The 267,955-nt window shown below is 41.6% G+C and overlaps 3 protein-coding genes and 2 pseudogenes across 7 annotated transcripts; 4 read left to right on the plus strand and 1 right to left on the minus strand.

Moving 5' to 3' along the window:
* Window positions 1-25,267: 25,267 nt before the first annotated feature.
* Window positions 25,268-186,428, minus strand: SHLD1 (shieldin complex subunit 1). 5 transcript variants are annotated; one of them, XM_055431992.2, is made up of 3 exons: window positions 186,407-186,428; window positions 128,211-128,392; window positions 25,271-31,477 (listed from the first exon to the last, which is right to left on the minus strand). In XM_055431992.2, the coding sequence occupies exons 2-3, from the start codon at window positions 128,386-128,388 to the stop codon at window positions 31,035-31,037; spliced, it is 621 nt and encodes a 206-aa protein (XP_055287967.1). In that variant the 5' UTR covers window positions 128,389-128,392; window positions 186,407-186,428; the 3' UTR covers window positions 25,271-31,034. The 5 variants fall into 5 exon arrangements, with proteins under 5 accessions (XP_088700101.1, XP_055287967.1, XP_055287965.1 ...); XM_055431990.2 differs by lacking the exon at window positions 186,407-186,428 and adding an exon at window positions 142,956-142,998; XM_055431986.2 differs by lacking the exon at window positions 186,407-186,428 and adding an exon at window positions 130,636-130,863.
* Window positions 63,167-63,721, plus strand: LOC148775413 (COX assembly mitochondrial protein 2 homolog). Its single transcript, XM_088843976.1, has 2 exons — window positions 63,167-63,380; window positions 63,585-63,721. Exons 1-2 carry the CDS (start codon window positions 63,228-63,230, stop codon window positions 63,669-63,671), a joined length of 240 nt encoding a protein of 79 aa, XP_088700102.1. The 5' UTR covers window positions 63,167-63,227; the 3' UTR covers window positions 63,672-63,721.
* LOC129554772 (putative RNA-binding protein 15B) lies at window positions 129,959-139,776 on the plus strand. The gene is given in 4 exon segments (XM_055423880.2): window positions 129,959-130,044; window positions 137,829-138,362; window positions 138,364-139,145; window positions 139,148-139,776. Coding segments are annotated over 4 exon segments (2,031 nt in total).
* On the plus strand, window positions 154,918-155,753 carry LOC148775414 (protein SET pseudogene; annotated as a pseudogene).
* A 52,731-nt stretch (window positions 186,429-239,159) lies between the features above and the next one.
* LOC129560024 (mitochondrial inner membrane protease subunit 1 pseudogene) lies at window positions 239,160-239,648 on the plus strand (annotated as a pseudogene).
* The last annotated feature ends 28,307 nt before the right edge of the window (window positions 239,649-267,955 follow it).

Below are 267,955 nucleotides of genomic sequence, written 5' to 3' on the forward strand. Positions count from 1 at the left end.
CTTAAGAAAGTACAAAGAAATCTTGTAGACATTTGACCCAAGGGGAAAAGTGATGCCTGGGTCCTACAGACTAAAGCAGAAGTCTCAGAGTTCATCAGACCGGAGTCTTGGGCCAGTTCTAGCCTACAGGTCAAAGAGGAGGTAAAAGGAACATCTAAAAGACCCCACTGAATTTATAGCCCAGGAGAGGTTGAAGAAATGTCAGAGCATGAGGGACAGCAGTTACTTCAAGGGAAATGGTTGAGTCACTGAAAAGTGAACTTGAATGCTTCCCACTCCTGAATTCACCCAAAACAGCATGAAATGGACAGACGATATTTCTTCAAAAGCTAAAACAATGGTTTGTTTGCATAACAAGTCAGTGTTTTATTGTGATACTCTGGACACCATGTTAACAGTGGAAATGTAGAGAGAGAAAGAAAACAAAAAGAGTATTTAAGAGACCAAGTGCCATACACACAAATTCCTACCCTCTGGTCTAGGTAAATTCACACATGGGTGTTCCTGGATGCTGCTACATCTTGATTTGAGGGGAAAAGTCACAAAGGAGTAATGAAAGCCCCAGAGAAGGCATCAAAAAAACCAAATCAGTCAATAGCCCCTGAGTCTCTTGTTTCCATAGCCCATTTTCCATTTCTTCCTGCCCCTCTACATGAAAGGGAGGTGCAAAGAGACTTTGGGGAGGCTAGGAGGCAGAGCTTGGGGACCACGTTCTGTCTCCTTGTCATTCTGCTTCAGTTTATGCATCCAGACTATCAGCTTCATCATCGTCCTGTCCCAGGACCTGATAACATCCCACGATTCTATCTCTAAAAGTGAAATGATAATTTGCAAAAATGTGCTATTACAAAGCACTAATGAATGTTAGAAGGCTCCAAATCAAACCAATATTACGCCTGGAGCCATTTCAGAGCAACTTGTCCTAGAGACATCCAAGGGGAGAGAATCCATGAATAGAATGTCAGACACAACCAGAGGTTCTGCAGGGACCCACTCAGTTAAGAGCCTCCTCAGTGTCCCTCAGCTCATACCTATGGGTTGTGGCCCACTTGTTGGGCCAACTCTGCTCTTGCTTTACAAGGAAATAATAACTCCCATGATTATATTCTTGGAGTGGGGGTGGGGCTGCTGAAGTGGACATTTCTGTGAACACTGCAAAGTGGGTGGTGGGAGGGTCTTCCAGAACTCCTGGGGGGGGCACAGGTCTTTTTTATCTCTGTTTCTTGACAGCATTTGATCCAACTTCAATGATTAAGGAGGTGTTGATTTTGGGGTGTGACTTGACTCCCTCTGCTGATCCCAACTATCCACAACTAATATACTTTATCTGCGCCTATGAACTCAGCCTTGCCTTAATCTTAGGACCTCTCTCAACCTCTGTTAGGAGAGATTCACAGAGTTCAGCATCAAGCCATGTTTCTTTCTATGTGGTTGGGCTCAACCTGGAGTCTGACTTTTTGTGACATTTTTATTTCTGACTCAGTTCAGTTCAGTTCAGTCGCTCAGTCGTGTCTGACTCTCCGCGACCCCATGAATCACAGCACGCCAGGCCTCCCTGTCCATCACCAACTCCCGGAGTACACTCAAACTCATGTCCACAGAGTCTGTGATGCCATCCAGCCATCTCATTCTCCGTCGTCCCCTTCTCCTCCCACCCCCAACCTTTCCCAGCATCAGAGTCTTTTCCAGTGAGTCAACTCGTCGCATGAGGTGGCCAAAGTATTGCAGTTTCAGCTTTAGCATCAGTCCCTCCAATGAACATCCAGGATTGATCTCTTTTAGAATGGACTGGTTGGATCTCCTTGCAGTATAAGGGACTCTCAAGAGTCTTCTCCAACACCACAGTTCAAAAGCATCAATTCTTCGGCGATCAGCTTTCTTCACAGTCCAACTCTCACATCCATACATGACCACGGGAAAAACCATAGCCTTGACTAGACGGACCTTGGTTGGCAAAGTAATGTCTCTGCTTTTTAATATGCTATCAAGGTTGGTCATAACTTTCCTTCCAAGGAGCAAGCGTCTTTTAATTTCATGGCTGCACTACTCTGCCACAAGTCTTGGGGTCATCCTCAGCTCCTCTATTCTCTTACTCCACTAGTCGATCTTTAGAAAATCCTGAAGACTCTTGATTGAAAATAAGTAGAGAATCTAACTGCTGGTTTCCAGCTCTAACTACTAATGCTGATGCTACAAATTACCACCATCCCTCAGGTAGATAAATGAATGTCCACCTCACTGCTCTTCCTGCCCCTACTCATGGAACTGAACCCTCAACAATGGCATCTGATGCTATCTCTGGGGTTGATAATGTCAGAATTGAGTTGACTTGTAAGACTCCTAGTTGTTGTATTACCATTACTTAATGCTGCAAACCCTTCCCCCACCAACAAACTCATGAATTGGTTCATCAGAATCTTTATGGTCAGAGAAGGGGAGAATTAAGATTAAATTTTAATTTGAGATTAAATGAACCACTAATTCCAATGTAACAAACATGCTCTGAGCTGCTAATTAGATATAAAGGTATATGTAGATGTAAAAGATGTAGGTTGTGTAGATGCAGGTGCTGATACAGATTATGTGGTTTATGTAGATACTGTAGTTGCTGTCAATGACATAGATATAAATGCATATGTAGATTCTGTAGATATAAATACAGATGTAGATAGATATCAGTTAGAGATGTAGATGTGCATGACATAGCTGTAAACATGGATGTAGGTTAAAATTTTCAACTGTAGCACTATTGATATTTTGGGCTGGATAATTCTTTGCTATGGGGGGCTGTCCTAGATGCCAGGGACCCTCTCTCCCCTACTCTCAAGTTGTGACAATCAATGATGTTTCTGAATGCTGCCAAATGCCTTTTGGGTGCAAGTTGCTGGGGTTGCAAACCAGTGATGTAGACAATGTAGATAATTGATATATGCAAATATGGATGTATCAATAGATGATGATATAAGAGTAGATATAAATTATATAACTAAACATAGATGTAGGTGTTTTTGTGTTTTTTAAAATTTTTATTTGTTTATTTGGCTGTGTCAGGTCTTAATTGTGGCATGTGGGATCTTTGATGCATCATGTGGAGTCTTGTTGTGCAATATTGACTGTCTGGCACATGGGCTCAGTATTTGTGGGGCATGGGCTTAGCTGCCCTGCAGTCATGTGGAATCTTCCCAAACCAGGGATAGAACCCATATCCCCTGAACTGGCAGGCAGATTTTTAACTGCTGGACCACAGGGAAGTCCCTAGGTGACATGTTTGATATGGACTATGTAGACGACATAAATATAAATTTTATGATCTGGACAGGAAAATGTAGATGTTAATGATGCAGATGACATAGATTAGGTATAGGTGATGAGATAGATATCTAGATAGATTAAAATAGAAACGTTTCTCAATTTGAATTTAAGTTCTTTGAAGGTGATATTCATATCTCCAAAAGCAATTTAAAGCTGTTCATTAATGATCTATTGATTGGTTAATCAGTTCTACCACTTCAGAGCCACTAAAGTTCTCTTTAGTATTTCATGTATGCTTTCTATTAAGAAAAATTATCTTCAGGAAAGTTTATGGAAATTTAAAACCCTGAGTTATAAATAAAGGTATGTGGGCAGACAGTAAATACATTTAAAAAATATCCTTCATATATTTTCCCAACATTTTATTATGAAAATTTTCAAACATGCAAAAAACTTGATGCAAATTTACAAGGGCTGTATACTCACCACATTTTACCATTAACATTTTATATATTACCATTAATGCTTACGATGCTTACTTATTTCATGTCTATCCATCTATCCATCACCTATCCATTCATTGCCCCATCTTACTTGTTGATGCATTTCAAGCACATCCTGCACATGTTTTTAATTGATTTCCTAGAAGACTAAATTCCTGAAAGCTGCTTTGACTTCATATAATTACATACTATCATTTTACTTGTGATGGTCATAGGCCACTTGAGAGTTCTGCAGACTAAATCTTTGTAGTATTGGGAAGGTTGTCATAATGTTATTAAAAATTTGAAGCTAAAGGGGATATATGTATATGTATGTATATATGTATATGTATGGCTGAATCCCTTCCACTATTCACCTGAAACTATCACAACACTGTTAATCGCTATCCCCCAATACAAAATTAAAAGTTCAAAAAAAATTGAAGCTGAAACTTAAGCAACGATAAGCCCTGAGCTGACTAAGGAGGAACACTTAGAGATCAGGGAGGCTGTGGCATTTCTCACCCCTCTTTTGGGAGAGTTTTCAGACCAATGGTAAGTAGATTCCTTTCAGGAATGGTTTAGTGTAGTGTTGCCTGAACCGAAGTGAAAGTCTCTCAGTCGTGTCTGATTCTTTGCAACCCCATGAATTCTCCAAGTCAGAATACTGGAGTGGGTAGCCTTTTCCTTCTCCAGGGGATCTTCCCAACCCAGGGATCAAACCTAGATCTCCCGCATTGCAGGCGGATTCTTTACCAGCTGAACTACTGGGGAAATTAAAGAATATTGGAGTAAGTAGCTTATCCCTTCTCCAGGGGACCTTCCTGACTCAGGAATTGAACTGGGGTCTCCTGCCTTGCAGGTGTATTCTTTACCAGCTGAGCTACCAGGGAAGCCCAGTATTGCCTGAAGGCAGAGAAATTTCCCAGATGATCTATTAAGTTCCTTTTCAACAAAGCTAACTGATTCTGAGATCACTGAGTTTTTAATGAAGGTTAATAATCAGGGTAAAAGAGGGAGAAAAAGGATGAAAATTAGAAAGACATCAGACTCAAGCTATCCCTTTATTAATATAAAATCAAATGGCAAGACTCAGATGGCCTTTCAACTCATTCAATAAATCTTGGCAGGATATTCATACACCAGACTACAACTGAGTATATGTTTCTGCTTTTACCACTGTCCCAGCCTTTGTTTCTAGATATTGCCAAGTTGCCAGCTCACCACTGGCTGACTCATAGTTTACACTGATACTATCCATAGTCCTAAAGGAATGTGACCTTTTCCCTTGGAGATGAAAAATACTATATCCCCTCAAGATCACATACCAAAATCATCATGTTTAGCAAATGGTAAATCTCTCCAGAAGATCAAAGCTGGCAGTTGAGTTCCGATCAGTAGCTCAGTCGTGTCTGACTCTTTGAGACCCCCATGGACGGCAGCACACCAGGCTTCCCTGTCCATCACCAAATCACGGAGTTTGCTCAAACTCATGTCCATCGAGTCGGTGATGCCATTTAACCATCTCATCTTCTGTTGTTCCCTTCTCCTCCTGTCTTCAATCTTTGCCAGCATCAGGATCTTTTCCAGTGAGTCAGTTCTTCACATCAGGTGGCCAAATTATTGGAGTTTCAGCTTCAGCATCAGTCCTTCCAATGACTATTCAGGACTGATTTCCTTTAGGACTGACTGGTTTGATTTCCTTGTAATCCAAGGGACTCTCAAGAGTCTTCTCCAACACCACACTTCAAAAGCATCAATTCTTCGGTGCTCAGCTTTCTTTATGGTCCCAACTCTCACATCCATATATGACTACTGGAAAAACCATAGCTATGACTATACGAACCTTTGTCAGCAAAACAATGTCTCTGTTTTTTAATATACAGTCTAGGTTTGTCATAACATTTCTTCCAAGAAGCAAGTGTCTTTTAATTTCATGGCTGCATTCACCATCTGCAGTGATTTTGGAGCCCAAGAAAATGGTCTCTCACTGTTTTCATTGTTTCTCCATCTATTTGCCATGAAGTGATGGGACCAGATGCCATGATCCATGATCTTTGTTTATTGAATGTTGAGTTTTAAGCCAGCTTTTTCACTCTCCTCTTTCACTTTCATCAAGAGCCTCTTTAGTTCTTCATTTTCTGCCATAAGGATGGTGTCATCTACATATCTGAGGTTACCGATATTTCTCCCAGCAATCATGACTCCAGCTTGTGCTTCATCCAGCCCACCATTTTGCATGATGTACTCAGGAAAGAAGTTAAATAAGCAGAGTGACAATATACAGCCTTGACGTATTCCTTTCCCAATTTTGAAGCAGTCCATTGTTCCATGTCTGGTTCTAATTGTTGCTTCTTGACCTGAATACAGATTTCTCAGGAAGCAGGTGAAGTGGTCTGGTATTCCCATCTCTTTAAAAATTTTCCACAGCTTGTTGTGATCAACACAGTTAAAGGCTTTAGGGCAGTCAATGAAGCAGATGTCTTTCTGGAATTCTCTTGCTTTTACTATGATCCAATCGATGTTGGCAATTTGATCTCTGGTTCCTTTGCCTTTTCTAAATCCAACTTGAACATCTGCAAGTTCTCGGTTTATGTACTGTTGAAACCTAGCTTGGAGAATTTTGAGTATTACTTTGCTAGCGTGTGAGATGAGTGTGATTGTGTGGTAGTTTGAACATTCTTTGGCATTGCCTTTTTTAGAGATTGGAATGAAAACTGACCTTTTCTAGTCCTGTGCTGAGTTTTCCAAATTTATTGGCATACTGAATGAAGTACTTTCACATCATTGTCTTTTAGGATTTGAAATAGCTCAACTGGAACTCCATCACCTCCACTAACTTTGTTTGTAGTGATGCTTCCTAAGGCCCACTTGACTTCACACTCTAGGATGTCTGGCTCTAGATGAGTGGTCACACAAAAGCTAATAGGGACCTGTCTAAAATACATTGGCTGTGGACTATGGAGTTTCCAAACACCTAGGCTGTTGCTGAATTGGAAGTGGGAGTGAGTCAGTCAGTGAGACTTATTCAGTTTTTCCAGGGCTGTGGTCAGAGTCTGAGCTACTAACATGTTACCAGGCAGGGCTGAAAGAGGACTAAACCACAGAGTGACCCTGTAACATGGGTGGAGATGCACTGAACAATAAATAGTGAAATAAGTAATCTGTACCAATTAGAAATCTGGTTTGGAGTAGACAGAATATGTGCACCTACTTCAAAGATGTGACTCTTTGAAGATTTACTCTGGGCTGAATGGATGGGGAACAGAAAGTTTATCCATGAGTCTGGAGGATGAGAGAACACAGTGCAGCAGATGCTGAGGCTATCCTGACCGTATCACCCTGGGCCTTGACATTTTGCGCACAGCAGCCTGATTTCCAACTGCCAACATCTGCCTGTTTACCAAAGGTGTTCGTCTGGTGGTTTGAGTTTGCTCTGTTCAGACATGCAGCCGGCCAGAGGTGCTGGAGAATTAGTGCCTTCCCAGCTGCAACCTTCCACCAAACACTGTGGAATTGGTGCTTATATCCCTAACTCCTTGTGCAGGATAACAGGCTTACATTCTGTACTGACCCCAAAAGGTCCCCAATAGGGTTGAATTCCAATTGTCTGTGGTGGCAATTTCCTTAAACATGAGCTTCCTACAGGCTTCTGTCCCTCCCATCTCAGGTCCCTACTTCCCTACTCAGACAAAGTACTTGCACTTGAATTTGTATCTCAGTCTCCATCTAAGGGAACCCAAACTAAGACACACAAGCTGTGGACAAATGCTCTGAAGGTCCCTCTGGCTTTTTTTTTCTCTCTTGTAATCTGTTGGATAAGGATAAAAGGCATATGGAAGTGTCCTGATGGGAGAGACTGAGGGGGAAACTGGGTCTTGTTCTGAAGGCATCAGAACAAGAGGGCAGAGAGAATGAAAAACTCTGAGGGCATCAGAGGGCAGACAAAATGAAAACCACAATCACAGACTACTAATCACACTGATCACATGGACCACAGTCTTGTCTAACTGAATGAAACCATGAGCCATGCCGTGTAGGGCCACCCAAGATGGACAGGTCATGGTGGAGAGTTTTGACAACATATGGTCCACTGGAGAAGGGAATGACAAACCAATTCAGTATTCTTTCCTTGAGAACCCCATGAACAGTATGAAAAGGCAAAAAGATATGACACTGAAAGATGAACACCCCAGGTCAGTAGGTGCCCAAAATGCTACTGGAGAAGAATGGAGAAATTACTCCAGAAAGAATGAAGAGATGGAGCCAAAGTAAAAGCAACACCCATTTGTAGATATGACTGGTGATGGAAGTAAAGTCTGATGCTGTAAAGAACAATATTGCATAGGAACCTGGAATGTTAGGTCCATGAATCAAGGTAAATTGGATGTGGTCAAACAGAAGATGGCAAGAGTGAACATCAACATTTTAGGAATCAGTGAACTAAAATGGACTGGAATGGGCAAATTTAACTCATATGAGCATTATATCTACTACTCTGGGCAAGAATCACTTAGAAGAAATGGAATAGCCATCATAGTCAACAAAAGAGTCCAAAATGCAGTACTTGGATGCAATCTTAAAAATGACAGAATGGTCTCTGTTTGTTTCCAAGGCAAACCATTCAGTATCATATTACTATGATACTGAAGTTTATGCCCCAACCAGTAATGCCAAAGAAGCTGAATGATTCTATGAAGACCTACAAGACCTTCTAGAACTAACACCAAAAAAAGATGCCCTTTTCATTATAGGGAACAAGAATGCAAAAGTAGGAATTCACCAAATACCTGGAATAACAGGCAAATTTGGCTTTGGCGTACAAAATGAAGCAGGGAAAAGGATAACAGAGTTTTGCCAAGAGAATGCACTGGTCATAGCAAACGCCTCTTCCAACAACACATGAGAAGACTCTACACAAGGACATCACCAGATGGTCAATACTGAAATCTGATTGATTATATTCTCTGCAGCTGAAGATGGAGAAACTATATAGTCAGCAAAAACAGGACCGGGAGCTGACTATGGCTCAGATCATGAACTCCTTATTGCCAAACTCAGACTTAAATTGAAGAAAGTAGAGAAAACCACTAGACCATTCAAGTATGACCTAAATCAAAGCCCTTATGATTATACAGTGGGAGTCACAAATAGATTCAAGGGATTAGATCTGATAGACAGAGTGCCTGAAGAACTATGGACAGAGGTTCATGACATTGTGCAGGAGGCAGTGATCAAGACCACTGCCAAGAAAAAGAAATGCGAAAAGGCAAAATGGTTGTCTGAGGAGGCCTTAAAAATAGCTGAGAAAAGAAGAGAAGTGAAAGGCAAAGGAGAAAAGGAAAGATATACCCATTTGAATGGAGAGTTCCAAAGAATAGCAAGGAGAGATAAGAAAGCCTTCCTTAGCAATCAGTGAAAAGAAATAGAGGAAAAAAATAGAATGAAAAAGACTAGAAATCTCTTCAAGAAAATTAGAGATACCAAGGGAATATTTCATGCAGCAATGGGCACAATAAAGGACAGAAATCGTATGGACCTAACAGAAGCAGAAGATATTAAGAAGCGGTGGCAACAACACACAGAAGAACTATACAAAAAAGGTCTTCATGACCCAGATAACCACAATTGTGTGATCACTCACCTAGAGCCAGACATCCTGGAGTGTGAAGTCAAGTGGGCCTTAGGAAGCATCATTACAAACAAAGCTAGTAGAGGTGATGGAATTCCAGTTGAGCTATTTCAAATCCTAAAAGATGATTCTGTGGAAGTGCTGTACTCAATATGCCAGCAAATTTGGAAAACTCAGCAGTGGCCACAGAACTGGAAAAGGTCAGTTTTCATTCCAATCCCAAAGAAAGGCAATGGAAAGAATGTTCAAACTACCACACAATCGCACTCATCTCACATGCTAGCAAAGTAATTCTCCAAGCCAGGTTTTAACGGTACATACCATGAACTTCCAGATGTTCAAGCTGGATTTAGAAAGGCAGAGGAATCAGAGATCAAAATGCCAACATCTGTTGGATCATAGAAAAAGCAAGAGATCCAGAAAAACATCTATTTCTGCTTTATTGACTATGCCAAAACTTTTGACTGTGTGGATCATAACAAACTGTAGAAAATTCTTAGAGTTGGGAATACCAGATCACCTGACCTGCCTCTTGAGAAACCTGTATGCATGTCAGGAAGCAACAGTTAGAACTGGATATGGAACAACACACTGGTTCAAAATTTGGAAAGGAGTACGTCAGGGCTGTATATTGTCACCCTGCTGATTTGACTTATAAGAAGACTATATCATGTGAAATGCTGGACCGGAAGGAACACAGACTGGAATCAAGATTGCCAGGAGAAATATCAATAGCCTCAGATACGCAGATGGCATTACCCTTATGGCAGAAAGCGAAGAAAAGCTAAAGAGTCTCTTGATGAAAGTGAAAGAGAGAGTGAAAAAGTTGGCTTAAAACTCAACATTCAGAAAACGAAGATCAAGGCATCTGGTCCCATCACTTCATGGCAAATAGATGGGGAGACAATGTAAACAGTGACAGACTTTATTTTGCAGGGCTCCAAAATCACTGCAGATGGTGACTCCAGCCATGAAATTAAAAGATGCTTGCTCCTTGGGAGAAAAGCTATGACCAACCAACCTAGACAGCATAATTAAAAAGCAAAGACATTACTTTGCCAACAAAGATCTGTTTAGTCAAAGCTATGGTTTTTCCAGTAGTCATGTATGGACGTGAGAATTGGACCATAAAGCTGAGCGCTGAAGAATTGATATTTTTGAAGTGTGGTGTTGGAGAAGACTCTTGAGAGTCCCTTGGACTATAAGGAGAGCCAACCAGTCAATCCTAAAGGAAATCAGTCCTGAATATTCATTAGAAGGACTGATGCTGGAGCTGAAATTCCAATACTTTGGCCACCTGATGCGAAGAAATGATTCATTGGAAAAGACCATGATGCTGGCAAAGACTGAAGAAGGGAGAAAAAGGTGACAACAGAGGATGAGATGGTTGGATGGCATCACCAACTCGATGGACATGAGGTTTGAGTAGGCTCCGGGAGATGGTGATGGACAGGGAAGCCTGGTGTGCTGCTGTTCATGGGGTCGCAAAATGTCGGGATACGACTGAGCAACTGAAATGAACTATAATCTGTTAAGGCTATCAGAAAGCAGAGAAGACAGGAACTGCCCAGCACTCTCTTCAGCCCAGGAAACTCAAAAACATCTTTTCTTGGTAACAAAAAATTATTTGCCTTTGGGAACAGCTGTCACAGTGTCAGCTCTGGCTTCATATTACTTAACCACACAGTACCACCTCCCATTGCAAATTTAAGAGACATCAAAAATACACTGAGAGATCCATAACAGAATCCGAGCTGTTGCTTTAACAAATCTCCTGTGTTCCAGTTCATCTCTGCCCCAATCTGATATGTAAAAACATGATATGTAGCATATTAATCATTAATGGAATCCTTGTAGAAGTTTGTTTTTTTTATAAAAAGTATATTTTTAATTGAAGTATAGGTAACTTACAATGGTGTGTCAGTTTCAAGTGTACAGCAAAGTGAATCCATTATACATGTATATACATATATTCTTTTCCATTATAAGTTACTATAAGACATTAGGTCCTTGTTGTTTACCTATTTTATATGCAATAGTGTATTTATGTTAATCTCAAGCTCCTCATTTATCTCTCCCCCATTCCATTATCCATAATTTTGTTTTCTATGTCTGTGACTTTATTTATGTTTTGTAAATAAGTGCATTTGTATCATTTTTTTTTAATTCACACATAAGTGATGTCATGATATTTGTCTTTCTCTGTCTGTCTTGCTTAGTATGATAATCTCTAGATCCACCCATGTTGTTGCAAATGGCATTATTTTATTCTTAGCATTTTGAAAAGTAATTGCAGTTTTGAACCATGAATTTTAAGTCTTTATAACTAGGCTCAAAGATGTATTTAATCAAAATAGGAGCCATTACAATCAACACATTTTTGCCAATGAGAAATAAGTTTGTTTATTCTTGTAGCATAGAAATTTGTGCTTCGGGATTCGATGAACTCTTGGAAACATTTTCTGCTTCCTTCTGGTTGTGTAAGCATTTTCCCTGCAAAAAGTTGTTGAGATGCTTGAAGAAGTGGTTGTCAATTGTTGAGAGGTCAGGTGAATATGGCAGGTGAGGCAAAACTTTGTAGCCCAATTTGTTCAATCCTTGAAGGATTCGTTGTGCAACGTGTTGTCACAGAGAAGAATTGGGCCAATTCTGTTGACCAGCGCCAGCTTCAGGAGTTATAGGTTTTGGTGCATCTCATTGATTTGCTGAGCTTGCTTCTCTGATGGAATGGCTTCACCAGGATTCAGAAAACTGTAGTGGATCAGATGGGCAGTAGACTGCCAGCAGTGACCATGACCCCATTTTTGGTGCAAGTTTGTCTTTGGGAAGTGCTTTGACGCTTCTTCTCAGTTCAACCACAGTAATGATAAGCTGGTCATTACTGGTTGTCATGTAAAATCCAGTTTTCTTCACACATCACAATCCAATTGAGAAATGGCTCATGGTTGTTCCATAGAATAAGAGAAATTCAGTTCAGTTCAGTCATTCAGTGTGTCCGACACCCTGCGACTCCATGAACCGCAGCACGCCAGGCCTCCATGTCCATCGCCAGCTCCCGGAGTTTACCCAAACTCATGTCCATTGAGTCGGTGATGCCATCTAACCGTCTCATCCTATGTCGTCCCCTTCTCCTCCTGACATCAATCTTTCCCAACATTAGGGTCTTTTCAAATGTCAAAATAAGAGAAGATAAAACTTCAAAATGACAATTTTTCTGACTTGTGGTTAGTTCACGAGGCACTAACTTGTCGAGCTTATTCACCTTTCCAATTTGCTTCAAATGCCAAACAATCATAGAATAATTGACTTTGAGTCCTTCAGCAACTTCTTGTGTAGCTGTAAGAGAATCAGCTTTGAAGATCCAATTGGTTGGTCGTTATCAGCTTTTGATGGCCAGTCACTGTGCTTCTCATTTTCAAGGTTCTCATCCCCTTTGCAAAACTTGTTGAACCACTACTGCTCTGTATGTTCACTAGCAGTTCCTGGGCCAAATTTGTTGTCGATATTGCAAGTTGTCTCTGCTGCTTTACAACCCATTTTGAACTTGAATAAGTAAATAGCTCGAATTTGATTTTTTTCTACTATCATTTCCCTAGTCTAAAATAAATATAAAGTAAACAACTTCCACGTCTTGGCGATTGTAAATAGTGCTCCTATGAACATTGGGGTACATATACCTTTTTGAACCAAAGTTTTCTCTGGATATATGCCTAGAAGTAAGATTGCAGGATCATAAAACCATTTTTCAGAATTTCAAACAAAAATAGGTCTGTTTCCTACTTTTAACTATTACAAATAAAGCTATGAATATTTGTGTAAAAGTCTCCGTATGCTTTCATTTCTACCTAAGAGTAGAATGGCTGGAAATGGTAGGTGTGCATATGTTTAACTTTAATAAGCTGCCAAACTTTCTAGAAGTTTTAATGTCCTTGTCAGCCACTGTGTTCACATTGAGCATCTGAGTGAATCGGTGGATAAACTGATCTTTGGTTCCGCCCCCTGCCAAGGAGACAATCACTGAACCATTAGGACACAGACTAAAACTGTTTTTCTTTCAGTGAGGTTAAAGTCTTTGCAAAATCAGCACTTAGAATAATGCTGTTTTTCTGGGGATGTAGTCCGTTTTGGGAGGTAGGAAATAGCTCCATATTTTGTAGAAATAAAATAACTATTGTTGTCTATGTCCTTATACTAGAAGAAGTTCAGTTGCAGAGTCAGAGTGTGTGCATGGGTGCTCAGTCACTAAATTGTGTCTGACTCTTTGCAACCCCATGAATTGAGGCCTGCCAAGCTTCTCTGTCCATGGGATTTTCCAGGCAAGAATACCAGAGTCGGTTGCCATTTCCTCCTCCAGGTAAACTTCCTGACCCAAGAATTGAACCTGAGTCTCCTGCATTAGCTGGCAGATTCTTTACCATGGAAACACCTGCGAAGCCCCACCACAAAGATAGAGTGGTCATCTGCTATCATGGGAGGATAATTAGCAACCTAACACTCTTTCCTCTATGATGTGAGTCATATGGTAGAAGCTAGCCAAGCCAGATAGTCCTTTTTCTGATCTCTGTCTGCCAGAGGACAGTCATAGGATCCAGCCCCAGCAAGTCAGACATTCTTACCCTGGATTTTTAATTTAGACTCAGAGATAGCTTAGAATTCTATGGCAGCAGAGGCACTTGGGCTGCTGGCCTCAGCAATGGTGGTGTCCATCAGCCAGAAAGGCAGCAAGGCCAGAGTTGGGGGGCATTCAAATCAAACTGTCCCTGCAGCATGACCTCAGCTGTTTCTCATGCCCAGCCTCTCTCAGATACTGTCTTTAAAATCTGGTTAACCAGCCTTCTGGTCAATTCTGTTAGCCCCCGTTATCCTTCTACTAAAGTTAGCAGGTGTCCACTCCTGTTATGTGCCATCCAGAACCCTGAGGGGCACAGAGAGCAATATCCTCATGTGTGCAGAGTCTCCTCTGTAGGTCAGAGACCTGGCTCTTGTCCAGGGAGCATCTAGATGTCTAGGTAACTAGCAAAGGGGCCTTATCTCCTTCCCTTCAGAGAGCTTGATTGCATAATTGTTGTTTCCTTTCCTGTTCTAAAAGTCTATGACTCTTCATGAAGTGTTGTACAGTGAAAGACTCAAAACTACTTGAATTTCTGCAGCCTTAGTGATAAGGAAAGGGTTTCTGGGCGGAGGTGGGGGAGGTGGGGGACGGAGCCATTACGTGAAGCCCATAGATAGATCTTGTCCAAATCAAATAATCAGAGTATCTCAAGTCCATATTGTGCATAGGTCCCCAAGAGGTGATTGTATCTGGTAAACAATGTTTGCGGCATATCAAGGCCAAGAAAATGAACAGTTCAGTTAATAATGTTCACAGGTGTCTGTTATATGAATGGTCCCATTGGTGACAAAGAATCAGAGATGATAAGACAGGGAGAGTGACTGGCACTTATACATACTCAGTAATCTGAATGATTTTTGTAGCCTGGAGAGTGGGCAATGTGGTCATAATGCATAGATCATGGGGTTTGGTGGAGAGTAGAGACTGTTTTCAAGCTGTTCCCATGGTCACATTCTAAGAGTTTCAGGGAAAACCGATTTGAAACATTATGGATCAGGGAAACTTTCTTAGTTAATCATGAAAGTGAAAATCAGTCAGTCATGTCTCTTCCAACCCCATGGAAAAAGTCCTTGGAATTCTCCATGGAATACTGGAGTGGGTAGCCTTTCCCTTCTCCAGAGGATCTTCCCAACTCAGGGATCAAACCCAGGTCTTTTGTACTGCAGGCAGATTCTTTACCAGCTGAACCATAAGAGAAACCCAAGAATACTGGAGTGGGTAACCTGTCCCTTCTCCAGCAGATCTTCCTGACCCAGGATTCAAACTGGGGTCTCCTGCATTGCAGGCAGACTCTTTACCAACTGAGCTACCAGGGAAGCCATAGTGAATGGGAAACCAATCTATTTGGAGTGGTTCAAAACAGTTCTTAAAGGAAAGGGAGACTATTATAGATTGAAAGAGGCTTAAGAGATATGTCAACCAAAAGCAATGGTAGATCCTTACTTAAATCCTGATTCAACTAAAACTGTAAGAACATGAACTGAGTACTAGATGATATTGAGGAGTTACTGATGATGATATCGTGGGGGTATTAGTGGTATTGTAGTGTGTTTTTTTCTCAAGTCCTTACCATTAGAGATACATACTGAATTTATGTGTGAAATAAAAGAATGTCTTAGATTTGCTTTGAAATACTCTAGCACAGTATTACTGAAAGTCTGGTCTGCAGATCAGTGCTAGTTTTCCAACTGTGTGCTATCAGTTTGTGATAAGTGCAGACATTGACAATGAGCTTTTAGAAACTGTGATATACTGTAGTGGGTTGCCATTTCCTGCTCCAGGGGATCGTCCCAACTCAGGGATCAAACCTATGTCTCCTGTGTCTCCTACATTAGCCAGAGGATTCTTTACCACTAGCACCATATAGGAAGACCAAGAACCTGTGATAACACTTTGCATTGTCATGGCATCCAAGCAGCAATGAGTGGACTTGTCTCGTTGACCAGCGCAGAGCCCAGTTGGATATCGTTGAACTTGCATGATGAACAGCCTGTAGTCCATGATAATTGGAAATTAAACAGAAGGGTTCTTAACCATTGATAGCTTAAGAAGAAATGCTTTAGCACACACGGAGAGGGGTGAGGGTATAGAGTTAGATGAAAAAGAATTGCAAACATCTGGTGACTGTTGATGTTAGGTGAAAGGCATATAGCACAATTCTATTTTTGTGAAAGTTTGAAAATCTACATCATTTGGTTTATTAAAATTATCCCAACATGTTAATTTTAAATACACACATTTTCAAAACATATATTTATATCTAAACATACAGTATGTAAGTATAATACATGTGTATTTTACACACATAAAAATGACACATAATATAAGAAGATACACAGAATTCATAGCTCACATAGCTTACATAACATATGTAGTTTTATTTTATAGAAATCTTAAGTAAACAAACAAATTAATTTGCTGGATGATAAGCTTGGTGAGCTTTTATTATATAACTATAATAAACTGATTATATAATAGACACCTTGAGGCCAAGGATCCCGTGAGATACCATTTCTGTGTCTCCACAGCACTCAACCCAGGGTACTGCAGAGTTAATGGTATCCAATAAACCCTGGCTAACCAGCTAAACTCAGGAATGAATTGTGATGCAGAGTGGTTTAATTCTCCGTGCAATAAGAACATACCACTCAATTCAAGAATCAGTTTCCTGAATCTTCCTTCATGGAGACTTGTCACAGAACACTTGAGACTGAGGGGAACTTGGAGCTTTACAAAATGTCCTCATTTTATAAACAGAAATGAGGGCCAGAGAAGTTCTATGAGCCTTGCTGGACATCTTGCTTCTTAATGGCGAAGCTATTGCCTCCATTGCCTACAATTAGACTGTTCCTTCTGCCATGTTGTTTCTCAGAAGATACAAATCCACCTCCCACCCCATGCTCTTTGCTCCTGGCTTAAAATTATCTGGTTTCAGATGTAGGAAAGAGAAAGTTGTCAAGCTGACTCCACCAGGAGGCTGAACAGATGTAACTACAGAACAAGTCATATCATGATTGGTGTTTACCCAGCACTGCTCTGTGCCTCTGGCCTTCGGGAACTTTTTGTCTCTTGGGGAAGGCAGGTGTACACATATCAAGAGAGAGTGGTTTTGCTGTGTAGGATTAAAGCATAAAGGATTAGCTGGGTACAGCTCTGGGGGCTGGAGAAGGGACAGAATATCTTAGAGGCCATGGAGCTTGGGCATGAGGTCAGAGAAACAAGGAGAAGGCAGACCTCTGGGTTAGAATCACATGGACCTGGGTTTATGCTTCACCCTGTTGATATTAAAGAGCTTATCCTGTGGGGAACAGGATAAGATCCAGTACTGGCTAGATTTAAACAGACTAAGTGTATGAAAGTGTCTGGCAGCAGGGAGAACCACGAAAAGGGCCTGAGGAGATGAAAATGTGGAGCAGGTGATGGCAGAGGGAAGAGAGAGAAAATGCAGGTGTGAGAATTTTGACTTTTAAGTAAAAAAACAAAAAGACACACAAAAAACCCCGCCAACCCTCCCACCCGCTGCCCAAGACTATGTGACATGCCAGGTGCTGTTCTAACACCAGACAAATCTGAACTAATCTGAACATCCTGAATTAGGTATTGTTATTCTTGCTTTACAGATGAAACTGAGACAAGGAAGGTTAAGTCAAATGCCCGAGGATAAACAGTAAAATCAGGATCACACCCAGGCAGTCAGTCTGTCTGCTGGTCTCAGCTCTTCACTACCATTGAATGCTGTAGTGAAGTAAAGGTATTAGAGGTAAAAGTCATGATGAATCCATCCTGACCAAGTGACTTCAGTTCAGTTCAGTTCAGTCGCTCAGTTGTGTCTGACTCTTCGCGACCCCATGAATCACAGCACGCCAGGCCTCCATGTCCATCACCAACTCCCGGAGTTCACTCAAACTCATGTCCACAGAGTCGGTGATGCCATCCAGCCATCTCATTCTCTGTCGTCCCCTTCTCCTCCTGCCCCCAATCCCTCCCAGCATCGAGTCTTCCAGTGAGTCAACTCTTCACATGAGGTGGTCAAAGTATTGGAGTTTCAGCTTTAGCATCAGTCCTTCCAATGAACACCCAGGATTGATCTCCTTTAGAATGGACTGGTTGGATCTCCTTGCAGTCCAAGGGATTCTCAAGAGTCTTCTCCAACACCACAGTTCAAAAGCATCAATTCTTCGGCGATCAGCTTTCTTCACAGTCCAACTCTCACATCCATACATGACCACTGGAAAAACCATAGCCTTGACTAGATGGACCTTTGTTGGCAAAGTAATGTCTCTGCTTTTTAATATGCTATCTAGGTTGGTCATAACTTTCCTTCCAAGGAGCAAGCGTCTTTTAATTTCATGACTTCAATCAGCATCTGAAGTGATTTTGGAGCCCCCCAAAATAAAGTCTGACACTGTTTCCATTGTTTCTCCATCTATTTCCCATGAAGTGATGGGACCAGATGCCATGATCTTAGTTTTCTGAATGTTGAGCTTCAAGCCAACCTTTTCACTCTCCTCTTTCCCTTTCATCAAGAGGCTTTTGAGTTCCTCTTCACTTTCTGCCATAAGGATGGTGTCATCTGCATATCTGAGGTTATTGATATTTCTCCCAGCAATCTTGATTCCAGCTTGTGCTTCTTCCAACCCAGCGTTCCTCATGATGTACTCTGCATATAAGTTAAATAAGCAGGGTGACAATATACAGCCTTGACGTACTCCTTTTCCTATTTGGAACCAGTCTGTTGTTCCATGTTCAGTTCTGACTGTTGCTTCCTGACCTGCATACAGGTTTCTCAAGAGGCAGGTCAGGTGGTGTGGCCCATCTCTTTCAGAATCTTCCACAGGTTATTGTGATCCACACAGTCAAAGGCTTTGGCGTAGTCAATGAAGCAGATGTTAATGCCATTGACAAGTTAGATACATTAAATGAGAATATTAACCTGGGGGAAAACAGATACATATAGCTGGTTTTTTATACATTTCGTTTAAGTTGACAAGGCCACATCTGAGTAAAGTGTCCCATGGGAATTTAGAACTATAGGATAGGAACTTGGGAGAGACGTGGTTGCCAGTTCCTTCCTGTCAGCACTTGGAAAATGTTGTGCCTCTTCATTCTGGCCTCCATGATATCAGATAAGAAATCTGCTATCATTAGAATTGGTTTTGCTTGTTAACTAAGGCATCATTTATCTCTGGTTGCTGTTAACATTTCTTAGTTTTTAGAAGATTAATCATGATGTGTTTGATGAGAATTTTTTAAGATTTATTTTATTTCAGGTTCACTTAGCTCCTGAATCTGTAGGTTTCTGTTTTTCACCATTTATTTCAGCCATCATTTCTTTGAATATCATTTAGTCCAACAGTCTTTCTTGTCTCGTGCTTGGATCCTGATGGTAAAGGAATGAGCTTTTGTTAGAGTGTCTGGCACCAGGGAGAACCATGAAAAGAGCCTAAGGAGCTGAAAGTGTGAAGCAGGTGATGGCAGAGTGAGGAGAGAGAAATGGCAGGTGTGAGAATTTTGACTTTTAAGTAAAAAAATAAATAAATAAAGCAAAAAAACCCCACCACCCCCACCCTTTTTGTTAGAGCTTTTGTTACTGTCCACAGATGTCAGAAAACCAAGAGCTTTTGTTACTGCCCCACAGGTCCCTTCCCCACCCCCAGTCTCTTAGCTGTTTCTCAGATTGAGTGAATTTAATTGAATTGTTCTCAAGTCCAGTGATTCCATCTTTTGTCATCTTCACTCAACCACTAAACCTATCCTGTGAGTTTCTATTTTAGTGGTTGTACTTTTCAGTTCTATAATTTTCATTTAGTTCTTTTTTGGTAATTTCTATTTCTTTGCTGAGGTTTTCTATTTTTTTTCGTTTTTCTAGGGATCTCATAATTGCTCGCTGAAACCATTTTATGGTGACTGCTTTAACATCTTTGCCAGATAATTCCAGCATCTGATTCATCTCACTATTGATGTCAGCTGATTATCTTTTTTCATTCAAGTTTTGATTTTTCTGTTTCTTGGTATGACAAGTGATTTTTAAAATAGCATTCTGGACATTTTGCATATAATGTTAGAAGACCCTTGATCTTATATAAATCTATTTTAGTAGGCACTCTATTAAGTTTTTTTTTAAGGCTTACATTCGTAGGCTATCGTTTCAATGCCAGTTTAGTTTTCTGAGTCCTTGCAATGTTGTTCTAGTCCACTTTGTGCTTCAGGCTCTGCTTAAGCTCCCACTGGTTTACTGCATGTGATATGGGTATGTGTATGGGTAAAGGTGTTTCCCTGGGCTGCTTGATGTCATTAGGCAGATGTAGGGAGATGCCCTGGGTTACCTTCTGCCACTGCATGGAGGTCTGGAGACAGCCTGCTGGCACTACTAGTGCAAGTGTAGGTCCCTGCCTGCCAACCTGGTGTTGGGCAGTGTATGAGCTTGGTTCCTCAGTTTCTCTGTTTCCACTGACGTGGGCAGATTGAGTCCACTGCTGCTGGGGGTCGGGTGGTATGCAATGGGTTGGCCTGCCTGCATTTTGCTTTTGCCACTGCTATGGGTAGCTCAGTTTGCTTCTCTCTGTGACTGCGGGGTGAAGATGTGTTGGAAATTAATTTCTGCTTCTTGATATTGCTTTGAGTGGGTTTGGCCTGCTGTTACCATTGAGTATGTATCTCCTTATTGAGGACCTGCTATGGTTCTCTTTCCCTGGTCCTTTATCCAGAGAGAGCAGGTTTTTCTTCCTTCCTCCTTTCCTTCCCTTTTCCTTTCTTTTCCTTCCTTCTTTCCATCTCTTTCTTGCTTGCTTGATTGCTTTCTCTTGCTTTTTCTTCTTCTATTGCTTTTGTCTTTTTTACCTATTATCTGTTGTTGGTTTCAAGTGCAGGCTGCTGGTACCCAGGATCTATGGAAGATAAAAGAACACCCAGGGAATTCTCCATAGTGTTGTTCCTCAAGTCATGAGGTCCCCAGCCAGTCCACTTTCTTCTTTCCATATTTAAAAGTCTTTAAGAGTATGATTGTCTTTTGAATTCTTTCTGTGACCTTTAGTTGCTTTCAGAGGGGAGGTGCCAGGAAAAAGGAATCTGTATCATCTTCTCCTGGAACTGGAAGTTGCTTCAGGATTTGGGGCAAATGTTTTTAGTTTAAGCCACTGGATTGACTGCTGACTGCTGCTGTAATAAATTACCACAACCTCAGTGGCTTAAAACAAGACAAATATGTTATCTTTTGTTCTGGAGGTCAGAAATCCAATAATGAATCTATAGAGAAAATCAAGGTATTAGCAAAGTTGCCTTCTTTCCAGAGGCTCTGGAGGAGAATTTATTCTTTGCCTTTTCAAAGAATGTTATCTGTGGTCTCCTTCCAGCAATGACATCACTCTGACTTCTGCTTCCATCATCACCTCTCCTTCTCTGACACTCCTTTGTTTGTTACAAAGCTAATGGATGTACTTTTTGATACGGATGCCCCGGCCTCCCAGCTCTTCTTCACAGAAGCCGCGATTGTTGTTTCTTCTGCATGTCTCCAAAGATATTTCAGGCATCCACAAACATTTCTCTTTTGCCTTTGTTTCCCCCATAGAAATAGTAATTGACTACTTATACTCTTTTCCCCAGTTAATAATAGAGTTTGGAGGTATTTCCACATTAGAGTGAAAAGAACTTACTCATTCTTTTTACAGCTGCATATTGGTCCATAATGTGGATAGGCCATAATCCATCTAATGGTCCCTTACAATGGGACATTAGGGGCCCTGCTGGGATTTGAGGGGGTGACTGACAATGGCCTTATTTTCAAGGGAGATAGATGCTATTCACAGTCATGGCTGAGAGGAGCTTCAGCTGAGCATCAGTAGAATCGAGGTCAGATTAGAAAGGGATAATGAACCAGTGAGCACAGAGCAAAAGGGGCCATCTCACAATTTCACTGTGCTCTATAATTTAAAAATGGTTTTCAGGGACATTTTATATTAATATTGAATATTCATTAACTTATGAGAGCCTCACAAAGACTCCGAGACATAACAATCACCTATTATCTATAATTGTCATAGAAGTAAATTCAGGCTCAGCAAGGCTGAGAGACATGCTCAGAGGTGAACAGCAGTAGAGCCATCTCAGGGTCTTCTCTGCTTCCAAATTTCAGCATCTTGTATCTTGGCTATTTCCTGGGTCCCAAAAGGAAGAGAGGAGCTGAACAGAGATGAAATTATTAAATAAAGGGTTTTTGTTGTTGTTGTTGTTTGTGCATGGATATGTGTATGTGTAATTTTTTTTAAGGTAAAGGAAACTTATAAATATGTGATGGAAAACGGAGAGGACATAGAAGAGGGCTGAGGATACAAGACCATGGAGAGAGAATGTGAAAAATCAGGGGAGGGTTAGGCACTGCAACCTAGCTCCCAGGTGTTCCTGAACCAGAGCATCTGAGAACTCCACACTTTATATCCACATGGACCACACACCTTCTAGAGAGCCAGCATGGCAAGCATTAATCAGGATCCCAGGGGCATCCCATTGCAAAGTAACCAGAACACTTTCATAGCTTGAATACACATGAATTACATTCTCATGAAATAATAAAGTATGCTTAAAGCATCTGACATTAAGCTGCAGGTGCTGAAGGAGGCCAAGGGAAAATAACAGCCATGGCAGGATCCTAACTCTTGTGTCTTCCTTGAATGCACCATGCGGTGAGACAGCAGTTGGGGATTCTCTTGGATGGATTTGGAGAATTCTTGCTTCAGCTGCTGGTAAAACCACTTTCTCCAATGCACAGCTTTCAGGTATTTAAGAAAAAAGCAGTGAGAGAATAAGGCTGGTGGGTTGCAAGCAAGTAAACAGGCCTGACTCTGGTCCACAAGCCCATTTGCTGAGAGAATCATTTATCCCAAAGGGGCTGTCATTTGAGTCTCCTTAATACACTGGATCCAAGCAAGAAACTGGGATAGTTGCCATGGAAACAACTGTGCAGTGGTAGCCTAAGCCCATAAGGGACAGTTTGGGTTTTCTGGACTCTGTGTTTTTCTGGAAAGGCCCAAGGACTGATTACCTCCTGCAGGTCTAAAACCATGGCCTGTGGACCAATAACATTCAGAGATATGGCCACAGAGTTCTGTCAGCATGAGCGGAAACTTCTTGACCCTGTTCAGAAGAAATGGTACTGCGATGTGATGATGGAGAAATGTAGTAACTTGGTCTCAGTGGGCCCACTGCATTTCTAAGCCAGACATAATTGTGATATCGGAGCTGGGGAAAGAATCCTGGATTGTTTTGAGGGAAGACACAAGAAGCTGGTGTACAGATTTGGATTCAAGTTATAAAATAATCAGAGATAGAAAAATGTTTAAATATAGAAAACATTCATCTCTTTTTCTGCATCAGAGAATTCATAGTGTGAGAAACTCTTTGAAGATGAAGAATGTGGGAAGGCCTTTAGTTACTCCTCAAACCTTGCTTAACACAGAAGAGTTCATATTGGAGCAAACAGCCAGGACTCCAAGAGGGCAACAGTCATCCCCTGAAGGAGAAGGAGCTCCTGGATGTCAAATTAGGGGAGCTGCCACACTGGATACTAATCCAGGATTTCATCCCTAAACACATTACTGGACCATTTTGAAGAGGTTATTACTGGTATTACTAGTATTTCAGTATGAAGAAAGGGACTGTTGCTGGGCTTTCTATGGTGCTGGCAGCTTAAGTGCTTTTCAGCTACTGCTGTTCTTACAAGAAACTTAAACATGTGAATTCCCTGGTGGTCCAGTGGTTAGGACTCCAAAGTTTCACTTGCCAGTGGCCCAGGTTTGATCCCTGAGTGGGGGGAACCAAGATCCCACAAGCTGGTTATTTAAAAAAAAAAAAAAAAGGAAAAAAATTAAAAATAAAAAAAGAGGGAAATCTTTCATAAACATGAGCAGCTAAGCTAGTACCACTGAAGAGGGTGCACTCTGCATTCCTGACCATGACCTTTCCCTGGCACCTTTCATATCCTAATGGAGAATTAACAGTAAAAGATTGAAAAAAAAGAATCTCTCAGAAACTTTTGAGTATGTAATACAGCATTATTAACTATACTCACTATGCTGTACATTACATCCCCATGACTTAGTTTTTTTTTTCACTTATTATTTAATTGGAGGCTAATTATTTTACAACACTGTATTGGTTTTGCCATACAATGACATGAATCCGCCCCGGGTGTACATGTGTTCCCCATCTTGAACCCCCCCCCGCCCCCACATATCCTCCCTCTGGTTCATCCCAGTACACCAGCCCCGAGCATCCTGTATCATGCATCAAGCCTGGACTGGCAATTCGTTTCACATATGATAATATACATGTTTCAGTGCCATTATCCCAAAGCATCCCACCCTCGCCCTCTCCCACAGAGTCCAAAAGACTGTTCTGTTCATCTGTGCCCATGACTTAGTTTAGAATTGGGCATTTGTAGCTTTTGACCACCTTCACGCATTTCACCCACTGCCTCTGGCAACCATCAGTCTGTTCTTTCTATGGCTTCAGTTTCATTCTTTTTGGAGGGGGATTTAACATATAAGTGAGATTATACAGTACTGGTATTTGCTTCCTCTGATTTCACTTGGTGTGATGCCCTCAAGATCCATCTATGTTGTCACGAATGACAGGATTTCCTTCTTTTTATGACTGAGTAATATTTGATTGTATATATGCCACATTTAAAGAAATCCATTTATTTCTTTATGAACTCTTGTTGATTCCATGTCTTGGCTATTGTGGGTAGTGCTGCATTGAACACTGGGGTGCAGATATATTTCAAGATAGTGTTATTGTTTCCTTTGGATGGATACAGAAGTGGAACTGCTCGGTTACATGGTAGTTCTAGTTTTAATTTTTTGAGGAACCACCTTACTGTTTTCCATGGTGGCTACACTAATTTGTATTTCTGCTAGTAGTACATAGTGTCCCCTTTTTTCCACATCCTTTCCACAGAGAATTGGTAATCACAATTCTTATAGGTGTTAGGTGATATTTGTTGTAGATCTGACTTGCACTTTACGAATGCAAATTGTAATGATGAGTGACAGCTGTAATGTCACTGATGATAGTGATGTTAAGCATCTTTCCCTGTACTTGTTGGCCATTGGCATGTCTTCTTTGGAAAAATGTCTACTCATATCCTCTCCCCATTTTTTAATTGGGTTGTATGTTTGCTTTTCTATTACACTGTATAATGTTTTAAAAATATATATATACTGTGGATTGTAAATCAACTATACTCCAAGAAAAAACAAAAATTAAAGGAAAAACAAAAGGGCTTTCTCTGAATGTAAACTTGCTCATGGAGATTGTGTTCTCTGACAGGGAAAGTGGTTTTCCTCTGTGAAAGAAAGTACAGTCTGAGAGAGTCAACCACTGCAAAGTGACCTGGGGGAAAGGGAACAGAGAGAGAAAATGGAAAAAAAAATGTTTTAAGTCAAAATGCAGACAAAAGCAAATTGGCTTGTCATTTATTTGGAAGTATACAAGGCAGCATACAAATGAAATTGATCATACCTGCTTCATCTTGCTTCCATTCAAGTATTTAAAAGTAAATTACAACCATTATGATATTTTACTGCTGAATTCTTCAGTACACATCTCTAAGCACTAAAGATGTTTTTCTACATTTCATTTTATAAATATAAGTGAGCATCACTGTTTGCCAACCTGGACATGCTAGGCATGGGTGAACAAGATAGAGCTCTCATTCCTTTGGTGGGGGTGGGAGATGGGGAGGTGGGGGGAGACTTAAGCCATGCACTACATGGCACATTGCTACACTCATTTTGTGAAATCAAGCTGTGAAGGTGATGTTCAGTGCTATAGGACTACATGGAAGGTAGCCCCTCCCAGCAGTGGTGGGAGGTGGAGGGAGTATGAAGGCTTCTCTAAGGAAGGCACACTGTGGGTGTGGGTGGAAGGAAGGTTAGCATTTTGGAGCAGGGAGCTGAGAAGGGTAGCTCGGGGTTAGGTATGGGCTCTGGTACTTCTTCCACTATCTGTTAGCTTTCCATGCCTGTTTCCCCATCTGTAAAATGGGGCCAGTAACAGGGGTGTTTGAAATGATGGTTAGCCTTATTAAGGAATTCATGGTCTTACCCAAAAACTGTTGGTTAAGGAGGTGACCAAGTTTAGCAACTGAGAAGTCACTGTGGCTATAGCAAAGGTAAAGCGATGGGAAGGGCAGGACCAGCTGCTAGTCCAAGTGCAATGAGAAGCATGGAAGGGGCATGTGGCAAGTCTGGGTCTATATTTCTAATTTTTCATTACTTACTCAATTGCAAATTGTGATATGTGTTTTCATTCTGGACTATGTCCCCACATCTTTGTTATCACCAGACAGGATTGATCTTTTCAGTTTCTTACCAATCATATCGACTCTAAAATGGCAACACTTTTTAAAAACTGCATTTCTGTGATGACTTACATCAAGCAGCTATTCATACTGACCACTGGGAAAAAAAACCACACAACTCACAATCGTGAGTTGTGTTTTATTCAGGGACCTCACTGAGGACTACAGCCTGGGAAGGTAGCTTCTCAGATAGCTCTGGGAAACTGTTCCAAGAGGTAAGGGAGGAGCCTGGATATACAGGAGTTTCTGCTGAAGAACAAACAAAAAAACATGTAGTTTTGGACTGCACGGAGATCAAACCAGTCAATCCTAAAGAAAACCAACCCTGAATATTCATTGGAAGGAGTGATGCTGAAGCTGAAGCTCCAGTATTTTGGCCACCTGATGTGAAGAGTTGACTCATTGGAAAAGACTCTGGGGCTGGGAAAGATTGAAGGCAAAAGAACAGGGTGACAGAGGGTTAGATGGTTAGATAGCATCACCAACTCAATGGACGTGAATTTGAGCAAACTCCAGGAGATAGTGGAGGACAGAGGAGCCTGGCGTGCTATAGTCCATGGGGTCACAAAGAGTCAGACACGACTTAGTGACTGAACAACAACATGTAATATCTGTGAAAGTATAGATCTGACACAGTAGTTTTATTTTTCTAACATAAATTGAATAGATAACAATGAAAATAAACATTGTCCACCTAGCAGTACCTAAAGTTCTTTTGTATACTACCAGTAGTTTGAGAAACACTGATCTGAGCAAACCATTCTAATTAGTTCTTTGAAAATCTCCACTCAGGGCTAGCTGGTAATATCCGTTGCTTGAGTGGGATGCTGGTTGACCGGTAGGTTCAGTTTGTAAAAATCTTCAAGATGTTCACTTATAAACACTCTTCTGTATGATTAAAACCAATAAAAAATTTAAAAAATAAACTCTGAAAACTTTAAAAAGTATTACTGTATTGTTTTTTGTTAATTACCGGTAATATGATCTATTACATACATACGTCATGCAAAGAAACAGACAAGTAAAGTGAAAAGCAGTTACACAAATATATTAAAAGATGTTTCTCCTCCTTAGAGTTCGGAGGTTGCTGCAAGCAAATCCATCCTCCCATAGACTTCTGAAATGGACCAAAGATGATATCCTAGATAGATAGGCTAAGATGTCAATGAAATGATTTGTAGGGCAGAATTAGACAATGATACCAGAGACCAGAGTCTTAATATCCTTATCTCTTAGTCTATATTAAAGGAAAACAGAGATAAATGGAAAATGCCATCCTAACAGCATGAAGATCAAATTAAGGAGCGAGATTGCAGGGAAACAAATATTTTGTACTGGCCTGTCACAAGCACTTACTCAGATACAAGAAAGCACACACCACACTTTATTTATTTATTTTTTTTACCCTGAAGTGGTTCTGGCTTTTAGACTTCTAAATTCTCTGCTTTCAGAGTTTTACGTTTTTTCTGAACACCCACAGCACTGATATTAATCAAGGTTATAAAGTCACCGATACTAAAATCTTACCACCAAATAGAAGTGGCTACTTCTTAGTATGGAAATTCAAATACCTTATATCTTTTGTCCTTTAAAAACAGTATAAAATAATTTAGTTTCCTTCTGTTGATAGCCATAGAAAGTAATCTCCAATACTTCAGTGACTGAATATGCTAAAAACTACAGCATATTAAAAAGTAGAGACATCACTTTGCTGACAAAGAGTCATAGAGTCAAAGCTATGGTTTTTCTAGTAGTCATGTACGGATGTGAGAGTTGAATCATGAAGAAGGCTAAAAAGTGAAAGTCTGACTCTTTGCAACCCCATGGACTATGCAGTCCATGGAATTCTCCAGGCCAGAATACTGGAGTGGGTAGCCTTTCCCTTCTCCAGGGGATCTTCCCAACCCAGGAATCGAACTGGGGTCTCCTGCATTGCAGGTGGGTTCTTTACCAACTGAGCTATCAGGGAAGCTCTGAAGAAGGCTGAGCGATGACGAACTGATGCTTTGGAATTGTGGTGTTGGAGAAGACTCTTGGACTCCAAGGAGATCAAACCAGTCAATCCTACAGGAAGCCAACTGTGAATATTCATAGGAAGGACTGATACTGAAGCTGAAGCTCCAACTTTGGCCACCTGATGGGAAGAGCCAACTCACTGGAAAAGACCCTGATGTTGGGAAAGATTGATGGCAAAAGGAGAAGAGGGTGACAGAAGGTGAGATGGTTAGATAGCATCACCAACACAATGGACATGAATTTGAACAAACACTGGGAGATAGTGAAGGACAAAGGAGCCTGGTGTGCTGCAGTCCATGGGCTTGCAGAGTCAGACACGACATAGTGGCTGAACAAAAACAACAACAGCAGTCAAGGGCATCTATGGATTAACTTCACATTAAAAAACAATAAAACCAGCAACTTCAAAATTCAACCTGTAGTTTTTCAATTGTAAGTCCTCATGGTTTAACAATTATTGGGGGGCGAGTTGAATAGGAGAAGCCCATGGAGAAAATGCAGACAACTGGTTGTCAGAGGAAGACCTGGAGTCTTGTTTTCTCAAAGGACTCTTCATTTCCTATTTCCTTCCTATTAGGTCTCCTTCCAATGGTGCTGTATTTTGAGGTGGATACTGTTCCCACATTTGTTTCTCCCAGAACTGGAAGCCATAGTGTGTAATTCCAAACTTTTAAAAGGCTTCTCTCTTCAGTCAAGAATCTGCAAGTCATCTGGTTTGAGAAGGCCCCCTCATTCACTGTTTACACACGTAAGCTGATTGATGTGCATATTCTGCTTTCTGGAAACCTATGGAGTCTTATGCTAATTAAATTTCCCCTAGAATTTCTCAAAATCTAATTCCTCAGTGTTGCCGGCTTTTCTCATAGTCCCCCTGTCAAATGATAGAACTCTTTAGTGCAATTTGTTCCAAGGACCTTTGAGGCAGGGGTTAGTACGAGGCTTCTGATTACAATTTCAGGGAGCTCAGTGCTGGGAGAGGTCCTTCTACCAAATGAATCTCAAATAAACCTTAAGGGTGCAGCTGAAAAGCAGAGGACCTACCAGCACAGACTTGCTTGGGCTATTTAAAAGCCATTCCCCTTAAAAAGGAACAAAATAATGCCATTTGCAGCAACATGGACCTAGAGATTGTCATACTGAGTGAAATAAGTCAGAGAAAGACAAATATCATGATATCGCTTATACGTAGAATCTAAAAAAGGGTACAAATGAACTCATCTACAAAACAGAAATAGAGACAGACATAGAGAAGGGTGTGGGAGGAGGGATAAATTAAAAGATTGAGACTGACATGTATACACTACTATATATCAAATAAATAACTAATAAGGACCTACTGTAGAGCACAGAGAACTCTACTCAATATTCTATAATGGCTTATATGGAAAGAGAATTTAAAAAGGAGTGGGTATATGTATATGTGTAACTGCTTCACTTGGGTGTACACTTGAAACTAACACAACACTGTAAATCAACCATACATCAATAAAATTTTTTTAATTAAAAAAATTTTTTTAAATGAAGCTGCTCCTGACCAAGCAAGGGCAGGACAGGGGTGAGGCCCCAGTTGTTCAGAGGATGACAGAGGGTGTGGGAAACAGGCAGGTGGAAGCAAAAATGAGAGGAAGGAGTCCACTTGGGCAAACAATTCCTACTCCTCTTCCACCACAAGCTGACAAGGCTGCATCCATCAATCTAGCATCTCATAAATGAGTTTACATATACTTTGGTGAGTGGTGCACATTTGTTTTTTTCTCACCTCTCACATTTACAATCTGGTGGAGACGAACAGACTTTTTTTTTTTAATTTGCAAATCTTAGCTCTTATTTTAGATGGTTCAAATGTTCCTTCCATACCCAGTGAGTATAAATCAGGAAACTTTGGCGTTGGAGAAGCAAAGGTATGATTAAGATGTGATGCACCTTTTGGAACCATATTTAAATTATTTGGAGACACACGTTCTCAGTCACATGGTCACAGTTTTACAACTTGACTGAATTTTTATATTTGATTCAGCATAAGGCTTTGTACCCTTCAAAAACAATAACTCATCAAGGGACTTGTTTGGCAGTTCAGTGGTTAGGACTCCACACTTCCACTGCAGGGGGCCCAGGTTCTATCCCTAGTCGGTTGGGCAAAAAAAAAAAAAACTCATCAAATGGAAGCCTGTCCTCTTAGGTCAGGTTCTTCCAGAAGCAGACTCTGAGTCAAGGGTTCAGGTATAGATTTATTATGGAAATACTCCCGGGAGACACTAGTAATTGAATGAGAGAAGGAGGGCGGGGAAAGGAAGGAGCCAGGAAAGGGTGAGATAGGGAGACCCCAGCTTTGATCTGACCAGGAGGCGAGCTCTGTACTTGAATCGTGCCTCAGAGCACGTCCTTCCTGGAAAGAAGGAAGGTGGACTTTTGGACTCCCAAACCACTTGGTCACTGGCCTTAAGTCAAAGGAATCGCCTAAAGGCAATAAAACCACCAGACACTGCCGGCTCTCCATTTGGGCTGGACTGGCTCCAGGACCAGGTCACAGATGCCAGCCTTGACCTGCAAAGCACTTAGCTGGGGGCTGGGCACACCAAGCTGGCAAGAGACCTCATGGGTTCTGGGTGATGCACCAATGGTATTGGCCACAGGGATACCCCCTCCTGCCCCCATACACCTGCTCTCACCACCAGGCATCAGTTACTGGTCTTTCATCAAGTTCTGCTGCAAAAGGAAATAAATAATATCTTTTGAAAGTCCTGGGGTCAGCTTTTCATCCTGTAGAGACATACTTCCTTCTCTGAGTGGGTAGAAGTGGGCATCCCTAGAATGTTTCTGTAAGATAGAGCAGCCATTCTGGTTGAAGATGACCCGGGCCATTTGAAAACTGCGGAGGGTGTACTTTTGGTTTTCCTGGTCCTTCAGTTCATTGATTTTCTGAGACAGGCACTGGCAGACAGATGTGGAGAGTGAATTTCCAGAAGCTCGCTGTGGATTGCCAAATACTTCATAGAATTTATCCAGAGATTTCCGAAGTCCATCATCCTCTTCCTTGGTTTCTGGTTGGCCCTTCACAGAAAGGTAAAGCCAGGAGTTCTCAGAGGTCCAGGAATCATTTTGCTCAGCATTTAGGTTACTGCTGTCTGCAAGACAAAACACATTCCAATCCTCAAACACATATTTTAAAATATCAGAAAGCAAGGCAAGAGCAAATGATATTTCTTTTCAGTTAACATACTCACTGTTCCTTGGTCCTGGATGAAGCACAAGCTGGAATCAAGATTGCTGGAAGAAATATCAATAACCACAGACACGCAAATGACACCACCCTTATGGCAGAAAGCAAAGAGCTTCTTGATGAAAGTGAAAAAGGAGAGTGAAAAAGCAGGCTTAAAACTCAACATTCAAAGAATGAAGATCATGGCATCCAGTCCCATCACTTCATGGCAAATAGATGGGGAAACAGTGACAGACTTTATTTTCTTGGGCTACAAAATCACTGCAGATGGTGACTGCAGCCATGAAATTAAAAGATGCTTGCTCCTTGGGAGAAAATCTATGACCAACCTAGACAGCATATTAAAAAGCAGAGACATTACTTTGCTGACAAAGGTCTGTAGAGTCAAAGCTATGGTTTTTCCAGTAGTCATGTATGGATGTGAGAGTTGGACCATAAAGAAAGCTGAGTGCCAAAAAATTGATGATTTTGAACTGTGGTGTTGGAGAAGACTCTTGAGAATCCCTTGGACTGCAAGGAGATCGAACAGCCGATCCTAAAGGAAATCAGTCTTGAATATTCATTGGAGGGACTGATGCTGAAGCTTCAATACTTTGGTCACCTGATGTGAAGAACTGACTCACTGGAAAAGACCCTGATGCTGGGAAACGTTGAAGGCAGTCAGAGATGGGGACGACAGTGGATGAGATGGTTGGATGGCATCGCAGACTCAATGGACATGAGTTTGAGCAAGATCCGGGAGATGGTGATGGACAGGGAAGGCTGGTGTGCTGCAATCCATGGGGTTGCAAAGAGTTGGATATGACTCAGCAACTGAACTGAACTGTTTCTTGGTAACTGGAACACCTGATTTCAGAATCTGTTCCCACTATCTAGGGATTATGCTACTTGTTTCCTCAAAATAAGAATATCTTACTTGGATGCATCAGGCAGGGGTTCTTAACCTGGGAGTCCTTATATAGAAATTCAGGGTGTTTATGAACTAGAGTGGAGGAAAAACCTTATTTTCATTAACCTCTACCTGAAATTAAGAATTTCCTTCCATAAAGAATACAGGCAACAAACTTATTAGCAGCAGCGTCTGTGACTCTGTTACCAACAGATCATAGCTATTTTTATTTCATATTAACGTTTGTTGAAGATGTTTTAAAATATCACTTATGCTTATCACTATGTATGGATCAAACTGTCCCTCCAGAATTTATATGTTGAAGGCCTAATCCCTAATGTGACTGTAATTGGAGATGGGACTTTAAGGTTATTAAGGTTAAATTAAGTCGTAAGGGTGAGGCCGTAATCAGACAGTACCTGAAGGTCTTATAAGAAGAGGAAGAGATCCCTCTTTCTCCCTTTCCCACCCCCTATCCGCCCCCATGTGCAAGAACCAAGGAAAGGACATGTGAGCATGTAAGCACACAATGAAAAGGTGATCTTCTGTAAGCAAGAAGGAACGTCAATGCTGACACCCTGATCTCAGGCTTCCAGCCTCCAGAACTGTAAGAAGATACAACGCATTTCTTTTGTGTGAGCCTCCCAGTTGATGGTACTTTGTTATGGCAGCCTGAGTAGTCGAAGACATACTGCTCTGAAATCACCATAGTTATTACTTCTGATACTAGATCTTATTATATAAGTGTTAATAAAAAGCATTGTATATTGATTACAATATCATATCTTTGTTCTTTAAATGTTTTAATAACTATATTTCAATATTTTTCCTTAGTAATCCTATACATTTTAATTCATGCATTTAAAAACATTATTCTGAGAAGAAGCTGAGAGGCTGCACCAGATGCCAAAGGAATTCATGGCACAAACACAGCAATGATCCCTAACATACAGTTCTGGGCCTTTATACAGTTCAGACATTTTCTTTTCTACTCCCTATAAGAATCCTTTAGACTTTTTACCTCTAAATTAAAGTTACCATTTTTGTGCTTTTTAAAGGAGGGGTAACTAATAAACTAAGTGATTTAATAATAAAGAAGAAACCAGATCTAAAGACAAATCTTAGTTCCTGATCTAACCTGTTCCTCTCTGGACACCCTAATTCTTAACATAGGAATCTTTTAGGTCATTCGAAACAATGTCCCTATTGATGTGTTCTAGAAAAGACTTTATACAAAAAAATTAATTTGCAAGTTGCATCCTTATACAGCTAGCAGTTTTATTCTTTAAAATTTTATACTTTAAATCAAAATATATTTTCCTTTTTTCACTATGATATAAGCTTTCATTTCACACATACCCTACCCTTGCTAACTCAATTAATAGTTATAATAAAAATATATGTACTTGCTAAAGATGAAAAAAGTTGAATGACGCACTAGGTGAAGTTTTAGAAAAGGAGACAGGATTTGATGTTTTGACCTTAGCTTTCCTACCAGGTAGACATGACGTCTTTCTGAGTTTTGGCTTTCTCGTCTATAAAACGAGAGTTTTACTAAATGATCTCTCACAGGGAATGGAGAAGTATAGTCCAAAGCATTAGAGTATACAAAAAGAATGTGGACATAAGTTCTGTGAGACATTTGCAGGGCCACACGTGGACAAGCATTCACTGATTGAACACACATTTAAGAGCAATCTAATGATATCAGTGTAACTCATTACAATTCTCTACAAAATACACAGAGGATGCTGAATACCATGGCCTTCACCTGAGACTCACAGTTCAACTGGACCTCAATTATAAAGAGAAGACATAATTCTAGACATCAAGTAACTGGAAAATAATCACAGGATGTGTGTGTGTGTGTTGTAAATACCCAAAGATGGGATGATATTGACTGGGGACAGTGTGGATACACAGGACAAACACAGTGTTAGGGAAGGATCAGCATGTAGCAGAAATAGTGAGGGGTGCCTCTTTGGAGAAGGTTACATGCAGTCTTATTAGGAAGGAACCAGCAATCAGAGACCGTGGAAACAGAAGGAGGGTTAGTGAACAAGGCCATGTGGCAAGAAGAAGCAGAAACTAAAAAATTCCATGGCTGGTGTCAATTTCCTCCTCTACTAGTTGGCTATATCTTCAGCAGCCTGAGACTCAGCATGGAGGCAAAAGGAGAGAGAATTCACAGAGTGGCCAGACAGATTCCTGGGACAGACAACAGAGGCCATTGCTTTTTAAAGAATTTAGTGGCAGAGATGGTATATCCATTACACTGGATTTTAGCAAGCCTAAAACTATGTCCCAGACCCCTCAATCATAAAAAATAAAATACAATATTTTAAAAAGAAAAAGAAATTTCCTTTGTTGTTGATATACCCAGAACTTCTGCCTAAATTCCCCCCAATAAGTCTCTTACTGAACTGCAGCCTCCTGGATGGGTGGAGGGTGAGGGAGGCAGAAGCTGGCTTCTTTCTGGTCCTGGTGTCAGAGAAACAGCAGGAGAGGACTTCCTAGCCACCCGACTTGGAATGCTAAACACACTTTCCGATAGCAACTTTCTTATCCATATAGGTCAATAGGTTCTACAATGTGGAAGGTGATGTGAATAGACAGAGTGGAAAGTTTGGGGTCATCTAGAGCAGAGTGATTCATAACACAGTTTCCAAAGTCAAGTAGACCCAAATTCAAATCCCTGCTCTGCCAAGTTCAAGTTGTGCAAACACTGAGTAAATTACTTAACATCTCTGAGACTCAGTCTCTTCATGTGAAAAATGGAAATACTACCAGTTATCAGCTCATGATTCTCATGTTGTGAGAATTGACTAAGATAATACATGCAAAGCACTTAACCCACCTTGAAGAACGTCTGATTCCAGGTTGGTGATAGGGAAGTATAAGCCCGGAACATGAATCCACAAAATAATTCAAAGTTTGATGAGAAACAGGCTATTTACAGCTCACAGTACCTCCCCATAAGATACTCATTAGTTAGGAAAAAGAATAACTTTATATATAGTGGAGAAGCAGGGCAAGTATCACCATACACAACAGATCTAAGAGCGACATCAGTAACAGGACAAATCAAAATCATGTGTGACCTGATCGGGTGAACAGGAAGGCCCAGCATCACTTCTCGGATAGTCCTGCCAAAGGTGCAGCACCTGAATCAATTATGACAAAGTGGCAGACAAAACCAAATCAAGAGGAATTCTACAAAATGAATGACCCGTATTCTTCCGAAGTGCCAAGTTCACGAAAACCAAAGAAAGGCTGAGCAACTGTTCCAGACTGAAGGAGACTACAGAGGGACAACTGAATGTAGCATGGGACTTCCTCTGGCTCCTTTTGCAGAGCATTCTTGGGCCCCTTGAATGGGGTCTGGTGATTAGATGGTAGTAATGTGTTATTTTTGGGGGCTCCAAAATCACTGCAGATGCTGACTGCAGCCATGAAATTAAAAGACGCTTACTCCTTGGAAGGAAAGTTATGACCAACCTTGATAGTATATTAAAAAGCAGAGACATTACTTTGCCAACCAAGGTCCGTCTAGTCAAGGCTATGGTTTTTCCCGTGGTCGTGTATGGATGTGAGAGTTGGACTGTGAAGAAAGCTGATCGCCAAAGAATTGATGCTTTTGAACTGTGGTGCTGGAGAAGACTCTTGAGAGTCCCTTGGACTGCAAGGAGATCCAACCAGTCCATTCTAAAGGAGATCAATCCTGGGTGTTCATTGGAAGGACTGATGCTCAAGCTGAAACTGCAATACTTTGGCCACCTCATGCGATGAGTTGACTCACTGGAAAAGACTCTGATGCTAGGAAAGGTTGGAGGCGGGAGGAGAAGGGGACGACAGAGAATGAGATGGCTGGATGGCATCACCGACTCTGTGGACATGAGTTTGAGTGAACTCCGGGAGTTGGTGATAGACAGGGAGGCCTGGCGTGCTGTGGTTCATGGGGTCGCGGAGAGTCGGACACGACTGAGCCACTCAACTAAACTGAACTGAATGTGTTACTGCTATTTTTCTGATTTTCATGGTTTCATTGGACTTTGCAGGTGAATGTCCTTATTTGTAGGAAAATCAGAGGTGGTGGGCAACAAGTTGGCAACTTACTCTCAATTAATGAAAAAAAAACCACTTTTATATCATACTTGCAAATTTCTGTGAGTTTGAGATTGTTTCAAGAAAAAAAAATTAAAACAAACCTCTGAAGGAATAATTGTTAAAATTTCTTTGGGCAGCCTACTATAAAATTAAAACAATCATAAAAGCCTTAGTCCAGGGATTCAAATATAGTTGCCTAACAAATGTACTGCCATCAGAAGGGAAAGGGAGAAGGGAAGGATCCCATCATGGCAGGGCGAGGTGTACCTTTCCACCTTCTTTCCCACAGATGATCTGGTCCTTGGGGTAAAGGCAGGAAGCCAGGGGCTGGGGAGGGTCAATGGGAAGAAGTGGGGAGAGAAGGAGAGCTATGCAGTGACACTCCAAGTAGTAGGGCGTGTACTTATTAAATACTTGGTCAATAACTTGGATATGCAGATTTAAAACTTCTCATCTGTGTTTCATTTTTATGTTTCATTTAATTTTTGAAATTCAGTGTCCATGGAAGAACCTAAAAACCTAGTCCTGTCACCTCTATTTTCAGGCATATGTCAAGCAGTTGGTAACTCATCTTCAAAGAGACCCTCCTTCCCCTTTCCAGAAGAGTAATGACAATATGGACTGAGTTATTTACTACATCAGTTCTTTTGAACACTGCTTCTGGTTCATTTCAGACTTTAATTTCCTTTAAAAGTTTGCTTTACCACTGACTACAAAGTCATCTCTTTAATCATGTGGCTGTGGTGAACTTTTGGATATATTACTTTTTCTTCACCAGTATACAAAGCCAGCCACTTCTTTTCCTGACGTACCTACACACAGACAGAAGATGGATATCTGATAACTTGGTCAGTTCCTGCTCAGTGGAGCATCCTCACAGCTATATTCAAACCCCACCTTATTCTACCTGTTGCTAGAGCTCCGACTTGTAGGGTTCTCAACTGGGGACAGAAATGTCTACTCTAGGGACGGACTGCGGATGCTTTTGTGTCAGTGACTAGAAAGTGCTACTTGCATCTAGTGAGTGGGATCAAGTATGTAAACGTCCTACAACGCAGGGAAGAATCCCATATATCAGAGAATCACCCTTTCCCCAAATCTCAGTAGTGCCCTACACCCCCAGGGAGTGACACCGGCTCAAAGGATTCTGGAAGGAGTGGGAACGGAATGCTGAATCCCACAGAGTTGGAAGAGATTGATTTGCCTTGAGCTCCCCAAGGCATTTTTGCTATTGATACCTGCATAGTGAATGCCCTTCTAGGGGGTCACTTGTTTGTACCATGCATTCCTTACCTCCAAGGCTTTGAGACAGCTTTTTATTTTCTCAGTGAGGGTCCCAATCCTAATAATTCTGGCATTATATAAATTGGGTGGAATTTCCCTTTTTATTTCAATATGCTTTCCATGGTGAATAGATTTCTTTAGGATCTGAAAGAAGAAAGCAGGAAGGATGGGGCTTGACATCACAATGCTTTTGCATGCATTGCTTCCAGGGCAGCTATCTACCAGAAGTAAATTGTTAAATTTTCTTTGACCAAAGAGAGTAGTGATACTATATAGATATTTAAGATTCGTATAGACCTAAAAACTACTTTTATATCTTCAGGAGTTATAGATGCTATTTGAGTTTAGTAATCCAAAACAATCAATTAGCATGAAGCATTTGATATTAATGGTTGTACTCTGAGATTAATGCCATTAGCCTTCAGAAAGTCAGATATTTAATGAGAGTTTCTCCCAGTGAATCTTCCAAGGCTACTACTTCTGTGGTTGATAAATGCACAGTGGTATTTTTATCTCTGTGAAACATTTTAGCCTTCAACTTTTAAGTTTCTTCTAGATGGATTTGATATTTAGAACTTTGCCTCCTCCATGCAGAAGCATCAATAGCCGCCTACTCTGCCTTATTTGTCCAGAGTTTCTTTTACCAGCAACTGCTAATTGGGAGGATCTGTGGCTTCAAGGCTGTACAGAACTGACAGAAATCTAATCTAACACTTAATAAAAATATGGAGAATGATCAGGACTTAAAGAAGGAATATGTGGTTTGTGTAATATCTTATGTTGCTTGGGTGGGGGTGGGGGGAGCTGTCCCTTTCTCAGGGTGCTGCAGGGCACTCCCAGGGGTAGCTCTGTTGCCTCAGTTTGTCTGCTGGAGGCTCCCTGGGTTCCGTGTGGCTCTAAGAAAAAGTCACAGGCATGAGAACAAGGAGAATGGGAGGAGGGGAACACGTCCTGGTGAGGCGTGGTCACTCACCACCCCTGCACACTTTGGATGCACTGACTCATCTCCTTCATGACAGCAGTCAGAGGCCTCCCAAAGTCCCTACATGGGTGACCTACCAATTTTAGTATATCAGGGGCTGTGGCCCAAAGATCGGGGGCACCCCTCTGTTAGGCTGCATTTTCCTGCTCCGAACCTCACTTACTTTTCCTTCCTTTATATCCTCTTCTTTCCTCTCATTCTTGCTGCGTCACTCCATACTTTGTGGAGGAAAAGAGGAGTGAGCAAGATCACTGGATGAACAAGAACAAGTCCTACCTCCAGCCCCACAGACCTCAGGGAAATCAAACCGGTGCTGACACCTCTGCATCCTGACTTCTTTCCTGATCCTTGAGCATATCAAGAATGCTCCCCCCTCAAAACCAGGACTTCCCTGGTGGTCCAGTGGCTAAGACTCCATGCTCCCAATGCAGGGGACCCAGGTTCAATCCCATGTGCTGCAACTAAAGATTCCACAGGCAGCAACAAAGATCCTGCATGCTGCAACTAAGACTGGTGCAGCCAGATAAATAAGTAAATATTTTTTTAAAAAGAAAAGAAGGTTCCCTCTTCAAAATCTTTGCACTTGCTATTCCTCCCCATGGAACATGCTTGTTCCACATATCTGCACAATCGGTTTCCACACCACCATCAGTTCTCTGCTCAGATGTTTGTTACCTTCTCAGTGAGGCCTTCTGCATTAGTGGCCTAGGATGGCCTAGGTTATGCGACATAACAAGCAAATCCCAAATCTCATAAAATGACAAATGATCATTTCTTACTACTTGCACTCTGTCATACTACTAGTGGATCTATATCATCCTTGCCCTTACCCTAGAACCCAGGCCACTACCTCAATATCACTTAGTGACTACAGCAGATGGAACAGAGCACGGTAGGGCAGTCACTGGGAGAGCACTGTCATTTCTGTTCACATATCAATGCCAATGTTAAGTTGTACGGCTGAACCTGATTTCAAAAGAATGAGGAAGAAAAATTCTCCTATAGGGAGAGGAAGAGATTATTCAATTATTCAGTCTGCCACACTTTTCTGGAGCACACTATTTAAAACTGTATTTCTTTCACTTCCTAGATCCTCAGTTCAGTTCAGTCGCTCAGTCGTGTCCGACTCTCCGCGACCCCATGAATCACAGCACGCCAGGCCTCCCTGTCCATCACCAACTCCCGGAGTACACTCAAACTCATGTCCACAGAGTCGGTGATGCCATCCAGCCATCTCATTCTCCGTCGTCCCCTTCTCCTCCCGCCTCCAACCTTTCCCAGCATCAGAGTCTTTTCCAGTGAGTCAACTCGTTGCATGAGGTGGCCAAAGTATTGCAGTTTCAGCTTTAGCATCAGTCCCTCCAATGAACATCCAGGATTGATCTCCTGTAGAATGGACTGGTTGGATCTCCTTGCAGTATAAGGGACTCTCAAGAGTCTTCGCCAACACCACAGTTCAAAAGCATCGATTCTTCGGCGATCAGCTTTCTTCACAGTCCAACTCTCACATCCATACATGACCACAGGAAAAACCATAGCCTTGACTAGACGGACCTTGGTTGGCAAAGTAATGTCTCTGCTTTTTAATATACTATCAAGGTTGGTCATAACTTTCCTTCCAAGGAGCAAGCGTCTTTTAATTTCATGGCTGCAATCAGCATCTGCAGTGATTTTGGAGCCCAAAAAAACAAAGTCTGACACTGTTTCCACTGTTTTTCCATCTATTTCCCATGAAGTGATGGGACCAGATGCCATGATCTTAGTTTTCTGAATGTTGAGCTTCAAGCCAACCTTTTCACTCTCCTCTTTCACTTTCATCAAGAGGCCTTTGAGTTCCTCTTCACTTTCTGCCATAAGGGTGGTGTCATCTGCATATCTGAGGTTATTGATATTTCTCCCGGCAATCTTGATTCCAGCTTGTGCTTCTTCCAGCCCAGCATTCCTCATGATGTACTCTGCATATAAGTTAAATAAGCAGGGTGACAATATACAGCCTTGACGTACACCTTTTCCTATTTGGAACCAGTCTGTTGTTCCATGTCCAGTTCTAACTGTTGCTTCCTGACCTGCATACAGGTTTCTCAAGAGGCAGGTCAGGTGGTCTGGGATTCCCATCTCTTTCAGAATGTTCCACAGTTTATTGTGATCCACACAGTCATAGATCCTAGCTGTCCCTATTTCCCTTGCCTGTCTTAGAGTTTCTATGTAAACCTAACAGCATCTAATAATACATGATTTGTTTGTTTACTGTCGATATTTTCCTACTCAAGGATTTTTGTCACTCTCGTATCACCATGACCAAGTACATGGTAGATACATTTTAAAAGTTTTGATGTTTTGTTTTATTTGATAAGTTTTACTTTCAAATGTGCATGTACATATGTGTATTACTATGGTGACCAGTATTCACCAGGGTGACTGGGATGTTTGCCCGGAATACCTCAGTTTGTGCCTGTTGTCTATATTATTTATTAACAGTATTCTTTTTCACTCTCAAAAGGGCCCTAGATTATGTAATCCACTATATGAACTTATGAATCATGACATATTACACTTATAAACTGATGCTGGAGGAAGGGGCAGATACATCTTGGTCAACAGATATGTCTTGGCGACATTCCACCACACATACCTGGGGGCAAGGCAGGGGAGGGTTGAGTTTTGATGTCAGAAATAATACCAGTCTATGATATAAATAATGTACCTACATATTTTTGTTTGTTTTTACTAAATCTTCTGTGGATTTGTTCTACTGTACTCTAAGAAAATACTCTTTTTCTACCCCTGCTTTTTCACACCTGGTATTTTTCCTACCCACTTGCTGTCTAAGAAATTTTGATTACTGCTCTGCAAGTGAAGGGCTTCAGTTCACTCTACTCTATCAGTAACTTGCTTAGATTCCTCTTTCTGGTTTCATCTGGCTGTTCCCCACCCCTCAAGGAATAGCAACAGCATTGTTATTCCCCATCTCATTAGTAACATAAAATTAATGACCAGAAAAACATAAGCTTAAGCCTCCTTTTGCCTGATGGCTTTTACATTTTAGAATCTGCAAACCGTTTCCTTAAGGGACATAAACCACATACTCATAAGGAAAGGCAAGGAGGTGATGGTATTAGGATATTTAATCCAAATTAACACTTCAAAGGATGGATGGTGTGGTCAGGTGCTTTTGAAAACACAGTCTAGGTCTGTATTTACATCTTTTTGAAAGTAAAACATGGATGAATCACCCAACAGATGCCAAGGGCAGAGAACAGAGTCCTCTAAATGGCAACTGCTGAGAAATAAAATGAATGCTGAAAAAATTTAAAAAATATGTGTCATAGGTGAACAGCCCTAAGAGCAGGTGCCCAGAGCAATTAAAAAAGGTCAATCTCTACTGTCTGATTTATAAACTATCTTACTTTTACCTTGGCGTTTTATATTTTTTCTGAAGAGATTAAATTCTGAAAATTACAGAGAACAATAATATCCAAGTTCACACCATTCCAGATTGACAATTACCTAATGACATATTTGCTTCAAATCTTTTTTTCATATTAAAGAAGAATTAAACAATTCAATTAAAGTTGACATATAAGTAGAAATTCCCACATAGAAACTGATTTCTTCCAGCCCATTTTTATACTTTACATATATAAGTATCCATAAGCAAGATAGAGTGTTGCTTTACGTGTAATGGTCTTTTCAATTTTATTTTCAAGATACAAAGTTTTGCTTTATAGTATTCTAATGTCGGAATATACTGCATTATTTTTCATCCATTCTCTTGCTGAAGGCCATGTAGGTTGTGTCTAATTTTTCACTATCACAAACGTGGCCTCAGTGAGCCCTTGTGTACCTGTGAGACTTTCTCTGGAAATATATCCAGGAGTGGAATTGCTGAGTTGAAGGAAACATGCGTTTTCAATTTCATTAGATCCTGCCAAATCACTTTCCCAAGTGGTTGCAGCATTTACAGTCCCACCAGCGCTGTCTAGCTTTTCCTGTTTCTCCATATCTTTGCCAAACCCTGATACTGTCAGATGCTTCAAGCTCTATCTCCTTATTGGGCTCACATTTCCCTGATTACTCCTATGCTGAGCTGCTTTTCATATGGGTTTCCTTGCTGTAAACTGTCTGTTAATGTTCTTTACCGTTTTTCTTTCAAGTTTTTGTCTCTTTTCTATCTTCTTTTTAATGGCTTATAAAATTATAAAAAAACAATATCTTTACTGACTTTTCTCCAATTAATCTCAAGACCAGATTTTTCCAGACTGAAGGAGATTAAAAAAAAAAAAGTGAGGATGAAAAAAAGACTGCATGAAAAGCCTCAAGTCCTGTTTTTGTTTTAACCGCAAACCTGCTTCCCAAGCAAAACAACTCTCTCAGTGTTAGTTTATCACTACCAAAAAGTGATACTCCATTCAATAAAAAGTCATGATCCAGGGGCCAGGAACACATCCAGCTTATTGAATCTCATTTTCCAGACAAAAAAATTGAGACAGGACCAAGTCTCCAGAGTCATTTGATGAAGGGATTGTCAAATAGAACACACAAAAAACGCTAACAGGCTCATTATTTTTCTTAATTAAAATCATTTTCATATAACTACCATTTGCCACAATGAGGACCACTGATGGTGATGATGGGCCAGGTAGGGCACTCAAGAGTCTCCCTAGATGATTCATAATCAACATTTAGAAACCACAAGCTTAGATACTAGAAATGCTTAACAATTCTCTTCTTTACTATGAGACTGAGGCTTAGCCTGAAGCTTGATTTTAAAACAGCTTGAATTGACTTTTCTTCTTTTCTTGTTCAGTTGCTCAGTCATGTCAGACCCTTTGGAGACTCCAATAGACCCCAGGTGAAGGCTTACCTGTCCTTCACCATCTCCCGGAGCTTGCTCAAACTCACGTCCAATGAGTGGGTGATGCCACCAACCATCTAGCTATCGTCCCCTTCTCCTGCCTTCAATCTTTCCCAGCATCAGGGTCTTTTCCAGTGAGTCAGTTCTTCACATCAAGTGGCCAAAGTATTGGAGCTTCAGCATCAGTCCTTCCAATGAATATTCAGGATTGATTTCCTTTAGGATTGACTGGTTTGATCTCCTCACAGACCAAGAGACTCTCAAGAATCTTCTCCAACACCACAGTTCAAAAGCATCAATTCTTCAGCACTCAGCCTTCTTTATGGTCCAACTCTTACATCCATACATGACTACTGGAAAAACCATAGCTCTGACTCTACAGACCTTTGTCGGCAAAGTAATGCCTCTACTTTTTAATATGCTGTCTAGGTTTGTCATAGCTTTTCTTCCAAGGAGGAAGCTTCTTTTAATTTCATGGCTGTAGTCACCATCTGCAGTGGTTTTGTAGCCCAAGAAAATAAAGTCTGTCACTGTTTCCATTGTTTCCCCATCTATTTGCCATGAAGTGATAGGACTAGATGCTATGATCTTTAGTTTTTGAATGTTGAGTTTTAAGCCAGCTTTTTCACTCTCCTCTTTCACCTTCATCAGGAGGCTCTTTAGTTCCTCTTCACTTTCTGCCATAAGGATGGGGTCATCTGGATATCTGAGGTTATTGATATTTCTCCCAGCAATCTTGATTCCAGCTTGTGCTTCATCCAGCCTGGCATTTCACATGATGTACTCTACATATAAGTTAAATAAGCAGGATGACAATATACAGCCTTGATCTACTCCTTTCCCAATTTGGAACCAGTCTGTTCCATGTCTAGTTCTAACTGTTGCTTCTTGACCTGCATACAGGTTTCTCAGGAGCCAGGTGAGATGGTCTGGTATTCCCATCTCTTCAAGAATTTTCCACAGTTTGTTGTGATCCACACGGTCAAAGGCTTTAACATAGTCAATGGTGCAGGAGTATATGTTTTTCTGGAATTCTCTTGCTTTTTCTCTGATCCAATGGATCATATTTTGTTAAGTAGCAATTAAGTTACTAGAACAGAGAACCTGACCCTTTCACTGTTAGAAAAGCCATGGGGAGTCACCTGGTTCAACTCTCCTCACTTTCTGGATCAGAACATTTTAGCTAGAGCTGGAACAGAACTGTGGCCCCCACAAACATAGAGAACAGACTTGTGGTTGCCAAAGGGAAGGGCTGGTGGGTGAGGGATGGAATGGAAGTCTGAAGTTAGCAGATGCAAACTATTACATATTGCATGGATAACAACAAGGCACAGGGAACTATATTCAATATCTTTTTTTTTGCTGTATTGGGTCTATGTTGCAGCACTCAGGCTTCCCTCGTCGTGGTGTACAGCCTTAGCTGCCCCGTGACATGTGGAATCTTAGTTTCCCAACCAGTGACTGAACCCTCGTCCTCTTCATTGGAAGGCAGATTCTTATCCGCTGGACCACCAGGGAAGTCCCTGTACTCAATATCATGAGATAAATCATTATGGAAAAGAATATTTTAAAAAAAAAAAAATATATATATATATATATATAAGTGTGTGTATAACTGAAACATTTTGCTGTACAATAGAAATTAACACAATATTGTAAACCAACTATACTTCAATTTTCAGTTCAATTCAGTTCAGTTGCTGTCATGTCCGACTCTTTGTGACCCCATGAACCGTAGCATGCCAGGCCTCCCTGTCCATCAACAACTCCTGGAGCCCACCCAAACCCATGTCCATTGAGTTGGTGATGCCATCCAACCATCTCATCCTCTGTTGTCCCCTTCTCCTCCTGTCCTCAATCTTTCCCAGTATCAGGGTCTTTTCAAATGAGTCAGCTCTTTGCATCAGGTGGCCAAAGTATTGGAGTTTCAGCTTCAACATTAGTCCTACTAATGAAGACCCAGGATTGATCTCCTTTAGGATGGACTGGTTGGGTCTCCTTGCAGTCCAAGGGACTCTCAAGAGTCTTCTCCAACACCACAGTTCAAAAGCATCAATTCTTCAGTGATCAGCTTTCTTTAAAGTCCAACTCTCACATTCATACATGACTACTGGAAAAACCATAGCCTTGACTAGACAGAGTTTTGTTGACAAAGTAATGTTTCTGCTTTTTAATATGCTGTCTAATTTGGTCATAACTTTCCTTCCAAGGAGTGTTGTCAAAAAGAAAAAAGAACTATGACCCCTTGACCTCGTCCACATTCTGAGCACCAGGAACCCTGAGATGAGATGACCAGGTGAGGCCAACACACAAGGGGCCTAAGCTTCTTCAGGAACCTTTGGGAATTATGAACTTCAAGGTATCACTTAAAGCAATCGTTTTAAAGTATTTTTCCCCTCCCAAACTATTTTAAAAACCTCATTTACATGGGAATTTTCAGCAAGTATGTTTCATATCCAGGCCTAGCTAGTAAGGAACAATTGTGAACAGAAAGGAAAAGCAAATGATTTGGATTTAGGTTGCTACAGCAACATTACTATTTTGAATACAGTTGTTTATTTCAGCAGAGTTAATTTAAATGTGAGTGGCTAATTAAGATGATGCTTGAAACTTTAACCTTAACCTTCACTGTAAGAAAAAGTAAGCACTTTAAAAATGATGCTTGAAGTGTTGCTGGAGATATACTTAGTAAGAAGATCATGCTCCTCTGCTGGAGAAGCAGAAACCTGATCTGTTTTCTTTGAAGAAGGCAGGCCTACTCACAATCTGTCCAAATGCACAAGTCAGTATTTCCTAATTGTAAGATTTAAAGGGGAACAAAATTCCTACCAAAAGCGAGCCAGTTCCACTGTTGACACCACCAGTAAGACTTTCTGAGACTGACAAGGAAAGTCTGATGTTTCTCTACATACAGCAGTATTTTTGTTAGATGCATGTTTATGTAAAGGACTTCCCTGGTGGCTCAGCAGTCAAGAATCCACCTGCAACACAGGAGACACGAGTTCGATTCCTGGGTTGGGAAGATCCTCTAGAGAAGGAAATGGCAACCCACTCCAGTATTTTTGCCTAGAGAATTCCATGGACAGAGGAACCTAATAAGCTATAGTTGATGGGGTCGCAAAGAGTTGGACATGACTAAACAACAACAAACACTTGTGTAAACATATTTCACCCTACATCAAATCAAAGTCAAGAATATCTATAAAGTGACAGACTGAATTGGAAACAAACAGACCAGACCATATTTCTGTATGTAAATATATCACTGAATGTTTCCTCTTCAAAGTGATCGCCTTAGAGGGCAGGGGTAAGCTCTTAATTTAAAAATGCTGATGCTGTTGAGACCATTTTGGAGTTTCTTTAGAAAATGTCTTTACTTGCTCTGGAAACTTCTTCTGTATGTCCTTATTAGTGGCAAATCTCCATTCTCAGAGGACAGAATTAGCTTTTAGGAAAATGTCAAGAGGCATTAGGAATAAAAACTGATAAATTATGTAGGTGATCATGCAGGGTAATAGGGCTTGGGTTAAAAAACAAGGTTTATCTCCAAAAGGAAACTACTTTTCTTATGTTTCACGTGCTGGTTCTAAAGGCAGTTCCCACAAGGGAACTTCAAAGTTAGTTCTATGCGATGGCAGGCAGTATGGTTTCAGTGCACATATATTTTCACATCTGCTACCTTAAAGGACAGACTAATATGGTTTCAATTTCTGGCTATTGTAAAAGAAAAAAAAAGCTCATCATCAGAAATCTGAATGCTTTTGTCCTGACAGACAAGACACTGGTGAACTTTGTATTTAGAAGACTTGAATTTGAATCCTATCGTGGCCACTTACTGGGTATGTGACCATGGGAAAGTTCCTTAACATCTCTGAATCTCCATGTCCTCATCTGTTAAATAGAAATAACAGATCCTGCCTCACAGGACCATTGTAAGAACTAAATAATCTTTCAGTATAAAACCTAGTGTGGGACTTCCCTGATGGTCCAGTAGTCAAGAATTCACTTGCCAAAGAAGGGGATATGAGTTCAATCCTTAGTCTGGGAAGATTCCACATGCTGTGGGGCTACCACTCTTATGTGCCACAATTACTGAGCCCAAAAGCCGTAGAGCCTGTGCCCTGCAACAAGAGAAGCTACCACAATGAGAAACCTGCCCACTGCAAAAAAGAGTAGACCCCATTTGCCAGAAATAAAGTCCATGCATAGCAACAAAGACCCAGCACAGCCATAAATAAACGAATTTTTAAAAAACCTAGTGTGCCATTAAGTGTCCAACAAATATACACTACTTTATAATTATCACAGTGACAAGAGTAATACCAGCAGCAGAGTTGTTACATGTAAGTATTAAGCTATTTGTCATTTAGCATCTAGGGTTGTGTTTTATTTTTTCAGCCACTCGGTATGTAGAATCTTATTTTCCTGACCACAGATCGAACCCATGCTCCCTGCAATGGACATACAAAGTCTTAATCACTAGACCACCAGGGAAGTCCCAGCATCTAGGATTTTAAAAAATGAATTGTAAATGCTGCTGTAGGTCTTCTCTGCAGTGATAAATGAATATCATAAGCAAAGTCCAGATGAACAAGCATTCATTTTGGGCTAGAAGGAATATCACTTTTATCTACTGCCTTATCCTGGCATCAGAATTAGTGGGATGAATCAGAGGGAACATTGCCCATCTCACAGCAGTAGGACTATGACTACAGAGAGGTCCCAAGTGCATGCTATGCAAAGCAAACACAGTCGCATCGTGGGTGGGAACAGCAGGTGCCTCAGCGTGTGGGCATGTCACTCACAGAAGCTCAGGCTGCTGGCCCCCAAGGTGCTCCAGCCCCAGAGTGTGGGTGGGACTGAAATGACTCAATCTCCAGAGAGTCTCATGGAGCGGGGTGGTTTTGGAAATAGATGGAGATCAAGTGAAGAACTTCAGGGAAAAGTTTATATTAATAAATACATTGAAGAAAGAGAAACAGCCTACTTAAAAAAAAAAAAAAAAGATTGAGAAACTACGGAAGAAATGATCTGGGTTCACAGAATGACCCCCGGCTGACTCAGAAATGTAGTGTGACTTAAATTTTAAAAAGGAAGATGAAACTGGGAAATACAGTGAGAACAATTATAAGAGATATTTCTTAATTTCTTTCTCTTTCCTTCCTTCCCCCACTAACAGCTAAATCTAAGAAGGGCAAAGCTTTGAGTCTTCTCTTCTGTAACAAATAATTTCAGAGAACACAGAAAACTCAGCATAAGTAGGAAAAAAGCCATAAACAAACATTTTTATATAGTATAATATGCAACCTACGCAGAAAATGCTTACAATCAGAAGAGAAAGCCCCAGAAAGCTGAGGCTGACTGAATGACAGAAAATATGGGATGTGGGGGTTTAGGATGTGTTTGTGTACAAAATGTTTCTAACATGGAAACATGAACTCGACAAGGACCAGGAGGGACAAATATGGAACTGAATTTCCACCTTTACAAGGACGTGGCAGATAGTCCCTGTGACCAAACATCTAAAAATGCTGGGTAAAACTTAAAAAAAAAAAATCTCTTATAACGCATGACTGAGTTAGAATAAAATAAAGAAAGTCCTTAGAGACCAAGAGGAAAATAAGAGTGGGCATCCCAAGAGGAAAGTGAGTCCTGAGTAGTGGTACATCAGTTTTAATGTCCACACAGCATTCAGGACACAAAGCCTAGCTCAGAGCAAGATGGGGGCCTGAAAGGAAGCTCACTGCATAAGGGTGAGAGTCCTGTAGCTCCACCCTCAGAGAAAAGATGAACTAGGAAAAAAATATGCCTTGAAAAGGGTTGTAGAAACTTCTCTGGTGGTCCAGTGGTTAAGACTCTGAGCTTCCACTGCAGGGGACATGGGTTCAGTCCCTGGTCAGGGAACTAGGATCCTACATGACATGCAGTGAGGCCAAAATACTTTTTTAAATAAAAAATAAAAATAAAGAAAAGGATTACACTTAAAAAACAAAACAAAACTTGTCTGTCTTGGCTTTGCTCTAAGTGGAGAGAAAAAAAGAACCATCTCGCCAGAGATAAAACCGTGAGCCAGACCTCACATATATATGTGGCCTGAGTTGAGACTATTTTGTAGTCAAAATCCTCTAAGCCAGATATATATTTTAATATGGTTCCAGACTGAAGTGCACTCACATGTTTGGAGAAAGCAAATGCAAATCCTTTTAGAAGACTACTCTCAACTCCAAATCTCAAAAGAAACTTATATAAAGTTCCATGGAATATGAGTTCACAACAAAACAACACTCAAAAAATACATATTGAAACAAGGCACCTTTATTGAGAGGGAATAAACAAAAGAAACAGCACTGGAATGAAACTCATGGAAACAGATTACTGAAAATAGCACAGAATATAAAATAAATATGCTTGTGTCAAAGAAATAAAATAGGGAATAGGAAATTTGACTAAAGAACAAGAGACTGTGAAAAATAAGTAAATTAGAAACAGAAGTTTAAAAGCTTAGAAAAATGTAAAATTATAATAATATTTACTTATACTTCAGTAGCTAGGTAAAAATAGAAGATTAGACACTGCTGGACAGAGAATTACAAAATGGAAATCAGATTTGAAGATATTATTCAGAATTTAGCATGGAGAGACAAAGAGATGGAGAAAGGAGAAAACAAAACAAAAGAAAATTAAGAGATGTGTAAGTCAAAGTGAGATGTTCTAACTGGAATTTCAGAAAAAGACAATAGAGAGAACATAGGAAAGGCAATGCACAGTGAGTTAATGGGTGAGAATATCTTAGAACTGATAAAAGCATGAATTCTCAAATTTAACAATCACAATATTTTGTAAGCAGGATAAATAAAATTCCACTGCTTTCATGCTTGGATTGCTGCTATTGAGACATCAACAGTCAGCTTAATTATCATTCATTTATAAGCAATCTGTCTTTTCTTCATGGCTAGTTTTAGGATTTTTATTTTTGCCTCTGATAATATATTATCTTGTATCTGTTAGGCTCTACATTTTGTTTCCTGAAAATTTCATTCTGTAATTCTAAAGGAGATCAATCCTGGCTGTTCATTGGAAGGACTGATGCTAAAGCTGAAACTCCAATACTTTGGCCACCTCATGCGACAAGTTGACTCACTGGAAAAGAGTCTGATGCTGGGAGGGATTGGGGGTGGGAGGAGACAGGGATGACAGAGAATGAGATGGCTGGATGGCATCACCGACTCAATGGACATGAGTTTGAGTGAACTCCGGGAGTTGGTGATGGACAGGGAGGCCTGGTGTGCTGTGATTCATGGGGTTGCAAAGAGTCGGTCACGACTGAGCGACTGAACTGAACTGAACTGAATGAGTTAATTATGCAAAGTCATTCCACTTCAAAGTTGTTCTATTTGGTTTTATTTAAAAATGTAGATGCTTTTATTGACGATGTTTCGCAGATGTTATTTTCTGTCTCTCTAACCAACTGTTTTCATGTTTTTCAAAAATTACTAACTTGATCTTCCTAAGTCAGCTCCTGCTGCTACTCTAGTGCCCCCAGCATTACAATACTAATTGTATACTGACCTACAGACCAGGCACTCTTTTAGAAAAAAAGGAAAATAATTATTTTTACTTTTCATGATATTCACTCTCTTTGAAGAGATCATATAAAAGAAGCAATATAGCTTAATTTTAAGAAAGTAAATTTTCAGTACTTCCCTGGTGGTCTAGTGGTTAGGAATTTGCTTGCCAATGCAGGGGACGTGAGTCTGATCCCTGGTCAGGGAACTAACATCCGGCACACTGAGGGTCAACTAAGCCCATGTGCCACAACTACTGAGCCTGCCAGCAGCAACTACTGAGGCCTGTGCACCCTGCAGCCTATGCTCTGCAACAAGAGAAGCCACTGCAATGAGAAGCCCAAGCACACACTGCAACTAGAGAGTAGCACTGTTCAACCTAACTAGAGAAGACCTGAGCACAGTGATCATGACCCAGAGCAGCCAAAAATAAATAAATAATCCTTTTTAAAAGAAAGTAAACTTAATTTTAGCTAGCCAATGAATTATGCCAACCATAAGAAGATAGAGTCAAAGGTTATGACTTACAAGTTATTAGTGGTAACATTTACAGCTTTATTGATCTTTTTGTTATCTAAGGTCCTTAAATTTATTCCATTTCACATATAAATGAAATAATTTTCTTCATAAACCTAGGAAGGGGTACCAATTTGTAGGCGACAATGAAGAAGGAAAAAGAGGAAAACAACCTCGTTACACTGGTCATTCTAGACAATTACTTTTTTGACCTCTGAGTGGCAAAATCTCAAATGTATTTGAAACTTTAGCTCCTTTTAAAAGGAGCCCCACAAATCTCATGCACACAATAAATTTTTCATGTACATTTCTGTTTTCCTATACCTTGACCTAGGTAGTAGTTAACTGGGTATATATATATATATTTTTTTTTTCTTTTTACATATGTAAAATCCACCAAGCTGAAACACAAAAGACTCATGTAATTCACTGTATAGAAATTGTACCTCAATTTAAAAAATATTTACACACACACACACACTCCCTGTCTTTCAATAAGTCTTGAATGTGGCACAGACATTAGTTTTTTAAAAAAAGATTCACAGATGATTCTAATGTTTAACATTTAATGTTTGGTTGGGTTCAGCTGCCCCAAGACACCTAGAACGTGTGTTAATTAAAATAGACACCCAGCAAATAATTGTTTCAATAAACATATGAATGAATGAACCAACAAACTAATAAATATCTATGTTATTCATGGTTGTAGGTATGCTATTGATTGAGGTCAGAAAAAGCTCTAAGAATGTCAAAAAGGGGAGGGGAGCATGCCACATGTTTTGGGCTTCCCTGGCGGCTCAGTGGTAAAGAATTCACCTGCAATGCAGGAGATGCAGGTTCGATCCCTTGGTAGGGAAGATTTCCTGGAGAAGGAAATGGCAACCTGCTCCAGTATTCTTGCTGGGAAAATTCCATGGACAAAGGAGCCTAGTGGGCTACAATCCATGGGGTCACAAACAGTCAGATATAACTGAGCAACTAAGCACGCTACATGTTTTAGGCCCGTTAAATGCCTTATCGCTCCTCATTACAACTCTAAAAGGGAAGGTGACTGTTCCTGATCTTTAGTTGCAGTCAACATAAGTCACTTTGGCTACCTTAAACAGAAAAAGAGGTATAACACAGCACATGACATTGTTGGGAGAACTGCAGAGACAGACTCTAAGATGAACTTTTAGGAATTATTCCTCAAATCACTCAGCAGAACTGGGCAGACAAAGGTGGTGCTGAAACCTAAAAAACCAGGAAGCTGCTGCTACAAATGCTGCTCCAAACTCAGTTTCTGCTACAATTTAGAAGTTCTCAATCAGGAAACTGCCTGTTGAGTCAGGAAGCTATTACTGTAGCAGCTGGTTTCAGACCCACGCTGCCGCTGCCATTATCCACACCAGCTAGAAAGGAAATGAAGGCCCAGGCCCCATCTCTCTTCCCACATAATCTAGGCCTAAATTCAGAGGTTTATGGGAATGTATCTGATTAGCAGATCTAACTCCAGAATACTAGCTGAAAGATCTAGAAATGGAAACTTCCAACCCTGTGTAAAGCAAGAGATAATGCTAGGAGGAGGCTGGAATAGGCATTAAGTGGGCTAATTAACAGATAATGAAACTGAAGCACAGAGATTAAGAAACTTAGTCAAAGACACACAGCTAGTAAGTAGCAGGGCCAGGATTCAAACTCAGGAAGTGGAACCAAAGACTAATAAGGCATGGGAGGAGGAGGAAGAAACGTTGCTCAGTTGTGTCTGACTCTTTGCGGCCCCATGGACTATAGCCCTCCAGGCTCCTGTCCATAGGTTTCTTCAGGCAAGAATACTGGAGTGGGTAGCCAATTCCCTTCTTCAGGGGTTCTTCCTGACTCAGGGATCGAACGTGGGTCTCCTGCATTGCAGGCATTCTTTACCACTGAGGCACCTGGGAAGCCTGAGACTAAAGCTGGTGGCATATTCTGTGTTATCTGATACTTTATTTCCACACATTCTTAGCACAATTCAGTTTGTCAGTCTGTCTCTCTGTCTCTCTCTCTCTCCATCTAGTCACCCACCCAGCCATTTCTCTCTCTGAGAATGACCCAGATGGCAGAATAAAAACATTAAACCGTATCCAATATAAATACATCAATAAGTATGGACCAAGGCTGAGAGGAGTGAGAAGGGTCATTTCCAAATCATAGGATGGACATGTTGAAAGTTCCCCACAAAGGAGAGTGTGTCAGCTATTTTTTAAAGATTGTAATTCAGAAAATGCTTCATTTGACGTGACAAGTTATAAATTACAAATCAGTTTGGGAAGGGTAAATATTTGCTGAAGATTAAGTGCATGGCAAAGGTATATCATTAAATCTGAAGTAATTAAAAAGTTCAGTTTGAAGAAAAACATCAATACGGTATACTAACGCATATATATAGAATTTACAAAGATGGTAACCTTAACCCTGTATACGAGACTGCAAAAGAGACATAGGTATATAGAACAGTCTTTGGGACTCTGTGGGAGAGGGTGAAGGTGGGATGATTGGGGAGAACGGCATTGTAGCATGTATATTATCATATGTGAAATGAATCACCAGTCCAGGTTCGACGCATGATACAGGATGCTTGGGGCTGGTGCACGAGGATGACCTGGAGGGAGGATATGGGGAAGAGGGAGGTGGGAGGGGGGTTCAAGAAAGGGAACACATGTACACCCGGGGCGGATTCGTGTCAATGTATGGAAAACCAACCAATATATTAATGTAAGGTAATTTGCCTCCAATAAAATAAATTTTAAAAAAATAAATAAAAAGTTCAGTTTGGTATCATATACGTCCACTCCATCTTTAATGAGCACACAGCCTCAACAACCATGAGCCACAGTCCTATCCATCTCCATGGTAAAGAAAGAAATGATAAATGTCTTCAGTCTGACTTCCAATAAAATGAGCCTGAATTAATTATTCTGTGTGCAAGTGCAAATGGATTGGTTAAACAAATGAGACTACCCGCCAAGGACATCAGCCAGATACTGGACTGAATTCACATTAATCCAACATACATCAGACTGAATCAGTGGCATATGCACAGAAGCAGGGCTCCTTAAAACTTATATTTTAATTCCTAATTTTTATGTTTCTAAAAGTAATATAGGTTCAGAGCTTTTAAAAGTCAGATGAGGCTAAAAGTCTGACAATGAGCAACAATACTTCCTATCTCCTTCACCATCCTCCCCATTGCTGAGTCTACATTCCTATCTGCTGTTCCTTCTGGTTTTTAAAATCTTTTTATGTCTAATGAACACATTCCTATATGATAACTTATCAGTCTTAAGACATTAGTCACACACATGCCCCTGTGCAGAGACTTACCTTCCCCTGTTCTCTAAATACAATTATGCCCAGTTTTAAAATTAAATCAACATTTAGAGTTTTAAGTTATGACAGCTATATAAAGTTGTCACTGCTTTATTGTATGATATGACTGTTTCTGTACTTGCTATTCCTCTTTTACATTTGCTTGCTTTGCTACCCACACTCCCCAAGAGCCTCTCAGGGTAACTTCCACATGTCCACCTGGCAGAACAGCCTCAGCTCCCCAGCCTGCTGAGCTCTTGCCTCTGCAGCTCTCCACCCTCAGGCTCCAGGCCTGCTCCATGGCTGCTGACCCAGGTCTCCCCCTTGTTGCTTTCCTAAATTTTCTGTATTATTTCAATGATGATTTCCTCTACCCCACTGTTTTATTTTTTGCAGATTTCTTCTACTCCATCATTATCGCTTTCTTCTGAGTTCTTTGTTTCTTATTCATCTTGGTTTCTACATTTTATGATGGAGGATTTCCACAAATATCTACTAATCTTTGGCTGTGAGTTCATAATTTAAGGGTGAGGCATTAAAATACGAATTGGAAGCTCTTGCCATGGGTAGGGCTTATAGACTGGTGGACTTCAGGTAGGGTGACTGATGTTCATTTAGGTTTTCCAGAGATGGATCCATTCATCTCCAAAATGGCCATAAGGATGCTGTTTTAGACAGAAAGACCCAGACAGTCCTCTCTGAGGAGATGGCATTTAACTGGGAAGCCCTACATACAATGAGAGAGGAAGTAATGTGAATATCTGGGGCAGATAGGTTTCAGATAGAGGAAATGGCAAATGCAGAGTCCCTGAAACAGAGGCAGGTTTAATTAGCCAGGATGAGGACCAGCCAGGAGGCCCCTGTGGCTAGAGCAGAGGAAGTAATGGGAAGACAGAAAGAACGATATGCATTTATAGCTTATGGAAACAATTTTCACTTAGACTTTGTCAGAGACATTAAAAAGCCTAATATCAAAATATTTAGTTATAGTTTATAAAAATGAATCTGAATCATTTTTACAGGACTTGACATCAGACAAAAAAAGATCACAGTGACTTGCCTTTGTTTGGTTAACCAGGCAAGCTAACAGATATGTGAAATTGTTTATCCCCATTCAACCTTGTGAGGATTATGAAAAATGAGAATCTATACCTCATAAACACTTACACTAGAGACAGTGAATAAGATATGAATCTGTTCACACATCTGAGCTAAATCAAAGGAAGCAGCTCACGTTGTTGAGAAAAATCAAAAGCTTAAAAAAAACTAACCAGTTGCCAAGGCAACAACAACAAAAAACTAGACAGAAAATATATTTTCCATCTTAAGCACTATCACATTCAAAAGCTCAGTATCTTCTGGCCCTGCTTTTGAAGTTTTATTTAACCTTCATTCAGTCATTCCTGGAGATGGGGCAAGAATTGAAAATCCACAGAACCTGAGTCTTGGTCAAAGCCAGGTAGTGGCAATGCACTAGTAAAAAGTATTTTAAGGGAGGGGAATAAACCCTCTGGTTCACAGACTAAGGCATAAGAACTACCTTCTTGAAATTATTCTTTGATTTTTCCTGTATGAAACGATTTTGCAGAGAACTTCCACTTATGAGCTGGACACCAAATGGTTACTGAGAGACTTGAAGGTCAAATAATGTGCTGGAGAATTTCCAGATCCTTCCCCTTGAACTTGTGCAATTTCAAAGGGTGACTCAGAGCTGACATTAAACACCATCTGTGCTTCTCCACCAGACACCCTGCTAAAAGCCCTGCTGTCCACAGGCTGCCAAACTCAGTCTTGACTCTCCCCTCGCCAGCTTTCTCTATCCAGAGGCTCCATTGCTTCTTGGAGTCCCTGTGCTCCATCCTCCATGAAGCCCACACAGGTTCCCAGGCAGGACTGACCCGCCCACCCCACAGCCCCAGGGTCTAGTATACAGCACCCAGTGGTTCTTCCACATCTGCGGAAGGCCTGTGCGTAGCCCTTTTCTTATCTGACTGTGGCTCCCTAGAGAGAGAGACCCTGTCCTAGATATTGTGGTACACATGCCCCACATGAGCCTGGGGAAAATGGTCTTAGTGAATAAATCAGAATGAATTAATATACTGCTCTAGATTTTAATGCTAAAGAACAATCTCAAAACACCATCAAAACAATAAGTGGGAAGAATCTGGTAAGCTGGTGGTGGGGAGAGGGAGGCAACTGTGTCTGACTCCAGCTCAGGCCTTGGCCGGCTATGTCACTAGTTGAACCCCTCTTGTTTTCCAAACTGTGTCTGCAGAATACCACCTGTGTCCAGAGAGAGGGTAGCAGGTGTTCATAAAAAAGGGGCTTAAAGTTCAAGGTGGTGGGGTTAAAAGCATAAGGTAAGTCTTTTTATTTTTTTTAAGGCAAGTCTTTTTACTGTAGACCTTTGTGCAACAGCGTCTTACCTGGAGGATGGAAGGGAGCAGAGCAGGCCAGACACCTGATAAACACCGACTCTCATTCTCTTTATTGTTGCTCTTCTCATCCATCTACATTCTGTAGATTTTTTTCTATAATGACTGTATACTATTTTAGTTAGAAAAACTAGTTTATTAAAATAATTAGTCAAATTAGAATGTAACCTAATTGGATAATGATTCCTTTTCTAAAGTTACACACAATTAGTTTCACTATCAATTTTTTCCCTTAACTTTTAAAGTTGTATACAGGATAGGAGAACCACTCAATCTGGGTGAGGGAAAACACCACCATAAATCTTCCTCCTGGCAGGCAGTTCTGTTCTGGCCTCCAGAGGGCTCCCAATCTGCTTTCCCGAAAACTGAGTACCACCTTCCTGACAATGAGGGCATAAACACCACATGTATGAACTCACCCTTAAGCAGATACCTGCATTCCATGGGTCATAAAGATGAAGGGAATCAAATGTAAACACACGTGAAGTTTTGTCTCCTCAGTGCCAAGAATAGCAGGCACATCTTAGATGAATGGGGTTCCAGGCAAGAGAACAATAGGGCCACTCAGGTCAAGGGTTAGACAAAACAGAAATGATAATGGTGCAAATCCAAACTTTAACCTTTTCCTCTTTCTGTAACTATTTCCACAAGAACTAACTTGTCTATAACGTTGCATGTGTGTGTGTGTGTGTGTGTGTGTGTGTGTATTTCTCTGTCTCTCTCACACACACACCACAGGACCCATATTAGATGGACTCTGTTCAGGACAATCATTTATAATAACAGGGTGAAGCAGAGGCCTAGAGATGATGCGAACGTCATGAGACCCCTCCCCCAAGCAGAGCTGAGCTGAACAAACCATGTTCCCATTAAGTTATTTTAAACGTCAAAAGAAACCGTCTGTCAGAGTTAGAGGCGTGATTTTTCTTACCAATGAACAATCTCATTTAAGTGAGTATAATTTAAATACTTTAAGAATCTAAAGAGAAACTTGGGACAAAACTCAGAGGAATCTGGAGGAAAAAAACTGAAGCAGAAGAGTCTATTTTTAGGACTATTTTAAGAGAAAAAAGAAAGTATAAAACACTGTATCTTGAGAGTCCCTTGGACAGCAAGGAGATCAAACCAGTCAATCCTAAAGGAAATCAACCCTGAATATTCATTGGAAGGACTAGTGCTGAAGCTGAAGCTCCAATACATTGGCCACCTGATGTGAAGAACTGATTCACTGGAAAAGCCCTGATGCTGGGAAAGACTGAGGGCAGGAGGAGAAGGGGGTGATAGAGAATGAGATGGTTGGATGGCACCATTGACTCAATGGACATAAGTTTGAGCAAACTCTGAAAGACAGTGAGGGATAGGGAAGCCTGGTATGCTGCAATCCAGAGGGTTTCAAAAAGTCGGACATGACTGAGAGACTGAACAACAAACAGCACTGTATGGTGTGTACACCCAGGGGAATGACAGATGGGGAATGGGAGCTCCAGGTATGACAGGAGGACAGACCTGTCAGCCACACAGCACAAGGGCAGGGAAGGCGATGACCAACTGGTTCCAGAAACAAAGAACAGCACAGATGGAGACAAGTGCCTAGAAACCTCAACCTGGAGAAGTAGACCTTCTCTAAGATTCTTGAGCAGAGAACTAGGATTAATGGGGTGTTAAGGTCTAAAAGATGTTGAAGTTTAAAAAATCTAAAAGATCTCACCCTGCTTTCAGGATGAGACTTAGAACAATACTATTAAGTATTTTAGTAAGCAGAATGATGCTATCCTGGAAGAACTCTGTGTCTTTTCAGTGATTTGGAGTATAGTGCACCCACCAGCAATGCTGACCTCAAAAATAAAGCAGTGGATAAGAAGAATCTTGAGTTAAATATCACGACATACTCTTCTATGGCCCAGCACTTCATCTAAGCTACTCCTTCACACATGGAGAGTCAAGAAAACCAAAACAGAAACACATGCAGCTTCTACTCTATCCAAGAATCCTTTAGAAATGTAGAGAAGTCTCTCCTAGACTCATTCCTATTATTCTTGCTGCTGCTGCTAAGTCACTTCAGTCGTGTCCGACTCTGTGCAACCCCATAGATGGCAGCCTGCCAGAGTCCCCCGTCCCTGGGATTCTCCAGGCAAGAACACTGGAATGGGTTGCCATTTCCTTCCCCAATGCAGGAAAGTGAAAGTGAAGTCACTCAGTCGTGTCCGACTCTTAGCAACCCCATTGATTGCAGCCCACCAGGCTCCTGCATCCATGGGATTTTCCAGGCAAGAGTACTGGAGTGGGTGGCCATTGCCTTCTCCTCAATAGAGGAGAACAGGAGGACAGGAAACTTGAAAGCAATGCATTAAAAGAAAAGCAAAAGAAGATTATATAACAAAATAGCAAGAGTTTCTTTTATATGTTTTTTATATTTTCCATCTTCTACAGTAAACATGTAAACAAAAAAGTGTTTAAAAAGAGATCAAAGGATTAAAGAAATAAAATTGAGACAACTCAAAGGAAGCAACACAACTGCTGCCACTTAAAAGCAAATGCTTGCTCTGGCTCAGGCATGATCTCTGTTCATCTTCCTACCTCTTCAATGACAACAGTCATTTGTCAAATATTTACTAAGTGTTATTTTTTTTGGCGGTACACCGAGGCATGTGGGATCTTAGTTCCCCAATCAGGGATGGAACCTGGACTCCCTGCAGTGGAAGCACAGTCTTAACCACTAAACAGCCAGAGAATTCCCCTCAAATATTTATTAAATGTGCATCAAATGCCTGACCCTAGGTAGAGAAACAAAAGACACTGGTGGAGCTGTTGTCCTCAACAAACCTGTAGTCAAGAAAGATACAAAAGAAATATAACACCAGAGCACTATAAAATGCTAAACCATGTTCTTTGATGACTGTTGTAATCGGAGCTTACAAGAACAGAGTCAGAGGTGCCATAAAGAACTCACTGAACCAGGACCCCAGACCCAGCTCCTAAAGGAAATGGGGATTTGGATAAACTCCCATGGCTCTCCACAGAATGATTATAGCTAAGGTGAAGTGGTTTCAACCTGGTAGCTCAGTGGTTTCTCTGAATGAATGAGACACACATGTGTCTGAGAGTGGAACTGCTGGGGTACACAGTATACAAATGTTCAGTTTTTAGAAATCCTGAAAGTAGGTGCCATAGAATATATGAGAGTGAAGGGCCTGACTCTGGTTTGGCTTGTTCCTGGCTATAATGATGGGAGTCTTATATCAGGTCCATCCAAATCTGATCTATCACCGAAGATGGTGAGCCCTCAAACCACTCTATTTTCATCTACCTTAAAAATATCATCTTCACAGACATTGCCGACACTTATTTTTTCCTAAAGAAAAGGCTGTTAAAACTAAGAAGAGCAGGAGAAACTGCACTGTTGTTAAAGGCAAATTATATTATAAAGGACAAGCTGTCTAGTAAAACAACCTATAATTACAATTATCTTCAAAATAAATGAAATTATCTGTATAAACCCAACCACTCACTGGTAAATTAATGGAAAAACATGACAATGTTGAGCTTTTAACTGCCTCTGTTGCAAAACCCCCAAACCTAACCTTCAGTTATCAGGCAGAAAAGAGGCAATTAGTTTGCAACAGATGTATCACTAAAAACCTGTTACAGTGGAGCCCCAGAGTTACTAATTCCAAAATTTATGAAGTCCATCTGAGTAATTTTTACAGGTTTTCACTTTAGACAATCATACTTAGATAGTCCCTCCTAACTAATTGCTTTTTATTTTGCTTTTGAGTCTTAAAAAATATTTCCAGTATATATGCTTCATATGAGCTCTATTATATCAAACTCCAAGTTTAATTTCTTTTCATTTTTTTTTCATTATATTAAACCTCAGGAAAATACCAGATGACAAAATTATTGAGTAATGATAGTGCTTAAACAAATTAAGGCTTCCAGGCTGTGGTGCTAACTTGTTTCCAAAAATCAATCTTTTTCAGGTTATCAAACATCACTTGTGACCTTTAAAAAGAACTCCCTGAAGTCATTAATTCATAAGAAAAGCTGGTTAGACTATTACAGTAGTGAATAATGTAAAATGATGCCAATTTTCAATTATAAGACCTGCTAATGATTACTACATATTTTTAGTATTACTGAAAAGGATTGAAATGGTTCAAATAACAATCAAATATATTTTGCTTGGTACCATCAAATGAAACTACAAATAAACACGAAATGAGAAATAGAATAATTTCAGGGAAATAAATTTCCTCCAGTAATCCCTATGAATACTGAAGGAAAAAATAATTTGCTCTTGGTACAAGATCTGCTCCCATTCAAGTAGAAAGGGTGGTTGCTCTACTGATGGGAAAGTGGGGTCATAAGGAAATGACCCCTTAAAGAAGTAAGGAATGACTTGAAGAGTATGGAAAGGAACTTCATGGATCCTTCTGTGACACCTAGAATCCCTACTCTGCTGACCTCCAGAGATTACAACATGCCACAGAGTACTGTGACCAATATGTTTATTCATTCAACAAATATTTGTGAAGGATCAATTATGTACCATACCCTGTCCTACAGCCTGGAGATTCTGTGATGAACGACACGGATAAAGCCCTCATGGAGCTAAAGATCTAGAAGAGGAGGTAAAACAAGGAATAAGTAACTCCACAGATAAATTCTGCTGCTGCTGCTGCTGCAAAGTCGCTTCAGTCGTGTCCGACTCTGTGCGACCCCAAAGACAGCAGCCCACCAGGCTCCCCCGTCCCTGGGATTCTCCAGGCAAGAACACTGGAGTGGGTTGCCATGATAAATTCTAACAAGTGACATATAGGGTGCCACAGAGAATATGACAGCAACTAAATCTGGATACTGTAGGGAGATGGGGTTGGAGATGGACTTGTTATATACGACATGGGATAGTTAACCAGGTGATAAATATACTAAATCCATTATTCATAACTAATGCCACCTGTATCTAGGTGATATTTATTGCATCTTTCCCTTATTCATTTCAATATAACTAATTTTTTGGAGCACTTTTTAAAAAACTTTTTATTTTGTATTGGGGTATAGCCAATTAACAATGGTGGGATAGTTTCAGGTGAATAGCGAAGGGACTCAGCCACACATAGACGTATATCCATTCTCCCCTAAACTCCCCTCCCATCAAGGCTGCCACATAACATTGAGCAGAGTTCCCTGTGAGCTCTTGTTTTTATTTTAACTACTTGGAGGCGCCACAAAGGAAAGCAGAGTTGAGCATGGTGCGGTCTCTCTTCCAAGAGTGGAAAATCAAGTCTACACAGCAAGCAGTCCCATAAACAACCCTGCACACCACAACATGAACTGCACTTGTAATGAGGCTGTGTGGGAATCTAACTGGAGGCAGGGGAAGACTGCAGAGAACAAGAAAGGATACCCAGGCCAGATGCAGTGAAGATGCAGCATTTCTCCAGACCTAGGAGGAAGGAAGAGCACTCCTGAGAAAACGAATGAGCATGGAAAGTTTAAAAATGGTACACAGCGGGGGCGGGCCGAGCGCTGTCAGCAGAGGAGGGCGCCTCGCCTTCGCCACCCGGAGCTGGCCCGGCTCCGGCGTCCAGGCCGCGCGTTTGGAGGCGCAAGTCTTGGCCTGTGAATACCGCTCCCGCTCTCCCGGGGTGGCCGCGAGTCGGGTTGCTCTGCTGTGTTCCATCTCCTTCTAAAGATGCATCCTGACTTATCTCCACACTTGCACACTGAAGAATGCAACGTCTTGATTAACTTACTTAAGGAATGTCACAAAAATCACAGCATTCTGAAATTTTTTGGTCATTGCAATGATCTTGATCGGGAGATGAGGAAATGCTTGAAGAATGAGGTATGTCTTCCCCTAAAGTCAAGAGGAGAAACGAAAGCGTCTTCTGGGGACAGTATTTTGGAACATTGCTGATTTTTTGCATGTACATAAATGAAAGCAACTATCTTAAAATAATCACTGTAACTCCTCTGGATGAATTTTAAGGTTTGAGAAGTTGAATCTGTACAGCAGAAAGAATTGTTGATCAGCTTTTAGCTCTAGCAGTACATGGAAAAGAGGAACAAGAGCAGGGAGCTTGGCAACACAATGCGAAAGAGACTTTTTAATCCTCCAGAGGAATCTGAAAACTAGATCTTATTTTCACTGGATGCCTTGCCTGAGAGAAGACCCAGAGACTCTTGGTTGGTCACTGAAGGAATCCTGTTGCATTTGGTCTCTAAAATCCTTTGACTGGAAAGTGACCCATGAGAAATCAAGCCTTGGAGAAGTATGGAAGCCCTGGATCTGGAATGTTTGTCGGGCAGAGCTGTTTGTATCCTCCCTCCTCTACCAACGCATCTGAGACTTCTGTTTCTTCCCTTTGCCTATGACCTGTTAACATTTGAGTACCTTAACCTTCAATAAAACCATTGATTCTAATAAATAAATAAATAAAAATGGTACACAGGTCATGGCATGTCTTATGGGCAGCCAGCAGACTGGACAAGTGGCAGGGGAGGGGAACAGAGTGCTGGGTATGAGGGCAGAGACAGGAGGGCTTATGGGTGGAGAAATGGGTGTGGGCCAGACAACAAGGCGCCATGACTCAAGGCCATGTGGGAGCTGCAGAGCAGAGGGACCAAGGGCACTATGCGGACATTTTCCACCCACCCTCTGGTCTAGATGCACTCTTTAGCTGGCTCCACCCTGCTCTGCCTCAGGAGGCTGACCACGTGGACTGCACAGATGGGCACTCTTGCCCTCTGCCCTGGGGTTGAGAACCAAAGGGAGGCCTGGCAGGAGATGCAAGGCGAGAGAAAGGTGAAATGGGACCACTTCCCTGGCTCCCTTCCTGGGTGGTTGTCATGGGCTGACCACATCCCTCCTCTAAGCTCACAACTCCTGTCAGGCAGCCCACCTACCACAGCTCTCAGGCCCTGGTCATGCCTCCACTGTGGTTTCCTCACCCTTGCTCAGAGCTTTATTAAGCTTTCCTCAGATTATCTGGTTGGGTTATCTGTTCCTCACCAGGACCTGAACTAGTGCAGTCATGCAGCAAGGAAATTGGAAGGTGACTGAGGAAGGCGTCACAGGCAAATGCAGAGAGGGAGAAGCTTGTGGCAGAAGGAGAGGACCGGGGGATAGAAGGTCATGATGACGGAGACGAGTCGGTGGTCAGGGAGGTGGGATGTCAGACTAGCCCTAGACCACAGCACTTACGTGAACCCTGCCATGTGCCAGGCACGATTCCACAGGCTCTAACAAAGCTCACTTAACTCTCACAACTTCCTAATGAGGCATGCCAAACTAGTAAGTGGTGAAGCTTGGATTTAAATCCAGCCAAGTCTAGTACCAGAGTCATGTTCTCAACCTCTGTGCTAGACTGACTGCTCTGGTTGGCAGAGAAGGACACTTCAGAATTCCAGACCCTGCAGGAGGCAAGACAATGGTGGTAAAAACTCTGAGGAAAGCCATCTGGGTAGACTGCTGAAGTAAGGCTACTGAAGAAAACCTTGCAAATCTATGCGAACTCTGCCTCAGTGACAATGTAGAATCTTGGGCAGAAATCCTAAAAAAATAAAAGATGACCATGTCCCAATAAGTTACAGTCAGTTGGAAATTCCCTGGTTGTCTAGTGGTTAGGATCCTGGGCTTTCACTGCCAAGGGCCCAGGTTCAATCCCTGGTTAGGGAACTGAGATCCTGCAAGCCATGTGGTGTGGCCAAAAAAACAAAACAAAACAAAAACAGTTTTCTCATAAAACCATGTTATGTTTGTAAGAAACCTCACATTATCAAAACACATATCACATAGTTATTTCAATATGGAAAAAGGAGAATTGTGGTTAGAGTTGATTAGATAATTTTTCCTGTAGGACCTTCAACAATTGAGAGTTTAGTTATATTTTATTACCATCTAAAAAGAATAAATTACTTAATCAAACACCAACAGAGAACCAAAAGAGAAACCTGAACAGCACAGAAAAATAACCTGTAGCCAAGTTTACAACCAATGAAGGCAAAGAAAAGCCCTGGACACCAGCTGGCCTTGGGCCTCTCACACAGTGTAGCTGTGTGCCTTGTGCCCTGCGGGCAGCCGCTTCCTTCCTCCAGCCCAGGGGAGCCTCCAATGGCACTCGCATCTCAACCCCTACTGGTCCAGAAAACGAAAAATACAATTTCAATACACTCGGATGAATAATAACCAGTTTGCAGAACAAACTTAGACAGTAAGGAAAATATTAGTCAACAATGTTTGTTTAGGGCTTCCCAGGTTGCCCAGTGGTAAAGAATCCATCTGCCAATGCAGGAGACGTGGGTTCAATCCCTGAGTCAGGAAGATCCCCTGGGGAAGGGAATGGCAACCCACTTCAGTACTCTGGCCTGGGAAATCCCACAGACAGTGGAGCCTGGTGGGCTACAGTTCAAGGGGTTGCAAGAGTCGGACACAACTCAGCACCTAAAACAACAACAACAATTTGTTTGTTTCGAATCTCCTGCAGCAGATAAGGTCATGAAATCAACAGTGCTCTGTGATGTGTAACAGGGAACATCCCGTGACTTCTTTTAAATGGCATGTCACCTTCTTAACTCTATCCTTGCTCAAATAACTTCCACAGCAACCACTTTCCTTTCCTTAGGGAGAAACAGAGGAAGGGAAAACGCTCCCTAACCAGACTTTTTGTTTGCCCGGTGGGTGGTGACATAGTAAGGATGAGTGCAATAACAAGTTCTTAGAAATGTTGCCTGGGGCCTGCAGCCACACGGTGGGTGTCAGACTATAGGTGCTGACTTCACTGATGGGCCTCTCCTTTATTCTGTTCTACCTGAACATCCTTAGGTGGGGTTCCAGGCATACGAAAGATGGTGCTGCAGAGAACGATCCGTTTCTGAGGTTGTTTCCTCTACATTAAGGTAGCTTGCCACGACTGTGTATACACTCAACTTCTTGCAAGAGGAGGCAGTTGGCACATGGCACTGGTTAATCAGTAATGTTCCATATATTCATATTAACAGGACTGGTTAATCAGTAATGTTCCATACATTCATATTAACAGGAGCCAAGAAAACCTACACTACTGTGAATATTTATCCTTTCAGGTTCAACCTGCTAATTTGTTTTAAAGGAGTATACCCTCTCTTTGGGGTATAACGGGAGATTCCATAAAGGACTTTGAGAGGGATATGGTTTAGCTGATTGTATTGCCAATTTTTAAACCTTCCTATTTTCCTGATGCCTCAACACCCCTAAGCACAGACTGCAAGCACCTGCCAGGCAACCAGATGCACAGTGTGACAAGGCTGGTCCCTTCTTGCCCTCCCTTGACTGTGACCAAGTGACATTCAAACACACCAATAAAATCCCTTCACAACTTTCACTTGTGTGGGGACTGTAACTGACCTTGGCGTTCTCAGCTCCTGACCTGCTTGTTGAGTCTGCTCCCTGAGTGCTCCTCTCACATGACCCCCTGCCCAGCCTGCGGGCCTCCCTCCTCTAGCACTGTGAGTATAATAAATACTCTCATTTCATATGCATCTCAGAGTGTGGACATCATTCTTAAGACCCCACAAGGGGCACTGACTCCCCATTTACAACATGCTAGCAATCTGGTGGTTTTGAAAAGGAAGATAAGGCCTCTGATGACCGCAGCAGTTGTGAAAACACACACTTCAATCCACATTGTAGAAAACTGGAGATTTCATCATTAAATTCTTCTATAGGTACATATTCCCTTAAAAATCCAAGTTTGGGAAAGAGATTTTTTTTAGGCTGGATATGGTCAATTTCGGAGAAGGCAATGGCAACCCACTCCAGTACTCTTGCCTGGAAAATCCCATGGACAGAGGAGCCTGGTAGGCTGCAGTCCATGGGGTCACTAAGAGTCGGACACGACTGAGAGACTTCACTTTCACTTTTCACTTTCATGCACTGGAGAAGGAAATGGCAACCCACTGCAATATTCTTGCCTGGAGAATCCCAGGGATGGGGGAGCCTGGTGGGCTGCCATCTATGAGGTCACACAGAGTCGGACATGACTCAAGCGATTTAGCAGCAGCATGGTCAATTTATGGAGAAGGAAATGGCAACCCACTCTAGTATGTTTGCCTGGAAAATCAGATAGACAGAGAAGCCTGGTGGGCTGCAGTCCATGGGGTCACAAAGAGTCAGGCACGACTGAGCAACAAACACACTTGGTCAATTTATATACCAATGTATATAATTTTAACTAAATCTGTTTCTTATGTTTCTAATCTACTTAAAAATATTGAATCCGGATTTCTTTTAATTTCTTTTCAATGACTGGTAATATTTCTCTTTCACAGGTTACCACTTGTTTTCACCTCACTCGATTCCCTAAGCCCTCTCCTTTTCCAAGAAGAAGTTCATTTCACTTAAGTCATGATCATGGGTAAAATTCATGTCAAAATTTCAGTCCACTTTAAACTATATTTGACAGCCACTGTACAGAGCAGCACCTCTAGTTCTCTTGACTAAAGGGCAAAACTAGGTAGTAGATAGCTATAGGCTTTAGATCCTTGTGCAAGATGGTAACTTGGGCTGAATCTTGTAGATTCGACATTGCTGCTGCTTCATTTAGGAAATGACATTTTAGATCAAGGCAAAAAGTAGACACACAAGTTAATAATTCATCCCAGATCTCTACTGCAGTGTTTAAAACATAGTTCTTCAATTATGGTGGAAGATGAATATTAATTCAATCATCACTTAACACAAATTTCTTGAGTAGCTGCTTTGTGTCTGGCATTAATTCTAGATATTGACAATTAAGCAGTGAATAACAGAAATAAAGTGCTTACCCTCATAGAGCTTATGTTCCCCCTAGTAAAACAGAAAATAAATGAGCAAACAGAGACTTTAACTGGAGACCGTGATAAACCCCAGGAAGAAAGATAAAGCAGAGGAAGGGGATAGAGAATGATGTGGATGGGAAGGCCAGGATGGAAGGGGTGAGCCAACAAGGCTCCTGGGAAAGTCATATTTGAGCAGAGATCTGCAGGAAATGAGGGAACAAAACATGTTCCAGTGGAAGAACATTGCAGGCTAAAGGACCTAAAAGTGCAAAATCTCAGAGGTGGGGATGAGCTTGTGTGTGGCTGGTGAGAAGTGGGTAAGGAGGAGGGGATATAGCCAGGCAGGGAGAGGCCAGATCACGTGGGGCCCAGAGGCCAACAGAAGATATTTGGATGACATCCAAAGTGCACTGGAAGCATTTAAGTAGGAGAGTTAAGTGGAAGAACTGACAGTTTAGGAAAAGGTTGTTCTGGGTGCCAATGGAGAGTGCCAGTGGAATCAAGGAGGGCAGGAAAGGGACTGGAGATTAGTTAGGAAGCTACTGCAGAGTCAGTGGAAGATGGCGGCTTGCACGGGTGGAGTGATGGAGGTGGTGAGACGCTGCCACACTTGGAACACATTTGGGAGATAGAGCCTGTGGGACTGCTTGTACTGGACACAGAGGACAGGTTTGAGGACTGAGGAACTGGGTGAAGAGAAGAAAATTAGGTGAGAGGTTGAGCTGTTTGTTCATCTGTTTGAAGGGGATCAAGACTTCTATTTGAACTGAAGTTTGAGGTGCTTATTAAATGGCCATCTAGAGCTACGGATTAGGTAGCTGAGTATATGTGGCTGGGGCTCAGGGAGAGCTGGCACCATAGAAGTTAAAAGACATCATCATGGGATGAGGCAGATGGTGAAGGGGAGAGGCCTGAAGTCTGGGCCTGAGATGCTCCAGGCGTTAGAAGCAGTAAGAAGAGCCAGAACCCAACAAAAGAAGCTGAGAAAAAGCAGCCAATAAGAGGGGAGAAGAAGCAAGAGGAAGGGCTGTCCCAGAAGCCAAGTGAAGAACAGATGTCCAGGAAAGGGATGACCAGCTGCATCAGTCATGCTGTTTGGTTAAACACGATGAGGACTGAGAACTGACCATGGGATCTGAGAGATAAAAGACAACACAAGTCCACAAGAAGAGCAGGGGTGTGGTGTGTGGAGGTAGGGGAGGGGAGGGCTGGTGGGGAGGGGAGGCAAAAGCCAGACTGAGTGGGTTGAAGAGAAATTAGGAGGAATGAAGAGAGTGGGTCAGACAAGCTAGACTCCTCTTTCATAGCCCTTTGCTATAAAGATGAACAGAGAAATGGGGGCAGTAGTTGAGGGCAATAAGGAGTCAAATTAAAGATGAGAGATTTTATGCTGCAAAGAATGAACCAGTCAAGAGGGGAAAATCAAAAATGCAGGAGAGAAGAGATAAGTGGAGGTGTGATGCCCGTGAGCAGGAGAGAGAAGACAGGAATTGCACATGAGTGGAAGGGATAGCCTTAAACAGGAACACAGACAATTAGTCAGTGTAACAGATTAGGGCATCTGGGGACAGAGGCAGGTGGCAGGGAATGAGAAAGTTCTTTTTCTCTTTAAATTTTCTCAGTCAAATGAGAAGCAAGAAGCAAGGCTGCTTTATGATTCATGGGGGGTAATCCATAATAGAGGCCTGAACGAACCAGCTTCCTTTAGACCCGGGCAAACAAGTGGCCTCCGGATGGACCAATGAGGGCGCCAAAGCCCACAGGGCAGCCCAGCTCTCTGGGTGAGAACTGCCGAACCCAATGCTGCGTCTTTCTCTCTTTTTGTTTTAGTTTTTGTGATTGACTCCCATTGTAGAGTTTGTTAACTGAGCTACAGTAAGTTTCAGCAAAACAATATAATGCATAACATTAAATTAATGCTGTTAATTTTTCAATTTTGTTGTTTATTGTTTTGGCTTCATACTTGTATAAGCACAATAAGCCTGAATTTTTTTTTTTTAATGTTAAGCATTCTCACTACATACACGAAACTTAAATTAACTGTGAGGTAGTGAATGTGTTATTTTCATCTTGCTAATCATTTCACAGTGTATATCAAATCATCACACTGTACACTTTAAATATATATATTACTGTCATTTATTTCTCAATAAAGTTGTTAAAAAAAAAAAGCTATGTCCTTTTCTAAGGAGAGGAAACAGCTGGGAGAACCTGACTTAGCAGCCAGAAGAGGGCATAAGAAGGCAAATCTCTGAGGAATCAAAACCAGGCAGAGAAAAGCCCCTAATCCTTCAGCTACACTTAAAAAGTTTAGAAGTCTTTGATGCATTTGCTCTCAGCCTCCCTAGTGAACCCCTCTTACTTACTGAGGGAAATACTAATATTCCAATAAGGAAAGTAGGTAAGGACATTTACAAACAATTTATAGGTGAAAAATGGAACTACCAATTCAGACCAAAAAAACTGTTGCATTTCACCGGTAGAGGTAGAAAGTAGACTGGTGGTTCCCAGGTGGCGGTAAGGGAAATAGGGAGTTAGTGTTTAAAGGGTAGAGTTTCAGTTTGGGAAGAAGAAAAAGTTCTGGATTTGGATGCTGGTGATGACACAAAAGGACACATATTGCCACTTAACTGTGCATTTTATTAATAAAAAATGGTTCATATGGAAAATTTTTATGTTATGTGTATTTTACCAAAAATGAAAAAATACTGCATTTCATTGGCAAAGAAATGCAAATTAAAGCAATGAGACAGAAGTTTGAACCCATACTCTATCTGCAGTAGGCACGGATGGCTGTGGAAGAAGTGGATGTCACCCAGAACGCAGGGAGACCAGCCTCCTTGCAGCTTGCTGGGTGGAGGAAAAGCAATGTCATCTTCCCAGAGGGCTACAGACTCAAATGCTTTGACACTGTAGTTTGCCTGTCAAGAGCCTATTCTAAAGAAAGCATCAGTACCCAGACTGAGAATATGAAACGAAGTGCATACATATGCATTCACTGTATGCTGGTAAGCCAGAAGGGTACCACCAAGGGATGACAACCTGGAGGAGTATCTGGAAGACAAAGCACAGTGGGCAAGACAGAGCACAGAACTCAAGGGTGCCGGGCACCCATTCCCGTCCAGCTGAAAGAAAATGGCATGCAAAACGGAGCTTTCCAGCAGAAATAGGAAATGATCCTGCAATCAGACGCAGGAGGAACTAGAAGGAAAACGTGTGGGGCAGGGAGAAGGAGGAGGTCTCTCTGGATATTATTAAGGGATCAGGACAGTTGACCCAGCTTTTTCATGCTCCTCTTTCACCCTCATCAACAGGCTCTTTAGTTCCTCTTCACTTTCTGTCCTTACAGTGGTGTCACTTGCATATCTGAGGCTGTAGATATTTCTCCCAGCTATCTTGATTCCAGCTTGGGATTTATCCAGCCTGGCATTTCACATGATATACTCTGTATATAAGTTAAACAAGAAAGACGACAATATACAGTCCTGTGCTCCTTTTCCAAATTTGAACCAGTCAGTTAGCTTGAAATTCAACATTAAAAAAATGAAGATCATGGCACCCAGTCTCACTCAGTTCAGTTCAGTTGCTCAGTCATGTCCGACTCTCTGTAACCCCATGGACCGCAGCACACCAGGCTTCCCTGTCCATCACCAACTCCTCGAACTTATTCACGCTCAAGTCCATCGAGTCAGTGATGCCATCAACCATCTCATCCTCTGTCGTCCCCTTCTCCTCCTGACTTCAATCTTTCCCAGCATCAGGGTCTTTCTAATGAGTCAGTTCTGCGCATCAGGTGGCCAAAGAATTGGAGTTTCAGCTTCAACATCAGTCCTTCCAATGAATATTCAGGACTGATCTCCTTTAGAATAGACTGGTTGGATCTCCTTGCAGCCCAAGGGACTCTCAAGAGTCTTCTCCAACACCACAGTTCAAAAGTATCAATTCTTCGATGCTCAGCTTTCTTTATGGTCCAACTCTCACATCCATACATCACTACTGGAAAAACCACAGCTTTGACTAGACAGACCTTTGTAGGCAAAGTAATGTCTTAGCTTTTTAATATGCTGTCAAGGTTGATCAAAGCTTTTCTTCCAAGGAGCAAGCATCTTTTAATTTCATGGCTGCAGTCACTATCTGCAGTGATTTTGGAGCTCCCCAAAATAAAGTCTGTCACTGTTTCCTTTCCATTGTTTCCCCATCTATTTGCCATGAAGTGATTGGACCGGATGCCATGATCTTTTCTGAATGTTGTTTTAAGCCAAATTTTTCACTCTATTACTTTCATCAAGAGGCTCTTTAGTTCTTCGCTTTCTGCCATAAGGGTGGTGTCATGTGCATATCTGAGGTTATTGATATTTCTCCTGGCAATCTTTATTTCAGCTTGTGCTTCATCCAGCCCGGCATTTTGCATGATTGTACTCTGTATGTAAGTTAAATAAGCAGGGTGACAATATGCAGCCTTGATGTACTCCTTTCCCAATTTGGAACCAGTCTGTTGTTCCATGTCCAGTTCCAACTGTTGCTTCTTGACCTACATACAGATTTCTCAAGAGGCAGGTCAGGTGGTCTGGTATTTCCACCTCTTTAAGAATTTTGCACAGCTTCTTGTGATCCACACAGTCAAAGGCTTTGGCGTAGTCAATAAAGCAGATGTGTTTCTGGAACTTTCTTGCTTTTTCAGTGATCCAATGGATGCTGGCAATTTGATCTCTGGTTCCTCTGCTTTTTCTAAATCCAGCTTGAACATCTGGAAGTTCAGGGTTCACATACTATTGAAGCCTGGCTTGGAGAATTTTGAGCATTACTTTGCTACCATGTGAGATGAGTGCAATTGTGCAGTAGTTTGAACATGCTTTGGCATTGCCTTACTTTAGGATCGTAATACAAACTGACCTTTTCCAGTCCTGTGGTCACTGCTGAGTTTTCCAAATTTGCTGGCATATTGAGTGCAGCACTTTAACAGCATCATCTTTTAGGATCCAGTCCCATCACTTCATGGTTCATGTCAATGTATGGCAAAACCAATACAATACTGTAAAGTAATTAGCCTCCAATTAAAATAAATAAATAAATAAAAATAGATGGGGAAAAAGTGGAAATTGTGACAGATTTTATTTTCTTGGGCTCCAAAATCACTGGAGGGTGACTGCAGCCATGAAATTAAGACACTTGCTCCTTGGAAGAAAAGCTATGACAAACCTAGACAGCATATTAAAACACAGAGACATAATTTTGCTGGAAAAGGTCCTTATGGTCAAGGATATTGTTTTTCCAGTAGTCATGTATGGGATGTGAGAGTTGGACCATAAAGAAGGCTGAGCGCCAAAGAATTGATGCTTTCAAATTGTGGTGCTGGAGAAGACTCTTGAGACATGGATAGCAAGAAGATCAAACCAGCCAATCCTAAAGGAAATCAATCCTGAATATTCATTAGGACTGATGCTGAAGCTGAAGCTGAAGCTCCAATGCTTTGGCCACGTGATGGAAAGAGCCAACTCACTGGAAAAGACACTGATGCTAGGAAGATTGAGGGCAGGCAGAGAAGGCGGCGACAGAGGATGAGATGGTTAGATAGCATCAGTGACTCAATGACATGAATTTGAGCAAACTCCAGGAGATAGTGGAGGACAGAGGAGCCTGGTGTGCTGCAGTCCATGGGGTCACAGAGTCAGACGTCACTTAGCAACTGAACGACAACAATGATGACAACACCTGACCCAGTTCTACCCCAACAGACACCATAAACATGTTCCTTCTCAGAGCTGCCATCTCTGATGTGTGTCAGCAGGATGCAACACAAAACACATGGGACACTGATGTGCTCAATGGCATCATCTGTAAGAGTAAAAATATTATTGGTAGCTGGCAAAGATAGCTAATAAATTATAGCATATCTCTATAATTCAATGTTTTTCAGCGATTAAAAATTTATTTTTGAATTTAAATGATATCAGAAAAGGCTCATGTCTAAAGAAATAGAAAACTGCAAAAATTGAATCGGGTCTGTAAAATAATCCACAGTGAAGCTCTGTATAAATGCTGATTTCTCTGATTTTGATAACTGTACTGTAGTTATATAAGAGAATGTCCCTTTTTTAGGAAATACACACTGTACTACAGTATTTATGAGTGAAGGAGCATCATGTCTACATTTATTCTCAAATGATTAACAGAAAAAAAAATATACAGAGAGAATGATGAAGCAAATATGGTAAGAATATTCTCAGTGGGAGAATATGAATGGAAGGTATAATTTTTTCAAAAAGCAAATAACCCAATTTTAAAAAATCCGATGATAAGCACAGATAATTCACAGGAGAATAAAATGTCTAAGAAAATTAAATAGAGTGATGCTCAAACCTTACTAGTAATCAGAGAAATGCACATTAGAACAATGAATTCTTATTTTTCACCCATGTCATCAAGGATGTGGGAACACAGTCACTCTCAGACATTTTTGATACAGTTGTTTGAAGTGTTAGCAGCACTTATGTAACAAATTTGGAAAGGTGCATGCCTTTTGATGCAGTAATTCCACCTTCTAGGCACAGGATGAAAAAAAGCTGCATGCAAAATTATACATAGAGAATGACTCTTATTTGGTTAAAAAAAAAAAAGCTACAAATAAATCACAAAAATGGTAATGATTAAGGATTATCTCCAGGTTTTAAAAAGGAAAAGGGTTTCTTCTCAGTATCATTTTTAAAAAAATACATGAAATATTCAAGCAAGCAGGAAACATACAAAAACGAAATAGCAAACCTTCATGTACCCAGGAACCAGAATTAAGTGATGTGAACAGTTATAAGAAAATAAGTCATTAGATGTGCTTGAAGACCATCCCAACTTCTTTACACCCTTTTCATCCTAGAGTTTCTTCTTTCTAAGCTTTTTTCAAGTTTGTCTGTATTTTACAATGTTAATTTATTACCCTTATAATAAGAACAACCCTTTTGAAAAGCAGCATTGAATGGAAACAGAATGATGAAGCAAATGTGGTAAGAATATTCTCAGTGGGAGAATATGGATGGAGGGTATAATTTTTTTGAAAAGCAAATAAGCACATCATTTGCACGCTGCTCAGAAGTCTGGGGGACTTTGGTAATTCCCTCTGACTATTTGTTACTGGAGAAACCACTGTACTGTCAGGTATCTCCACTTGCATGCCGTAAGACTGGCTACAATAAGTCTCTGAGTGGAAATAAAATGCCACTTAAAAACCAGTAGCTTTCACATTTGAATGCCCAGTAACTTTTCAGTGGTCAATACCTGCTGAACAGCAGTTGCAACATGACTAAACTCAAAAGAAGGCAGGTGCTGATAAATTTTTCTTCTAGCCCAACCACTTTGTAACAATGAGGAATTTAAATTCTAGAGCAAGCATGTGACTTGGCCAATACCAGACCTGGATCTCATATGGAGGAGACTAAAGGAAGGGCTTTACCAGCAGCCTAACACTGGATCCCTATTTCCCTTTGTGGAAAATGAGGGCTAAAAGGCACCATGGCTTTGATGTGTTCCTAGGATGTTCCACTGACAACAGGTTCCCTCCTCAGATTCCCCAGGCCTGGAGCCTGGTCAGAGTCCCCTTCAGTGGACAGACAAGAAAGGGTTTTCCCCTAGTACTGGGTCCCTGGTCTTGCCCAGGTTGAGATTGTTCATCCAGTCCCAAAAGTCTGCGAGTGATCAATCCGTGCCTCTCAAGTGTCAGCTCTTTCACCTGATGGATGATAAGAAACTAGAGAATTGGCCTCATGGCGGGGATTTAGGGACACACACATGTACATGCACATTCACAACCTCTCAGATCTGGATTTTCACTTTGTATCTCTCAAGAAGACAAACAACAGAAGCAGTATATATCAACTCACCTGACCCAACATGATGGACTTTTAAATGAAATTTTGCCTGATAAACAGCCGACATGGTAGCCAAGCCTCCAAGATGACCCCTAAAGGCCCCCATCTCCTGGAGTTCATGAAATTCTGGAATAGCCTCCTCCCATGCTGTAGCAGGGTAGGCCCGTGTGACACACAGAATGTGGTAGAAGTGATTGGTCTGTTGCTTCCAAGATTAGATTACGAAAGGTACTGTGGCTTCTGTTTTGAGCACACTCCACCTCTCTCTCTCTCTCAACTCACTTGGGGGAAGCCACCTGCCATGTCTTGAGGACACTCAGCAGCCCTGTAGAGGGGCCTGGAGAACTGAAAACTCCAGCCAGGAGTCACATGAGTGAATCTTCTTGGAAGCAGATCCTCTAGTGCCAGTCAAGGCTTGACTGCAACCTCATGAGACCCCTTAAGCCGGAAACCCCTAGCTAAGCCACTCCCAGATTTTTGACCCCCAGAAACTGTGAGATAATGAATGTTTGTTGTTTTAAGCTGTTGAATATTGGGGGTAATTTTTTATCACTCCCAAACTGAGTGATAACTCAGGTAACTGAGGTAACTGAACTCACTGTCCCTCCATACTCAGTATGCTACAATGAAGTTTTTACCAAGCTATGTTTTAGAGTTTAAAACAATGTTGGTCACATGCAAACACAGAGAATGGACTTGTGGACTCAACAGTGGGGAAGGAGTTGGGGGTATAAATTGAGAGAGCAGCATTGACATATACACACTACCGTATGTAAGGTAGATAACCAGAGGGAATCTGCTATATAACACAGGGAGCTCAGGTCAGTACTGTGTGATGACCTAGAGGGATGGGATGTGGGAAAAATGGAAGCGAGCCACAAGAGGGAAAGGATATATGTATACTTTTAGCTGATTCATGTTGCTATACAGTAGAAACTAATATGACATTGTAAAGCAATTAAAAATTTTAAAAAATATTGGTCACAGACTTCCACATAATTTTAAAGCCCTTTATTTAACATATCTATAACTGATGGACCCATAATTTCTTATTTTCTTGGTTGACTAAACTCTGATAGTAAAAGATAATCCAAAGGATTACAAATTGCTGCCATACCCAAGCAAACTGTGTCTTTCAAAGTAGGATGGGGAAACTCTATTTTATGAGGCTTTCAGGGTGCTGCCTTCAGCAGGCTGCAGAAATCCTCTGTGTGGCTCTCAGACAGCTTGATTTGGGACAATATATCAGGCTCTTAGGGATGGTCTGGCTGGTTTTGTCATCCCCACTCTCTTTCTTCAGAACACTGTAAATCAAAGGCCCAGGCTAAAGCTTATACATCAAACTCAGAGATGAAAAGAAGACAAGACCAAAGGAGACATACATAAAACCTTCCCTGTGAGACAGCATGACAGCAGGCTAAGAGATCATTTAACATCAGCCTAAAGTAACACGTTCCCATCTTTATTTTATGAACTTTACTTGGACGTCCACAACTGTTCCTTTTTAAACCTACATATGACAAACAATTCTGAGTTTACTGGTAAAAATAACATGATGGGAAAATGTCTTCTAATCTGGACGTTTCAGAAACGGATTTTGTGGGTTTTCTATCACTAAAAGGTAAATTCCACGACAGGAAAGACTGTTTCTAGCTCACACTTCCTCCCCAGGAGCTAGCACAGAGCTTGTTCAATGAATAGTTGGTGAATAAATATACTGAATTTACTTCCATCTCTGGAGGCCTACAGTCAAAAGGTATCAGCTGAGTGCCTATGGGTACAGCATGGTGCCCTTGCATTGCTCCTTAGCCATGAGGGCCATGAAAGTTAACATGGCATAGACCTGAAACTGAAAAAGACTATCAGGCCCCCCATGTGTGTCCACTGGAATTCAGTAGCTCTTTAGGCAAAACAAATGTGTGACTTTCTTAGCAAATTAACTGCTGTTTTAAATATTCTATAGAGTTCTGATGGTGCCTAAAATCAATAAACATTCATCAATAAATACCACATTATAGGTCGTGAAGGCAAAGCAGTTACAAAGGTGAGCATTACAGTTTGAGTTTGAAAATAATGGATAACGGTGAGTATATAGATGATTTTTGTACTTCTAATGTTCTGTATTGTCAAAGTCTCCTACAATTAGCATGTATTGGTTTTAAAAATAAGAAGAAAATAAATGGTATTCCTGTAGGGGCAGAATCAGGTGAAAGGGGAAAAATTACTAGGCAAGTCAACAAAAATTTGTCCGGGAAAGGTACCCTCTGCTGGCGAACCATAACGATGACTAGCACGAACTTTGGAGTCTGCTGTGCCCTGTTCAAATCTCAGCGTGGCTGCAATATTGTTATGGGCAGGTAATTTTGCCTTTGAGCCTCAGTTTCCTCATTGATAATATAGGAATAATAGTGTCTTCTTTAGGTAGAGAATGAAGATTAAATGAGATAATATGTTTAAGGATCTCAGGTCAGCAGTTATTATTTCTATATTGTTACGGGTGACAGTGAGTGACATCTTACACAACTCTTGGGGTTACTATAGCAGCCCCAACTTTCTTTCCTGATACACAGATATAGAGCTCTTCCTACCTCATTCTTCTACCACTTTCTTTTTTTATTGTTTTCTCTTTTCTCCACTGCTTTTGTCTCTGCCAACTGGAACCAGTAATACTCACTGGTGTGCCACTACCAACACTCACTGGTATGCTTAGGTCCACAGGCGGAATCCAGTTTAGTAAGTCACGGCAAGGTCATATGATCCAGGGTTCCTGCCATCCTACCAATTCAGTATGTGATCTCAAGCTTCTTAATCACTCTTGGCAACTCTGTGTCATCTAACCTATAAAGTGGGGACAAGATCTCTGCCTTTACTTAATATGGAAAAATAGTAGAGGAAAAAATCTAAATAACCTCTCACAAAGTTTCATGGCAAATAGATGGGGAAAAGTGGAAACAGTGACAGACTTTATTTTCTTAGGCTCTGAAATCACTGCAGACAGTTAACTGAAGCCATGAAATTAAAAGACACTTGCTCCTTAAAAGAAAAGCTAGACAAACCTAGACAGCATACTAAAAAGCAGAGACATCACTTTGCTGACAAAGATCCATATAGTCAAAGCTAGGTTTTTCCAGTAGTCATGTACAGATGTAAAAGTTGAACATAAAAAAGGCTGAGTGCCAAAGAACTGATGCTCCAAATTGGTGCTGGAGAAGACTCCTGAGAGTGCCTTGGGCTGCAAGGAGCTCAAACCAGTCAATCCAAAAGAAAATCATCCCTGAATATTCACTGGAAGGACAGATGCTAAAGCTGAGACCACCTTATGCAAAAAGCCAACTCACTGGAAAAGATCCTGATTCTGGGAATGGTTGAGGGCAAGAGGAGAAGGGGACAATAGAGGATTCAATGGTTGGATGGCATCATTGACTCAATGGATATGAGTTTGAGTCAACTCTGGGAGATACTGAAGGATGGGGTTGCAAAGAGTCAGACAAGACTGAGCAACTGAACAACAACAAAAACCTCTGGCAATGCTACAATATCTGGTACCAGACTTGCCCTTCTGCTGTAAATAACCAGAAAATAGGACAAAATGTATGGAACAACTCTTCAAATACTGGACACAGGTGGTATAGGATCCCTGAGAAAAGGGAAACAAAACAAGATGCCCTAGGACTGCCCCAGTTTCCTGCCTGGAGGCATTTTCTGGACCACAGTGCAGGAGTGGGATCTAAGCAGAGCCCAATAAGGAGACAGAGTGTAAGGTACTTGGAATTTGTGAGGCTAAGTCCTAGAGAGAAGGGAGTGACACAGGGAAAGAGCTCCAGAGACTGGAACAGGTATTCTTTTTGAATCTTCTACTGAGCACATGATCATGATTCCTTTTGAAGGCAAACCATTTGACATCACAGTAATTCACAGTTTTTGTCCCAACCACTAATGCTCAAGAAGCTGAAGAGTTGAACAGTTCTATGAAAACTTATAAGACCTTGTAAAACAAACAAACAAACAAACAAAAGATGTTCTTTTCATCATAGGGAATTAGAATGCAAAAGTAGGAAGTCAAGAGATACCTGGAATAACAGGCAAGTTTGGCCCTGGAGTACAAAATAAGGCAGGGCAAAGGATAACAGAGTTTTGTCAAGAGAATACACTGATCATAGCAAAAACCCACTTCCAACAACACAAGAGACGACATTACACATGGACATCACAAGGTCAATACTGAAATCAGATTGATTCTATTCTTTGTACCCAAAGATGGAGAAGTTCTATACAGTCAGAAAAACAAGACTGGGAGCTGACTGTGGCTCAGATCATGAACTCCTTATTGAAAACTTCAGGCTTAAATTGAAGAAAGGAGAGAAAATCACTAGGCAATTCAGGTAAGACCTAATTCAAATCCCTTATATTTATATATTGGAGTTGATGAATAGACCCAAGGGATTAGATCTGGCAGACAAGAGTGCCTGAAGAACGATGGACATAGGTTTAAAACACTGTACAGGAAGGAGGCAGTGACCAAAACCATCCCCCAGAAAAAGAAATGCAAAAAGGCAAAGTGGTTGCCTGAGGAGGCCTTAAAAATAGCTAAGAAAAGAAGAGAAGCAAAAGGCAAAGGAGAAAGGGAAAGATATACCCAACTGAATGCAGAGTTCCAGAGAATAGCAAGGAGCGATAAGAAGGCCTCTTTAAATGAAAAATGCAAAGAAACAGAGGAAAACAATAGAATGGAAAAGACTAGAGGTCTCTTCAATAAAATCAGAGATACCAAGGGAACATTTCATGCAAAGATAGGCGTGATAAAGGACAGAAATGGTATGGACCTAACAGAAGCAGAAGATACTAAGAAGAGGTGACAAAAATACACAGAAGAACTATACAAAAAAGATCTTAATGACTGATAACTTGAATGGTGTGCTCACTCACCTAGAGCCAGACATCCTGGAGTGTGAAGTCAAGTGGGCCTTAGGAAACAGCAGGAGGTGATGAAATTCCAGCTGAGCTATTTCAAATCCTAAAAGATGATGCTGTGTAAGTGCTGTACTCAATATGCCAGCAAATTTGGAAAACTCAGCAGTGGCCACAGGACTGGAAAAGGGCAGTTTTCATTCCAATCCCAAAGAAGGGCAATGCCAAAGAATGTTCAAACTACCATACAATTGCATTCATTTCACATGCTAGCAAAGTAATGCTCAAAATCCTTCAAGCTAGGCTTCAATAGTATGTGAACCAAGACATTCCAGATGTACAAGCTGGATTTAGAAAAGGCAGAGGCACCAGAGATCAAATTGCCAGCATCCACTGGATCATAGAAAAAGCAAGGGAATTCCAGAAAAACATCTACTTCTGCTTCATGACTACACTAAAGCCTTTGACTGTGTGGATCACAACAAATTGTGGAAAATTCTTAGAGATGGGAATACCAGATCACCTTACCTGCCTCCTGAGAAATCTGTATGCAGGTCAAGAAGCCACAGTTAGAAAACTAAGATCATGGCATCCAGTCCCATCTGTTCATGACAAACATACAGGGAAAAAGTGGAAACAAGGGCATATTTTATTTTCTTGGGCTTCAAAATCACTGTGGACAGTAACTACAGCCATGAAATTAAAAGACATTCGCTCTTTGGAAGAAAAACTATGACAATCCTAAGTGAAAGTGAAGTCGCTCAGTTGTGTCTGACTCTTTGCGACCCCATGGACTGTAACCTATCAGGCTTCTCCGTCCATGGAATTTTCCAGGCAAGAGTACTGGAGTGGGCTGCCATTTCCTTCTCCATGGGATCTTCCCAACCCAGGGATTGAACCCGGGTCTCCTGCATTGCAGGCAGATGCTTTACTGTCTGAGCCACCAGGGAAGCCCTTATGACAATCCTAAACATTGTATTAAAAAGCAGAGACATCACTTTGCCGACAAAGGTCTGTATAGTCAAAGCTATGGTTTTTTCAGTAGTCACGTATAGAGGTGAGAGTTGGACCATAATGAAAGCTGAGCACCGAAGTTTTGATACTTTTGAATTGTAGTGCTCAAGAAGACTCTCAAGAGTCCTCTGGACAGCAAAAGATCAATCCAGTCAATCCTAAAGGATATCAACCCTGAATATTCATTGGAAAGACTGATACTGAAGCTGAAGCTCCAATGGTTTGCCCACCTGATGTGAAGAGCCAACTCATTGGGAAATACCCTGATTCTGGGAAAGATTGAGGGCAGGAGGGGAAGGGGCATCAGAGGATAAGATTGTTGGATGGCATCACCGACTCAAAGGACATGAGTTTGAGCAAACTCCGGGAGACAGTGAAGAACATGTAAGCCTGGTGTGCTGCTGTCCATGGCATCACAGAGTCAGACAAGACTGAGCAGCTGATCAACAATAACTGAGCACTAAGAGAAAGCAAGAGAGTTTCAGAAAAACATCTATTTCTGCTTCATTGACTATGCCAAAGCCTTTGAATGTGTGGATCACAATAAACTGTGGAACATTCTGAAAGAGATGGGAATCCCAGACCACCTGACCTGCCTCTTGAGAAACCTGTATGCAGGTCAGGAAGCAACAGTTAGAACTGGACATGGAACAACAGACTAGTTCCAAATAGGAAAAGGTGTCCGTCAAGGTTGTATATTGTCACCCTGCTTATTTAACTTATATGCAGAGTACATCATGAGGAACGCTGGGCTGGAAGAAGCACAAGCTGGAATCAAGATTGCTGGGAGAAATATCAATAACCTCAGATATGCAGATGACACTACCCTTATGGCAGAAAGTGAAGAGGAACTCAAAAGCCTCTTGATGAAAGTGAAAGAGGAGAGTGAAAAGGTTGGCTTGAAGCTCAACATTCAGAAAACAAAGATCATGGCATCTGGTCCCATCACTTCATGGGAAATAGATGGAAAAACAGTGGAAACAGTGTCAGACTTCATTTTTTTGGGCTCCAAAATCACTGCAGATGCTGATTGCAGCCATGAAATTAAAAGACGCTTGCTCCTTGGAAGGAAAGTTATGACCAACCTTGATAGTATATTAAAACGCAGAGACATTACTTTGCCAACCAAGGTCCTTCTAGTCAAGGCTATGATTTTTCCCGTGGTCATGTATGGATGTGAGAGTTGGACTGTGAAGAAAGCTGATCGCCGAAGAATTGATGCTTTTGAACTGTGGTGTTGGAGAAGACTCTTGAGAGTCCCTTATACTGCAAAGAGATCCAACCAGTCCATTCTAAAGGAGATCAATCCTGGGTGTTCACTGGAGGGACTGATGCTAAAGCTGAAACTGCAATACTTTGGCCACCTCATGCGGCGAGTTGACTCACTGGAGAAGACTCTGATGCTGGGAAAGGTTGGGGGCGGGAGGAGAAAGGGACGACGGAGAATGAGATGGCTGGATGGCATCACCGACTCTGTGGACATGAGTTTGAGTGTACTCCGGGAGTTGGTGATGGACAGGGAGGCCTGGCATGCTGTGATTCGTGGGGTCGCGGAGAGTTGGACACGACTGAACGACTGAACTGAACTGAACTGAAGTTGTGCACATTTATGGTGAAACTCCATAAAGCCAGACAAAGCCAGGGAAGTTGAGCAGAACAAGTCCAAAACCTTGCACAGGGCTGGAAGACTGCATGTTCTGGCAGCCATAAGGAAGAAAACTTGCTGACCGTTCAGTAGTGATCCAGTAAGGCCACATCTTGGTAATAAGCTAAACTAAGCACTGAGTAAAAGCTACACCAAAATCTCCCTAATGAACTTAAAAACAAGCCTGAAAAACAGCAAGTTGACAAGCAAGTAACTTAACTATCTGCCAAAATGAACTTCAGTACTTTTTAAAGACTGCAAAAAAAAAAAAAAAAAACACATTGATGTCAACAACGTAATATCATGAAGTCCAAGCAGCTAGTAGAACTTAACTAGACGTGAGAAGTAGAAAAATGTGACCTATATCGAGAAGAAAAATCAATCAGTAGAACTAGATCTTGAAAGGACAGAGATGATGGAATGAACAGACAAGAACTTGAAATAGCTATTATAAATATCCTCAAGGTTTTAAAGGAAAACATGAACACTGTGAGTAAAGAAATAGGAAGATCTGTGATAGTTTTGTTTCTTATATATATAATTTTATTTATTTTTGGCTGTACTGGGTCTTCACTGCTGCATGGGCTTTTCTCTAGTTGGCATGAGTGGGGACTATTCTCTCCTTGTGGTGTGAGGGCTTCTCATTGTGGTAGCTTCTCTGGTGGAGCATGGACTCCAAGGCGTGCGGGCTTCAGTAGTTTTGGCTCCCAGGTTCTAAGCGCAGGTTCAGTAGTTGTGGCATACAGACTTAGCTGCTCCGCAGCATGTGAGATCTTCCCAGATCAGGGATTGAACCTGCCGCCCGCACTGGCAGGCGAATTCCTTACCACAGAGCCATGAAGGAATCCCCGTGATAGTTTTAAAACTGGCCCTTTCATACTGTCAAGCATTTCAGTCACAATATTGGATCTTGAATATGATATCATAGAAAAAGTATGAACCAGGAACCAAATCAGAAGAATAAGTTCCAGATCCACTTCTACCATTATCTTGCTATGGCACTCAGGCCCTGACTTGCATTTTCTGGAGTCTGAGATCCTCATCTGTGAACTGAGGATGTGGACCTATGTAATATTAGTTGCTCAATTTTTCTGATTTTAAAGTCACACTGCCTCATGTTTACCCATAGGGAATGGATCCCTGAAGCACAAAAATTCATTCATCCAGCACTTCACTTGAAGCCAATACTTAGGGAATTCCATGGTAGACCAGTGGTTAGGACTCCATACTTTCACTGCCAAGGGTGCAACTTCAATCCCTGGCTAAGATTCCACAAGCTGCATAGCACAGCCAAAATATATGTGTTATTGTTTTTGTCCAATAGCCCGGTTCAATCTGACTCTACAACCCATGGACTGCAATACGCCAGGCCTCCCTGTCCCTCACCATCTCCCGAAGTTTGCCCACGTTCATATCCATTGAATTGGTGATGCTATCCAGCCATCTTATCCTCTGATACCCTCTTCTTCTTCTGCCCTCAATCATTCCCAGCATCAGGAATTTTTCCAGTGAGTCAAAAATATGTATATCAACCATGATCAGTCAGGTTCTGTGTGACAAACCTAGGCACAGAACTTTTCTGTTTCCAAAGAGGAATCCTCAGTGGTTCTTGAATCTATCTGCCCAGGAAATCCTTATTTAAAACCAGAAATTTGTGATTCAAGGAAAATGTATCTTTTTGGTACTATAATAAAGTCACTTAAGAATTTTTTAAAAAATGTAATTAGAGAGCAGAAGTTTCTTTTAAAATATTAATACTTCTATTTGTAGCCAATTCCATGCTCAGACGGTAAAGCGTCTGCCTAAAATGCCAGAGACCTGGGTTTGACCCCTGGGTCCAGAAGATCCTCTGGAAAAGGAAATGGCAACCCACTCCCATACTCTTGCCTGGAAAATCCCATGGATGGAGGAGCGTGGTAGGCTACAGTCCATGGGGTTGCAAAGAGTTGGACACGACTGAGTGACTTCACTTTCTTTCTTTCTTTCCATGACCCAAAACCCATAAGCTTCAAATTCTACTAGTTGTGCCATTTTCTTGTTGTTGTTCAGCTGCCAAGTCATGTCCAACTCTTTGAGACCACATGGACTGCAGCACGCCAGGCTTCCCTGTCCCTCACCATCTCCTGGAGTTTGCCCAAGTTCATGTCCATTGAATGGGTGATGCCATCCAACCATCTTATCCTCTGTTGCCCTGTTCTCCTTCTGCCTTCAGTCTTTCCCAGCAGCAGGGTCTTTTCTAATGTGTCAGCAGTTCGCATCAGGTGGCCAAAGTACTGGAGCTTCAGCTTCAGCATCAGTCCTTCCAAAGAGTAGTCAAGGTTGATTTCCTTTAAGATTAACCGTTTTGATCTATTAGCTTTCCAAGGGACTCTCAAGAATTTTCTCCAGCACCACAGTTTGAAAGCATTAATTCTTCGGCACCCAGCCTTCTTTATGATCCACCTCTCATATCCGTACAAGACTATCAGCTAGATCATAGTCTTAACTATATGGACCTTGGCTGGCAAAGTGATATCTTTCCTTTTCAACACACTGTCTAGGTTTGTCATAGTTTTCCTGCCAAGAAGCAATCGTCTTCTAATTTCATGGCTGCAGTCACCATCCACAGTGATTTCAGAGCCTAAGAAGAGGAAATCTGTCACTGCTTCCACCTTTTCCCCTTCTATTTGCCATGAAGTGATGGGACTGGATGCCATGATCTTAGTTTTAATATTGAGTTTTAAGTGGGCTTTTTCACTCTCTCCCTTAACCCTCATCAAGAGGTTCTTTAGTTCCTCTTCACTTTCTGCCATTAGAGTGGTATCTGTATATCTGAAGTTGTTGATATCTCTCCCGGCAATCTTAATTCTAGCTTGGAACTCATCCAACCCAGCATTTCAAATGATGTGTTCCGTGTGTAAGTTAAATAAACAGACAATAAACAGCCCTGTTGTACTCCTTTCTCAATCCACTGTTCCATACAGGGTTCTAACTGTTGCTTCCTGACCCGCATGCAGGTTTCTCAGGAGACAGGTAAGATGGTCTGGTATTCCCATCTCCTTAAAGAGTTTGTTATGCCATTACTTTTATATAAAAACAAATTCCCAAGTACAGAGAAAGAAGTGCCATAAAGTGAGGAGTGCCACTTATGGCATGCCATGAAGTAAGATAATACTGAGAAGGAATTTTCAATGGTTATAAGGAGGTTTATCCAGGGTCTGTCTTCCAGAGCAGAGGTTAGCAAATTTTTCGCGTAAAAGGCCATAAGGCTGTACAAAACAGGCCTTGGGTCAGATTTGTTCTATAGGCCATAGTCTGCTAACCCTGGTTCTACAGTCTTATTTAGACATCATTGGGCTCTACCTCAGACCTTACTGAATTAGAATCTACATTTTAAAACAGACTGATGACTGATATGGACATTACATTTAGAGAAGAACTGCTCTAAAGACAGTGGTTTTTAAGTTTAGTTGCATATTGGAACTAGATGAGGAGGTTTTAAAAACTCCTGATTCCCCAGGCTGCCCTCCGTACCAATTAAATCAAAGCCTTGGCAGTGGGTCTCAAGCATCAGTAACATCATTAAAGCTTCTTCCCAGGTGATACTAATCATTCTCAGCCAACGCTGAGAATCAAGGCTGAAGAGGCTCACTTAGTACAATCAAATCAACCACCAAGCTCATTTGCTAGCAGACAAAGAAGCCCAATGCCCCACCAGGCCTGCTCCCTGTCAGAGATGAATGTATTCCAGAACTACAGAAATTCCCAAGGAGCATGGATGGTGACAAACAACCTTAGATCAAACTCGATGTCTCCTCCAACCCTCTGGTGCTGTGTAATTAGAAAGAATAATCTTGAAAGTACAGAACTTATTTAAAAGGATGTTACCAATTGCAGCCTCAAAACTTGAACGTTTAGCTAAAAGCAGAAAATTCAATACTCTTTCATGACTTTGGAATTATGTTAAGGAATTAATTCTATAGGGCTGTGTTCAGAAGCATTTAAAATTCAGGAACATTTACCAGGAAATAAACAGATGTTCCTAAATAAACCACCACTGAGTGCTCAGTACTTTTCTTTGAGCTTCCTGGGTCCCACAGATGAGACTTACTTTTTCCAATATTAATAAACAACACCTTTAAAGATGCTTCCTGGATTGATACCCAGGCTGCCATGGATGAGAAGCAGTAATAGGTATTTTGAAAAAAGCCAGTTCAATTCTTGGTATAAAGTTCAAAACAACCATCAGTCCTTTTAATTTGTTTCTTTTTGCTTTGTACTTTGAGGAGATAGTGCTATAAAAATATGACTATTTCTCTAATTGCTATTATCTGATATTTGCATTTTCTCCTCTTCCAAAGAAAAGTATGGAAGAGACTCTTTATCACAGAATTAACTTTACAAGCAAAAAAAAATAAAGCATTAACTTACTTCACTAATGGTAAAATTCTTCCAGCTTCTACACACGCCACATATCAGTGGCCTTTCCTAGCTGTGGTGTTTAAAATGCACCCCCAAGCTGTAAGCCTTTTCTTGATAGCATCAATTGATATAGTACTTATTTCTTTGTTTTATTGTGTATCTATCCCTTCTGTACCCCCTCCAACCAGGACCTTAGTGCTAGAACAAAAGCTCCTTGAAGGCTGGGTCTTTATTTTGCTCACTGTGTATGCCCAGTGCCAAGCGCAGGGCCTGACACATAGCAGACACTCAATAAACATTTCTTGACTGGATGAGTGAACAACACCTACTGCATTTTAAAGAATCCAGTCATCAGGGGTTCAAGTAAACAACCCAATACAATATGGAGAAAACAGAAAAGAACTCAGCATGTTGGTGAGGTATTAACACCTAGGAAGAAAGATATACATTAGCAAAGTTACTTCTCACTAACCTAATGATTTGCTCTATAAAGCAGAGACAAACAGTTTAACTGAACTTGCATCTTGGTATAATCGACTAAAAATATGATTCACAAACTTTACAGAAATGTCTCCACCAGAGAAAATTTAATTGACAGAAAAGAATAGCCAGCTACCCATTCACTTGTTCAAAGATGTTATAATTTTTAAAATGGTAGGAAGGACTCAAATTTTATGCATTGTAACCTCTAAGATATAGTTAGTAATAGGATTTATCACCATTTTCCAGGTGCCTATTATGTATAAGGGGACAGTAGGCAGTGCTTTACCTGCTGTATACATCAAACAGTCCTGAGCAGTGGCCTAGAAACTCATGCTGAGCCATGATGAAATTATCACCAGTTCATGGCTAAGTGAGAAAACTAGTGACTGGAGAAGATGGATCTTTATTTTGGGGTTAGATTTTTCTTCCACTTTGGATATTAAAATATCCTTCTTTTTTTTTTTTCCACAAAATGATGGGAAGTTTGTGGAGTGACTGATACATGCTGTTTTTAAGATCTTTCCTTGGCAAAATAAAGAGATGGCCCAATGTCTGTTGGGCTTCAGAAAAGGAGAAAAAAGGAGGAGGAGGAGAGAGGAAGAGAAACCAAACTACCCAAACACTGCCAAATGTCCGCTGGGGGCAAAAATCACCTCTGGTTGAGAATCACTGGTGTGGAGTGAAAACTTGAGTTATCTAAACAAAAGAGGGAAGATGGATGCATTGTTATAAGACACAAAATTATAGTAAAAGAAAATCTGTCCTGGCCTGGAGCTGGAGCTGCCAAGGGTCATTCTTGGTGGCAGAAAGGCAGTCCATTCAGAAACAAGCTGGACTGTGGCACTGGGGACTCACCTCATGCGAGGTACACAGCTGTTCAAACACAGGCGCTGCTAATCAGACTGACACCTGACGGCAGGGCTTTGCCCACAAAAGGAAAAAGGGATTTAAGTGTGAACTCAGATTGTTCTGAGTTTATTTGCATGAATCTAATTCTAAGGAATCTGTTTAAGGAGAGCATGTCTGTTAATGATATCAAGATTTACTTTAAATAGTAGTTAGTATTCATTTCATGGAATTAAAATGGGTTGCCCATTTTTGTGCAAACATGTTCATTCAGCGCCTTTCTTCTATTTACTCATACATCTAGTTCTTTAGTTTTTAAAAAGCTGTCACTTTAATGACTTATGAACACAGTCTTAGAAAGAAAAATCCACCCCAACATTTCTCACTTCCTTTTATGGGAAATTCTTTCATAGTTCCACCTCTGGAAGAACATTCTAATGATGTATGTGCCACAGCTCTGTATCTGCCACTATGGAAACTCATTAAAAAATGTTACTCCCCGGAGAAGGCAATGGCAAGCCACTCCAGTACTCTTGCCTAGAAAATCTCATGGATGGAGGAGCCTGGTAGGCTGCAGTCCATGGGGTCGCTAAGGGTCGGACACGACTGAGCGACTTCACTTTCACTTTTCACTTTCCACTTTCACACATTGGAGAAGGAAATGGCAACCCACTCCAGTGTTCTTGCCTGGAGAATCCCAGGGACAGGGGAGCCAGGTGGGCTTCTGTCTATGGGGTCACACAGAGTCGGACACGACTGAAGTGACTTAGCAGCAGCAGCAGCAGGACATTTTCTGGGCTGCAGAGAAGTACCAGAGTAGAGTAGCCACGGAAGAAGTGGTTACTTTAAAGAAGAGTGGCTGAACAGCTAACTGACAGCTAACTTCTCACCAGTAACATTTGAATGCAACAGACCATGGAATGAAGATGTTAATATAGCAAGGGAAAATAAGTACCAACACATAATTGTATGCCTTGCAAAAATATCTTTCAAGTAAGAGAGTGCAATATAAGAGAAATTGCAAACAGCAGAACCTCATCAAAGGAATTTCCAAAATTGAAATAAAAGTGATTCCAGATGCCAGAGTTACAGAAAGGAGTATAGAGCAAAGCAAGTGATAAATATGTAAATAAAATAAATGTTAACTGTATAAGATAATAACTGTGTCTTACAGATTAACATTAACACAAACTGAGAGAGAGTACTTAAAGATACTTTTGTGTCTGAAAAGAAGATAATTGATTATTTTTCAGTTTTAAAAGTTATTATTTTTCAGTTTGGAGGATACCCATTTAAAAATAAATGTCTTAATGGGCCACTGGTTAGAATGTAATGTGGTTAAACTATTTTGGAAAGCAGTTTGGCAGTTCTCAAAATGTTAAACAGAGTTATTATATGACCCAGGAATTCTAGGTATATACATGAGAGAAATGACAACATATGTCCACACAAAAACTTGCACATAAATCTTCATTGCAGCATTATGAAAGTGTAAAAAACTCAAATATTCTTTGTCTGATGAATGGATAAATAAAGGTGGTATAGCCATACAATGGAACACTATCAATAGAAAAAGGTGAATTTACTGATAATGCTATGTGAAAACATCATGCTAAATAAAAGAAGCCAGTCACAAAAAAAAAAAAAAATGTTACTCCCTTAAATTCCTTCATGGCATATTAATCTGATGTTCTAAAACAAATATTTTACCATGAAATAACTCCCAGAAAATAGTAAGATCAATCTAACTAAACTGGCTTCTCTAGCCCTTTCACAATCTGTATATGTGTTTCTTATACTTTCTTAAAGGGATCATTTTTTGGTCATTGTATGTGTGTTAGACACTCAGTCATGTCTGACTCTTTTTGTGACACCATGGACTGTAACCCACCAGGATCCTCTGTCCGTACAATTCTCCAGGCAAGAATACTGGAGTGGGTTGCCATTTCATTTTCAAGGGATCCTTCGCAACCCAGGATCAAACCTGGGTCCCATAGGCTTCATTATAAATATTCTCCACTAATATCTACTAAATCACTAATATTTAAAATAGAGAGTGGGGTCTTCCCTGGTGGTACAGTGGATAGAAATCCTCCTGCCTATGCAGGGGACACAGGTTCGATCTGTGATCTGAGAAGATTCCACATGCCAAGTAGCAATGGAACCCATGTACTACAACCACTGCGTCTGCACTCTAGAGCCTGCAAACTGCAAATACTGAGCTTGCAGGCTGTAACTACTGAAGCCTGCATACCCTAAAGCCTGTGCTCCTCAACAAGAGAAACGACCTCAATGAGAAGCCTATGTACCTCAATGAACAGAAAGCCCTCATGCAGCAATGAAGACCGAGTGCAACCAAAAAGTAAAATAGATAAACAAATAATTTTTTAAAATAATAAAATAAAGCATGAGACTTCCCTGATGGCCAGTGGTTAGGACTTTACTTTCCAATGTAGGAGGTGCAGGTTTGATCCAGGGTTAGGGAGTTAAGCATGCCTCATGACCAAAAAACTAAAGCAATTTTTTTTACAAGCAATGTTGTAAAAAAATTCAATAAATACTTTAAAAAATGGTCAACAGAAAAAAAAATCTAAATAAATAAATTAATTAAATAAAGCAATATAGTTCTCAAGATATGATTCAACTAACAAGAGTATTCACCCATCAAATACATTGAATAAGATATGTATGAGGAAACCCATAACAAGACTGTGAGAGTTAAAAAGTGGAGACCACCTAAACATCCAACAACAGACATCACATTATGTAAATTATGGTCCAACCCCACAGTGGAATACTATGCAACACCAAAAATATGAGATCTACGTGTATTAACATGGGAAGTACTTTAATATAGCATTAAGTGAAAAGAGTAAGATACAAAATGGTATGTATAGTAAAATTCTATTTGCATTTCTAAAAAAATAGATATATGAGCTGTTTGTGTATGTGTAATACATGTGGGGTATGTGTATTGTGAATACATATGTATAACTATATGCATGTTAAGTTTATAATTGCAGAGAAAATGTTTAGAAAGATACATAAAAGTTATTTACAATCATCTCTAGGGAGGAATATGGAAGAGACACAGGACTTTCCCTTTCATACCCTTCTGTGCTATTTATTTTAATAACTTTGTAAAAAGGATGACTAAACCTTCATCACTAGTATCATAGTTATGATATTCCAAAGTGGGAACCTCCCTCCAAAGATGAAGGAGTAAGTCTACAAAAAAGACACACTTTGGATTTTCTTTACAGCTCATTGTCTGAAATCCCTAATGGCTTCGAGGGGGCACAAATCCTGCAGCCTGACAAAGGAAGGCCATATGTCTAAAAAGGAAGTCTCCAGGGCACCATTTTTTCAACAGTGTTCAAATAATTTTAGGATATCTGGTTTGCCAAATTGGGAACATTCCACAGAAGTAGGACTCTAAATTATGAAACTGCCTTGAATAATGAAGTATCCTACATATTATTTTCAGAAATACTTTCAGAAGTTGGGCGTTACACTATATTTCTGGATTTTAATTTTTCTAAACCAAAGTGATACCATTGTTCCAATTCTAAATCACAATTCAAGCACAATCAAATGTGGCCAAGAGCTGCTCTTGGCCCAGAGTAGGAAAGGGATACAAAGAAAAGGCTGACCAGAAAGAACAGGCCTGTGGCGCTCCAGCTAAAAGCAGGGCACAATGGCCTAGCATGTGGCTGCTAGCCAGCTGATTTCTAAGCCAGTGTGCTCATGCACACAATGAGGAGTCAAGGTAGAAAATTACAGGTGATGGTTACAGAACCCCCACTTGCCCTCAGGTACTAAAAACAAGTCTTGCAGTGAAGGACACAATGTGCGGCATTCCAGTGGAGAGGACAGCAACAGAGGACTGGCAACCATCACTGCCACTCTGCACCCTCTCCCACCCTCAGATTACTCAGTTTATATTCCCTGGCTGCACAGAAACAAGAACAGGGACACCAATAAGGAATGTTGGTAGCTTAACTGATGAGCATAGCACAGGCAGACAAGATGGCTAGCTAGGAAAGCCAATTCTACCATCACACGGAAGAGACATGGTGATGCTCAGGCTCTCCGTCCATGGCCAGAGGCAGATGCCAGTGACCTCAACAGCTCCAGGGACAACATCATGGGCCTCTGTTCCATTTCCATCAAGATTACCACTTGATTTCTTTTAGCCCTAAACCCAATTCCTTCAGAACTTGGGAAGTAGTTTATCGAAACTCAGTCCTGACTGGTAAGAGTGGAAATAGACACAGGCATTTATGGCAGATAATCTATTTTCTTACAGTTATATAGGAAAATGATCAATGCTCTTCACCATCACAAGATATGGGATATATGGTTAAGGAAAAAAAGACAAGCAAACATCATTTCAATATGGAGGAAGAATGTATAATCCACAACTCTATACATTATGAACCATTGAGCCTAATGCTTAAACAAGAGTTAAAGTGTGGGGTGGGGCTACCATTTGTGACACTTATTGAGTCTCAACCCCACTGATTAGGTATCATTATCCCCATAGAACAGATGAAAAACTGAGGCCCAGAAGTTCTTAACATGCCTAAAGACACCCAGTAAAATGTAATAAAGCCCTTTAAACCCCAACAGCTATCCTTTCTTTCCATTCAATAGAGAAAAGCGGGTTGCCAGGCCCAGCTGTCAGTCCTACCACAGGAGGCTCATCTCTGTCTGATCACAAATTTAGCAGAGAGTTCAAACACTTATATTCCTACTTTGTTGTCTGCCCCAAATGGCCTTTTTCACTATCTTAAGAAATTGAAAAATGTTCCACTTGCAGAAAGGTCAAATTTATTTCAAGAAACTAAAAGGGGGATGGAGCATTGATTGAGGGACAGTGAGCAAGGGAAACACACCCATGTTACTGAAGCTTTGTGACTGTTAGGCCAAGAGCTGGGCACAAGGTATAGCTTTCCTAAGTCTGGCAAGACAATACTATCTTCTGCAAGGGAAAGGGGGCATTTGGAGTTAGTGTTATAAGATTTTTGTTTTTCCCTCAGCTGATCACTGTGGAACACTGCCAGGGTTCCTGTTGCCTGGACTTCACAAGAATTCCTGGGCTGAGCAAAGGCCTTATTCACCACCAACACATAACTCTTTTCAGTAAATAAACTGCCAAGGAGTCAATATATGGCATCTCTTGGGTTGTCTGGTGCTTTTACCCTAACTGCTTTCAAACACTTCAAGTTTTCCAAGTCAACAGGAAACATCTCATGCAAAATTGAATGAGATTCTGCTTCTAAACATAAATTCCTGTTAGATGCACCAGCACATATATTCATGTATCCATGCCAGTAGCAAAATGTCAAGTGCACCGGTCTATAGGGTTAGGGGACAGGCACCTTCATCCAGGCCAATGTCTGCGGCGGAACTCCTGTTAGGCCATCATGAAAATGTCCTTGTACAGTCTCTGCCAGACCAGCTCCAAGATAGCAGAAGATTATACAGGACGTGGCAGACCCTAAACACAAAACTAGCCAGCAGGGACTTTAAAGTCATGTTAAGATAGATTATTCTTTCTGGGAACTATATTAATGTTTTGCATTAATTTTAATGATCAAATCATAGGGACAGGCAGCTTTTGCTTTTGACTGAGAAGGCAGGAGATAGGCTCCCCCCGCCCCCCAAACAGCAAGCCCACTACCACCTCTTCTTGTCATCATTGTTTTATTCCTTTAAACGTTACATTCAAGGCCTAGGTTCCTAGTGGGGATTTTCCCAGCACATATTACACTTGAGGTCCCCCTCCTCCTCCACTGAAACACTTTATATGTGTGTGTGTATGTATGTATATATATATATATATATAAGTACTCTTGCCTAGAAAATCCCATGGATGGAGGAGCCTAGTAGGCTGCAGTCCGTGGGGTCGCTAAGGGTCGGACACGACTGAGCAACTTCACTTTCGCTTTTCACTTTCACACATTGGAGAAGGAAATGGCAACCCACTCCAGTGTTCTTGCCTGGAGAATCCCAGGGACGGGGGAGCCTGGTGGGCTTCCGTCTATGGGGTCACAAAGAGTTGGACACAACTGAAGTGACTTAGCAGCAGCATATACTTACTGTGTGTATGTGTGTGTATATATATATACACACATCTATAAATTCTTTTCCAGATTCTTTTCCATGGTAGGTTATTACAAGACATTGGATATAGTTCCCTGTGCTATACAGTAGCTTCTTGTTGTTTATCAATTTTATACATAGCAGTTTGCATATGTTAACCCCAGATTCCTAATTTATTTCCCCCCTCACCCTTGCTATCCCCTTTGGTAACCATAAGTTTGTTTTCCATGTCTGTGAGTCTTTTGCTTTGTAAATGAGTTCATTTGTATCATTTTTTAGATTCTACATTTAAGTGATATCATAAGATGTTTATCTTTGTCTGACTTACTTCACTTAACTCTAGATAAGCTCCAAGTCCATCCACCTATCTGCAAATGGCATTATTTCATTCTTTTTAATGGCTGAGTAATATCCCTGTGTCTCTCTGCATGTGTGTGTGTATACACACACCACATCTTTCTAAATCTTTCAGATTCTTGAAGGGATCTTCAATCAAACAAGGTGAAGAACAAGTGTCTTCAAGCCTCTCTGGTCTTTAAGAATGTTGTCTTGAAATTCAGCCCCTCTTGAGTAACAAGTGTTGTGGGCTTATTGAGCACATGCTGAGGATATTTATAGGCTTATTGAGTGTATGCTGAGGATGAGAATAAGCCCAGTAAAGTGAGAAGAGAAGGGCAGGGCTGGTGATCAAGCCAGATGGGATTCAAAGCAAAATGTCACCCATTTCCCCTTATCCTGGCCCTGGCTGTGGAGTATGACAGAGAACTTGATGGTGTAAGTATTGGAGGAATGAGAAGCACTGCTGCTTGAGGGAGTCACTTGGGCAGTATTGTGTATGTGGTCATTGACGACCATACACAAAGGTGGTCTGGAGTGTTGGTTAAATAACTTAGCTGGGCCTCAGTTTTCTCAGCTCTAAAATGGAGATGAGGTTTTCCCTGGCAGTCCAGAGGTTAAGACTCTGCACTTCTACTGCAGGGGCACAGGTTCAACCCCTGGTTGGGGAACTAATATCCCACATGCCAGCTGGCCAAAATACACAAATCTCTTAAAATGGGGATGAAAACAGTATCTCTCCCCTAGCTTATTGAAGGATTACCTGAGACAGGGTCAGTTCAGTTCAGTTCAGTCGCTCAGTCGTGTCCGACTCTCCGCGACCCCATGAATCACAGCACGCCAGGCCTCCCTGTCCATCACCAACTCCCGGAGTTCACTCAAACTCATGTCCACAGAGTCAGTGATGCAGAAAACAATAAATGTCAGCTATGGTGATGACTATTTGTAGGTGACTTTATACTCCCTTTGTAATCATTTTTTATGGTGTGACCTTTGCAGTGAGTACTTCCTGAGGGTGAGAGATGTATTATAATGGCTATGTTAATTCTTTAAGAACTTCCAGCTACATGTCTCAAAAGTATATTCTTAACTCTGTTACTTAACTATTTCAGAACTTCTCAAAGAACCAAAGCAAGTTTACCTCTTCCATGTTTTTCTAATATTTTATTTTCTGTAGATATCACATGAAGTCTACAACGATTTGAACATTTCTAGATGCTTTTGAACTGTGGTGCTGGAGAAGACTCTTGAGAGTCCCTTGGACTGCAAGGAGATCCAACCAGTCCATTCTAAAGGAGATCAATCCTGGGTGTTCATTGGAAGGACTGATGCTGAAGCTGAAACTCCAAAACTTTGGCCACCTCATGCGACGAGTTGACTCACTGGAAAAGAGTCTGATGCTGGGAGGGATTGGGGGTGGGAGGAGACGGGGACGACAGAGAATGAGATGGCTGGATGGCATCACCGACTCGATGGACATGAGTTTGAGTGAGCTCCGGGAGTTGGTGATGGACAGGGAGGCCTGGTGTGCTGTGATTCATGGGGTTGCAAAGAGTCGGACACGACTGAGCGACTGAACTAAACTGAACTGAACTGAAGCTCAAAAAAGTGATTTTCCAACCTCTGCCACTGATAACACTTACTGGCTAAAAATGTCTCATATGTATGATGCTTTGAACTTCTTTCAGTGCTTTCATAAGTACTCTTTATTTTATTTATGTGGTTCTTTACTTGTTTATACCCCTACTTTTCCCCATCAAGTTCTGAAGGTGGCTTTAAGGACACACAAAATCACAAAATAGAATAAAATAAAGACAGAGCCAAGAAAGAAAACAAAGAAGAAAGAAGACCATAATCCCTGGGAGTTGGGAAGAAAAAGGCACTGTTCCAACTTCTCAGAAAGGAAACCAGGGCACAGAGCCACTAAATGACGTTTGAAACTTTGTGGGTTAAAAGCGAGAAATATCTGAGACCAAAGCAGTCCTAAAAATGATAACCTGGGAATCTGGAGTATTGGGAAATTAATTCAAAACAAACTAATGTCAAAGAGACCACCATCCAGGTGAGTGAAACTCTGGGGAGAGTCCTGGGAGTTAGATGTGGATGGAGCTTGGAAGGGAGGTAGTGTAGACAGCCATGATCACAGTTGTTGGTAATAACAAAGAGCCGCCGGGCACCATTCTAAGACCTTTCTAACCATCATCTCATTTATACTCACAGTGACTTATGACATATGTACTAGGATTATTCAGATCTTGTAAATGAGGAAAATGAGGCCCAGAAAGACGAAGTAATTTGCCCAGCATCACAGAGTGAGTGAGTTCATGGCGGATTTAAACACAGACAATCTGACCAGAGCCCACTCCCAACCTCCTCTGCCTCCACAGACCCAATGCAGACAGAGGCCACCAACAGGAAGGCTTGGCCTGGAGAACCAGGGACATCCCTTCTCAAAGCTGAGAGGGCAAGAAGAGTAGGCATAGTGGGTGGGTCAAGAAAGTTAAGAGAAATTGAGGACTCGGCTAGGAAAAAGGGGAACTTGGGATCTAAATAGCTGAGAAAAGAAGAGAAGCTAAAAGCAAAGGAGAAAAGGAAACATATACCCATCTGAATGAAGAGTTCCAAAGAATAGCAAGGAGAGATAAGAAAGCCTGCCTCAGTGATCAATGCAAAGAAATAAAGGAAAACAATAGAATGGGAAAGACTAGAGATCTCTTCAAGAAAATTAGAGATACTATTAGGGGAAGCACACTGACTGAAAGTGCCCACCCTGGCCAGGGACCATGGTAACCATCTGCATGAACTGATGGAGGTCCTGGTAAGGAACACAGAACTAATAAGCCACCACCAACCAGAAGAGTTCGGGAAAGTCAAAAGGAGACACCACATGTCTGACCACCTCCCAGAATCCTTCTCTCTGGCATCCATCTTGGTTGAGCAAGGCGTGCACCACCAAGACGGACTCTGAGTCAGAATGATTGGCTAAAGACTATGAGCCATGCTACAGAACAGTTCCCCTGGGTTCTCTTAAACTACTGTTCTCTGCCCGGGCACCCTTTCCCAATAAAATCTCTTGCTTTGTCAGCACATGTGTCTCCTTGGACAATTCATTTCCGAGTGTTAGACAAGAGCTCACTTTTGGGCCCTGGAAGGGGTCCCCCTTCCTGCAATAATACCAAGGAAACATTTCGTGCAAAGATGGGCACAATAAAGGATAGAAATGGTATGGACCTAACAGAAGCAGAAGATATTAAGAATAGGTGGCGAGAATACACAGAACTATACAAAAAAGATCTCAATGACCCAGATAACCATGATGCTGTGATCACTCATCTAGAACCAGACATCCTGGAGTGTGAAGTCAAGTCGGCCTTAGGAAGCATCACTATGAACAAAGCTAGTGGAGGTGATGGAATTCCAGCTGAGCTATTTCAAATCCTAAAAGATGATGCTGTGCAAGTGCTGTTCTCAATACGTCAGCAAATTTGGAAAACTCAGCAGTGGCCACAGGACTGGAAAAGGTCAGTTTTCATTCCAATCCCAAAAAAAGGCAATGCCAAACAATGTTCAAATACCGCACAATTGTACTCATTTCACATGGTAGCAAAGTAATGCTCAAAATTCTCCAAGCGAGGCTTCAACAGTACATGAACAGAGAACTTCCAGATGTACAAGCTGGATTTAGAAAAGGCAGAGGAACCAGAAATCAAATTGCCAGCATCCACTGGATCATAGAAAAAGCAGGAGAGTTCCAGCAAAACATCTACTTCTGCTTCATTAACTACGCCAAAGCCTTTGACTGTGTGGATCACAATAAACTGTGGAAAATTCTGAAAGAAATGGGAATACCAGACCACCTGACCTGCCTCGAGAAATTTGTATGCAGGTCAGGAAGCAACAGTTAGAACTGGAACAACAGACTGGTTCCAAATAGGAAAAGGAGTACATCAAGGCTGTATATTGTCACCCTGCTTATTTAACTTATATGCAGAATATATCATGAGAAACACTGGGCTGGATGAAGCACAGACTGGAATCAAAATCGCTGGGAGAAATATCAATAACCTCAGATATGCAGATGACACCACCATTATGGCAGAAAGTGAAGAGGAACTAAAAAGCCTCTTGATGAAAGTAAAAGAGGAGAGTGAAAAAGCTTGCTTAAAACTCAACATTCAAAAAACTAAGATCATGGTATCTGGTCCTGAGAGAGTAACAGGCAGGAAAGCTGCTGCTGCTGCTGCTGCTGCTGCTGCTAAGTCACTTCAGTTGTGTCCAGGGTCTCCAAATGGAGGAAATAGGCTGCAAGTGTCACATATTTTTAATTTCTCTCTTAAGTAGCAGGAGGAAACAAACTACAAGTGTCAGATTTTTTTCCCTTTTCTATACAAATTTAAAAGGAGGTTTCTTTTAAAATTCTGTGTTGCCATGAAACACAGGGAAACAATGGAAACAGTGACAGACTTTATTTTCTTGGGCTCCAAAATCAGGCAGATGGTGACTGCACCCATGAAATTAAAAGATGCTTGCTCCTTGGAAGAAAAGCTATGACCAACCTAGACAGCATATTAAAAAGCAGAGACATTACTTTGTCGACAAAGGTCCATCTAGTTAAAGCTATAGTTTTTCCAGTAGTCATGTATGGATGTGAGAATTGGACCATAAAGAAAGCTGAGTGCCAAAGAATTGATGCTTTTGAACTGTGGTGTTGGAAAAGACTCTTGAGAGTCCCTTGTGTGGTGACCCAAGGACGAAAGAGCAGATAAAACCAAGGAGGGTCTTGGAATGCAGGAATGGAAAAATCAGACCCTTATTGTCCTTCCCTGTCCCATGTTATAACTATTAATGGAACAGTATAACCTGTCTCCCCTCCTATCCCACAGGGAGAAGATATTTGCCCTACTCTTCCCCCATATCAGCAAATGATCCGCAAGACCCCTATCTCACTCCTTGTACCCTGGGTATAAAAGTGGACTAAGGATCCCTGTTCAATGTCGGTTCTCCCTTGAGCTGGCCCGCTGTTCTAACAGCGTCTCCCACTCTAATAAACTTTATTTCCCTCTCATTCTATCTCGTGTCTGGAAATTCTTCCCCAACTCACGCCCGGACCATGACACCTTGAACTGTAAGGAGATCAAACCAGTCAATCCTAAAGGAAATCAGTCCTGAATATTCATTGGAAGGACCGATGCTGAAGCTCCAATAGTTTGACCACTTGATGCAAAGAACTGACTCATTGGAAAAGATCCTGATGCTGGGAAAGATTGAAGGCAGGAGGAGAAGAGGATGAGAGAATGAGATGGTTGGATGGCATCACCTACTTGATGGACATGAGTTTGAACAAGCTCTAGGAGTTGGTGATGGACAGTGGAGCCTGGAGTGATGCAGTTCATGGGGTCACAAAGAGTCAGACACGACTGAGCAACTGAACTGAACTAAGAATCTAAAGCCCTAGGCTTCAACGCCCTTCATTCGGATCCTGACAGTTGCTGGGTGGGAGAAATTCCTTTAAGTGATTTCACAAGTGGTCAAGACACTGACTTGTTTCTAAAACCAAATTTATCTCTGAGATAGGATAACAGGATGATGATGATAATAAATAACAATGATTGCTTTTTTCCTGTGGTAAATTGAGAGCCATCATTTAATCAATTATTATTTACTGAGCACATACTATCTACCATGCACTGTATCAGGCGCAGTGACTTTGAACACAGGACTTTATAGAGGAGACTTCTTGTCATTTCCATAGCACATGAACTGTGTGTGTCCCCAGGTGGTCCAGTGATTAAGACTCTGCCCTTCCAACGCAGAGGGCACCAGTTCAATCCCCGATCTGGGAACTAAGATCCCACATGCTACACAATACGGACAAAAAAAATTTTTTTCCCCTAAATTTAAAAATAGAACACCCCTACTTCTTCCAGCTCGAGGGCATGGGTGGCTAACACTCTCCCAGGCTATCCCTATTACAAGACTCTAACACACTGCTCTATTTGTGGAACAGGTCCCCTCCTCCTCTGTGTCTTTAGGAGCCACTCTACCTCCACAGTTCCTCCCTGTGCCCACTCTGAGCTGTGGTTTCTTCTTTCCATCAGATCTGCTCTACCTTGGCCTTTTAGGGATCAGTAAAAGGTTGTATATTGTCACCTTGCTTATTTAACTTATATGCAGAGTACATCATGAGGAACGCTGGGCTGGAAGAAGCACAAGCTGGAATCAAAATTGCTGGGAGAAATATCAATAACCTCAGATATGCAGATGACACCACCCTTATGGCAGAAAGTGAAGAGGAACTCAAAAGCCTCTTGATGAAAGTGAAAGAGGAGAGTGAAAAGGTTGGCTTGAAGCTCAACATTCAGAAAACAAAGATCATGGCATCTGGTCCCATCACTTCATGGGAAATAGATGGAAAAACAGTGGAAACAGTGTCAGACTTTATTTTTGGGGGCTCCAAAATCACTGCAGATGCTGATTGCAGCCATGAAATTAAAAGACGCTTGCTCCTTGGAAGGAAAGTTATGACCAACCTTGATAATATATTAAAAAGCAGAGACATTACTTTGCCAACCAAGGTCCGTCTAGTCAAGGCTATGGTTTTTCCCGTGGTCATGTATGGATGTGAGAGTTGGACTGTGAAGAAAGCTGATCGCCGAAGAATCGATGCTTTTGAACTGTGGTGTTGGAGAAGACTCCTGAGAGTCCCTTATACTGCAAGGAGATCCAACCAGTCCATTCTAAAGGAGATCAATCCTGTGTGTTCATTGGAAGGACTGATGCTAAAGCTGAAACTGCAATACTTTGGCCACCTCATGCGACAAGTTGACTCACTGGAAAAGACTCATGCTGGGAAAGATTGGGGGCGGGAGGAGAAGGGGACGACAGAGAATGAGATGGCTGGATGGCATCACCAACTCTGTGGACATGAGTTTGAGTGAACTCCGAGAGTTGGTGAGGGACAGGGAGGCCTGGCGTGCTGTGATTCATGGGGTCGCAGAGAGTCGGACACGACTGAGCGACTGAACTGAACTGAACTGAATGTTTACCCTGTTTTAACATGGCCACTCATCAGCTTCTTCCCTACCCAGTGTACCATTCCTGAATCGAGAGTGGAGCTGACTCCTTCACCCCCTTGAATATGAGCTGGCCTGTGACTGCTTTGACCAATAACACAACACAGGTGAGTCAAGTTTTTGAGAGGACTGAAAGTTTCTGATTTTTCTGTCGTGAAATACTCATTGTTGGGATTCTTCCTATAGGAACTTGGCTGCCATGCTGTGAGAAGCCCAAGCAGCCTGGGCATGGAGAGGCCACATGCAGGTGCTCCAGTCAACAGCCCACCTGAGCTCCCAGTGGATGGCCATCATCAGCTGTCAGTTATCTGGGTAAGCAATCTTGAATATACCAGACCATCCAAGCTCCCATGTAACCGAAGTCCTAGCCAACATTATTTGGAGTATAAGAACCACCTATCTGGATCAAGTCAACCCACAAAACTATGAGAGATAATAAAAAGGTGGTTTCAAACCACTAAGTTTGGGAGGAGCTGGGCAGCAACAAAACCAAAACATGACCTCAGATCCAACTGCCGTTAGTGATAGAGACCAGAAGTGTTACATATACATGTGAGAAGGGCATAAAGTCCAAAGAGTGGCCCAGGAAACAGTGAGTGGAAAAGCCTGTGACAATGGCAGAGTCTAGGACTGCAAGGCTGCTGCTACTGCTGCTAAGTCACTTCAGTCACGTCCGACTCTGTGTGACCCCATAGACGGCAGCCCACCAGGCTCCCCCGTCCCTGGGATTCTCCAGGCAAGAACACTGGAGTGGACTGCCATTTCCTTCTCCAATGTGTGAAAGTGAAAAGTGAAGTCGCTCAGTCATGTCTGACTCGTAGCGACCCCATGGACTGCAGCCTACCAGGTTCCTCCGTCCATGGGATTTTCTAGGCAAGAGTACTGGAGTGGCTTGCCATTGCCTTCTCCGACTGCAAGGCTAGGAGTATGAAATTTTCCAACAATCTCAGAGATGTCAGTGAAATCAAGTAATTGAATGTACATGAGTGGTAAAGTAGAAGGTGACTTGATAAACAAATGTAGACAGGTCTTCAGATACTATTCCCTGGAACGTGCAATTTTACATGATCATCATCATGGCAGAGACTCGCAATAGTGTGTCCAGCATATGTGAACACTGTACTGTGTACTTTATGTACATTATTCTTAATTCTTGAAACAGTCTTGGAAGTATGCTTTTCTATTCCTCCACTCTCTACCTTCCTTCCTGCTTCCTTCTTTTATCAGGAGGGTAGTTTAAAATTTTTTTATCGCATCCTATACTGTCAGATGAAAAAGTTTCCTGCTAATACTTTGAGCAAAAAACCAGAATCCAATCCAGAATTCTGTTTTTGTTTTTCTTCCTAGGTCTCAGTATGCTGAAAGACACTCAATAATCCTTCTTTTCCTGGCTAGTTGTAAACAACTTCAGATTCTCATGCCTGTGGAAGGTTGAGTTAATATTTAAAAAATCATATGTAAGTTTGTGGTCTAATACTGGGAGAGACCAAGTATCTTTCAACTCACCTCCCTTGTTCTAATTCACCATGCAAATGTTTAATGAGTATCTACTCTGTGGGTACACACCATGTTGCCTCCTCACTAGATTAAATCTGGAAACAGATCACAAGTAGGAAGATTCTATCTGGATGGATTTAAACAGCCTCAGGTAGTGGCAAGGGTGGTGGCCACAACTTAGCAGAAGGAAAGACATTTACTTTCTACCATTCTGTAAGGGATAGTCACTCAGTTGTGTCTGATTCTTTGCGACCCCATGCACTGTAGCCCCCAGGCTCCTCTGTCCATGGAATTCTCCAGGCAAGAATACTGGAGTGGGTAGCCATTCTCTTCTCCAGGGGATCTTCCCAACCCAAGGATCGAATCTATTTCTCCTACATTGCAGGCAGATTCTTTGCCGTCTGAGCCACCAGGGAAGACCATTCTATAAAGCTCCTGGATATTCAACACAAGACACAGTATTCAGTCAGAGCATGCACTTATTCAGTGCTTCCTGGATGAATAAAAAGCATTAAATAGACCGTAATATCAATGTGTGGAAATGATGTAAGACAACTGGGTTCACTGTGTAGAATAAGTATGATCAGCTGGTATATTATAGGTCATACTAACTCCACAAAATTAAGTATATTTTTAAAATTCTCATTTATAGCATTATACAGCCAATTCCAAATTTGTTTTTCCCAATTTTGGAATCCTGCTAATTTCTACTTTTGTTCAGGCTGCTACTATCTTGGGATGATTGCAGGGAGTTATCACATAATCCACATCCATCAGTTTCAAGTTTGATAAATAGCACATTTTGATCACTCATTCTCTGAAGGTAGAAATCACGATTAGCCATGGACTTGGCCACAGAGATTAATGATCTTCTCATATTCACAAAATAACTCAAATTCAAATTTAGGAAATTAGCTGAGAGTTTACAGGCAGAGGTAAAGCAGTGGGAAACTACAGGGTACTTCTGAGATGTACCATGAAAGGAAAAACTCAACTGGAATCACTTTAAATCATAACTGAGAAATTACCAATTGCTTATTATAACTATTTCTATACATTTTTACTAATAATATATTAAAATAACTATTACCAACAGAGCAATTTAAAAAAATAATTTAAAACTCCACAGGTAATTTTGAGAGTACTCACATTGAGAAAACTGAGGTCTACTAGTAAAGTTATAAAAAAATTTTCCTCTAAGAGCTGATTAATTTGGTTTAATTTACTGTTCTTTTAAATGTAAAATAACATGGTAATTTCTAACCTATGAGTAATATTTTTAGTATCTCCAGAATGTAATAGATTCAACAGCTAATCTTTTCATAGAAGATCCTGACAAGGGACAGTAAGAAGACATCTGCTCTTTTCTTGAATGAATTTGTTCATTTCTACATGTTCTGTGCAGCCATGAGAGTTATACTGCCTGGTTTTGTTACCTCTTATTTTAAGTTTTATTTAGAACTTTGCATATTTTATTTTCCCAACTGGGCCATCAACCCTTTGTGTATCAGTTCAGTTCAGTTCAGTTGCTCAGTCGTGTCCGACTCTTTGTGACCCCATGAATCACAGCACACCAGGCCTCCCTGTCCATCACCAACTCCCGGAGTTCACTCAAACTCATGTCCATCGAGTCAGTGATGCCATCCAGCCATCTCATTCTCTGTCGTCCCTGTCTCCTCCCACCCCCAATCCCTCCTAGCATCAGACTCTTTTCTAGTGAGTCAACTCGTCGCAAGAGGTAGCCAAAGTATTAGAGTTTCAGCTTTAGCATCAGTCCTTCCAATGAACACCCAGGACTGATCTCCTTTAGAATGGACTGGCTGGATCTCCTTGCAGTCCAAGGGACTCTCAAAGGACTCATCTATTCTGAGTATTTTATATCACTCTCAATCTATAGCATAGAACTTGATACAGAGAAAACAATCTGAAAAACTTCTTCATTTGACTGGTTAGACCTATAAAAACCATGTTAAATAATATATTCTCACAGACTCAGCTCTGCTAAAAGCTACCCCAAATTAAGTGAGAACCTTCATCATGATTATTTGTAAAGGCTACTTAGGAGCATCTGCAAATAACTAATCAAAGCACTCTGCAAATGAGAAGGTATCCACTGACAATCACAACATTAGAAATGAAGAGTTAATATGAGAACAGGATTAGATGATTTGCCTAACAATATGTTCAAAGTTAGTAGAAAACATATATATTAATAGCAAATGCTAGGAAGTAATTCTACAGATACTTTGGGTCAGTGTTAATAACTTCTCTGTAAGGGCTCTGTCTCAGTGCAAATCACGTTTTTGCTCAGTACTGAGTAACATGAAGAAGGACAAGGCTTGGTCTACTCCTGAAAGGAATTCGGTAAAGAAGACATGGGAGTCCAGAAACACCCCGAGAGGTGGTACTGGTTCTAATAGCAGCAGCAGTAATGGCTGCTGCTGCTGCTGCTAAGTCGCTTCAGTTGTGTCCAACTCTGTGTGACCCCATAGACGGCAGCTCACCAGGCTCCCCCGTCCCTGGGATTCTCCAGGCAAGAACAGTGGAGTGGGTTGCCATTTCCTTCTCCAATGCATGAAAGTGAAAAGTGAAGTCGCTGAGTCGTGTCCGACTCTTCACGACCCCATGGACTGCAGCCTACCAGGCTCCTCCATCTATGGGATTCTCCAGGCAAGAACACTGGAGTGGGTTGCCATTTCCTTCTCCAGCAGTAATGGCAGCAAGTCTTATTCAGTGTGATAAGCTCCAGCTGCCTCACTCAATTCTCAGGACAATAGGAAATAGGCAACCATTCTCATTCTACCAGTGAGGAAATCGAACAAAGCAGAGCAACTTGTCCAAGGTCAGAAAGCTAGTAGGTATAAACTGCAAGTCAAAGACAAACTACTTCAGCTCCCAAAATAAAAGAATGAAGAATACAGTCTTCTAAAAAGTCAGGGAAACATTTGAAAGCAGAGGGAAAGGATAAAAGGAAATAAATAGCAATAAGACAACTGGCTCCCATTTGGAATTGCCCCATACCTTTCACCAAAATAAAGATTTCAAAGTAAACAAACAAACAAACAACTATTCCTTAAAAATGCCAGGAGGGACTTCCCTGGCAGTCCAGTGGTTAAGACTCCAGGATTCCACTGCAGGGGACACGGGTTCCATCACTGATAGGGGAACTAAGATCCTGCATGCCATGCAGCAGAGTCAATAAATATAACAATAATACCAGAAGTATCTAATTATATCATCTTAGGAGTGAGAATGATTTTCTAAATATTATACCAAAGTAGAAGCATTGATTGATAAAACTGACTATGTAAGAACCTAAAATCTCTACACACACACAATGTATTTATTTGCAATTATCAGAATTTGGAGGAACAAACAGCCATTAATAGGGAGATAGTTAATGAACTTCCCTGGTGGTACAGAGGTTAAGAATCCCCCTGTCAATGCAGGGGACATGAGTTCAATCCCTGGTCTGGGAATATTCCACAAACTGTGCAGCAACTAAGCCTGCATGCCAGAACTACTGAAGCCCACTTGCCTAGAGCCCATGCAGACAACAAGAGAAGCCACCACAACGAGAAGCCTGTGCACCACGATGAAGCAGCCCCTGCTAGCCACGACTAGAGAAAGCCCTTGTGCAGCAACAAACACCCAGCAGAGCCAGAAATAAATAAATAAATAAATTTTAAAACTGGGAGATAGTTAATATATTATAGGATATCTGCACTCCAAAACACTATGCAGACCTTAAAAGGACTGAGATATTAACATTTAATAATGGCTGTGATAGAATGTGGTATTTTAAAAGACAAGTTGCAGAACAATGTTTTTGTTAGAGATATTTTGGGTAAAAATTGTACATAAACAACTGCTCTAAAATACATATATTCACACACATAGATTTACCCACACTGAGACACATTTATGGGTATACTACCAAAAACCGAATACACACAACACTACTAGTTACCACTAGGACATATAAAGGGGAAGGTGAGACTGTAGAATGTCCCATTTCTACTCCCTTTTGGCCTGCAGTATTTTACTTAAAATATATATATATATATTATTTTCGTCACTTTAGAGAAAACAAACTTTAATCAATACATACATTTAATAATCAACAAAGACATGCAGATGATAACACTCAAATGGCAGGAAGTAAAGAGGAACTAAAAAGCCTCTTGATGAGAGTGAAAGAGGAGAGTGAAAAAGCTGGCTTGAATCTCAACATTCAAAAAACTAAGATCATGGCATTCAATCCCATCACTTCATGGCAAATAGACGAGGAAAAAATGGAAGAAGTGACAGATTTTATTTTCTTGGACTCCAAACTCAAGGCAGATGGTGACTGCAGTCATGAAATTAAAAGATACTTGCTCCTTGGATGGAAAGTTAGGACAAATCTAGACAGCATATTAAAAAAGCAGAGACAAAGTACTTATGCTTCAGTTAAAAATAAATAAATTAAAAGAAAAAGCAGAGACATCACTTTGCAGACAAAGATCTGTATAGTCAAAGCTATGGTTTTTCCAGTAGTAATGTACAGAGTTGGACAATACAGAAGGCTGAGCACTGAAGAATTGGTGCTTTCAAATTGTGTTGTTGGAGAAGACTCTTGAGAGTCCCTTGGACTGCAGGAGATCAAACCAATCAATCCTAAAGGAAATCAACCCTGAATATTCATTGGAAGGATTGATGCTGAAGCTGAAACTCCAATACTTTAGCCACCTGCTGTGAAGAGCCAGCTCATTGGAAAAGACCCTGATGCTGGGAAAGTTTGAAAGCAAAAGAAGAAGAGGGCTACAGAGGATGAGATGGTTAGATAGCATCACTGACTCAATGGACATGAATTTGAGCAAACTCCAGGAGATTGTGGAGGACAGAGCAGCCTGGTGTCCATGGGGTCACAAAGCGTCAGACGCGACTTAGCTATTGAACAACATTAATATTAAAAGGCAAAACTGGAAAAAATAACTGCCCTCCTGATGGATAAAGAACTTTCATAAATTAGTAAGAAAAGATGAAAATTCTAATAGAAAACAATTCATAGAAGAAAAAACATGTCCAAGAAAATGCAGAGAAATGCAAATTAAAACAAGAAATCCTCTAAGGCCATACCACCCTGAACATGCCGATCTCATCTGATCTCGGAAGCTAAGTAGGGTTGGGCATGATTAGTACTTGGATGGGAAAACAAGAAATCATTTTTTGCCAGTGACAAATTATCACAATATTTTAAAACTGTAATATTAATGTTGATATAAGTCTGGAAAAAAAGTGATTTTTTTGGCCCCAAAAGCACTGTGGACAAGTGGTATCAAACTGTTTGTATCCTTCTGCAACTTGGTTTTTTTTTTTTACCTCACCATTAATGACCTGGACTTCCCTGGCAGCTCAGACAGTAAAGAATCTGCCTTCAGTGCAGGAGACCCAAGTTCTATCCCTGGGTCGGGAAGACCCCCTGGAAAGGGAACATTTACTCCACTCCAGTATTCTTGCCTGTAGGATGCCCATGAACACACAAACCTGGCGAGCTACATGACAGAGCAATTAACACTTTCACTTTCAGTGATTAATGTAAGCTGACACTGTGTGTGTAATAATTATACAGGTAGCTCTTGTTCATTCATCTTAACTGCTACATCATATGCAGTTATACATTCACCTTAATTTGTTTATCCATTCTCCCCTGGTAGACACTACTTTGTGTCCATTTTTTTTTCTTCTGTTTTAAGCAATGTTGCAATAAATGTTGCTGTAAATGTATTCTGGAGTGCAGGTGCTGAGATTTTTCTCTTGTGTGTTTACTGAGAAGATTAAACTGAATAGGCGGGGCAAAGACAATGAGCATCTTCACTATGCTCTCCAAGGGCTCATAGAAACTGACCCTACCAACAGTTATAAGAATTTCATTCCTCTGCATCTCCAGCTCTATTAGTAGACATTAACTTCAGCTTAGCGAATGAATGTAAAATGGTATCTAGTTATTGTTTTATTTTGCAATTTCTTGATTACTAGTGGGGCTAATTTATATGTTTGCTGGTCATTTGGGTTTTTTTCTTCTGTGAATTGCATCTTCTTATTTTTTTTTAAAGAGATTTTTATCCCTTTTGTTCTGGAGAACAAACAAGCAATACATACATACATACATATATATATATATAAAATTTATTGTGATACAGCAATTCTTCTTATAGGAATGTAACTAGAAGAATAATTTAAAGGTAATTTAATTTAATATACAAGGGTTTAATAATTAAATTTAAAAATTAAATTGAATAATTTAATATACAAGGGTTTAATCAGAAGGATGTTGAACACAGTTCTTTATAATGGCAAAACATTAGAAACAGTGAAAATAATCAAGGATAGGGAACTGTTTATTTGTATAATGTTTTTAAAAGTTCTTTCAGAGAAATATAAGGCACAAGGAAAAGGTGATCTGACAAGCATTTTAAAAGAAAAAGGATCAGTGTTTCTTGAGATGTCCAACAGGTTTTTTCCTTTGTAAGTTTTACTGAGATAATTAAAGATTCAAATGCAGTGCTAAGAAATATATAGACAGATTTTGTGAATGTTTACCCTCTTTCACCTAACATATTTCAAATGTAGTATATTGACATGGATAAATCTAACCACCTTATTCATAGTTCCCAGTTTTTCTTAAAATGATTTATGTGTATCTACACAATTTTATCACATGCATAAGTTCACATATCCGTTCACAGTCAAGATATAGAATACTTCCCTTACCACAAGGATGCCTTATGTTGCCCTCTATAACCAGGCCCACATCCCTCTGTCTACCCCAACCTCCATGTCATCCACTAATCTGTTCTCCAATTTCTAAAACTAATATTTCAAAAATGTTATATAAATGGAATACAGTTTGGTAGCTGTTTTTCCCACACAGCCTAATTCCCTGGCGATTTACCCAAGCTGTTGGGCATATGGCTAGTTCATTCCTCTTTACTGCAGAGCAGTGTTCCCTGGTGTGAATGCACCACACTTTAACAATCCTCCTGTTGAAGGATATCTGGGTGGTTCAAGTTTTCAGCTATTATGAATAAACCTGCTACGAACATTCCTATATGGGTTTTTGCACAAATCTAAGTTTTCATTTCTTTCAGAATTTTTTAAACATCCAAGAATGCACATGTGGTAACTGCTAAAACACTTGCCAGAGTGGCTGAACCATTTTACATCCCCACCAGCAATGCACGAATGACCCAGTTTCTCTACCTCCTCATCAGCATTTGGTACTATCATTATTTTCTATCTTAGCATTCAGATAGGTATCATTATGGTTTTAATTTATATTTCCCTATGGCAAATGATGTTGAACATATTTGTCACATCAGAGAAATGTCTCTTTTGTCCATTTTCTAATTGGATTTTTTTTTCTGTTGAGTTTTGAGAGGTTTTTTAATGTACTCTAGAGATACTACTCCTTCGTCAGGTATCAGACTTGCAAATACTTTCTCCCTGTGTGTTTCTTATCTTTTCATCCTCTTCATATGGGCTTTCAAAGAGCAAAAGTTTTTAATGGGGTTCAACTCATCATTTTTTTTGGCTATTGTATTTTCACTCCATCATTTACATTTGCTTCTTTTTCTAATTGTTTGCTAAGATTTTCTATTTTTCATTTATTTCCAGAGAACTTGTAATTGATTGTCAAGCGTTTTATGTTGGTTGCTTTAAAGCCCTTGTCATTTAACACCAAATCTGTGATTCATCTCACTGTTGGTGTGTCGCTGTGACTTTTCAGCTCTTGGTATGAGAGGTGATCTGGGGTTGTATCCTGAACGTTTTGTCTGTTATGTTTAAACAATATTTTTTGGAGAAGCCTCCATTTCCTTCTTCAGGGGATCTTCCTGACCAAGGGACTGAACCATGGTCTCCTGCACTGCAGGCAGATTCTTTACTGTGCGAGCCACCAGGGAAGCCCTAGGGAATCTTGGTGCTATTTCAAAATCCTTCATTTTAGCAGACAATCCTTTTCTTTAGGTTCGGCATGCAGGTTCTGGCCTGCTTTCTGTGGGCTGTGATCTGATTTTCAGATGCTGCATTTCATTTTGGTTTGTCTGGTGCTGCTGAGGACACTACAGGTCCCTGCCAGTACTGTCTGAGGGCCTAGCCTGGCCTATGGGGGTGTTCCTTGGCAGGGGGAGATCTCAGGCCCTGTGGCAGGCTTCCCAGGCAGGCTGCTTATGGAGGTAGGGTTCCCCTTTCCAGTGTCCCCTTCTTTACTGCTCTCCAGCTGCTCCAGTGAATGTTGGTGAAGGAGGGGAGTCTCAAGCCCATGAAGATAAAGAGACTTCCCAGGCTGGGTCACTTACAGTGCTAGCAGAACCCTTGTTTATGCCTCCTGTATGCCTAAGTCTGGTTTAGTAGGGGAGGGGCATCTTGTGCCCAGTGGAGGAGAGTGCTTGTCTTGGTTATTACTGTTATGGGTCCCCTATAAATAGCTCCTTGCTGGGAGCTGGGTTTTCCTGATACTTTTGGATGGACAATCAGTCAATTGTGGGGAGAGAAGATCCTATGTGACCCCTTCCGGTTGCCAGATGTAGGTCAGGGTGTGCCAGGCCTGGCACCTTCTCTATGCTGCTCCCTCAGACCTAGGATCCCCAGATCAATTCATCCTCTTCTTACCACTGCAAATGCTCTCCTTTGGTTGTCACTTGCATTTCCAGGGTTTATAATTATACTTAGCAGAGAAAAGCAGGAAGAAATGGATCTACACCATTTTGTCAGATTACAGATTTTTAAAATTTCTTACCTCTTATTGCTCCTATAATTTAATCAGTAAGCCATACTTAAATCTTTTGATTTTATCATTTCAGAAAAAGACACAACTTTTAACTTGGCAAATGTGCAAAACAAAACAAAAAATCAGATAGCATTCTTTATATTTGTATTCTACCCTGTGAATAATCAAAGACATGTGAAAATATGTACTGCTGCTGCTGCTGCTGCTAAGTCGCTTCAGTCGTGTCCGACTCTGTGCAACCCCATAGACGGCAGCCCATGAGGCTCCGCCATCCCTGGGATTCTCCAGGCAAGAACACTGGAGTGGGTTGCCATTTCCTTCTCCAATGCGTGAAAGTGAAAAGTGAAAGTGAAGTCGCTCAGTCGTGTCCGACTAGTAGCGACCCCATGGACTGCAGCCTACAGGCTACTCTGTCCATGGGATTTTCTAGGCAAGAGTACTGGAGTGGCTTGCCATTGCCTTCTCCGAAAAGATGCACTAACTAGGCCTAATTAACAAGTTAGCTTCTTCTCAGTCTTCAAATGAGTAATCTCTAACAACTTTAAGTTTCAAGGTGCAAAAAACTGCAAAGAATGAATTACAAAGGCATGCAAAAGACTGCAAAGAATGACTTACAAAGGTTTACAAAGGCTTAACATATTGGTACTGTGTGTGCATGCTAAGTTGCTCCAGTTGTGTCCAACTCTTTGTGACGCCATGGACTGTAGCCCGCCAGGCTTCTCTGAGGCAAGAACAATGGAGTGGGGTGCCCTCCTCCAGGGGATCCTCCTGACCCAGGAATCAAACCCTGGTCTCTTTATGTCTACCTGCATTGATAAGTAGGTTATTTATATATGGTATATTTAAATTCTTTTCCTCTGCAAGGGTCAGAACATTTTAAAAAAAAGCCACTAGAGGGCAGAAGACTCAAACTCTGCCCCACAGCAAGAGCTTGCTGGGCAAACTGCCAAGCTCCAGAACCAGAGCAGCTGCTTAAACCTTACTGGCTAAAACCATGGGATACTATTTTAACCCATTCTTCCCCAAACTCTACTTCTAAAATGGCACTGGCCATGGATAACTTCCTCATCTTTGTATCTATATTGTGCATAACATGCCCTCAGTTCAGTTCAGTTCAGTCGCTCAGTCGTGTCCGACTCTCTGCGACCCCATGAATCACAACACGCCAGGCCTCCCTGTCCATCACCAACTCCCGGAGTTCACTCAAACTCATGTCCACAGAGTAAGTGATGCCATCCAGCCATCTCATTCTCTGTCGTCCCCTTCTCCTCCTGCCCCCAACCTTTCCCAGCATCAGTCTTTTCCAGTGAGTCTGTTTCCCAAAAAGCTATTTGTAACTAGACATAACACAATTACTGAATATATTGTAGAGAAACACAGCTAAACTTCTTTCCTTTTTTTGTTTTTAGAATTTAAATTTTCTACTCAGTCGTATTATTTTGTAAGCAGGAAAAAACTCACAATACTATAACATACACTTTCTTAAAAAAAGAATGCAGTTTTCTTAAGAAAAGAGCTTTAAAAGGCAGTCGTTAGGAATATCCTTAAAACTGTAATCTCATGTACTACAACTAGATCTTTGCTGAAAAAATATGAAGGAAATAACTCTACTTGAAACATACTTCATGATGGGAAAATGCGGTGATAAATCTCTACTCTCAGTAGCATTACATCTCCTCAAAGATGTTCGTTTCCATGTGGTTTTCTTACCAAAAAATAAAAGGAAAAAAGAAAAATACTGGGGGCTTTAGAGAGAGACCAGTTTGGACTAATCTGTACACTTTGGTTCTTTCTTTTTTTTTTTTTTTTTACCATGCGTGGGGTTTGCAGGATCTTAGTTCTCTGACTAGGGATTGAACCCGAGCCCTCAGCAGTGAAAGCCCAGAATTCTAACCACCAGGGAATTCCTTGAACACATTTCAAATCAGAGTTGGCCAAATCTTCAGGATTTACATGAGAATACATGCTATTTAACATAGACTATTTCTTGTCCTACAGTACCCATATGCTCAATCCCAGCTTAAATTTGACGGTAAAGTTATAAACTGGTGGTCGAGGTACAGTGATACTTAATATCTATTTTAAAATCTTGTCAAATTTCACTTAATGTGTTTTTCATTTATTCAGCCAGCCTCCACTGAGGAGGCCCCACCTACTACGTGCCAGTCACTGCGCTTTAGACCAAGCAGAGAGCTAAACCAGGAACCCAGAGAGGCTAGCATCAGAGTCCCAGGAATGAATTAAAGCACACTTATCCTTAACAGTTATGTTCCAATAAGCTGTGTTCTTACAACTCTGAGCATATTAGCAAAACCCAGCTCTACCAAAATCTCCAAGGAGCTTATGGGTCAGGAAAGAAAGGGCAGTCACTCGGCAAAACATATATATATATTTGATTTACAGCTTCAAAGGGCAAAGAGCCAAGAATATGAAGTATTCCATGGCCAGATAAGAAAATTTTTCTGGACAGACAGAGCTATCAAGAGTTCCATATATCCCAGCAAAGTTAAAAATCCCAGCTTCGTTTTCCTTCAGTTTTAACATAACAAGGTAGATCTATCCTTGTGTAAGAAATTTATTCAAAAAGTCAGTGCTTTCTCTTCAATTGGTCTACAGATAGTTAGAGCTTCTTCAACAATGGAAAGATGAGAGGCTGACAGGGGAACTCAGCGGGCAGTGGACACAATGCTGGTCAACAAACCTGAGTCCCTGTGGCCTGAGAGAGTGCTGAGACTGCTGTGAAGATACTTAGAGTTAGCAGAAAGAGGCTCACACAGACTCTGCAAAAGACGTAACTGCAAATATTTAAGACAAAATTCCATCCGTCCGTCTGTCCATCCGGTCGCTCAGTCGTGTCCGACTCTTTGCGACCCTGTGGACTCTAGCCTACCAGGCTTCTCCGTCCATGGGATTCTCCAGGAAATAATACTGGAATGGGTTACCGTTTCCTTCTCCAGGGGATCTTCCCGACCCAGGGATCGAACCTGGGTCTCACGCATTGGAGGCAGATGCTTTAACCTCTGAGCCACCAGGGAAGCCCTACTTAGTAGTTATTCACACCTTGATGTTGGCATTTCTTTAAAGCTCTGCCTTAAAGTCAATGTGACCCAGACTTGAGTCTCAGTTTAAAGGCAGAGGAGCCAGAGATCAAATTGCCAACATCCTCTGGATCATTGAAAAAGTAAGAGAATTCCAGAAAAACATCTACTTCTGCTTTACTGACTATACCAAAGCCTTTGACTGTGTGGATCACAATAAACTGTGGAAAATTCTGAAAGAGATGGGAATACCAGACCACCAGACCTGCCTCTTAAGAAATCTGTATGCAGGTCAGGAAGCAACAGTTAGAACTGAACATGGAACAACAGACTGGTTCCAAATAGGAAAAGGAGTACGTCAAGGCTGTATATTGTCACCCTGCTATTTAACTTATATGCAGAGTACATCATGAGAAACGCTGGGCTAGATGAAGCACAAGCTGGAATCAAGATTGCCAGGAGAAATATCAATAACCTCAGATATGCAGATGACATCACCCTTACGGCAGAAAGTGAGGAAGAACTAAAAAACCTCTTGATGAAAGTGAAAGAGGAGAGTGAAACAGTTGGCTTAAAGCTCAACATTCAGAAAACTAAGATCATGGCATCCGGTCCCATCACTTCATGGCAAATAGATGAGGAAACAATGGAAAGAGTGGCTGACTTCATTTTGGGGGGCTCCAAAATCACTGGAGATGGTGACTGCAGCCATGAAATTAAAAGACATGTTACTCCTTCGCAGGAAAGTTATGACCAGCCTAGACAGCATATTAAAAAGCAGAGACATTACTTTGCCAACAAAGGTCCACCCAGTCAAAGCTATGGTTTTTCCAATAGTCATATATGGATGTGAGAGTTGGATTATAAAGAAAGCTGAGTGCCGAAGAATTGATGCTTTTGAACTGTGTTGGAGAAGACTCTTGAGAGTCCCTTGGACTGCAAGGAGATCCAACCAGTCCATCCAAAAGGAGATCAGTCCTGAGTGTTCACTGGAAAGACTGATGTTGAAGCTGAAACTCCAATACTTTGGCCACCTGATGCAAAGAGCTGACTCTTTTGAAAAGACCCTAATGCTGGGAAAGATTGAAGGCGGGAGAAGAAGGGGACGACAGTGGATAAGATGGTTGAATAGCATCACCGACACAATGGACATGAGTTTGCGTAAACTCTGGGAGTTGGTGATGGTCAGGGAAGCCTGGTGTGCTGCAGTCCATGGAGTTGTAAAGAGTCAGATACAACTGAACTGAACTTTCCATATTTTGGGGGATAACATATTAATATGTTACATACTGACCTTTCTATGGCTCTGTTTTCTTATAGGTAACATAGAGATCGTAACAATTTCTATTTCTTGGGGTAGTTCTGAGAATCAGAAGGAACCAAGCATGTAAAATGCATAGCACAGTGCCTAGAATGCAAGTGTAAATAAATGATAAACTACAGATCTTCCTGTCTCCTTTTAATTGTATACAGTCCTCTCTGTCCGACAAATACATGATGATGAACGCAACTAGTGATAGTGTACGTTCGTTTCCACTGAGTTGTTTCCTGAAACTGAAAGAAGACACAGCTGAGTGACAAGTCATGAATGAACATTCACTTGGAAAAGCCCCTGAAGAGAGCTATGCGTCAGACCATGGGGACACTTATGTATGGCTGAACTGAAGATATAAATACATCTCTTAACAGGATCTTTTTTAAAACTGTAACTGCAGGCAGAGTGCACAGAAGTAAACAAATCTCTTCTCCCCCTGCAAATGTCCTTGACACTCAAAAGTAAGGATGATGAGAGATGGCACAGATCATAAACAGCATTCTTGAGCCTTAAAAATAATTCTATTAATACTCAATTATCATTTCTACTGACTGCTTAGCATCTACAAGTTAGCAAGTTAAAATACAAAACTATATCTTTTTATTTAAAAAAAAAAAGGATAGAAAAGTCAGTTAGAAGTAGCTTCTACAAGGGTCACCAAGGAAATAGGAGTTGCCCGGTCACTATGTGACTTTGGGTGACTTTCTTCATTATCCTGGGGTTCAAGTTCCCCTTACAGAAAACAAGACAACGAGGAGAGCTTGGTGGGTTTGTTTCTCTTTTTTTATATATTTATTTTTATTTATTTATTTGGCTGCACTGGGTCTTAGTAGTGGCATGCAGGATCTTCAGTCTTCATTGTGGCCTGCAGTATCTTTAGATGCAGCATGTAAATTCTTAGCTGCATCCTGTGGGATCTAATCCCCTGATCAAAACTGGGCCCCCGACATTGGGAGCTCGGAGTCTTAGCCACTGAACCACCGGGAACTCCCAAGCTTTGTGATTTTTAAACCTTTTGTTGGTCCTGGCATCCTTTCTTCCAATGAATGAATATGTGGAAGCTGATACGGATGAGCAGGAGTGGAGAGTCCAGGGCCCCTCTAAGCTCACTACTGTCTCCAGTCCTGACCTGTAGCTCCCAAAGGGCTGCCTGGAGCACAGTTTGGGTAATCTGGCTCATAAGCTGAACCATTCTCTAACTCTGTGGCGCTTAATCATGTACACTTATGGTTTATCCTTCACTCTCCGGGCCACACAATTAGGACACACTGCTGCCTTCCAACAGGGGGAAGAAGTTCAAAACCCATTTAGAACTTGAATATTAAGCATAGATGGCTGAATCTGCATAACTAAATCCAGGAAGTGGTAACAAATGCAGAGATGCATTGCCATGAAGAATACTCAAACCTTCCAAATAAAACCCATCAACTTGACATGTGATAGAAGTTTCAGATTGTGCTCTATGATTTCTCAGAGAACTGGTTCATCAGTCTTCTTCCTTCCCTTCCTGACTGTATCTTAGATCCAATTTAGAGGATGCTGAGCCATCAGCCACTAGGTTGGGTCCTATTTAATGCAGCTATAAAGAAAATCTCTTTAACATTATATCCATGTCTGAAACATACCCTGACTCCTGTTTAAAATGATAATACCACATCCAGAATTCTATAATTACTATGTAAATTCTATTTTGAGATTTTAAATTTAAGAGCTTCTAATTTCTTATGGAAATAAAATTTGCAAAAATCACAAATGGATTTTGCACACAGGAAAAAGATACATTTATCTACTCTTAATAAAAGTCCTTGGATGAAATGCCTAACCACACAGGATATAAAATGGCCTTTGAAGATTGGGATGTTGACAGATTCCAAAAGAAGAAGAAGCAGCAGCAAACCACTATTTATTTAAATTTATAGCCACTCATTAGCAGGGCCTTTAATCATCAAAGACACTGTGTTTAATATTCAACTTGCTGTATACACTCAACCAATTTCCCCAGCAACTACTCTTGGAAGTTCAAGTTGAGGAAAGGACGGAAGTTTCCCACATCCACACTGCAACGTCAAAGCAACAAATGCAGAGAGCTTTGCATTAGAATGCATTGTGGGTGCTCTCCAGGACAAAGGTTTGCGAGGGCCCTGATGACACAGGCCACATGAGCTACCCAGAGTTTATCAAGCTAGAGTGGTAAACACAAGACTGTCTCCAGGAAGTCTTTGTGACCTTGAGTTTGAGAGGTTAGAGGACTATTTGCCATTAGATTTGGGCTTCCATCCTGTTTATTGTATGCTTTCTTTGAGCCCAGTAACAAAAGACAAAGGAAACATGTATCTGAGAGGCAAGGAGCTCAAGTCCATCAACTGACTGACAGGTTCAATTCATTAATCTCTGGAGCGGACTGGTGCTGACTAGGGACACAAGAGTACACTTGAGGAGAGGAACAACGCAGCCGAGGCACTAAGGCCTGACTTAGCATAAAAACAGGCCTGACAGGAAAGGCAGACTTGTGTTAATGAGTAGTTAGGCACCAGCAGGGGCCTGTAGACAGCTGGTTTGTTCCTGCACAGCCTTGCCAGTCGTTAAAATACTGTAATACTGCTGAATTGGTTGTTAAATATTTTGAACAAATATTGCAGACATCAGATTACACAGCCCTGAAAAGGAGGAACATAAGCCTTGAGAGGAACTGGCAGGAAAGTGGACCATGACATCTCAAGGGGACTTCAATAGAGGACATGAAGGAAACAGTATTTCAGGAGGACCTTCTTGACACGTGGGTCTTCTGCCTGATCTCCCCAGGAAGTGCCGAGGGAGGGCGTTTTGTAATCCTGTGCCTGGTGGAGGTGACAAGTTGTTGTTTGCTCCCAGCATTTCATGGGAAGTGGCTCATTGGTCACTTCATGATTGACAATCTCTATTTAGACAGAGCCTGGCCTCACTTGCCTTAGATACGCAGATGGAAACAACCAAGGCTTTGAGATTTTTCTGACTAATACTCTAATACTAATTTTTCTGACTAATACTTCTTGGAAATCTATCTCAGTCCTTTGCCACCAGCCTCCTGCCCCAGGGCACAGGCAATGAAATGGCAGCTGAGCATAAAGAGATAAGGGCAGAGGACGATCCCTCCAGGTTTGCTCCAGCACGTGAGCAGGAGCAGTGCGGGTGCAAGTCACGGCCCAGGAATGAGGAAGAGTCTTGTGTGAGGTGAGGTGGGAGGAGGGAGAGCAGGGCCTCCTCCAGAAGCCGGGTCGGTGACAGGCCCCCAGCAAAGGCAGCTGCACAGGGACACAGGGTCCTTACAGAAGGAGCCAAGCTGGAGCCACACAAGCACAGCCCACAAGGACAGTGAGCGAGTCGCAGGGTGGGTGCACAATGCAGGTGACCCTGGTGACTGTAACTGGAAATCTTTGCCCGTTCACCAGTCCCTGGAAGAAGTTTTCTAACAACACACAGAAACAAAATGCAAACCAAGAATGAAGTCAGCTTGGGAAGTGGATGTGCTGAGGAGCTGTGACAGGATGACCACCATAAGGACACTCACAGCTACTGGCATGCAGATGGGCCAAGGTCTGACAAACTGTGGGTCCAGAGGTACTGGGCCAACACATGGACCAGAGTCTCCAGAGGGCTGTGGAACCACAACCAGCAAGAACATGCAGCAAAGGGAGGAAAAAGATTCAATTTATCAGTAGAAAATGCACAGCTCAGGTCAGAGCAGAGCCCATCAGGCTGGGCACTTGAAGCAGTGGCTCTCCCAGAGGTTGGGGCTGTCCACCTCATGTTCATGGCCTGGTAACAGCCAGACCACCAGTGACAACCTAAGTTTACTTTGTAGAAAATCTTCTCACAATAGGCCTCTCTGGAATGTTTACAACAAAATAACCAGCATTCCATGTAAGCATCCCTCAGTGATGTTAGAATGAAGTCCTTCTGTGGGGGATAAACCTGAGCATAAACCCTTTAGCATAAACTATCAGATGCAGGCTGTTAAACAACCAGATGGTTGCCTCCCACTGGACCCCAGCCTACTGTCCCCCATTTCTTGTAGGCAAGACTCCAGCTTCCATGACTTTCCTTGACTTTCAGAGATCAGATGTGAACTTTCTCAAAGGAGGAGCAGCCAAGAGACCACCTGAGGCAAGATTAAAGGGACCAGGGAAGCTCATCAAGATTAGGAGACCTGAGACACTACACACTCCCTGATCTTGTCAGCAACCAAACACTGAAATATTGTTATAAAGTGAAGTGAAGTCTCTCATTTGTGTCTGACTCTTTGCGACCAGTGGACTGTAGCCCACCAGGCTCCTCCATACATGGGATTCTCCAGGCAAGAATACTGGAATGGGTTGCCATTCCCTTCTCCAGGGGATCTTCCTGACCCAGGGATTCTCTACCACTAAGTCACCTGGGAAGCCTAAGTCCTGTTAAGTATGGATTAAGTTCTGAGTCAGATAAGAAGCTACCAAGGACTAACATAATATGATTTACATGTAGGAGGATAGACTAGATGTGGGAAAAGCTAGTTAGGAGATTTAACAATTACCCAGAAGGCAGATGACAGTAGCAGGGACCAAAGTGTAGCAGTGGAGATGACAAAAAAATGTTTAGTCTAGATTTAACCTGAAGGCGAATTGACAGGATTTGCTGATGGACTGGATATGAGATTAAAGAGAAAGAAAGAAGTTGAGGATGACTCCTAGGATTCTGCCTAGGAAGCACTTTTTTGAGGTGACAGAGTCTCAAAGAACAAGTACATATATGTGTACATGAAGGGGTAGAGGAATCAGGAATTTGGTTTAGGGTATGTATTGTGGCTCAGCAGGTAAAGAATCCATCTGCAATGCAGGAGGCCTGGGTTCGATCCCAGGGTTGGGAAGATCCCATGGAGAAGGGAAAGCCTGGAGAATTCCATGGACTGTATAGTCCAAGGATTCGCAAAGAGTTAGACACGACTGAGCAACTTTCACTTCACTTCATGTCAAATTTGGAAACTCTAATAGAAATCTAAGTGATGAGGTCAAGTATATAGTTAGTATAAATGTCAAGCCAGAGATCCAAGCTGGAGAGAGAAATCTGGGACTCAGCAGGGCACTGAGGGCATTTAAGGCCCTGACATTGGATAAAATCACTCAGGAAGTGTGTGATGACAGAGCAAAGAGCTGACGACTCAGCCCCAGGCTCTCCAACACTAAAGGGCTGGAGAGGAAGGAATCAGGCAAAAGAGACTAAAAACAAATAGACAAGTAAGAAGATGCTGCTTCCCTGAAAGCCCAATGAAGAAAGAATTCAAGAAGGGAAAAAAGTCAATGCTGCTGACAGATCAAGAAGGAGAAGGCTTAGGAACTTCCCTGGTGATCCAGTGACTAAGAATGCATACTCCGAATGCAAGCGGTATAGGTTTGATCACTGATCAGGGAACTAGATCCCACATGCTGCAACTAAGGGTCCCATGTGCCAGCAACTAAGACCTGGCGCAGCCAAATAAACATTAAAAAAAGAAGAAGAAGAAGGCTTTTGATCTAACAATGACCTTGACAAGAGCTATTTCCATGGAGTGATGGAGCCAGAAGCCAGGCTGGAGGGTTTTAGGAGAAGCAAGGAAAAGAGGAACTGGAAACAGCACGTGTAGATGACTCTTTTGAGGGTTTTTCTGTAGCAGAGAACAGAGGAATGAGACTATAACTAGAGGGGGATTTGGGGTCTAGGGTGGGTATTTTGTGAAGATGGGAGCTATTAAAGCATGTCTGTACAATCACGAGAATGACCAGTAGAGAAGAAACCAATGATGCCGGAGATTACCAGAAGTGCCGACACCGAGCAGACGAAAGTAGACAAAAAGAGAAGAATAGGCAGGGATGGGTCTCAGAAACAGAAACAAGAGAGAAGAGGGAAGGAAGCTGATGGGTGTGGGGTTGTGAGGGTGTGCTCATTCTCTTTTGAGAGCTTCTGTTTTCTTAATGAAATAGGAAACCAAGAGCAGCTGAGAGAAAGGTTGAAGGAGGTAATGGGGATTTGCAAAGAGAGGAGAAAATACTACACAGTGACCCAGGAGGGTGAACAAGTTGGAGAAAAATTGTGTGATGGATGGGCAACAAGGAGGCTCCACTTGAGGTGGGAGGTAATGAATTTAAATGGAACTTATCATGAAGATGTAGAGAAAAGGGAACCCTTATATGTTGTTGATGAGAATGTAAATTGGTGCAGCCACTGATGTGTGGAGTTTAGCCACTCCACACTAAAACTATGGAGTTTTGTCAAAAAACTAAAGCAAACTGTCATCTGACCCAAAAATTCCACTCCTGGGTATATATCTGAAAAAAACAAAATCAGTAATTTGAGAAGATATATGTACTCCAATATTCACAGCAGCACTACTTATAATTGTTAAGATATGGAAGCAACTTAAGTGTCCATCAACAGACGAATGAAAAAAGAAGATGGAGTATGTATATACAATGGAATACGACTCAGCCATAAACAAGGACAAAATTTTGCCATTTGCAACAACATGAATGGACTTGGGGAGTATCAGGCTAAGTTAAACATCAGACCACTTATATACATCGCATTTAAAAAATAAAACAAACTATAAGTATAACAAAAAAACAGACACACAGATACAGAGAACAAATTAGTGGTTACTGGTGGGAAGAAGAGGAGGAGGAGGGGTAAGATGCAAAGAGGATTAAGTGGTACACGTTATTATGCACAAAATAAATACACTATAAGGATATACCATATAATGGGGAATATCACCAGTATCTTATAACAGCGGTAAATGGAGTATAACCTTTCAAAATTTTGAATCACTATGTTGTGCACTTGTAACTTATATAATATTGAATGTCAACTAAACTTCGAATTATTTTAAAAAAAGGAGTTTCGTCACCATGGCGGTGTGTTAAGAGGCCCAGGAGCTAAACGCATGAAGAGCTGGGTTTCCAAAGCCCACCATGTGCCAGGCATTATGCCTCATTCACTTTGATCTCATTATGGCCGCCCCATGGCAAGGTAGGCATTACTATCTCTATTTTACAAATGAAGGAACCTACACAGAGAGGCCAAACGATGTTCCCAAACCACAGAAAAAAGCAGAACCAGAATTCACAGCAGGCAGTCTAATGCAGCACCACCACCACCCATGCTATGCAAAACAGTTGTCTCAGATTTGAGTACTCCTTTCCATTGTCAGACCTTTATAACGGCTTCCAAAATAATATTTTTTCCATGAAATGTCTAGATTTTAAATCCAATATAAACCTTTCAATGGTCACCTCAATTCAAAGTAGTTAACAGTTGTTCTCTTTGGGATGAGAAGTAATGCAGAGGCAGCAGGATGGGAGGGAAAGAGGAAAGGTTAAATGAACTACAATTCTGAGCCTAGAAGAAAAAGGATAAGAAATAAGTTAGTACTTGCTTAGAACTAAAGGAGGCTGACTGATCCTGATTACTATGTCCTAAAAATCAGAATAGATCTTCAAAAAATGGTGTTGGGAAAACTGGACAGTTACATGTAAAAGAATGAAATTAGAACACTTCCTAACACCACACACAAAGATAAACTCAAAATGGATTAAAGACCTGAATGTAAGACCAGAAACTATAAAACTCTTAGAGGAAAACATAGGCAGAACACTCGATGACATAAATCAAAGCAAGATCCTCTAGGATCCACATCCTAGAGTAACAGAAATAAAAACAAAAGTAAACAAGTGGGACCTGATTAAACTTAAAAACTTTTGCACTGCCAAAGAAACTATAAGCAAGGTGAAAAGACAACCCTCAGAATGGGAGGAAATAATAGCAAATGAAACAACTGACAAAGGATTAATCTTCAAAATATACAAGCAGCTCATACAACTCAATACCAGAAAAACAAACAACCCAATCAAAAAGTGGGGAAAAAACCTAAACATACATTTCTCCAAAGAAGACATACAGATGGCTAACAAACACATAAAAAGATGCTCAACATTGCCCATTATTAGAGAAATGCAAATCAAAACTACAATGAGATATCACCTCATACCAGTCAGAATGGCCCTCATCAAAAAGTCTACAAACAACAAATGCTGGAGAGGGTGTGGAGAAAAGAGAATGTTCTTGCACTGTTGATGGGAATGTAAATTTATATAGCCACTATGGATGATGTATGGAGATTTCTTAAAAAACCAGGAATAAAACCACCATAGGACCCAGAAATCCCACTCCTAGGCATATACCCTGAGGAAACCAAAATTGAAAGAGACACATGTATCCCATTGTTCATTGCTGCACTATTTTCAATAGCTAGAACATGGAAGCAACCTAGATGGCCATTGATATACACAATCAGCCATAAAAAGGAACCCATTTAAGTCAGTTCTAATGAGGTGGATAAACCTAGAACCTATAATACAGAGTGAAGTGAGTCATAAAGATAAAGATAAATATCGCATTCTAACACATGTATACAGAATCTAGAAAAATGGTACTGAGGAATTTATTCAGAGGGCAGCAATGGAGAAACGGACATAGAGAATAGACTTACGGACATGGGGAGAGGGGCGGAGAGGGTGAGATGAATGGAAGGAGTAACATGGAAACTTACATTACCATATGTAAAATAGATAGCCAACAGGAATTTGCTGTATGGCTCAACAAACTCAAACAGGCGCTCTGTATTAGCTTAGAGGGGTGGGATGGGGAGGGAGATTCAAAAGGGAGGGGATATATGTACACCTATGGCTGATTCATGTTGAGGTTTGACATAAAACAGCAAAATGCTGTAAAGCAATTATCCTTCAATAAAAAATAAATTAATTTTAAAAAAATCAGAACAGAACCATAAGGGAGTTTAAAAGAATCATTTTTCCCCACAGAATCCTTTTTTTTAATTTTTATTTTTATTGGCGGCTAATTATTTTACAATATTATATTGGTTGGTTTTGCCATACATTGACATGAATCCGCCCCAGGTGTACATGAGTTCCCCCTCCCGAACCCCCCTCCCACTTCCCTCCTCTCCTTATCCTCCCTCTGGGTCATCCCCACATACGAGCCCCGAGCATCCTGTAACATGCATCAACCCTGAACTGGCGATTCGTTTCACATATGATAATATCCATGTTTCAACGCCATTCTCCCAAACCATCCCACCCTCACCCTCTCCCACAGAGTCCCAGAGACTGTTCTATATCCCCACAGAATTCTTAAAGGCAATGACAGGCACACACCTTACTTACTGGCAACGCTGGAGGAATGATGTCGCCAGATGATGAACTCATCACCTTTACGGTCAATATTTTCTTAGTGCCTGAGTGCTCTTTAAAAATACATATTTGGAAATGAATACAATTTTTCACATTAGAAAAAAATACTATTTGGGTTTCTTAATATTAAGAACAGTAATAACAGCACCAGAATAACAGCAACTGACCATCTATGTATGGCAAACACTATGATGGCTCCCTTCTACTGTTTCCTGAGTTAAACCTACTCCACGAGGCAAGCATCCTGACTCCCACTCTGCAGACAGTTCTAGAGCTCAGACGGGCTAAGAAATATGACCCGAGTCACATAACCAGTAAGTGGCAGAACTCTGAATCTGCGAACATCCGGGCCTGGATTAGGCAATAAACAGGGAGGAGACGGGCTTACAACCAGAAATTGTCACTAACTAGGTCAAAGAACTGTCACTAAACTTAAATAATAGACTTTTAAGCAATTCAGCCGGAGAAGGCAATGGCAAGCCACTCCAGTACTCTTGCCTAGAAAATCCCATGGACGGAGGAGCCTGGTAGGCTGCAGTCCATGGGGTCGCTACAAGTCAGACATGACTGAGCGACTTCACTTTCACTTTTCACTTTCACACATTGGAGAAGGAAATGGCAACCCACTCCAGTGTTCTTGCCTAGAGAATCCCAGGGATGGGGGAGCCTGGTGGGCTGCCGTCTCTGGGGTCGCACAGAGTCAGACATGACTGAAGTGACTTAGCAGCAGTAGCAGCAAGCAATTTAGCCAGGGAAACTTACAGAAGGGTTGTTACCTAAATTCAGAGTATACTTCATAAGAGGAACACTAAAGTCTCCATGACACACAACAGGCCCACATGGCTATTTTCTGAAGTTTTTTTCTTTTTATTTTAATTGGAGGCCAATTACTTTACAATATTGTCATTGTTTTTGCCATACACTGACATGAATCAGCCATGGGTGTACATGTGTTCCCCATCTTGAACCCCCCTCCCACTTCCCTCTTTGTGAAATTTTAAAAGAACAAAACAAAACAAAAAAACAATTCTACTCTTTCCCTATTGAACCAAGTGTTCCCTGCCTCTAAATGTATTTGGATGGAGATCAGAAAAAGACTCAAACAAAAGGGCCTCCAGGAAACCACTCCTTGCCCTGGTTTCACCAGGGAGGCTGTCCTTTGAAGTCTCTCCCAACAGTTTCACTTAGATGATTTTCTCTCTAAGACAAGGAATGATTCCTCAGAGATCCACCACTGGAAGGCAGAGAAACAAACTATCACATACATGTATGTCAGGAGTTTTGTGTTTGTTTAATATTCGTTTGCTTTAAACTTTGCTTCTTACCTGGATCCACATCAGAAGAGCAAGGAATAGAACAAGCTTCCTCAGAACTAAAAGCCTCACTGTTGGTCTCCTGGCTGGGTCTCTGCAACACATAATCCCTTATGTCATAAGCTGATGGCAGGTCCAAAGCATTGCTTTCCTCTGTCTGGCTACCTGGAGTGGTCTCCTGGGTTGCCATAGTCCTGCATGAAAAAAATGAGACAATTCAATATAGAAGGCATTGCATGAGAGAAGCCTCCAGTATAGCCATGGCTTAAAGCACCTTAAAGGCCAAACAACAGTAGAATCAGAATAATTTACTTTCCTGTTATTAACAGTTTTCCTTGTCTTCATTTTAGACCCAGTATTTATTCACTATGTCTCTCCATTACGAGAAATAAATAATTCTCAGTACAGAAAGGAGCCATTAATAATTTCAGCTGGAAAATGAACTGCATGTCTGACAAGGATGAAATACTGTGCAGCAGCACAATCCAAGGACTGAATAAATATTTAACAATATGGGAAACTGTCCATGATATATTAAATGGAAAAAAATTTTAAAACTACAGGTAGGGTTTCACCCAGATTTTATAAAATATCGTGTGTGAGATGCGTGTGTATGAAATATACAGACCTATAGCTAGAAAGGGCTTCCCAGGTGGCACTAGTAGTAAAGAACCCACCTTCCAAAGCAGGAGACATAAGAGACTAGAGTTCAACCCCTGGGATGGGAAAATCCCCTGGAGGAGGGCATGGCAACCCACTCCAGTATTCTTGCCTGGAGAATCCCATGAACAGAAGAGCTTGGAGGGCTACAGTCCATAGGATTGCAAAGGAGAGGACATGACTGAAGCAACTTAGCATGCATGTACACACCCACATAGCTAGAAAAAACAAGTCTGGAAGGGTATGAAAAGTGAAAGTGAAAGTGTTAGTAGCTCAGTCATGTCCAACTCTTTCTGACCCCAGGGACTGTAGCCTGCCAGGCTCCTCAGTCCATGGACTTCTCCAGCACACTCCATCTTAATTCCAGTGATAATTAATTCAGTGGCTTAATTACTAGGTAGTGAGATTACAGGTGACTTGCATCTTCTTCTGTAACCTTCAGACAACTGTTAACATGCCAGGCCTCGAGGATACAAAGGTGAGTATGATAGATACTTCCTTTGGGTTGCTACGTTTGGATGACCCAAACACAGAGACAGACAATTCTAACACCATGATAAGGTGGAGAGACACCCAGCGAGGGGCAGTAGGCTTTCTGAAGGAGACTGTCCCCAGGCATGGGGCAGACCATGGCTGGCTCCCAGAGGAACCAGCTTGGGCCACTCCAAGTAGCAGGGGGTGTCGGGAGTGTGAAGTGAGAGTCAAGGACAGTCACGTATTGGTTAACTTGGGAGGGACAAACCTGTGGTTGCAGATAGATAGCCGTGGGAACCTCTGCTCTTCCTTACCAGCTCTAGGAAGGACAGCAAGGCCTGGACTTGTCAACAACTTGGATATACACATCCTCTAGCTGAGCTCTGAAGACCTCAAAGGTGGCTTACTGGGTTCAGCATTTGGACATTTCTTGTTAAAAACTACGTGTCCCTTACCCCACCCTGGTTGATGTCTATCTGAGGGCTGCAAGGCTCTTTGCTAGCCCTGCCCACCTCTCTGTAAAGTAATTATGGGCCTGGGGAGATCATGGACCCTCTGCTACTCTCTGCCTCATCAGCTGTCATCAGTAAACCTTACGAAGGTCAACATTATGCCGTGTGACTGCCATGGGCCATCAAGCACCACGAAGAGAAGACGCATGGACAGATCTGCAGATCTGGCAGCTGAACAGCAACGGATTTGCAGGGCCTAAGTAAGCCCAGTGGCAGGCAATTTCGGAAGCAACAGGAATTCAATCACCTGCTGTGGTCCCAGGGAGGAAGAGCATGTGAATGAGGGCAGGACACTAGCAGTCAAGAGCAGGGGGCAGGTTAAGAACATATTTAGCAGTCAAGAGCAGGGGGCAGGTTAAGAACATATTTAGGAACAGAGATGAGAGTCAAACTTAACAACTAAATGGATAAAGGGGCTAAAGAGGAACCAGGAGTCAACAACGAGTGACAGCTTCAGTGATGGGGCTATATTATCAATTGAGTTACAGCAGACAGGAGAAACATAGGCTTGGGAGGAGGCAGTATTCCAAATTATGGAATACTATCCAGCTGTTAAAATGACAGTCAGAACTTGCAAGATGTATGTCTGAATGACAGAAGCAATTTCAGAATAACATGAACAGTATACTAATATGAGAAGTTAACATTTATTGAGTGCTTACTGGATGCCAGGCCTTGTGCTAAGAGCTTCCTCCACAACAGTCCTATGAGGCAGGTAATCTTATTACATATCACCCTCATTTACAGTCAGATAGTCAGTCCCCAAACATGGGAGAACCAGAGTAACTCACCCAAGGAAACCTGTGTAGAAAGTACCAACCTAGGATGAACCCAGCTCCAAGACCTGCCAGCCTTCTGTGCCTGCAGAGCCTCCTGACTGCAGCCCAAGTTACCACCTGATCAGGCTAAAATAGGGAGGTATAAAAACAAATCAACAAAGAGACATGGCAAGATCATTCTTGTCTGAGGGCACCCAGTCACATGCCATTGTGGGACATTCCTTCAGGCAGACAGTGAGCCAAGACATCAGCTGATTGTTTCTGAAAGGAGTGATCAAGGTTCCCAAAGAGGTAAGAACATCCTGTCTTTGGACAGGTGCTGAATTAGCCTACCAAGCCTGAAGCTTCAGCAAACATATCTGCTGCAGGCATCTGTGGCTCCTCCTTCTGCTCTCATCTTTCCAAACACTGCTCTAGAGGTTTCTGGAAGGGAACAATCAGGTCAGTGAATGACAACCAAGTATCCTGCCTGCCTACAAAGGTGCCTTGGAATCAGCCAAGGGTCTCCTGCATTGCAGGCAGATTTTTAACCAACTGAGCTATCAGGGAAGCCACACATATACAATGTAATACTCTGCCATATAAAAGAATAAATCTTGCCATTTGCAGCAATGTGAATGGACCTAGAGGGCATTATAAAGGAAATGAGTCAGAGAAAGACAAGTACTTTATGATCTCTCTTATACGTAGAATTAAAAAAAGCTTTATATGTATATATATAATGTATTCACATGTGGCTTCCCTGATAGCTCAGTTGGTTTTGGTTTTAGATTAAAAAATTCACTGCCAAGACATATATCACCTCTATTTTCTCACAGGATTTTTACTGTTTTAGGTCTTAAATTCAAGTCTTTAATCCACTTGAGTTAATTTTTGTGTATGGTGGTCCAGTTTTATTCTTTTGCATGTGGCTGCCAATTTTCCCAGCACTATGTATTGAAAAAACTATCCTTTCCCCATTGAATGTGCTTCTCTGCTTCATAGGTTTATTTCTGAACTCTCTATTCTGTTCTACTGACTTACGTGTCTGTTTTTATGCCAATACCATACTGTTTTAATTATTATAGCTTTGTAATATAAATCTTGGACTGCAAGGAGATCCAACCAGTCCATTCTGAAGGAGATCAGTCCTGGGTTTTCATTGGAAGAACTGATGCTAAAGCTGAAACTCCAATACTTTGGCCACCTCATGCGAAGAGTTGACTCACTGGAAAAGACTGATGCTGGGAAGGATTGGGGGCAGGAGGAGAAGGGGATGACAGAGAATGAGATGGCTGGATGGCGTCACCAACTCGATGGACATGAGTTTGAGTGAACTCTGGGAGTTGGTGACAGACAGGGAGGCCTGGCGTGCTGTGATTCATGGGGTCGCAAAGAGTCAGACACGACTGAGCAACTGAACTGAACTGAATATAAATCAGGGAGCATGATACCTGCAGCTTCGTTCTCAAGATTGCTACGGCTATTCAGCATCTTTCATAGCTCCACAAATTTTAGTGTTTTGTTGTTGTTGTTTTATTACTGTGAAAAATGTCACTGGGATTTTGATAGATATTGCATTGAATATGCATATTGTTTGGCGTAGCATGGACATTTTAATATTAATTCTTCCAATCCATGAGCACAGAATATCTTTCCATTTATTTGTGTCTTCTTTAATTTCTTTCATTAATATCTTGTAGTTCTCACTATACATATCTTTCATTTTCTTGGTTAAATTTATTCCTAGGTTAAAAACAAAAAAAATTTAAGAAGAAAATTTATTCCAAGGTATTTTATTCTTGTTGATGCAACTATAAATGGGATTGTAGTCTTAATTTCTCTTTGCAATAGTTCAGTATGTAACAGATTTTTGTGTGTTGATTTTGTATTTCACAACTTTGCTGAATTTGTTTATTAGTTCTAATAGTTTGTTGACGGAGGTTTTAGAGTTTTCCATTCATAATATCATGTCATTTGCAAATAGCAACATTTTTACTTCTTTTACAATTGAGATGCTTTTCACTTCTTTTCTTGCTCTGGCTATAACTTCCAATACTATGTTGAACAGAAGTGGCAAGTGTAGCCATCACTGTCTTGTTCCTGATCTTAGCTGTGGGCTTGTCACACATGGTCTTTGCCTAGATTTCACAATTAACATTTTACTATGATTCTCTTTTTCCAATAATCAGCTATTCAACCCTCTATTACTCTATCAATTCACCTTATTTTTATACATATTTCCATTTAAAAACTGATAATAATGAAAGTTTCTGAGGGGATGCTTAAGATATAATCAGTTTGCATTTTCAAAGGCTCACTCTGTCAGCTGAGTGAAATAGAAATCAGAGGAGAGTAAACATGAAGCAGGGAACACAGCTAGGAAGATCTGCAGGAATGTCCCAAGATGTGCAGGGGCTCTGGAGTTGGAGAGACAGATCTCACTTCTTAGCTGTCATCCTGGGCAAGTCACTTAACGTCAGTTTCCTCATCTATACAAATGGTTGTCATAAGAATTATACAAAATTTATGCACATAAAATACTTAGTATAGACTCTGCACTCAAAAATGGCTAGCTCCAAGAAGTAAAAATAGTAATAATTAAAAAACAAATCTGGATTACAAGAGTTACAGGAATGAGAGCTGCTCACTTCCCAGAAACTACAGCTCACAGAAAACCAACAAAGGCACGAGACACAGACCATTTACTTATGAGTGTGTAAGACTCAAGAAAGTCCACATTATTCCTACAACATGTTGAAAGTGCTTCAGAATTCACACATACTAATTTTCTTATGGTTCTGATTAAATTATATATCCAGTCATTTGTGTGCCTCCTTCATGTGGATTCAGCACGGCTGTGGTGCTGTTATCCCTCTGATAGGAACTCTAACTCGGTGTAAAGCCCCAAAGGTCTGTTACTTATTTTTATTTTATATTGCACTGTATTTTATTTACAGTGTTGTGTTTGTTTCAGGCGCATAGCAAAGTGATACAGTCATATATATATACATATATATATATATATATATGAATTAACAAAAGCAGTTCCCGTCTTTTGATGGGGTGCTCATGGTTTATAACATAAATGGCATTACTTTGAGAGAGGGATAACTTAGGTATGGTATTGGGTTTTTTTTCTTTTTGCAGCTTGAGGCAGTTGTAAAATAACTTAATGTAGCTTTTTACAAGTGTGTATTCTATAGTATTTTTTCATTTGGTGAAATTTTAACTGTTAATGTTTTTGGCATTGTGCTTTGTACCATTTATTAAATAAAAATTTTAAAAAAAGAAATCCAAAAAAAAAAAAAAGAAGCAAATCATAAGCTCCTCTCTTCCCAAGCTATCACCAGCCCAGCTGCCCCTCTATTTTCCATTCTGCAGCCATCTTGCTTCTTTCATTCTTTACCAGTATATTCTATGGTCCACAATCTTATTAATACCCTGATCTTCCCCACCCTGCCCATCCTGTCTTTTCCTCAACTATCTAACTACTGGACATGAGAGTCATAAAACAGGTGAGGGTAGACTGACTCACTCTAAGTATCGGAGTACCCACATATAATAGGCTGTCTGGCCAAATAAATCCTGAGGTGTTTATCTCATAACTTCCTCTCAGTCCCCTGCTTTTTAAAAATATTTATTTATTTGGATGCCCCAGGTTTTAGTTGCAGCATGTGGAATCTAGTTTCCTGACCAGCGATCAAACCCAGGCCCTTTGCATTGGTAGCACAGAACCTTAGCCACTGGACCAAAGGAAAGTCCCTCAACACTTTCATGTTTTCTCTACTCTCCTTTAAATGGACCCTCCCCATCACTCTCACAATGTCCTCATCATTTCAGTAGATCATCTTACTTCCCAACTGACAAGCAAACAGAATCCAGCAGAGGAACTTCATCTCCATCAAAACATAATAAAGGCTCCCATATCTGTGCTCAGTCATGTCCAACTCTGTGCAACCCATGGACTTTCAAGGTTCTTCTGCCCATGGAATTTTTCCAGGCAAGAATACTAGAGCAGGTTGCCATTCCCTTCTCCAGGGAATCTTCCTGATCTAGGGATTGAACCTGGGTCTCCTAAATTGCAGACAGATTCTTTACCATCTGAGCCAAGCTGTCCCTTTGTGGCAAAGGCCAACCACTATACCTGGGCTTTAGATTCAACTCTGTGGACCTTTTCAGAAGCCTTAAGTGATGATAATCCCTTCTCTGTCTTCTCTTTCACTGGCTCTTCACTTATGTTTTTTAAATCGCTCCCATTTTTAATAAAAACTGGTATGTAAAAGAATGTCCTTATTCTTTGGAATGGTACCCAAATATTTTAGTTTTAGAGAAACATGATGTCCGCAACATATTCATATATATTTTTGTTGTTGTTCAGTTAGTCAGACTTGTCTGACTCTTTGCAACCCCATGAACTGCAGCATGCCAGGCTTCCCTGTCATTTACTATCTCCTGGAGTTTGCTCCATGAGTTTATCTCCATGAGTTTGCAAATTCATGTCCACTGAGTCCATAATGCCATCCAACCATCTCATCCTCTGTTGCCCTCTTCTCCTTCTTCCCTCAATCTTTCCCAGCATCAGAGTCTTTTCCAATGAATCGGCTCTTCGCATCGGGTGGCCAAAGTATTGGAGCTTCAGCATCAGTCCTTCCAATGAATATTCAGGGTTCCTTTTCCTTTAGGATTGTCTAGCTTGGTCTCCTTGCTTGATCACCTTTTCCTTTAGGATTGACTGCTTGATCTCCCCCTATCCAAGGGACTCTCAAGAGCCTTACAAATAGCTGAGAAAAGAAGAGAAAGGGAAAAGGCAAAGGATGAAAGAAAAGATATATCCATCTGAATGCAGAGTTCCAAAGAATAGCAAGGAGAGATAAGAAAGCCTTCTTAAGTGAACAATGCAAAGAAATAGAGGAAAGCAACAGAATGGAAAACACTAGCGATCTCTTCAAGAAAGTAAGTGATACCAAGGGAACATTTCATTCAAAGATGGGCAAAATAAAGGACAGAAATGGTAAGGACCTAACAGAAGCAGGAGATATTTAGAAGAGGTAGCAAGAATACACAGAACTATACAAAAAAGATCTTAATGACCCGGATAACCACAATGGTGTGGTCACTCACCTAGAGCCAGATATCCTGAAGGTTCGTGAAGTCAAGTGGGCCTTAAGAAGCATTAATATGAACAAAGTTAGTGGAAGTGATGGAATTCAAGCTGAGCTATTTAAAACCCTAAAAGATTATATTGTTAAAGTGCTGTACTCAATAAGCCAGCACATTTGGAAAACTCAGCAGTGGCCACAGGACTGGAAAAGTCAGCTTTCATTCCAATCCCAAAGAAGAGCAATGCCAAAGAATGTTCAAACTACCCACAATTACATTCATTTTGCATGCTAGCAAGGTAACGCTCAAAATCCTTCAAGCTAGGCTTCAACAATATATGAACTGAGAACCTCCCGATATATGTACATGTATAAGAGTGAGAATGATAAAGTAAATGAGGCAACTGTAGATAACTGATGAATCTGGAAAATATTATCTGAGAGTTCCTTGTATTAGTCTTGCAATTTTCTGAAAGGGTAGAATTATATCAATATGAAAAGTTGTCAAGAAAGTACAGCAAAAAGAAAACCTTTGACACCTGCCTTCCTTACAGCCAATCTCCTCTCACTTCCACAGACTTAGGAGTCTAGAACTGGCTCATTTCCTCATCTCCACCAACTCAATCTCTCCACCATAACTTCTAGAAACTCCTTCTTCTGACATTCTTTCTTTACTTTTCAGGAAGCCACTCATTGGACTGACATCCCATCTCTGCCTGCTCTGTGGTTCATCTTCCATCTCCAACTAGACTTCTTCAAGGATCAGCCCAAGGCTTTCTCCTCTTCTTTACACCTCTGAAACATTAATTACCACTCAGAAATGTCTAGTCTAGTTCCCCAACCTCAGAATCCTTTCTATCAGGTTTTCCAACAAGCCCTGATTCTTCCCACTGCACCTTCTTGTAGATAACTATTCTAAAAAATGGAAGAGGAGGGAACACTTACAAGTTTACTCTACGAGTCCAGTATTATCCTAACACCAAAACTAGACAAAGACATCACAAGAAAACTATAGACCATGTTATGAATACAGACAAAACTAGCAACATATAAAAAGGATTATACTCTGTGATCAAGCAGAACTTGCCCCAGAAATGCAAAGTTACTTTAACGTCTGCAAATCAATGTAATACACTATAATAGAATAAGGGACAAAAACCACAGCAGACACACACACACACAATAATTTGACAAAGTCAAATAAACACTCACTATCAAAACACTCAACAAGCTAGGAATAGAAGGCAACTTCCTCAATGTGATAAAGAGCAATTTTTTTTTTCTGGCCACTCCTTGCAGCACGCACAACTTCCCCTAACCAGGGACCAAACCCATGCACCCTAGCCACTGAACCACCAGGGAAGTCCTAAAGGGCAACTTTTTTTTTTTTTCTAACAGGAATTTTTGAAAAACCTGTAGCTAGCATGGAACTTCATGGTGAAAGACTGAATGCTTTTGCGTTAAGATTGGCAACAATAATAACTGCTTTCATCATTTCTATACAACATTGTACTGAAGGTTTTAGCTGCACAATTAGGCAAGAAAATGAAATAAAAATTTTCCAGATTGGACAGAGAAAAGTAAAACTATTTCTATGAGCAGAAGACATGATCTTATGTACAGAAAGTCCCAATGAATCCACTTAAAAAAAACTAGTAGAATAACTAAACAAGTTAATCAAGGTTGCAGGATACAAGATCAATACAGAAAAATCATTTGTATGTATATACACTAGCAGTAAACAATCTAAAAATGAAATCAGGACTTCCCTGGTGGTCCAGTGGTTAAGAATTTGTCTGCCAATACAGCGATACAGCTTTGATCCCAGGTCCAAGAAGATCCCACATGCCTCGGGGCAACTAAGCCTTTGCACCACAACTACTTAGCCTGTGCTCTAGAGCCACGTTCCACAACAAAAGAAGTCACCGCAACGAGAAGCCCATGCACTGCAACTGGAGACTAGCCCCAACTCGTCGCAACTAGAGAAAGCCCACGTGAAGCAACAAAGACCCAGTGCAGCCAAAGATAAACAAAAATAAATTGGAAGAAAGATAAAAATAAAATAATATAATTTCATTTACAAAAGCACAAAAAGAATAAAATACTGTAGCTCAGTCAGTAAAGAATCTGCCTGCCGCCCCCAGGCCCGACCGCGCCCGCAGACGGGCTCGGCTATCTCCCGCTGCACAGCGGCTACCAGTACAAGCAGCGTTCGCTGCCCCCGGTTGCCGTCCCTCCGCTGCGGGAGCCCGGTGCCCGCCACGCTGCCGCAGCCTTTGCTTTGGATGCGGCCGCGGCCGCCGCCGCCGTAGGCCCGTTCCGGGAGCGGGCCTTGGACTACTACGGGCTGTACGACGACCGCGGACGACCCTACGGCTACCCGGCCGCGTGCGAGGAGGACCTGATGCCCGAGGACGACCAGCGGGCCACGCGCAACCTGTTCATTGGGAATCTGGACCACAGCGTGTCAGAGGTGGAGCTGCGACGGGCTTTCGAGAAGTATGGCATCATTGAGGAGGTGGTCATCAAGAGACCCGCCCGCGGGCAGGGCGGTGCGTATGCCTTCCTCAAGTTCCAGAACCTGGACATGGCCCACCGGGCCAAGGTGGGCATGTCGGGTCGAGTGATAGGCCGCAATCCCATTAAGATAGGGTACGGCACCCACTACGCGCCTCTGGGTGGGTGGCTTGGGACCTAACACCTCACTGGCGGCTCTGGCCCGGGAGTTTGACCGTTTGGGGAGCATTCGGACCATTGATCATGTCAAGGAAGAGAGCTTTGCCTACATCCAGTACGAGAGCTTGGACGCAGCCCAGGCCGCCTGTGCTAAAATGAGGGGCTTTCCCTTGGGGGGTCCGGACCGCAGGCTGCGCGTGGATTTTGCCAAAGCAGAGGAGACTCGGTATCCCCAGCAGTACGAGCCCTCCCTGCTCCCTGTGCACTATGAGCTACTCCCAGACGGGTATACGCGGCGCCGGAACCTGGATGCCGACCTGAGGGTGCGGGACAGGAGCCCTCCGCACCTGCTGTACTCGGATAGAGAGCGGACCTTTTTAGAAGGGGACTGGACCAGCCCCAGTAAAAGCTCTAACCGCCGAAATAGCCTCGAGGGCTACAGTCGGAGTGGTGAGCGCTGGGGAGGAGATGGGGACCGGGGCCTGCCCAAGGCCTGGGAGGACAGGCGGAAGCGCCGGAGTCTCTCCAGTGATCGCGGAAGGGCCACCCACTCCCCTTACGAGGAACGGAGCCGGACCAAGGGTGGTGGGCAGCCTGCGGGTCGAGGCTCCGACCGCACCCCGGAGCGTAGCCGCAAGGAAAACCATTCCAGTGAAGGGACCAAGGAGTCCGGGAGCAACTCCCTCAGCAACAGCCGGCACGGGGCGGAGGAGCGGAGCCACCACCACCATCACGAGGCTCCCGACTCTTCCCACGGGAAGAAGACCCGGAGAGCGAGCGCAATCATCGGACCACCGAGGCCGAGCCCAAGCCTCTAGAAGAGCCAAAACACGAGACCAAGAAGCTCAAGAATCTTTCAGAGTATGCCCAGACACTGCAGCTGGGTTGGAACGGACTTCTGGTGTTGAAAAACAGCTGCTTCCCGACATCTATGCACATCCTAGAGAGGGACCAGGGGGTGATCAGCAGCCTCCTCAAAGACCATACTTCTGGGAGTAAGCTGACCCACCTGAAGATTGCCCAGCGCCTTCGCCTGGGCCAACCCAAGCTCGATGAAGTCACACGACGCATCAAGCAGGGGAGCCCCAGTGGCTACGCAGTGCTCCTGGCCACCCAGGCTACCCCCAGTGGGCCTGGCTCTGAGGGGATGCCCACAGTGGAGCCTGGCCTACACAGGCGGCTTCTCAGGAACCTGGTCTCCTACTTGAAACAGAAGCAGGCTGCAGGAGTGATCAGCCTGCCAGTGGGTGGATTCAAGGGCAGAGACAGCACAGGCATGCTCTATGCCTTCCTGCCCTGTGACTTCTCACAGCAGTACCTCCAGTCAGCGCTGAGGACATTGGGCAAGCTAGAGGAGGAACACATGGTGATAATTATAGTAAGAGACACAGCCTAGCCCAAGCCTGGCTTTTCCAGCCTGTCACTAAAGCAGTTATTTTAAAATCGGACCACCGCTGCCCTGCACCCCCTGGCCCATCTTACACCCTTGATTTGAATTCTCTGCTGGGTTACTCCATTTCATTTGGTAGGGGACCAAACTCCTAACTCCCCACCAAAAACTAAGTTCTTAGGTTTGGGTTGTTTTTTTTTTTTTTAACCATGATAAGGGACTCCTGTCATGTTGGCTTCTAGTGTATGAAATACTGTCTGCTGTGTTCTGTATTTTTTTATTTTTTGACTAACTGTACGGAAAATTGTCAGTAAAGCCTTTGTCAGAGGATGGATTTTTAATCCTGAAAAAAAAAAAAAGAAAAGAATCTGCCTGCAATGGAGGAGACCTCAGTTCTACTCCTGAATTGGGAAGAACCCCTGGAGAAGGAAATGGCAACCCACTCCGGTATTCTTGCCTGGAGAATCCCAGGGACAGGGGAGCCTGGTGGGCTATAGTCCATGAGGTCTCAAGAGTTGGACACAACTTAGCAACTAAACCACCATATATTTAATGAAAAATATGTAAGGCATGTACACTGAAAACTGTTTTAAAATGTTGAAAGAAACTAAAGATCTAAGTGAATGGAAAGACATCCTATGTTCACAGAATAGAACACTTACTATTTTAAAATGACAATATTGCCCAAACTGATGTATGGATCAATACAATTCTTACAAAATCTGTTGACTTTTTTTAAAATTTGTAGATGCTGACAAAACTATTTTAAAAATTCATATGGAAATTCAAGGGGTCCATAAAGCCAAATCTTAAAAACAAAGAACACGAAGTTACAGTATCCATACTTTTCTATTTCAAAACCAACTACAAACAAACCACCAACTACAAGCTTCAGTAATCAAGGCTGTGATATTGAAATATGGACAGTCATAAAGTTCAATGTAATAAAATTGAGAGTTTTGACGTAAAATTTTATATTTATGGTCAACTGATTTTCTCCAGCATCCAAGACAATCCCACAGGACAAAAACAGTCTTTTCAACACTGAAGACAACTGGATATCCATATACAAAAAAAAAGGTAAAATAGCTCAAGTACTTTGGAAAACAGTTTAGCAGTTCCTCAATTGTTAGAGTTACACTTGGATCAGGCAATTCCATTCCTAGGTATCAATATATATGTTCAAGAGAAATAAAAACATGTGTCTACACAAACTGTACACAGATGTTCATGTGTGCATGCATGTTCAGTTGCTTAGTCATATTTGACTCTTTTGAGACCCCATGGACTCCTCTACCCATGGGACTTTCCAAGCAAGAATACTGGAATGAGTTGTTAGTTCCTCCTCCAGGGGATCTGCCCTGCCCAGGGAGCAAACCTGCGTCTCTTAAGTCGACTGCATTGGCAGGCAATTTCTTTACCAACGAGCCACCTCAGAAGCCCCCACAGACGTTCATAGCAGCTTTATTTATAAGAGCTAAAAAGGGGAAACAAGCCAAATATCCATCAACTGGTGAATGGATGAATAAAATGCAGGGGGCACCAGTGGTAACATGTCTTATGGCAGAAAAAAAAGAGGAACTAAAGAGCCTCTTGATGAAGGTGAAAGAGGAGAGTGAAAAAGCTGGCTTAAAGCTCAACATTCAAAAAAAGAAGGTCATGGCATCTGGTCCCATCACTTCATGGCAAATAGATGGGGAAACAATGGAAACAGTGATAGACTTTATTTTCTTGGGCTCCAAAATCACTGTGGAAGGTGACTGCAGCCATGAAATTAAAGTTTCATTCTTCCTTGGAAGAAAAGCTATGACAAACCTAGACAGCATATCAAAAAGTAGAGACATTACTTTGCCAACAAAGGTCCGTCTAGTCAAAGCTATGGTTTTTCCAGTAGTCATGTATGGATGTGAGAGCTGGACCAGAAAGAAGGCTGAGCACCAAAGCATTGATGCTTTTGAACTGTGGTGTTGGAGAAGACACTTGAGAGTTCCTTGGACTGCAAAGAGATCAAACCAGTCAATCCTAAAGGACATCAACCCTGAATATTCATTGGAAGGACTGATGCTGAAGCTAAAGCTCCAATACCTTGGCCACCCGATGCAAACAGCTAACTCATTAGCAAAGACCCTGATGCTGGAAAAGACTGAAGGCAGGAGGAGAAGGGGAGAACAGAGGAGGAGATGGTTGGAAGGTATCGCTGACTCAATGGATATGAGTTTGAGCAAACTCTGGGAGATGGTGAAGGACAGGCAAGCCTGGTGTCCTGTGGTTCACGGGGTTGCAAAGAGTCAGACCCAACTGAGCAACTGAAGGACAACAACTAGTGGTAAAGAACCCGCCTACCAACGCAGGAGATGAAAGAGATGCTGACCAATCCCTGGGTGGGGAAGATCCCCTGGAGAAGGCCATGGCAAACCACTCCAGTATACTTGCCTAGAGAATCCCATTGATAGAGAAGCCTGGTGGGTTATGGGACATAGGGTGGCACTGAAGCAACTTAGCAAGAACACACACATATAAGGAATATTTTTCTGCAGTAAAGGAATTAAGTTCCAATACATGCTAGCACAAGAACAAACTTTTAAAACATTATACTTGGTGAAAGAAGCTACTCAAGAAAGACCACACATTGTATCATGGCATTTATATCAAATATTGCAAACAAACCTATAGAGACAAAAAGCAGACTAGTAATTGCCTCGGACTGGGAGGCCCTTCTGAATAGAGAGTGACTGCTAACTGATACAGGGTTTTTCTTAGAGGTGATGAAACTATTCTAAAATTAGACTGTGATGATGGATGCACAATCCTGGGGGTATATGAAAAACCACTGAATTTCACACTTTAAATAAGCAAATTTTATAATATGTGAATTATAGTTTAGAAAAGTTATTTTTAAAAAAGAACCGAAGCTCATCTAGACACACTGCACGCAAATTCTGGGGCTTCCGCAAAGGGTTGGCAGCAGAGGCCGTGCAAGGTGGGGGTAGGAAGGGTTTGGGAACTTGCCAGGGAAAGCGGCCATAATTTCTCAATTAGGAAAGAACGGTTTCCTAATTGCCTAGAGAATCGCGGAGAGCCCCCTCCCTCCCTTGCTCCCTCCCTCCCTCCTCCCAATCGAAAGCCATCAAGAGTCTGCAGAGAAAACTGGACCAGAAAAGTCGCCAGGTCCCGGTTGCACTCACCACCGGGCAATAGCTGCAGTCTGGAACCGGAAGCGGTTGCGCCACGTTTGTTATGGGAAAAGCGAGGTCTGAAAGGAAGTCACCAGAACCATCTTTACTTAGGGCAGAGAAGAAAAGGGAAAGGCAATTACGGGCATCTTGACTGAGGGCATTGGCCCTGTCGATGATGCGTTCCTGGAATTAGTAGTTTGTTCAATTTCTAGAGGTTTATTGATCAATGTGCTTGAAAGTGAAAGTCGCTCAGTGGTTTCCGACTCTTTGCGACCCCATGGACTATACAGTCCGTGGAATTCTCCAGGCCAGAATACTGAGGTGGATAGCCTTTCCCTTCTCTAGGGGATCCTCCCAACCCAGGGATCAAACCCGATTTCCCGCATTGCAGGGGGATTCTTTACCAGCTGAGCTATAAGGGAAGCCCAAGAATACTGGAGTGGGTAGCCTATCCCTTTTCCAGCGAATCTTCCCGACCCAGGAATCAAACTGAGGTCTTCTGCAATGCAGGCAAGTTTTTCACCAAATGAGCTATCAGGGAAAACTGGTGTGCTTGGTGGACAGGAAATGGCATAGGAAAAATGTTTTAAATGTTTAAAAACCTGAATATCTATGTTAAAAAAAAAAGTGGTGTGAAATTAATAAAAAGAATGTTAATATTTCAACACGTTGCATTCAGGTAGCAGTACACAACTGCCAGAATTGCAGGATCGTGCAAAAGACAAACGAGAGTTATTGTTCCATTCCATTATCTCCTTGAAAGCATTCTGTGCACTCACAGCCTCCTATAGATACCTGCACTGGGATTTGTTGTGTAGCAGCAAAGTCGTGTCCAACTTTTGAGACCCCATGGACTGTAGCTCACCAGGCTCCTTTGTCCATGGGATTTCCCAGGAAAGAATCCTGGAGTGGGTTGCCATTTCCTTCTCCAGGGTATCTTCCTGACCCAGGGATTGAACCCAAGTGGCAGGAGGATTCTTTCCCCTGTATGTTGGGATCAGTTCAGTTCAGTTGCTCAGTCGTGTCCAACTCCTTGCGACCCCATGAATCACAGCACACCAGGCCTCCCTGTCCATCACCAACTCCCGGAGTTCACTCAAACTCATGTCCATCGAGTCAGTGATGCCATCCAGCCATCTCATTCTCTGTCGTCCCCGTCTCCTCCCACCCCCAATCACTCCCAGCATCAGAGTCTTTTCCAGTGAGTCAACTCATCGCATGAGGTGCCCAAAGTATTGGAGTTTCAGCATTAGCATCAGTCCTTCCAATGAACACCCAGGATTGATCTCCTTTAGAATGGACTGGTTGGATCTCCTTGCAGTCCAAGGGACTCTCAAGAGTCTTCTCCAGCACCACAGTTCAAAAGCATCAATTCTTTGGCAATCAGCTTTCTTCACTGTCCAACTCTCATATCCATACATGACCACGGGAAAAACCATAGCCTTGACTAGACGGACCTTGGTTGGCAAAGAAATGTCTCTGCTTTTTAATATACTATCTAGGTTGGTCATAACTTTCCTTCCAAGGAGTAAGCGTCTTTTAATTTCATGGCTGCAATCAGCATCTGCAGTGATTTTGGAGCCCAAAAAAAATAAAGTCTGACTCTGTTTCCACTGTTTTTCCATCTATTTCCCATGAAGTGATGGGACCAGATGCCATGATCTTTGTTTTCTGAATGTTGAGCTTCAAGCCAACCTTTTCACTCTCCTCTTTCACTTTCATCAAGAGGCTTTTGAGTTCCTCTTCACTTTCTGCCATAAGGGTGGTGTCATCTGCATATCTGAGGTTATTGATATTTCTCCCAGCAATCTTGATTCCAGCTTGTGCTTCTTCCAGCCCAGCATTCCTCATGATGTACTCTGTTGGGATAGAACCCTGTAAATTAGGAGTCCTACACTTGTGAAAAATTTAAATAACAGTATCTAATCACTGTCAGATACCTTGAGCTGACCACAAGTAAGCTGGCTGATGTAGTGACCTTTTGAAGGCAAATTTAAAGATACAATTAGAAGTAAAACTAATTGTGAACTTTCCTTCACATTCAGACAAATCTAACACAGCAACTATAAATTTTATTTTTACTTCCAGCTTTGTACTTTGATAATCAGTGTACAATTTTGATTTTCACATTTTTCTGTGTAATATAGCTCATAAAAACCACTCTTCCAAAGTAGTATGATAGAGTGTGATTAGAGAAAACCTGGAATGCTCAAACCCCTTCATGAATATGTATGTACCCTTAACTTAAAAATTCCTTAATTCCTCCCCTCTCCATTTTAGAAATGATAAACTCAAATATAATTGAATGAAATTAATTATCTGATTATGCAACCATTAAAAATGATTTTAAAAATAACAAAAGGAAATTCTGAATCATGCACTGCATTGTCATTTTTCATGTCTCTTTAGTCTCCTTTAACCTCTGTTTCTCTGTACACAGATGTTTGTACATCTTCTTTGTATTCTTGGCATTGACTTTTTTTAATTTATTTTTTGACTGTGCTGGGTCTTCATCGCTGCATGTGGACTTTCTCTAGTTGTGGAGATCGGGAGCTACTCTTTAGTTGCAATGTACAGGCTTCTCACTGTGGAGACTTCTCTTGTTGCACAGCACAGACTCTAAGCATGCTGGCTTCAGTAGCTGCAGTTTGCTGTCTCTAGAGTGTAGGCTCCGGAGAAGGCAATGGCACCCCACTCCAGTACTCTTGTCTGGAAAATCCCATGGACGAAGGAGCCTGGTAGGCTGCAGTCCATGGGGTCGCTAAGAGTCGGATACGACTGAGCAACTTCACTTTCACTTTTCACTTGCATGCATTGGAGAAGGAAATGGCAACCCACTCCAGTGTTCTTGCCTGGAGAATCCCAGGGACTGCGGAGCCTGGTGGCTGCCGTCTACGGGGTTGCACAGTCAGACACGACTGAAGCAACTTAGCAGCAGCAGAGTGTAGGCTCAGTAGTTGTGGCCCAAGTGCTTAGTCTTCTCTACATTGTAACGTGGACTCTTAACCACTGGATCACCCGAGAAGCCCAGCATTGACATTTTTGAAGAGTACAGGTCAGGTCAATTGTGTTGTACACTGTCCCTCAATCTGAGTTTGTCTGATGCTGCCACCCTGTTCTCAATGGTGCTGAACATTGCTGATCACGCCCATCCTCTGGAAAGTCCTTGTCTCTGAGTTCCCCTGATAACCCCTTCTCCCAGTTTTCCTCTTTCCTCTCTCAATCATCTAAATCTCCTTTACAAACTCTTTCTCTTCAGTGGAACCTCTCTCAGGGTTCTTGAATCTCCTTTTTTCTCTCCTGTGCAGATGACTCGCAAACCTCTAAGCCAGTCTTGTTCTGAGATTCAAGTTAACATTTTCTCCAGCACCTTTATCTCAACCTCCAACACCTCCCAAACAACCTGCTTTTGTTAACCGAACATTGGATTTGTCTTTTGGTGGGTATCAAACCAAAAGATACAACCAAGCCAAAAATAAGAAGGAAGGATTGATTACTTTCACTGAATTAGGAGAACACCTGGCTGCTGCTGCTGCTGCTAAGTCACTTCAGTCGTGTCCGACTCTGTGCGATCCCATAGATGGCAGCCCACCAGGCTCCCCCATCCCTGGGATTCTCCAGGCAAGAACACTGGAGTGGGTTGCCATTTCCTTCTCCAATGCATGAAAGTGAAAATTGAAAGTGAAGTCGCTCAGTCGTGTCTGACTCGTAGCGACCCCATGGACTGCAGCCTACCAGGCTCCTCTATCCATGGAATTTTCCAGGCAAGAGTACCGGAGTGGGGTGCCATTGCCTTCTCCAGGAGAATACCTGGGGCCTTTCCCAAAGTAGTGTCTCCCTGAACAGCAAAATTAAGGAATTTTTAGGTTAAGGGTACATAAGTATTCATGAAGGGGTTTGAGCAGAGGAGAATTCAACATAGAATTGAGGAGAAGGTCCCAAGTTGCTTTTTTAAAAAATATTTATTTATTCAGCTGCCCCAGGTCTTAGTTGCAGCATGTGGGACCTAGTTCCCTGCTCAGAGATGGAACCTGGGCCCCTTGCACTGGGAGCACAGAGTCTTAGCCACTGGATCACCAGGAAGTCCCCCAAATTTTCATTGATTGTGACATCAGGAAGGTCAGTAAAAAGCAATATCTTCATCCATTAGTTTCCAATAGATCTGGTGGTTGAGTGCTGGGGCAGAGAGGTAAATTCTGCAAAATAGCTCAAGGAATTTGCTTTAGGTTAATTTTTAACATTGAAACAGATCTAAGGGTCTTTACAACAGATTTATTATCTTTGTTATTGTTACCTTTCTTGACTGGTAATAATCATTTGTTCCTGCATTCTGTTGTCCCCTTAAGATCATTAATTTTTGAGGCTTGTTCAAGGGTAAGCTTTCATCCAGACTTAGATCACAAAATGGCTTAAGCCAAAAGTGGCTTTTCTTGTGTTAAGAAAGCCCTGTTCGGGTACCGTAACCCACTCCAGTGTTCTTGCCTGGAGAATCCCATGGACGGAGGGGCCTGATGGGCTACAGTCTATGGGGTTGCAAAGAGTCAGACACAACTAAGCAACTAACACACACACACACACACCCTATCTGCTCATACTCCCACACCAGAGTCTCCTGTTTCAGTGAGTCAAACCATTTAGTTGCCAATGACAGAAAATTCTTCTCCTTCTTTGTCAACATGTTTCATATCCATCAGGAACCAAAGCATCTTGCAGATTCTTTCTCTTAAAGATCTTTTGACTAGATCTTAATTCTCTTCATTCTCACTGCAACTTTCTCAGTACAGCTCACCTGTATGGTGGTAGCGTTAGTCAGTCAGTCCTATCCTACTCTTTTTGATCCCGTGGACACTAGCCCACCAGACTCCTCAGTCCATGGAATTCTCCAGGCAAGAATACTGGAGTGGGTAGCCATTCCCTTCTCCAGGGGATTTTCCCAACCCAGGCATCAAACCCAGGTCTCCCGAATCACAGGCAGGTTCTTTACCATCTTAGTCACCAGGGAAGTATCCACTACTTGTATGACAGAAGTTTCCATCTCCCCTGAAGCTTGTTTTCTTTTTTGTTTTTTCTCTTTTTTGCTGTACTGCACAGCACAAGTCCTAACCACAGGACTGCCAGGGAATTCTCCAGATTTTTGCTTTTCTTTTTTAAACAATATCTATTTATTTCTGGCTGTGCTGGATCTTTGTTGCTACTCATGGGGTTTCTCTAGTTGTGGCAAGCAGGGGATATTCTCTAGTTGCGGTGTGTAGGCTTCTCATTGCAGTGGCTTCTGTTGTTGCAGAGCATGTTGCCCACTCTAGCAAGTGGGCTTACTTGTGGCAAGTAGTTGTGGCACTTAGGCTCAGTAGTTGTGGCGCAAAGGGCTTAGTTTGCCCTGTGGCACATGGGATCTTCTCCAACCAGGGATCAAACCTGTGCCCCTTGCATTGGCAGGCAGATTCTTCTTAACCACTGGACCAGGGAAGCCCAGAGTTTTCTTTTTAAAAGCCCACTTTTTTTCTTTTAATCACCTCACTCTCTTCCCCTCAGGCTAACACTCAAACTTCTTAACCAGACTTAGAGGATTCCTTACCTCCTGTTGGTGGTGGTGGTTTAGTCACTAAGTCATGTCCAACTCATTGCGACTCCATGGACTGTAGCCCACCAGCTCCTCTGTCCATGGGGTTTCCTAGCTAAGAAGTGGGTTGCCATTTCCTTCTCTAGGGGATCTTCTCGACCCAGGATTGAACTCAGGTCTCTTGCACTGCAGGTGGTCTCCTGCTTGGCTGCTGCTGCTGCTGCTAAGTCACTTCAGTCGTGTCCGACTCTGTGTGACCCCATAGATGGAAGCCCACCAGGCTCCCCCATCCCTGGGATTCTCCAGGCAAGAACACTGGAGTGGGTTGCCATTTCCTTCTCCAATGTGTGAAAGTGAAAAGTGAAAGTGAATTCGCTCAGTCGTGTCCGACCCTTAGCAACCCCACGGACTGCAGCCTCCCAGGCTCCTCCATCCATGGGATTTTCTAGGTGAGAGTACTGGAGTGGCTTGCCATTGCCTTCTCTGCTCCTGCTTGGCAGGTGGATTCTTTTCTGACTCAGCCATCTGGGAAGTCTTACCTCCCATTACTGTCCCCCAACCCTCAGCCTACACACTATTTTCTTTTCCTTAAATACTCTATGCTTGCTCTCTCTTGTTCGTCAGTCTCCAAGTCCTGTCTGACTTTTTGTGACTCCATGGACGCCACTCCTGCCTCTGAGCTTTTTATATCCATGCAGTTTCCTCCTTGGGAACACTCTTCTCTCCTTTTGTCTCTGTCACACTTCCGAGTTCAAAAGGAGAAAGGGGCGACAGAGGATGAGATGGCATCACCGACTCAATGGACATGAGTTTGAGCAAACTCCAGGAGATAGTGAAGAACCGGCAAACCTGGCATGCTGCAGTCCATGGGGTCACAAAGAGTCGGACATGATTTAGTGACTGAACAAAAGCAACAATGTTTCTGAGTTCAGCTTTAGGAAATTCTTTCAGGAAATCTTCTCTGACTTGTCAAATGTGAGTTTGTTATCCCTCTCAGGAAAGCCCACTTTCCTCCATTTACCCTCATGTTTCGCTCACTAGACTATAAGTGCCTTGAGGACAAGTGCAATACTACCGTGTCTATTTCATACTTTTGTCCAGACCGCCGCCTAATGACTCACATGTAAGTGCTCGAGAAAGTGCTGTTGTATACAGGAATAACTGAGTCTTTTCTGGGGTCTCCTCCATTCCCCTCCCCACACCACCCCCACTCAACCCTTACCTCCTCCAAGAAGTCTAAAAAACATGACTTCTCTCTGACCTTTTATCAGTAAAACAACACTTAGAGCCTCTTGTCACTGTCACTCTTTCCCTGAAAAACAAGTTTGTTTGGTTATAAGCGAACTCTTATTTATTGCTACTCTCTAGTTGCAGTGCTGGAGAATCCCAGGGACAGTGGAGCCTGGTCGGCTGCCATCTATGGGGTCGCACAGAGTCGGACACGACTGAAGCAACTTAGCAGCAGAGGCAGCAGCAGTTGCAGTGTGTAGGCTTCTCATTGCAGTGGTGGAGCACAGGCTGGGCACATGGGCTTCAGTAATTGTGGCACACAGGCTTAGTTGTTCCAAGGCATGTGGGATCTCAGTTCCCAGACAAGGATCAAACCCATGTCCCCTGCATCGGCAGATGTATTGTTTAATCTACTGCACCACCAAGGAAGTTCAAGATTCTAATGGGAGTGATTTCCTGGAGCAAATTTCTGAAGTCTGGAGTGACTTTCTTTGCCATATAGCATGGCTGAGGCCATCTTTTCTTATCACTTTCAGTTGGTCAGTGCACAGGAAATTAAAACTAATCAAAGTCATCATCAAAACAAAATAGTTACTAATTGAGACCTAAGGTCTACACAGGTAGCAAAATAATTTACTGCATTGCAAAAGGGCCAAAAGAGAAAGTTGTTTTGCCATTGACTGAATAATGACTGGGTAAATTGATTTATGTCACAGTCTGATGAAACTCTTATATTTCATAGTTGATTTTTCTGCCATCAGCTAAGCTACTTCAGCCAAATCTCTTTCAGCAGAAAGTCTTTCAAAGTAGAATAATATTATTTGCAATGACCTTATCTCTCCCTGTCATTCTGAACCTTGATCTAATAGTTCTTCCTTCTGGGGATTTAGCTTTAAGCTAGAGCTCATCTTGCCCTGGAGAAAGAAGAAAGGAAACCTTACTTCAAGGGTTAAGTAATTGATGAAATTCAAGGTATCTTACTGTTTTTCAGTCATGCAATGTTATAAAGCCATAACTAAGCAGTAAGTTGATAACCAAGAAAAGACTATCAGATAGATAATTCCCTGACTAGATTGGAAGATCCATAAAGGTGGAGGTATGGGTTTTATTTTCCAGTGAATACCCAGCACCAGACAATGTGTCACTCAGTACCTTTTTGGAAAGGTTATATAATGAACATAAACTTGGACCTTAAGATCTAAAAATCAATATTGGCACAATAATAGGCAAATGGTAAAGACTTTAAAAATACTGCTTGTTGGCCATTCCATGATACTAACAGAAAGCATCTATTTTTGGCACCTTGAGCCTATGAAAGCTTAGTGAATGACATGTGGTTTCATGATGAGGTGGACAGATATGACTGACCTAAGGCCTAGAGCGATAGGCACCTAAATGTGCAGTCAGGAGATGGCTTCAATCTTAACTCTCTTACTCATCAGTTCTATGACTGTAGCCATTAACCTCTATGAGCCTTAATTTTCCCATTTCTAAAAAGGGAACAATAAATGCTTTCCAGGACTATTAAAAAAAAAAACTGCTTGATAGGGTAACTGACTAGCTGATGGCCAACAATTCTAAATTCACTTTTCTCTCAAATTAATGGTTTGAGCAATACCAGTATAACCAAGCCAAGGTTCATGTGTGGAGCAAAAAGCCAAACTCTGAAAGTGAGTGTTTGTAGCAAATTAAGGGTTTATTTGCAGCACACAAAGCAAGCGAGTGAGAAATAAACCTCAGATCCACGCCATCTTAGTCTCTGAGTTGGGAATGTTTTAAGGGGAAGAAGACAGAAATTTATATTAATCGTAGTCTTGTGATATTTTTGAGACATTTCTTAATTGTAGTTTCAGGAGTCAGGATGTCTCTGATTTAAGATTCTCTGGCCAGGTCATCCGTAGCTTGGGGGTCTACGAGCTCATTTTGCCCTGGAGAAACAACCTGAGTTTGTACGTTAATGATTATGTCTATTATAGCAATTTTAGTACATTAATAATGTTAGTCACAATAGCGAGTTTAGTCATCTGACTCCGGTTGATTAGGATCAGTTGCCACAGGACTGAGGTCAGAAGGGACAAGAAAGGGAATGAGATCAGAGAAAATAAGCAAGGGAATAAAGTTGTGAATAGATTACTCATAGGCTTGGAAAGGGAACTTGTCTTTAGGGGGTCTCAGTCTTACCAGAATGAATGCTTTTCGTGTCAGCAGAAAACAAATGCAACTTGGAGAAACTGATATGTTTCTGAATACTAAGGAAATAATTTGACCCTTACACATTTATTGGAATGTAAGGCCTCAAGACTGCTGCTTCTTCTTTTTTTCCCCCCACATTGTGCAGTTTGTGGGATCTTAGTTACCTGACCGGGGATTGAAACTAGGTTCTTGGCAGTGAAAGCATTATGCCCTAACCACTGGACCCCAAGGAATTCCTGGTAAATGTGATGCCTCAGGTCTTATAAGGAACTACTTACAAGGCTTAGAAATCAGCAGATACAATATGGTAATGATTTGTATATGCTTAAATTCTGCCAAAGAATGATTAAAGGAAGTGAATACGTATTTTACTTGGAAACTTCAGAAAACATATAGTATATTCTAATTACTATTGCTGCAACAATAAATTACCCCTAAACTTAGAGGTGTAGGGAAGCAGAATTTGTCACTCCAAAACATGTCTCTGGCATATTAATTATTTTAATTGGTTATTTTCTAGAAAACAGTAGACTTGGGAAAACTCTGAAAACCAAGTAGGAGTTAACCCTTTTTAAAGAAATACTTAAGTCTAGAAACTCTTATCAATCGAAAAGGCACTGACTTAAATCTGCACAACAACCTTACCCTCATTTGCTGTGCTTTTCCTGTGACTTTCCATAACTGACTCACCTTACCTCAACACTCTCTTTAGTCTTTAGCTGAGGGTGGTATTTAAGGTGAAAGTTTGGGCTGTTTTGGTGAATTACTCAGTTTTCCTGGGTTTCCCCCATGTACACATTATTACACTTTTCTTTGATTTCCTCTTGTTATTCTGTCTCATGTCAGTTCAATTCTAGACCAGCCAGAAGAAAGAACCTAGAAAGAAAGAGGGACATGTCTTCCTCCCCTACAGAGGCTTATTATCCCTTAGGGTTCCCGTGGGCCAGTTATCTGGCGTGTGCTAAGTTGCTTCAGTTGTGTCTGACTCTTTGTGGCTCTGAGGACCATCGCTCACCAGGCTCCTCTGTCCATGGGATTCTCCAGGCAAGAATACTGGAGTGGGTTGCAGTGGAGTGATTAAACGCAATCGTGTCCATACTGACTTCTCCACAGAGTTGTGTGTGTATGCTCATAGCAAAGAACCAATCTTAGCTCAGTTTATTAAAAAAAAAAAAAAAACTGCCTGCAGGGCTTCCTTGGTGGCTCAGTGATAAAGAATCCATTTGCCATTACAGGAGACATGGGTTCGATCCCTGATCCAGGAAGATCCCACATGCTGCAGAACAACTAAGCTCATGTTCTACCACTATTGAGCCTGTGCTCTAAAGCCTGGGAGCCACAACTACTGTATCCCACACAGCTAGAGCCGGTATTCCACAATGAGAGAAGCCACCACAATGAGAAGCCCTTGCAGCGCGACTAGAGAGTAACCTTCAAAGCAACAAAGACCCAGCACAGACATAAATAAATAAACAAACAAACAAGATATATATATATATACACACATATATTTGTGTGTGTATATATATATAAAGAATCCAGATCTAACACCAAGAAGAATTTTTTAAAAAACTGCCTACAGGCTGGATTTTGCCCATAAACCCTGATTTGCTGGTCCCCGCTCTAGACACAATCCAAGAGACCAAGATAGAAGCTGCTACCTCTTTAAAGGCCTAGCCTGTGAAGTTGCACACTGTCCTTTCCACTGTATTCTATTAGAATACATAATCACTTATGGCTTGATTTCATTGTGGGAGGGGAATTACAGAAGGGTTTGAAGACTGCTAAAGGCAAGGATCATCTGAGGCTATCCTGAAGGCTGACCCACAAAAATGTCTGAGGATGAGACTTCCCAGGTGATCTAGTAGTTAAGACTTCACCCTGCCAATGCAGGGGGCACGAGTTTAATCTGTGGTCAGGGAGCTAAGATCTCACATGCTGCCATGGCATGGCCAAAAGATTTTTTAAAAAGTCCGTGGAGGACTTCCCTGGTGGTCCAGTGGATGAGAATCCACCTGCCAATGAAAGAGACACAGGTTTGGTCCCTGGTCTGGGAAGATTCCACAATGCCAGAACAACTGAGCCCATGTGCCACAACTACTGAGCCCATGACCGACAACCACTGAAGCCCATGTGTCTAGAACGTGTGTTCGAGACAAGCGAAGCCACTGCAGTGAGAAGCCCGTGCACCACAACTAAAGAGTAGCCCCCACTTGCTTCAACTGGAGAAAGTCCTTGTGCAATAATGAAGACCCAGCACAGCCAAAAATAACTGAAGTCTGAGGTGCATATATTTGATGGAGTCTCCAAATGATTTTGTTATTTTCTTTGACAATGACCGTCTGACATAAGGAGATACCAGACCACACAGAGAGTTGTGCTTACCATAAAATATAAAATAATCTGCTCCTTATTGCTTGGTATTCTTCTAAATTATTCCTGAAAAAGTCTAGAAAGTAGCAAAAAATAGAAATGACTAGATAGTGAATGGAAACTATAATTTTAAAAAAATTTTATTTGGCCACACTCATCAGTATGTAGAACCTTAATTCCACAACGAGGGATAGAACCCACAGCCCCTGCAGTGGAAGCACCAAGTCTTAGTAACTGGACCACCAGGGAAGTACTGAGACTATAATTTTCTACCTTCAAAAACCCCACAACTCCTAACAAAATTATTTTGAAATAGGAGGCATTAAATGAATGTTTGTTGAATTAAAAAGTATACATTTCTTTCCACAAAATAGCTCTTATTTTTTTTTAATTCTACCCAATTACTTTGTACTCTGCAAGTCAAATATTAAAGATTATTTAACTATTTTTTCAGCCAGTTATACTGACTTTATACATATACAATATGATTTTTTTTTAAGCAAAAAGAAAAATGTAGGAAAAAGCGTGTCTTAAAAAAATAGAAATAGGATTTAAGTGACTCCAAGTGCCAGAACTCAGCTGAGCTCTAACTACCTGGGAAGGAGTTAGCCAGACATGGCGGTGGGAGTGGAGAGACCGAAGAATGTTACAGGCTGAGCGAAGAAACTGAAGAAAGCCAGGCCGACTCCTGCCTCCAGGCCAGACGAGGCATCTGCTTCTTCAAACTTGCCGAAGGAAGAAAAAGAACAGCAAGAAGCAATTGAACATATTGATGAAGTACAAAATGAAATAGACAGACTTAATGAACAAGCCAGTGAGGAGATTTTGAAAGTAGAACAGAAATATAACAAACTCCGCCAACCATTTTTTCAGAAGAGGTCAGAATTGATCGCCAAAATCCCAAATTTTTGGGTAACAACATTTGTTAACCATCCACAAGTGTCTGCACTGCTTGGGGAGGAGGATGAAGAGGCGCTGCATTATTTGACAAGAGTTGAAGTGACAGAATTTGAAGACATTAAATCAGGTTACAGAATAGATTTTTATTTTGATGAAAACCCTTACTTCGAAAATAAAATTCTCTCCAAAGAATTTCATCTGAATGAGAGTGGTGATCCATCTTCAAAGTCCACTGAAATCAAATGGAAGTCTGGAAAGGTGCAGATGAGTTAGGAGAGGTCATCAAAGATGATATTTGGCCAAATCCGTTACAGTACTACTTGGTTCCTGACATGGATGATGAGGAAGGGGAAGGAGAAGAGGATGATGACGATGATGAAGAGGAAGAAGGATTGGAAGATATTGATGAAGAAGGGGATGAGGATGAAGGTGAAGAAGATGAAGATGATGATGAGGGGGAGGAAGGAGAGGAAGATGAAGGAGAAGATGACTAATGGAACACTGATGGATTCCAACCTTTTTTAATTTTCTCCAGTCCCTGGGAGCAAGTTGCAGTCTTTTTTTTTTTTTTTCCTCCTCTTGTGCTCAGTCGCCCTGTTTTTGAGGTCTCTTTTCTCCTTTATACCATGGTTCACAATTTATTTGTGGGGGGATATACCTTCAGCAGAATTCAGTGGGAAAAGAATCTCTACCCCTTTCTGTTCCAAATTCATTTTTATCCCTTCCTGTTTCAACAAAAACTATGGAATCAACACCACCATGCTCTGTGGGAAAAAAAGAAAAACCTTCTGCTCCCTTAGCTCTGCTGGAAGCTGGAGGGTGCTAGGCCCCTGTGTAGTAGTGCATAGAATTCTAGCTTTTTTCCTCCTTTCTCTGTATATTGGGCTCAGAGATTACACTGTGTCTCTATGTGAATATGGACAGTTAGCATTTACCAACATGTATCTGTCTACTTTCTCTTGTTTAAAAAAAGAAAAAAAAAACTTAAAAAAATGGGGTTATAGAAGGTCAGCAAAGGGTGGGTTTGAGATGTTTGGGTGGGTTAAGTGGGCATTTTGACAACATGGCTTCTCCTTTGGCATGTTTAATTGTGATGTTTAACGGACATCCTTGCAGTTTAAGATGACACTTTTAAAATAAAATTCTCTCCTAATGAAAAAAAAAATAGAAATACATCATTGTCAAAATATAATGTCACTCATTATTTTTCTTTCTAAATATCCACTTGACTTTTTGACTCTTGAGAGTTCCTTGGACTGCATGGAGATCAAACCAGTCAATCCTAAAGGAAATCAATCCTGAATATTCATTGGAAGGACTGATGCTGAAGCTGAAGCTCCAGTACTTTGGCAATCTGATGGGAGGAACTGACTCATTTGAAAAGATCCTGATTCTGGGAAAGATTGAAGGCAAGAAGAGAAGGAGATGGCAGAGGATGAGATGGTTGGATGGCATCACCAACTCAATGGACGTGAGTTTGAGGAAGCTCCAGGAGTTGGCGATGGACAGGAAGCCTGGCGAGCTGCTGTCCATGGGAGAGCAAAGAGTCGGACATGACTGAGTGATTGAACTAAACTGAACTGACTTTTTGACAAATATTTTTGAGTGATGTTTTCAACAGTAGATCTCAGTTCCCAGACGTGAGCAAGTATACAGAGGTCTTGGTGGACCTTTCCAAGAACTACTGGGGGACTTCCCTGGTGGTTCAGTGGTTAAGAATCCACCTTGCAATGCTGGGGGCATGGGTTCAATCCCTGGTTGGGGAAATGGAATCTCTCGTGCCACAGTGCAACTAAGCTCATGCACCACAACTACTGGGCCCACATGCTACATCTACAGAATCTGTGTGCAATGAAAGATCCCACATGATGCAATGAAGATTCCTGAGTGCTGCAACTAACATCCAGTGCAGCCCCCAAAATAAATATTAAAAAAAAAAAAAGAACTAGTGGCTTTAGGTGGCTTTATTAGTAACTTTTGAGTCTCCTAAGAGATAAGGTAAAACCACTTTCTTGCACGCCATGATGGTTAAGTCACAGGTTCAACTACATTAAGCACCAAATAACTGACCTCCTTCCTCCCAACACCATGACCTATAGGAATCCTGTGGGGTGGAATTCAGAGACTTGTGCAAAGTGTGTAGGTGGCCTCAAGCCTGCATTTCTCATTCTTAGCTGGAGGTAACATTCCCTACATCACCCAAAAGCATATCAGTCATTTGCTCTCTTCCAGTAAAAAATAAAATACACTCACATTAATGGATCACAGAGTTTTAGTTTGAAACTTGTCAACCCAAGTTCGTATGCCCAATGGACACACAGGGTACCAAATGAAGTGAACCATCAGAGTTCAGAGCAGAAAGATGTTTAATGCAAGGGCCAAGCAAGGAGTATAGACTGATTGTGCTCAAAAGACCTGAACTCCCTGATTTGGGGAGTTTGGGGAGAAGAGTTTTTAAAAACAAAATTTAGGAGCACGGGAAGATGGCGGAGGAATAGGACGGGGCGGCCACTTTCCCCCCAACAAAATCAACAAAAGAACATTTGAACGCTGAGTAAATCCCTCAAAAAAACTTCTGAATACCAGCAGAGGACATCAGGCACTCAGAAAAGCAGCCCATAGTCGTTGAAAGGAGGTAGGAAATAGATAAAAAGATAAAAAGAGAGACAAAAGAGGGAGGGACGGAGCTCCCTCCTGGGAAGGGAGGCTTAAAAAAAAAAAAGAGAGAGAGAGAGAGAGAGAAGTTTCCAAACACCTGGAAACACGGGAGAGTGGAACCTCAGAGGGCCGCATAACTGGGAGACAAAAGACATAAATAATTAAAACTCACAGACTAAATGCCCAGAGGAAACTCTCAGCAGAGAAGTGGCGCAGAGGCCCGCGCCCCTCACTAGCAGGAGGGGGCTGGGCAGGGAGGCGCCAGCAGCTGCGCTTAGAGGGAGAATGGCTGTGTACTTAGAGGGAGAACCGGCGGCGGCGCTTAGAAGGAGAACCGGCGGCGGCGCTTAGAGGGAGAACCGGCGGCGGCGCTTAGAGGGAGAACCGGAGGCAGTGCTTAGAGGGAAAATGGCTGTGCGCTTGGAGGGAGAACTGGCGGCTGTGCTTAGACGGAGAACCGGCGGCTGCGATTAGAGGGAGAGCCGGCGCCCGCGCTTAGAGGGAGAACTGGCGCCCGCACTTAGAGGGAGAACCGGCGGCTGCGCTTGGGGGGAGAACCGGCGCCCGCGCTTAGAGGGAGAACCGGCGGCTGCGCCTAGAGGGAGAACCGGCGGCTGCTCTTAGAGGGAGAACCGGCGGCTGCGCTTAGAGGGAGAACCGGGCTTGGGCGCCCCAGGGCAGACTGAGGGCTCGAACTTGGGATACCAGAGCAGAGGTTGCAGCTGAAGGGTGAGAGGGCTGGAAAAAGCCTGTGAAACAGCCCCAAGCCAGCCCCGCCCACAGAACTGGGCGCTGAGTGGAGCCAGCCAGCAGCGGGTGGCCCTTCCCCCAGCCCCCACCGACGCGGGTGGGGAGGGCAGCCAGCGCTGGGGCGGGGGCAGCCGCGGCCCCAGAGAGGCTTTCCGTGCCAAGCTGCAGGCGGGCTTCCATACTGGCCAGGACTTCTTGGGTTCGGGCCGGTTGATATCCGCCTGAGAAACTGTGCTGGTTGAACCCCCAGAAAACTGAGCGGCAGGGACCGGGAAGGCGATAAGTCGCAGCGACCGCACTCGCCAAACACCTGGTCACCTGAGCTGCTAGGACTGGGGAAGGCACAAAATGCAGGCCCAGCCAAGTCTGCACCTTTGTCGAGTACCCGAGGACCTGAACCTGAGCCACTCAGACCTGGGAAGTGCATGCAACCCAGCACCACCCGCGGACAGCTTGCAGCAGAGCAAACTAAAGCCTAAGCAGCATAAACAGGGAAAGCACACACGCCTCGAGGGGGAGCATTCCCAGTGTAGCCGAGACACCGTGAGCACTCCCCACAGATGCCAGGGATATTTGTTAGCTGTTCCTCCCTCCCTATAGCAGGACTGAATAGGAGAGGCGGGGGCGGGGGGGGGGAAGTGTCCACCACCGCATCCTGGTGTCAGGACGGGAATTAGACACTGAGGAGAACAGAAAACAGAAGAGGGAGAAGCCTTGAGCCTCCTGCAAGAATAAGACTGAAAACCAGAGGCAGAGGCTTAAGGCCAAATCCTGAGAACACCAGAGATCTCCGGTTCCAGAGAACATTAATTGATAGGTACTCATCAAATGCCTCCATACATACACTGAAACCAGGCACCACCCAAGGGTCAACAAGTTTCAGTGAAAGACATACTACGCAAGCTATCCAGCAACACAGGAGAATAGCACTGAGCTTCAATATACAGGCTGCCCAAAGCCACCCCAAACCCACTGACATCTCAAACTCATTACTGGACACTTCATTGCACTCCAGAGAGAAGAAATGCAGCTCCACCCACCAGAACATCTACTCAAGCTTCCCTAAGCAGGGAACCTTGACAAGTCACCCATCCAACCCCACACACAACGAGGTAACTACATAATAAAGAGAACTCCACAGACTGTCAGAAGACGGAAAGGCCACCCCGAACACAGCAATATAAGCAGGATGAAGAGGCAGAGAAATACCCAACAAGTAAAAGAACAGGATAAATGCCCACCAACACAAACAAAAGAGGAAGATATAGGGAACCTACTCGATAAAGAATTTCGAATTTTAATTGTGAAAATGATTCAAAATCTGGAAAGCAAAATGGAGTTACAGATAAATAAACTGGAGAAAAGGATTGAGAAGATGGAAGAAATGTTCAATAAGGAATTAGAGGAAATAAAAAAGAGTCAATATACAATGAATAATACAATAGATGAGATCAGAAATACTCTCGAGGGCACAAAGAGTAGAATAACGGAGGCAGAAGACAGGATAAGCGAGCTAGAAGATAGAATTGTAGAAATAAATGAAACAGAGTCGGAAAAAGAAAAAAGAATTTTAAAAATGAGGATAATATTAGAGACATATGGGACAATATTAAACGCCCCAACATTCGAATCATAGGAGTCCCAGAAGAAGAAGACAAAAAGAAAGACTATGAGAGAATACTTGAGGAGATAATAGTTGAAAATTTCCCTAAAATGGGGAAGGAAATAATCACCCAAGTCCAAGAAACACAAAGAGTCCCTAACAGGATAAACCCAAGGCGAAATACCCCAAGGCACATATTAATCAAATTAACAAAGATCAAACACAAAGAAAAAATATTAAAAGCAGCAAGGGAAAAACAACAAATAACACACAAGGGGATCTCCATAAGGATAACAGCTGATCTTTCAGCAGAAACTCTACAGGCCAGGAGGGAATGGCAAGACATACTTAAAGTGATGAAAGAAAATAACCTACAGCCCAGATTACTGTACCCAGCAAGGATCTCATTCAAATATGAAGGAGAAATCAAAAGCTTTACAGACAAGCAAAAGCTGAGAGAATTCAGCATCACCAAACCAGCTCTCCAACAAATACTAAAGGATCTTCTCTAGACTGGAAACACAGAAAGGGTATATAAACTTGAACCCAAAACAATAATGAAAATGGCAACGGGATCATACTTATCAATAATCACCTTAAATGTAAATGGGTTGAATGCCCCAACCAAAAGACAAAGGCTGGCTGAATGGATACAAAAACAAGACCCCCATGTATGTTGTCTACAAGACACCCACCTCAAATCGAGGGACACATACAGACTGAAAGTGAAGGGCTGGAAAAAGATATTCCATGCAAATAGAGACCAAAAGAAAGCAGGAGTAGCAATACTCATATCAGATGAAATTGATTTTAAAACAAAGGCTGTGAAAAGAGACAAAGAAGGAAACTACATAATGATCAAAGGATCAATCCAAGAAGAAGATATAACAATTATAAATATTTATGCACCCAACATAGGAACACTGCAATACGTAAGACAATTACTAACAAGTATGAAAGGGGAAATTAACAATAACACAATAATAGTGGGAGACTTTAATACCCCACTTACATCTATGGATAGATCAACTAAACAGAAAATTAACAAGGAAACACAAACTTTAAATGATACAATAGACCAGTTAGACCTAATAGATATCTATAGGACATTTCACCCCAAAACAATGAATTTCACCTTTTTCTCAAGTGCACACGGAACCTTTTCCAGGATAGATCACATCCTGGGCCATAAATCTAGCCTTGGTAAATTCAAAAAAATTTAAATCATTCCAAGCATCTTTTCAGACCACAATGCAGTAAGATTAGATCTCAATTACGGGAGAAAAACTATTAAAAATTCCAACATATGGAGGCTGAACAACACACTGCTGAATAATGAACAAATCATAGAAGAAATCAAAAGAGAAAACAAAATATGCATAGAAATGAATGAAAATGAAAACACAACAACCCAAAACCTCTGGGACACTGTAAAAGCAGTGCTAAGGGGGAAGTTCATAGCAATACAGGCACACCTCAAGAAACAAGAAAAAAAGTCAACTAAATAACCTAACTCTACATCTAAAGAAACTAGAAAAGGAAGAAATGGAGAACCCCAGGGTTAGCAGAAGGAAAGAAATCATAAAAATTAGGGCAGAGATAAATGCAAAAGAAACAAAAGAGACCATAGCAAAAATCAACAAAGCGAAAAGCTGGTTCTTTGAGAAGGTAAATAAAATTGACAAACCACTATCCAGACTCATCAAGAAAGAAAGGGAGAAGAACCAAATCAATAAAATTAGAAATGAAAAGGGAGAGATCACAACTGACAACACAGAAATACAAAGGATTATTAGAGAATACTATCAGCAATTATATGGCAATAAAATGAATAACCTGGAAGAAATGGACAAATTCCTAGAAAAGTACACCTTGCCAAAACTGAACCAGGAAGAAATAGAAAATCTGAACAGACCCATCACAAGCACGGAAATAGAGGAAGTAATCGGAAAGCTTCCAGCAAACAAAAGCCCAGGTCCAGACGGCTTCACAGCTGAATTCTACCAAAAATTTAGTGAAGAGCTAACACCTATTCTACTCAAACTCTTCCAGAAAATTGCTGAGGAAGGAAAACTTCCAAACTCATTCTATGAGGCCACCATCACCCTAATCCCAAAACCTGGTAAAGATCCCACAAAAAAAGAAAACTACAGGCCAATATCACTGATGAACATAGATGCAAAAATCCTTAACAAAATTCTAGCAATCAGAATCCAACAACACATTAAGAAGATCATACATCATGACCAAGTGGGCTTTATCCCAGGAATGCAAGGATTCTTCAATATCCACAAATCAATCAACGTAATACACCACATTAACAAACTGAAAAATAAAAATCATATGATTATCTCAATAGATGCAGAGAAAGCCTTTGACAAAATACAACATCCATTTATGATAAAAACTCTCCAGAAAGTGGGAATAGAAGGGACATATCTCAACATAATAAAGGCTATATACGACAAACCCACAGCAAACATTATCCTCAACGGTGAAAAACTGAAAGCATTTCCCCTTAAGTCAGGAACAAGACAAGGGCGCCCACTCTCACCACTACTATTCAACATAGTTCTGGAAGTTTTGGCTACAGCAATCAGAGCAGAAAAAGACATAAAAGGAATACAAATTGGAAAAGAAGAAGTAAAACTTTCACTGTTCGCTGATGACATGATCCTCTACACAGAAAACCCTAAAGATTCTACCAGAAAACTACTAGAGCTAATCAATGAATACAGTAAAGTTGCAGGATATAAAATCAACACACAGAAATCCCTTGCATTCCTATACACTAATAATGAGAAAATAGAAAGAGAAATTAAGGAAACTATTCCATTCACTGTTGCAACGAAAAGAATTAAATACTTAGGAATATATCTACCTAAGGAAACAAAAGACTTGTACATAGAAAACTATAAAACACTAGTGAAAGTAATCAAAGAGGACACTAATAGATGGAGAAATATACCGTGTTAGTGGATTGGAAGAATAAATATTGTGAAAATGAGTATACTACCCAAAGTACTTTATACATTCAATGCAATCCCTATCAAGCTACCAACAATATTTTTCACAGAACTAGAACAAATAATCTCACAATTTGTATGGAAATACAAAAAACCTCGAATAGCCAAAGCAATCTTGAAGAAGAAAAATGGAACCGGAGGAATTAACCTGCCAGACTTCAGGCTCTACTACAAAGCCACAGTCATCAAAACAGTATGGTACTGGCATAAAGACAGAAATATAGATCAATGGAACAAAATAGAAAGCCCACAGATAAACCCACGCACCTATGGACACCCTATCTTCGACAAAGGAGGCAAGAATATAAAATGGACAAAAGACAGTCTCTTTAACAAGTGGTGCTGGGAAACCTGGTCAGCCACTTGTAAAAGAATGAAACTAGAACACTTCCTAACACCATACACCAAAATAAACTCAAAATGGATTAAAGATCTAAATGTAAGACCAGATACTATAAAACTCCTAGAGGAGAATGTAGACAAAACACTCTCTGACATAAATCACAGCAGGATCCTCCAAGACCCACCTCCCAGAATATTGGAAATAAAAGCAAAAATAAACAAATGGGACCTAATTAAAATCAAAAGCTTCTGCACAGCAAAAGAAACTCTAAGCAAGGTGAAAAGACAGCCTGCAGAATGGGAGAAAATAATAGCAAATGAAGCAACTGATAAAGGATTAATCTCCAAATTATACAAGCAGCTCCTGCAGCTCAATTCCAGAAAACTAAGTGACCCAATCAAAAAATGGGCCAAAGAGCTAAACAGACATTTCTCCAAAGAAGACATAAAGATGGCTAACAAACACATGAAAAAATGCTCAACATCCCTCATAATCAGAGAAATGCAAATCAAAACCACAATGAGATACCATTTCATACCAGTCAGAATGGCTGCTATCCAAAAGTCTACATGCAATAAATGCTGGAGAGGGTGTGGAGAAAAGGGAACCCTCTTACACTGTTGGTGGGAATGCAAACTAGTACAGCCACTATGGAGAACAGTGTGGAGATTCCTCAAAAAACTGGAAATAGAACTGCCATATGATCCAGCAATCGCACTCCTGGGCATACACACTGAGGAAACCAGAATTGAAAGAGACACATGTACTCCAATGTTCACTGCAGCACTGTTTATAATAGCCAGGACATGGAAGCAACCTAGATGTCCATCTGCAGATGAATGGATAAGAAAGCTTTGGTACATATACACAATGGAGTATTTTTCAGCCATCAAAAAGAATGCATTTGAATCAGTTTTAATGAGGTGGATAAAATTGGAGGCAATTATACAGAGTGAAGTAAGCCAGAAAGAAAAACATCAATACAGTATACTAATGCATATATATGGAATTTAGAAAGATGGTAACCTGAACCCTGTATATGAGACTGCAAAAGAGACATAGGCATATAGAACAGTCTTTGGGACTCTGTGGGAGAGGGTGAAGGTGGGATGATTGGGGAGAACGGCATTGTAGCAGGTATATTATCATAAGTGACCAGTCCAGGTTCGACGCATGATACAGGATGCTTGGGGCTGGTGCACAGGGATGACATGGAGGGAGGATATGGGGAGGAGGGAGGTGGGAGGGGGGTTCGGGAGGGAGAGAACATGTACACCCAGGGGGATTCATGTCAATGTATGGCAAAACCAACCAATATATTAATGTAAGGTAATTTGCCTCCAATAAAATAAATTAAAAAAAAAATTTAGGGTATGGCGAGGAAATAAGGTAGATTCTCAGACTCTTTTGCTCAGCTTGAAATTACCATCCTCCACTTTGGTGGGAGCCTTAGTTCCTGTAGAACTAAGATTGCATCAGATTGTTCTGTATATCCATTGAGGAGAACCTAGGACTCTGCTTTTTTTTCTCTTTTCTTTTTTTTAAATTTTTTTTTATTTTTTAATTAAAGGCTAGTTGCTTTACCGAATTTTGTTGTTTTCTGTCAAACCTCAACATGGATCAGCCATAGGTATACATATATCCCCTCCCTTTTGAAGCTCCCTCCCATTTTCCTCCCCATCCCACCCCTCTAGGTTGATACAGAGCCCCTGTTTGAGTTTCCTGAGACATACAGCAAATTCCTATTGGCTCTCTATTTTACATATGGTAATGTAACTTTCCACGTTACTCTTTCATACATCTCACCCTCTCCTCCCCTCTTTCCATGTCCATATGTCTATTTACTATGTCTGTTTCTCCATTGCTGCCCTGTAAATAAATTCTTCAGTACCATTTTTCTAGATTCTGTATATATGCATTAGAATCCGATATTTATCATTCTATTTCTGACTCACTTCACTCTGTATAATAGGTTCTGGGTTCACCTACCTCATGAGAACTGACTTAAATGGGTTCCTTTTTATGGCTGAGTAATATTCCATTGTGTATATCTACCACAACTTCTTTATCCATTCACCTGTCAATGGACGTGGCCTCTGCTTTTTTGATGCACTATTTTTTCTTGACTACTTTTTCTTTGTTTCCATATTCCCTCACTACCCTAACTCGTAACTGTTTAAATCTGCTCTTTGGAACTCAGGGAAGATCTAGGAAGCTGAGGTGTTTTTCCTACAAATAAAAAGTGGGGAACACAGAGAGGCTTTTGTACCTGGGAAGGTCCTGCAGGGCTCAACTTGGTTTCAAGATCATGTCCCCTAAAGCTAAATTCTATTACCAAGCTTGTGATTAATCTCTTTATCCCAAACGTTATTCCCTTTCTTGTCCTTTCTGAACCTCAACCCTGTGGCAACTGAACACTAACCAGAGTCAGATGACTAAAATCGCCATTGTCAATAACATTATTAATGTACTAAAATTGCTATAATAGGTAAGATCATTAACATACAAACAGGTTATTTCTCCAGGGCATAGACACCCCCCCCCCAACCCCCATGGTCTGAGAATTATAAACTGGGAACATCCTGACTCCTAAAACTGTGATTAAAAAATGTGACAGAAACATCAAACACAGTGATTTAACCCCGGCCTTTTTGTTCTTCTTATAAAGAAATCCCTAAATCAGAGACAAAGATGAGGTGGATCTGAGGTTTACCTCCCACTCCCTTGCTTGGCTTCCTGCAGTCAGTGCTGTACTTTCCTTCACCACAACCCTTGTCAGTAGGTTGACTTTGCTGTGAGTTGGGCAAGTGGACCTGAGTTCAGTATGGTAACAACGTATGTTCCAAAAGTTCTCTGTGCTTAATTGCTCAGTTGTGTCTGACTCTGTGACCTCGTAGACTGTAGCCTGCCAGGCTCCTCTGTCCATGAGGATTCTCCAGGCAAGAATACTGGAGTGGGTTGCCATGCCCTTCTCCAGGGGATCTTCCCAAACCAGGGATTGAACCCAGGTCTCCTGCATTGCAAGCGGATTCTTTACTGTCTGAGCCACCAGGGAAGCCCAAGATGGTAATAGTCACTTCATTAACCACTGAAACGTTCTCTGGAGTTGTGTAAGTCTTCATTTTCCAGTCCTGGGAAGTGTATTTCTAAGTGCTAAACACTGAGAGAGAAGATCTTCCTAAGCGTTATATAAACCTCGGAAGGTGTGAGGAAAAGAGTGAGGATTTGACTACATAGAAGCATGAAAGGCACTCTTAAAACATATTGGAACAAACAAAAAAATCAGACAAGGAGTTAATATCCATATTATATAAAGAGGTGGCTCCATGGGAGGAAGGATGTCCATGGTTAGTTGTTAGATGTAGAAGCAAAGTTCTAAGGCAGTTACATGAATGTCCATAGAAAATTGCAGTCAATATGGCAGGTATCTCTGAGAAATATCTCTAGGAAGCAGGCTAAGATGAGGCTGAGTAAAGAGTGAATAGTATCAATTTTACTTTATAAACATCCATATTTTTTTAGATATTTGTTTACAACAAGCACAAAGTACTTTTGTAATTCAATACAACTGAGAAGACACTTGAGAGTCCCTGGGACTGCAAGGAGATCCAACCAGTCCATTCTAAAGGAGATCAGTCCTGGGTGTTCATTAGAAGGACTGATGCTAAAGCTGAAACTCCAATACTTTGGCCACCTCATGCGAAGCGTTGACTCATTGGAAAAGACTCTGATGCTGGGAGGGATTGGGGGCAGGAGGAGAAGGGGACAACAGAGGATGAGATGGCTGGATGGCATCACTGACTCAATGGAGGTGGGTTTGAGTGAACTCTGGGAGTTGGTGAGGGACAAGGAGGCCTGGCGTGCTGTGATTCATGGGGTTGCTAAGAATTGGACACGACTGAGCTACTGAACTGAACTGATAATGTGTTAATAATAGCCAAGTTTGGTAGAGAATTCTTAGAGTATTAATGAAATGGATTTCCTCATTTAGTCTTTATAACAGTGCTGTGAGTAAGGTATTATTATTATGCCCTTTGTATATATGAGGAAACCAAGGCACAGAAAATGTAAGTAACTTGTGACAGAGCTTGTAAGTAGATGGCTAAAAAGACGTTAAAATATATAAACAGCAAAGAATGCGATTCACTATCCTAAAAGGAACCAGAGTTACTATTATCTGCCTTAGAGAATAATTTAAAAGTAAGTTTTAATTAAACAAAATTGAACTGGAGCACACTGAACTCAAAAGTTATTTTTTAAAAGCATTATTAAAATGCTAAAGCAGATATAGTCCTGTATTGGCTATCTGTGACACAGATCCTTTGTGTGTTTTAGAAACGTCCTGGCATGTGCTATATAAAACCCCCCATCAGAGTGCTTCATTGCTAACATGGTCTGTTTAAAGGACAAGAGAGAAAAAATCACTAACCAAGCATAAATGAGAAGTGTGTAATTACAAAGAGTAAATTCTCCAAATCAATTGATGTTGAAAATAAAAATGTAAACACATTCTTTTTATTGGGTTTATTATCTTAAATTAGTTCCCTCCTTTGTTGTGAGAGGCATGGTGCTCAATTCATGTGTCAGCAAATTGAGTGCTGACTCCAAGAGTCAGCAATCCCACAGCTCCTGATGATCGTGTTCTATAAAAAGGAGGTAATAAAACCCATCTTCCCCAAGGGCCTCAACGCAATGTGGGAAAAACACTCTCCCTTTGCTTTCAAAGCAGTTGTCATGGCTCCCACCTTGTTTTCTGAGAGAAGATCTTACCCACTGTCTGCTGCTAACATCCAGTTATAAATACCCATTATCAGGAAGTTCTTGGAGCAGACTGAAATCTACTGCCTCCAAAGAAGACAGTGAGCCAGGTGTTCCTGAAGTTTCAAAGGGCAGAGCCAACCTCTTAGGTGAAATGGGAGGCTACCTATTAGGTCATATCTTTTGTCATGCTTTGTAGGTGAAGTTCCAACATTTGAAATACCTTTGAATCCTGTGGAGTTCCACCTTCAGAATGAAAATACCCTCCCATCAACTCTCCACATGGGGCCCATGGGCAGTCAGTTCCAAGTTGAATCATTGGGAATAATGCCCACAAGGCCCAAGGTCCAGAGGTGTGAAGGGCCTGCCCAGGAGAGAAACACAGACCATCTTGCCTTGGGTCACACTAGGATCCCATGGGCTCTAGACGTTCTAGGTCAGTGTGTCCCAGCATAAACAAGGTCAGGCTGACAAGCTACTTTCCAACCACATGGAAACCTCCAACTTTGACTGACTTCCCTCTGAAGTCACCTCCCTCCCCACCTGGGAACAACAGTTCCCCAGCAAATAATCACCAAGCAAAGCCGACTGTGACTAACGGCATCCTTCCCCTTCTAGTCTGAGGCCCTGGAGAAACACAGAGCTGGGCTTGGGCAGTGCTTAGATGCAGGCACAAGCTTTCCAGACAGGACACTTGGTGACTTTTCCTTCCTCTGAACCGAAAGACTGGCTTTTTGTTTTTTTCTTTTTTTACAAGTCATCTATCAGTCTTTATTTATTATTATTTTTCTTTGGCTGTGCTGGGTCTTCATTTCTGATGTGTGGGCTTCTCATTGTGATGGCTTCTCTTCCTGAGGAGCACAGTCTCCAGGGCACACAGCCTTCATTAGTTGTGACTTGTAGGCTCTAGTGCACTGGCTCAGTAGCTGTGGCACACGGGCTTAGTTTCTCTGAGGCATGTGGAATCTTTCTGGACCAGGAATTGAGCCTGTGTCCCCTGAACTGGCAGGCAGAATCTCAACCATTGGACCACAGGGAAATTCTGGTTTTTTCTTTTAAATTATATTGTCACTACAGACTTCCTAATCCTTTCTACAGAGAATGAGTCAATATTCTGCTCTGATTAAGGATCTTTAGGGGACTTCCTTGGTGGTCCAGAGACTAAGACTCTTTTCTCCCAATGCAGGGGGCCTGAATTCAATCCCTGGTCTGGGAACTAGATCCCTTATGCTGCAACTAGATTCTTTCATGCCTCAAGGCATATCAAAGATTCCCACATGCAGCAACTAAGACTCAGCACAGCCAAATAAGTAAATAAAACTAGATTTTTTAAAAAAATCATTAAGTCCACAACAAGCATGCCTTTCCCCTCTGTAAAAGAACTCACTGCGTCCACATTCTTTCTCTGGGCACGTAGCCTGTCATCATTTAAGTTCCAGCACTGCCAAACTAAAGGCCATTCCCCCCAGTCTGGGTGGGAAGAGATTTTCATAACAGACGAATATTCAGTTCAGTTCAGTTCAGTTCAGTTCAGTCGCTCAGTCGTGTCCGACTCTTTGCGACCCCATGAACCACAGCACACCAGGCCTCCCTGTCCATCACCAACTCCCAGAGTTCACTCAAACTCATGTCCATCGAGTTGGTGATGCCATCCAGCCATCTCATTCTCTGTCGTCCCCGTCTCCTCCTACCCCCAATCCCTCCTAGCATCAGACTCTTTTCCAGTGAGTCAACTCGTCGCATGAGGTGGCCAAAGTATTGGAGTTTCAGCTTTAGCATCAGTCCTTCCAATGAACACCCAGGATTGATCTCCTTTAGAATGGACATTAATGAACATTTAATCTATAGAGTGCCTGGGACTGGGGGGACAAGAAGGTGGGAACTAGCAAATTGCGGATGTTTAGATGTCTACTGTCCCACAATCAACCAGCCAGCTGAGAGGCAGACACACCTCTCATATCAGCCCTTTCAGAAAATCATCTCAGACATTAATATTAATAGCAATAGGAAGCATTAGGACTTTGAGTTCTGAACAAAGGTTTACTCACTCAGCCATGTCACAAAAGGCAGCAAGAGTCTGTTCAGATTGGAAAGTGATAAGATAAACTAATTGCTAGCCTTCTTCTAACAGTTGTCCCTAATGTTCCTCCCAGAAGCTTCTGAGTTTCTCTGCCTCTCTCTGTGGCTGACACCACTCACCTGTTTTACTTGACAAACAATGAATTAGACATAATATCTTTTGTGTAAGCTAACTGCTTCCTGTTGACTGGGCCTTCTTTTCCTCCCTCCTTCTGGATCTCCAAGAAAAAAAGGTCCTCTTTTTTTTTTTTTTTTTGGCCTCAGGATCTTGGTTCTCCAACCAGGGATTGAACCCAGCCCCAGCAGTTAAAGGACCGAGTCCTAAGCACTTGTCTGCCAGGGAATCCTCCCAAAAAAGTTTTCACAAAGGTGGAGTTGAATTGGAAAGAACTTCTTTCCCCCAGGAGACAATAGAAAGTCAAATAACTCAGTTTTCAGGGACTGCCAGGGAAAGTCACTCATGGAGCACAATGGCTGCTTTGTAAATTCACCATCACGAACAGCACTCAGCCCAAGGGTCTGGTCTTGCCTCACATTTCTCTGGTGAGTGAAGGCTCCTCCCTTTCATTTCATATATCTCTCCTCTTCCTCTCAGCTGCTAACTCGCTTCCTAATCCTATTAAACATAGAACCCCATCAAGATCCAGGCCACCAGCTCCTCTTTCCCTCCATTTAACAAGGAAGTTGCTGACTGTCCCTTGTCTGTCTTTGCCTGGTCCTCTCTCCTCAGGTTCATAAGTTGTCACCCTAGTGATCTTCCCTTTCTCCCCTTTCCCTTTCTCGGATCAGTTTGCTCCCTCTCGACTGGTCCTTTACATCTATATCTATGTGTCCATTCTTTTACCTGTGATATACATAATACATGTTGCAAACATTTTCTCCAAGTTTGTCACTGGCCTTTGTTTATGATGTTTTTTGTTTGTTTGCTTGTGTATTGTTTTTAGCCAGGCAAAAGTTTAGTTTTTAAAAAATGATCACATTTACAATCTTTTCTTTTATTGCATCTAGATTGCAAGTTAGAAATACATTTCTCTACCCTCAAAATATGAAGGAATTTACGCACTTTTTTTCTGGAACTTGTATGCTTTTCTTTTTACATTTAGATATCCAGTCCATTTGGAATTTATTCTTGTATATAATGAAATGTGGATCCAATTTTTATAATTTCCACACAACTATTTAGGCATCCTAAAATGATTTATTAAAAAGATATTTTAATATCTTTGTATTAAAAAGACTTGAGAGACTTGAGATGCCCCCCTTGTGTGTGTGTGTTCAGTGGCTCAGTGATATCTGACTCTTTGCAGCCCAATGGACGGTAGCCCTCCTCTGTCCATGGAATTTTTCAGGCAAGAGTACTGGTGCAGGTTGCCATTTCCTACTCCAGGGAATCTTCCCAACCCAGGGATCAAACACTTGTCTCTTGCATCTCCTGCATTGGCAGGCAGATTCTTTACCACTAGTGCCACCTGGGAAGCCCAAGATGCTCCTTTATCATATTCTAAAATCTCCATGTGTATTTGAGCCTATTTATAAATTTTGTTTGCTATATAAATGGGCTGAATATACAGACTATTCATGTGTCTCCCATAAAAGCAAAGCAAAACCAACCAATCCTCAGTCTTATATTCTTTTCTAGCTTTTCCCTCAGCTCTCCCTCCCCTTCACAAACTTTTAAAAAGAATTTTCCATACTCTGTTTCCATTTTCTTGCCATTTACTCCTCAGTTCCCTCCAAATCTGGCTTTCACTCTCATCATTCCATAAAAACATTTGAGCTTGAGTCATTGCCATGATGCAAAATTCCATGGGGAGTTTTCAAGCCTCATTTTATTTGACACTGTTGAACACTCTTTCTTTGAAGCACTCTCCTGATTGACTTTCAGTCCTCAACCAGCTGTTGATTTTCCAGTTTCTTTTGCAGCTTTTGTGCTACCCTCTCTGGCCATTCAGAACTGATGAATCAAAAGAACTCACTTCTTACCCCTTTCTACATACTCTCTCTAGGTGATCTCCTTCCTGCCACAGCTCCAGTTCTAACCAACCCACAGACACCTATCTCCCCAGTTTTCACTTGTAAGTGGATCCCAACACATTTCTCCAACTCCCTTTATGACATTTCGACTTGGATATTTCAAAGACATAGCAAAGTCATGGAGAAAGATCCATTTCATCTTACTCTTATCTTCAAATATGGTTTATTTTCTCCCTATCTCACTGAGAAATATCAGCATCTGTCAGGTGAAGAAACCCAGCTGTCATCCTTGACATCTCTTTTCTTACATTCCAGATCTGAACCATTGCCAAGTCTCCCTAAAGACTTCTCCTATCTGTTTCTTCCCACAGCAGGTCTTACTCTGGGTTATCCTTAACTCAGAGATGAATTCCTACCATAGCCACCAAACTGGGCTCCCTGCTTCTGACTTTTACCTCTATCCCCTGTATTTCACTCTTCATTCAACAGTCAGAGAAATCTGTTTGAAATCACTTCACTTGCTTTCCATTGTCCTTAATATAAGCCAAAATTGCAACACAGTTTGGCCCCTCGTTACCTCTCTTGTCTCCCCTTACATCACATTGCCTTCCTTTTGCTCCCTGAGTGCCACTGAGCAAGCTGACTTCCTGTGCCTCTCTTGTTTTCCTCTATTGAGGGGCCTTGCCTTTTCCAGGTCACCCCTTGCCTCTCTTCCCCAGCCCAGATCCTTCCATGCTCCCCTGAACTGGAATCAATGCTCCCATTATATCCTCTCTGGGTACCATGCACCTTTTCTTGGAAATATTTTAATCATAGTTAGCATACATGGGAGATTTATGTTTAATACCTGTAAGGACAGGACCACATCAGTCATTTGTTTCCAGTTTATCCTAACGTGTATCTCTGGGCCTGACATGCAGTAAATAAATGAACAAACTTATACTCTAATTCTTTCAAAGATTTTATTTTCTACACTTTAAAATTTTTAATTGGAAATTCCCTGGTGGTTCAGTGGTTAGGACTCAGTGCTTTCACTGTGATCCCACAAGTTGTATGGCATGGCCAAAAACAAACAAACAACAATAACAACAACAAACTTTTAAATAAGATTTTGTTTTCCAAGATGTTTATAGAAAACAAGGGATGGCAGCCGAGTGTGGAATCTGATATTATGGCTAGGATGTTGGGAATCAGAAAACTTGAGTTCTAATTCCAATCTAACAAACTTCTATGGTGAATTGGGGGAAAAAAATTTTAATACTGCATACTTCTCCAAAGCATGCAGAATATGGCTCCCTTGCTTTTATCTTCATTATGTTAATTGCTTTTATATTCCTCTCTCCTACTGGATTGTCAGATTCTTAATGGTATGCCTCATGTTTTACTGATTTTTGTGTCTCCATGGTGTCCATCACTTCAGTGCACATAGAAGATGCTCAATCAATGTTGGATAATTTAATTAATAAAATGTAACATAGGATGGCATGATTATTAATAGCACTGTGAAAATAATGCAGAACTACTTTGGCCACCTCATGCGAAGAGTTGATTCACTGGAAAAGACTCTGATGCTGGGAGGGATTGGGGGCAGGAGGAGAAGGGGATGACAGAGAATGAGATGGCTGGATGGCATCACCAACTCGATGGACATGAGTTTGAGTGAACTCTGGGAGTTGGTGATGGACAGGGAGGCCTGGCGTGCTGTGATTCATGGGGTTGCAAAGAGTCGGACACAACTGAGCGACTGAACTGAACTGAACTGAAAGATAGTTGAGGAAGAATCAAGGAAATTTCCATTATAATTTAATCAGAAGTAAAATATAAGCAGAACTGCCCCCAATATGATAAGCTGATTGGAAAGAGATTTGAACAAGCAGAGTTGATGTCAGGTCAAACCATGAGTATGTGTTCAAAAAATACATTCAGTTCAGTGAACTCCCAGAGTTCACTCAAACTCATGTCCATCAAATCGGTGATGCCATCCAGCCATCTCATTCTCTGTCGTCCCTGTCTCCTCCCACCCCCAATCCCTCCTAGCATCAGACTCTTTTCCAGTGAGTCAACTCGTCGCATGAGGTGGCCAAAGTATTGGAGCTTCAGCTTTAGCATCAGTCCTTCCAATGAACACCCAGGATTGATCTCCTTTAGAATGGATGGAAGCTTAAACAGGAAGTTGAGGAAAACAGAGGCATATGGAATTGACAGCATATCAATGTAGGTGAGAATCTCCAAGAAAGCAGTGAGTATGGACAATGTAGAATTAGCTTCAGTTATATATAATAGAAAATTTATTTAGAAGATTTTTCTTCATGCAAATGAAGTCCAGAGGCACTGGTACAGTGCTGATATACTGGCTCTGTGATTGCCTGGGACCAAAATTCCTTCTATCTTACTGCTTTGCCATCTAAACATACAGGCCTCCCCCTCACTATCCAAAATAGTTCTTGGGTACAAGCCATTGTCTCTGCATTCCAGCCAGGGAGAAACAGGAAGAGAGAAAGATAGCAATGCTGAATCCTTTAAGGACAGTTGTGTGCATGTGTGCTAAGCCACCATGTATTTCATTAGTCATATAGCCATATCTAGTTGCAAAGGAAGCTTGGAAATGTAATCTTAGAAATCCACATGCTCAGTCTAAAAGTTAGGGAAAAGAAATAAAGGGGGTCAAAAAACAGTCTCTGCCCTGGCATGTAATCAGAGGAACTAAAAGAGGAGTTTGTATTGCAGGGAATGAAATTATGAGAAACTTCATGGATTGAATAAATGTTCACATTTCTGTTCCCTACACACTGACTGCCAAGTGCTATACAGCTGCACAAGTAGTGACCAAATAAATGATCATGGAGACTTACGTGGATCTCAGCATCCCCGTTAATCCCACACTGAAACCTGATCAACACCCTCCTTCACTCTAATAGAAGCTATTCCAGACCTTCACCAATCTTTTAACTGTTCTCCCGCCTCTCTGACCTTTGTCAACCTAGAATAAACGAACATGGGTACCTCAGTTTTCCACCCCCATATCTACAGCCTTATCTCTATCATTCACCCCCAAAACACTTATCCTCTAGGTTTTTTGTTTGTTTTCTTTCTTTCTTTATTTTATCGTGCCCTTTCTTCTGGTCAAGAAAATTCCTGCCCCTCAAGAACTTCTCTCTTTATTGCAAAGATCTTGAGATGGAGAGGTTATCTTGGATTATCTTGGTGGAACCAATGTAATCACAAGGTCCTTATAAGGGGGAGGTAGGAGAGTCAGAGGAGACAGAAACAGAGGCGAGAGAGACAGAGTTGAAGATGCTACTCTGCTGGCTTTGGAGATGGAAGAAGGGGTTACAAACCAAAAAATGCAAGCAGCTCCTTGAAGCTGAAAAAGGTGAAGAAAGAGATTCTTTCCTAGAGCTTCTAGAAGGAATTCCATCCTGCTGACCCATTTTAGACTTTTGACATCCAAAACTGAAAGTTGCTAAGTTTCTGTTATCTTAAACTACTAAATTTGTGGTAACTTGTTAAACGGCAGTTGATGCAAAAAAACCACTGTGGTTGTTTGTTTCAGAAACAAGACTTTTGGTAAAAACAATTGGGGAAAAAATTCTTTCTACAAATATTTACAGATTGAAATTAGATCAACATGATAGGAGTTTAAATGAAGACTTGGACAGTGACTTCTGGTAGCAACACATGAAGATATGGAAAAGAACAATCTGAGATTACTGTTGGAAAACCAATTTTCCTTCTGCTTAGGTCATAGCCACTCACATTGAGTATAACATAAATATACCACATTTGACATGTGAACTGGTTAAGCTTGTTGTGACAAGCCTGAACTGCATTTATGTAAATCAAAATAAGCTTTAAATTTGTCCAGGAGTTTATTGACATTTCTGACCCTAGGTTTATGATGAATACCAAGTTTCAATAGACTATTCAAATCTGAGTAATACTGTGAAAATGGGCATGCCAAATGCTACAATTCCCTACAACTAAAATATTGAATAATTTAATTTTTCATAATCTGTGTTGGGGTATATGAATAACAAGATTCTATTGAGAAATGTCTGAATCACATCTTTCATTTGCTCTTCAGATTGACTTGCCATCCTGCTCCACCCTGCTCTATGCCCTGGGATGCTGGCCTAACATAGACTGATTTCATAGGATTCCTGTGCTTTCTTGCCTTCTGGCTTGGGAGTTGCAAATGAAGCTTATGGTCAAAGGAAGTAAGAAAGGTGAAGAGGTGTTCTTCCAGCTTCCTCCCAAATCATCTAGTTCTTATTTACAACAGATTTTTACTTCTTGATTCAGAGTCTGCTTCTGGGGAAATCTTAGGTTTTCCTAAGACAGCATGGTATCAGGGAACTGTCCTCATCTTCAGGGTGGGTCCCGATAATTGTACTTATACTACTACTCATAGCTAGCTGGACCCAAGCTGCACCCATCAGATTCTCTTTCCTGGTAAACTGGTTTTGGAAAAGAAAGGATGTTGGTCAGTGTCTACAGGAGGCTGGGGTGCCTGCATGTGAACTCAGGAGTTTCACAAAGTCATAGTTTAACAAGTGGATAGAAGAAGCAGAGAAAGGCAGAGTGTAGGGTGGCGTGGGAGGCCAGGAGAGACACAGAGAAGAAAACACACCTGAGAATCAGAGAGAAGAGATGCTTTCTGTTCCAGGCTCCTTTCCTTCCTAAAGCCTTCCTTTATCCACATCCAGATCCTGATCGGTAAATTATGCTGATACAGGTGTGATACAGGCATAATTTCCACTTTGTGTCTTAAGTTAGCTCAGTAACTTCTTTTTTTTTTCCTTCTTCTTTTGGCCATATTGCGCAGCATGCAGGATCTTAATTCCCCGACCAAGGATTGAACCCACATCCCCTGCCTAAATTGCTAGCACAGAGTTTTAACCACTGGACTGCCAGGGAAGTCCCTAGCTCAAGTAACTTCTGTACATACTCATACATAATCAAGTAACTTCTATACTTCTATACATACTACAAAGAGTCAGTTAATCCAGAAATCTATATAAAATTACACCCACACTCTCAGTGAACCAGAAAGTTCTGCTCCACTACACAGCCTGTTAGAATTTTCTGAAAGCACAATGATTGTTAATCTCCCCACAGGTGAGTGAACAAGTCTTCAGCTACCCTCAGGCATTCACAAAACCTGACCTGAAGACCTGGCTGTTACATAGAGCAATATGTTTGTGGTCCAAGACAAGCTAGAATGGAACAATTTATTCCCTAATTACTCTCACTGGAGCAGCGCCAAACTGCCCCAGATTTAGTGATATGTGGCAGGAGGAGGAAGTTGGGAGAGGTCAAACAAGCATAAGCAGGAACAGACTGACACCAATTCTGCAAGTCTCCAGCTCTCACCTGCTGCCTGCCAGGGTTCTGAATCCTCAGCCTCTCTATCTGTACTTTTGGGCTACCTGTGTTTGGACGTCACAGGCAGCCCTCCGTATGATGCTCTTTTGGGGGAGCAGCAGTACTCTGTTCAAAATGTATCTTCTTTCTAGCAGCCTATCATAGTTCCTAAAAGTTTTCTTATTGACTTGTGCTTTGGTTAAGATATTATTTCCAGAATATCATGCTAAAGTATGGATATTCTGTAAAAGTACAGAAAAAAGACTGAAAATATAGTCAATACTGATTGCGCTCTGCCATTCTGGGTAGACCATGGAGCAGCTCAATGACCCCAGGCTTTGTGACCAAGATCCTCACTGCCACTCCATCCCCCATCCACACAGATCTGTCCCACTGAGGTCCTGCCACCTCTCGGGAAATCTTGCATGGGCAGGGCCTAGCTCTATCTCCTCTTCTTCTCCCAATGAGAGAATGGAGTTGAATGTGGTCAGAGTGGGGAAATCCAACCTCATCCTCCACCTTATCCTGGAAAAAGAAAACCTCTTTTGGGAATTCCCCGGTGGTCCAATGGTTAAGACCCTACACTTCCACTGCAGGGCACATAGGCTCAATCCCTGGTGGGAGAACTAAGATACCATATGCTGTGCAGTACAACCAAAACAAAACAGAAATAAACAAAACAACAACAAAAACCTCTTTCTCTTCCCTCTCTGGGGCAATCTATATAATGCTGCAGTGGACCACCTCTACTAAACTAGAGTTGGAGACTGGGGAATGTCTTCAACCCCTATGTTCCTGGCCAAAGGAACCTGGAAGCGTGTTGTTGCTGTTCAGGTAGGGAGGCAGCGGAAGATTTCTTTTCATACTTTTTGGTGATCAGGAAAAGGATTGCACAAAAGAAAAAAGCATTAAAGTGTTTTAAACTTGTTTGGAATTAGATTCATTCATTTGTTGAACAAGGATCTGTTAAGTGCCTACTCTAGGCATTGGTAATACAAGAAACAGGCTCCTGCTTTTGTGAAACTTAGATACTAAAGGAGATGGATATCGATCAAACAGTCACACCAAGGTAGTGTTTCCAACTATAAGCAATTTTGCCTTCAAGCAGACATCTGGGAATGTCTGGAGACACTTTTGTCACAACTGGAGGAGCTGCTCCTGGCATCCAGTGACTAGAGGCTAGGAATGCTGTTGAACATCCCCTAATACAAGGAGCAACCTCTCCATAGTAAAGAATTATCTGGCTCAAAACATGAGTTGAAGCAATGATGAGAAACCCTGTACTAAGGCAGTTGTTTTCAAAGTGTGGTCCCTGACAGGCAGCATCAGCATCACCCGAAAACTTGTTAGAAATGCAAATTCTTAAGCCCTACCCTAAATCTACTGAATCAGAAATTCTGGGGTAGAAGCCACCATTATGTGCTTTAAGGAGCCCTTCCAAGGAGTCTGATGCACACTGTTTGAGAAACACTGAATTAAGGAATGAGAGAATCTGTCATCACAAAATGAGGCAAATTTTGTGATGGAAATAGGAAAAGGAAAAGAACTCTGGACCAGTACAACTCAAAAAGTGGTTTACCCACTACTGGCAGCATTAGCGTCATCAGAGAGCTTATTAGAAATACAAAGCCATGGGCCTCAGCCTAGACCCACTGAATCATGGGGAGATATGTAGGGGCTAAATTAAGAAAATCACTGGAGGCCATTCTAAGTAACTAAGACTTTACATGAGGGAAATTGGGGATCTCTGAAAAATTCAAATTCAGGCAATAAACATGAATATTTTGGAGAAAAAGATTAGAGGTGAGGAGGCCAGTTGGGAGGTTAATGTGGTGGCTCCATGGGCATGTGAACCAAGGCAGAGGCAGCTGGGATAGAATGAAGTACATGAGAGAAAGCCTCAGGAGGCAGAGTGCAGAGGATGTGATAGCTGATTGGATTAGGGCATGGCGGTGTGTCAGGAATTCTTTTGATTGCACGTAACAAAAATTCTCAAGATAGAATGGCTTTCCAAAAGGAGAGTTTATTCTTCTTTTATAACAAGTCTACACTAAAGCCACTGCTACCTTTGGTTTAGTGATTTAACAATACCAAGGTTGTGTCCCTGTGGTTCTCTTGGTCTTTCCTTAACATGTGTTACCTCATGGTCACAAGATGGTTGCTGCCTCTCCAGATATCTTGTCTGTGTTCGGGGACAGAAGGAGGAAATAAGAAAGACAGAGTTTATTCCTTTTAACAAAAAAGCAAGAGTTTTTGCAAAACTACTTGCAGATTTCTATGTATTGGAGTGTTAAAAAGTGTTTATCATCAACATCTTCATAACAGAGAAAGTTTGGGGAAATTGGTATTAAGCTCTGCAACCTATAGTATCTATATGGGAGAAAGTGAGGTAGGAGACAGTAGGCCTTTGGGCCAGACACCTGGTGGTCGTCAAGTGGAGTAAAACTGAGCCTTATTCTTACCCAGTGACTCCAAGGACAAAGCTAGTAGCAGAAGCTGAGCCCTGCTAAAGCAAAGAGATAAGGTGCCCACTCTTGAGGTCAAAGAAGACTTTCCTGTCTGCACATGCACAGGAAGGATTCTTGGCAGTCAAAAATGAAGGGGGCTCCCACCACATAATAAGTATGGACTTGTACCCATAGGTCATTACAGTGAGATCCATCTTAGCAAAAAGTTATGCATGCATCTTAGGGAGGATCCATGGACCAGTCAGGTGTGAAGAAAAAAACAACTGGCCAAGGGTAAACAAAGACCCAGAAGGACTGTCCTACGTAAGTGATTTACATCACCTCTGTACTATACTCTTCCCCACCCAGGAGGCCCGCGCTCCTCTCAGGATGTGTGTCTCTGCCTAGTGTCTGACTTACAGAACCCTTCCTCACCAGAGAGGAGGTCCATACCCTTTCTCTCTGGGTATATATCTCTGACCTGCTTCTGAGCCGAATAAACTGTTTTCCTGTGTGCTCTTCCATACATTGTGCTGTCTCTAATAATAAACTTTGTACCTGTTTTTGAAGCTTTAACCTCCTTGAAATATTCTTGCTTTCAAACAGGGGCAAGAACCAGGGCCACTTTGCTTCTAGCCTCTAGCCCCTGGTAGTCTAGTGGCTAGGACTCTTGGTTTTCATCCAGGTTCCGTTCCGTCGCTCAGTCGTGTCCGACTCTTTGCAACCGCGTGGACTGTAGCCTACTAGGCTTCTCCGTCCATGGGATTCTCCAGGCAAGAATACTGGAGTGGGTTACCGTTTCCTTCTCCAGGGGATCTTCCCGACCCAGGGATCGAACCCAGGTCTCCCGCATCGGAGGCAGACGCTTTAACCTCTGAGCCACCAGGGTTATCCAGGTTTAATTCCTGGGTAAAGCCTGGTAGGCTGCAGTCTGTGGGGTCGCTATGGGTCGGACACGACTGAGCGACTTCACTTTCACTTTTCACTTTCACACATTGGAGAAGGAAATGGCAACCCACTCCAGTGTTCTTGCCTGGAGAGTCCCAGGGATGGGGGAGCCTGGTGGGCTTCCGTCTATGGGGTCACACAGAGTCGGACACGACTGAAGTGACTTAGCAGCAGCAGCAGCAAGGAACTAAGATCTGTCTTCAGAAAGATCTCCCCACTCACTGCTCTCCCTCTGTAATCAAAAGGATTAGACTAGAATGACTCTGGCTTGAGTGAATGGAGGGACACTGGCACCATTCCCTAGCCTAAGCAAGACATGAGAAGGAACAAATTTGGAATGAGAAGAATCAATTCTGCAGATTTCCTTTGCCAGGTAAGAACACATATTCAGAGGTCTCAGGGATAAAGAGATAGATATCTTTGAGGGTCATAATTCCACCTACCACATTGTTATTTATCAAGGAAATAACTTTGATATTACAATTTATAAACATTCCAAACTAATTAAGGAGGAAGGGACTTCCCTGGTGGTCCAGTGGTTAACAGTCCACCTGCCAATTCAGGGGACATGAGTTTGATCCCTGGTCTGGGAGGATTTTATATGACTTGGAGAAACAAAGCCTGTGTGCCACAGCTACTGAGCCCACACTCTAGAGCCCATGGGCTGCAACGACTGAACCCGAGTTCTGCAGCTACTGAAGCCTGCACCCCCTAGAGTCTGTGTACGACGACTGGAGAGTAGTCCCTGCTCACTGCAATTAGAGAAAGCCTGCTTGCAGCAACAAAGATCCAGCATGGCCAAAATAAATAGATAAATAAAAAGAAGAGCTCTATCGCTCTAAATTTTCAAGTGATTGTAGGAATCCCTTTGGTGTTTGCATCTACCAGCTGAAATTTACAGAGAAGGCAGTGGTCTGAGAAAGCACTGGCTGCCTCCCAGCAACTTACCAGAAGTGCTTCTCCTTTTGGAGTTGAGAATAAATTTGGAATAGAGTTGGTGCCAGAGAAAGTAGGAAAAGAAAGCGGAGAAAGAGACATTGGGGCAGAAAACACTCTTTCAGCCAGATGCAGAGAACAGTTGCATTGAGCCCCTAAACAGGTAGAAAATTTGCCTCTGGGAGCGAAAAAAAGAATGTTAAGCATTCAGTTCAATTCAGTTGCTTAGTTGTGTCTGACTCTTTGTGACCCCATGGATGGCAGCACGCAAGGCCTCCCTGTCCATCACCAACTCCCAGAGCCTACTCAAACCCATGTCCATTGCGTCAGTGATGCCATCCAACCATCTCATCCTCTGTCGTCCCCTTCTCCTCCTGCCTTCAATCTTTCCCAGCATCAGGGTTTTTTTCCAGTGAGTCGGTTTTTCTCATCAGGTGGCCAAAGCATTGGCGCTTCAGCTTCATCCTCAGTCCTTCCAATGAATAGGCATTAGTGCTGCATTTAACCCAAGGATTCATTTGTTGTGCGGGACTGATTCCCCAGAGATATTTCCTGCTTCAGTGATTGTTGACTTTGCCAAATTTTGTCTATCCGTAGCTTCTCCCTGAATCTGCTGTTGATCTGACCAAGTTTCCCCATCCCATTCATTCCAACTCCTCTCAGTTTAGATTTAATATAGTCCCAGGTTTAAAAGAGGACTTATTAATTATTATCAAAGTTTGTGTGCTGTGCTTAGTCACTCATCATGTCCGACTCTTTGTGACCACATGGACTGAAGCCTGCCAGGGGGAATCTCCAGGCAAGAATACTGGAGTGTGTTGCCATGCCCTACTCCAGGGGATCTTCCCAACCCAGAGACCAAATCCAGGTCTCCTGCACTGCAGAATTCTTTATCGTCTGAGCCACCAGAGTACTTACCAGTCATTCTCCCTTTCCCTACCTTGGCTCTTTGCAAATAAAAGGTTGTATTTTTCCCTTCACCAGTCTACAGGTAAAAGGATATTAATTATTTTAGTTTAAACTAAGCAAATAGATTCAAAGGCCAGAGATATTTTTAGTCTCTATACGACCATACGAGAAAACTTAGAATGTATTTTATGCCCAATATGGCACCTTGTATTTTCCAAAGATGGTCACAATTAATGGCTCCCTTCTCCCTGATTCTTACAAGGTAACTGATACTCCTCCCCTTAAGAAGTGCAGCCTGTCTTCCCTGCCCTTCAATCTGAGTGAGCACGTGACTGTGGTAGAATTGATGCTATGTGTGGCATTTAAGGCTTGACCATAAAAGATAGCCCAGCTCTGCCCAGATTCTCTTGGGATATGCATGCTTAGAATCCAGCCTCCTTGCTATGAGGAAGCCCAGAGCCATGGACAGACCACATGTTGGTGTCCCAGCCCCAGCCCAGACCAGCTGAGGTCTCAGCCAACAAGCACTGCCAGATATGTGAGTAAGCAAACTTTCAGATAATGTTATCCTCAAATTAAGTCACTCCCTGATGTTTGAATCTTCCCAGATGAGGTCCTAAGCACTACGGAGCAGAGACAAGATATCCTTCTGTGCTCTTTCTGAATTCCTGATCCCTGGGATCCACAATTATAATAAAATGGTGGTTCCGTTCCGTTCTGTTCTGTTCCATTGCTCAGTCGTGTCCGACTCTATGCGACCCCGTGGACTGTAGCCTACCAGGCTTCTCCGTCCATGGGATTCTCCAGGCAAGAATACTGGAGTGGGTTACCGTTTCTATTAAGCTTAGAGCAGTCTGTGTTGCAGTAATAGTTACTGGAACACTCAGATTAGACACAAATGTAGAAAGATACATTCTTGCCAGCAAACACAAACACAATAACCTTAACAAGATGCCCAAATTTTACCATTTTCCCAACAGTTTATTTCTTAAAAATAACAAATGTCTCAACTTCATTAATCTAATCCAGGCTGGGCTTTCCTTCTTCCTCCAATGCAATTCATCTTTTCCAAGAAATTGATGTGGCTGGAGCTCAATGCTGTAGAGATTTCATGAAATCTCATAGAACCCAGAAACAAATCTTATTTAAAAGAATACACTTAGTTTTTTTATTAAAAATTATTTTTGTAAAATGTGGTTAATAAGGCAACAAAGCATGAAAGAAACTCCTTTTGAGGGGGGTGTTGAAGGGGAGAGGGAAGGAACAAGACGATAAATGCTGAGAGTGAGGTTGCAAATGATAATAACTATTCAGTAGAAAAAAATAGCTTTCCCCATCCTTAGAATGCTGGTGATTACAGATCTGTTGAAACAGAGCCCCTTTCTGAAATAATTTTTTGATCCATTTTGCTAGGTTAAATCTCCCTTCCACTGTCCACCCTTGAAAAATATCTGTAGACTCTGAGTTCAGCAAGTAATTGTTTTCTGATAAAGTGTTTTGTGGGCTTCCCTGGTGGCACATTGGTAAAGAATCCACCAGCCCATGCAGGAGACTTGGATTCAGTCCCTTGCGGGGGGAAGATTCCCTAGAGTAGAAAATGGTTTGTGAGGTTAGTTATATGGAGGAAGCCGTTCATTCTTTCATTCAATAAATATCTGTGTTGACTCTATCCCTGGGAGGGATGATGAGGGCAGATGGTGGCTGAGATGGACATTTGGGGTGAGGCAGATGGATGATTTGATCAACCTTAAACAAAGAATGTAATTTAATTAAGTGTTTCAATGCTAATAATGCTAAGGAATTTCCTTATTTCTTAGAATCATTTAAACTTACCTGTGTTCTTTGAAATTCTTTTAAAGAATGTGAAGTAGAGAATTGGGTTACTTAATAAGGTCTCTTGAATAATTATATTAGATGCTTTTTAATGATATTCTTTTTAATATCAACTACTTATTCTTTTGAATGTGACTGCTTTTTTGATGGATAGCTCAAGAAAGCAAAGGCTGGCTTATGTGTGTGGGTTGATGGATACAGATTGCGATTTCATAACAGTTTTTAATGCTTGACTTCACTCAAAAATTCAGCTTATGAACAGAAGAGCCTGAGACAGCTGATGATGGAAATCCTCTGACGTTCCCTAAACCACAGTACTGACACTGCCACCTCTTCCCTGCAGCCTCACACCGCAGAGAGCCATCTGCAAACATGCTGAGTACTGGTTCACCACACTTCTCTCCCTGAGCTGCTAGTGCTGATGCTATTTTAGCAAGACAAAGGTGATGGATGGTCTTTTTGATGATGCCTAGGAACACCAAAAGCTGTCCTTATGACACACCAGCGTTTCTAAGAAAGCTTCAGATTGTATCTCGTTGCTTCTATCCCAAGCAGTGGTCAGAATTGCAGGAATATTAACTGATTGAGTCCATGTGACAATTATAAAGGATAAAGTATATTATTGCATCTCATTTAAAGATAAGGAAGCTGAAGCACAGATAGGTTAAGTAACTTGTCCGAGATTGCAGTGAACGGAAAAGTCAGGATTGGAACCCTAAACTCTGGCTCCAGAGTCCAAGTTCTTAGTCATTACACAATGATGCTATTAAGAGTTCATGTCCTTCTTTATTTAAAAACAAAAGCATACCCCTAAACAAAAATTCTAAGAGGCCAAATTGCTGATGCATTTGGTCTTTCTTCTAGATTCATCCATCCAGTAATTGATAGGAACAACACTTCTAACCTTTTGCAGTTATTTTTACACAAAGAACATTCTAAAACATACAGTTTTGGAGAGTCCACTTTTGGAAAGGATACATTTATGACTAGCAGATAGCAGGATCTGATTTGCAGTGAAACAGTCAGTTTTCAGAAGCTGCCAGGGCTTCTGAAACAAAACCTGGGACAATGTTCATAATGGAAATGTGCAGAGGCCAGGAAATGGCTGAACAATTTCTCATGATCATCTGAGGCAAACTGCAAGGACTCAACCAGTCATTTACACATATGCTCTCATTCCATCGTATCTCTATAACTTTTATACCCCCATCTTTGTGGCAGTACATTTATTGCTAAGGCCAACTGGAAGTTTCAAAATAATTATAGAGAATTCAGTTTGTTTATATTAATAACACTAGCTGCCTTGTCTGTGGCATTCCCCTTGAAAATCTCCACCATCATCCCACTCCCCCAACCCCCACACCCACAAAACACACACACTCACACTTTCTCTCTCATACACACACAATGATTTATTGAGGAAAAAACAGTCTTGATGTACTGTAACTTTTCCCATCAAGAGACAGTTTTTTTGTGACTTGATTCTGAACCTAGCTATTTAACTTTCTTTGTCCAATGTTACCTGGCATATAGGATGCAAACAGAGGCTTGAAAACTACATCGCAGTGGAGCTTACCTCTGGTGCTGGAAGCCTCTTCTGCCATCCAGTAAACAAGCCCAGGCTACCTTGCTGTGTGATGAATAACATATGGCAAAGTCATCCAGTCACCCCAGCTGATATCAAAACAAGTACCAGACATGTGAGTGAACTGCCTTCCCCTGCTCCTCCTTCCACCCACAAACCAATCAGCCTACCAACCAGCAGACAATTGAGTGAGGCCACCCTAGAGTATCCAAGCTCAACTTAGCAGGCCCAGAAAGACAAAATGTTCATTTGACTAACAGAACTGTGAGCAAATAAAATGGATGCTGTTTGGGAATGATTTATAAAATAGCAAAAGTTAACTGATACCCATCTTTACCTATTCACATGGCTATTTGGGAACCTGCTTTTCCTTAGAAGAGGGAATTAGACTCTACATTTTGATGATAAGTAGCAAAGGAATTGAAGCCATTTAACCCATTATTATTGAGAGTCCCTTGGACTGCAAGGAGATCCAACCAGTCCATTCTAGAGGAGATCAACCCTGGGTGTTCATTGGAAGGACTGATGCTAAAACTGAAACTCCAATACTTTGGCCACCTCATGCGACGAGTTGACTCACTGGAAAAGACTTCTGATGCTGGGAAGGATTGGGGGTGGGAGGAGAAGGGGACGACAGAGAATGAGATGGCTGGATGACATCACCAGCTTGATGGACATGAGTCTGAGTGAACTCCGGGAGTTGGTGATGGACAGGGAGGCCTGGCGTGCTGTGATTCATGGGGTCGCAAAGAGTCGGACATGACTGAGCGACTGAACTGAACTGAACTGATAACTTTCTGATTTTAACAGATGCTATTTAAATTACAGCTTCAAGTTGTATGGTATTTGGAGATTCAAGGTAAAGAAAACCTAAATTTAAAGAACGTTAATGACCAATAAAAATTCCCCCTCAGCCTCATATTTCCATGATCTATGGATTTTATTCTAGACTGGTTTGAAAAGGTCTTTAACAGATCTTCTGTTAGCTATAACTTTCCCCTCAAAGTGCATTGTTCGTGTACTTGTATATCTAAGGTTGGACTACTTCACTAGTCTAGGAAGTTTGAGAAAGCAAGTGCCATGTCCCACTGCCACACAGTGTCTCCCTGTCACCTGATAAATGTTCCTTAAATGTTTCTTGAGTGAATGAATGCATTAATTCTTAATCAAAAGTGATTTTTCCCCAAGGGGGACAATGGGAAGGTTTGGAGACATTTTTGGTTTTCACAACTGGATGGGGTGTGACTATTGGCATCTTGCGGTTAGAGGCCAGGGGTGCTGATAAACATCCTACAATGCACAGGACAGCTCCCCACAACAAACAATCATCTGGCTCAAAATATCAGTACTGCTGAGTTTAAGAAACCCTGGATGAACGAATAACAGTGAATGAATAGGATATGAAACTGACTGTTGTCATAGCCTAGTCTATTTGAAGTCTACCCAATCCATAGATTCCCAGTCTTGTATGCATTATCCGAGTTGATTACCCCTAGTTTCTAGCTGATGACATTGGTGCCACAATGAGAGAAGAGCTGGTACTAGAAGCCTTTACTGGCCGGCCACCTTCTTCAGGGGTCCTCACTGTCCTCATTCTGCCCCAGCCTCAGAGTGTTACTTTAAATTGGATGTGGTCATTCACCTAGAGCCTGACATCTTGGAGTCTGAAGTCAAGTGGACCTTAGGAAGCATTACTACAAATGAAGCTAATGGAGGTGATGCAATTCCAGCTGACTATTTAAAATCCTAAAAGATGATGCTGTTGAAGTGCTGCACTCAAAATGCCAGCAGATTTGGAAAACTCAGCAGTGGTCACAGGACTGCAAAAGGTCAGTTTTCATTCCAATCCCAAGGAAGGGCAGTGCCAAAGAATGTACAAAATACCATACAGTTTTGTTCAATTTGCATGCTAGTAAGCTTATGCTCAAAATCCTTCAATGTAGGCTTTAGCAATATGTGTACTAAGAAATTCCAGATGTATAAACTGTGTTTATACACAGAGGAAAAGGCAGAGGAACTAGAGATCAAATTGCCAACTTTTGTTAGATCATAGAGAAAGCAAGGGAATTCAAAAAACATCTGCTTCATTGACTACACTAAAGCCTTTGACTGTGAGGATCACAGCAAACTGGAAAATCCTTGAAGAGATAGGCATACCAGACCACCTTACCTGCCTCCTGAGAAACCTGTATGCAGGTCAAGAAGAAACAGTCAGAACCTTACATGGAACAACAGATTGGTTCAAAATTGGGAAAGGACTACAAGGCTGTATGTACAATGTATTGTCACCCTGTTTGTTTAACTTATATGTAGAGTACAACATGGAAATTCCAGGCTGGATGAATCCAAAGCTGGAATTAAGATTACCAAGAGAAATATCAACAATCTCAGATATGCAGATGATGTCACTCTAGTGGCAGGATGTGAAGAGGAACTAAAGAACAAGAACCTCTTGATGAGGGTGAAAGAGGAGAGTGAAAAAGCTGGCTTAAAACTCAACATTCGGGGGCTTCCCTGGTGGCTCAGTGGTAAAGAATCTTCCTGCCAATGCAGGAGACACAGGTTCGATCCCTGATCTGGGAAGATCCCATGTGCTGTGGGGCAACTCAGTGCATTTCCCACAATGACTGAGCCCACGTGCTCTAGAGCCTGTGCTCCTCAAGAAAAGAAGCCACTGCCATGAAAAGCCCATGCACTGCAACTAGAGAAAAGCCCACACAGCAGTGAAGACCCAGCATAGCCAAAAACAAATAAATACAACTGTAAATAAAAATAATAAAGTGCGGTATGATTTTAAAAAAAAAGAATTAGCCATCTCTGGATTAGAAAGTATTTTTAAAAAACAACAAAAATTCAGCATTCAAAAAACTAAGACCATGGCATCTTGTCACATTACTTCATGGCAAATAGATGGGGAAAAAGTGGAAACAGCAACAGATTTTTATCTTCTTGGGCTCCAAAGTTATTGCTCTTGTTGACTGAAGCCATGAAATTAAAGACACTTGCTCCTGGAAAAAAAAAAACTATGACTAACTTAAACAGTGTATTGAAAAGCAGAGACATCACTTTGCCAACAAAAGTCCATATAGTCAAAGCTATGGTTTTTCTAGTAGTAATGTATGGATGTGAGAATAGGACCATAAAGAAGGCTGAGTGCTAAAGAACTGAAGCCTTAAAATTCTGATGCTGGAGAAGACTCTTGAGAGTCCCTTGGACTGCAAGGAGATCAAACTGGTCAATCCTAAAGAAAATCAACCCTGAATTTTCATTGGAAGAACTGATGCTGAGGCTGAAGCTTCAATACTTTGGTTACCTGATGCACGCAGTTGACTCATTGGGAAAGACCCTGTTGCTAGGAAAGATTGAGGGCAGGAGGAGAAGGGTGCAGCAGAGGATGAGATGCTTGGATGGCATCACCAACTCAATGGACATGAATTTGAGCACTCTGGGAGATGGGGAAGGACAGGGAAGCCTGGCGTGCTGCAGTCCACGGGGTCACAAAGAGTCGGACATGACTGAGCTACTGAACAACAAGGACACATATCTTACATTTGCTCCTCCAGGTCCAGTCTCAACCTTTCTCCATTCTGCTCTATGCCCTAGAAGGTGGGCCTTTTTGGACTGCTTCAGTGAGCCCTTTCCCTCTGGCTTCACCTTAAATTCATCCAAGAAGGGAAATACCAGAATGGATTCCTCCCTGGGGGTTGCTGTAGATTGGCTGCATCCTTCTGCTGAAAGCCAGAGCTTCTCAAGGAGTCTGTTGCTCTCTAACTATAATGGCTACTGCCTGTTGACCCTTCAGGCCTAAGGCTGTGAGTACCTCCTTACTCTTGCTAGCCTCTCTACACTGCACATCCACTTTTATTTCCCTTGACCGGCCCACATCTTTGTAATAGTTTGTGAAATTTTCCTCAGCTACCCATTTCCTTCTGGGAAATACACTGGGAATTGCAAGATTGCCGTATGCTTTACTTCAAGGAAGACTTTCCACCCATAGAGACCTGCTACCCTATTTCACTTGTTGGTTTTGATCACCTTGGATACCAAAAGTGCCTTAAGCGAGTCAACTGCTTCATGCTCCTCTAATAATGAATAATCTTTGGTGTTTCTCCATCTTGAGTTGAATCTTGAGGTCAATCCCCCTTTCTTTCCTTACTGTACACCATTGCATTTCAACACTTCAGGTCACAGGACTAAATAAAACCAGATCCTTCCCTTTATCCAAGTGCATCATGCTACTGACCCTGGCAAGCACCAGGGACCTGTTCCCTGCTGACTTGTGTTGGCCCTGAACAACCCGTTCTTTCCTCACCCTTTGCCTAGGTCTGAACTCTTGGCACCTGCCTGCTGGCACAAAAGTTGCTGCAGCTTTGCCAGGGATGATTCTCTCTGCCTGCTCCCTTTCCTCTCTCTGAAGTTTATACATATGATGTAATATTTGTTATGCTGCTGCTGCTGCTAAGTCACTTCAGTCGTGTCCGACTCTGTGTGACCCCATAGACGGAAGCCCACCAGGCTCCCCCATCCCTGGGATTCTCCAGGCAAGAACACTGGAGTGGGTTGCCATTTCCTTCTCCAATGTGTGAAAGTGAAAAGTGAAGTCGCTCAGTCGTGTCCAACCCTTAGCGACCCCATGGACTGCAGCCCACCAGGCTCCTCCATCCATGGGATTTTCTAGGCAAGAGTACTGGAGTGGCTTGCCATTGCCTTCTCCGAATATTTGTTATAGTTACTTTCAAATATGCAGTCCTTATAGATTCTTGACATTATCAGATGCTTTCTCTGGCATCTTAATAAATTATTCAGAGTAATCTCAGAAAGAAAAGAAGAAAAGAACTAATTTCTATAGCTACATGTCATATCTTGCTTTAGCAATTATTATTACTACATAAAAAAGTATCTCAACATTCAGCAGTTTAAAACAACCATTTTATTCTGTTTCACAGATTCTGTGGGTCAGGATTTCAGGTGGAGTGGGAGTGATTTGTCTCTGCTCTTCTATGTCTGGAGTCTCAGCTGGGAAGACTTGAAGGCCAGTGATGACAGCTGGACTTGACAACCCCTGAAATCATCTGGAGTTCCAGTCACTCACCTGTCTGACTTTTGGGTCAGGATAATGAAAGATTGGAATTGCCAACTTGAGCGCTTACATGTGGCCTCACTATGTGCTACACGTGATAGCCTCAGCATCCTCAGACTTCTCACATGCTAACCCACGGCTCCAGGAGTGAATGTTCCAGTGAACAAGACAGAAACTGCATAACGTTTTGTGAACCAACCTCAGAAGCCAGATCACATCACTGTTGTTTGCTGTTGGTTGAAGCTATCACAATCCCACCTAGATTCACAGGGGGAGGAATTAGGCTGTCTTCTTGATGAAGGGAGACTTCCCTAGTGGCTCAGACAGTGAAGAACCCACATGCAGTGCAGGAGGTGCAAGAGACCCAGGTTCAATCCCTGGATTGGGAAGATCCCATGGATGAGGAAATGGCAACCCTCTCCATTCCTGTATGATTCAATGGACAGAGGAGCCTGTCGGGATACAGTCCATGGGGAAGCAGAGAGTCGGACATGACAGAGCAACTAACACTTTCACTTTCTTAATAAGGAAGTGGTGAGGTCATGTTGTAGAAAAATAAATGAGATAGAAGATATTGTCCAGCCATCTTTGAAAAGAGCAGTCTATTCTAAAAACCTTCAAAGTAATTATTCTTTTATTTCAACAACTCTGAGAGATAAGTGATGGTTCTCTCATTTTGCAGATGAGGAAACAGAGGCAAATTGGAGAGGAACTTGCCCAAAGGAAGGCAAAAGACAGGAATTGATGCTGATTATTGAATTATGAAGCACTATTTTTAATATACCAGGATCACACACACACACCTATATCATGGATATGGGTTTAAACTAGGATAGTTCATATAAAGCAAAAACATGTATATAATATTGAAATCATATATATTTTTGAGTTTTTTCCCCCTTTAAATATAGTGTTAAAGATCTGGATTTCTATGTTTCCCCTGGCTTCCTATAGAACATTATAGCAATTTGTATTTTCCAAAAATAGTCAGAACCAAATTGCCAGTCCCACATGCTCTTCTTGACCTTGCAACTCTGCTATCAAGCGGTAGATTCTATTTTTCTTCCTCTTGAACCTGGGGGTTTGTAGCTCTTCCAATCAGTTGAGTACAGCAGAAGTTGTGCCACCGTATGACTGCCAAAGCTAGGTCATAAAAACCTGAAGCCTGCTGTGGTTTTGTGGGATGCTTATTCTGAGAAATCCAGCCACCATGCTATGAGAAGCCCAAACTGGCCCAATGCAGACCACATGCATTGGCCAAGTTTGAGGGTACTCCCACCCCCTCTCTGGCTATCACCAATTTATTCCCTGTATCAGTATTTTTGTTTTTGTTTTTAACGATTCTACCTGTAAGTAAGATCATACAGTATTTGTCTTTCTCTAACTCATTTCACTTAGCATAATGCCCTGAAGCTCCATATATGTTGCCAGAAAAGTCAGGATTTTCTTCTTTTCATGGCTGATTCATATTTCACTGTGTGTGTGTGCATTTCTATAACCATTCCTCCATCGATGGACTCTTGAATTGTTTACATGTCTCAGCTATTGTAAATAATGCTGCATTGAACATGGGGTGCCAATATACTTTTGAGTCAGTGTTTTCATTCCCTTTGAATAAGTATCCAAAAGTGTAATTACTGGATCATATGATGTAATTCCATTTTTTAATTTTAGCTTTAATATGTATTTATTTACTTATGGCAGGGGCGGTATGGCAGCAGCAGGTCTTAGCCCAGCACACAAAATCTTTGTTGTGGCATGTGGCTTTCTAGTTGTCATGGTGCTCAGGCTTAGTTGCCCCCAGGGATCAAACCCATGTCCGTTGCATTGACAGCATGGGTTCTTAACCACTGGACTGCCAGGGAAGTCCTCTAGTTTTTATATTTTGAGGAACCTCTACACTGTTTTTCGTAGTGGCTGAATCAATTTACATTCCCACCAACAGTGCAAAAGTGTTCTCTGTTCTTCACATCCTCAAGAACCCCTGTTATCTCTTATCTTTTTGATAATAGCCACTCTAACAAGTGTGAATAATATTTCACTGTGGCTTTTATTTGCATGATGATTAGTGATGTTGAGCATGTTTCCATGTATGACTTTAGACAAATCTCTATTTGGGTCTTCTGCCCATGTTTTAGTTGGGTTGTTTGCTTTTTTGTTATTGAGTTGTATCAGTTCTTTATATATTTTGGATATTAACCTTTTATCAGATATATAATTTTCAAAATGAAAAGACTGCCTTTTCATTTTGTTGATGGTTTCTTTCATTGTGCAGAGGTTTTCTAGTTTCCCTAAATCTTCTTCAGTGATTATCAGACAGAAATATCTAAACAGCAAAGCTGATGAACAGGATAGAAACCAATATCACATTTAACCATCAAGTAATACTCAACGGCTTCTTATCCAAGAGGACCAGGAATATATACAGCATGAGAATTTTTCAAAAGTGATAGTGTATATATAGACAGTTATCCATGGTTATAAGAGGTGAGAAGAATCTGAGACACTGAAACCTAAAGATAACTTATAACGAAACATATTTTTTTAGAGTTTTTGTGGAGTCACTGGAACAGGAATCCTCTCTTCTCTCTCTGAGGAAGAGACCAGATCTGATGGGAGAGATTTGAGGAGCTACGACTGAACTCATTTCCCATAGAAATCAGGATTTCTGATAATGTTATAACATGTTGAAAAGCACAACATTTTCTCACATGGTGTATCTTACTTGGATTATTTATATTCTCTTCCTTAATATGAGAGATGAAAAGAATAAATTTTTCAAGATTTACTTTTGTATTGTTTTTAGTAGGTTCCTTAACATACGGTTAGTACACGCAACAAGAAGCATCATTTTGAGCAAAAGAAGCCAGGCACAAAATTATGCCATACTAAATTTTCTCATTCATATAAAGTTTAAAACAGGCACAATTAATCAATAGTGCCAAAAGTCATAACAGCCTTTGTTGTTATCCTCTAAAATTAATTTTCCAACAATTTTCCAGGGAGAACATATTTTGAAGTTTCAAACTTGGTCTCGTTTCACATGCTTCTTAGTAATTGTCTTCAACTCAGCTCTGAGGATTCTCTGGAGTTCCATGGGAGACTGGAGTCCTGCCTGCAGTCTCTGATGTGCTTGGTGGGTACAGTATTTCCTTGCATGGACTGGCTCCCAGTACTTGCCTCACCTCTTCTCCAGGGCGGACCTATTTCCAAAGTCTCTCAAACACCCACGTACCCCACACTGCAGTAGGAGATACTCTGATCATGAACCAGAATAGAACAGCTGCTACCATAGGACTAGGAATATAGGACAACCTGCAGGCCTGAATAGTGAAGTGAAATCGCTCAGCCGTGTCCGACTCTTTGCGACCCCATGGACAGTAGCCTACCAGGCTACCGTGTCTGTGGGGATTTTCCAGGCAATAATACTGGAGTGGGCTGCTATTTCCTTGCCTGTGGGCATAACTTTAGATTCAATTTGCTGATTATTAGAAACATTGTCTGATTTTGAGTGCTCCCCAAAGCAGACCTTGAGACAAGTTGTTGGGAGCAAGTCATTTATTGAGGGAGTGACTCCAGGAAGCTCAGTACCAGAGGAGGGAGAAAAGGTAGATTAATAAGCAAGTCATAGTTTAGAGCAATTTGGGCTCAATTTGCCCAGGAACCCTCTGTGAAAGGGTGTAAAACATACCTCAGACACATCACTCTGAGGGATGGGGAAGCATGAAGCTGGTATGTGTTGTTATAGACTGAATCTCTGTCTATAGAAATTCAAATAGCTGAGTTAACACAACATTTTAAAGCAATTATACTCCAAAAAAAAAAAAAAGCTGAGTTGAAAAGCTCTAACTCTGGTTGTGGCTGTATTTGGAGATGGGGCCTTTAAGGAAATAATTAAGGTTAAATGAGGTCATAAACATGGGGATTACTAATCCTAGTAGGATTAGTGTCCTTATAAGAAGAGATACCAGAGCTCTTTCTCTCCCTCTCCCTCTGTCCACCCTTGCTGAGGAAAGCCTATGGAGGGACATGGTGAAAAGGCAGCCATCTGCAAATCAGAAAGTGAACCCTCATCAGGAATTGAATTGGCCAGAATCTTGATCTTGGACTTGTATCATCCAGAACTGAAAGAAAATTGATGCCTGTTTTATAAGTCATACACTCTTCTGTTACTATTTTGTTATGACAGCCTGAGGAGACTAAGACCTGGGCTATCTTCCATTCTTAATGGCTGATGGTTGCCCTTGAAGGCGCTGCAATTGGCTTGAGGTGGAAAGTTTCTCCGGAGAAGGCAATAGCACCCCACACCAGTACTCTTGCCTGGAAAATCCCATGGACGGAGGAGCCTGGTAGGCTGCAGTCCATGAGGTCGCGAACAGTCATACACAACCGAGCAACTTCACTTTCACTTTTCACTTTCAAGCATTGGAGAAGGAAATGGCAACCCACTCCAGTGTTCTTGCCTGGAGAATCCCAGGGACGGCGGAGCCTGGTGGGCTGCTGTCTACGGGGTCGCACAGTCTGACACGACTGAAGCAACTTAGCAGCAGCAGCAGAAAGTTTCTAAGCACACACAGAACTTTCCACCTTGGAAGCAAGTGAACTTAAAGGTGAACCATGGGTCTATGCCAAGTCTGGATGTGTCTGCTATACCATTGTTTCCAATCTTTGACTTAAACAACACACTGCTGCATTGACTATTTTTGTACATATGCTATGTTACACATTTTGAAGAATAAACTAGGACTATAAATTTGCTCAGGCTTCCTTCATGGCTCAGTCAGTAAAGAATCTGCCTGCAGTGCGGAAGACCCAGGCTCAATCCCTGGGTCAGGAAGATCCCCTGGAGAAGGAAATGGCAACCCACTCCAGTATTCTTGCCTGGAGAATCCCATGGACAGCAGAGCCCCAACCTGCAGTCTATAGGGTCGCAAGAGTCGGACACGACTTAGTGACTAAACCAACCATAAATTTGCTCATTCAATGGTATGGGCATTATAAATTGCTGTCAGTTCAGTTCAGTCGCTCAGTTGTGTCCAACTTTTTGCAACCCCATGGACTGCAACACGCCAGGCCTCCCTGTCCATCACCAACTTCCAGAGTTTACTCAAACTCATGTCCATTGAGTTGGTGATGCCATCCAACCATCTTATCCTCTGTCGTACCCATCTCCTCCTGCCTTCAATCTTTCCCAGCATCAGGGTCTTTTCAAAAGAGTCAGTTCTTCACCTCAGGTGGCCAAAATAATGGAGCTTCAGCTTCAGCATCAGTCCTTCCAATGAATATTCGGGACTGATTTCCTTTAGGATTGACTAGTTTAATCTCCTTGCAGTCCAAGGGACTCTCAAAAGTCCTCTCCAACACCACAGATCAAAAGCATCAGTTCTTTAGCACTCAGTTTTCTTTATGGTCCAACTCTCACATCCATACACGACTATTGAAAAAACCATAGCTTTGACTAGATGGACCTTTGTTGGCAAAGTGATGTCTCTGCTTTTTCATATGCTACCTAGGTTGGTCATAGTTTTTCTTCCAAGGAGCAAGTGTCTTTTAATTTCATGACTGCAGTCACTGTTCTTAGTGATTTTGGAGCCCAAGAAAATAAAGCCTGTCACTGTTTCCATTGTTTCCCCGTCTATTTACCATGAAGTGATGGGAGCAGATGCCATGATCTTAGTTCCCTGAATGTTGAGTTTTTTCACTCTCTTCTTTCACTTCCATCAAGAAGCTCTAGTTCCTCTTCACTTTCTACCATAAAGGTGGTGTCATCTGCATATCTGAAGTTACTGATATTTCTCCCTGCAATCTTGATTCCAGTTTGTGCTTCCTCCAGCTTGGAATTTTTCATGATGTACTCTGTGTATAAGTTAAATAAGCAGGGTGACAACATACAGCCTTGACGTACTCCTTTCCCAATTTGGAACCTGTCCATTGTTTCATGTCCGGTTCTAGCTGTTGCTTCTTGACCTGAAACAGATTAAAGTCCAGGAAACCACAATGAGGGTGAGATTAGGATGTGATAGTGCATACTGTTGGGTAGCTGGGTTTGTGAGCTCATCCTAATTCCTCCTGCCCTCTCGCAGAAGAGGTAGAATCATAGACAGAGAAAGGTTTTCCTGTGTGCTGTTATAATGTTCCTGTATTCGTATCTTTGCATTGAGTCTACAGTTATTCTACTGGGCTTTATTAAAGACACTATGTTCCTCTAGAAGGGAGAAGAATCATAAAATTCAAGCAGTTGAAAACGTTATTTGCTGTCACCTCTACTACTCCTGCACATAAATCAGAGATGGAGGGAATAACATTGGAGAGAAGCCATAAAGCCACCCTGGCTAGGACTCCCTTCTTTCCTCTAGATGACAGTTCTTCATTGCTGTCTGTAGATTGGAACTCATGTCCCCATATTAACTAAAGGGATTCTATTCAACTTGTGTTCAGAAATATGTGCTGTATGAGTCTGTTTTTAGTGACACAAAAAGAGCAGTAGAGAACCACGGATCACTGGGGCCTTTGGGGAGAGCTCAGACTCCAAATATCTGTAGCATTTCTGAGGCTGTTGTCTGCTTATTCCTGGAAGGCCCTGCAGGGTTGCCAGCCAGAGGTGTACTTTTCCCTCTGTCTTCTCTTCTCTGATGCATGGTCCTTGTTCCACACTGATCGCATTACTAGAGGGTTCTATTTTTATAAACTAACCTTGAATGACTTGGGTTGCCTCGCTAACACAGATCAAATAATTGATTTACTTACAACATGACTTCTGCTTTATCTGCCTCATCAATGAGGGAGACTGTCAAAAGAACACCTGGAGCATATGGTGAGAAAGCTAAAAAGCCCCCTCTGTTTTCAGGAAAGGCAGCTACATGGTATCCTGTGCACAACAGATGCCTGAGCTCCTAAAATCTGCATGTTCTGTAATTTAAAATAACTGTACTGAGCTGATTCCAGGAAAATATCATCTGATGCAGAGAAAGGAACAAGCTCTTCTTGCAGCTCAACCACAGAAGACAAGAGTATCTCTAATTCCCACGCCTTCTGGAGCGTCCCTCAGCAGCTGCAGGACAGTTGGCCTCAAAGCCATTCCCTCTTTTTTTTGTCTTTTCCCCACCTTCGCCATCCCCTGACATCCCTGTTTTTCTAGACAAAAGTTCTGATATTTAAGTTTAAGGATCCCTGTGAAACTATAGCTAGAGAAGAGGTGGCAAGGTGACTTATTCAACAACATTTCCTGCATTGTTCCCTTTTCCCAAACAAGTCCTTTAAAATTTTTCTAGTGAGGAAAAGATTTAGTCCCAAACTCTTCATTCAAGATGAAGTCAACAATTTTTAGAAAAGTTGCGCAAGATTTTTTTTACTTAATTCAGGATAAAGTTAGATTTGTTCATCTTTTCTGAGCATAACTTATTGAATGAATTACAGTGTGCGAATCACTTTTGTGATTAAAAGATTTTGTTCTTAAAAGAAGTTAAGAGTTTGGCCATGTCATGTGGCATTGACTATATGTCCCTTTGTCGTCACCCTCTGATACTGCTATTACCAAATTGTTAACAACAGTAATTTGATTCAACCATACTCTGAATAAAGTCTGTATTATAATTTTGTAATAAATTCTGTACAACTAACTACACATGGTATCAATAATATAATATTTAGTGTTATAGGTAATACAATATGGGCTTCCCAGGTGGCTCTAGTGGTAAAGAACCCACCTGCCAATGCAGGAAACATAAGAGACACATTCAGGTTTGATCCCTGGGTCGGGAAGATCCACTGGAGTAGGGCATGCAGCTCACTCCAGTATGCTTGCCTGGAGAATTCCATGGACAGAGGAGCCTGGTGGTCTACAGTCCATGGGGTCACAAAGAGTTGGACATGACTGAAGCAACTAAGCACACACGCACATAATACAAGACAAAGTTATGGTAGATTCAGTGCCCATAGGTTATAAGCCAGTAATTAAAGAGAAATGTAGAATTAAGGAATGAAGGAGAGAAAAAACTAATAATGTGTCAATTTCTTAAACCTTCGTATTTTTTAGCCTTCTTGAAATGGTGCAGGAGGCGGTTAATCAACCAAGTTAGTGCTGAATAAAGCCAAGGCAGATCATTCTGCAGGCTTTCCAGCAAGGATTCAACGACTGTAACATCATCTTTGTTTCACTGATCAGGTAACTGATAGGTTAAGCTGATCATCTAAGGTTCTACACTGTGAGTCAGTTACAAAACCAGCATTTGAACCAAGCAGCACCTGACACTCAGTGGGATGTGCCAGTTAGATCTTCTGTGAATCAGCAGCTTTGCAGTATTCTGAATGTGACCCTTCTTTTTCTCATATTCTGAATATTAATGTAACCCTTTGTTTTTCAAAAGTTTCTTCTCCAGAGAATAAAGAGTTTGAATACAGAATAAGCATATAAATCCCACAAGGCAAGGTTTTTCCTGAAGGAACAGCTCTTAGGAATGGAAAGACTTCAGTAAAATCAGTCTTGACCTCCCAACGTGACTTTTTGTCCTGATGAAATCAGATTTACAGTTATGTCAGTTTTAGCCCTTCAGGGCTGAAATAAAGAGAAAGATTTTGAGAGAGAAATAGCCCATTGGTTTCTCTTTTTTCTCCCATAGGGCAGGAGTTTATGGACTGAAAGCCACATTCTAGGAGAGCTACCTTTTAGTGGAGACTTAAAGGAAATTTTCCTCCCAGGGGTCCACATCCTGATGTGTCCTACCCTAGGCACATGTACGTATTGAGAAAGTACATGTGTACATATTTTTGTAAGCCAGTTCCTTGCAGTATATCCTGCAGATGAATTAAAGTAGATTAAAAAATAACACAAATCCAGGTACTTCCACCTAGCCCATGACCCTGTGTGTGACATCCACCGGTACTCAGGGTGCAACAGGTTGCTGCAGCCTGAGACACAAGACACCTCAACTTCATAGGATGACAGATGACTGAGTTGCAGCCTTCCTCCCAACCCTGAGAATCTTCTCTTCTTTCAAATCGAGAACTTGAAAAGAGACAACTTATAGCTTGGTTGTCTCTTGGGTCAATCATCTCCCTCAGATACTGTGAGCAACAAGCCAGTTAAGAGAAGCAACATAAACTTTACAATTAGAGCAAGGTTCAAATCTTGCCCCTGTCACTTAGTATTAAGGGACTTTGGGCAAATTACTTAATTGTTCCAGTGTCCTGGTTTGGGTTCATTGGAAGCAGATTCCAAGTCCAAAATTCAAGTGCAAGTAGTTTATTTGGCTGATGATCCAGGAAATACTAACAGGGGAGGGGAGAAAATTATATCAGAAAGGGAAGGCAGACAAAACTGGAGAAGATGTTATTGGAGAGGAAGATATTTTCCTCTGCCTTCTATGTTCTTCTGGCTGGGTAAAGAATTAAATTGACACGAAAGAGATTAACAGGAGAAAATCGAACAAAAGTTTGATAACGTTTTTACATAGGAGAGACACAGAAAAACCAAAATGGCTGAAGCCCTCACCTTAAATACCATCTTCAGCCAAAGACAAAAAAGGATGTTTAGGCAGTGGGTTGGGCCTTCAAAGGGGAGGAAGGCAATTCATGGAGATGAAAAAGCAAACGTTTGGTAAATAAACATTTGCTGGGCCAGGCAGAGACAATGGACAGAGTGGACTCTGATCTCAAAGCCCTGTTCCCCCACAACACCCTGTCCGTATTCTTTGCAGAGATCTCCAGAGATAGCTCTAGTCCCAGAATAAGCCCTCTGTCAAAAATTTTTCAAGGCAATTAGAGAGAAAGTTTCTTCTCACGTCTTTTGAGCCATGTTGATTGTTTTCAGTTTTAAATAATCCCACACCAAAGAGACACTTTAGGGTGGCAAGTTGTGCTCACCTACAATGTTTTATCAACACATCACCACTTGAGACAACTGGAGCTTGACTTCACTGGGGACTCTGAGAGACCATGCAGGACACACACCTAAGAGTTTACCCAATCACAAGGCAAAGGGATTGGGTCTTTATCAGGCATTGACTGAGGGCTGCCTGGGAGCCAGGGGAACATTGATTCCTTGGCACTTGTGTTCCGTCCCCCTCCTTCCACATGGAAAGACAGACGCTGGCAGCCAGAGAACACCCTTGGGAAGGTAATGTAAGTGTGGGCAGTTGGAACTCTGCCACAGATAAGTGTGAAGGGATGTGGGCAGAGCACACAGCATCTACTACACCCAGCTGTGTTTCCTGTCTCTAAAACCCACCAGGGCCCACACATAGCATGCTTTAAGCCATGGAAGCCACTATCACTACAGCCAGAATCGAGTGGGGAAGCTGAGGGAAGGTGTGGTAAACTGAGTAAGCCCCTCTCCCAAGACGTTTACATCCTAGTCCTCAGGACCTGTGAGTATGTTACATTACATGGAAAAAAGGGACTTCACAGATGTGATTAAATTAAGAATCTTGAAATGGAAAGATTATCCTTCATTATCCAAGTGGGTCCAGTGTCATCAAAAGGGTCTTTGTAAGAGGGAAGCAGGGGGTTAGAATCAGAAAGGAGGTGTGATGATGGGAACAAAAGTTCAAGTGATACGGGGCCTTGAGTCAAGGAATGCAGGCAGTCTGTAGAACTTGTGAAAGGCAAAGAAATGTGAGCTCCCCTAGGACCTCCAGAGGAGAGGAATGCAGCCCTGCTGACCCATTTTAATTAAGCAAGGAGGCATTATACAGGCTGCCTCTCATACTTTAGCACCCTACCTAAGCAGACCAAAACTTAATGGCTATAAATGACTCCTGGTTAAGAAATCAAAATCTAAGGACAACGTATCCAGCCAGCCAGCTAATCTTTCCCAACTAAGGCAATCACTTAAGCTCAACTAACCAAATCATCTCCTTGCTTTACTTTCACCTTTTCTCTGTGAAAGTCTTTCTCTGAGCCCCTGTCATGGCAGCGCCCCAACCACTTCCGGTTTGGTGCTAATTCGAATTTATTCTTGCTCAAATAAACTCTTAAAATTTCTAACAGGCCTCAGTTTATCTTTTAACAATTCTGACATGCAGCACTCTAAGATAATAAGTTTTTGTTGTTGTTAGCCACCAAACTGGTGGTAATCTGTCACAGCAACCATAGGAGACTTATTATAGAAGGACACACGAGGGATAAACATAGCTAACACATAATATTTCCTATGAGCAGACACTAAGCCCTTGAAGTTTAACTTCTTTAATCCTTGAAACAACTGTAGGTATATTTAACACATGGACTTTAACTCATTTTACCATATTGAATGTCCTTTTATACCTCTTCTTTTCTATAGCTTAATGATAAAAACCTTTAACTTTATCATTATGGTTTCCTGAGGCATACAACCAATTCTCCTCTGGAAAAACATCCGATGGCAAAACCTTCTGCTCCCTGCCAACAAAAGAGTGAAGGCTGATACAGTTCCACTTGATGCAAGTGGAATAAAAATTGGCCCAAACTCCTTTAAATCCCCCTGATTACAGGTGAATGTATTTTCCCTTTGCAGTTTGCTCTGGCTTGGTAGAGTCATTTAATTATTCAGAGGAAGGCTCCACAGTATTTTTACAGTAGAAATTGCAACTTAGACAAAAATCTACTTCCATTGTCTCCAATAATGAAGTTTCCAGGCTGAAGAAATAGAAATGTCAGTAATGTGACATCCCTGGAATCCATTCTCTGTTCTGAAAGGAAAGCTAGAGTTGAGTTTTAGATTGTTGAAGAATGAAGATCCTCCACTAAAGCTGCATCACCAGGAAAATCCACCAGAGACTCTAGGTCAATGAACATATTGATGTGGTAAAATTACCATGACAATAACAATGAAACTTTTTTCATTCTGGGAAACTTCTTGGAGTTTGGAGAAAGAATCTCTATTTAGTTGCCAATCAGTATGCTGTTATATTAATATCTCTTTCTCTCCCACTTTGTGGTTCACCTGTTTCCAAATAATGCTAACCATAAGGGGGAAAGACAACTGTACTAATACTTCATTAAGAAAGAAAGAATGATGACTTATTATCAGGAAAGTCATTTAGCCGAGACTTTTAGAAAGATAAGCAGCACCATAAAGAGGGAAGCAAAGGTTTATTTAACTTTGGGTTTTATGGAAGATTCAGGGTCTTAATGCATCGGTTTCCTACCTGTTACTTTATCTATCTTCCTTTTTTGGCTGTAAATTCCTCAGGACAAGCCACCAGCCTTATTTATCTTTGTTTCTCCAAATCCCAGGCAGTTCCGGACACAAAGGTGTTTACTGAATGGAATAAGTTGACTGACTGTATACATTCATACATGAGTACATAGAAGTTCAGATTGTAGCTGAGTGCCCAGTGCAGAGCTTGGCAGAGAGCTTAGTAATCACTTATGAAATATCAATTTGACAAGTTAAGCTGTGAAACCCAACAGCCCCTCCTCCAGGACTCTCAGAATAGCCTTGCCCTACTTTGGTAAATTCACTAGCCCACATGTTACTGAACTCCTCCATTCTGGTTCCCCAAGTAGCAAAGCCAATCTGGGTGTTATGGTGAAGGAAAGCACAGAGTTTATTTGCAGGATACCAAGCAAGGGAGTAGGAAACAAGGCTCAGATGCACACTAATGTGGTCTTTGAGTTGCTGCTGCTGCTGCTGCTAAGTCGCTTCAGTCGTATCCGACTCTGTGCAACCCCATAGACGGCAGCCCAGCAGGCTCCCTGTCCCTGGGATTCTCCAGGCAAGAACACTGGAGTGGGTTGCCATTTCCTTCTCCAATGCATGAAAGTGAAAAGTGAAAGTGAAGGTGCTCAGTTATGTCCAACTCTTCGAGACCCCATGGACTGTAGCCTACCAGGCTCCTCCATCCATGGGATTTTCCAGGCCAGAGTACTGGAGTGGGTTGCCATTGAGTTCAGTTCAGTCCAGTTCAGTCGCTCAGTCATGTCTGACTCTTCGTGACCCCATGAATCACAGCACGTCAGGCCTCCCTGTCCATCACCAACTCCCGGAGTTCACTCAAACTCAGGTCCACAGAGTCGGTGATGCCATCCAGCCATCTCATTCTCGGTCGTCCCCTTCTCCTCCCGCCCCCAACCTTTCCAAGCATCAGAGTCTTTTCCAGTGAGTCAACTCGTCGCATGAGGTGGCCAAAGTATTGCAGCTTCAGCTTTAGCATCAGTCCTTCCAATGAACACCCAGGATTGATCTCCCTTAGAATGGACTGGTTGGATCTCCTTTCAGTCCAAGGGACTCTCAAGAGTCTTCTCCAACACCACAATTCAAAAGTATCAATTCTTCGGTGATCAGCTTTGGAGGCAGTTAAAAAGGAAGAAACAAAGAGGCTAGGATTAATAATTTTCTTGTGACATTTCTTAATCAAGATTTGGGAGTCAGGATATCTCTGGCTTTCAATTCTCAGGCCAAGTGGTCAGCCAAGGCTCGGGGGTCCATTAACTCACCTTGCCCTAGAGAAAAATGAGTTTGTATGTTAATGATTGGTGTCTATAATAGCAATTTTAGTACATTAAATATGTTATTGACAATAGAAATTTTAGTCATCTGACTGGTTTATTAGTATCCAGTTAATATAGGATTGAGGTTAGAAGGGACAAAGAGCGAACACAGTTTGGGGTAGAGAGATTAATCATAAACTCATGGAACAATGAGTTTCCCAATGAAACCAGTCCCACTGATTTCATTGGGAAAGGATTGGTTTCATTGGGAAAGGAGTGCGTCAAAGCTGTATATTGTCACCTGCTTATTTAACTTATTTGCAGAGTACGTCATGAAAAATGCTGGGCTCAATGAAACACAAGTTGGAATCAAGATTGTGGGGAGAAATAACAATAACCTCAGATATCCAGAAGGCACCACCCTCATGGCAGAAAGTGAAGAGGAACTAAAGAGCCTTTTAATGAAGGTGAAAGAGGAGTGTGAAAAAGCTGGCTTAAAACTCAACATTCGAAAAATGAAGATCATGGCATCTGATCCTATCACTTCATAACAAATAGATGGGGAAACAATGGAAACAGTAATAGACTTATTTTCTTGGGCTCCAAAAGCACTGGAGATGGTGACTACAGCCATGAAATTAAAAGATGCTTTATCCTTGGAAGGAAAGCTATGACAAACCAGATAACATATTAAAAGGCAGAGACATTAATTTGCCAACAAAGGACTGTATAGTCAAAGCTATGGTTTTTCTAGTAGTCATGTACAAATGCGAGAGTTGGACCATAAAGAAGGCAGAGCACCAAAGAATTGATTTTGGTGTTGGAGAAGACTCATGAGAATCCCTTGGACTGCAAGGAGATCAAATTAGTCAATCCTAAAGGAAATCAGTCCTGAATATTCATTGGAAGGACTGATGCTGAAGCTGAAGCTTTGGCCACCTGAAGAGTGGTGAAAGAAGAGCCAACTCATTAGAAAAGACCCTGATGCTGGGAAAGACTGACGGCAGGAGGAGAAGGGGACGACAGAGGATGAGATGGTTGGATGTCATGATTGACTCAGTGGACGTGAGTCTGAGCAAGCTCTGGGAATTTGTGATGCACAGGGAAACCTGGCATGCTGCAGTCCATGAGGTTTCAAAGAGTCGGTCACGACTGAGCAACTGAACAACCACAAGGGAACTGGACTTTGGTGGGACTTGGTTTCACATGCTTAGTCATTGCAGTGCAATTTAACAACGATTCCCTGTGCTCCAAGGGAGACGTGAAGAATGAGATAGCTATTCAGTTCACAACCTGCACAAAATAGTTTGACTCCAAGCACCAAATGCCTTTGCAGTGGTGTTCTGGCCCACATCATGCATGCTTGCCTTCACAGGTAAACCAGTTGCAGAACAAGTAAAACACTCTCTAAAATGCTCTTAGAACAAGAAATAGAGGCATAAAAAACCAGACAGGTTGTTAAGGAAGAGAGTGTGGTTATGAGGAAATACTACAGGCAAGGGATTAACCTCAAATTGAAAGTGGAAGAGAAAACGTGCTTTCTCCTTAAACCTAGAGTAAGAAAATGTTTTCAAAAACAGAACTACGGAAAAGATTGTACATCTCCAGTTTGGGAAGGTCATAATGGAAAGAGAAGAGGTTTCTTGGGTTTTAAGACCCATGGATCTCTAATATCCTTGGGGCTAGTTCTGAGGTGCTTCTAGATAAGGTCTTGATTTCTCAAGTAACCATGGAGATGCCTCCTGGCTGGGTCACCTTGGGTGAGTTACTTGATCTTTCTATGCCTCCACTTTTGCATCTATATACATCATAGAGTTGTTATGAATTGATATCTGTAAAGGGTTTAGAATGATGCCTACCACACATTAGGTATACTGTAATTATTTATCTGTTATTTGTTGCTGTTGTTGTTAGAACAACTGAGCAAAGTAAAATTTCAGCCAATTGTTAGGCAACATTATCTCACACTTATATCAAATAAGCCAAACAAATAAATTAAAAAGGCAGAACACTAGAAAACTTTCATCATTGGCCTTTTGAAACACTTATACAGATATTATACTACTTATAGTTCAGCTAAATACACTGTAGGGGAGGAAAAACTTCTACTCTCTTACGTTCAGTACCTAGGGACTATGACTTAAACCTGCAAAAACTAGATTACGTGATGAAGAAAAGTTCAACTTGTATGCATACAGGAGCCAACAAAAGAAATGGTTAAAATTAAAGGCTTATATACCTAACAGTAGGGAAAAGGAAGAAACGAGAAATTGCTTCTCTTTAGGGAAGACACATGGATTTTTGGAAGAAGAGATGGGAGATAAGTTTGGGATAATGTTTGTCTGTACAGATATAAGAGGTCTCTCTGTCTTCTTCAAAGCCACAAAACTCCCCTGTCCCACACCAGGGGATTTATGATAACCTCATTTCCCAGACATTGCTGCTTTTAGTTAGATAAGAGAAGCTTGAAGAGGCTTTTTTCTGCATCTGTTTAATCTTAAATGTCTTCAGCTCAAAACCTTTATACTAACTCTGGGGTTCCAAGGGGTACCCAGAACATACATACAGAAAAGTAATGGATACTCAGAATAAGATTTCTTTTTTTTTTTTTTGAGATTATAGTGAACACGGTCACACCACAAGTAAAGTTAGAAGTAAGACAGAAAATGCTTTGAAGCCTTGTTTGGTGATTCAAGATGATTAAAGAAGTTAAGAAGTGAAGTGAAGTCGCTCAGTCGTGTCCAACTCTTTCCGACCCCATGGACTGTAGCCTACAATGCTCCTCCGTCCATGGGATTTTCCAGGCAAGAGTACTGGAGTGGGTTGCCATTAAAGCTGACACCTAATACAAACATAAAGTGTAAATTTAAAATACCAAAAAAAAAAATTCTTTTCAAACTTAAAAAACGTTTTATTGGAGAATAATTGCTTTACAATATTGTACTGGTTTCTGCCATAGATCAACATGAATCAGCCACAGGTATACATAATCCCCTCTCTCTTGAACCTCCCTCCCATCTCCCACTCCATTCCACCCCTCTAGATTGTCACATAGCACTGGGTTGAGCTCCCTGTGTGAGATACATGTACCCCAATGTTCTTGTTGCAGCACTTTTTATAATAATTAGGACATGGAAGCAACCTGGATGTCCAATTACAAATGAATGGATACAGAAATTGTGGTACATATATACAATGGAATATTACTCAGCTTTACAAACTACTTTTAAGGAAAAAAGCAGAGCTTTGGAACTTTCAGTTCTTTTTTCCTCCCTTGTTGCAAATTCATGTTGTGGTTTTGGTTGGGTGACAGATAGCATGTGTCACTATTGGCAGGTGACCCTGCCAATAGTGGTCAGACAGGCAAGAATTTACTCCAAGGTGACGTTGGAGCTGAGCGTGGCCACCCCTAAATATGCCACAATGTACTGAAAATTTTGCATTGAAATTGCTCGAGAAGTAGTCATTGCAATAAGGAAACACTGAACCTTCTCTGTCTCCCTGAAAAGCAGGAAAGAAATCTCATGTGAAAGGTGTGCTCCCTGGATCTAGAGGTAGAAGGACACCCTTATTGTCAGTGATGGGGAATTCAGGGCTGAGAGCCTGTGCAAAAAACCATGTTACTTCTTTAATTACTAAATTACCCAAGCCCAAACTCTGATTTGATTATTCACCAACGAAGTACCCAAAACCTAAGTTTCTCTGTCCTGTCAATTCCTCACAAATTCATTTTTTCTCTGTAGAAAAGTATAAAAACTGCCTGCTGTAGCCACTTCTTAGGTACCATTTCTATGGAAACTTCATGCACATGAATTAAAATGTATTTCTTTTTCTCCTATTAACCTGTCTCATGTTGATTTTGTTATTAATCCACAAGAACTCAAGGAAAGTAGAGGGGTTTGGAAACCTCCTCCTCCCTGACAGTAATCACGTTTAGATACTGAAACACAGGTGGAAAGTGACCAGGTGAGTGGGTCACAGTAGCCTTTCTCTTTTCTCTTTCTCTCTCTCTGTCTCTGACTCTCTCCCAACTTTTCCTTTGTTTTCATCCAGTCATCCTCAATGGGGTCGACTTCATCACCCGGTTGCCATAGTTGCCCCAGCCTCCTTACCTTCATCTCCTTACCGGTCCTTATTGTGGCCACCTTCTACCTTCAGTCCACCTCCTACTCCATTTCCCTCGTTAGCATGCCATTAGCAGGGGTGTCTCATCCTCTGCCTCCTCTACAACTCCTTCTCCTTTCAGTCCTGGGCAGTGACCTTGGAGCTAGTGGTGCACACAGGGAATCCCAGGCAGGTCGGAAACTTTGCCAACAAGAAGCACAAAGTGGTGGCTGTGGAAGCTGGACCTGGAAACGTCTCAAAGTTGGCTTTGCAGAGTGACCAGTCTAATACAACTCTTTCCATAATTGTCAGACCTCATACAAGAATCATTCATTACATCCTTATACGGACTTCTCATTTAAGGGTTTTTATGTTAGGGTTCACCTTTAAGGGTCCAGCCCACAACATCAGCAATGTCCAGTACCCACCCCCATTCTGCCCTCTTAACCCCTTTAGAGATTTTTGTTGTTGTTGTTCAGTTGCTCAGTCATGTCTGACTCCTTGTGACCCCAAGGGCTACAGCATGCTAGGCTTCCCTGTTCTTCACCATCTCCTGGAGTCTGTTTAAAATCATGTCCATTGAGTCAATCATGACATCCAACCATCTCATCCTCTGTCATCCCATTCTCCTCCTGCCTTCAGTCTTTCCCAGCATCAGGGTCTATTCTAATGAACTACTCCACCCTATTTAATGTGAATTACTAATGTTAACATTAATATGAAGATCAAATAAAACCATGTCTGTGACAGTGTCTTGAAGGCTTTAAAACACTCCGCTCATGGACCAGGGTAATTTACTGAAATGCAAATTTGTGTTTCACTTTCCATTTTTAGTCAGTCCTCGGCAATGGCAAGCCACTCCAGTACTCTTGCCTAGAAAATCCCATGGATGGAGGAGCCTGGTAGGCTGCAGTCCATGGGGTCGCTACGAGTCAGACATGACTGAGCGACTTCACTTTCACTTTTCACTTTCACACATTGGGAAAGGAAATGGCAGCCCACTCCAGTGTTCTTGCCTGGAGAATCCCAGGGACAGGGGAGCCTGATGGGCTGCCGTCTATGGGGTCACACAGAGTCGGACACCACTGAAGTGACTTAGCAGCAGCAGCAGCAGCACCTGTAGGTAAAAAGCAGCTCTTCCCATTTCCAGGGAGGGTTGAAGGTTGCTGAAGTTGGGGGTGGGAACGCGAGTGCCTTTGATAGACCAGGGGGGCAGTAGTACAGGGTGACTGTATTGGACAAGCTTTACCTAGATCCCCTCTTCAGAATCTACACAATCATCTCCTCGGCTGTCAGACAACCTCAGCTAACCTTTTCTCCTCATTTTTAGAACACAGACCTTTCAGTACATGGCCCAATAGCATTTCATCTTAAGCTATTTATATCCCCTACCTACATGTCTTAAACTGAAACCTCATAACTAGCCAAGAAGGAAATGTCAGGGACAGTCACTTGTGTCATGGTGATGACTCAGATCTCATTAGTAGGAGATAACCTGGGTGGCACCACTCAATCAAATGGATGCCAGCCAGTCAAAACAGACGCCTGTAAACAAGCTGTACTGGTTTATACTGGCAGCCTTCTACCCTGCAGAAACCTGTGTCACCAACTCTCCATAAAATCTCAGTGATGAGCACTGCCTTTGTTGCTGCTGCTGCTACTGCTGCTAAGTTGCTTCAGTCGTGTCCGACTGCGACCCCACAGACGGCAGCCCATCAGGCTCCCCCGTCCCTGGGATTCTCCAGGCAAGAACACTGGAGTGGGTTGCCATTTCCTTCTCCAATGCATACAAGTGAAAAGTGAAAGTCAAGTCGCTCAGTCGTGTCCAACCCTCAGCGACCCCATGGACTGCAGCCTACCAGGCTCCTCCGTCCATGGGATTTTCCAGGCAAGAGTACTGGAGTGGGATGCCCTTGCCTTCTCCAACTGCCTTTGTTAGGTTACCCCAAGAAGCAAAATTTGAGAGAAAGACATAGGGGCAGGTCATCTATCTGAGAGGTGATTCCTGGAAGCAGAAGTGAATCTAGGAAGGAAAAAAGCCAGCACGAGAATGTTACTGAGCCCATTGCCACTATGGGGAACAGAGGCTCAGCCTCGCTGAGACCTTCTGAAGAAAAAGAGAAAGCACATCAGAAGTGATCCACCAGACAATGGAGGATGTGACCTTTAACCATTGACCCCATTCCCCATTAGATGCACATCATCTCCCATCACTTGAGCTCTGCCTCCTGTCAGATAAATGGTAGCATTAGATTCTCATAGGAACATGATCTCTACTGTGAGCTGTGCGTGCGAGGGATCGAGGTTATGTGCTCCTTATGAGAATCTAAAGCCTGATGATCTGAGGTGGAGCTGAAGAGGTGATGTTAGGATTGGGGAGTGGCTGCAAATATAGATTATCACTGGCAGAGAGGTTTGACTGTACAGAGACCATAGTAAATCAATTGCTTGCAGACTCATAGCAAAACCCTATCAGTGAGTGGCAAGTGATAATTAAGCTGCATCTGTTGGCAGGCTTTACAGTGGCAAGTGAGTTGATGTACTTCAATTATACAGTGGTCTTTAAGTCATAATCCCACACCCATTTTAGTCCTTCTATGGCCTGCCTATTATTTTATTTACTACTTCCATCTGTGCCTCCTTCTCACATTGCACACTTGTCTCAGTCACAGTTTTGGTAAGCCCACAAGCTAACCCTAGCCAAAATGAGTAAAAAACAAATGTCTCTATAGAGCTTCTTTGAAAAATAGGAAAGAATAAGCAGTAGAAGACTCTAAGACTGCCAACAAAAAGAAAGCTGCATTTAAAAGAAAATACGGAGTCTTACTTAAATTATGGGTTCATTGCAACAGGTGATTCATATTCTCCAAGCTTGCTTTGTATAATATGTGGCAACTGGCTATCCAACAAAGCCATGAAACTTTCAAAACCGTTTTGCCTCGTGAAGACTAAGCACCCTGAATTAAAAGATAAGCCTTAGGAGTTTTTCAAAAGAAACAACATGAACATGAGAAACAGAAGCAATTATTGAAGGCCACCACTTCATCAAATGTGTCTGCGCTGAGAGCATCATTCTTAGCAGCTAACAGCAATGTTAAAGCTAAGAAGCCCTTTACTAATGGTGAGGAGTTGATCTTGCCTGCTGCGAAGGACATGCATCATGAGCTTTTAGGAGAGGATGCAGTTCAAAAGGTGGCATATGTTCCTCTTTCAGCTAGCACCATAACTAGATGAATGGACGAAATAGCAGAGAATATTGAGGCACAAGAGTTAGAGAGGATTAATGAGTCACTATGATATGTGATCTGGGCTTCCTAGGTGGTGCAGAACCCTCCTGCCAACGTAGAAGACTCAGGAGACTCAGGTTCAATCTCTGGATGGGGAGGATACCTTGGAGTAGGAAATGGCAACCCACTCCACTGTTCTTTCCTGGAGAATCCCATGGACAGAGGAGCCTGGAGGATTACAATCCATGGAGTAACAAAGAGTTGGATGTGACTAAACATGTATCCACACATGGTATGAGATCCAGGTTGATAAGTTTACCAACGTTGACAAGGCAACAATGCTTGATTTGTGTGATATATTTTTCAGGAGGATGTGCATAAGGATATGTTATGTGCGCTTTTTTTGCCAACCAACACCACAGTTGCAGAACTACTCAAGGCTTTAAATGATTACACATCAGAAAAACTGAATTGGTCAGTTTTAAACACTAGCACTGTACCATACTTGGTCAGTGTTGATTAGCTGACTGTGTCTAAGAGGAGAGTGAACGGGGATCGGGGGAGGGGGATTTTTAACTGACCCTTAACTCACGTCTATTTGTGCAGCTCTGTGAGGAGATGGATGCAGAGCACGCACATCTTCTCATATACAGAAGTAAGATGACTTTCTAAAGGTAGATCACTGGCCAGAGTTTTTGAGTTATGAGAGCCACTCCAGAGATTTCTTTTAGAAAAAGTCATCACTGGCAGCACATTTCAGACACAGAATGGGTCATGAAACTTGTTTACTTGTATGACGATTTCACCCACTCTGTGAACTGACTCTCTCTTCAGGGGAGAAGGACAACTGTGTTCAAGTGGGCAGATAAAGTGGCTGCATTCAAAGCCAAACTGGAATTATAGGGTGACAAGTGAACTTTGGGATTTCTGACATGTTTCAAATATTAGCAGAGGGCCATGACCCAGGGCCTTTTTTTCTCTCAGCTAGTACACGATCACCTATCTCAGCTTTCAAGAGTGTGAGCATTACTTCCCAGCCGCAAAAGACCCCCAAACTGGGAAGGAATGGATCTGTGACCCATTTGTGAATAAGCTGGGTCAATTGACTTTGTCTATGCTAGAAGAGGATCAACTGCTTGAGATTTCAGTTTAAAGTATGTTTGAAACAACTTCAAATTGTTACTAAGTCCAAATTCAGTGTGGAATGTTAAATTCATAAAATAAAATACATAGGGATTCAAAAGAAACCAATTATACTGAAGAACATTTATCAAAACATTTAAAAATTAACAGATGTTTGACGTATATGCTTATTTATTAATGTATTAAATATCAAAATCTAACTTCAGACCTAAATATCAAAATTTTGAAGGAGCAATGAGTCTGCAATCTGGAAATATATGTGTATTTTACCAGTGACAAAGTCACAATTTGTTGCCCCATTCATTATTGAAAGAAAAGGTCAATTTCAGTTAGAAGTTATGAAAAGTTTATGAGCCTCCTGAATTTTATCCTTGAACATCTTAGGAACCATGGACCCCCGGATTCAGAAATCCTTGATTATGGTTCTGTATTCCCCCCTAAATAAATCTGCATTTTTTTTAGATTATTTATTTATTTAACCTTTCATTTAAAACTTTAAAATCCAGACTACAAATGTAACTTACACCTGCTATCCACCTTTTTAGTCTGATGCTCCCACAGTCCCCCTCCCCTGACCCTCATTCACTCTCCTCTTAGACACACTCAGCTAATCAACATTGACCAAGTTGGTACAGTGCTGAGAGCAGACAAAGCACCAAATCCTTTTAATTCCTTTTTTTTCCAATTTTTTTTATTGCAATAAAATACACATAACATAAACTTTACCATCTTAACCATTTTCAGTTCAGTCACTCAGTCATGTCCGACTCTTTGCGACCCCATGAATCACAGCACGCCAGGCCTCCCTGTCCATCACCAACTCCCGGAGTTCACTCAAACTCATGTCCACAGAGTCGGTGATGCCATCCAGCCATCTCATTCTCCGTCGTCCCCTTCTCCTCCCGCCCCCAACCTTTCCCACCATCAGAGTCTTTTCCAGTGAGTCAACTCTTCGCATGAGGTGGCCAAAGTATTGGAGCTTCAGCTTCAGCATCAGTCCTTCCAATGAACACCCAGGATTGGTCTCCTTTAGAATGGACTGGTTGGATCTCCTTGCAGTCCAAGGGACTCTCAAGAGTCTTCTCCAACACCACAGTTCAAAAGCATCAATTCTTCGGCGATCAGCTTTCTTCACAGTCCAGCTCTCACATCCATACATGACCACGGGAAAAACCATAGCTTTGACTAGACGGACCTTTGTTGGCAAAGAATGTCTCTGCTTTTTAATATGCTATCTAGGTTGGTCATGACTTTCCTTCCAAGGAGTAAGCGTCTTTAAATGGTTTAAATGATATTAAGTGTGCTCGTATTATTGTGCAACCATCACAAACCATGCATCTCTATAGCTTTTCAGCTAATAAAACTGAAACTTTGTACCCATTAAAATCATAATTCTCTATTCCTCCTGCCCTCAGGACCTGGCAATCACCATTTCACTTTTGGTCGTGATGATTTTGACTATTTCAGGAACCTCCTATAAATGGAATCATACAGTAATTTTCCTTTTGTGACTGGCTTACTTCACTTGGCATAATAACCTCAATAACCTTTTAAGGCTGAATAATATTCCACTGTGTGTTTATACCATGATTTACTTATCCATTCATCTCCTGGTGGACATTTGGATTGCTTTCAAATGTCCTTTTGGCTATTGTGAATAATACTGCTATCATGTGGGTGTACAAATACTTCTTTCGGACTCTGCTTTCAGTTCTTTGGGGTAAATACTCAGAAATGGAATTGCTGGATATGTGAAATTTATTTTTAATTTTTTAAGAAACTGCCATACTATTTTCCACAATAGCTGGACCATTTTACATTCCCACTAACAGTGCAAAAGTGTTCCAATTATTCCACATCTTCACCAAATCTTGTTAGTTTCTGTTTTGGTATTATAGCCATTGTGATGGACAGGGAAGCCTGGCGTGCTGTGATTCATGGGGTCACAGAGAGTCGGACACGACTGAGCGACTGAACTGAACTGAACTGAACTGGACTGAAATGGGTATGAGGTGATATCTTATTGTGGTTTTGAGTTGCATTTCTCTAATGATAAGTGATGTTGAGCATCTTTTCTTGTGCTTATTGGCCATTCATATTTCTTCTTTGAGACATGTCTATTCAAGTACTTGACCCATTTTGAATTGGACTGTTTTTTTGCTGTTGTTGCTGAATTTTATGAACTCTCTATATATTCTGAATATTAATCCCTTATCAGATACATGATTTGAAAATATTTTGTTCTATTCTGTAGTTTGCCTTTTTACTCTGTTGATATTTTATGCACAAAAGCTTTTAATTTTTATGAAGTACAATTTGTCTATTTTGCTTATGTTACCTTTTGCTTATGTTACCTTTTGCTTATGTTATGGTGTCATATCCAAGAAATTATTATATTTTACGCACAAAAGCTTTTAATTTTTATGAAGTACAATTTGTCTATTTTGCTTATGTTACCTTTTGCTTATGTTATGGTGTCATATCCAAGAAATTATTACCAAACCCAACATCATGAGGACTTTGCCTATGTTTTCTTGGAAGAGTTTTTGTAGTTTTAGCTCTTATGTTTAGATCTTTGACCCATTTTTACATAGGGTGTTAATTTTTATATAAAGAGTGTTACATAAGGGTCCACCATATCATTTTAAAACATTGATTTAATCCTTACAATAACCCAACAAGGTAGATAATATATATACACATTGTACAGATAGCAAGAAGAACAGTGCAGTAACTTGTACAAGAAGACACAGCTAATGAGGAGGTGGAATCAGGATTCAAATCCTTATTTGTCTGACTCTGGACCTGACACCATGACACTCTTTACAACTCCTCTGCTTGTGTTTTGTGCTTCTGTGTGCATACCTCTTCCCAGAACACTTCCTCTGGTCTTTGCCTGGTAAACCTTCTCCCCTTGCAGTAGATGTGATAGATGTCTCCTTGCCCTCATGGGTTCAGTTCATGCCAGCCAGACTTCCACCTGCTGGCATTTTCAATTATTTTGCCTGAGAGTTTCTGGAAGTTGCTGGCACCTGCTCTGCACATACACTTAATAGGCCAGCAGTACCAGGGAACTGATGCCCCAGGAGTAACTCTCAGCCAACAGTGAAGGAAGTTCATCACCCCTGTGCCTTTTTGTCCCTTAAATATGATTTTTCTCAGCAACCCCCAGAAGGATTAAGTTGCATTTGCTTATGATTGTTAGCTTGCTTGATAATTCATTTTTATTGATTTCTTTCCTTTCTGTCTCACTTTGTCACTCCTTTACTGGTATTTCCTGATTATCACCTAAAGAGCTACTTTCTCTCAAATCCTTGTCTCAGGGTTGGAATCTGACCTAAGATGGTGCTCCTTCAAAGCCCACCTCAAATGCCTCCTCCTCCACGATGTCTTCTCTGCTTTCCTCCATAGTTGGTTGACTCCTGCTCTGCCCAATGATTGGGGCACACTCCTTGATGGTCACATTACTCACATTGCAGTAGTCAATTTGCACAGCAGGTGCAGGTTTTCTACTGCTGCTGTGACAAATCACCACAACATTAATAAACAAAAAACCGCCATTTATAATCTCCCAATTCTGTAGGTCAGAAGTCTGGGTACAACATGGCTCAATTGAGTCCTCTGCTCAATGTCTCACAAAGCTACAATCAAAGAGATGGCAGGGCTTCATTTCCTTCTGGAGGGTCTAAGGACAGATCACCTTTCAAGGCCATTTAGGCTATCGGCTGAATTTAGGTTCTGTGATTGTAGGACTGGGCTCTCAGTTTCCTTTCTGATGTCAGGCAAAGGCCAGTCTTTGCTCCTTTAAGACTTCTTGCATTACTTCTTGTGCTTTCCATGTGGCCACCTCCAGCAAAAGCAGGTCAAGTTTTTCTTGTACTTCTAACCTCTCTGACTTTTCCTTCTGCCGCATCTCTCTGATTACTGCTGGAGAAAATTCTCTGTTTGTAATGGTTTGTGTAATTAGATTGGGCCCAGATAATCCAGGATAGCCTCTCTGTTTTAAAGTCTTCATTGGTTCCATCTGGAAAGTCCCTTTCATCATGTAATATAGCATATTTATTGGTTCCAGGTGTTAGGACATGGACATCTTTGGGGGCCATCCTGCCTACCACGAATCTTCCCCACTGTATCAGTTATTAATTTCTTCATAAAGAAACCACCCCAAAATTCAGCAGTTTAAACTAACAACCATTTTAAGTGCTCAGGATTCCACACTGGTGCTGGGCTAAGCTTTGTATTTCTGCTGATGAAGTCCCCAGTGGAATCTAGCTCAACTGCCTATAGCAGGAAGCCATACTTGAAAATTTTCCTGTCTTCTCTTTCTCACACCATCATTTAGGTGTTCTGTGAGCATCTCCTAAAGAAAGGGCTTGGACCCAAGTTTTTATTGTAGGACTGTTAGCATCACAGATTTAGTACTTTCTTTTTTATTCCTATTACTTCTTGGGTTGTCTTCTTAGGGGATTTCAAACTGGTCTCAATCCATCTGTATGTATATTACCTTTGCAAAATGTGTTCTGTTATTATTAAAAATATAACCAGACTCCACTTCTGCCTCACTTGATGGTCAACATTTCATGTCTTCTTATGATCAGAAAGCGGTCTTTCTAACTAGATTTGTCCTGCTCCAGCCATTTGTTGCCTTGCTGTTTGAGAAAAAATGTGCAATAAACTAAATAGACTTCATGTTGAGGTTATAGATTTTCATTTCCTAATTTTCCCTACTACATTCTGTATCTTCCTATTTTTTTCTAAACTCCTGGTCTGAACTTGAAAGCACCGGTTGGTAACCAATTTCCGTTCCTTGATGAAGAAAGGCTTGTTTACATTTAGAGCTTCCTATTATGTTACTTAAGAGGCTAAGAGTCATTTCCTCCTTATGCTGTACGAGCAGTTTATATCCAGCTGCTCCTACACACAACAATAGAACACATACAGAAATCTTAGGATCATAATCCTTCTGCAGAGCCAGATTCTAAACACAGAATGTTCTCAATTATGTGGAATATAAAAAACAAACAGAACCCAAATTTATAGAAAAAGAGATAAGATTTGTGGTTACTGGAGGTGGAGGATGGGGAGTAGGGTAATTGGAAGAAAGTGGTCAAAAAGTACAAATTTCCAGTTCTAAGATAAATAAATACTAGAGAAGTAATATATATAAAATGACAACCATAGTTGACATGCTATATAGTGCATATGAAAGTTGCTAAAGGAATAAATTCTAAAAGTCCTCATCACAAGGGGAAAATATTCAATTTATTCTTCTTTTTCTTTTTTAATCTATATGAGATGATGGAGAATAACTAAATTTTTTTGTGGTAAACGTTTCACAGTACATTTAGGTCAATAATTATGCTGTGCATCTTAAACTTACACAGTGTTGAGTGTCAATTATATCTTGATAAAACTGGAGGGGAAATGAAAATGTTAAGTTTTGAGGGGCCACAACTTACCCTCTGTTTTCAAAGAAAATATCATCGTGTGGTAGAATTATGAGTAATTTACATTTTTTTCTCTTTAATTTTCTATACTTCTCAAAATTTTATAAAGGTCATGTTTTATCTTTTTAGCCAGAGAGAAAAAAAGGGGATTTCTTAAAAATAATTTTTAATTATCCAATCAGTCTCTCTAACACTTAATCTTAAAAAAGATCCTCCTTCAGACTGATTGACCTCCTTCCTGTTAACCTGTGGGCAAAAGGTCACTGAGTGGCTGCTAGGGCTGCTAATTCCTGGAATAACTCTACATCTAGATCTTGTCTTAAAGTGGAAACTCCCAGAAGCTGACTCTGAGTCAGGATTTAGTAGTGGTTTATGTGGGAGGCGATCCCAAGAAATCTCAGTCGGACAGAAAGTAGCCTGCCCAGTTCGTTATCAAGTGGGCTACCAGAGAGGCCTTTGGAAGCTTGGGCAGAACACAACTTGGAGTGTCCCACTGCAGAGAGAGGGAACTGACCTGTTAGCCAGACATCAAGGGCCACTCCCAAACGGGTGGGCGGTTCCTGAGCACTATGGACTATCATGTGAGCCCTGGCAGCAGAGGAAGCCCCAGGCCCCGCCCCCAAAGGAGTCAGTGAGGGCATGCTGGTGGGCAACAGCTTCTGGCACAGGTATAGTAGGAAAGAAATGAAATCGTGAACTTTGATCCCTAACTACCAAAACCACAGCCTGAACTAGCGCCATCACAGGACGCTAAAGTCAACATCTTTGGAAACCTGATTTTGGGTAACACATCACCTTCAAGAAATTCTTTGTGGGAGTCCACACATTAATTCATGTCACTCAATAGCATGTCAGAATTCTTTGACTGAAAGTGACAAAACCCAATTCTGATTGGTATAGACACTAAAGTGGGGGTGAGAGATATTATTTTTTGTAATTCATCAACACAGAGTGAACAGTAGTGTCCTTTGTGATAATTGTCTTGTCCTGAGTTCAATGTCACTGCTGGAGATTATAAGGTATAGGAATGTAAAGAGTGCTCTTCAGCAGGGAGATGCAAATTATAGTAACAATGAACTCTGATTTCTGAGCCTTTAGATTGGCAAAATTTTCAAATCTGAAAATATCAACTGTGGTGAGAGTGGAAAATCAGCAACAGGGCTGTTACACTTTGCCAATGGGAGTGAAAATTGGAATAACTGCAATAGGGAGCAATTTTGCGGTACTTAATAAATTAATGTGTGCATAATGTCAACTCAACAGTTTCCTACTCAGCTATATGTATGACCAAGCAAGGTTTTTGCACATATGGCTCAGGCCATGTGAACTAGAGGGAAACAATAGAATGAGGAAGACTACAGATCTCTTCAAAAAAGTTAGAGATACCAAGGGTATATTTCATGCAAAGATGGGCACAATAAAGGACAGAAACAGCAAGGACTTAATAGAAGCAGAAGAAATTAAGAAAAGGCAGCAAGAATACACAGAAAAACTACACAAAAAAAGGTCTTAATGACCTGGATAACTACAACAGTGTGGTCATTCACCTAGAGCCAGACATCCTGGAGTGTGAAGTCATCCTGGGCCTTAGGAAGCATTACTACAATCAAAGCTAGTGGAGGTGATGGAATTCCAGCTGAGTTATTTCAAATCCTATTTCAAATGATGCTGTGAAAGTGTTACACTTAATATGCCAGCAAATTTGGAAAACTCAGCAATGGCCACAGGGCTGGAAAATGTCAGTTTTCATTCGAATCCCAAAGAAAGGCAATGCCAAAGAATGTTCAAACGGTACTGTGCTCATTTCATATGCTATCAGGGTAACGCTCAAAATTCTTTAAGCTAGGCTTCAACAGTACATGAACTGAGAACTTCCAGAGGTACAAGCTTGATTTAGAAAAGGAAGAAGAACCAGAGATCAAATTGTCAACATCTTCAGGGTCATAGAAAAAGCAAGGGAATTCCAGAAAAGCATCAACTCATGCTTCATTGACTATGTTAAGCCTTTGACTGTGTGGATAACAAGAAACTATGGAAAATTCTTAAACAGATGGGAATACGAGACCACCTCACGTCTCCTGTGAAGCAACAGTTAGAACCTTACATGGAACAGTGGACTGACTCAAAATTGGAAAAGGTTATTTAACATCTATGCACTGTACATCATGCAAAATGCTGGGCTGGATGAATCCCAGTCTGGAAACAAGATTACCAGGAGAAATATCAATAGCCTCAGATATGCAGTTGATACCACTCTAATGGCAGAATACAAAGAGAATCTAAAGAGCCTCTTGATGAGGGTTGAAAGAGGAGAGTGAAAAAAGCTGGCTTGACACCCAACATTAAAAAAATGAAGATCATGGCATCCCAAGATCGTCCCATCACTTCATGGCAAACAGATGGGGAAAAAGTGGAAACAATGACAGACTATTTTCTTGGACTCCAAAATCACTGTAGATGGTGACTATAGCCATGAAATTAAAAGACACTTGCTCCTTGGAAGAAAAGCTATGACAAGCCTAGATAGCTTATTAAAAAGAAGAGACACCACTTTGCCAGCAAAGGTCCATATAATCAAAGCTATGGTTTTTCCAGTAGTCATGTATGGATGTGAGAGTTGGACCATAAAGAAGGCTGAGCTCCAAAGAATTGATGTCTTCAAATTCTGGTGCTGTTGCAGGAATGGGGACCCCTTCCAGGGCCTGAAAGTGGGCTCTTGTCTAACACTCAGAAATGAATTGTCCAAGGAGACACATATGCTGACAAATCAAGAGATTTTATTGGGGAAGTGTGCCAGAAGAGAGAGCAGTAGGGTAACGGAACCCAGCAGAACTGCTCTGCCACATGACTCCCAGTCTCGAGTTTTATGGTGATGGGATTTGTTTCCACACTGTCTTTAGCCAATCATTCTGACTCAGAGTCCTTCCTGGTGGTGCATGCCTTGTTCAACCAAGATGGATGCCAGCAAGAAGGATTCTGGGAGGTGGTTAGCCACGTGGTGTCACCTTTTGACTTTTCCTGAACTCTTCTGGTTGGTAGTTATTAGTTCCCTGTTCCTTACCAGGACTTCCTGTCATAAAACAACTCATGCAAATGGTTACTCTGGTGCCTGGCCAGGGTAGGTGGTTTCAGTCAGTGTGCTTCCCCTAACAGTGCTGGAGAAGACTCTTGAGAGTCCCTTGGACAGCTAGGAGACCAAACCAGTCAATTCTAAAGGAAATCAACCCTGAATATTCACTAGAAGGACTGATGCTGAAACTGAAGCTCCAATACTTTGGCCACCTGATGCGAAAAGCTGACTCATTGTAAAAGACCCTAATGCTGGGAAGGATTCAGGGCAGTAGGAGAAGGCGGTGACTGAGAATGAAATGGTTGGATGGCATCATCGACTTAATGGACAAGAGTTTGAGCAAACTCCAAGAGATAGTGAAGGACAGGGATGCTTTCAGTACTGGCATGCTGCAGTCCATGGGGTTGCAGAGTCAAACAGAACTTAGCAACTGAACAACTGCAATGTGTACATAAACCTCTTCACTATAAAATACTTGTGATAGTCAAGTGATAGACTACTGCAGGGCAATTACAATCAATGTTTGAATTAGAGCTCCATTTTTTTTTTTCAGGAAAGATATCAAAAATATAATGGTGAGGGACTTCCCTGACAATCCTGTGACTGAGACTCCATGCTCCCAGTGCACTCCTAAGACTTTTCATGCCAAAATGAAGATGGAAAATTCTGTGTGCTGCAACTAAGACTTGCCAGAGTAAAATAAGTAACTAAATAAATGACATGCATATTCCATAGACAGAATGCAGTCCATCTCAAAAGGTGACAGTGGCCCCCAAGTATGGCATGATTACTTTTCATGGGCTGAGTAATGGCATATACTAATGAGTGAGATGACTATTTCAACTATTTGGGGTGGGGGCATGGATTTCTAGGAATTGAGCCACATTTTGGCCTTTTATGATTGGCCTCAGAACTGTCATGACACAGGTGAGTGTGTCATTTAGCTAATAGATTATAGTGAGCATATAATGAGACTCAAGGTCTACTCGAAGTCTAATCTTCTGCCATCTTGGGCCTAATCTGCTCTAACCAGTTTTCATTGTATCCTGTGTTTGTCAAAGGCTGTGTCATCCTTTAGATGTTGTGCTCTGCCCCCTTTCCTCCTATTTCAGCCGTATTTGCACTTTTTAAAAGAAAATAAATTTTAAGAAATCACATCAGAAACTATTGTGCAAAAATATTTAATTCAGTATTTTAGAAAGACTTCTAAAAACATTTTATTTTAATAATAAGCTTTAGAGAGTGAAATGCTTCATCATTCAGGATGACACAAGAGTGTCATATGAGTCCCAAGGCACCCGATGGAAAATTCTCTTTCATCTTTGACCCTCTCTTCAGCAGCATTTCTTTCATAAACACAGGATAAATTCTGCACCACAGGATGAGACCACTCCACCTTTTTTGTCTAGAAGTTGTGAGAAAGTGCACAGGTGCAACTTTAAGATACTGAAATGGAACAGGACACTGTGGGGTCCTCTCGGCTACAGATCCTTTCCATATACCTGGTTTCTAGGACTAGGAGATAGTCTTCTCTCAGCCTCTTTGACCTTCCCTGAGTTCCAAAGGGCAGATTCAAATAGCCACTTATCAGGGAAGGGAAGGAACATGGAAACAAGGAGGAGCAGTCAAGAAACAATACTTCAGAGATAAAGTAAAGTATTGCTTCCTCCTCAACAAATATACATAACAATATTTTTTAGTTCTTCTGCAGAAACTAAGGCCCCACCCAGGTAAAGGATGATAACTTCAGGCTGAGCACAAGATTCCTGGAGCACCACCCTGTTACCTCACCTCTAACCAATCAGAAGGAAGTCACACACCCTGTTCGTCCCCAGTTTTGCCTTAAAAACTTATCCCAAAACCTTTGAGGTGTCCAGGGATTTTGAGCATAAGCCATTGTTCTCCTTGCTTGGCCCTGCAATAAACCTTGCTCTGCTCCAAACTCTGATGTTTTGGCTTCTTTGACTTCACTGTGTCTTAGGTGTACAAACCTGTGTTTGGTAACAATATCTGATGAAAGTTACGCAAAATTGGCCCCCAGTCAAGTCTAGAGGGCATCATGGTTGTTAACAGATCATTTGTACCTTCCTATTTCTACAAGGTATTGTTAACCAAGGCCTCTGCACATTTGTTTTCATATTGCTAAGGAAGTTACTTATAAAGCCCTAATAGACACAAAACAGCACTGAAAATTGCACAATTGCTTGACTTCTTTGAGTAAAACACTTGTAAGTCTGTATCTTAGAGCTTAGAGTCAAAGCCTTTATTGCCTTGCTTTAGATACAGCTGTGTGTGTGTGTGTTCATGTGTGAGGCTGCGGCTTTAAGATTTTAAGATATTTTAATAGATTTTTATGGTATTTTCACAAGTTACATTTATTGTTATGAAAAAATAATCAATACAAAGTGTAGAGTTGACAGAAAAAGGCCCTTGGCTGTCTCAGCCACATCCGAGCCCCTCCTTTTTCCAAAAATAAACATTGCTATTTAATGTGGTGTGTTTTCTCCAAACTGTTATCTATGTGAGTATAGACATGTGCACATAGAAATATTATCTTTAATATTAAAGCTTTGATATTGTCAGCTACAAATTGGTGCTTGCCAAGGGCAATTGCCAGGGCTTCCCAGGTGGCGCTAGTGGTAATGAATCTGCCTGCAATGCAGGAGACACCGGAGCCACAGATTCGATCCCTGGGTTGGGAAGGTCCCCTGGAGGAGAACCCCATGGAGAGGAACCTGGCGGGCTATGTGGCAGGCTACAGTCCATAGGGTTGCAAAGAGTTGGACACGACTGAAGCAACTTAGCACACAGGGATGCAAGGGCATTTGCCATCTGCCTCTGTGGAGATTGAATCTATGCTGTTGACTTTTGACACACCCTGAAGGGAGTTCCAGGCGGAGAATGAGGTACTTTGTGCTCCAGGTGGAACAGGTCTTTAGATAGTTAGATTTCATGATCCCAATCCTTGCATCTCCTCACATCTGCAAAAGCACTAAATCCCTTCATGGTGACAGAAGCTCCTCATGACTAGCAGAAACCTTTTAAGTGTTTGATTGCGTTGAACTCCCCCTTCACCAAAATCACACATACTGTCCTTTGCCCACTACCTCTTTGGAGAAGTTTCTCTGAGTTATTTGAAGTGCTATCTCCCAGGCTGCAGTCCTCATTTTTCCCGAAATAAAACTTAACTTGCAACTCTCACATTGTGCTTTTTAGGTGGAAATATCATTCTTGGTCTTCTACCACTTGCTTTTCTCAACTAATAACATATGACAGCTAAGAGTATTGATACATTTCTATGTGAAAGTGAAGTCGCTCAGTCGTGTCCGACTCTTTGTGACTCCATGGACTGGGGCCTACCAGGCTCCTCTGTCCGTGGGATTCTCCAGGCAAGAGTACTGGAGTAGGTTGCCATTTCCTTCTCCAGGAGATCTTCCCAACCCAGGGATCGAACCCGGGTCTCCCTCATTGGAGGCAGACGCTTTACCATCTGAGACACCAGGGAAAGACATTTCTATGAGACAGGCATAATTCAAAATTCTTTACACGCATTGATCTGCTTAATTCTCAAAAAAGGGAGAAAAAAGAAAAGAAAAACACTAGGGCTTCCCTGGTGACTCAGATGGTAAAGAATTTGCCTGAAATGCAGGATACCTGGGTTCAATCCCTGGGTTGAGAAGATCCCCTGGAGGAGGGCATGGAAACCCACTCCAGTATTCTTGCCTGGAGAATCCCCGGGGACAGAGGAGCCTGGCGGGCTATAGTCCATGGGGTCACAGAATTGGAGATGACTGAATAACTAAGCACAGCACAGGAAGCAAATACTATTACTTTTCCCATTTTACAAACGGGAGAGTGGAAGACTGGAATGCTTAGAGTACAGACAGGCAGGAAGGGCCAGCACTATGATTTGAATCCAGGCCAGCTGGTGTTAAAGCCTTCATTGGTAACTGCTTCACCATGTTGCCCTTATCCTTAAGATCTTGTTATGTCACTATGTATAAGGGCTAAGTGTAGTCACTCAGTCCTGTCCGACTCTTTGTGACCCCATGCACTGTAGCCCACCAGGCTCCTCTGTCCATGGGATTCTTTAGGCAAGAATACTGGAGTGGGTTGCCATTTCCTTCTCCAGGGGATCTTCCTGACCCAGGGATTGAACCTGGGTCTTCCGCATCACAGGCAGATGCTTTACCCTCTGAGCCACCAGGGAAGCCCATCATTATGTATAAGTCTTCCTAATTTTTTTAGTTATAGCATGGTTTTCAACAGCATGGATGAATCATAGTTTACACATAGCCATTCTCTCGTGCTGGACATTTGCATTGTTTCCAGTGTTTTATGACTCATGCTATTTCTTGTACATACTCTCTTGTGCATGTGGGTAACTATTTCTCTGGGCTCCGTTCCGTTCCGTTCCGTCGCTCAGTCGTGTCCGACTCTATGCGACCCCGTGGACTGTAGCCTACCAGGCTTCTCCGTCCATGGGATTCTCCAGGCAAGAATACTGGAGTGGGTTACCGTTTCCTTCTCCAGGGGATCTTCCCGACCCAGGGATCGAACCCGGGTCTCCCGCATTGGAGGCAGACGCTTTAACCTCTGAGCCACCAGGGAAGCCCTTCTCTGGGCTAGGTACCTAAAATTGGAATGCAGGGTATGCACACTTAAAGTGTTGATGTGTAACACCAGGTTCTCTTTGGGGAAAGAATTTTCAATAATACCTATCCTCGGAGACAATGGATACTATTTGATTTTTAAATTTTCTAAGAGAATTCACATTCTTACAGACTCCGCTGCTAAGTCACTTCAGTCGTGTCCGACTCTGTGTGACCCCAGAGACAGCAGTCCACCAGGCTCCGCTGTCCCTGGGACTCTCCAGGCAAGAACACTGGAATGGGTTGCCATTTCTAGATGTTACCAATTTTTAAAATGTTTCTTAAGCTGGTAGGCAAAAATTATATTTCCCACTGGTTGTAACTTCTATTTCCTTGGTTTTTAGTGAAGTTGAGACCATTTCATTTGTTTATTGGAAATTTTAATTTCAACTTCCATAAATTTCTTTTATCTTTTGTCTGATTTTTATCAGATTATTTTTTCTTTTTTATTTGAATCATATATATGTATACAAAATTATTTTCCTACTATACTTATTGCAAATATTTTCTCTCAGTCTATCCCTTATCTTTCAAATTTATTTTTGGTGACTTCTGACTCAAGCAGTATTCAATATTTATAAAGACAAATTCTTTTTGGTTTTTGAATTTGAGTCTTTCTCACTCCCCATCTTTAGAAAAAATATACATAAATATATAATACATGTTTATTGTAAAAAATATAGACACTACAGATAAAAGTTAAAAGTAAAAATCAAGTGTAATTCTAACCCTCAGGAACAAACAAGATTTACTAATATTTTGAGTATTTCCCATTAATATTTTAAATGGGAGAACAGATATGGTTACACTATTTTTTAGAGACCATTTAAAAATATATATTTATTAACTTATTTAGGCTGTGCCAGGTCTTAGTTGCAGCACACGGGATCTTTAGGTGCAGCATGTGGGATCTAGTTCCCCAACCAGGGATCAAACCCAGGGCCCCTGCATGGGGAGTATGGAATCTTAGCCACTGGACCACTAGGGAAGACCCTAAAGGGCAATTTTTAAAAGATTTTGATGTAACTATTTTTTATGTCTGGTGAACTGTTTTAAGACATTTTCAAGACTGTAGGGGAATCATATACCAAGGAGAACTCTATGTTCTTAACAATCTGGGCTCGAAAATATGCGGAGAGGACATTTCCACGCTGTTGGTAGAATTCACCTCTTATCTCAAGAAGTGGGGAGGATACCCAGAGGAGTACATGCAGCACCATTTGTTGGGGAGATGTTTCTGCTCCCACCAGGACCCTCTGCCTCCAGACATCTCTGGTTACACTTGTGATATAAATGAGTAACCAAAGCCCCTTGGGTGCAACGCTTCCTCTCTCCATATGATCACTTAAGTCTCAGTGTCATCTGAAACCCTGAGCCCTAAATTATCTTGGGTCTCATTTGCTGTCTTGCTCCAGGCACTAAAGAGACTGAGCATAAACTTTCCATTATTTTCAAAGAAGACTTTGCACTAACCGAGCTCTGGAGGCCATTAAAAAATATGACTTTGAGCCCCTAAAGTTAAAGATGGAGGGCATTTTTTTTTTTAAGATAAAAACAAGAAAGCATTTTAGGAGCATTGTTTTACTCTCAAGTCTAATTACTACACAAACATCATTATAACGATGTAAAGGAAAGAAAACAATCATTCATTGCTCCTCTATCACCTGTTTTCACATTTTAATGGCTTCTAGCAAATGTAGTACGTTTAAAACAAAAATTCAATTCCCTCCTCACCTCAAATCACTCATAGTATAGGACAGATTCTCTGCCTGTCTATGTCCATTTCTACTACACATGTGACTGCTCTTGGGCTAGTAAGTTCTTCACAGTTTAATTCATGGATACTGTCAATTCATTAGGAAATCTAAGGCAGAGAGGTATTGAAAATTTTATTTTCTCCAATCACGTTTTTAACCATGCTCTTTTGAGACCCTCTTCCCATTCCTGAATGTTATCTATAGCAGGTGCTGTTTATGCCTTGACCATAGAGCTCTCATCATTCATACCAAATGCTTCTTGATGCAAGTGCTTGGGTTTTCCACTTGAGCTAACTCCAGGGAGGGCAGGGAATTAATACCTCTGGGAGCAGCCCTCAGTGACTGATAAGAGATGGTGGATAAGTGCCCCAGCTCCCTCACCCCTTAGGTTGGACAGCTCTGAGGTGTGCTCTTCTCCCTCTCCTAGAAGTCTTTGTGGAACTGAGGCACAGTTGCCCACCCTTCGCTATTAATAACATATCTATGGCTTCCTTCCTTTCCCTATGTCATTTTGCTGCTCCCTTGCAGGTGCTTCCTGGGATCATATACCAAATAAACTTCTTGCATGCACATCCTTGTCCTCTGGTCTGCATCTATGGGATGGCTGCAGCAATGATCATATAGCACATTCCCAACATCTGGCTATAGTTGGCTGAACCCAAGCTGGGTTTCTGCCTGTGCTGATTTGATCACATCCTTTCTCCTTGGAATCTTGTATTGGGAGAGAGAACATGCCAACTGTCTACAGGAAGCTGGGGGCTCTCTCATGAGAACTAAGGAGATTTGCAGGATCATAGTGCAGTGATGGGTAGGAGAAGCAGAGAAAATCAGTCTGCAGGGAGAGAAAGGGATGAAGGGAGGAAGGGAGATAGAGTGATGGAGAGAGAGAAGAGAATGGGCAAGAGAATCAGTGATGAGAGAGAGGTTCCTGTTGCAGGCTCCCTTCCTTCCTGAAGCCCTCCTACATCTGCTTCCTGGTCTGTGAGTTAAGCCAATATAAGTATCATAAATTCTCCTCTTTCTCTTAAACTACCTTAAATAACTTGTTACATACCTCCAAACAGAAGATCATCAGGAAGTTAGACTCACCCTCTCAGAGAGTTGGAAATCCATGTTCCAGGATTCTTCCCCTCCCCACCCTGAACTCTTCCCATGAGAAGATGAGGCTCTGCCCTCTGACCTTCTCCTATGACTGGCCTCCTAGGAGGACTCCCTCAGCTGGGGACCCCCACATAGTTGGTGGGCTCTACTGAGATGGTGCATGTGGTGCTTTTGGAGTGCTACATAACATCATCTAGAACGTTTTCCACTGAAGACCCCTTCAGGCAGTGGCAGTCTTGTGTCCCCTCAGCCTCTGCCAGCCCCAGGCTGCAGGCCCTCTACAAGGTGAAACATCTCCTAGGGCAGCCTCTTGACATCAGTTTCTATTCTACCCTGTGCTCTTTCATAAAAAAGACTGGGCATCCCTTGAGGTTCCTGCTCATGCCCTCAGGCTGAGAAACAAGGTGAGGAAAAGGGTCTACTCCTTTCCTCTTGAGGCACACTACAGCGTGGTCACTGCTCACCTGGTACAGACTGCTTCATCAGGGCCTCCCTGTTTCAAATGAGAACACTTAGGAAGCACTGCCAATCTCTAAGTTCATGAGCACCTCATATTCCAGAGGATATATGTCAACTCTCTCAAGAGTCACAAATATCCAAATGTCTTCTCAAATGTCATCCTGGCAATGAGTCCTATCTGGACTTCATTATCTAAAATGTCAGCCTCTCCTTTCCCCTGCTTTTGTTGTTTCTCCTTAACTTTTCTCTAACATTTTTCTGTACATTTGTCTTGTTGTGGATTTTTTTCGTTTGTTTTCCCCAGTTGAATGTAAGCTCCATGAATTACTGCCCATTTTATTTAGTGCTGAATCCCCAGAACTTAAAACAAGATATGATTGATGCACAGTAAGAACCTGTATTAGTCAGGGTTCTTCAGAGAAATAAACTCAAGAATATATCCGGTTGATCCTTGAATTTGAACTGTACAAGTCCATTTATATCTGAATTTCTTTCACTAAATATGTATCGTGGTACTACATGATCCACCATCCATGGTTGATTGAATCCATAGATGCAGAACCACAGATACAGAGCACTCACTGTAAAGTTATATCTGAATTTTTGACTGAGGAAAGGGTCTAGGCCCCTAACTCCTGCATTGTGAAATTACCAATTTTACTCATGTGTATATATATATAAATTATGATATACATACTAAGACATATATATCTTAGCCCATTTAGGCTGCCATAACAAACTATCCTAGACTGGGAGGATTAAAAACAACAAAAATTTTATTTCTCACAGTTCCGGAGGCTGGGAAACCCAAGGTATGTGCAGATTAGGTGAGAGATCTGTGAAGAATCCACCTACCAATGCAGAGGTCACAGGAGAAGATTCCACATGTCTTGGGGCAATTAGGCTCATGTGCCACAATTACTGAGCCTGTACTTTAGGGCCTGCGAGCTGCAACTACTGAAGGCTACCTGCTCTAGAGTCCATGCTCCACAACAACAGAGGCCACCAGAATAAGAGGTTTACACACTGCAACTAGAGAGTAGCCCCTGCTCACTGCAACTAGAGAAAGACCCTGCGCATCAACAGAAACCCAGCACAGCCAAAAATAGATTAATTAAGTTTTTTATAAAAGAAGCTAAAGAAGACCACTGTCCTAGCTCAAGGACTGTCAGGCAGAGTGAGAGCAAATTCTTCCTACTCTGTTTTCTTCAGACCTTCAGTGGATTAGACAGAAAGGAAAGGAAACCAGTTGCTAAGTCATGTCTGACTTGCGACCATGGACTATATCCTGCCAGGCTCCTCTGCTCCTAGGATTTTCCAGGCAACAATACTGGAGTGGGTTGCCATTTCCTTCTCCAGGGGATCTTCCTGACCCTGGGATTGAGTTCAGGTCTGTCTTTACCAACTGAGCTACCAGGGAAGCTCATTATTAGATGAGGATTAGATGAGGCCCATCAAAATTAAGATTGGCAGTCTGCTTCACTACCAATTCAGATGTTATTTCATCCAGAAACAGCCTCACAGACACACCCAGAATAATATTTAACTAAGTATCTGGGCACCCCATGACTCACTCAATTTGACATAAAATTAATCATTACAGTGCCCAAGAAATATGTGGTTAACAAATGGATGAGCTCCCATCACCAGTCTCCTCTCCAGATTTATAATCTAGCAGCCAGGATTAAGATGTTTATCTCTTCTTCCTGCAAATCATCTCTTTGTTTAAGCAATTCCTTTGGAGCCTCCCCAACTATTTGGTTTAGGGATGGGAAAATGCACCCCTTCTCCACTCTGTTCCCCACTAAGCCACTTCCTTCCAACACCACTCACCAGGGGGAAGCATCCAACCCCAGGAGTTGACAACTCTCCTTAGAATGAGAAGTGAGTATGCTTACTGTTTTCAGCTGCACCCCCTAATGCCAACAGGATGGCGACATAAGAGATCCCTTTTACAGAATGTTGTTGCACAAGAGTTTCCTGTCTGGCAGATTGTGAAAAATGGCCACAAATTCCTCCTTTCCAAGCTTTACTTGTCCTTTTCCAATATACCTTTACATTTCCTCCTATTAAAGAGTGGAAATAATTTCTCTACCCTTTGAGTCTGGACAGACCTTATCACTTCCTGTGATCAATAAAGTGTGGCAGGGACAACTACTGAGCCCTCTCACCCTAGTTCCCGTGCTCCACAACAAGAGAGTAGCCCCCACTTGCTGCAAATAGAGAAGTCTGTGGGCAGCAGTGAAGACCCAACATAATCAAAATAATAATAATAATTATAGTAACAATAGTAAATAATGAAATAAAATATGGCAGGAATGACATTGTGGGGAGTTCTGAGCAAAGCCTTAAAAACCCTTTTAGCTACTGCTCTCACTTTCTTTCCAGGTGAAGTAGGCCAGCCTCATCTCCTCAAGTATAAGAGACCATGAAGAGAGTGGTCCACTCAATAGCTGACACCAACCACCAGACATGCAAATGAGCTGCTCAGTTCATCCGGACTGTCATGCCTGATTGTAGCAATGTGGGTGACTGTACTGGTTTTCTATTGCTATTAGAACAAGTTAACACCACCTTGCCAGCTTAAAACAATGTGCATTTATCACCTCACAGTTCTGGAACTCCAACATAGATCTCACCAGGCTAAAAACGAGTTGTCAGCAGGGCTGCATTCCTTTTCGGAAGTTTTAGGGGAGAATCTTTTTCTTTGTTTATTCAGACTGTTGGCAGAATTCAGTCTCTTGCAGTAGTGGGACTGAGGTCCCCTGTTTGCTGCCTGTTAGTGAGGTCTGTTCCTATACTCCTTGGCTCATGAATCCTTTCCTCAATATTCAAAGCCAGCAGAGATGGGCCAAGTCCCTTTGATACTTCAGATCTCTCCCATCTCTTCTTCTATTACATCTCTCTGACTAACTCTTCTGCCTTCTTCTTACACTTTTAAGTGCCCATGTGACTACACTGGACCCATCCAGATAATCAAAGATAATCTTCTTAGCCAAAGGTCCATAAACTTAATTCTATTTACAAAGTCCCTTTGATCATGTAACATACCCAGACCTAATATCAGGGATTAGAGCATCAACATCTTTGAAGGAGGGACATTATTCCACTTACCACAGTGACCCCAGATGAGATCATCAGGACCACCCAACTCAAAGGCTGACCCACAGAATCATCAGCAAGTAAAGTGGGTAGTTAATGGGGCAATAATGAACTGATCCATGCTATTCACAATAATATCAGGTCACAAACAGCCAAAAGAAAATGTGTTTGGAATATGTTCTCAAAATTCCAAAGGAGTCCCTCAAACCTTAAAAGCTCTCAGAGACAAAATTCTCTGGGCTCAGGGTCTTGGCTCTATCTTCTTGCTGCTAAACTGCCTTTCAAAATGGAAAATGAACGATAAGCCTTTGAGAATCTGGATTCTCAAAGTATATTATTAGTAAAATGTAGGAGTTGGACCCAAGTGATCATTAAATGCTGCCTGGATATCTCTCTCCTGGCTGCTTGTTGAAAATCAGCTATGTTGCCAGATCGTTCCTTTTAGGGTTGTCACTTGTCTTGCAAAGGGTTGGACACATTTTACTACATCACACAGTATCTTTATCTTATTGTCTTTATTGTGAAAAGGCAAAATCTATAAAACCAGGATGAGGAAGACAGATGTATGATCTTCAGATTCTCATTAAATCAAGGAGCAATCTGCCAGAGCCAGGACAACAGCTGGACACAGTGTGGGAGCTCTGGTGCATTTGGACCAGGATATTTGGCCATGTGGAGAATGCAATAACCCTCATACTACAAGGTCCCTACTGCCCTTGCGGCAAAGTGTTTGGCATTCCCAGACAACTTCATTCAACAGCTGACATCTCCAATCTAGACTATTTGGCATCAGTGTATGCTGTAAGAGGGTGGGAAGTTTTTCCACTAGCATAGAATTCATAGCATATCCACCAGGGCCCTGATCTTGGCATACCTTCCTTGAGGTATGAAAAGGGGTGGGGATGCCTACTTTTCCCTTTATTAGTTTTTCCTTTCCCTAATCAACTGCTTCCTTAATGATTTGGGTTCTGCCATCAATTCTGATTCAGGGTCAGGGAGGCAGAGTATAGGGTCATACCATAAACAAGCACTGCTCCAGACATGAGCTGGGTACCTACAATTCAACTCATTCTGACAGGTGAAGAGTGCAGTCCTGCAAGACTGCTTTCCCTCTGCAAGTTCAGGCTAGGTTATCACCTGTATTTCTGGATGACTGTATAGAAGTCAGAGATAGCCAGGACCCCCTCTTCAGGTTTGATTTGCTAGAGTGGCTCACGGAACTCAGAGAAACATTTTACTTACTAGATCACTGGATTATTATAAAAGGATATGACTCAGGAATAGCCAGACAGAAGAGATGTATAGGGCATACTGTGGAGAAAAGGCTCAAAGTTTTATGCCCTCCCTGAGAGAGCCACATTCCCCAGTTGCCACGTAGTCACCAACCTGGAAGATTTCCTAAACCTCTACATTCTTTTGGGTTTTTATGGAGGCTTCATTACACAGATGACTGGTGACTGAATCAACCTCCAGCTTCTCCCCCCATCTTCCCGGAGGTCAGGGAGGTTTAACTCAAAGTTCCAACCTGCCAATCATGGTTGGTTTCACTAGCAACCAGCCCCCATCCTTGGTTCAGTCTGAAAATTACCTCATCAGCATAATAAAATACACCTTTGTCACGCTTATTGTTTTGGAAAATCCAAGAGTTTTAGGAGCCTGTGCCAGAAACAAAGATGAAGACTAAATATATATATATGTACATATAAATATATATATACAAAATATATACACACACATATATATACACACATATAAATTTTTTAGAAGAATTCTATTGGCGTAGAGTTTATTTATAATATTGTGTTAGCTTTGGGTCTACAGCAAAGTGATCCAGTTATACATATACATATATTCATTCTTGTTTAGATTCTTCCCTCATGTAGGTTATCACAGAATATTGAATAGAGTTCCTGGTGATATACCTTAGGTCCTTGTTGGTTATTTGTCTCATAAATAGTGTACATTTGTTAATCCTAAACTATGCCCAGGAGTTGGATTGTTGGATGATATGGTAGTTTTATTTTTAGTTTTCTTTTAAACTTTTTATTTTGTATCGGAGTACAGATGATTAACAAACAATGCTGTGATAGTTTCAGGTGAACAATGAAAGGACTCAGCCTGACATATACATGTATCCTATTTTTAGTTTTTTAAGGAACCTCCATACTGTCTCCAAAGTGGTTATACCATAAATATATATTTATTATCAATCACAATATCACATTTACTCATTCTGTATGACATTTTAGAATTGGCCCCTATCCCTTGTATGACAGGTGTTAACCCCACAGGGTTTCACCCTTGCATGACAGCAGGTATAAGCAAATATACAGATTTCCTGGTGTCACTGAAGTTCAATTAGAATCTCTAGGGATGGACCCACGCACTGGAACTTCTTATACATTGTTGCTACCTAATGAAGCCTATAGGCTCCTTCTCAGAATGCCATTTTTAAAAAGCATGAAATAAGGGGTGAAAACCCTACATTTACATTAGAATTCACTTATAGTAGAAGAGAGAAATAAAAATATTAAGAAAACAAGTGTGTGATAAAATACCATATTTGTTGCTTGTAATATTAACACATTCAACAACAAGACCTAGCAGTAGGTCTAATAAATACAGTAACTCCAAAAATAATAAGAATAAACAACATCTTTCTCCAGATTTTGCCATCCACTAGTTCACCCACTCCAGTGTTCTTGCCTGGAGAAGCCCAGGGACGGCGGAGCCTGGTCGGCTGACGTCTATGGGGTCACACAGAGTCGGACACGACTGAAGCGACTTAGCAGCAGCAGCAGCAGCAGTTCTCACCTTAATCATCTCTAATGGTTTCCCCAAATTCCCAACAAAGAATCCCTTTTAAATGTTTGAAAAGAGTCTGCCTTGGGGCTTCCCTGGTAGCTCATGGTAAAGAATCTGCTTGCCAGTGCAGGAGACACAGGTTCAATCCCTGGTCCACGAAGATCCCACATGCTGAGGAGCAACTAAGCCCCTGCACCACAACTATTGAGCCTGTGTTGTAAAGCCCACAAATCACAAGTAAAGAGACCACTTGCTTCAACTACTGAAGCCCAAGCTCCCTAGAGCCCATGGTCCACAACAAGTAAAGTCATTGTGATGAGAAGCCCTCACACCACAACTAGAGCTTAGGCCCTGCTCACAAGAACAAAATAAAAGCCCAAGCAGCCACGAAGATCCAGCACAGACAAAAATTAATTAACTAATTACATTATAAAAGAAAAGAGTCTGTCTTCTCTAGTAATGGCAATAATTCATTTTCTCATTTCCCATTCCAATGAAATAATATTATATGTTTTGATAAAAGTTTAAGAACCATTGTAGGGTTCCTAGGAAGTCACTGAGTTTCAATATGATTTTAGGCTCATATATATGAATTTGTTCCATGAGAATCAAATTCAGAAAGTGTCAACTTACTTTATATTCTTCAGTTCAGTTGCTCAGTCACGTCTGACTCTTTGCGACCCCATGAATCACAGCACGCCAGGCCTCCCTGTCCATCACCAACTCCCAGAGTTCACTCAAACTCACCTCCATCAAGTCGGTGATGCCATTCAGCCATCTCATTCTCTGTCGTCCCCTTCTCCTCCTGCCCCCAATCCCTCCCAGCATCAGAGTCTTTTCCAGTGAGTCAACTCGTCGCATGAGGTGGCCAAAGTATTGGAGCTTCAGCTTCAGCATCAGTCCTTCCAATGAACATCCAGGACTGATCTCCTTTAGAATGGACTGGTTGGATCTCCTTGCAGTCCAAGGGACTCTCAAGAGTCTTCTTCAGCACCACAGTTCAAAAGCATCAATTCTTCAGTGATCAGCTTTCTTCACAGTCCAACTCTCACATCCATACATGACCACTGGAAAAACCATAGCCTTGACTAGATGAAACTTTGTTGGCAAAGTAATGTCTCTGCTTTTTAATATGCTATCTAGGTTGGTCATAACTTTCCTTCCAAGGAGTAAGCGTCTTTTAATTACATGGCTGCAATCAGCATCCGCAGTGATTTTGGAGCCCCAAAAAATAAAGTCTGACATTGTTTCCACTGTATCCCCATCTATTTCTCATGAAGTGTTGGGACCAGATGCCATGATCTTTGTTTTCTGAATGTTGAGCTTCAAGCCAACTTTTTCACTCTCCTCTTTCACTTTCATCAAGAGGCTTTTGAGTTCTTCTTCACTTTCTGCCATAAGGGTGGTGTCATCTGCATATCTGAGGTTATTGATATTTCTCCCGGCAATCTTGATTCCAGCTTGTGCTTCTTCCAGCCCAGCATTCTTCATGATGTACTCTGCATATAAGTTAAATAAGCAGGGTGACAATATACAGCCTTGATGTACTCCTTTTCCTATTTGGAACCAGTCTGTTGTTCCATGTCCAGTTCTAACTGTTGCTTCCTGACCTGCATATAGGTTTCTCAAGAGGCAGGTCAGGTGGTCTGGGATTCCCATCTCTTTCAGAATTTTCCACAGTTTATTGTGATCCACACAGTCAAAGGCTTTGTCATAGTCAATGAAGCAAAAATAGATGTTTTTCTGGAACTCTCTTGCTTTTTCCATGATCCAGCGGATGTTGGCAATTTGATCTCTGGTTCCTCTGCCTTTTCTAAAACCTGCTTGAACATCTGGAAGTTCACGGTTCACATATTGCTGACGCCTGGGTTGGGGAATTTTGAGCATGACTTTACTAGCATGTGAGATGAGTGCAATTGTGCGGTAGTTTGAGCATTCTTTGGCATTGCCTTTCTTTGGGATTGGAATGAAGACTGACATTTCCCAGTCCTGTGGCCACTGCTGAGTTTTCCAAATTTGCTGGCATATTGAGTGCAGCACTTTCACAGCATATCCTTAAATATAATTAAATCTGGCTCAACCTTCGTTGGCTTTAGTAGTGGAGAAATCCAATTCAAGACTTTTGGTGAAAAGTTTCCTCCCACTCAATCAGGACCAGGCTACCACCTAGGGTTTACTCAATCCAGATATTTTGTCATTTGATCTGGAGGAAGTGGAGTTGCCCTTTCCTCCTGCATTCTTTCCTCCCCTCATTTGGATGGGGGCTCTTTGCCAAAGCCCCTGAATAGCAGCCAGGATCCCAAACTCTGCATACTGGGAAAACTATATGAATGAGTACTAGCTAAGATGTTAGCTGATATTGATCTTGGGTGGCCTTGGCTTGCAGGTGCTTGAGGCAGAGCTTTAGTTCCTGGCCAGAGACTGAAGATTGGGTAGCAGTGGTGGGAGCACTGAATCCTAGCCACTTAGACCAAAGGTCAGTGACAAGACCCTGACTTTGCAGATTTGCAGAAAACGAATTCCCACAAAGACGAAAAGTAGTGAAACAAGTGTTTATTAAGAAGAAAAAAAGTATAGTATGTGTGGATAGACACACCGGCAGACTCAAAGAGAGAGTTGCAGAATTGTGCCCTCATTGTAGTTGGAATCACTCAAAGGGGCATTTCTTCCAGGCTTCCTTTAGCCAATCATTTTGATTTCCCTGATTCAGAGTTCGTATTTGGTATATCTCAAGACCTTCCCATGTGTGCCCACACATCTCTTAGCCAAAATGGATTCTACCGAAGAGACCTATGGGTAGTTAGCATCACTTAGCATCACTCCCCTTTTGAGTTCCAAGGAACCTTTCTGCCCAGTTGCAGTTGAGGAGTTCTCCTGATTTCAAGAATGAGAGATATGTGGTTTCTTATCTCATATCTGGGCAGAGCTTAGCCTCCTGCCTTAACTGTCCTGCTAGTCTCATCTTGGAGTGTCTACATGGTAGGGCATGGGGAATGGCTACCTCCTGCCTCAATATCATCTTAAACTAAGTGATATCCCTCTCAGAGGCATTAGTATTGTTATATGGAATTATTTCCATGTATATTTAGAATAGAGATGGATTTAAATTTTACATAATACACATTTACTAGAATGACTAAGAATACAAAGGTTAACAATGTTAATTGTTGGCAAGAATATGAACCAGCTAAAACTTTCATATCTTGCTGATAGGATCACAGAATGGTACAGCCAGGCAGACTTCTGCATGTCCAGGAATCCTGAAATCATTTGGATCACGTGTATATGTTTTGAAGCATGCTTTAGATGTTTTTTCTTGGAAGCCCTGCAACTATACTAAAAACGGAATGCTTTGTTGAAAAGACCTATGGTCAATGAGGGCAGAGTCTACATAGAACTATGCTTTGTGCTGTTCTGGGGAAATGTTTTGGCTTGTTAGCTATACTATTTAGTGTGGCTGTATAGCCCATGGTGTTTTTGAATGTGTTGGTAGTGTTGTCATGTGTTTTGAACCATCAATGGAGCCTACAGTTCAAAATTCAGATACTGTCTTTGCAGAAGGTCTTAATCAACATTTTTATGGTATCCAAAGAGATGACATTGTGATTACAAAAAGCCCAAGTGATCCAAAATTACATATTTATTAAAGAGTAATTGGTTTTGAAGAAGACAAAATTCTCACCAGTAGCCCAGCAGATTTCCTTAAAAGACATTGTTTTGTGCCAACAGGTCATGTTTGTAATCTACAGATTTTAGGTACTATGGACTTGTTCCATATGAACTAATAAGTGGACATATCTTCTTTAGATTTGGCCTCTGGGTGATTTTGGATTTCTATGTGACAGCCCTAATAGTCACAGATTTTCTGATGATTAGCAAGCACTTGTTATTTTGATTTGATTATTATCTTTTGTTCAGTAAGCTTATTATTGTCACTGGAACCATGTATTTACTAATAAACTATTTACTATTCAGAAAAAAAAAAATGGTACAGCCACTTTAGAGAATAGTTTAGCAGTTTTTTATAGTTAAATAAAAACTTACTATAGTGAGACATATACCTATACTATGATCCACAATCCCTAATTTCACTCCTAAGCATCTAATCAAAGACGTGTTCACATAAAAACCTGTTGAAAATGTTATAAACATTATTCACGGGCACTAAAAATTGGAAACAACCTAAATGTGGATTAACAGGTGAGTGGATAGAATGGTATATCCTAGACAGAAAATCAGTCAGTAGTTGACTGAGGCTTAGAGTCAGGGAAGGGAACATGTCAGAACATTTTCAGGTGGTAGAAATGTTCCATACCTTGATTATGGTGACTGTTAAACTCTTTGTTGAAGGGTAGAGGTAGAGGTATATTGTGTTAGGACAAGGGGTGGGCTTGTGATGGAGGATATTAGTTCTCCTGAAACCTGGTAGGAACTGTTTTCAAATCTGCAGAGATAGGGCCTCTGAATAGATTGGCTGCAAGTACGCAAAGAGTTTGGGACCCTGGCTGCTACTCAGGGGCTTTGGCAAAGATCTTTCATCCAGATGAGGAGAGGAGATGAAGGAGGAGGAAAGTGCAACTCCATTTCTTCCAGATCAAAAGGCAAGATACTTGGTGGAGTGGGAACAAGTTTTTTACCCAAAGTCTGGGATTGGATTTCTTCACTACTAAAGCCAATGGAGGTTGAGCCAGATTTAGTTTCATTTAAAAATATAATGTAAGTTGACATACTTCCCTGGTGATCCAGTGGTTAAGACTCTGCCTTCCAATGCAGGGGGCACAGGTTTAATCCCCGGTCAGGGAACTAAGATCCCACATGCTGTGCAGTGCAGCCAATAATAATATTAAGAAAAAATGGAATACAAAGTAAGTTTATACTTCTTGAGTTTGATTCTCATGAAACAAATTCATACAGATTCAGAAATATGAGCACAAAATCATATTATTAGATGGAAGTTAGAGAAGATATAATATCCAGAGAAAAGGACAAATAAAGGTGGTTCTGGCATGGACAGAAGTGGTGAGACAACACTTTGGCTCCAACAGGGCTCCTAGTTCCCCTAAGATCTTGCCAGAGAAACTGGTACTTCTTGCTTTCTTGAAAGACTCACTTACTTGGGCTTAGAGACTTTGCAAAGAAACATACTTCAATAGTCTGTTGTGTAGGAAATTAAAAGTCAACTTAAGCATCATGTCCAAATTTGCAAAATTTGTTCAAAACAATTTGCATTTGCCAAGCAATTTGTTTTGAACAGTTGCCTTGTCTCTGAAAGGCAGCCAGAAGAAGATAACATTGCTCTATCAACATAAAACAAAGGCTATCTTCTTATAAACACATGCCCAAAATACCACATGCAGCTCACCCAACCTTGGGAGTTAGCAATTGCATATTGATGTGATGATTGAGAGTTTTCAAGTAAGGAAAACCAAACAGACCTAAGGTGTGTCTTCACAGAGTAAATGGAAGAGATGGGTGATTATATTAACATCTGATTGTTATACATATTTATTGCTGCAGTAAAACCATCTCCTAACACGCTCTCTTGGCTTCATAATGGTGAGAAAAGTACTTGGATATAAAGATACGAAACTGTGATTATGATGGGAGTATAACATTGATGATCTTTAATGATTGATTGATCAAGATCAGAGGGTTGAGAGATTTTGAAATCTCTAAGGGGCTTCCCTGGTGGCTCAGAGGTTAAAGCGTCTGCCTCCAATGCGGGAGACCTGGGTTCGATCCCTGGGTCGGGAAGATCCCCTGGAGGAGGAAATGGTAACCCACTCCAGTATTCTTGCCTGGAGAATCCCGTGGATGGAGAAGCCTGGTAGGCCACAGTCCACGGGGTCGCATAGAGTCGGACACGACTGAGCGACGGAACGGAACGGAAGGGTTGTTCCAGCCCAGGATTACTGGATGGAGCAGGGCCTGGAAGAATGTCTTAGTCTGCTTGGACTGCCATAACAAAACTAAGCTGTGTGGCTTAAACCACAGAAGTTTATTTTGTCATAGTTGTAGAGGCTAGAAGCCTGAGATCAGGGTACTAGAATGATCTAGTTTTAGTGAGGGGTCTCTTCTGGCTGCCATTTTGCTGTATCCTCACATGGGCTTCCATCAGTGTTAGCATGTGGAGAAAGACTGACCTCTCTCTCTTCCACTCCTTCAGTTCAGTTCAGTTCAGTTCAGTCGCTCAGTTGTGTCCGACTCTTTTATTAATTCTATTAGGCAAGGACTCCGGTCAGAAGTAACAGAAAAGAGTGACTGTGCCGGCTGAGATCTGTCAGTCGGGCGGGACCAAGAAGCCACCACAGGATGGCCCTTTCTAGAGGCTCCATTTGTTTTATTTTTCTTTTAAAGGAATCCTAGCTTAATAATCGGAGAAGGCAATGGCAAGCCACTCTAGTACTCTTGCCTAGAAAATCCCATGGATGGAGGAGCCTGGTAGGCTGCAGTCTGTGGGGTCGCTAAGGGTCGGACATGACTGAGCGACTTCACTTTCACTTTTCACTTTCACACATTGGAGAAGGAAATGGCAACCCACTCCAGTGTTCTTGCCTGGAGAATCCCAGGGACAGGGGAGCCTGATGGGCTTCCGTCTATGGGGTCACACAGAGTCGGACACGACTGAAGTGACTTAGCAGCAGCAGCAGCAGCAGCCATCCTTATGACCTCACTTAACCTTCACCTTAGTTGCCTCCAAAAGCCCCATCTCCAAACACAATCACATCTGGAGCCCAGGCTTCAACATAGAAACTTGCAGGGGACACAATTCATTCCATAGCAAAAAGTAAGCAACCCCTCCCTCATGTCAGCATGGAACTTTCAATTTAACCACCCCAGAAACCTGTAATGCATGAAGCAACAGTAAAAATAAGGAACACAGATTCCATAACTCAGAAAGAGGAGGGCTGGAGCACTCAGAAAAGACCTAAACCTGGGATTCACTTGGGACATTCAAGCCTGCGTGCAGATTTTCTAAACTCTGAATTTAGTCAGGAATTCCCTTGCTTGATGGCTTCCATTCTCTAAAGAAAATGTCCAGACTCTTATCACTGCCTTTTGACTGCTCATTCTACCTCCCAGCCTCTTCTGTTGCCAAACTCTGAGGCAATCACATTGAGCTGCTTTCAGTCCCAAGAACTTTTTTTCACCTTCAGGCCTGTGCCTGGGTACTTTCCTCTTCCTGGAAGACTTATTCACCCAACACCTCACACCTCACCCTCTCAGCTCAGTCTATGCCTACCAGTTCCCCTTATCCTTGAGGTCTGAGTTTAGAGGACACTTCCTCAGAAAACCTCAGCGAGAACATCATCATGAACCCTCAGACACCTGTCACTCATCTGCATTTGGTCATGGAACGTCATGAAATATTTCACCAGTGCTCAAATTGCCCTAATCATCTCATAAATAATTATAATAGCGTATTATAATTGAATCAAGTATGAATCAAGATCCAAAGTTCACACTTTGCAAAATAATAGTTAAATTATTCTACTGAATTATTACATATATAATATTTATCCACTACCTATCCAATCACATTGGTTGAACCGCCAAGTATTATCTGCCCCAGCACACCAACCCCCACCCCCAGGCCACCCACCTTGGGTGAAAATTTCCAGTTCACATTCACATCTATAGGGCTAACCCCTAAACCAAACACTACTACTGACATTGTCCCTAAAAAATAATCTACTGAACTTCCCTGGTGCTCCAGTGGTAAGGAGTCCACCTACCAGTGCAGGGGACATGGGTTCAATCCCTGGTCAGGGAAGATTCCATGTGCACGGAGCAAATAAGCCCATGCACCACAACTATGGAACCTGTGCTCTAGAGCCCACTAACCAGAACTACTGAGCCTGCACACTGCAACTGCTGCAGCCCATTCACCCTAGAACCCATGCTCCGCAACAAGAGAAGCCAAAGCAGTGAGAAGTCCTCGTACTGCCACTAGAGACTAGCCCCTGCTCGCCACAACTAGAGAAAGCCTGCACACAGCAACAAAGACCCAGCACAGCCATAAATAAATAGAACTTAAAAAAATAGGGGGGTGGGATTTTCAGCAAGTTCTGATGTGCAATGATTCAACTCCTCCATTTCTGCCCCCGACCCCCTAAAAAGCGAACTCACCCAGATTTACCAACATTCAGCCCAGATATATCTCCAGTATGTTATTTTCAGCACAACCTGACTTCATTGAAGGGTTCTTGAAGAACTAGAAAACTGACCATGTGCTTTAAAAGAAAAGAAGAGAAAAGATGTGTGATGTTCCAGTTGGCAGCTCCAGGCTCTACCCGTACAGCCTTTGAGGACATTTACATGTCAGGAAGTTTATAATAAGCTAGATGAAATGTTTGTGCAGTGCACCCCATGAGACGTACTGTTCCAAAAGTTGAATCTAAGTTTAGATGGATTCCAAGATCTTCCCCCCCCCCCACCCCCTGAAATCCTCTAAAAATAGCTTCTCTCTTACTTAGGAAATCTGTCTTGCTCCTGAACACAAATATGCTTTTACTTGATTCCAACACAAAAAGACATTACTGACTGAAAGAAAAACTGAGCTCTTAGCAAAGGGACACGCATGGGTGAGGAACTATCTGAGCTATTTCTAGTTACTTTCCTAGTGTTTTTGAACGTATGAAATGCTCCCCTCCCCCATTTCAATGTTCTGTGTTGAAAACACAGTGTAGAGGGGGACTTTGCCAATGAAATATGGTGAGTACACTCACCATACAGGAGGGAGATACAGGCAGTGTGCCAAGCCCTACTTTGTAACACAGAACATGCTGGGGAGAAAAATACTGAAAAACAGAAAGAATAGGGGAGGATTTCTATTTCCATGTTGGCAGTTGATCACATTCAGTCTTATTCAATGAAGCTGCTTCAGTGGCTGTTGCCATGGGAACCAGACATGATTAAGTAGTTTATTGGATGCCGTTTCCATGGATGAATGTTCTAAAGCGGGGTCAGGGTTTCACCCTCACTTTGGGTCTTCCAAAGTTGCCAAGGTATTTTCTTTTAACAGGTGTGTTTTTAATTTCACTGTCAATGAACACTCATAATATCTGAGATAAAGTGGCTAAATTAATGAACTTAATATTTGTAGGATTTTGATTATTTTGTCAGAAATAAAATAATTTAGCGTACTTGCCAGAAGAAGGCTATAATTAAAAATTTTACATGTGCGCACGGTGAAATTTGCATCACAGTGTAGAAGGGATCATCTCACTTTGTAAGATCACTAAGGCCATCACTGATTTGCAGTATTTCTCTTTCCTGACTGTGCTGGTTCAGCAGAATATTCATCACTGTAGTGACGCTGTAGTTACCTTCCCAAGATCGTCACACCCCTCATTTGTTTAAACCAGACAGTTCTCTGGTAAGAGTCTGGACAGACATTCTGTCTTCCTAACCACCTAATGAGATGTAGCAACACTGGCTTCCTCCTCATATTCAGCCCCCATAGTTACTCACATGACACGCATGGACAGGCAGCTGACTCTTAGATACTGTGTATCCAGGATTCTTTCCAGAAATGCTCCACAGCAGTCAGTGTGTGGAAATCAACACACACCAAACTAAGCAAAGAGCTGAGAGCTGGGGCAGTGCTGTGTAAAAGGCTACGTGCAGACCTGGGTTTTGCTGCTAGAAGCTGGGTGACTTGTTTCCTTTCCCACAACTGCTTCAGGATTTCTGGGAGGTACTTCCAGTTTCTTCTTCAAGCCAAAAGGACTCCTAGCTTCTAGAAGTGTTGTCAGCTAACAGCTGGGGACTTCTCCTGAAATCACCTTCTCCTAAAAAGAGCCAGCTCCCTCAGGGGCATCCTTCCTTCCTTCCTGGGCATCTCACCAACAATATGTGGTTTATGGGGTGTGTGTGGGGGGCGTGGAGGACGACTGGTATGAAATCCTGAGCACGTCATTCCCACCCACCTTGCTCCAGCTCCAGATCCCTGTGAAGGATCACCCAGCTCTAGAGCTCCCTGCAGTCAGCCACAGCACTTAAGACTTCTCTGAAGCCCAGCTTCTCTGCCCAACCCTGCTTTTTTCACTCCATTTGCAAAGGTGCTGCTCACCAGGGCACTCCCTAGGAACATGCACGTCAGCCTCCATCTAAGAATCTGCTTCCCAGCATTAAGACCGGCAATAACTCTGAACTTCTGAGAAATTCCCTCCCCTACTTTTACAGTGCAATTTTGGGGTGACTTAGTCCCTACTAAGCCTCAGGTGTAAAGCATCTGGAAAAGCCCATCAGCTCCTCCATTCCCAGGCCACATGATTTCTGAATTAGGGCAATGAAGTAATGAGAAGAGGTCTGATGAAGACATCTAAAAATGAAGCTTTCCTAATTTTCCAGATCTACCAGAAGAGATATTCTCTGTCACTGAATATGAACAAGAAAGCATGTGGACTTTGAGTGATTCTTAAAATGATGAGAAGTTTGCTGAGATTATAGCCAACCCAGGAAAGAGGAGGAGAGAAATAATCACTCATTGAGTCACTGGTTCAAACTACACCTGCACCAGTTGCATCTGAAGCCAGCCTGCCTCTGGATTTCTCAACCTGTGAACTGTTAATCTGCACTGTTGTCTAAATTAACTTTATGTTTCCCAACTGTGAAATGGCTTTGATGATGCCACAGTCTTTCTAATAAGGATGTTTTGGAGAATACATTATCAGTGTATCCGTGTATCAGAAGGGCACCACAGATGTCAGTGATTCACGTGGTTTTGAAAATCCTTGGCTGATTTACATGATGGAAGACAACACATTTTCCTTAAGCATGTGTTCCTCAGAGGAACAAAGGTTTTTATTGGACAATATCTGGGCCTGTTTTCAACCTGTAGTTTGATGCTCGATCCAGAACTGAGATTTTCAATTTGTAAGCATTGGTATTTTAAAAAACTGAAATCTCATGTGGAAACCATAGATATGTATACACATGAAAGTGTCAGTCGCTTATTCGTGTTCAACTCTGTGACCCCATGGACTGCAGTATGCCAGTCTTCTCTGTCCTTGGAATTCTCAGGCAAGAATACTGGAGTGGGTTGCGATTCCCTTCTCCAGGGGATCTTCCCTATCTAAGGATCGAACCTGGGTCTCCCATACTGCAGGCAGATTCTTCGTTGTCTGAGCCACCAGGGAAGTAATAATAATAAAAAGTATAGGGTACATGCTATGTGCCAGGTACCATGCTTAGCACTATATTTTTAGGATATATATATGCATGCTTGTGAAATAATGAATTCATTAAAACTTCCTGATAATTCTATGATGTACACACTACTATCATCTCTGGTACTTCCTGTGAAACCTCTCCAGTACATTCACAATAGTGAATGCTGGAATCTGATGACTATGAATATTTTCTCTGAATAATGGATACTTTGAAAGCAGCATCAGGTCACAAGACTTTATTAAAAAAGCAGGAAATAAAATGTATGTAGCACAAATAGTCTAAAATAATAACTACATGCACACACATATATACATATTCAATCAGAGCTTTAGCTATCTAAGTGAGAGCAGTTGTTGAGAAATGCTACAGTTCTTCCATATTCCAAATAGTGCTGAGAAAACAATCTGTAAGGGGAAGGAAGATTAAGGAAAGGAATGAATACTACTTTATACAGAAATGTGGAATTTTATGTTCATCAGAGAGAGAATTACAGAGCATGTTGGGAAAATGGTTTATTTCCCCTCTTTGGGTTTAGGCTATAGGAACAATTAACATCTGTCATTGGGAGACTGTGTATTTATGTTTATGTGTGTATGAGCCTTCAGTTCCCTTATGGGAAAGCAGGAAATAGAGATTTTTCTCTGCAACTCACTGGTAGGGAAATTGGAGTTCAAGGTTAGGACTTGGGGATCCATGTTCATTCTGAACTCTTCAAAGGGACCTGGAATACCAAAACCATAAGCTGACACTTACGCCCCTAATGTATTGACCCAGGCAAAATAAATAAGCCTCAGGACCATGTACCACTCAGGGAAGAACACTGTCAATGACCAAAACTAAGTCCTTGGGGCAGGATCTGGGGTTTTGAACTAACAGAAGAGCTATGCATGGCAGCGAACAAGCATCTTTTACAGAATGGAAGATGAGTTGGTGGGGTAGGTTTATGAACTAGGGTGTGTCAACAAGAAATCCCAGTAAAGAATTAAACTTTTTGGAAAGTTTTCCTTTGAGCTAGAGGAAAATTCTTACATAGCCTCACTTTATTTTTTTTTCCACTTTATTTATTTATTTATTTTTTTGGAGGCTAATTACTTCACAATATTGTATTGGTTTTGTCATACATTGACATGACTCACTTTAAATGGCTTCCTTCTTATGTGGTTTAAGTTTTCCTCAACAAGGTAAAAAATCTGATACCTCTACAAACCCTGAGAGATGTTGTGATATTGGGGCAGAGGAAGTGGGGAAGAGGCTGCCAAATTGTGTGGTGGTCAAAGGCAGACCTCTCAGGCCTAGCAGGCTGCTGGGCTCCATAATCTGAAGGTCAGGAATCTCTTGAGGGTCCTAAAACAAACATGGCTGCCCTTAAGTGTCCAAAACGCTGAACTTGAGTTATAAGTGGAGTCAGTTTTTTTAGCAGAGGGTTATCAAAAGTCCATTACAAAAACTGCTCTACAGAATTGAAAATATTTTTCAGTGTTTCCTATGGCATAAATGCAAAGTCATGTAAGTGATCATAGAAGTTGTAGGAACTGTGTATTTCTTAAATTTAGTACATATGGGCCTGACATCATTATCTGGAAGGGTTCTCTATGTAAGTACTCCAGTTTCATGAAATCCAAGTATATTTTTTGCTAGATGCTGCATGACAGGACTTGCAGACAGAAAGAGAGGGGAGTGATGTGGGACAGGAAGCCAAGAGCTCCAACTTCAGCTCACCATCAGCCAGCACGGTGCCTTCAGCCATATCTCCTTGGCCTCTTAAAGCCTCAGATTTCTCTTTAAAATGAGAGTTTTGCAAATTCCACAATTAGAAATTCATTATTCTTACCTAAAGTATTTCTTCCTGCTAAAATACACATGTCCCTGATTGTTGTCAGAAACCACAATCAGGTATTTATGATAAAGTGGATTTATTCAAGAACAGGCTTTAGAAAGGGTTACTGAGCTGAAGAAAGAACACAGAAAAAGGAGGAGGGTCAAACCAACATACATTTTTCAGTACAGTTAATCAGCTAAAAGGGGGGAAAAATGGAAAGTTTTGACAGTGTCACCTTGTCATGGTAAGAGGGAATACATATCACCCCAGAAAGAGTTGAGTTTTACTACGTATTTGTACCACTAAGAACAATTGCTAGCAGTGCCAGTTAAAACTTTGGGGTACAAAATTATCATCATTGGGTTTCTCCCTGGGTTGTGATTGCCAGAGTAAGAAAATTCATTCCTTTCTTTCAGATTTCCCCTCTAAAATGTGTATCTGATGATCACTTTTAAATTGTCATTTATTGAGAATTTAAGAAAGTTCTACTCCGTGTTATCAACTCCAAAGTAAAAGACTGATAAATAATTTTTCTAAAAAATGAGAACACTGAGGAAGTAGTCTCTTAGGTCCCTTCCAACTCTGAAGTATTTCAGTTGTGTGTTGGGCTTTACTTCCTGAAAGTGGAGGTGTTTGAAGGAGGTCATGACCACAGGACCCAATTAAAGGAGAAGGCACCAAGCTCAGGGCTCACTCATTGAGAGCAGAAATGCATCCTGCCTGCATTTGTTGAGCAATAAAAGGAGAGTAATATCTTATAGTTAGTGGCATCTCAGAATTTCTTCCAGAAGTTTAGCAGACACTGTGAATTAGAGATGGAACTGGTGTAAATTTCTGCTTAGAAGTTAAGCTGGGCAATTCAATGCAGGGCTCAGTATAAACTCCTTTTAGAAGCAGCCAAGGAAATGGTTTTGACAGATACAACATTCTTGGATGGTTCAGGACAATCTCTTAGCCCAATCATCTGATCCCTATAGTTTAAGAAACCAAACAAAAATACTTCTCCAGGTATTATTTAAAATTTTTAATTGAGTCTTGTTTAGAGACTATTTTAAACTGTCAGGAGACAATACAAAAGGTATTTTAGCTCTGAAATAAGCTTTATTCCTCATAGAAACAAATATGAACATCTGGGCACATTTCCTCCTCATAGTTTCCTCAGGAACAGATGAGTCTGGGATCTTTGACCCTTGTGGTATCTGGTGACTCATTCTTTATATGCAAAGATCATTTTAGTTGTATAAAGAAGATTTTCCAATACAGGCCTATTTCCTGCAAAGTGGATTTCTTCCCAGGGAATTTTATCTATCCACACTGTTTTATGATTTATTTTTAAAGACTTGAAACATTTTTGGTTCCTTGGAGAATGATTTGAATTCATTTAACAAAACACAGGCCCCTTTGTGAGCTAGAATTTCAGGATCTGTAACTTGACAAAGGTGATTTATGGTTTTTATGAATGTTGGAAAGTAGGAGCTTCAGTGGATTAAATTACACTTAAAACTTGCTGGTAATTTGTGATATATTACAAAATAAAAGAGAAGCTGTTTACGGTATTAGAACAGAGTGCAAATTCCTGAGTAAGTTTTAGCAAGTAAATGACAACTTCAATTGCACAATTATTAGGAGACCAATTTTCTTCTCAGTGTACATGACACAAAGTTTTACCATAGATATAAAGTGAGACGCTTTACTTTAAAGGCTATAGTTTCCTAATGTTGATATTTTCTATGAATGTACGAATTTTAAAGTGCCAAGATCTAATCTGGAGTTTCATTCATGTGGTCATACAGAAGAATTTGAGTTCAAACCTTCTTTTCCTGCTCCATCAAGACAATGCCCATCTCATGGGATGCTGGTCTTAGAGGAGGGAAAAAGAGAACAATAATAAACTACAATGAGAAACACAGGAAATGATATGTCATGAGAAATTCCTTCCAGCGCCTGCATGTTAGGTTGACTGGATCTGTGTCACAGAGGGCCATGACCACAGTAAAACAGAAAAGTTTAGCTAAATGCTTTCCACTGAAAGGGTCCCAAGAGTGTCCTAAATTTTGGTTTTAGATGCTCAGTCACCTGATCCATTTTCAGATATGGGTGCTATTGTGGGATTGGTCACATCCAGGAGAAGCCCTAGTTAGGAGAGAAATAGTTCATTATTTATGTAGCCTCTGATTTGTTTCAAATCTAACAAGTTGCATTAAAGACCCCCAATGCCCTCCTTTATGGAAAAACTGGGCTGACATTATAACCATGGGAATAACTGTGATGATGGACAGGAAAAAGCTACTAAAAAGAGAATAAAGGGAACAAAGAGGCATATATCAGGGAAGATAGTCAAGGGAAGTCTCTCTGAGTAGACAATATTCAGCTTACACCTAAAGGGAGAGAAAGAGCCAGAATAAGAAAAGTATGGGAAGACCTAGGAAGAATAAACAGCATGTTCAAAGGCCCTGAAGCAGGACAGGCTGGTGTAATAAGCCAAAGAGAGTAGTCTGAAATAAGCTTGAAAGGTGAGGAGTGAAGTCCTACAGCAGCTTGGAGGGCACTGCAAGTTTATATTTAATTCTGGGTGTAGTAGGAGTTCATTGAGCTGTGTTAAATAGATCATAACATGAACAAATTTTTATTTTAAGATGCATCTATGTCTATGTAGAGAATGGGTTGGATAGGGCAAGGAGATTGGGTGGTAATAAAGGACAAGTTGATAAAATTAACAGCACTTTTGATGAACTGAATTTAGAGAGTGAGAAGAAGGATGCATCGAGATGTACTGAAGTTTCTCACTGAAGTGTCTAAATGTGAGATGATGCCATTTACAAGACAGGTAAGGCTTAGGCTGGGGCGGCAGGTTGGAGGTGAGGAACCAAAAGCAGCAGGAGACACACTGTGATGTCTCTGAAATTCCCTCGTTGAAATACCAAGAAGGCAGCTGGATGTAGGAATCTTGAGTTCTAGGAAGAGATGATGGCTGGAAATATTAATGTTGACATTGTTGGCGTCTAGATGGTGTCAGAGCCAAGGTATTGGAAAATATGATGCAGAAAGAGCTCAGAAAGACAAGAGAAATGATCAAGAACTGCAACATTTAGAGACTGGATAGTGGAAAACAACTTATATAGATAGCAAACAAGGAGATGGTTGTTTGCTGAACAAACAAGGAGAAAATGATATCCTAGAAATCAGGAGGAGAGTATTTCCAGAAATAGTAGGGTGCTTAACTGGGTTATTGCTGCTTAGAAATCAGTAAGTTCAAAAACAGAAAAATGTCCATCAGATCAGGCAACAAGGAGGTTGTTGTTAACCACAATGAAAGCAGATGTGAAGAAATAATGGGGGCAAAAGTCAGGCCAGAGGTATTGGGGAGGTAAAGTAGAAACAGCACGTAGAGGGCATTTTTCCAAGAAATTTGGCTGTGATGAAAGTAGCTTAGAAACTCTTTGCTTCCCTACATGTTATGAAAGAACAAAGCTCTAAGGTCCTTGCCACAATACAATGTTTTTTCCCTTCCTGTTTTGATTGCAATGTTCCCTTTGCTTCAATTTTCAATTAGCACTAACTGGAAAATCACCTCCTTTCATCCCAGCATGAAACCTGGACATTATTGTCCTGTAAAGTAACTACTAATTATACTGGGAAAAGTAAACTTCCTGGAAGACTGTGTCCTTGCTGAATAAAGATATCATTTAGGCAACCCCGATTTCTTGTTAGAAGCTTAAAATATCTTTCTGTCTCATAAACCCAATTAAATATTCAGGAGAAATATTCCCCTTGTAGCTCAGCCAAGAAATTGAAAATGACCTTTTAAGTTTGTCTCCTGTTGTTAGTGCAGGAATAACTTTGAAAGAAAAAATACTGGTCATTCTTCTCACTTCTCTTTTACCTCTTACCTTCACAAGATGTGTCAGGACTAAAGCTCTCAAGATTCTCTACCCCATTCTCAGCTTCAGTACCCAAATTACTACTTCACTTTTCCTCAAAATGCTCCTGGTTCCAATATTACATATCTCCTTTGTCTCTTCTTTTCTCCCAATATTATCTTTTCCTTGGCTTAACTGAGCTCAGTTTCTCAGATGACCCCAATGGCACCCCATCTCCTGTTATTCGTACTCTCCCTCACTATTAAGGCCAACCTCTGTGACCAGTAGAATTATGGGAAAGAAAGAGGACAAATTGTAACACTTAGGTCACAAAAATCACTGTGACCTCTGCCTTACTCTCTCTTGGGCTGCTTACTCTGTGAGAAGGCAGCCACCATGTCATAAGAGCAGTAAAGCAATTCCTGGAGAGGTCCTTCTGGGGAAGATCTGAGGTTCCCACCTATAACTAGAACTATTCAAGCATGTCATCTTGGAAAAGGATCTTTCAGCCCCAACTGAGCCTTCAGAAGACTACACACAGCCCCAGATAACATTTTGCTGTAGCCTTCTCTGAGACCTGGAATCAGAACCACTTAACTAAGCTGCTTCTAAATTACTGATCCACAAAAAATGTGATATAAAAAACTTTAACAATACTGAGTTTTGAGGAAAGATAGCCAATACATCACCAAAAATCAATTAATGCAAAATGTTCCACAAATTTTCAGAAGAGTTTACATATTCCAGAAAGGATAGTTTTAAACTCAAATCTATAATTGATAATTTTCAGACAACAGGAAAAGTGAAGTGAAGGCTGCAATACAAGGAATAAGGAGAGGAGATAATTTCTCTTTGCATATGTGTTTTGGGAAGCAGGAGAAGGCAGAAGATACTAATATATAGTAAATGGGTCCTGATAATCTCCTCTCTGATCAAACTCCTCCTAAACCCATACATCTTGTCAGAGCTTATTTCCTTCCTTCTCTTAAAAAAAAAATTTCACTGAAGTAGATTATCATGGTAGATTAAAAGTCATCTCTTCTAGGGAAGCCAGCCGACTTAGACCACCATGCCAGGATGAAGCTCAAGCTAGCTATCTGAAGAAGTCCTTGAAAGGAGAGAGATGCCTGAGCTGTTCCAATCATCCCAGCTAAGGTGCCAGACCTGCAAGTAGAGAAGCCATCTTGGCTATCTGGTCCAGTCAGCCTTTCAGCCAATTCCAGCCCCAGCTGCCAACTGACTACAACTGCATGAGAAGCTCTGAGCAAGAACCTTCCAGCTGAACCCAGTCAGCCAACAGAACTAGAGAGAGAATAAAATGGTTGTTTTAAGCCACCAGATTTTTGAATGGTTTGTTCAGCAGCAAAAATAATTATAACAATGAAAGAGGAAATTAAGCATAGAACACTAGGAATGTCTGTTGACACTGGCAATCATTAGTTTGTAATGGAGCCATTTGTCTGACTTTGTTATTAATATTTTCTCTAGCTCAGCTTCTTAGGTTCAGGATCAGAGGGAGTTGATAGCAGGACTTCTGCAAGATGATGACGATGATGATGGTTTAGTAGTTAAAGCAACTATTATCTTTTAGAGGTTTGGGCCTGATGAGCTCATTAGGGAAGTTCCTACTTTAAGTGGGCTTCCCTGGTGGCTCAGTGGTTAAAGCATCTGCCTGCAATTTGGGAGACCTGGGTTCGATCCCTGGGTCGGGAAGATACCCTGGAGAAGGAAATGGCAACCCACTCTAGTATTCTTGCCTGGAGAATCCCATGGATGGAGGAACCTGGTGGGCTACAGTCCACGGGGTCACAAAGAGTCGGACACGACTGAGCGACTTCACTTTCTTTCACTTTCTTACTTGAAGTGTCTCAGATGGTAGCAGAGAGTTTCTTTTTCTACCCAATCTCTCCACATGACTAGCATGGGCTTCCTCACAGCATAGCAATTTCAAAGTACTCAGATGTCTTACATAGCAGCTGGCATCCCTCAGAGAGCAAACATTCTAAGAGACACAGGCAGAAGCTATAGGGTTTTGAAAGATTATCATTTTGCCAACAACATGAAGAGACATTAAACACCAAAGGGGTGAAAAATGGACATGTATTAAGACTAGGTTTGAATTTTTTTAATGATTTTATTTATTTATTTATTTTTGGCTGTGCTGGGTCTTCATTTCTGCGTGGGCTTTTCTCTAGTTGTGGTAAGCCAGGGCTACTCTTTGTTGCAGTGTATAGGCTTCTCTATGCAATGGCTTCTCTTATTGTGGAGCTTGGGCTCTAAGGCATGTGGGCCTCGTTATTTGTGGCACACAGGCTCAGAAGCTGTGACTCCAGGGCTCTGAAGCACATGCTCAGTACTTGTAGATCATGGGCTTAGTTGCTCTGAGGCATGTGGGATCTTTTTACCACTGAGCCACCCAGGAGGCCCCTCGGTTGAATTTTAAAAGGAGAAAAGGAATCGAGAAAATGGAGCTATGGTGCCCAAAAACTTGTTATCTAGAACCAGTGTTGCCCAAAATAAGTTTCTTTCTTTTTTTTTAAAGTACACACTGTTATATTTTAAAAATAAATAAATAAAACTGTGCTGAAAGTAAAATAAATTTTTTTTAATAAATTAAATCTTTCAGGATTTATAAGAGAAAACAAAATCTAAAGCTAGTCATTGACCATTAGCATTTTCTCTTCTGATCTCTTGGTCATCTTATTTCATCCACACTTTTTGTGTCTTCTATTATAGTTACTTGGGCATTTGAATTATTCCCAGGTATTAGATGGTGACATCAAATAGGACAAGGGCCATCTTATTTTTTTTAACATCATAGTAGCCTCATGCCCTGTTTCAAGCAGGGCTTCCCTAACAGTTGTAGTTCTGCTAGGTCTTTGGTTTTTAAGAAGAAACATTAACATCCTCTTATTTTTCTTGATCATGAAGCAGAATGCTGAAAGCTTTCCAGACAACTAAAAAATGCTTTCCATCATTATTGTTGGTTGCTTTGATGACTTCTTGTTCAGGTTAACCTCCTCAACCTCGAGGTAGCTCTTGACTTTAGTGAAGGCCTTTAATGGCAAGAGCTTCAGACTCGGATATTAAGTATACCATTTGATAATGAAAATTCTTATTCTTCAGGGAGGTAGGGAAAGGCAAGATGACTCTTTGTCAGTTTGAACATTTGGTATGGCCTCTGGCTAGCAACAAGATGAATCTGAGAGGTTAGAGGAGTTTTGGAGCTAAGTGTCCTTCAGTTCAGTTCAGTTCAGTTCAGTTGCTCAGTCGTGTCAGACTCTTTGCGATCCCATGAATCGCAGCACACCAGGCCTCCCTGTCCATCACCAACTCCCAGAGTTCACTCAAACTCACCTCCATTGAGTCAGTGATGCCATCCAGCCATCTCATCCTCTGTCATCCCCTTCTCCTCCTGCCCCCAATCCCTCCCAGCATCAGAGTCTTTTCCCGTGAGTCAACTCTTCGCATGAGGTGGCCAAAATATTGGAGCTTCAGCTTTAGCATCAGTCCTTCCAATGAACACCCAGGACTGATCTCCTTTAGAATGGACTGGTTGGGTCCTTAGGCTTATCAAAAGGTTAGTTTCTATTGCACAGTCAGGAATAACCTTTGAGTGTGTGGATCACAACAAACTGTGAAAAATCCTCAAAGAGATGAGAATACCAGACCACCTTACCTTCCTCCTGAGAAATCTGTATGCAGGTCAAGAAGCAGTAGTTAGAACCGAACACAGAAATACAGACTAGTTCAAAATTGGGAAAGGAGTACATCAAGGCTATATGTTGTCACTCTGCTCATTTAAATTCTATGCAGAGTATACCATGCAAAATGCCAGGCTGGATGAAGCTCAAGCTGGAATTAAGATTGCCGGGAGAAATATAAATAACCCCAGATATGCAGATAATACCACCCTTATGGCAGAAAGCAAAGAGGAACTAAAGAGCCTTTTGATGAAGGTGAAAGAGAAGAATGAAAAACCTGGCTTAAAACTCAACATGAAAAAAAACAAAGATCATGGCATCCGTTCCTTTCACTTCATGGCAAATAGATGAGGGAAAAATGCAAATAGTAATAGACTTTATTTTCTTGGGCTCCAAAATCACTGTGGATGGTGACTGCAGCCATGAAATTAAAAGACACTTGCTTCTTGGAAGAAAAGCTATGACAAACCTACTGCTGTTGCTGCTCCTAAGTCACTTCAGTCGTGTCCGACTCTGTGTGACCCCATAGACGGAAGTCCACCAGGCTCCCCCGTCCCTGGGATTCTCCAGGCAAGAACACTGGAGTGGGTAGGCATCATATTAAAAAGCAGAGACATCACTTTGCCAACAAAGGTCCATATAGTCAAAGCTATGGTTTTTCGAGTAGTCATGTATGGGTGTGAGAGTTGGACAACAACAATCATCAGGACACGCAGGGACTTGCTATTGATAGAGTCCATAGTGGTGCTAGTGGTAAAGAACACTCGTGCCAGTGCAGAAGACCTAAGAGATACATGTTCGATCCCCAGGTCAGGAAGATCCCCTGGAGGAGGAAATGCAACCCACTCCAGTATTCTTGCCTGGAGAATCCCATGGACAGAGGAGCCTGGCAGGCTCCAGTCCATTAGGTCACAAAGAATCGGACAGGACTGAAGCAACTTACCACGCAGCACATAGAGCTGACTTGTTATTGTTGTTCAGTTGCTACATTGTGTCTGACTCTGTGACCCCATGGAAGGCAGCAGGCCAGGCTTTCCTGTCCTTTACTATCTCCCCGAGTTTGCTCAAACTCATGTTCATTGAATCAGTGAAGCTATTCAACCATCTCACTCTCTGCTGCCCAATTCTCCTCTTGCCCGCAGTCTTTCTCAGCATCAGCATCTTTTCCAGTAAGTCGGTTCTTTGCATCAGGTGACCAAAGTATTGGAGCTTCAGCTTCAGCATCAGCCCTCCCAGTGAATATTCAGGGCTGATTTTCTTTGGGATTGACTGGTTTGATTTCCTTGCAGTCCAAGGGACTCTTTAGAGTCTTCTCCAGTACCACAGTTCAAAAACATCAATTATTTGGTGCTCAGCCTTCTTTATGGTCCAGTTCTCACATCCATACATGACTACTGGAAAATCCATAGCTTTGACTATATGGAACTTGTCAGCAAAGTGATGTCTCTGTTTTTTTAATATGCTGTCTAGGTTTGTTATAACTTTTCTTCCAAGAAGCAAGAATCTTTTAATTTCATGGCTGCAGTCACTGCTGTCAGTGATTTTGGAGTCCAAGAAAATAAAATGTGTTTGGGGGGCTACAATCCATGGAGTTACACAGAGTCAAACATGACTGAGCAACTAACACTTTCACTTGACTTGTACCATCCTGTATTTTGAGGATGTTCTACTTGGAAATCAAAATGTGAGCTTCATTGTCTGGTGTTTCTGTAGAAGCAGCTGAGTGTTGGCGATCAGTTACAAACTCCACAACAACCACTCCCAAAGGAATAAAGCAAGCCTAAAAGAGTCGGACACAGAGTGACTGAACTGAACTGAAACCCATCCTATCTGGTCAGTAGATAAAATTTCACAAAACAAAAACAAGAAAAGTAAATGCAGACCAAGACCAAGATTTTCATCCCATGACTACGTTGATTGGGCATAAATTAGATACTACAGATGCCTACAGAGCTGAGTTTTTAATCTCACTGAATATCCAGAAACTCAGAAAAGATTTGGAGCAGAAACAATCAAATGTGAATACCCTACCATAACCACCAAGGGCTTAGGGGTAGGGAATATTAGCTTTCATTTCAGTAAAAAGGTAAAAGACTAATGTTATTTTCTACATACCTTGAAATAAGATTTTAGATAAAGTAATATCTTGAAACCCGCATCTACCGTAATTCTATAATCACACATAAAATGTGTAAGATATTTTGTGAATCCCACAATCAACTTGGAAAACTTTGTTTTTTGATGTTTAAAGTGACCAATAAGTCTCTTCCTTATGTATTTTGTTAGTAGCTTTTAATCCTTTTGCTATTGAAAAGAGTGGCATTGTGAAATTAAAACAGGTAGATTTTTATGGTGTGAGGAAGGTGTTAGGAAGGAAAAATAATTTTAAACCCTTCTAGGTTCTTGACTGAGACATCTCCTTGGAATAAAAGAGAGATTATGGGGAGAAAAATAGATTTAATTTAACTTTGTACATAGGGGAGCCCAAATATAAGAGACCTTCTTATACATTATGAGCTAAGGAGAAGGAAGTAGGGGTCTGGGACTTCAAAAGGGACTTCTCCTTCTGGGACTCCTATAATGTGAATATTAGTATGCTTGATATTATCCCAGGGGTCTCTTGAATAGTCCTTATTTCTTTTTTCAGCTTGAGTGGTTTCCTCTACTCTGTCTTCCAACTTACTGATCTGTTTCTCCATATCACCAACTCTACTCTTGATTTTTCCCAATGTACATTTTATTTCCGGTACTGTATTTTTCATCACTCTCTGGATCTTCTTTATATTTTCTAACTCTTCATTAAAAACTTCTAAATTCTCACTCTGTTTATCCAATCTTCTTCCAAGTTCTTTGAGCAACTTTAAAATAATTACTTTGAACTCTTTACTGGTAGATTATCTCCATTCCCCTTAGCTCTTCTTCTTGGGTTTTATCTTGTTCCTTCATTTGGATCCTATTCCTTTCTAGCCTCATTTTGCCTCATTTGCTGTTTTTATTTCTACATATTTGGAAGGTTGATTATGTTTTCAAACCTTGGAGACATCCTATGAACAACCCCCTCTAGTCCCTAGAGCTACATGCTCCAGGGTTGCCGTTTATGGTGTGCATACTACTGTGGGTGGCCTGGTAAGTGTGACTGGCCCTTGGTCTGATAGGTTGCCAGGTCCTGCCTTGTGTGGGGGCTGCCAGCCACTGGTGGTCAGGGCTAGGTTATGAGGCAGCTGGCTGCAGAGCCCTAGGGAAGAAAGGTGTCCTGGGGCTAGTGCTAGCTCACTGGTGTGCAGAGCCAGGTTTTGAGGTATGTGGTTGTACAGTGGGGTCCCTGGATCTGGTATCACCCTGCTAATGGTGGCGCTGGCTCCTGGGGACACTGACTGAGAGGTCCAAGGTTTCCCAGTTGGCATGCTAGTGGGTAGGGTAGGTCCTGATAGGGCTGGCTGTGGGACTATTGTTGTCATGGTGAGTGTGGATGGGTCCTTGGGCAATTCCAGCCTACTGTGAGCAGAGCTAGGTTCTAGATTCTCTGCCTGAGGGCTTAGGAGTTCTGGAGCTGGTGCCAACTTGCTAGTGGTCAGGGCAGATGCCCAGGGACTCCTGGCGCTAGTGCCAGTTCACTGGTGTATAAGTCTGGTCTCAAGGTTAGTTCTGGCCCACTGGTGGATAAAGTTGGGTCCCAGAATGTCTGGCTGTTGGGCCCTAAGTATCCTGAGGTTTATGTGTTTGCCTAGTGGTGGGTGGGGCCAGGGCACAGGGAGTCCTGGGGCTGATGCATGCCCACTGGTTAGTTCTGGTCCACTGGTGAGTGGAGCTGGGTCCTGGGATCTCTGACTATAGGGCCCTGGGTGTCCAGGCATTGGTAACAGCCAAGTGGTTCATGAGACAGGGTCTCAATGGCTGGCTGCAGGGTCCTAGGGAAGTCCCAAGGATAGTGTCTGAGGACTGGTATGTGGGGCTGGGCCCTGGGCCCTCTGGTACACCGGGTCAGGTGCTGGGGTGGTGATGGTCTTCTGTGGGTCTTAATGGAGCCCACCTGCTGGTGGGTAGTACTGTGTCCCTGTCTGGCTAGCTGTTTGACTTGAGGCATACTGATGCTGGCTGACAAGCTGGTGGACAGGGCTGGGTCCAGGTACTAATAAGCTAGAGGGAAGGCTCCAAAATGGTGCTTATCAGCACCAGGTCCTTGTGGTGGAAAGAGTTCCCACAGTTGCTGCTGCCGCTGTCTATATCTGCAGTGTGAGTTCCCGTTGTCTCCTGCCTCTCCAAGAGGTAGGCATTCCAAGATAAGCAAGTGGGTCTGACCCGGGTCCTTTCAAATTACTGTTTCTGCCCTGGGTCTCAAAGTGTGTGAGATTTTGTGTGTGGCTTTAAGATGAAGTCTCAGTTTCCATAACCCTCTGGTTCTTCTAAAAGTAGGCCCCACTGACCTTCAGAGCCAAAGTTTTGGGGGCTTACCTTCCCTGTGCAGAATCCCCAGGCCTATGTGGGGCGTGGACCCCTCACTTCTTGGAGACAACCTCTGCAGTTATAATTAGCTCTCTGTTGGTGAGTCACCCACCTAGGGTTATGGGTCTTGATGATACAGTGTTTCTGCTCCTCCTATCTGTCTCATTGTGGTTCCTTCTTTAAATCTTTAGTTTTAGAAAATCTTTTCTGTTAGTCTTCTGGCCTTTCTTATCAATAATTGCTCTATAAATAGTTATAATTTTGGTGTGCTCATGGAAGGAAGGAAGCTCAGGGTCTTCCCACTCTGCCATCTTCACTCTTTAGTTAAGTCTTCATGATGACAAAAAAAAGTTGATAATAACACTCTTCCTGGTACAGGCTCTCTATATAAACTATTTTACACAATTAAGGGATGGTATAAAGCTCTTCTTGAGTCTGTTGGACCTTGACTGTCTTCAGCTTGAAATAATCCATACGATAATGGTGTAGAGTGCCCTGCTCTGAACCACATCAGTGGCAATAAGCACAAAGCAGATAAGCATCTTTGGGAGGTAAATAGCCTCATTAATTAAAAAGAATCTTAACAGTTACAAGCTAAGTGTTCAAATAAACCTTCATCTTTTATCTTTTCATTTGTTTGATGAGTAACATTGTTTCATATATCACATTGCAATTGTTTAAATTCTGTTGTGATTATACTTCTCTTTTTACTATATATATAATCTTTTGTTTTCTTTTTTATTAAAGTTGATTTACCATATTATATTAATTTCAGGTATATAATATAGAAATTCAATACATTTATAGATTTTACTCTATTTAATGTTATCATTAAATATTGGCTATATTCCCTGTGCCATACAATATATCCTTGTAGCTAATATGTTTTATGATGATAGTTTGTACCTTTTAGCCCTCTACCCCTATCTTGCACCTTATCATCCATCTCTCTACCGGTATCCACTAGCTCATTCTCAATATCTGTGAGTCTGTTTCTGTTTTGTTATATTCACTCATTTGTTTTATATTTTAGATTCTACATATAAGTAAGTGATCACATACAGTATTTGTCTCTTTCTGTCTGACTTGTTTTACTAAGTACAGTGCCCTCCAGGTCCATTGATGTTGTTGCAAATAGTAAAATTTCATTCTTTTTATGGCTAAGTAGTATCCCATTTTATGTGTATATGTGTATACCACATCTTCTTTATTCATCATCTGTTAATGAGAACTTAGATTGCTTCCATATCTTAGTGTAACTAATGCTGCTATGAACATCAGGCAGCAAACTAGTGCTTTGATTATATATATTTAATGCAAGTAGTTATCCTTTTTAGCTACTGAGACATTTTCCCCAAATAATCAACTTGTATGGAATCTGAAAGCTCATATCATAGGTTTGTTAGGTGAAAATGACATGGTATAATTTAGTTTACCCTAATTTCTACTTGACTTGGGAAATTTGTAGAATTTATCTCTGATTTTGTGACTTCTGCATTCAGCTCTGCTGCTGCTGCTGCTAAATCACTTTAGTCGTGTCCAACTCTGTGTGACCCCATAGACGGAAGCCCACCAGGCTCCCCCGTCCCTGGGATTCTCCAGGCAAGAACACTGGAGTGGGTTGCCATTTCCTTCTAACACACCAAAAAAGAATTTTATGGAGGAGGGAGGAGAGAGTGCACACAAGAGATGTTGCTTCCAACATCTTCAATGTGTTGTAAATATTATTTTTTTCTGCTTACTAGCTCTAGAAATAGCATAAGAAGTTTGGTGATTTATCTAAGTTCTCCAGAAATGTAATGAGGGAAAAGGTAAATGAAATTTGAACCAAAAATATTGAATACAGTCCTGATATTTGTTATTTACTTTCTGTGTAAATATTTTCTCACTTTTTGTTTGCTTTCATGAGTCATTATGAAAGAGAGTGTACAACAGTGGGGTGTGGATTATCAGTTAGCCTCTGCCTATAGGGATGAAATTTAAACCTAGAATTGCAGTACCAGGTCATATGCAGTGACTGATTCTTTTGTTTAAAAGATGAATCTACCTGCAACGCGGGAGACCCAGTTTTGATCCCTGGGTTTGGAAGATCCTCTGGAGAAGGAAATGACTACCCACTCCAGTATTCTTGCCTGGAGAATTCCATGGACCGAGGCTACAGCCCATGGGGTTGCAAATAGTCAGACATGACTGACTCACAGTAAACTAACACTTTCACTACAATTTTTGGTACACGTAATTTTTGATGACTTGTCTTGGTATTGCCTTCAAGTTTGGCTAGTGTTCCATCATCTAGAACTCCTAAAAATATATGAAGTAACCCAAGAACATCAGGTGAGAGACGGACCACAGATACCAACGGCCTACAAAATGATGTACTCCTTGAGCATTGATCTACCAGGTCTAGACTGTGCTGAGCCTTCATGATCAAAGACTACTTGTGTCTTGGGACTTCCCTGGTGATCCAGTGGTTCAGGGTCCACCTGCCAATGAAGGGGACACGGGTTCAATTTCTGGTCAGGGAAAATCCCACATACTGCGGAGCAACTAAGCCTACGCATCACAACTACAGAAGCCCACGTACCTAAAGCCCACGCTCCACAACAAGAGACGACATTGCAATGAAGACCCAATGCAGCCAAAAATAAATAAATAAATATACTTTAAAAGAGTACTTGCTTACATGAAGAGATGGTAGCATCAGCACCCTGTGGAAGACTTGCTGAATTAGAACCTGTACTTTAACAAGAGCCCCTGGTGATTCAGGGCAAGTTAAAATTTGAGAAACATGGCTCTAGATCCTAGATTCTAGCGCATTCCATAATTATATTTGATTTCTGCAAATAATGCAAGTGACCCCTATCGCCTCTCTCACTCCTTTCTATCCACTTCTGTTCTGCTCTCTCCACTTCTTCCTCTTCTTCCACCTCCACCTCTTCCTCCTCCCTCTTCTCTTCCCTCTCTCTCTCTCCCCCCTACACTCTATACTCTCACCCTCTTTCTCCTCTTTCATCTATAGAGTATACGCTAGGAAAATAAAGACCTTTAACTCACATACACATATGCATATTCACAAAGCCAAATAACAAATAACTTAGCCTACCTGGAACATTAATCTGTAAAGGAGCTGAGAATGGGTCTTGGAAGAGTGGTGAAGAATGTAAGGTAATAGTTCTCACCCCTGAGTTTGAGATGTTCTCTCTTTGTTGCAGAAAAGACAAAAGAGCTTATGGTTTGGGGTAGTACATGGGTGAAGAAAAAAATTTTTAATATAGCCTCTCAGTCCTAAATTCCCTGTCTTGGCTGCCAAGGATGCCATCTCCACTCCAGATACAGGGAAGGTGCGTTTCACATGGAAAATTCATCTCCTGCTTTCAGGGGGACAAAGGAGGGTCAGAATGTCCTCCTTACGTCACTGTTTTTCAAGTACATGTATTTCAAAATAATCAATGTCAAAGTGGCATATTTTGGGGTGACATATTCTGAACTATTATATTTGTATGGTGTAAATGTTTTATAATGTCCTCAGTTGTGCATCTCATCCCAACTCAACATTTAGTAATGCCACATAGCTAACTGAAAAATGGCCATGGTGAGAGTATTTGTACCATGGAAACTGGCAAATGGGACAAATCCGAATTGTTTTTGGAGAGCCAACTGTTAAATATTTACCATCAAACCACTAACTTGCATATTATTTACATTATTCTTTATTGGGTTTTCCTGTCCCTTTCCCCCTCCCTCACAATACTTTCTGAGATCACCTTGCAAATAAGCTATTTGCACACAACTCTCTGTCTCAGAGAAACAATGGGAAAGAAAAATCCAACCATTCCAAGCTGACACTGTTGTTGTCTAGGGAGGCTGGCCTCTCAGCATAGAGCTGGCTGCTGAATATCCCCCCTTATAGATGAGGGCAGTTTCCAAGGAACAAAGAATTGTCATGAACTCTATACTTATTGCAAGAGAGCCTGAAGTAACTTAGCCTGGTAAAAATTTGAATCCAAAGAGACTCTGTGGGGGAAAGTGGCTTACATAAAATTCATCAGAAGAAAGGAATTGAATCTCCTACTCAGCAAAGCTTGCGGATGTTGTGTGTGAACATCACAGGCTTCAGTGTGGTTTAAGTCCGTGCTTTAATCAGACTTTTAGAAAATTTTGATCCAACAAAGTAAATTTTTTAAAATTCTGAGTCTAGATATAGGATTGCTGGTTTTTCATTTTGTCCCAAATAGAACATTATAAAATGAAACAAAATCTGATTGTTTCAAAGGATATTTTAACCTTTAAAAATAGAAATAAATGTCATTTATCATAGGATATCTTTTTATGGGATAAACTTGGCTTCATGAAGAATTTATGACATTTCCTTTGTATTTCTCAATATTCTTGAGGCTGTAAATATATCTTCAGGGATCATCAACCATTCCACATGGACTTCGGGGCAGTCTCTCATCGAGGTTCTGATGGTTTACAGTTGAGAAAAAGTCTCTCAAGTGAATGAAATCAAAGGTGGGCATGATTGAATTCATGGAAGGGATGCAGTGGAGACCACATTGCCCATCTTTCTTTTTTTTTCCGTTTCCCTTTTTACATCTGTTCTGCCCATGCCTTCCTTTTCCCATTGCCTTCCCTTGTTGACTCATCTTGGACTTGGCCTGATTATTTAAAAACCCCTGACCTATAGGGCATTCACTGAGGACTTTCTTCTCGGTATCTGTTGTGGGATCTGTCTCACAGAAATATATGTTCAAGTTCAACCCCTGTATCTCTGAACACGACCTTATTTGGAAATAGGGGTTTGCAGATACAACCAAGTTAAAATAAGGTCAGTAGGGTAGGTAATCCAATATGGCTGATGTCTTTGGAAGAGTGTAAGAAGCACAGAGATAGATACACACAGAGGAAAGAGAATGTAAAGACAGACACGCAGCGGAAATGCTGTACAATGATGGCAGCAGAGATTGGAGTAATGCATCTATACAAGTTAAAGAAGGGTAGGGATTGCTGGCAACACCAGAAGTTAAGAATAAGGCATGGAATAGATTCTCTCCTGGTGTCTTTAGCGAGAGTATGGCTCCGCTGGCACCTTGGCCTCCAGAACAGTGACAGAATAAATTTCTGTTATTTTAAGTCACTAAATTTGTTGTACTTTGCTACGTGAATCTTGGGAAACATGTGGTATCTTAGCTGAAGTTGCTGAGAGAAGCTAATTAGCTTCCCTCCAATCAGGAACCTAACCCTAGTCTAGTCAGAGGCCAGTCAAGCTTTGCCTCCCAGACTGTGTAGCTGTGGGTGGGACACTTTGACCTATATGTCTGATACAGGAAAGCTGGCAGGACCCATGGGAGAAAGGCCAGTGGATGTGGCCAGTGACTTGATGACATCGAGGGGGAAGCAGGACTTACCCTCTGTACCCGCTTAAGTTGAAGCTTGAGTTTCAGGAGGGCACAATGAAGTCCAACAGAAAGTTTCTTCAGCCATAATGAAGTAGTCTCATTATTTTATTAAGGAGGAAAGGGAAGTTTTCTGGGGCCAAACATGAGCCACTGAAATAATGTTGACCAATACTGCCTTATTTTGACAAAATATCTCAACTTCTCCATGCCAACTGTTCTTACAAGATATGGTTCCACAGGAGAATAAACACTGCTTAATGAGTTAGCTACTCCAAGACACTAGTATGCCAAGTAAATTGGGCTATTCACAAAGTTATTTATCTGAGCCCTTTATGGCAGTAATAAGCAGAGCAGAGATTAACAACAACAAAAACAACTAAAAGCCAATGATGTGTCTGGCATATTGTGTTTCCCTAATCAGATTGAAATAGCTGAAATGGGAAAATCTTTTCTAGGGGGTTTTTGCCATTCTTGGAATTCCTTCACACTGCAGCTGGGAAAATAGGCCTCACAACATGCAGATCCAAGTTATGAATCATTCTCCCCACATCAATAAATAAAACTGAATTTGAGCTAGTTCAGTAAATCTGTTATATTTTAATCTGGGAGCTGTGGTGTGTCGATAAATATCCAACAACCAGTCCTCCTCGGGGAAAGCCCTGATCTGCAGCATTTACTGGTTTCAGACTCCCCCCGTGGCTGATTTCAAGTCACCAATGTGAAGACAGTGAACTTGAAGTTGGGAGATGGGTACCACCCACATGCAGCTGGCTCCTGCACAGGACTTCTTAAGAGTTTAATAGTTGTACTTGACATTGTTACAGAACTTCAAAGAATTTGTTTTCTTTATACCAGGCGTTTCACATAAGAACTCATTCACAGTTGACATTCTTTTAAAATTCTTACACTTGATGAGGTAGATACTATCTTAGTTTTATAGGCTATAAAATTGAAAGCCTAAGAGTATGAGTGGTTTGTATAAAACCAGGTAGTGGAGCTGAATTAGGCAAGTTATTTAACCTAATTTCCTTTCCTACAATATGTGTTAATAATAGTACCTCAAACACAGTCGGGAGGATTTACTAAGATAAGGCATGTAAACGTCTTAGCACATTGCCTGCTGTGCAGTCATTCTCTATTTCAAATGCAATAAATATTCAGCGTGAAACATTAAAAAATACCAGTATGCAAAAAGGAAGAAAATTTAAAATACTTTTAACCGCTAACCATCCTGGTGCAGGATTTTAGTTCTGGTTTATAAGATTTATGAAGGGCAATCCAAGCATAAAATACTTTTCCAATGATAAAGCATTTGAGCAATTGTTGAGTACAATTTTGTTTGGATCATGATGGAAGCTTAGGTTGCATAACAAAGTATGCAAATTACTTTTAAAAATAAATTAGAGCAGAAACAATAATATCGTTGTCACTCTGAGTATGATATCATGTTCTCTCTAGAGTGGGAGTCCTAAGAAAGAAGATAAAGCCAAGGTCCAGAGCATGTAATAATCATGAATGGAACATCCATGAGTACATGTGGAGGCCGTAAATTATACCCTTGGTGAATGCTGCCAGAAAGATGGGGAGAGAACTGAGTCAGACAAATTCACAGTTAGGGAGAGCTAGTGTGTTTCTTTGGAGAAGGAAATGGCAACCCACTCCAGAATTCTTGCCTGGAGAATCCCAGGGACGGAGGAGCCTGGTTGGCTGCCGTCTATGGGGTCGCACAGAGTCAGGCATGACTGAAGCGACTTAGCAGCAGCAGCAGCAGCAGCAGCAG

This window comes from Moschus berezovskii, chromosome 15 (assembly GCF_049115385.1).
Source record: "Moschus berezovskii isolate FMDL1 chromosome 15, NW_MosBer_1.0, whole genome shotgun sequence".
In the NCBI taxonomy this organism is placed as follows: Eukaryota; Metazoa; Chordata; class Mammalia; order Artiodactyla; family Moschidae; genus Moschus; species Moschus berezovskii.

Excerpts from the sequence above, each read along its gene's own strand:
- LOC148775413 (XM_088843976.1), top strand. The coding sequence starts at position 63,228 with ATGCATCCTGACTTATCTCCACACTTGCACACTGAAGAATGCAACGTC. Across the intron at positions 63,381-63,584 it reads GGAAATGCTTGAAGAATGAG|TACATGGAAAAGAGGAACAA; the intron begins GTATGTCTTCCC and ends TAGCTCTAGCAG.
- SHLD1 (XM_055431992.2), bottom strand. The coding sequence starts at position 128,388 with ATGGCAACCCAGGAGACCACTCCAGGTAGCCAGACAGAGGAAAGCAAT. Across the intron at positions 31,478-128,210 it reads CTCTTCTGATGTGGATCCAG|ACAGCAGTAACCTAAATGCT; the intron begins GTAAGAAGCAAA and ends TTTGTCTTGCAG.